The sequence below is a fragment of the Pleurodeles waltl genome, chromosome 7 (genome assembly GCF_031143425.1).
Source record: "Pleurodeles waltl isolate 20211129_DDA chromosome 7, aPleWal1.hap1.20221129, whole genome shotgun sequence".
Lineage (NCBI taxonomy): Eukaryota > Metazoa > Chordata > Amphibia > Caudata > Salamandridae > Pleurodeles > Pleurodeles waltl.
The window spans coordinates 139,634,592-139,922,949 of NC_090446.1; positions in this window are offsets into that span (position 1 = coordinate 139,634,592).

The following is a 288,358-nucleotide window of genomic DNA, read 5'->3' on the forward strand; positions in this document are numbered from 1 at the left end:
GTACCTAGAGGCATGATCCACTACCACTAGGATATACTGGTTCCCTGAGGCTGTGGGAGGTTCAAGTGGACCCACTATGTCCACACCCATTCTTTCAAAGGGGACCCCCACCACTGGAAGTGGAATGAGGGGGGCCTTTGGGTGTCCACCTGTCTTACCACTGGCTTGACAGGTGGCACAGGAGACACAAAACTCCTTTACTTTGTGGGACATGTTGGACCAATAGAAATGGTCAACTAACCTTTCCCAAGTCTTGGTTTGTCCCAAATGCCCAGCAAGTGGAATATCATGAGCTAAGGTCAGAATGAACTTCCTAAACCCCTGAGGCACTACCACTCTCCTAGTGGCACCAGGTTTGGGATCTCTTCCCTCAGTGTAGAGGAGTCCATCTTCCCAATAGACTCTATGTGTTCCAGTGATTTTTCCTTTGGTTTCCTCAGCAGCTTGCTTCCTGAGGCCTTCAAGAGAGGGACAGGTTTCTTGCCCCTTACACAACTGTTCCCTTGTGGGTCCCCCTGGGCCTAGGAGCTCAACCTGATAAGGTTCTAACTCCATGGGCTCAGTTCCCTCAGAGGACAGAACTTCTTCCTGGGAAGAGAGGTTCCCTTTCTTTTGTTGTGTTGAAGATGGTTCCCCATTCTTCTTTCCTTTCCTCTTGGAGGGTGGGGCCATTATTCCAGAATCCATCACCACTTTTTCTCCCTGAGCTTTGCACTGTGCCCTTGTCTTGACACACACCAGTTCAGGGATACCCAGCATGGCTGCATGGGTTTCGAGTTCGACCTCAGCCCATGCCGAGGACTCCAGGTCATTTCCAAGCAAACAGTCTACAGGGATATTTGAGGAGACTACTACCTGTTTCAGGCCATTTACCCCTCCCCATTCTAAAGTTACCATAGCCATGGGATGTACTTTAGTCTGATTGTCAGCGTTGGTGACTGGATAAGTTTGTCCAGCCAGGTATTGTCCTGGGGAAACCAGTTTCTCTGTCACCATGGTGACACTGGCACCTGTATCCCTCAGGCCTTCTACACTAATCCCATTAATTAAGAGTTGCTTCCTGTATTTTTGCATATTAGGGGGCCAGGCAGCCAGTGTGGCTAAGTCCATCCCACCCTCAGAAACTAATGTAGCTACAGTGTGAACCCTGATTTGCTCTGGGCACACTGTTGATCCCACCTGGAGACTGGCTATTCCAGTGCTAACTGGAGTAGAGTTTGAAGTGGAACCTTTCTTGGGACAGGCCTTGTCTCCAGTTTGGTGTCCCTGCTGATTAAAGCTACGACACCAGGCCTTTTTGGGATCAAAGTTTGTACCCAAAATTGGATTGTGAAGAGGCTTTAGATCCTCCCTCCTGAGCAGGTTTTTGGGGCCCTGTAGAAGACTCTTTACTTTTTCCCTTGGATGTCTCAACACTCTTCCCCTGGGGAGTCTTTGTGGCCCCTGTCTTTTGGTCACCCCCTGTGGAAGTCTTGGTCACCCTAGTCTTGACCCAATGGTCCGCCTTCTTTCCCAATTCTTGGGGAGAAATTGGTCCTAGGTCTTCCAGATGCTGATGCAGTTTATCACTGAATCAATTACTTAAAAGGTGTTCTTTCATAAACAGATTGTACAGCCCATCATAATCATTTACACCACTGCCATTAATCCAACCATCCAGTATTTTGACTGAGAAGTCAACATAATCAACCCAGGTCTGGCTCGAGGATTTTTGAGCCCCTGACCCTGAACCTAATCCTGTACTCCTCAGTTGAGAATCCAAAGCCCTCAATGAGGGTAGCCTTCATGAGGTCATAGGATTCTGCATCTTTTCCAGAGAGTGTGAGGAGTCTATCCCTACACTTTCCAGTGAACATTTCCCAAAGGAGAGCACCCCAGTGGGATTTGTTTACTTTTCTGGTTGCACAAGCCCTCTCAAAAGCTGTGAACCATTTTGAACCATTTATTTATTTGTTGTCAGCCTATCCGGCCTTAACAATTACACACAATAAATACCAGTCCATCATACGCTGTAAAAATCACATTAGATAAAACATCTCAATAAAAAACTACACTTGAAATCTTTGGTTTGACGTGTGCCAAAGTGCACCCAATTTACCCTGCATTGTCATAAAACGTGATCTATAACCATTATTTACATAGCACTCTTAACTTATTCTAAAAAGACATTATAAATCTAAAATTTAGATAACTTATTCTGGCACTAATCATTAGGGGCCTTACGGTGCCAACCACCAGTTTAATAGCAACCCAGGACCTAGCCCCATTTTACAGCAACCTGCACCAGCTTCCCAAGCTAGTAACAGCTATGGGACAACGCGAGCAGTTATACTTGTGCCAGCTGCAGGTGCATTGATAGACGTAACTTCCAAGCCTCCAGTATGTAAGTTGAGACCTTCGTCACTATATGTTTTTCATCTGATCGCATACATAACACTTCCGCTTCTTTGCACTTCCTGACTCCATATGATCTGAAGAGTGGACGTAAGTACAATATGCGGAGTTTGAGCGTAAAGTGACATAATAAAAGGAAGTGGGGTAATGTTTCTTGGCCACCATGAAGACATGGACAGCATTCTAGTCTACCCGGAGGGCCGGGTTGCCATCTATTGGTCACCGCTATCACTGGTAGTGTGCCCATACGAAATTTAAAATAGAGAGCCCTTTTTTCTTCTGGATAAATGCTATCTATAAAAAAAGCTGGTTTGAGCTCTTGATTAAACAAAATGTAACTCTTAAATAAAGGACTAAGGGGGTCATTCCGACCCTGGCGGTCATGGACCGCCAGGGCCGGGGACGGAGGAAGCACCGCCAACGGGCTGGCGGTGCTTCATGGGTAATTCTGACCGCGGCGGTAAAGCCGCGGTCAGAAAAGGGCAACCGGCGGTTTCCCGCCGGTTTACCCCTGCCCCAAAGAATCCTCCATGGCGGCGCTGCTCGCAGCACCGCCATGGGGATTCCGACCCCCTTCCCGCCATCCTGGTCCTGGCGGTAAAAACCGCCAGGAACAGGATGGCAGGAACGGGTGTCGTGGGGCCCCTGGGGGCCCCTGCACTGCCCATGCCTGGGGGCCCCTGCACTGCCCATGCCACAGGCATGGGCAGTGCAGGGGCCCCCTAACAGGGCCCCATAATGATTTTCAGTGTCTGCCTAGCAGACACTGAAAATCGCGACGGGTGCCACTGCACCCGTCGCACCCCTTCAACTCCGCCGGCTCCATTCGGAGACGGCTTCATTGTTGAAGGGGCTTTCCCGCTGGGCCGGCGGGCGGCCTTCCGGCAGTCGCCCGCCGGCCCAGCAGGAAAGTCAGAATGACCGCCGCGGTCATTTGACCGCAGTACGGTCTTCTGGCGGTTCCCGCCAGGCGGGCGGCTTCTGCCGCCCGCCGGGGTCGGAATGACCCCCTAAGTGTCTCTGTGTCTTTTGGTCCCAGTATGCCTTTTTTTATAACAGATAGACGAGGCCTTCTGATTTTTTTCTGGATGGAGCCAGAGATCTTCCTGGCCTATAGCAGCCAGGATGGTTGAGATGTGTTTGAACCAGGGCAATTTTCGATGACTTTGTAGCTTCATGATGTCCATCAATACATCTCTGTATGATTTGAGTTCCTCTTTTGCCCAAATACGGATCCAGTATCTTATTGGAGCCAATGCAATGTAGTCCTCAATCTTCCTCATTTGTAGATCTATTCTTATTGCGTTCATTGGTGTAGCACTGCCTAAGCAAAGTAATTGGCGTAAAAATTTATTCTCGGTTACTTGTATTGATGGAGTCTTTCTAAATCCCCAGATCTCTGCGCCATATAGTGCTGCAGCCCTTGCTTTTGTTTTATATACAAGCAGTGCAGAACTCACAGAGTGATTGCCTGTAGCTTTGGCGAATCTGAGTACATCTCCAGCTTGTTGGGCCAAGGAGATGTTGCTTTTATAAATTTGCGGTTTCCATGTCAGTTTTTCATCCAGCCTACAGCCCAGGTAGTCATAAGTAGCCACTTGGGCCAAAGGCTTATTATTTACCCTAAAAGTCGATTGCATCTTCTGTTTTTGGTTAAGAATCATAAACTTGGTTTTCCCCTCATTAATTACCATACTCCTCGAGGTACAAAATGATTCAAAACCCCCAAGTAGTCGATGCATTGCTATCTCCGTTCTTGCCAGTAATACAGCGTCATCTGCAAAAAGCAGGATAGGTATACTTTCATTGGCTAGTTTTGGCACATCCAGATTTAGGGGGTCATTCTGACCTTGGCGGTCCATGACCGCCATGGTGAAGTGCGGCGGAAGCACCGCCAACAGGCTGGCGGTGCTTCCTGGGCGATTCCGACCGCAGCGGCAAAGCCGCGGTCGGAAAAGGGGAGCCGGCGGTTTCCCGCTGGCCCAGGGAACCCGCCATGGTAGCGCTGCTTGCAGCACCGCCATGGGGATTCCGACCACCTTCCCGCCAGCCTGTTTCTGGCGGTGTCCACCGCCAGAACCAGGATCGCTGGAACGCGTGCCGTGGGGCCCATGGTGGCCCCTGCACTGCCCATGCCACTGGCATGGGCAGTGCAGGGCCCCCCTAACAGGGCCCCACAAAGATTTTCACTGTCTGCTGTGCAGACAGTGAAAACCGCGACGGGTGCCACTGCACCCGTCGCACCCCTTCAACTCCGCCGGCTCCATTCCGAGCCGGCTTCGTTGTTGAAGGGGCTGTCCCGCTGGGCCGGCCGGCGGTCTTCTGGCGGTCGCCCGCCGGCCCAGCGGGAAAGCCGGAATGGCCGCCGCGGTCTTTCGGCGGGAACTGCTTGGCGGGCGGCGACCGCCGACCGCCGCGGTCAGAATGACCGCCTTAATTTCCTCAGGTCTTGACTTACTTCGTTTATGTAGCAATTAAATAAGGTTGGAACCAAAAAGCAGCCTTGTTTTACGCCTCGCTGGATTGGGATCTCTGCCGTGTAATCATTTCTCGTACTATATCTGACCCTGGCGGTGTTTCCTGTGTGCAGTAGAATTAACAGCCTTAGGATTTTTCCCTGTATTCCTATTTCCGACAATAACTGCCATAATTTTTGGCGATTCATGCTGTCAAAAGCTGTTTGAAAATCCACAAAGACAAGATATAATGGACAATCTTTTAGGGCGACGTATTTAGCGCAGATCATGTTCAACTTAAAAAGTTGATCTGTTGTACTTTGGCCTCTCCTAAAACCAGCTTGATGTGTCAATAATAAATCTCCATCCTCTAGCCATTGATCTAAGCGCGACTGAATCAATTTGGCAAAAACATTTCCAACACTATCAAGCAATGAGATTGGCCTGTAATTACACACCATATCCCGAGGCCCTTTTTTGAGTATTGGAACAATTATTGATTTCTTCCAAGAAGTGGGGATTACCTCGTGGTGCCAAACACTATTGAATAGACGAGCTAAAGCAGGTAGCCATAACGTTAGTTGGTTACGATAAACGTCTGAAGGAATGCCATCTGGGCCTGCTGCCTTGTGCGGCTTTTGGAGGAGAATAGCATGTTTAATCTCTTTCTCACTAAATTCCAGTGTTAACTCCGTTGCACATGGAATGGCATGGATTGCTTGCATAGAATTTGTGCTACGGAATTTGTTAGGGACTAATTCGTCCTGTGTTTCATATTTCAACATAATGGGCCATTTTAATGATGCCACATAAGTCTCTTGAAATGGAAATGCCTTACTTGATCTTTGATTACTGCCTTCCAACCTTTGACTGAGACTATTTGAGTTATTAGTGCTCCCCAATACCATCTTGACCTCTTCCTGATACAGGGCGGTGAAGTGCTTTACCCAGAGTTGCGGGTTAATATTCAGCTCTAGGTTTTTTGGAGGGCCTTCGCCTATTGGTCTCATAGTTATTGTTAAGCTATTTCCGTTATATGGAGACGCAGTTTTTTCCTGAACTCATGTCCGGTTGGGCCATCTCCATTAGCAATGGGTCATGGTCACTCTCGATCCTGTCCCTTATTTCCATGTCGATGACATAATGCCAGGCTTCGATGTTTATTGCCGTGTAATCGATTATGCTTTGCCTTTTTCCAGTTCGAAAGGTGGGTTTGAAGGTTCTATCTGAATTTGTTCTTCCATTTAATGTATGGATTCCTCCTTCTATTAGAGCTTCAAAGATTAATTCTCCTTTCTTGGAGTCTTGACAACGTTGGATGAGGGGTCTCGGAATGTTCCAAACGTGATCTTCCTCTACTACTTGTTCATCCCCGAGAATAGAATGGGGTTTAATGTTGAAATCACTGCATATCAGTAAAAAGGTTTTACAAAGCTGAGGGGGGCGGTCGTTCGTGTGACCAAATGCTGGGTTCCTCCAACCTTTGGTTCTTTTGTTTAAGATATGTTCCTTGAGGAGCCGCACACCTGGCTTGACTTGGACCCAGCTAATAGGAGGGAAATACACATTTACTATTTCGAGTGACCACTCCTCGTATTTTAATACAAGCGAATGGATTTCATTGCTTAATACAATATGAGTTACTGCAGAGTTTCCCAGCAGTGAAGTTCTGATCCAAATGATCAAGCCTCCTGATGGTCTTCCTTTTTTTTGTTTGGTGGCAGGTAAATGGAAAGTAGAAAACCCATCTAGATCGATGGCATTAGTAGACCAAGTTTCCTGGAAGCAGCTGATATCTTGTTGTTTAATGAATTCTACCCAATCATTATCCTCCATTTTGCTTTTTAAGCCTGCAATGTTCCTGCTTAAGATTTTTAATGTTGGACTGGTTCTGTCTTTTGTATTCAAGCAGTCCATTTTTTGCTACTGGCTTCTGGATGGCTGATCCTCATATATCTGCGACTGTGGGGGATTACCCATGCTGTTTCTTGGGGAATTAACCAACAGGCAGAACCTCATGTTGCTCAGATTTGTTCGTTCAGATAGTTGTTGTTTGGAGCTAATTGCTCCCTGCAGTATCAAGCCAGAATTGCCTTTTACCTCATGCCTACCTGACACATTTTGCTTTGGAGCTTTTTCAAGAAATATTGTTGGATACGGTTCCTTTTGCGGAATAGCGGTAGATATTCCCCAGATCTTCAATGAATTAGAACATTTTAGGATCTGTTTTACTATCCAAGGTGAAGCCCAGACTGTTTCTGTTGATTCCCCGGTCTCTAATCCTTTTCTTTGTATGAATCTTACTGAGAGCAGGTCTTTGGTTGTTACGTTCTGTAGGGCTGGCAGAGAGTTGACCAGATGTATGATATTGGACCTATTTAGGATGTCTTGGCTTCCTCTTGAGGAGTACTCGGGGATAAACATTATCGTGTCTTCAAGCTCTTTGCTTATTTCAGTGCGGATCTCGGTATGCCCGCCACCTCCCTGCGACCATCTTCCTTGAAGTTGATTATCTTCCTTTTCTTTATTATAAGTGGTAACTGCCCATCTGGTCAATGCTAGTTCTTCCTGGCCTTTTTTCCTTCCAGATTGCAACTCTTTGTTCCTATATCCTTCACATGGTTGCCTTTTTGGAGGCCAATTTTCAGTTTTTTCTTTAGTTTCCAGGTCAAGCACTGGGCGCGAAAGGGCAGGCGAATCAGTAACCCACCCAGGCTGGCTACTGAAATTGTGATTTCCTGGGCTAGCCTGAGAGCAGTATTTTGCTTTTGTCCGAGGTGCAGGAACCGGAGCTATTAAGTTGTCCACACACATAGTTGTTCTTGTACTTTGTTCACTTCCTACGAGCCCGGGGCTCTCTGCCTTTCTGCTTTCACTTTTACTGTTTTCTTGTGGTGCCCCCTCAGTAATGGAGTTCGGAAGCTGCTGACATTTTCCGGTGTGGTTTCCCACTGTGTTTGAGTAATGTACCTGAGCTAGGTGTTCTTTTCTTATAGCTGGGAGGTACTTGCCCATGCCAGTGCTTAATTTTGATGTCTCTAGTCTCAGTTTGGATATTCGATTGACTAGGGCGTCGCTTGCCTCGCTTGTCCCAAGATTTACACCTGGATCTTTTTCTGACCTCCTTCCTTTATCTGTGTCATGCCCAGTCACAACCGGATGGTGTCTATCCCTCCGGCACCATTAACATCTGCTCCTCTCTTCTCTTCTCTTTATCAATCTCCTGTTTCCTTTCCTCCCCCTCAGCAGCCGCTTCGCTCCCCGTCTCAAATGTCTATAACTGTCTTTAACTAACTTAGCAGGTTAATAGCAAGTTGGTAGAGTCGCTTACTTGCGTTGTTTTGTGCATCCACTCGCGTCCACCGGGGTCTGACGTCACCATCCCTCTCCACTTCTTCACTTCTCCTGTCTCTCGTCGCCTCAGGATGGCCTCACATCGCCTGCTCCTCCCAAAGCTCAAGGACCTCGTGGACTGAGCAACAACCGGACCACCAGCAACGACCAAGACTGAAACTGGAGCTGGGAGCTGAGGGCTAGGGCTAGGGCGAGGCAAGGGCGGCCAAACACCAGCACCAGGACTGCAGCTAGAGTGGAGCAGGGAGCAGGGAGCAGGGGGCAGCCAAGTGCTTCAAAGGAGCACAGCACGGCAGGATCCGGCACGGGGGCCAGGGACTGCCTCAGGGCACAGCAATGGCCGGCAGCAGGAGCAGGCGCGGCTCACTCCGGCCAGCAGGACTCCACAACAGGTCTCCTTAGAGCGCCGCAGCTGCAGGAACCGGCGCGGGAGCCGTGGACTGCCTCAGCCGGGTACAAAAACCGGTGACAAGAGCAGCCCACCCGACCAGCGAACCACCCCAAAATCGCTGCAGCGCCGCAGCGGCACGCCGCATCGGCCGGAACCAGGACGCGAGCCACCCGGCACCGGCGTCAGCGGAGCGTCGGCAAAGCGTCAATCAGCGTTCACCACGAAGCTGTGAACTGTGAACCATTTGGTGATGTCATCACCATCTTCATATTTAGTTACAATCCCTTTAGGGATTTTTAGCATGTCAGGAGAATCTCTGACCGTATTTATATTGCTGCGACCATTGATGGCACCTAAGCCCATCTCTTGTCTTTCCCTTTCCATGGCTAGGATCTGTCTTTCCAAAGCCAATATTATGGCCAACCTGGCTAGCAAGAGGTCATCTTCATTGAGGCTGTCCTCAATGCTTCCAGAGTTGCTGGACTCTCCTGTGAGAGAAGCAGCATCTCTGACTATCACTTGTGGAGTCAGGGTTGGAGGAACCCTGGTCTCCCTATCTAGGACTGGATGTGGGAGTTCCTCCAACTCACTAGTGTCCCCCTCTGTGATGCCACCATCAGAGGGGTTGTTTTTAGCAAACTCTGCCAAGAGCTCCTGGAGCTGTACTTAGGTAGGGTTTGAACCAGTTTTTATCTTTTTGATTTTACAGAGAGACCTTAACTCTGACATCCTAAGATGCAGGTAAGGGGTGAGGTTGAGTTCCATCACTAACTCTTCTGTAGTAGACATTTTGTTTCTAAAAGTTGGAATACTTTTTAAGAATCTAAAACTATCCCTAGAACTTAATTCAAACTTTTAAACTCTAAAAGAAATGCTAACAGCGACTAACACAAGGCCCTAGCAGGACTTTTAAAAATTTAGAAAAATAGCTAAAAGTTCAAAAATCAGTTTCTAATGAAATTTTTTGGAATTTAGTTGTGTGATCAGGTATTGGCTGAGTAGTCCAGCAAATGCAAAATCTTGTACCCCACCGCTGATCCACCAATGTAGGAAGTTGGCTCTGTATGTACTATTTCAAAGTAAGAAATAGCATGCACAGAGTCCAAGGGTTCCCCTTAGAGGTAAGATAGTGGCAAAAAGAGATAATTCTAATGCTCTATTTTGTGGTAGTGTGGTCGAGCAGTAGGCTTATCAGAGGGTAGCGGTAAGCATTTGTTGTACACACACAGGCAATAAATAAGGAACACACACTCAAAGACAATTCCAGGCCAATAGGTTTTTATATAGAAAAATATATTTTCTTAGTTTATTTTAAGAACCACAGGTTCAAGATTTACAAACAATTCTTTAAATAAAAGGTATTTCACTCAGGTATCTTAGGAACTTTGAATCATCACAATAGCATGTACAGTTTTGGCAAAAATGGCAATAAGCTATTTTAAAATTGGACACTGCAAAATTCAACAGTTCCTGGGGGAGGTAAGTATTTGTTAGTTTTTCAGGTAAGTAAAGCACGTACAGGGTTAAATGTTGGGTCCAAGGTAGCCCACTCTTGGGGGTTCAGGGCAACCCCAAAGTTACCACACCAGGAGCTCAGGGCCGGTCAGGTGCAGAGGTCAAAGTGGTGCCCAAAACGCCTAGGCTTCATTGGAGAAGGGGGTGCCCCGGTTCCAATCTGCCAGCAGGTAAGTACCTGCGACTTCGGAGGGCAGACCAGGGGGGTTTTGTAGGGCACCGGGGGGGGACACAAGTCAGCACAAAAAGTACACCCTCAGCGGCACAGGGGCGGCCGGGTGCAGAGTTCAAACAGGCGTCGGGTTTGCAATAGGTTTCAATGGGAGACCCAGGGGTCTCTTCAGCGATGAAGGCAGGCAAGGGGGGGGGGCTCCTCTGGGTAGCCACCACCTGGGCAAGGGAGAGGGCCACCTGGGGGTCGCGCCTGCACTGGAGGTCGGATCCTTCAGGTCCTGGGGGCTGCAGGTGCAGTGTGTTTCCCAGGCGTCTGGTTCTTGGCAGCAGGCAGTCGCGGTCAGGGGGAGCCTCGGGATTCGCTCTGCAGGCGTCGCTGGGGGGGCTAAGGGGGGTCAACTCTGGCTACTCACAGGGTCGCAGTCGCCGGAGAGTCCTCCCTGTAGTGCTGTTTCTCCACAGGTCGAGCCGGGGGCATCGGGTGCAGAGTGGAAAGTCTCACGCTTCCGGTTGGAAACGTGAAGTCCTTTAAAAGTTGTTTCTTTGTTGCAAGTTTCAGTCTTTGTGGAACAGGGCCGCTGTCCTCGGGAGTTCTTGGTCCTTTTAGATGCAGGGTAGTCCTCTGAAGCTTCAGAGGTCGCTGGACCCTGGGGAACGCGTCGCTGTTGCAGTTTTTCTTGAAGTGTGGAGACAGGCCGGTAGGGCTGGGGCCAAAGCAGTTGGTGTCTCCGTCTTCTCTGCAGGGCTTCAGGTCAGCAGTCCTTCTTCGTCTTAGGTTGCAGGAATCTATCTTCCTAGGTTCTAGGGGCCCCTAAATACTCAATTTAGGGGTGTGTTTAGGTCTGGGAGGTTAGTAGCCAATGGCTACTATCCCTGAGGGTATCTACACCCTCTTTGTGCCTCCTCCCTGGGGGAATCCTCCAAACTCAAGATGGAGGATTTCTCAAGGCAGGGGTCACCTCAGCTCAGGACACTTTAGGGGTTGTCCTGACTGGCCAGTGACTCCTCCTTGTTTTTCTCATTATCTCATTATCTCTTCCGGCCTTGCCGCCAATAGTGGGGCCGTGGCCGGAGGGGGTGGGCATCTCCACTAGCTGGGATGCCCTGTGGCGCTGTAACAAAGGGGGTGAGCCTTTGAGGCTCACTGCCAGGTGTTACATTTCCTGCAGGGGGAGGTGAGAAGCACCTCCACCCAGTACAGGCTTTGTTCCTAGCCATAGAGTGACAAAGGCACTCTCCCCATGTGGCCAGCAACATGTCTGGTGTGTGGCAGGCTGGTAAAAGTAGTCAGCCCACACTGGAAGTCGGTTATGTTTTTCAGGGGGTATCTCTAAGATACCCTCTGGGTGTATTTTACAATAAAATGTACACTGGCATCATTGTGCATTTATTGTGCTGAGAAGTTTGATACCAAACTTCCCAGTTTTCAGTGCAGCCATTATGGTGCTGTGGAGTTCGTGTATGACAGACTCCCAGACCGTATACTCTTATGGCTACCCTGCACTTACAATGTCTAAGGTTTTGCTTAGACACTGTAGGGGCATAGTGCTCATGCACCTATGCCCTCACCTATGGTATAGTTCACCCTGCCTTAGAGCTGTAAGGCCGTCTAGAGGGGTGACTTATCTATGCCATAGGCAGTGTGAGGTTGGCATGGCACCCTGAGGGGAGTGCCATGCCGACTTAGTCATTTTCTCCCCACCAGCACACACAAGCTGGCAAGCAGTGTGTCTGCGCTGAGTGAGGGGTCCGTAGGGTGGCATAAGACATGCTGCAGCCCTTAGAGACCTTCCCTGGCATCAGGGCCCTTGGTACCAGGGGTACCAGTTACAAGGGACTTACCTGAATGCCAGGGTGTGCCAATTGTGGAGACAAAGGTACAGGTTAGGGAAATAACACTGGTGCTGGGGCCTGGTTTCAAATCATAACTTGGCATCAGGAAAGGCAAAAAGTCAGAGGGTAACCATGCCAAGGAGGCATTTCCTTACACTCTATTATGGGTAAAGTCCCAGCCAAACGAGAAGAGACTCCGTTTTGGCTGGCACAAAAAATTAATACGCTGGAGGCAGTATTTCCCCATACGGGACCTCAGGATAAACATAGAATAATAACTATGTGCTTGCCCTTTGGGATGGTTCCTACAGTTGAAAACTGTAATACCTGGGGCACGGTATGTGCTGCGTTCTATACAATGGCACACGGTACACCGACAATAGCCAACCTACCGGAAGTGCTTAAACAAATTCTGGATGCATATGGGGCTGCCCCGGCCCTAGATTTGGGGATGCAACTGATGGGCGATTTTGCCACAGTTTCCTCAATTATTCTGAGTAACCTTAAAGGGGAAGCAGTTGCACTTGCAGTGCTCATGCGGCTCCGTGATGTTCCGCAACAAGGTCAGGAGCGAGAGCTGCCTAAAATAATAGCGGAAACATATTTCAGTATCGGTCGAGATAGCCTAGGGGCTAGACCACAAAAGCCTCAATTTCAGGGTAAAATTAATAAAGACAATGCTAAACAACAACCTGAGGGTAATAAGAAATGCTGGGAGAAAAAACAACAAACGCCTAAAAATGAAAGGGGAAAATCTCCATGCACGGAGACCCCACAGAATAGGTATAATCTCAGAAATAGAGATAGATCAAACGGCTGATAGATTCAATGTACTGATACACGCCAATCTCGTTCCTTTCAGGACTCATCGAAAAAGAGAAATGAGAGAGGTGGGCAATCAGAGTGGAGAACAGAGTATGTGAAACCGAGACAGGAATCACAACACTCTTAGGAGGTTTCTGTTAAGAAGGAAGAGAAACCAGTACAACAAAAACAACAATTTAAAAAGAAAAAAGTGCCAGCTGTCTCAGTCAGACATGCCACTCAGGAAGAGGGTTCTCTTGAAGAACAAGAACTGGGCTCTAGCACTGCTAGACAGCGTGGCAGAGGTCACAATAGTTCGCCGGAATCTTCTAGAGCATCTGGAGGTGAAAGCAACTGATGACTTTATACAAGTTGAAACAGCGGACATGCGTGTCTCCGAACCCGATAGGGTGTATAGAGTAACTCTACAATTGGAAAGAGACATTGAACGCAACATACACGCAATCTTTTGGGACCGTGTAGTAAAAATATATGATATCTTGTTGGCCGAACAAGATTGGCCGCCTGATTTTGTCCGCACCTGCCCATATGGAGAGGAGGTTATTAAACCCTCGTTCCAGAAGAACTCGCTGAGTCCTATTCGATAAAATGGGCTCTAGCACAAGCACCTGCGTTATATAGAAATCACGTAGGTTGGGATAGGGATTCTCCATACCATGTCATTCCCATTAAAAGTGAACCTCAGCCACAACAGCAGTATCCAATAAAACATGAAGCAAGGGCACCGGTGAGAGAGATACTTAAACAATTGGAATACCAGGGTGTGATTGAACCCTGTGTCTCACCGATGAATAACCCCTTATTCCCTGTAGCTAAGCCGGACCATTCATATAGAATAGTCTTAGACTACAGACATATAAACGGACATACACGTACATATGCCATACAAAACTCACATAGTACTGCACTAATGAACAACATTGTGTGTAAAAATATAAAACGACTTTGGATATCTCAAATCGGTTCTTCTGCCAGAATATAGCGCCTGAAAGTAGGGACTTAACAAGCTTTAGCGCATTAGGCTCTCAGAAACAAATTCTGTTGTTTGCCTCAGGGGTATAAGAACAGCCCAAGACTGTTTGCAGCCTGTGTGACTGCTATTTTACACCAAATAGACCCTGAAGCTTTGTCAAATGTGGACGATATATATCTCACGGATGACGAGTTACTACAGCATTTAAGACGGGTAGCCTGCATTGTTGTAGGGTTTGCCGATCTCGGCTACAAATTTAACTTCAAAAAGTCCAAGATTGCCTTCCTCAGCATCCTGTTCCTGGGATATGAGCCGTTGAATGAAGGAAAGAGCCTAGCGCCACAATTTTTAGAAAAATGTGCACAATTGCAACCACCAAATACGATTAAAAAACTACAATCATTGTTTGGCTTTCTAAATTTTGGCAGAACAACATTCCTGATTATGCTACACGCATAAAACCTTTAAATGAGTTAATACGTCCTGATTTTTCAAGCAAATTTTGGACAATTGAACATACACATACTCTTCATGAGTTACAGGCAGATATGCTAGCAGCAAAGCATTTACACACACAGGACAATAAGACACATTTGGTCATCAGGGTTATAGCTGGAGCCATCGGTCTTAATTATGTCACATTTAATGAAGGTGAGACAGTCCCGATAGCATACAAATCACATTTGTATTCCGCTGCTGAACAACGCTTTGCACCCACAGAGAAAACTCTCACTGCTGTGCAGGTGGCTGTTATTAAAGAAAGACCTCTTGCCTAAGGAAAACGCATTATTGTCGTTTCCCCTATTCGGCCCTAGAGGCTGTTACAAAAGCTAGCATCCCGAACGCAAAAGCACTTCATCCATGATGAATACAATGGGCTACGTCTTTAACAGCCACTGATGTAGACTAAATTTTGTACCCAAAATTACAAACTCAAGAATTTCTACAATATGAAGTAGAATATCCAGTTCCCGCTGATACTTTGCCTATTGATCAATATCATGTAGTCATGTACACCGATGGCTCTGCGCAACCAGCGATTGGAACTAAACACCAATATTCTGCTGCATGTGCGGTCGTGAGCTGCTATATGGAGGGGGAGAAATTCTGTCCCCAACATACCTATACACAGACCTTAGGGGATTGTACAGCACAGTTGGCTGAGCTCAAAGCTCTACTGATGGCACTAGAACATACGGATCCAACACTGTTTACACTGATTGTTTGTGATTCATATTATTGCGTCCAGTCTTTTAATGAATACCTGCATTACTGGCGCTTGAATGGGTTCAGAGATTCAAAAGGCAACACCATGAAACACAGACTTCTGTGGGGGAAGGTAGCAGACCTGAAAGAGACGCTACCCAAAGTCCATGTCGTACATACACTTGGACACCAGTATGTTGGAATACACGTTGCTGGAAATACTTTGGCTGATGAAGCCGCAAAGTCGGCAGTCGCGGTTGCCACTGTAGCTGCAGTGACTCGTTAGAGTTCTAAACCAGAAACAAACATCATGGCTGCCATAAAAGCTACGGTTGATGGTACGCCTTATCCTAAAGGATTTCCTAATAAATATCAATAGTTGATGGGAAGTATGCTGAACGCTGAAGTTAAGATTCCAGGCGTAGGCGTACGCGACAACCCTTAATAAAGATGGAGGACCTCAATTGATTAAAGCAGCGCATGAAGGGGTGGCATCTGCACATGCTGGTGTGGTGGCTACAATTTCACTCTTGCAAGCCCGTTATTGGTGGCCCGGTCTCTATGAAGAGACTAAGCAGTATGTCCTTTGTTGTGATATCTGTCAACAAATTAAAGTTTCCACGGCAAAGCGCCCGCCGCAGACACCCCTCTCAATTTTAAATAGACCAATACAGTGTGTGTACTTGGATCATTGCGGTCCATTAACACCTGATAGTGCATACAAATATATATTTGTCGCTGTTGATTCTTTCTCCAGATTTGTGTGGGTATGGCCACAACGCTCAGCTGACGCTCGGACTGTTATTAAAGATTTGCGAGTCATTGTCGGTACATATGCAGTTGCGGCATTCCATTCGGACCAGGGCACTGCTTTTGCCTCAGGGGCATTCAGGGACACCATGGCTTCGTTGGGGGTCGAGCTCCAGTACTCGTCTCCATTTCATCCCAAGGGAAATTCTGTCGTGGAGCGATTAAACTGCAATCTAAAGCAATCCTTAACGGCCAGAGTCTGAGGTACGGGTCGTAGTTGGCTAACCCACCTGTATGGAGTTCAGAGAGCACTAAATAACCGCCTAGAAGGTCCCTGGGGGGGTCGTACTTCATATGAGTGCCTGTTCGGAGCACAAATGTTTGTTCCAGATCTTAATGGTCGTGGTGTGGAGGCAGCGGAAACACCTTTTGACATAAATGATCGTGTCACTGTTTTACAGGAATTACAGCAGTTCCGTGAAGATAACTCTTCTAAAAGTGCTGCCTCCACAGGAATTAAGGATGTGCCAGTAACACCTACCGGCTGGATTCCCAGGGTTGGGGATCTTGTGCGTGAATAGGTCGCAGTGAAAAAAGAATTTGGCCCTTCTTATCGAGCACCAGTCCCTGTGTTGGAGATACACTGTACCAGAACTGTTATTCTACCACCGTTGCCAGGTGCCAAAGAACAACGCTTTGTTTTCATTGACAATGTAAACTACAACATGTGGCCGATTCTACACAGCCGACCAAGAGGAACGTCCAGTAGTTCCCGAATCCCTCTCACTACTAGAGAAGAAGTTCCGCTTCAAGTTGTTTATACCAACACAGATGCCTCACCAAGCTTGGGGAGGGTGGATGATGATGATCTTGCCTTAGTTCCACTAACAACAAGCAACTTAGAAACATTTGATCAAGTCACTATGACCGCAAGCGAGACGGATGGTCCTCTTTATAGCGTACCACCCCAGAAAACACCAACTCCACCGTTGGAAACGGCTACACCATTTGCACGAACAGCCTCTGCTTATTTTGCTGATTACAATGACGGTCTAACAGACTTGTTTGCCTCTTCGACAGCTGACCTGTCAGGTGCACGTAAGCTAATACATTGGCTTAGAGATACGTATTTCATTTTTCCATGGAACTATGTGTGGCTTTCCTTGACTGTCCTAGCCTTTTTGCTTTGGATTGGGTTTGTCATTACTTTTTTCCTGTTAATACATGGTAATTTTCTTCCCGAGAGATCAGCGGTTAAACAGGTGGAGGAGGTTTTGAAACCACATTTTTCATCACATAAGGTTCGAAGAGACTTGTCCATTGTGAACATTTCTGTGGTGCCAATTCCGGATAAGATGGTGTGGGACAAAGTAATGTTTGATATATATGGTCCCACTGAAATTATTCAAATACCGTATGTGTTAAAGTTATCTATGAACGATATAGTTATACCAGGCATTGTATCTTATGATTGGGATGTGAAAACAATTGATTCAATGATGACAGAATTACAATATTATACTGTCTATGAAAATGAAGATGTTTACCAGTTTAAAGTCAATTATGGTGACATGTTTTGCTATAATTATTATGGGCACCACTTCATACATAAAGCGAGCAGTCCAAAAACGATATTTGAATATACACAATGGGAACATTGCCCTACTCCCCCGCAGGGGAGTTCAAAAACTTATTTTGAAAAGTTTGCGTATTTTTCTGGGCATCATCAAAAAAATGCTGAGTCATATTATTTTAAGGTAACTCCGACTAAGGATAAACAAAGATCATTGACCAACACGAAATTCATATATTCAGACTCCTTTGTTTCCTGGTTATCAATTGAAGGTTATGAATATTGGTCAAAAAATGTTGATCCGAAAAGTGTTTGGGAACAAAAAATTTGCAGACTAAGGGTAGAAAAACATTGTTTAGAGCATGTCTCATCCCCGCTCAAATGATCTTTTTAAATGAAACAGTACAACAGACAAGTTGTTTAGGCTTAGCAACAATTAGAGAATTAAACATGCCCAGTATACCTGCCCCTGCAAAATTTAATAACTGGCAAATATATACGAATGCAACGTTTAGTGAGCTTAATGATTGGGTCCAGAATGGTACATTTAATGCTTCACTGGCACGTCCAGGTGGGTGGGTATTGTGGCCAATAGACACCAATGGGTGTCATCGACGTTTTGTCACCTCCTCTGGGAGTTTTCGAACCAGTAGGTCCGACCCTCGCTATATACCACCAGAACATGCTGACATAATTACAACATATAGTGTAGGACAATTGTGCCAACAGTGGCTAAAAAAATCCCCACTAGATGCAGTTAAGACACATCTCAGTCTCCTGTCTAACAACACTGACATACAAGTTTTTTTTCTCAGGCCCAAAGATACCACGTAGGAAGCGTTTCTTGTATGAGGTATACAATGAAATATGGAAACTTTCCCAGCAAGAGGCTGCAGCCCGGTTAAGGCAAATAGGTCAAGAAAATCTGAAAAAGGCATTAGCTGTTGTGGATAATGGGATTCACACCTTGTCTGACCGGATATATACAATTAACAACATTGTTTTTTCTGCTGTAGACATTATACGATCTGATATGTCTTCTTTATATCATGGACAAAGTCAGACCAGGTCCATTATGCAGTTGGCTTGGACACTTCAGACATTGAAGGCGGGCCACGTTCCATGGCAGCACATCAGTGCCAGGGAAATTTTTTTTTCCTTTAATTTGACGCGACAACAACAACTAATGGCTAAAAAGGAGGCGACTTATGTCATGCTTAACATTGAAAAGATAGAAAGATTGCCTTTTACCGTGGCTGAGATTACTTCAGCAGAGTGGTTGATACACAGGGTTATTAATCTGCCTGTTTCAACATTACAATTCACTTCTTGTTTGAAACATGTTCCAGTAGGCAGATATGAAAAGTTGGGAGATAGTTACATCCATGAAGTGTGGGAGCTTCCCTTCTCGTACAAATGCCTCAATGGCATGAAAGAGATCTTTCTTAGCGGTAGTGAATGCGAGACTTTAGTCAGCCATTCGATGATTTGTAAGCAGCTGTCCTTGCATGGGGCGTGTAATGCCTCTATTGCAAACTTGGCTTGCTACCTGAAGGGAGTTCCAGTCCCATTGATTAAACGCACGTTCCAGGTGCTTTCAAACAGCAGCTACGTCCTCCTCAATAGTGAAGACTGTTGTGGCATGCAGACCAGAATAGTTTACGTTGTTTTGGTCTCTAAGGTCGTTACATGCTGCGGGAACATGTTGTTTACCCCCACTAAATTTAGGGAGGTAGCAGATATCTGGCCTCACAGTGCTACTTCCAAGGTGAATTTTGACAAGTTAAGTAGACTGAAGGCTTTATTGTTTCAGAAGCATGTGGCCCTTACATCTTCACGCGAGACCTACGCACTTAAGGTGGCAAGGTCATCGCCAGAAATACAGTCCCTGTTAAATACGAACTTTCCGAGATACTTTGGTGAACTCATGGGACGTATATTTAATGCGTCCAGCACGGCTGGATTAGCACATTTTTTCAAAGCTGTTGGTATTGGTTTTGTTCACACCTTTTCCTCTATATTCGGTTTAATACCTTCGGCTATTCATTCAATTTTCAGAAGCATTTTTGGGGGATTTCCAATAACTTTGGCTTTATTAGCCGGCATTTTGCTGTTGCTGTTGTTTTTCCGCAATGGCTGTCCCGCCGCAACAAGGACAAATGCAGGCGCTCCCATCAGCGCAGCTGTGTCGTGAACACATGATGCAGCACTTTGGAGCAACACTCCTGAAACATTTGGGGTGTGACTGGTCTCTGTCATTCAGTCCGGTTTTGGATTGTGTGCAGCCCGTGTTTCGGTGTCGTTGGTGCTCTTTTGAACATGCACTAGAAGTCTGTCTCTCACAGCAATGCCTCTCAGTGATTGATGCTGATCTGTTGATGTTCTCTATAAGGGGTCATTACCAGACATGCGCCCTGCGGTTGCGTTTGCTCAGAGAAGTTGATTACGAGCTACCCTTCCTTGAGGAAGTTACCATTAACTTGTTCACAGGCACTGCGCGGGATGCCGCCTTGGTTGAGACTGGGGCTATGGAACACACCTTCTCCTTAGTAGTTTTTGGCGTGGATCTACCGGTTTTGTCATCTGCCAAGGTGGAGAATCTCCTGCTTTCCATGACTGATGCTTGATTTGGAACTGTTCTAAATTTTCCTTTGAATATGAACTTTGGCCGCATGCTCATGTTTAAAATTGCCAAATAGTATACTTGTGTGTCCTCTTGACTTGTTAAAATTAAGTAGGGTTTAAAATATATTTTAGTTTCGGGCATTTTGGCTTAGGCTTAAACCACTTCCTACCGACAAGGGGAGGGTGTAGTGTAGCCATTTTTAATATATCTTCATGCACGTTAGTTTAACATACTAGGCCGCTGTGCACTTTGCCCTAGATGTATTTTATTCAGCTTCGCACTTTTATTTTACAATAACCAGTTTTACAGTCTTGTTTTATTTTCTTCTATCACACTGTTTAGCTTAGTTCAGCACTGTGTTCTCAAATAATGCATTTTTGATCGCCCTGTGCTTTTGTCAAGGCTACAGTCTGGTACATTGCCGGTAAACGTGGTAGAAGTTTAGTCTCCAGTATTCGTACAAAATACACATCCTTACGTAGGGACATTTTCATAGAACATCTGCATGTTAGTTATATAAACACTTCCTAGTCCTAGTATACGTCAAGAGGGAGATTCCAGCCAGGGACCCACAAATAGATGCTGAATGCCCCATTGCCAATGCTGATGCAGATTACAAGCCTTTGCTCAGGTATGAGGGTTGATGTCCTCCTGTGGGAACCTGAAAGGCAGGCTTAGAGCTTGATATGCTGTGCTCGAAATATAACTGAGAGAGAAAATAATCTAGCTGCACTATGATAGCCTTATTCTTGTGCTTCACTCTCATCGTTACTATTTCAATCTTACAGTGTTGTATACTTCTGGTTATTGCAGCTCACGCTTTGCTATCTAAAATGCAGTCGTTTTATTAAACCAACCTTTAAAACTCAAACTGCCTTTGTCATTTATATACGAGACCGTACTGTGTATAAGAGAACCGGTTGTGACCTGAGTGACCACGACTTCCCTGAGAAGTACTAAGATGTCATGCGCTCGGCTTCCCAATTGTCTCTACCATTCGGGAGAGATGAGGCACTGCTAGTTAACCGGAGCAAAACCCGGATTGCGAGTGACAAGTGTCATTCACCGTGGGTTAGACTCAGTCACCCACACCGTGACCGATCTTGTTGCTCAAAATCCAGTATTCTCATTAGGATAATGAGAGCCTACATGACAACTCTTCACTCTCACCAGCTCACCAAGGATGCCATCAAATTTCAAACTCGAACTAGTGCTGGTAATTTCCCTGTGTATGACTCAAATACCAGAGAAATCAGTAACCATCCTCCCATCAGGGACTTCTATTCACCTTCGGCCCAGAGGTCTTTTTTTCAGAGAATCATTATTCCTCTGTCTTTCAGCAAGATCCATGTAAGGCAACTACAGTTCTCCATCACTAGATATTTCATAGATTCTTATTTTTGAATTATTCCCAATGTCAGTCTAGGAAATCCTGGTAATAAGTATTAACAAAGCAGCGTATAAATACGCTCAACCAACTTTGACACATAGGGGGTCATTCCGACCCTGGCGGTCATGGACCGCCAGGGCCGGGGACGGAGGAAGCACCGCCAATAGGCTGGTGGTGCTTCAGGGGCAATTCTGACTGCGGCGGTAAAGCCGCGGTCAGAAAAGGGGAACAGGCGGTTTCCCGCCGGTTTTCCCCTGCCCCAGAGAATCCTCCAAGGCGGCGCTCCAAGCAGCGCTGCCATTGGGATTCCGACCCCCTTCCCGCCATCCTGGTCCTGGCGGTAAAAACCGCCAGGAACAGGATGGCGGGAATGGGTGTCGTGGGACCCCCTAACAGGGTCCCATAATGATTTTCAGTGTCTGCCTAGCAGACATTGAAAATCGCGACAGGTGCCACTGCACCCTTCGCGCCCGTTCAACTCCGCCGGCTCCATTCGGAGCCGGCTTCATTGTTGAAGGGGCTTTCCCGCTGGGCCGGCGGGCGGCCTTCTGGCGGTCGCCCGCCGGCCCAGCGGGAAAGTCAGAATGACCGCCACGGTCATTTGACCGCGGTACGGTCTTCTGGCGGCTTCCGCCGCCCGCCGGGGTCGGAATGACCCCCATGGTCTATAGACTATAGCAGCATGTCTACCTCAATTTATCACCTGACGTCTAGCCATTGAGGCGCGGAGGCAGAGAGCCTCTTCACAGATCTCCAGTGTATGCCAGAGGCTCAAATTGATCTACCTCACGTGTGGTGAATGGGTGGGAACCCTCTCAGCCCTGTTTCCAGAGGTGTACATATTAAACGTTTTTTTCCGATACCTCCTATGGTATCACAGATTCTTACTCCTTCTGTGGAGTGTAAGTTATTTTTTTCTCTTTAGGTTGGGTGTTTAAGCATGGGTAAATCTTATTTTTTAGATGGCAGACACACCTTCAAAGACATGCAGGTCTTTCAAACCCTGTGAGGCCTCTGGGGCAGAAAGATTTAAGTTGATGGTCTACGCACTACATTCTTGAGATGGACACAGTGCAAGAAAATGCAGTATATGCAGAACATTTAGCACCAGGAGCTGTCCAGGCTGAAGGCCAGTGGTGAGTATTTTAGGTGTCCTGGCTATTTTCTGCTGCAAGAGCTGAAAAACACAACATAGGTATTTCCGCATCTAAGCAGCATGAGTGTTTATGCAAACCTTAAGGTATGCCATGGTATCCTGCCCGGGTCAAAGAATGCAGAAAAATTGATATGTGGTGCTAAGCATTCTCTGTTAAGGTAAACCCCTTCTTGCTACCCTTGGTGCCAACTGCTTTGGGATTTGTAATTCAAGCATGTGAATCTGAAAGTCATGTGCTGAAGAAGGAGAACATGATACTTACCTGTAATTACAGTTCCCCAGCATTGGTATCTTTCATAGAGTAACTTGCGACTTCTTAGGACCTTCATATTATTTTATGTGCTTTGAAAATCTTGGTAGTTTAAATGATACTACCTGCACCATCAGAAATGCTGTACCCTGTAAGTGACATATCTCCAAATTTGAGGGAGTTGGTTGATGGCACACCAAATTACACCAGAGTCATTGTATCCAGATCAAATGGCTATGTCAGGTTTTTTTGTTCTGTAAACTTAACAACTTGTCAGTGAGAACATTGGTTCTCATGGATACATTTTCCAGCATATTCTTCACCTTATGAATAGTCCTTTCAGGCTTCAGGTTGTTCTGGAATACTTATTCCTCTGCACTAACACTCCAGCACCTCCAGATGGGACCCTGCGGCTCCAGCCACACCTCCAGATTTGATTCCACCTAGGGTGTGGAAGTGTCTTCTCACTATCAAACTGGGGTGAGCCTACTGGCACACCAGAGTCAGCGCCTGTTTTCCAGTCTCATGAACACAATCCAACTCTGACCATGTTTCACCAACAGATTACTTAGCCTTTTAACAGCATCTTGCTCATATGTCTTCTCAAAAGACCTCAAGCTTAAGTTGTGCAGATGGTGCCGCAGGAAGATGTCCCTCTTGAACAACCATGTTGTCTGTTTGTGTTGTCTGTTTTCAGGACATTAAGGAGCAGGAGGCAAACTTATTTTTGAGTAAGACCCGCACGGTGGCTCCCACTGAGACTCTTTCTCCCAAAGGTCAGTCATCTTCAAGTGAATGTTCTCTGGGGAAATCTTCTCACAATATGAGATTGGAGACACACAGGTCCTTCAGATGACCCTGTGAAGCTTGAGCCCTTTCTGCTAGTGATATTTGATCTTTTCAGGATAGCTTTGCAACTATTTGGGGTACACTCCAAGGTGGGGTCTGTTATTGTGAACTTGGCAACTCTGGCGGCTCATACTCAGATGGTAGCTGAGACCACGCCTCCATGGACTCTGGTCCCGACACCCTGTGTTGAGCCAAAAACAGCCAGTGTGAATTACCTTGTTTGTTTGGGCCCTTCTTCAGAGCTACTTTCAAAGTTGATAATGGCTCTGTGCTGATCAAGGAGTCACTAGAGGAGAGTGTCAACCATGTGTTGAAAGAGAAGGTGAAGACACATTTTAGCAATGAACCATTTTGGGAGCACCTCCCCAAGGTTTGCCCACTTGGAGGTGTTTGTTCAAACTCAAATGGCTTGGTTATGGATGATAAGGACTTTGACCACATAGAGGTTGATTAATGAGAAGTTAATCATCTTCTACCACCTTTAAATACTGATACCAGAATGTACTCGTAGTTATGAAATGCCAGTGCCTTGATGTAGGAGGCTGGCCTGGCTTGTAGTAGGTACCAAGGGATACTTACACTCTGTACCAGGTCCAGTTATCCCTTATTAGTGTAGAAGAGGTGTTTCTAGCAGCTTAGGCTGATAGAAGGTAGCTATAGCAGAGCAGCTTAGGCTGAACTAGGAGACATGCAAAGCTCCTACTATACCACTGGTGTCATATGCACAATATCATAAGAAAACACATTACATAGATATACTAAAAATAAAGGTACTTTATTTTTATGGCAATATGCCAAAAGTATCTCAGTGAGTACCCTCAGTATGAGGATGCCAAATATACACAAGATATATGTACACAATACAAAAAAGTATGCAGTAATAGCAAAAGGAAGTAATGCAAGCAGTGTAAAGTTACAATAGATTACAATAAGAGCACTTAGGTATAGGGGCAACACAAACCATATACTCCAAAAGTGGAATGTGAACCACGAATGGACCCCAAACCTATGTGAGCTTGTAGAGGGTCGCTGGGGCTGTAAGAAAGCAGTGAGGGTTAGAAAAATAGCCCACCCCAAGACCCTGTAAGGTAGGTGTAAAGTGCACCTACAACCCCCAGAGAGCACAGAAGTCGTGATAGGGGGATTCTGCAAGGAAAACCAACACCAGCAAAGCAACAACAGTGGATTTCCGGACCTGAGTACCTGTGAAACAAGGGGACCAAGTCCAAGAGTCGCGACAATGTCGAGAGTGGGCAGATGCCCAGGAAATGCCAGCTGAGGGTGCAAAGGAGCTGCCACCGGATGGAAGAAGCTTGGTGTTTTGCAAGAACGAAGAGGACTAGGAACTTCCCCTTTGGAGGATGGATGTCCCATGTCGTGAAGAAGCTTGCAGAGTGTTCCCACCCAGAAAGACCGCAAACAAGCCTTGCTAGCTGCAAGGATCGCAGTTAGTGTTTTTGGATGCTGCTGTGGCCCATGAGGGACCAGGATGTCGCCACTTGGATGAGGAGACAGAGGGGGCGCCCAGCAAGTCAGGGAGCCCTCACAGAAGCAGGCAGCACCCGCAGAAGTACCGGAACAGGTACTTAGAAGAGGAGTGAACCGGAGTCCACCCGAAGTCAGGAAAGGGAGTCCCACGACGCCGGAGGACAACTCAGAAGGTTGTGCACTGCAGGCTAGAATGTCGGGGACCCAGGCTTGGTTGTGCACAATGGAAATCCTGGAAGAGTGCACAGGAGCCGGAACAGCTGCAAATCACGCAGTACCCAGCAATGCAGTCTAGCGTGGGGAGGCAAGGACTTACCTCCACCAAACTTGGACTGAAGAGTCACTGGACTGTGGGAGTCACGTGGACAGAGTTGCTGAGTTCCAGGGACCACGCTCGTCGTGCTGAGAGGGGACCCAGAGGACCGGTGATGCAGTCTTTTGTTGCCTGCGGTTGCAGGGGGAAGATTCCGTCGACCCACAGGAGATTTCTTCAGAGCTCCTGGTGCAAGAAGGAGGCAGGCTACCCCCAGAGCATGCACCACCAGGAAACAGGGGGGAAAGCCGGCAGGATGAAGCGATACAAGGTTGCAGTAGTCGTCTTTGCTACTTTGTTGCGGTTTTGCAGGCGTCCTGAGCAGTCAGCGGTCGATCCTTTGGCAGAAGGTGAAGAGGGAGATGCAGAGGAACTCTGGTGAGCTCTTGCATTTGGTATCTGAAGAATTCCCCAAAGCAGAGACCCTAAATAGCCAGAAAATGAGGTTTGGCTACCTAGGAAGGAGGATAGGATAGTAAGAAAGGTAAGAGCCTATCAGAAGGAGTCTCTGACATCACCTGCTGGCCCTGGCCACTCAGAGCAGTCCAGTGTGCCAGCACACCTCTGAATCCAAGATGGCAGAGGTCTGGGGCACGCTGGAGGAGCTCTGGGCACCTCCCCTGGGAGGTGCAGGTCAGGGGAGTGGTCACTCCCCTTTCCTTTGTCCAGTTTCGCGCCAGAGCAGGGCTGGGGGATCCCTGAACCGGTGTAGACTGGCTTATGCAGAGATGGGCACCATCTGTGCCCATCAAAGCATTTCCAGAGGCTGGGGGAGGCTACTCCTCCCCAGTCCTGACACCTATTTCCAAAGGGAGAGGGTGTAACACCCTCTCTCTGAGGAAGTCCTTTGTTCTGCCTTCCTGGGCCAGGCCTGGCTGGACCCCAGGAGGGCAGAAACCTGTCTGAGGGCTTGGCAGCAGCTGCAGTGAAACCCCGGGAAAGGCAGTTTGGCAGTACCCGGGTTCTGTGCTAGAGACCTGGGGGATCATGGAATTGTCTCCCAAATGAAAATTCCATGATCTTAGACATGTTACATGCCATGTTTGGAGTTACCATTGTGACGCTATACATAGGTAGTGACCTATGTATAGTGCACACATGAAATGGAGTCCCCGCACTCACAAAGTCTGGGGAATTTGCCCTGAACGATATGGGGGCACCTTGGCTAGTGCCAGGGTGCCCACACACTAAGTAACTTTGCACCCAACCTTCACCAGGTGAAGGTTAGACATATAGGTGACTTATAAGTTACTTAAGTGCAGTGGTAAATGGCTGTGAAATAATGTGGACGTTATTTCACTCAGGCTGCAGTGGCAGGCCTGTGTAAGAATTGTCAGAGCTCCCTATGGGTGGCAAAAGAAATGCTGCAGCCCATAGGGATCTCTTGGAACCCCAATACCCTGGGTACCTCAGTACCAAATACTAGGGAATTATAAGGGTGTTCCAGTATGCCAATGTGAATAGGTGAAATTGGTCACTACCCTATTAGTGACAATTTAGAAAGCAGAGAGAGCATAACCACTGAGGTTCTGGTTAGCAGAGCCTCAGTGAGACAGTTAGTCATCACCCAGGGAACACATACAGGGCAGACTTATGAGCACTGGGGCCCTGGCTGGCAGGGTCCCAGTGACACATACACTAAAACAACATATATACAGTGAAGTATGGGGGTAACATGCCAGGCAAGATGGTACTTTCCTACACTTGATACTTCAGCAGAAGGAGGCATTTGGTACCCCTGTTTTGCAGGAGGTTGCATCTTTTACAACTGTCGGTCTGAAGACATTATTGGCAGTGGAACTGACTTTGCCTTCTGCTGAAAGGAAGTCCAATATTCTGATGTAATTACATTGCAGTCCTCCAAATGTTATGCAAAGTCCTTACTTTCACTTCATGAGGCTCTCAGACACCCTATAATAGCTGCGTAGGAGAAACCCTTTACACGCCAGGCAGCCCAGGGGCCGCTTGCCAGACCCCATAGGCCTGTCCCATGTGACCAGCACTTTTTGTCCTCTCACCTGTCAGTCATTGGAGAATCTATTGTTCCAGACGTCTTCAACAAATTCTTTATGGCTCCCCTGGACAGGTGATCCAAAAATGTTCAACTCCTTGGGTTGCAAAGTTTTTTCCAGCAGCTTCACTCTTGCATGGAAAATACCACTTGTCTTTTATGCCATTATGTCCATGCCTGATGTGAAGTGGTAAACCTTGGGATTATCGTTGTGACAGAACATATGAAGCACACACAAATGTATGGGCACAACCTTGGTCACTTAAGGCTTTACATCAAACACACATAAGATGACGGGAGGAATAAGGCTAACCACTGGCAATTGCTCAAGGTAGTATTCCAAATGTCATTCTTTTACCTACCATGCCACTTCAGTTTGGACACTGCCATATGCAAATCATTTTTGACCATGCTCGAATAGGAACAGTTGAGCTTGAACTGCTTGGATAGCTCCCCCCGAACCAGAACACATGCAACCCAAATCAGTTTTGCCCTGATTGAGGCTCGTCAGTCAGCTATAGCTTGATTCCAGTGGCACAGTGAGCACGGGACCCATGACTGGGCATACATTGGCCGCTTAGGGTGTTACATTAGACACACAAAGGTGATAAGAAGAAAGCTTGAAATAGGCCTAACCACTGGCAATTGCTTGGGGTAGCATTCCATAAGTATCATGTTTTGGCAGACATGTTTGTTGGTATCCCTGTGGGACCAATTCCAGAGGGCCTGATATTGTACTGCCGTATTGTAGGGAAATCTGCAAAAGCAAACCCTTTGTTGAGGTATGCTTGAACATGGCCTGCTAGACCAGTTTACGTCTGTTACCTTGATGTATGATTTTCAGAATCAGTTCTTTAAGCGTTGTGAAGAACCTTGTGCACAATAATGGGGAGTCTTGGAAACGTTAGAGGCTTTTATGTCGTACATTCATTTTAATGGTATTTATTCTACCTATTCTTGAGAGGAAGAGAGGTGACTATCTCTGGAAGTCTTCATAGAGAGATGCTGTCACGTAAGCTCTCATTATCCTAATGAGACTACTGGATTTTGAGCGGCAAGATCGTTCGCGGTGTGGGGGACTAAGTCTGACCCACGGTGAAGGACCCTTGTCACTCTAAATCCGGGTTTTGCTCCGGCTAACTAGCAGTGCCTCATCTCTCCCAAAGGGAAGAGACAATTGGGCAGCCGAGCGCATGACATCTTAGTACTTCACAGGGAAGTCGTGGTCACTCAGGTCACAACCGGTTCTCTTATACACAGTACGGTCTTACATAGAAATGACAAAGGCATTTTAAGTTTTAAAGAGTGGTTTAATAAAACGACTGCATTTTAGATAGCAAAGCGTGAGCTGCAATAACCAGAACTACACAACACAGTAGGATTAAAATAGTAACGATGAGAGTGAAGCACAAGAATAAGGCTATCATAGTGCAACTAGATTATGTTCTCTCTAAGTTATATTCTGAGCACAGCATGTGAAGCTCTATGCCTGCCTTTCAGGTTCGCCCGGGAGGACATCAACCCTCATACCTAAGCAAAGGCCTGTAATCTGCATCAGCATCTGCAACGGGGCAGTCAGCATCTAGTTGTAGGTTCCTGGTCGGAATCTCCCTCTGATGTGTACTAGGACTAGAAAGTGTTTTTATAACTAACACGCCGATGTTCTAAGAAAATGTCCCTACGTAAGGATGTGTATTTTCTACGAATAGAACTAGAACTTCTACCACGTTGTGAGAAAGTAGCCTCTTTCTAGCCTTGTTACCCCCACTTTTGGCTTGTTTGTGAGTGTATGTCAGGGTGTTTTCACTGTCTCACTGGGATCCTGCCAGCCAGGGCCCAGTGCTCATAGTGAAAACCCTATGTTTTCAGTATGCTTGTTATGTGTCACTGGGACCCTGCTAGCCAGGACCCCAGTGCTCATAAGTTTGTGGCCTATATGTATGTGTTCTCTGTGTGGTGCCTAACTGTCTCACTGAGGCTCTGCTAACCAGAACCTCAGTGGTTATGCTCTCTCATTTCTTTCAAAATTGTCACTAACAGGCTAGTGACAAATTTTACCAATTTACATTGGCTTACTGGAACACCCTTATAATTCCCTAGTATATGGTACTGAGGTACCCAGGGTATTGGGGTTCCAGGAGATCCCTATGGGCTGCAGAATTTCTTTTGCCACCCATAGGGAGCTCTGACAATTCTTACACAGGCCTGCCACTGCAGCCTGAGTGAAATAACGTCCACGTTATTTCACAGCCATTTTACACTGCACTTAAGTAACTTATAAGTCACCTATATGTCTATCCTTTACCTGGTAAAGGTTAGGTGCAAAGTTACTTAGTGTGAGGGCACCCTGGCACTAGCCAAGGTGCCCCCATATTGTTCAGGGCCAATTCCCCGGACTTTGTGAGTGCGGGGACACCATTACACGCGTGCACTACATATAGGTCACTACCTATATGTAGCTTCACAATGGTAACTCCGAATATAGCCATGTAACATGTCTATGATCATGGAATTGCCCCCTCTATACCATCCTGGCATAGTTGGCACAATCCCATGATCCCAATGGTCTGTAGCACAGACCCTGGTACTGCCAAACTGCCCTTCCTGGGGTTTCACTGCAGCTGCTGCTGCTGCCAACCCCTCAGACAGGCAGCTGCCCTCCTGGGGTCCAGCCAGGCCTGGTCCAGGATGGCAGAACAAAGGACTTCCTCTGAGAGAGGGTGTTACACCCTCTCCCTTTGGAAAATGGTGTGAAGGCAGGGGAGGAGTAGCCTCCCCCAGCCTCTGGAAATGCTTTGTTGGGCACAGATGTGCCCAATTCTGCATAAGCCAGTCTACACCGGTTCAGGGGCAGGGGTGTGGAATTTTTTAAAATATCTACTTGTCCAGGGGACAGGTTGCTTCTTAAATCTACTTGTCCTGTAAAAAGATCTACTTGTCCCTTCGGTGCCATGTAGTGTGGCGGCAAATTATGGCAGCAATCTCATTATTTAAGAGCTCTGATAATAGCCTCTCTGATTATGCCAGGGCTACTACCATAGTAGGGCTTGAATACTTGCAGTTTCAATCCCTACTGTAGCAATTTCCTTATTTTGCCACCTTTCTGCAGATCTGCATACTGGGGCTGGAGGAAGCAGTAAGCAATAGTTCCAGGGCTGGAATGCCTTTGAGTCTGCAAACCTACTAACCTGCATGTTTTAAAGATTTTCACCAGCTTCTCTCTAATATTTTCCCATAATAAGAAAGGTTGGACATTTACTCCTGACAATGGCAGAATTAGAACTTCTTCCAGGGTTGGGAAGAAAGTGGCTGGAGGGAACATGAACTTGCAAATGCTCAATAGATTTTCACATGAGCAAATCTACACATGCGTATTTACCCATGCTAAAATACAGTTCACAAATATTTTATAGAGGTACGACATATACCATGGGTGCACTTTTGTGACTTTCTTTAGGAATTTGGGGCCACATGTATGTAGGTTCAGATTTGCGACCCGCAAATTGCGAGTCGCAAATCTGAATGTAGGATGGTGTCCCTGACACCATCTGTGATTCGCAAGAGCTTCGCAAATGCCCACCTCATGAATAATCATGAGGTGGGTCACAATTTGCGACCCCCTTGCGAATGGCGGCCCTCACAGGGATGGTGGCCTGCTGGAGACAGCAGACCACCATGTTTGTGACTGCTTTTCAATAAAGCAGTTTTTTTTTTTTTTGTATTGCAGCCCGTTTTCCTTAAAGGAAAACGAGATGCATTACAAAAACGAAAAATGAACCGTTTTCGTTTAATTTTTTCAGAGCAGGCAGTGGTCCACAGGAACACTGCCTGCTCTGAAAAAATGTTTACAGTGACATTCACAATGGGGAAGGGGTCCCATAGGGACCCCTTCCCTTTTGTGAAAGTGTTAGCACCCATTTGAAATGGGTGCAAACTGCGATTGGTTTGCGCCCGCGTTCGCAAAACAATCCTACATTGCACTGCGAGTCGCAATTAGGAAAGGAACACCCCTTCCTAATTGCGAGTCGCAAACCCGTTTTGCGATTCTGTAACCAGGTTACCGAGTTGCAAAACTGGGTTTGTGCATCGCAATGTGCTTTTTGCACGTCGCAAACAGCGAAAGTCGCTGTTTGCGACATGCAAAAAGCTACCTACATGTGGGTGTTGGTCCCTAATTAGGTCTGGTGTTAACAAAGACATTTTGTTTTTATTAAACTTCTATTTCTCTCTCTTTCGGCTGGCTTTACTGTGAGTGATCGCATTCTGCTCTTCCACAAGGAGCATATTGGCACACAAAAGTAGTCTTGTTCAGTGTCAGGAACTACAGTGGCAACAGTGACGTAACGAAACTGGAGGGTGCCCCTTTGCAAAGAACATGGAGGAGCCCCCTCTCCAGACTCACTCAGGGCAGGTGCTGTGCTGAAGGGGCCCTCTGGAGGGCGGCTGCGGGGCCTGTGTTATACCACTGGTGGCAACGTGTGCTTTTAGAGTTCAAAAATGTTTTTTTTTTTTTTTTTTTGCCAGTGTTTGTTACAATGTTGAGGGCCTGGTAGCTCCCACAACAATAAAGTGTTACAAAAGCCATGTCAAAACAAGACAGGCATTGATGAAACTAAAAGACTTATAAAAATATGTCAGATCAGTTGGCTTTGTCAGGGTTTGTTTATTTTCATGCTTCCCATAATCGTGTTGAAAATGGTTACACTCATTTTCCATTAGAAATATTTTTGGGAAATACTAGCATGTATCAAAACATTTTACTAAATGACACTTAATTTGCATCTAATCAGAGAGCATTCTGGGAGCATTATACTTAGCCTCATAGCCTAAACTTTTCAAACCTGTGTATACAGGTTTTTCTTTTTTTTTTTTTGTACTGGAACCAACGTCAGTAGTGAAGTGTGACCTTAAAACATTTATTTACAGCACTCACCCTAATAATGAAGGCTTTCAAATAATGAACCATAAATACAAGTTCGAACAGCATTATCTTTTGGAAACACATTACCTCAACTGCAGAGAGTTCCACTCTCTGTAAACAAGCAGCCAAAGGGGTTTGTGCTGCAGAGGATTGGGCCTACTTGTCCCAAGGACAAAGTAAACATAAAAACTTGTTGCCCTTGACCCCAAACAAGATGTCCCGGGCGTCGGGCGATAGGAATTCCACATCCCTGAGGGGACCCCTTAGCCCTGCTCTGGTGCAAAACTGGACAAAGGAAAGGGGAGTGACCACTCCCCTGACCTGTACCTCCCATGGGAGGTGTCCAGAGCTCCTCCAGTGTGCTCCAGACCTCTGCCATCTTGGAAACAGAGGTGCTGCTGGCACACTGGACTGCTCTGAGTGGCCAGTGCCACCAGGTGACGTCAGAGACTCCTTCTGATAGGCTCCTTCAGGTGTTAGTAGCCTATCCTCTCTCCTAGGTAGCCAGACCCTCTTTTCTGGCTATTTAGGGTCTCTGTCTCTGGGGAAACTTTAGATAACGAATGCAAGAGCTCATCCGAGTTCCTCTGCATCTCTCTCTTCACCTTCTGCCAAGGAATCGACTGCTGACCGCTCTGGAAGCCTGCAAACCTGCAACATAGTAGCAAAGACGACTACTGCAACTCTGTAACGCTGATCCTGCCGCCTTCTCGACTGTTTTCCTGGTGGTGCATGCTGTGGGGGTAGTCTGCCTCCCCTCTGCACTAGAAGCTCCGAAGAAATCTCCCGTGGGTCGACGGAATCTTCCCCCTGCAACCGCAGGCACCAAAAAGCTGCATTACCGGTCCCTTGGGTCTCCTCTCAGCACGACGAGCGAGGTCCCTCGAATCCAGCAACTCTGTCCAAGTGACTCCCACAGTCCAGTGACTCTTCAGTCCAAGTTTGGTGGAGGTAAGTCCTTGCCTCACCTCGCTAGACTACATTGGTGGGAACCGCGACTTTTGCAGCTACTCCGGCCCCTGTGCACTTCCGGCGGAAATCCTTTGTGCACAGCCAAGCCTGGGTCCACGGCACTCTAACCTGCATTGCACGACTTTCTAAGTCAGTCTCCGGCGACGTGGGACTCCTTTGTGCGACTTCGGGTGAGCACTGTTTCACGCATCCTCGTAATGCCTGTTTCTGGCACTTCTCCGGGTGCTACCTGCTGCTAAGAGGGCTCTTTGTCTTGCTCGACGTCCCCTCTACCTCCTGGTCCAATTTACGACCTCCTGGTCCCTCCTGGGCCACAGCAGCATCCAAAAACGCTAACCGCACGATTTGCAGCTAGCAAGGCTTGTTGGCAATCTTTCGGCGGGAAAACACTTCTGCACGACTCTACAAGGCGAGAGGGATCCGTCCTCCAAAGGGGAAGTCTCTAGCCCTTTGCGTTCCTGCAGAAACCGCAGCTTCTTCTGTCCAGTAGAAGCTTCTTTGCACCCGCAGCTGGCATTTCCTGGGCATCTGCCCATCTCCGACTTGCTTGTGACTTTTGGACTTGGTCCCCTTGTTCCACAGGTACCCCAGATTGGAAATCCAGCGTTGTTGCATTGTTGGTTTGTGTCTTTCCTGCCTTATTCCCCTATCACGACTTCTTTGTCCTTTGGGGAACTTTAGTGCACTTTGCACTCACTTTTCAGGGTCTTGGGGTGGGCTATTTTTCTAACCCTCACTATTTTCTAATAGTCCCAGCGACCCTCTACAAGGTCACATAGGTTTGGGGTCCATTCGTGGTTCGCATTCCACTTTTGGAGTATATGGTTTGTGTTGCCCCTATCCCTATGTGTCCCCATTGCATCCTATTGTAACTATACATTGTTTGCACTGTTTTCTAAGACTATACTGCATATTTCTGGTATTGTGTATATATATCTTGTGTATATTTCCTATCCTCTCACTGAGGGTACACTCTGAGATACTTTGGCATATTGTCATAAAAATAAAGTACCTTTATTTTTAGTATAACTGTGTATTGTGTTTTCTTATGATATTGTGCATATGACACTAAGTGGTACTGTAGTAGCTTCACACGTCTCCTAGTTCAGCCTAAGCTGCTCTGCTAAGCTACCATTATCTATCAGCCTAAGCTGCTAGACACCCTATACACTAATAAGGGATAACTGGGCCTGGTGCAAGGTGCAAGTACCCCTAGGTACTCACTACAAGCCAGTCCAGCCTCCTACACACGTTTACCGGCAATGTACCAGAGTGTAGCCTTGACTGAAGCACAGGGCGATCAAGAATGCATTGTTTGAGAACACAGTGCTGAACTAAGCTAAACAATGTGATAGAAGGAAATTAAAACAAGTCCGTAAAACTGGTTATTGTAAAATAACAGTGCGAGGCTGAATAAAATGTATCCAGGGCAAAGTGCACAGTGGCCTAGTACGTTAAACTAATGTGCATGAAGCTATACTAAAAATGGCTAGACTACACCCTCCCCTTGTCGGTAGAAAGTGGTTTAAGCCGCAGCTAAAATGCCCTAAGCTAAAATATAAGTAAAACCCTATTCAATTTCAACAAGTTAAGAGGACACACAAGCATAGTAATTTTCAATTTAAAAATGAGCATGCGGCCAAATGCCAAATTCAAATAATAATGTCAATTTAGAATAAGTCCAAATCAAGCATCGGTCATGGAAAGCAGGAGATTCTCCACCTCGGCAGATGACAAAACCGAAAAATCCACGCCAAAGACTATCAAGGAGCAGGTGTGTTCCAGAGCCCCAGTGTCAACCAAGGCGACATCCTGTGCAGTGCCTACGAACGAGTTAATATCAACTTCCTCCAGGAAGGGTATCTCGTAATCAGCTTCTCTAAGCAAACGCAGCCATAGCGCGCATGTCTGGTAATGGACCCTCATCGAGAACATCAACAGATCAGCATCAACCACTGGGGGGCGTTGCTGTGAGAGACAAACATCAAGTGCATGTTCAAAAAAGCACCAACGGCACCGAAACACGGGCTGCACACAATCCAAAATGGTCTGAATGACAGAGACCAGTTCCAGGAGTGTTGCTCCAAACTGCTGCATCATGCGTTCACGAAACAGCTGCGCTGATGGGAGCGCCCACATACTTCCTTGTTGCAGCAGGGCAGCCATTGTGGAAAAACAACAGCAACAGCAAAATGCCGGCTAATAAAGCCAAAGTTATCTGAAATCCCCCAAAAATGCTTCTGAAAATTGAATGAATAGCCGAAGGTATTAAACCGAATATGGAAGAGAAGGTGTGAATGAAACCAATACCTACAGCTTTGAAAAAATGTGCTAATCCAGCCGAGCTGGGTGCATTAAATATACGTCCCACAAGTTCACCAAAGTGTCTCGGAAAGTTTGTATTTAACAGGGACTGTATTTCCGCCGATGACCTTGCCACCTGAAGTGCGTAGGGCTCACGTGCAGATGTAAGGGCCACATGCTTCTGAAACAATAAAGCCTTCAGTCTGCTTAACTTGTCAAAATTCACCTTGGAAGTAGCAATGTGAGGCCAAATATCTGCTACCTCCCTAATTTTAGTGGGGGGAAAGAACACGTTCCCGCAGCAAGTAACGACCTTAGTGACCGAAACAACGTAAACTATTCCGGCCCGCATGCCACAACAGTCTTCACTATTGAGGAGGATGTAGCTGCTGTTTGAAAGCACCTGGAACGTGCATTTAATCAAGGGGATAGGAACTCCCTTCAGATAGCAAGCCAAGTTCGCAACCGAGGCATTACACGCCCCATGCAAGGACAGCTGCTTACAAATCATCGAATGGCTGACTGAAGTCTCACATTCACTACCGCTAAGAAAGACCTCTTTCATGCCATTGAGGCATTTGTACGAGAAGGGAAGCTTCCACAGCTCATGGATGTAACTATCTCCCAACTTTTCATATCTGCCTACCGGAACATGTTTCAAACAAGAAGTGAATTGTAATGTAGAAATAGGCAGATTAACAACCCCGTGTATCAACCACTCTGTTGAGGGAATCTCGGCCACGGTAAAAGGCAATCTTTCTAACTTTTCAATGTTGAACATAACATAAGTCGCCTCCTTCTTAGCCATTAGTTGTTGTCGCGTCAAATTAAAGGAAAAAAATATTTCCCTGGCACTGATGTGCTGCCACGGAACGCGACCCGCCTTCAATGTCTGAAGCGTCCAACCCAACTGCATAATGGACCTGGTCTGACTCTGTCCATGATATAAAGAAGACATATCAGATCGTATAATGTCTATAGCAGAAGAAGCAATGTTGTTAATTGTATGTATTGGGTCGGACAAGGTGTGAATTCCATTATCCACAACAGCTAATGCTTTTTTCAGATTTTCCTGATCTATCTGCTGTAACCGGGCTGCAGCCTCTTGTTGGGAAAGTTTCCATATTTCATTGTATACTTCATGCAAGAAACGCTTCCTACATGGTATCTTCGGGCCTGACAAAAAATCTTGTAAGTCATTGTTGTTAGACAGGAGAGTGAGATGTGTCTTAACTGCATCTAGCGAAGATGACTTTAGCCATTGCTGGCACAATTTTCCTACACTATATGTTGTAATTATTTCAGCATGTTCTGGTGATATATAGCTAGGGTCTGACCTACTCGTTCGGAAACCCACCGAGGAGGTGACAAAACGCTGATGACACCCATTGGTATCTATTGGCCACAATAACCACCCGCCTGGACGTGTCAGTGAAGTGTTAAATGTGCCATTCTGGACCCATTGATTAAGCTCACTAAAAGTTGCATTCGTGTACTTTTGCCAGTTATAAAATTTTGCAGGGGCAGGTATGCTGGGTATGTTTAATTCTCTGATTGTAGCTAAGCCTAAACAACTGGTCTGTTGTACTGTTTCATTAAAAAATCATTTGAACGGGAATGAGACATGCTCTAAACAATGTTTCTCTACCCTTGGTTTGCCAATTTTTTGTTCCCCAAACACTTTTCAAATCATAATTTTTTGACCAATATTCATAACCTTCAATTGATAACCGGGAAACAAAGGAGTCCGAATATATAAATTTAGTGTTGGTCAACAACATTTGTTTATCCCTAGTCAGAGTTATCTTAAAATAATATGACTCTGCATTTTTTTGATGATGCCCAGAAAAATACGCAAACTTTTCCAAATAAGTTTTTGAACTCCCCTGCAGGAGAGTTGGGCAATGTTCCCATTGCGTATAGTCAAATATCGTTTTTGGACTGCTCGCTTTAATATGAAGTGGTGCCCATAATAATTATAGCAACACATGTCACCATAATTGTCTTTAAACTGGTAAACATCCTCATTTTCATAGACAGTATAATATTGCAATTCTGTCATCATTAAGTCAACTGTTTTCACAACCGAATCATTCAGATACAATGCCCGGTATGACTATATCATTCATTGATAACTTTAGCACATACGGTATTTGAATTATTTCAGTGGGACCGTATATATCAAACATTACTTTATGCCACACAATCCCATCTGGAATTGGCACTGCAGAAATGTTCACAAAGGACAAGTCTCTTCGAACCTTATGTTATGAAAAATGTGGTTTCAATACCTCCTCCACCTGTTCAACCGCTGATCTCTCGGGAAGAAAATGACCATGTATCAACAGAAAAAAGGTAATGACAAACCCAATCCAAAGAAAAAATGCTAGGACAGTCAATAAAAGCCACAGATAGTTCCAAGGAAAAATAAATATGTATCTTTAAGCCAATTTATCAGTTTACGTGGACCTGACAGGTCAGCAGTCGAAGAGGCAAACGAGTCCGATAGACCATCTTTGTTGTCGGCAAAGTAACCAGAGGCAGTTTGTGCAAAAGGCTTTGCCGTAGTCAATGGAGGAGTTGGTGTTTACCACAGTGGTACACTGTAGACAGCACCATCCGTCACATTTGTAGTCATAGTTTCTTGATCAAATATTTCTAAGTTGGTCGTTGTTAGTGGAAATAATGCAAGATCATCATCCACCCTCCCCACGCTCGGAGAGTCAACAGTGTTGGTATAAACAACTTGAAGCAGAACTTCTTCTCCAGTAGTGAGAGGGATTCGGGAACTACAGGAGGTTCCTCTTGGTCGGCTGTTTAGAATCGGCCACATGTTGTAACTTGGCATTGTCAATAGAAACAAAGCGATTTTCTTTGGCACCTGGCAACGGGGGTAGAATAACAGTTCTGGTTCCGTGTATCCATAACACAGGGACCAGTGCACGATAAGAAGGCCAAATTCTTTTTTCACTGTGACCTTTTCCCGCACAAGATCCCCAACCCTGGGAATCCAACCGGTAGGCGTTACTGGCACATCCTTAATTCCTGTGGAGGCAGCACTTTTAGAAGAGTTATCTTCACGGAACTGCTGTAATTCCTGTAAAACAGTGACACGATCATTTATGTCAAAAGGTGTTTCTGTCGCCTCCACACCAGGACCATCAAGATCCGGAACAAACATTTGTGTTCTGATCAGGCATTCATATGAAGTACGACCCCCCAGGGACCTTCTAGGCAGGTTATTTATTGCTCTTTGAACTCCATACAGGTGGGTTAGCCAACTACGACCCGTACCTAAGACTGTGGCTGTTAAGGATTGCTTTAAATCGCGGTTTAATTGCTCCACAACAGAATTTCCCTCTGGATGAAATGGAGACGAGTACTGGAGTTGGACCCCCAATGAAGCCATGGTGTCCCTGAATGCCCTTGAGGCAAAAACAGGGCCCTGGTCTCAATGGAATGCCGCAACTGCATATGTACCGACAAAGACTCGCAAATCTTTAATAACAGTCCGAGCGTCAGCCGAGCGTTGTGGCCACACCCACACAAATCTGGAGCAAGAATCAACAGCGACTAGTATATATTTGTATGCACTATCCGATGTTAGTGGACCGCAATGATCCAGGTACACACATTGTAATGGTCTGTTTGATATTAAGAGGGGTGTCTGCGGCGGGTGCTTAGCTGTTGAAACTTTAATTTGTTGACAGATGTCACAACAAAGGACATACTGCTTAGTCTCTTTATAGAGACCAGGCCACCAATAACAGGCCTGCAATAGCGAAATTGTAGCTGCCACGCCAGCATGTGCAGATGCCACTCCCTCATGCGCTGCTTTAATCAATTGTGGTCTTACATCTTTATTGGGGATGTCGCATACGCCTACGGTTGGAATTTTAACTTCAGCGTTCAGCATACTTCCCATCAAGTATTGGTATTTATTAGGAAATTCTTTAGGATAAGGCGGGCTATCAACCGTAGCTTTTTTGGCAGCCATAATGTCTGTGTCTGGTTTGGAACTCGACCGAGTCACTGCAGCTACAGTGGCAACCGCCATTGCCGACTTTGCGGCTTCAGCAGCCAAAGTATTTCCAGCAACGTGTATTCCAACGCGCTGGTGTCCAAGTGTGTGTACAACGTGGACTTTGGGTAGCGTCTCTTTCAGGTCTTCTACCTTCCCCCACAGTATTCTGTGTTTGATGGTGTTGCCTTTCGAATCTCTGAACCCATTCTAGTGCCAGTAATGCAGATATTCATTAAAAGACTGGACGCAATAATAAGAATCACAAACAATCAGTGTGAACTGTGTCGGATCTGTATGTTCTAATGCAATTAGTAGAGCTTTTAGCTCAGCCAATTGTGCTGTACAATCCCCTAAGGTCTTTGTATAGGTATGTTGGGGACACAATTTCTCCCCCTCCATATAGCCACTCACAACCGCACATGCAGCAGAATATTGATGTTTCGTTCCAATCGCTGGCTGTGCAGAGCCATCGGTGTACATGACTGCCTGATATTGATCAATAGGCAATGTGTCAGCAGGAACTGGATATTCAACTTCATATTGTAGAAATTCCTGAGTTTGTAACTTTGGGTCAAAAATGTAGTCTACATCAGTGGCTGTTAAAGACGTGGCCCTTTGTATCCATCTTGGGTGGAGTGCTTTTGCGTGCGGGACGCAAGCTTTTGTAACAGCCTCAAGGGCCAGAATAGGAGAAATTACAATAATGCGTTTTCCCTGGGCCAGAGGTCTCTCTTTAATAACAGCCATCTGTACAGCAGTGAGAATTTTCTCTGTGGGTGCAAATCGTTGTTCAGCAGCGGAATACAAATGTGATTTGTATGCTATTGGGACTGTCTCACCTTCATTAAATGTGACATAAGTAAACCCAATGGCCCCAGCTATCACCCTCATTACCAAATTTGTCTTATTGTCCCGTGTGTGTAGATGTTTCGCTGCTAGCATATCTGCTTGTAACTCTCGAAGAGTATGTGTATGTTCAGTTGTCCAGAATTTGCTTGAAAAATCAGGACGTATTAATTCATATAAAGGTTTTATGCGTGTAGCATAATCCGGAATTTATGTTCTGCCAAAATTCAGAAAGCCCAACAATGATTGGAGTTTCTTAATAGTATTGGGTAGTTGCAATTGTGAACACTTTTCTAAGAATTGTGGCGCTAGGCTCTTCCCTTCATTTGACAGCTCATATCCCAGGAACAGGACGCTGAGGAAGGCAATTTTTTATTTTTTTAAATTAAATTTGTAGCCGAGTTCGGCAAACCCTACAACAATGCGGGCTACCCGTCTTAAATGCTGTAGTAGCTCGTCATCTGTAAGACATATATCATCCACATATGATAACGCTTCAGGGTCCAAGTCGTGTAAAATAGCAGTCACACGAGCTGCAAACAGTCCTGGGCTGTTCTTATACCCCTGAGGCAAACAACAGATTTTTTCTGGGAGCCTAGCGCGCTAAAGCTTGTTAAATCTCTGCTTTCAGGTGCTATATTCTGGCAGAAGAATCCATTCGAGATATCCAAAGTCATTTTTTTTTTTTCGCACAATGTTACTCATTAATGCAGTGCTATGCGAGTTTTGTATAGCATATGTACGTGTATGTCCGTTCAAATGTCTGTAGTCTAAGACTATTCTGTATGAATGGTCCGGTTTAGCTACAGGAAATAAGGGATTATTCATCGGTGAGACCCAGGGTTCAATCACCCCCTGGTATTCTAATAGTGTGAGTATTTCTCTCGCCGGTGCCCTGGCTTCATGTTTAATGGGATATTGCGGTTGTGGCTGAGGTTCACCTTTAATGGGAATTACATGGTATGGAGAATCCCTGTCCCACTGTACGTGATTTCTATATAACGCAGGTGCCTGTGCGAGAGCCCATTCTATAGAATAGGACTCAGCGAGTTCCTCTGGATCAAGGGGCGAGAAGGAAGGTTTAAAACCTCCTCCCCAGCTAGGCAGGTGCGGACAAAATCAGGCGGCCAATTTTGTTCGGCCAACAAAATGTCATATATTTTAACTACACGGTCCCAAAAGATTGCGTGTATGGTGCGTTCAATGTCTCCTTCCAATTGTAGAGTTACTCTATACACCCTATCGGGTTCGGAGACACGCATATCTGCTGTTTCTACCTGCATGAAGTCATCAGTTGCTTTCACCTCCAGATGCTCTAGAAGATTCCGGCGAACTATTGTGACCTCTGCCGCGCTGTCTAGCAGTGCTAAAGCTCAATTCTTGTTCTTCAAGAGAACCCTCTTCCTGAGTGGCATGTCTAACTGAGACCTCTGCCACTTTTTTCTTTTTAAACTGTTGTTTTTGTTGTACCGGTTTCTCTTCCTTCTTGACAGAAACCTCCGAAGAGCGTTGTGGTTCCTGTCTCGGTTTCACATACTCTGTTCTCCGCTCTGATCGCCCACCTCTCTCATTTCTCTTTTCCGATGAGTCCTGAAAGGAACGAGATTGGCGTGTATCAGTATATTGATATCTATCAGGCGTTTTTACATTCTCTCTATTTCTGAAATTATACCTATTCTGTGGGGTCTCCGTACGTCGAGATTCCCCCCTTTCTTTTTTAGGTGTTTGTTGTTTTTTCTCCCAGCGCTTCTTATTACCCTCAGGTTCTTGTTTTGTATCGTCTTTATTAATTTTTCCCTGAAATTGAGGTTTTTGTGGTCTAGCCCCAGGCTATCTCGACCGATACTGGAATATGTTTCCGCTATTATTTTAGGCAGTTCCCGCTCCTGATCTTGTTGCGGAACGTCGCGAAGACGCATGCGCACTGCAAGTGCAACTGCTTCCCCTTTAAGATTGCTTAGGATTATTGAAGAAACCGTGGCAAAATTGCCCATCAGTTGCATTCCTAAATCTAAGGCCGGGGCAGCCCCGTATTTGTCTTGTATTTGTTTCAGCACTTCCGGTAGGTTTGCTAGTGTCGGTGTACAGTGTGCCGTTGTATAGAGCGCGGCAAATACCGTGGCCCATGTATTACAATGTTCCATTGTGTGAACCATCCCAAAGGGTAAACACATAGTTAATATTCTATGTTTGTCCTGAGGTCCCGTATGGGGAAATACCGCCTCCAGCGTATTAATTTTTTGTGCCAGCCAAAACGGAGTCTCCTCTCGTTTCGCTGGGACTTTACATATAATAGAGTGTAGAGTCAACGGATTTATACCTGGTGTTACTGCATGTGGTTGTGCTGGAGCAGCACGCGCTGGGTTTGTATTTAGTGTCTGCATCACAAAGTGTACTAATCGTCTATATATTGCTGTTAATTTAGTATATAAGCGTCGAACCTCACCTACCGCCATGTTCACAACCGCAGGATGAGGTGTATATGTGGCCAATAAAGGCCAGGTAGGACCTTCATTACTTAGTGGGCCTAACCTTACTGGTAATATGGTATGGGGTAGGGCGCCATCAAGCCAATTATTATGTTCTTGATAAGATAGAGGTATCTCTAAGTATGCGTACGCCCTGTACTGCCCAGGCGCGTTCGCAACTGTATATGTATGGAATGTATTTTTGTTCCCATCAACTGCTGGAAATGTGACCCAAGAATAGAACAGCTCTGTTCTGTAAGCTGCGTGAGCGTCCACCACAAATGTGACTGGACTGCCCTGTGCTGTAAGTCCATGTGCTAATAAATGTGTCGTAAGTGGTTGTCTCATATTAAGAGCTATTTGTACAGCCTGGGGTTTTGCCATTATAACAGCTCTACAGGTTCAGAGAAGGCACACCAAGACAGGGTCTATTTTCCTTTTAAGGTTCAAGCTTGAACAACCACCCGCTGTAAATAGTGTTACCTGTGGTGGTGGTGGAAATCCTCAGTACCACGGACGTCTCCGTATACGGAACTGAGTGGTCATTATATTATATGAGACCGAGATATACCGGTGGACCCGAAAATTAGAGCCTGACCAAACGTTGGCGGCACCATTGCGCATAGGCTCTCATTATCCTAATGAGACTACTGGATTTTGAGCGGCAAGATCGTTCGCGGTGTGGGTGACTAAGTCTGACCCACGGTGAAGGACCCTTGTCAATCTAAATCTAGATTTTGCTCCGGCTAACTAGCAGTGCCCCATCTCTCCCAAAGGGAAGAGACAATTGGGCAGCCTAGCGCATGACATCTTAGTACTTCCCAGTTATATTCTGAGCACAGCATGTGAAGCTCTAAGCCTGCCTTTCAGGTTCCCCCGGGAGGACATCAACCCTCATACCTGAGCAAAAACCTGAAATCTGCATCAGCATCTGCAACGGGGCAGTCAGCATCTAGTTGTGGGTTCCTGTTCGGAATCTCCCTCTGACGTGTACTAGGACTAGAAAGTGTTTTTATAACTAACACGCAGATGTTCTAAGAAAATGTCCCTACGTAAGGATGTGTATTTTCCACGAATACTAGAGACTAAACTTCTACCACGTTTACCGGCAATGTACCAGAGTGTAGCCTTGACTGAAGCACAGTGCGATCAAGAATGCATTGTTTGAGAACACAGTGCTGAACTAAGCTAAACAGTGTGATAGAAGGAAATTAAAATAAGACCGTAAAACTGGTTATTGTAAAATAACAGTGCGAGGCAGAATAAAATGTATCTAGGTCAAAGTGCACTGTGGCCTAGTATGTTAAACTAACGTGCATGAAGCTATATTAAAAATGGCTACACTACAATGCAAGGGAGTTTGGATAGTTGGCTCTGTACAGGTCTGCCGCTTTCATGGTGATATGCTGTCCCAGATATTTGTCCAGGAAAAAGGGAGCTAGGAGTTCAGGAAGACTGCCTTCTCAAATGATAGCCTTGGGTGTTCCGGTTTCTCCAACAATAGCATTGTTGTCTGCACTTGTGATTTGGTCAGATTAGTGTTGAAAGCAGCGACCCATTACAAGCACAATAGTTGAGTATGGAATAATGAAATTAATGTGTATGATGTGTCTGCAAAGTTGGAAAAATCTACCAAACTGAATGCACTTTATTTAGTCATCTATCCTGATATATACCAAAGAGAGTTCAATACTGAGGGGACAAAGTAACAGGGGAAAAGGATGAGGTAGTCTGCAGCTCAAGCGGACCCTCAAAATGGGGTAGTGATATCTTGCTAGTGCCATGGATATATATGTGGTTAGAACTCCTAGTTAAGTCTGCCATTAGTGTAGGAAAGTGCCCTCTTTCTTGCGATGGTTACCCCTTTTTCTGCCTGATGTCAGTGTGTTTGACTGTGTTCACTGGGATCCTGCTAATCAAGGCCCCAGTGATTATGCTGTCTCTCCCAAAACTCTGTATTTCATCCCACAATTGGCACACTGGTGCCCCATTAGAAGTCCCTAACATATGGTACCTAGGTACCCAGGGCATTTGGGTTCCAGGGGATCCCTATGGGCTGCAGCATATATTTTGCTACCCATAGAGAGCCCAAGCAAGGGGTTCTGCAGGACTGTCATTGCAGCGTGCGTGAAAAGGTGCAAGCACCCTTTCACTGCCACTTTTCACTGGACCAGGTCACCTATAAGTCACCCCTGTGGCAGGCCTTCTAGCCCAGAGGGCAGGGTGCAGAGTAGCTGTGTGTGAGGGCACCCCTGCACTAGCAGAGGTACCTCCATGAACTCCAGGCCCATTTTCCCAGACTTCGTGAGTGCGGGTATGCCATTTTACACATATACTGGACAAAGGTCAATACCTATGTCCAGCTATACAATGGTAACTCCGAACATAGGCATGTTTGGTATCAAACATGTTGGAATCATACCCCAGGGCTTTTGCAAGCATTGGTTATATGATTCCATGTACTCTGGGGCCTCCTTAAAGGACCCCCAGTATTGCCATTACAGCCTTCTGAGGGTTTCCAGGCAGCCCAAGCTGCTGCCACATCCCAGACAGGTTTCTGCCCTCCTGCTGCTTGAGAAGCTCAAGCCCAGGAAGCCAGAACAAAGGATTTCCTTTGGGAGAGGTGTATTACACCCTCTCCCTTCGGAAATAGGAGATACATCTTGTGCCCTCCTTGCTTAAACCAGTCTACACCAGTTCAGGGACCCCCAGAGGTGGTGCTCAGAGCTCCTCCAGAGGGTCTCTGGGTTTTGCCATCTTGGATTCAAGGTTGGCAGGGAACTCTGGGAGCATCTGAGTGGCCAGTGCCAGCAGGTGATGTCAGAGTCCCCTCCTCATAGGTGTCACCCAGCTAGTTGACCAGTTCGCCTTTCAGGGCAATTTAGGGTCTCTCTCTTGGGTGGTTTCTCAGATTCGGATTCAAGACTCCAGTAGGATTCCTCTGCAACCTCCAGTTCGACTTCTGACTGAAGAAACTGCACCTGGGCGCTCTAGGACCCGACAAGCTGCAACAAAGAAGCAAGACGCCTCCTGCAACATTGTATGCACGGCTCCTTCCAGCAACTGCAACATTTCCCCTGTTGTGTATCCTCTGAGGACAGCCCGTCTTCAGCCTGCATCAAAAGAAAGAAGGAATCTCCCTTGGAGTGAAGGAGTCACTCCCATGCTTCTGCAGGCACCAACTGCAACGATGACCAGCTGCATGGATCCCCTCTCCTGCTGAGCTGCGTGGATCCTGCATCATGGGTGGTGTTCTGAAGTCGTCCCGACGGTCCTCTCTTCTAGCTTCCAACTTGGGTGGAGGTAGCCTTTGCCTGACCACCTAGGACAGTACCCACGTGCACGGTGTCCTTTGCAACTGCCAAGGCTTGTTGGCATCTTTTCCACAAGATCTTCAGGCATCTTGAAGCTCCAGCCCTCAGCACTCCATCCTGCGACGCATAGCTCCCTGAGTGGTTCTCGGGCGGCATGGGAGTCTTTTTCGTAGTGCTGCATGGGCTTCTTCCTCGACTTTCGTGTCCCCGTCCTGTGGGACTCCTCTGGGGGCTGCCTGGGCTTCTGTGGGCTCTCTGTGTTGCTGAGGGCCCCTCTGATGCCCCTGCTCCTGCTTAGAGTCCACTGGGTCCTTCCTGGTCCCCGGCAGCTCCACCTTCAGCTAACCGCAAGTTTTGCAGGTGCCAAGGCTTGTTGATAGAATCCGAAGATGCAGACCCGACTGAAATCCTCCCACCGGCGTGGGGCATCACCTGCATCCTCCAGGAACTCAACTTTGTCTTCTGGCTCTCCTTCTTCACAGTTGACTTACCTCTTGCACCTTCAGTCTGGTGGGTAGGGGCTCTTGTCCCTCCTGGACTCTGCTGTGCTTCTTGGACTTGGTTCCCTTCTTCCACAGGTCCTCTTGTCCAGGAATCCACGGTCAGTGTCTTGCAGTCTCTTCTAGGTTTTGCATTATTGTTTGTTTCTTCTAAGTGGGTGTTCTGGGAAATTTACAGTGATTTACTCCAGCTTTCTTGGTTGCTGGAGTGGGTTGTGGTGCTTACCTTTTGGCTTTCCTAGTACTCTCAGCTCCCCTCTATACACTCCACTTACCTAGGTGGGGGACCTTCTTTCGCGTTCCACTTTTTTTAGTGTATGGTTTGTCTCCCCCAGGGCTATTTCTCTCTATTGTGATTTTCAGTAATTGCACTGTTTTCTAACTTTTTTTTTACGCCTGTTTCTGTGTACTAGTGTATATAAATTGTGTATTATTTACTTCCTAAGGGAGTATAGCGTCTATGGTATTTTTGGTATTTGTGTCAACAAAATAAAGTACCTTTATTTTTGTAACACTGAGTGTTTTCTTTCATGTGTGTAAGTACAAAGTGTGACTACAGTGGTACTGCATGAGTTTCATGTCTCCTAGATAAGGCTTGCCTGCTCATACATAGCAGCCTGGCTTCTAGACACTGACTACACTACACTAATAAGGGATAACTGAACCTGGTATAAGGTGTAAGTACTATAGGTACCCACCACACACCAGGCTAGCCTCCCACACTTAGTCAAGCCCTTTTGATTTTATTCAATTATACATAAAATAAACTTTATTGAAGGAGCGTTCAGCCAGCGTTCTTAATCCTCTGATTGTAGGAATGTTCCATCTTTCTTGGCATGTTAGCCCCATTTTTACCTGTATGTCAGTATGTTTTTGTCTGTCTCACTGGGATCCTGCTGGTCAGGACCCAAGTGCTCATAGTTTGTGGCCTAATGTGTGTGTTGTCAGTAGAGCTTAACTGTGTCACTGAGGCTCTGCTAACCAGAACCTCAGTGCTTATGCTCTCTCTACTTTTAAATTGCTCACTATAGGCTAGTGACTTAATTTACCAATTTCAATTAGCACACTGGACCCCCCTTATAAGTCCCTAGTATATGGTACCTAGGTACCCAGGGCATTGGGGTTCCAGGAGACCCTTATGGGCTGCAGCATTTCCTTTGCTACCAATTAGGAGCTCAGACAAAACCGTTCACTGGACTGCCACTGCAGCCTCTGTGAAACAGTGCACACACTATTTCACAGCCATTTTCACTGCAGTTAAGTAACTTATAAGTCACCTATATGTCTATCCTTCACTTGCTGAAGGTTAGGTGCAAAGTTACTAAGTGTGAGGGTACCCTTGCACTAGCAAAGTAGCCCCCGCATAGTTCAGGGCCATTTCCCTGGACTTTGTGAGTGCATGGACGCCATTACACACGTGCACTACATATAGGTCAATACCTCTATGTAGCTTCACAATGGTAACTCCGAATGTGGCCATGTAAGGTGTCTAAGATCATGGAATTGTCCCCCAATTCCAAATCTGGTATTGGGGATCCAATTCCATGCATCCTGGGGGCTCCACCATGGACCCCCAGTACTGCCAAACCAGCTCTCTGAGGCTTGCATTGCAGATACAGCTGCTGCCACCTCACAGACAGGGTTCTGCCCTCCTGGGGTCTGGGCAGCCCAGTCCCAGGAAAGCAGAACAAAGCTTTTCCTCTGAGAGAAGCGTGTTACACCCTCTCCCTTTGGAAATAGGTGTTACAGGCTGGGGAGGGGTAGCCTCCCCCAGCCTCTGAAATGCTTTGAAGGGCACAGATGGTACCCTCCTTGCATAAACCAGTCTACACTGGTTCAGGGACCCTTTCTCCCCTGCTCAGGTGCGAAACTGGACAAAGGAATGGGGAGTGATCACTCCCATGTCCATCACCATCCTAGGGGTGGTGCCCAGAGCTCCTCCAGTGTGTCCCAGACTTCAGCCATCTTGCTTTGCAAGGTGTGGGGGCTCTCTGGAGGCCTCTGAGTGGCCAGTGCCAGCAGGTGACGTCAGAGACCCCTCCTGCTATGTCCTTAGCTGATAAGGTAGCCAGTCACTCTCTCAGGGCTATTTAGGGTCCCTACTGTGGGTTCTCCTCAGATTCTGCTTGCAAGTTTCCTTCAGGACTGCTCTGTAACAACTTCAGACCTCGGATCAACCACAGCTTGCTCCAAGAAATGCTGTAACTGCAGCAATGTGTCTACAAGAGACACTTTCTTCAGCAAACCTCAGCTCCAAGTCAGCAACTGCAACAGTTTCCATGGTGTTCACGCTCTGGGGACTCCCTGTCTTCATCCTACACCAGAAGAACAGATGAAATCTCATGTGGAGTGACAGAGTTACTCCTCTGCTCCAAGCAGGCACCTTCCAAGACGACCGGTACCCTGAGACTCCTCTCACAACGACGAGCATGCACCTAAGGACACAGAGGGTGGACGTCATCGACATAGACTGTCCTGAGGTCCTGCTGACGCAATTTGGAGGAGGTAAGACCTTGCCTTCCCCGAGAACGATGGTACCCCTGTGTACTGTTTCTTCGCCTCCTGAGGCCTCTGTGCACTCTTTGCAAAATTCCTTTGTGCACAGCCTGGCCCAGGTCCTCAGCACTCCACCCTGCGTCGCTCAACTCGCTGAGTTGTTCTCCGACGGCGTGGGACCTGCTTATGTAGTGCTGCATCAACTGCGTTTTGCACCTCCTTTGAACTCGGATCCTGCAGCTTGTGGGGGTGCTGGCTAGCATCCTGAGGACTCTCTAAAGTGCTGGGAGCCCCTCTTCCTCCTCACACAGAGTTGAGGCCCCAAGGTCCCTCCTGGGTCCACCCAGAGCCATTTTGATGAAAAACACACTTTTGCCGTAGCCATGGCTTGTTGGTACCTTCCACCATGAAATCTGGTCTGCATTGATCTTCACGCCGTGGGACATCTTTTGCATCACGCAGGAACCCGCTGGCATCTTCCTAGGGTTCATTTCTGCAGTCTTCTACTAACCAGGGACTCTTCTTTTGCACCTTCTCTTGGGTTGGCAGGGGCTCCTGTCCTTCCTGGAACTTCTTTCGACTTCTGGACTTTGTCCCCTTCCTTTGCAGGTCTTCAGGTCCAATAATCCAGCAGTTGTTCTTTGCAGACTTGGTTGGCTGCTGCAAAATCTCAAAAACGAGGTGTAGTGTGTCCTAAGGAAACTTGCAGTACTTTACTCCTTCTTTTCTGGGCTCTGGGTGGGATACTTTACTTATCTTTACTGTATTCTTACTCTCCCAGCGATTCTGCACACACTACACTTGTCTAGGGGGGAATTCTCGACTCACATTCCACTTTCTTAGAATATGGTTTGTGTTGGTTCTACACCTATTTTCTCCCATTGCATTCTATAGGATTTCCTACTGTTTGCATTGTTCTATGACTAGTTACTTGTCTAATTTTGGTGTCTAGTGTATATATTGTGTATAATACTTACCTCTAGAAGGAGTATTGTCTCTAAGAGATTTTTGGTACTGTGTCACCCAAATAAATACCTTTATTTTTGGTAACACTGAGTATTGTCTTTACTTGTGTATAAGTACTGTGTAACTATAAGTGGTATTGCATGAGCTTTGCATGTCTCCTAGTTCAGCCTAAGCTGCTCTGCTATAGCTACCTTAATCAGCCTAAGCTGCTAGAACACTACTACATTCACTAACAAGTGTTAACTGGACCTGATGTAAGGTGTAAGTATCCAAGATACCCACTACAAACCAGGCCAGCCTCCCACATTGGTGGTGCAGCGGTGGGATAAGTACTTGCAATTGCTTTACCACTTTTTTGCCTGTGCTTTCCACAAGAAAAGCTTGCTCCAATACTTAGAGCATATATAATATATACCTAGAAACAATTTTCTAACTTTCTTAAAAGTTCTGTTTAACTTTGCAAAAGTTTTTCAAAGTTCTGAAAAGTGTTATTCTTTTCACTAAAAAGTTAGATCTGTTATTCTACTACCTTTTTACTCACTTTCCCAAAACGTTTTTCTTTCAATATGTCTTCTGTAGATGCTACCCCTAGAGTTGTGAAAACAACATATGAGAATATAAACTTTAAAAGTTTGAGGGGGTCTCTGTATTGAAAGAAGTTTAGGGATTTGGAAGAACCCCCATAAGGAGTTCCTCTTAAATCTTCTCCTCCAAGATGACCAGGGACTCAGCACTGGTCCAGATCAGACAGGGGAAGAGGTAGAGGATAACTCCAACCAGAAAGGCTCAGAGGAGCATGATGACAATCCTGGGGAGGGTCCTTCTACAGACCTATCTGTCAACAAGCCCCCTAGTATAACTGGTAGTGGGAAGGGTTTACACCCAAGTAGGGCTCCCTTTACCCCTAGAGGCCAGGTCACAAGAGTGGCCCCTGTTAGAGATAGATTTGCCTCTGCACACTCTCATCTTACCTCTGTTTCAGAGGCTTCATATAATTCTAACCGTGAGAACCAGACCCTAGATAGGGAACTCAGAAAGCTGAGGTTAGAGGAGGCCAGGCTCAAGCTAATGCAGTAGGGGTTGGCCTTAGACAGGGAATCCCTGGCTGTGGAGAAAGAGAGGCAGGGTTTGGGGTTCGTTCCCCATGGTGGCAGCAGCAGTTTTAGGAATACAAATGTTAGGGAATCTTTATTTGATTCTAGGAATCTGCACAAAGTTGTCCCTCCTTACAAGGATGGTGGTAACGTCAACAAGTGGTTTGCTGCACTTGAGAGGGCCTGTAAAGTTCAGTGGGTTCCTCAAGTTCAGTTGGCTGCTATCATGTGGCTACCTTTCACTGGCAAGGGGAGATACAGACTCCTTATTGTCAGGGAGGATGCTGCAGATAACTACATCTACTCAAAAGTGAACTCTTAGATGGTTTGGGCTTAACCACTGAACAATACAAGATAAAGTTCAGATAGACCAGAAAGGAGTCATCACAGGATTTTACAGATGTTATAGATTGTTCAGTGAAGGCCCTAGAAGGTTGGTTAAATGGCAGTAAGGTGACTGACTATGAAAGCCTATACAACTTGATTCTGAGTGAGGATATATTGAATAATTGTGTGTCTGACTTTTTGCATTAGTATCTGGTGGACTCAGATCTGACCTCTCCCCAAGAATTGGGAAAGAAGGCAGACCAATGGGTCAGAACAAGGGTGAGCAGAAACGTTTATACAAGGGGTGTAGGAAAGTACCATCTTGCCTGGCATGTTACCCCCATTTTTCACTGTATATATGTTGTTTTAGTTGTATGTGTCACTGGGACCCTGGTAACCCAGGGCCCCAGTGCTCATAAGTGTGCCTGAATGTGTTACCTGTGTAGTGACTAACTGTCTCACTGAGGCTCTGCTAATCAGAACCTCAGTGGTTATGCTCTCTCATTTCTTTCTAAATTGTCACTAACAGGCTAGTGACCACTTTTACCAATTTACATTGGCTTACTGGAACACCCTTATAATTCCCTAGTATATGGTACTGAGGTACCCAGGGTATTGGGGTTCCAGGAGATCCCCATGGGCTGCAGCATTTCTTTTGCCACCCATAGGGAGCTCTGACAATTCTTACACAGGCCTGCCACTGCAGCCTGAGTGAAATAACGTCCACGTTATTTCACAGCCATTTTACACTGCACTTAAGTAACTTATAAGTCACCTATATGTCTAACCTTTACCTGGTAAAGGTTAGGTGCAAAGTTACTTAGTGTGAGGGCACCCTGGCACTAGCCAAGGTGCCCCCACATTGTTCAGAGCCAATTCACTGAACTTTGTGAGTGCGGGGACACCATTACACGCGTGCACTACATATAGGTCACTACCTATATGTAGCTTCACCATGGTAACTCCGAATATGGCCATGTAACATGTCTATGATCATGGAATTGCCCCCTCTATGCCATCCTGGCATTATTGGTACAATTCCATGATCCCAGTGGTCTGTAGCACAGACCCTGGTACTGCCAGACTGCCCTTCCTGGGGTTTCTCTGCAGCTGCTGCTGCTGCCAACCCCTCAGACAGGCAGCTGCCCCCCTGGGGTCCAGCCAGGCCTGGCCCAGGATGACAGAACAAAGAACTTCCTCTGAGAGAGGGTGTGACACCCTCTCCCTTTGGAAAATGGTGTGAAGGCAGGGGAGGAGTAGCCTCCCCCAGCCTCTGGAAATGCTTTGTTGGGCACAGATGTGCCCAATTCTGCATAAGCCAGTCTACACCGGTTCAGGGACCCCTTAGCCCCTGCTCTGGCGCGAAACTGGACAAAGGAAAGGGGAGTGACCACTCCCCTGACCTGCACCTCCCCTGGGAGGTGTCCAGAGCTCCTCCAGTGTGCTCCAGACCTCTGCCATCTTGGAAACAGAGGTGCTGCTGGCACACTGGACTGCTCTGAGTGGCCAGTGCCACCAGGTGACGTCAGAGACTCCTTGTGATAGGCTCCTTCAGGTGTTAGTAGCCTTTCCTCTCTCCTGGGTAGCCAAACCCTCTTTTCTGGCTATTTAGGGTCTCTGTCTCTGGGGAAACTTTAGATAACGAATGCATGAGCTCAGCCGAGTTCCTCTGCATCTCCCTCTTCACCTTCTGATAAGGAATCGACCGCTGGCCGCGCTGGAAGCCTGCAAACCTGCAACATAGTAGCAAAGACGACTACTGCAACTCTGTAACGCTGATCCTGCCGCCTTCTCGACTGTTTTCCTGCTTGTGCATGCTGTGGGGGTAGTCTGCCTCCTCTCTGCACCAGAAGCTCCGAAGAAATCTCCCGTGGGTCGACGGAATCTTCCCCCTGCAACCGCAGGCACCAAAAAGCTGCATTACCGGTCCCTTGGGTCTCCTCTCAGCACGACGAGCGAGGTCCCTCGAATCCAGCGACACCGTCCAAGTGACCCCCACAGTCCAGTGACTCTTCAGCCCAAGTTTGGTGGAGGTAAGTCCTTGCCTCACCTCGCTGGGCTGCATTGCTGGGAACCACGACTTTGCAAGCTACTCCGGCCCCTGTGCACTTCCGGCGGAAATCCTTCGTGCACAGCCAAGCCTGGGTCCACGGCACTCTAACCTGCATTGCACGACTTTCTAAGTTGGTCTCCGGCGACGTGGGACTCCTTTGTGCAACTTCGGCGAGCACCGTTTCACGCATCCTCGTAGTGCCTGTTTCTGGCACTTCTCCGGGTGCTACCTGCTTCAGTGAGGGCTCTTTGTCTTGCTCGACGTCCCCTCTCTCTGCAGGTCCAATTTGCGACCTCCTGGTCCCTCCTGGGCCCCAGCAGCGTCCAAAAACGCCAAACGCACGATTTGCGTGTAGCAAGGCTTGTTGGCGTCCATCCGGCGGGAAAACACTTCTGCACGACTCTCCAAGGCGTGGGGGATCCATCCTCCAAAGGGGAAGTCTCTAGCCCTTGTCGTTCTGGCAGTATTCACAGTTCTTCAGCCTAGTAAGAGCTTCTTTGCACCAACCGCTGGCATTTCTTGGGCATCTGCCCATCTCCGAGTTGCTTGTGACTTTTGGACTTGGTCCCCTTGTTCCACAGGTACCCTCAGTCAGGAATCCATCGTTGTTGCATTGCTGATTTGTGTTTTCCTTGCATTTTCCCTCTAACACGACTATTTTGTCCTTAGGGGAACTTTGGTGCACTTTGCACTCACTTTTCAGGGTCTTGGGGAGGGTTATTTTGCTAACTCTCACTATTTTCTAATAGTCCCAGCGACCCTCTACAAGGTCACATAGGTTTGGGGTCCATTCGTGGTTCGCATTCCACTTCTGGAGTATATGGTTTGTGTTGCCCCTATCCCTATGTTTCCCCATTGCATCCTATTGTAACTATACATTGTTTGCACTGTTTTCTAAGACTATACTGCATATATTTGCTATTGTGTATATATATCTTGTGTATATTTCCTATCCTCTCACTGGGGGTACACTCTAAGATACTTTGGCATATTGTCATAAAAATAAAGTACCTTTATTTTTAGTATAACTGTGTATTGTGTTTTCTTATGATATTGTGCATATGACACTAAGTGGTACTGTAGTAGCTTCACACGTCTCCTAGTTCAGCCTAAGCTGCTCTGCTAAGCTACCATTATCTATCAGCCTAAGCTGCTAGACACCCTATACACTAATAAGGGATAACTGGGCCTGGTGCAAGGTGCAAGTACCCCTTGGTACTCACTACAAGCCAGTCCAGCCTCCTACATTGGTTGTGCAGTGGTGGGATAAGTGCTTGAGACTACTTACCACTCTTGTCATTGTACTTTTCATAAGAGAAAAATATACAAAACAAGGTCAGTGTATATACACATAGCCAAAAAGTTTTGCATTTCCTCTTTTCACTCTTTTCTAAGTGCTGAAAAGTACTTCTAAACTTTCAAAAAGTTCTTAAAAGTTTAAAAAGTTTTTTCTGTCTTTCCAAAAAGTTCTGAAAACTTTTTTCTCTTTTTCTATCACTTTAACTCTCTCAAAAAAATGTCTGGCACAGGAAAAAATGTTGAACTGTCCAAACTTGCATATGATCACCTTAGCTGGAAAGGAGCAAGGAGTCTCTGCATAGAGAGAGGTTTGAGTGTAGGGAAGAATCCTTCCTTAGAACTGTTAATTAATATGCTTAGAGTACAGGATAAGGCCATAAGTGCCCAATCTGTAGAAAAAGTAGCTAATGGTTCTCAATCTGATCCAGGGACTCCCCCAGGAAAAGGTTCAGGAAAGAAACTTCTCAGCCTGCCCATTACTAGACAGTCTAGCATAGTTGGTACAGAGGTTGAATCACATCATACTGATGATGTGCTCTCACATTATGCTGGTAGCCAAGCTGTTAGGGTGCCCTCTGTAAGGGACAGGTCTCCTTCTGTTCATTCCCATCATACCTCTGTATCTAGAAATGTCCCTCCCACCCACCCTGATGACAGATTGTTAGAAAGGGAGCTCAATAGATTGAGAGTGGAACAAACCAGACTGAAGCTCAAGAAGCAACAGCTGGATTTGGATAGACAGTCTTTAGAAATAGAGAGGGAAAGACAGAAGTTGGGTTTAGAAACCCATGGTGGCAGCAGCAGTATTCCCCATAGTCATCCTGCAAAAGAGCATGATTCTAGGAATCTGCACAAGATAGTTCCCCCTTATAAGGAGGGGGATGACATTAACAAGTGGTTTGCTGCACTTGAGAGGGCCTGTGCTGTACAGGATGTCCCTCAAAAGCAGTGGGCTGCTATCCTATGGCTATCATTTAGTGGAAAAGGTAGGGATAGGCTCCTTACAGTGAAAGAAAATGATGCCAATAATTTCCAAGTTCTTAAGAATGCACTCCTGGATGGTTATGGCTTAACCACTGAACAATACAGGATAAAGTTCAGAGAGACCAAAAAGGAGTCTTCACAAGACTGGATTGATTTCATTGACCAGGCAGTGAAGGCCTTGGAGGGGTGGTTACATGGCAGTAAAGTTACTGATTATGACAGCCTGTATAACTTGATCCTGAGAGAGCATATTCTTAATAATTGTGTGTCTGATTTGTTGCACCAGTACTTGGTGGACTCTGATCTGACCTCTCCCCAAGAATTGGGAAAGAAGGCAGACAAATGGGTCAGAACAAGAGTGAACAGAAAAGTTCATACAGGGGGTGACAAAGATGGCAACAAAAAGAAGGATGGTAAGTCTTCTGACAAGGGTGGGGACAAATCTAAAAATGAGTCTTCATCAGGCCCACAAAAACACTCTGGTGGGGGTGGTGGGTCCAAATCCTCCTTTAATCAGAACAAGGAAAAGAAACCATGGTGCTATTTATGTAAAATAAAAGGCCATTGGACAACAGATCCCAGTTGTCCAAAGAAAGGCACCACAGCTCCTACCACTACAACCCCTACTGCTACACCTAGTGTCCCTACTAATAGCAGTGGTGGTGGGAGCAAACCTACTAATAGCCAATCCAAGGGAGTAGCTGGGCTCACTTTTGGTAATTTAGTTGGGGTTGGTCTGATTAGGGAGACCACAGAGGCTACTTTAGTCTCTGAAGGGGCTATTGATTTAGCCACTTTGGTTGCTTGCCCCCATAACTTGGAGAAGTACAAGCAACTAACCCTAATAAATGGTGTTGAGGTCCAGGCCTACAGGGACACAGGTGCCAGTGTCACAATGGTGATTGAGAAACTGGTGCACCCTGAACAACACATACTTGGACACCAGTACCAAGTAACCGATGCTCACAACATAACACAAAGCCACCCCATGGCTGTTGTAAATCTCAACTGGGGGGGGGTAACTGGTCCAAAGAAAGTTGTGGTAGCTTCAGATTTACCTGTAGACTGTCTATTAGGGAATGATTTGGAGACATCAGCTTGGTCAGATGTGGAGTTGGAGGCCCATGCAGCAATGCTGGGCATCCCAGGGCATATTTTTGCTTTGACAAGGGCTCAGGCCAAAAAGCAAAAAGGACAGGGAAGCTTGGATCCTGGAACAATGGACCAAGTGCTCCCTAAAGCTAGGGCTAGTAGAAGCAAACCACTTCCTACTATCCCTCCCTCTACAGTGGATTCTACTTCTGAGGAAGAAGAATTCCCTCCCTGTGCAGAACCTACACCAGAGGAGCTGGAAGCAGACACTGCTGAGCTTTTGGGTGAAGGGGGGCCTGCCAGAGAGGAGCTGAGTGTGGCACAGCAAACCTGTCCCACATTAGAGGGTCTCAGACAGCAAGCTGTCAAACAGGCTAATGGGGATGTCAGTGACTCTCACAGAGTTTACTGGGAGGACAACCTCTTGTACACTGAGCATAGGGATCCTAAACCTGGAGCTGCCAGGAGATTAGTGATTCCTCAGGAGTACAGAAAGTTCCTCCTAACACTGGCACATGACATTCCCTTAGCTGGGCACCTGGGTCAAATGAAAACTTGGGACAGATTGGTACCATTGTTTCATTGGCCTAGGATGTCTGAGGACACAAAGGAATTTTGTAAGTCCTGTGAAACCTGTCAAGCCAGTGGCAAGACAGGTGGCACTCCAAAGGCACCCCTTATCCCACTGCCTGTGGTTGGGGTTCCCTTTGAAAGGGTAGGGGTTGACATAGTTGGCCCCCTTGACCCTCCTACTGCTTCAGGCAATAGGTTTATCTTGGTGGTAGTGGACCATGCCACAAGATATCCTGAAGCTATTCCTTTAAGGACCACTACAGCTCCTGCAGTGGCAAAGGCCCTCCTGGGTATATTTTCCAGGGTGGGCTTCCCAAAGGAAGTAGTATCAGACAGAGGAAGCAATTTCATGTCTGCATACTTAAAGGCCATGTGGAAGGAGTGTGGTGTAACTTACAAGTTCACAACACCCTATCATCCACAAACAAATGGACTGGTGGAGAGATTTAATAAAACTCTCAAAGGCATGATTATGGGACTCCCTGAAAAACTCCGCAGGAGATGGGATATCCTTCTACCATGCCTCCTTTTTGCCTACAGGGAGGTACCCCAGAAAGGAGTGGGCTTCAGCCCCTTTGAACTTCTTTTTGGACACCCTGTTAGGGGTCCACTCACACTTGTAAAGGAGGGTTGGGAACAACCTTTAAAAGCTCCTAAGCAGGATATTGTGGATTATGTACTTGGCCTCAGATCAAGGATGGCTGAGTACATGAAAAAGGCCAGTAAAAACCTTCAGGCCAGCCAAGAGCTCCAGAAGCAATGGCATGAGCAGAAGGCTGTTTTGGTTCAGTACCAACCAGGGCAGAAAGTGTGGGTCTTGGAGCCTGTGGCCCCAAGAGCACTCCAAGATAAATGGAGTGGACCCCACACAATTGTTGAAAAGAAGGGTGAAGTCACCTACTTGGTTGACTTAGGCACTGCCAGGAGTCCCCTTAGGGTGCTCCATGTCAACCGCCTGAAACCCTACTATGACAGGGCTGATCTCACCCTGCTCATGGCAACAGATGAGGGACAGGAAGAAGACAGTGATCCTCTACCTGATCTCTTCTCTTCCACAGAACAAGATGCTCTTGTGGAAGGTGTAGTTTTGGCTGATTGTCTTACTGCTGAGCAGAAAGATAATTGCATAAATCTCCTAGGACAATTTTCAGAACTCTTCTCCATTGTGCCAGGCACCACTTCTTGGTGTGAGCACACTATAGATACTGGAGACAGTTTACCTGTCAAAAGTAAGATCTATAGGCAGCCTGACCATGTCAGGGACTGCATAAAGCAAGAAGTTCAGAAAATGTTGGAACTAGGAGTGGTTGAGCACTCTGACAGTCCATGGGCTTCTCCTGTGGTACTGGTACCAAAACCCAATTCTAAAGATGGAAAGAAGGAAATGAGGTTTTGTGTAGACTATAGAGGTCTCAACTTGGTAACCAAAACTGATGCTCACCCTATACCCAGGGCAGATGAGCTCATAGATACACTGGCATCTGCCAAGTATCTAAGCACTTTTGATTTGACTGCAGGGTATTGGCAGATCAAATTGTCAGAAGATGCTAAACCTAAGACTGCATTTTCTACCATTGGAGGACATTACCAGTTTACTGTAATGCCTTTTGGTTTGAAAAATGCACCTGCCACTTTTCAGAGGTTGGTGAACACAGTCCTGCAAGGGCTGGAAGCTTTCAGTGCAGCATATTTGGATGATATAGCTGTCTTTAGCTCCAGCTGGGATGATCACCTGGTCCACCTTTGGAAAGTTTTGGAGGCCCTGCAAAAGGCAGGCCTCACTATCAAGGCTTCAAAGTGCCAGATAGGGCAGGGTAAGGTGGTTTATCTGGGACACCTTGTTGGTGGGGAACAGATTGCACCACTTCAGGGGAAAATCCAAACTATTATTGATTGGGTTCCCCCTACCACTCAGACTCAGGTGAGAGCCTTCCTAGGCCTCACTGGGTATTACAGGAGGTTCATTAAGAACTATGGCTCCATTGCAGCCCCTCTTAATGACCTCACATCCAAGAAAATGCCTAAAAAGGTATTATGGACAGCAAGCTGTCAGAAAGCTTTTGAGGAGCTGAAGCAGGCCATGTGCTCTGCACCTGTCCTGAAAAGCCCTTGTTACTCTAAAAAATTCTATGTCCAAACTGATGCATCTGAATTAGGAGTAGGGGCAGTCCTATCACAACTTAATTCTGAGGGCCAGGATCAACCTGTTGCTTTTATTAGTAGGAGGTTGACCCCTAGAGAAAAGCGTTGGTCTGCCATTGAGAGGGAGGCCTTTGCTGTGGTCTGGGCTCTGAAGAAGTTGAGGCCATACCTGTTTGGCACTCACTTCATTGTTCAGACAGACCACAAACCTCTACTTTGGCTAAAACAAATGAAAGGTGAAAATCCTAAATTGTTGAGGTGGTCCATATCCCTACAGGGAATGGACTATACAGTGGAACATAGACCTGGGAGTAGCCACTCCAATGCAGATGGACTCTCCAGATATTTCCACTTAGACAATGAAGACTCATCAGGTAATGGCTAGTCTTATTGTCCTTCGTTTGGGGGGGGGTTGTGTAGGAAAGTACCATCTTGCCTGGCATGTTACCCCCATTTTTCACTGTATATATGTTGTTTTAGTTGTATGTGTCACTGGGACCCTGGTAACCCAGGGCCCCAGTGCTCATAAGTGTGCCTGAATGTGTTACCTGTGTAGTGACTAACTGTCTCACTGAGGCTCTGCTAATCAGAACCTCAGTGGTTATGCTCTCTCATTTCTTTCTAAATTGTCACTAACAGGCTAGTGACCACTTTTACCAATTTACATTGGCTTACTGGAACACCCTTATAATTCCCTAGTATATGGTACTGAGGTACCCAGGGTATTGGGGTTCCAGGAGATCCCCATGGGCTGCAGCATTTCTTTTGCCACCCATAGGGAGCTCTGACAATTCTTACACAGGCCTGCCACTGCAGCCTGAGTGAAATAACGTCCACGTTATTTCACAGCCATTTTACACTGCACTTAAGTAACTTATAAGTCACCTATATGTCTAACCTTTACCTGGTAAAGGTTAGGTGCAAAGTTACTTAGTGTGAGGGCACCCTGGCACTAGCCAAGGTGCCCCCACATTGTTCAGAGCCAATTCACTGAACTTTGTGAGTGCGGGGACACCATTACACGCGTGCACTACATATAGGTCACTACCTATATGTAGCTTCACCATGGTAACTCCGAATATGGCCATGTAACATGTCTATGATCATGGAATTGCCCCCTCTATGCCATCCTGGCATTATTGGTACAATTCCATGATCCCAGTGGTCTGTAGCACAGACCCTGGTACTGCCAGACTGCCCTTCCTGGGGTTTCTCTGCAGCTGCTGCTGCTGCCAACCCCTCAGACAGGCAGCTGCCCTCCTGGGGTCCAGCCAGGCCTGGCCCAGGATGACAGAACAAAGAACTTCCTCTGAGAGAGGGTGTGACACCCTCTCCCTTTGGAAAATGGTGTGAAGGCAGGGGAGGAGTAGCCTCCCCCAGCCTCTGGAAATGCTTTGTTGGGCACAGATGTGCCCAATTCTGCATAAGCCAGTCTACACCGGTTCAGGGACCCCTTAGCCCCTGCTCTGGCGCGAAACTGGACAAAGGAAAGGGGAGTGACCACTCCCCTGACCTGCACCTCCCCTGGGAGGTGTCCAGAGCTCCTCCAGTGTGCTCCAGACCTCTGCCATCTTGGAAACAGAGGTGCTGCTGGCACACTGGACTGCTCTGAGTGGCCAGTGCCACCAGGTGACGTCAGAGACTCCTTGTGATAGGCTCCTTCAGGTGTTAGTAGCCTTTCCTCTCTCCTGGGTAGCCAAACCCTCTTTTCTGGCTATTTAGGGTCTCTGTCTCTGGGGAAACTTTAGATAACGAATGCATGAGCTCAGCCGAGTTCCTCTGCATCTCCCTCTTCACCTTCTGATAAGGAATCGACCGCTGACCGCGCTGGAAGCCTGCAAACCTGCAACATAGTAGCAAAGACGACTACTGCAACTCTGTAATGCTGATCCTGCCGCCTTCTCGACTGTTTTCCTGCTTGTGCATGCTGTGGGGGTAGTCTGCCTCCTCTCTGCACCAGAAGCTCCGAAGAAATCTCCCGTGGGTCGACGGAATCTTCCCCCTGCAACCGCAGGCACCAAAAAGCTGCATTACCGGTCCCTTGGGTCTCCTCTCAGCACGACGAGCGAGGTCCCTCGAATCCAGCGACACCGTCCAAGTGACCCCCACAGTCCAGTGACTCTTCAGCCCAAGTTTGGTGGAGGTAAGTCCTTGCCTCACCTCGCTGGGCTGCATTGCTGGGAACCGCGACTTTGCAAGCTACTCCGGCCCCTGTGCACTTCCGGCGGAAATCCTTCGTGCACAGCCAAGCCTGGGTCCACGGCACTCTAACCTGCATTGCACGACTTTCTAAGTTGGTCTCCGGCGACGTGGGACTCCTTTGTGCAACTTCGGCGAGCACCGTTTCACGCATCCTCGTAGTGCCTGTTTCTGGCACTTCTCCGGGTGCTACCTGCTTCAGTGAGGGCTCTTTGTCTTGCTCGACGTCCCCTCTCTCTGCAGGTCCAATTTGCGACCTCCTGGTCCCTCCTGGGCCCCAGCAGCGTCCAAAAACGCCAAACGCACGATTTGCATGTAGCAAGGCTTGTTGGCGTCCATCCGGCGGGAAAACACTTCTGCACGACTCTCCAAGGCGTGGGGGATCCATCCTCCAAAGGGGAAGTCTCTAGCCCTTGTCATTCTGGCAGTATTCACAGTTCTTCAGCCTAGTAAGAGCTTCTTTGCACCAACCGCTGGCATTTCTTGGGCATCTGCCCATCTCCGAGTTGCTTGTGACTTTTGGACTTGGTCCCCTTGTTCCACAGGTACCCTCAGTCAGGAATCCATCGTTGTTGCATTGCTGATTTGTGTTTTCCTTGCATTTTCCCTCTAACACGACTATTTTGTCCTTAGGGGAACTTTGGTGCACTTTGCACTCACTTTTCAGGGTCTTGGGGAGGGTTATTTTGCTAACTCTCACTATTTTCTAATAGTCCCAGCGACCCTCTACAAGGTCACATAGGTTTGGGGTCCATTCGTGGTTCGCATTCCACTTCTGGAGTATATGGTTTGTGTTGCCCCTATCCCTATGTTTCCCCATTGCATCCTATTGTAACTATACATTGTTTGCACTGTTTTCTAAGACTATACTGCATATGTTTGCTATTGTGTATATATATCTTGTGTATATTTCCTATCCTCTCACTGGGGGTACACTCTAAGATACTTTGGCATATTGTCATAAAAATAAAGTACCTTTATTTTTAGTATAACTGTGTATTGTGTTTTCTTATGATATTGTGCATATGACACTAAGTGGTACTGTAGTAGCTTCACACGTCTCCTAGTTCAGCCTAAGCTGCTCTGCTAAGCTACCATTATCTATCAGCCTAAGCTGCTAGACACCCTATACACTAATAAGGGATAACTGGGCCTGGTGCAAGGTGCAAGTACCCCTTGGTACTCACTACAAGCCAGTCCAGCCTCCTACAAGGGGTGACACAGATAGCAAGAAGACAGATGGTAAGCCTCATGACAAGGGTGGGGACAAAAATAAAAAATCATCAGAGTCTTCATCAGGCCCACAAAAATCCTCTGGGGATGGTGGGTCCAAATCCTCTTCACACAATCAGAAAAAGCCAGGGTGTTATCTCTGTAAAGCCAAAGGTCATTGGGCAAGTGACCCCCCTTTTTCAAAAAGAAACACTAAACCTCCCACCACCACAACCCCCACTACTCCCACTAGTGCCCCTAGTAATAGCAGTGGTGGTGGGAAAAACATTACAAATAGCCAGTCAAAGGGTGTAGCTGGGCTCACTTTTGGTAATGTAGGGGGGGTTGGTCTAGTTAGGGAGACTACTGAGGCTGTTTTAGTCTCTGGTGGTGGCATTGACCATGCCACCTTAGTTGCTTGTCGCCTTAACATGGATAAGTATAAGCTACTACCACTAATAAATGGTGTTCAGGTTGAGGCCTACAGGGACACAGGTGCCAGTGTCACTATGGTGATAGAAAAACTGGTAGCCCTCGCAACACCACTTGGTCATCTGTACCAACTGACAGACGCCCAGAACAACACTGTCATCCACCCCATGGCTGTTATGAATCTCAACTGGGGGGTGGGGGTGGGGGGGGGGTTAGTTTACTGGTCCAAAGAAAGTTGTGGTGTCCACTGACTTACCTGTAGAGTGTCTCTTAGGAAATGATTTGGAGACTTCAGCTTCGGCTGAAGTGGAGTTGGAGGCCCATGCAGCAATGCTGGGCATTCCTGGGCATATATTTGCTCTTACTAGGGCTCAGGCCAAGAAGCAAAGAGGACAGGGAAACTTGGATCCTGGATCAATGGACCAAGTGCTCCCAAAAACTTGGGGTAGAAAGGGCAAAACCTTGTCCACTATTCCTCCCTCTCCAGATGATTCCCCTTTTGATGAGGAGGAGTCTTTTCACTGTGAAGAACCTACACAAGAGGAGCTTGAAGCTGACACAGCTGAGCTTTTGGGTGTAAGGGGGCCTGTCAGGGAGACACTGAGTGTGGCACAGAAAACCTGTCCTACACTAGAGGGTCTCAGACAGCAAGCTGTCAAACAGCAGAATGGGGATGTCAATGACAGCCACAGAGTTTACTGGGAGAATAATCTCCTCTATACTGAAGCAAGGGACCCTAAACCTGGTGCCACCAGGAGACTGGTCATCCCCCTCCAGTATAGGGAATTCCTCCTAACTCCAGCTCATGACATTCTATTGGCTGGACATTTGGGGCAAAGTAAAACATGGGACAGACTTGTTCCCCATTTTCACTGGCCTCATATGTCAGAGGACATAAAGGAGTTTTGTCGCTCCTGTGTCACCTGCCAAGCCAGTGGCAAGACTGGTGGCACTCCAAAGACCCCCATAATCCCACTGCCAGTGGTTAGAGAGGGCAGGGGTTGACATAGTTGGTCCCCTTGACCCTCCAACAGCTTCTGGCAATAGATTCATTCTTGTGGTAGTGGACCATGCCAACAAGGTATCTAGAAGCTATCCTCTTAAAGATCACTACAGCACCTGCAGTGGCAAAAGCCCTCCTGGGAATCTTTTCCAGGGTGGGTTTCCCTAAGGAAGTTGTATCAGACAGAGGTAGTAACTTCATGTCTGCATACCTCAAAGCAATGTGGAAGGAGTGTAGTGTTACCTACAAGTTCATCACCCCTTATCATCCACAAACAAATGGATTGGTTGAGAGGTTTAATAAAACTCTCAAAGGCATGATCATGGGACTCTCTGAGAAACTGAGAAGGAGATGAGATGTCCTCTTGTCATGCCTTCCTTTCGCCTACAGGGAAGTACCCCAAAAAGGAGTGGGCTACAGCCCCTTTGAGCTCCTCTTTGGTCACTCCTTGAAGGAGGGTTGGGAACAACCTTTAAAGCCCCCTAAACAAGACACTGTGGACTATGTACTTGGCCTAATATCTAGAATGGCTGAGTACATGATTAAGGCCACTAAAAATCTTCAGGCCAGCCAAGAGCTCCAAAAGCAATGGCATGACCAGAATGCTGTCCTGACAGAATACCAACCAGGACAGAAGGTGTGGGTATTGGAGCCTGTGGCCCCAAGAGCACTCCAGGACAAATCTGGTGGACCCCATCTCATTGTGGAGAAGAAAGGTGAGGTTGCCTATCTGGTGGACCTGGGCACTACCAGAAGCCCCCTTAGGGTGCTTCATGTCAATTGGCTTAAACCTTATTATGACAGGGCTTACTTAACCCTGCTCATACCCACAGGTGAGGGACAGGAAGAAGAGAGTGACCCTCTCCCTGACCTCTTTTCCAGCACTGAAGCTGATGGCTTAGTGGAATGACTGGTGCTTGCAGACTGCCTCACTGCTGAGCAGAGGGAGGACTGCAAAAATCTCCTTGGACAGTTTTCTGACCTCCTTTCCCTCTTACCTGGTACAACTACCTGGTGTGAACATTCAGTTGATACTGGGGACAGTTTACCTATCAAAAGTAAAATTTACAGGCAACCTGACCATGTCAGAGATTGCATAAAATCAGAAGTTCAGAAGATGTTAGACCTTGGAGTTATTAAGCCCTCTGATAGCCCCTGCGCCAGCCCAGTGGTGCTTGACCCTAAAGCGTGTAGTAAAGAAGGAAAGAGAGAAATTCAGTTCTGTATGGACTATAGGGGTCTTAATACTGTAACCAAAACTGATGCTCACCCTCAACCTAGGGCATATGAGCTAATAGATACACTGGCTTCTGCCAAGTATCTAAGCACCTTTGATTTGACTGCAGGGTATTGGCAGATCAAGTTATCAGAGGATACTAAAGCAAAAACCGCATTTCCTACCATAGGAGGGCATTATTAATTCACTGTTATGCCCTTTGGTTTAAAAAATGCACCTGACACTTTCCAGAGGCTGGTGAATACAGTGCTCCAAGACAGGGAAGCTTTTAGTGCAGCACACTTAGTTGACATTGCTGTATTTAGCTCCACCTGGGATGACCACCTATGGAAAGTTTAAGAGACCCTGCAAAAGGCAGGCCTAACTATCAAGGCTTCAAGGTACCAGATAGGGCAGGGGAAGGTTGTTTATCTGGGCCTCCTGGTAGGTGGGGAACATATTGAACCACTATTGGGGAAGATTCAGACAGTTATGGACTGGACTCCCCCTACTACTCAGACCCAGGTTATGACCTTCTTAGGTCTCACTGGGTATTACAGGACGTTCATTAGGAACTATGGCTCCATTGTTGCCCCTCTTAATGACCTCACCTCAAAGCTCAAAGAAAATGCCTAAAAAGGTATTATTGACAGCCAGCTGTCAGAAAGCGTTTGAGGGGCTTAAGCAGGCTATGTGCACTGCATCTGTCTTAGAAAACCCACAATACTCCAAAAATTTATTGTCCAGACAGATGCTTCTGAAATGGGGGTTGGGGCAGTGTTATCACAACTTAACTCAGAGGGTCAGGATCAACATGTTGCTTTTATCAGCAGGAGGTTGACCCCTAGAGAAAAGTGTTGCTCTGCCATAGAGAAGGATGCCTTTGCTGTGGTCTGGGCCTTGAAGAAGCTGAGACCCTACTTGTTTGGAACTCACTTCATTGTTCAAACAGACCACAAGCCTCTATTATGGCTTAAACAAATGAAAGGTGAAAACCCTAAATTGTTGGGGTGGTCCATTTCCCTACAGGGGATGGACTTTACAGTGGAACATAGAGCTGAGAGTACCCACTCCATTGCAGATGGACTCTCTAGATATTTCCACTTAGACAATGAAGACTCATCTGGGCAAGTGTAGGAGGCTGGCTTGGTTTGTAGTGGGTACCTTGGGTACTTACGCTTTATACCAGATCCAGTTATCCCTTATTAGTAAAATGTAGTCAGTGTCTAGAAGCCAGGCTCTCTAGAGGTAGTGTGAATGAGCAGCGAAGGCTTAACTAGGAGACATGCAAAGCTCATGCAATACCACTGCAGTCACACAGTACTCACAGACATGAAAGAAAATACTCAGTGTTACAAAAATAAAGGTACTTTATTTTGGTGACACAAATGCCAAAGATACCTTAGAGACTATACTCCCTTAGGAGGTAAGTAATATACACAGCATATACACTAGAATGCATAAATAGCTGTAAAAACACTTAGAAAACAGTGTAAATAGTGAAAATCACAATAGTTAGAAATGGGCCTGGGGGAACACAAACCATATACTAAAATAGTGGAATGCGAACGTCGGTTTCCCACCTAGGCAAGTGTAGTGTGTAGAGAGGCGCTGGGAGTGTAAGAAAACACTAAAGGTAAGTAATAGATCCCACCCCAGAGTCCAGGAAAGCAGAAGTAAATCACAGTACGTTTCCTAGATCACACAAGACCACATGATAGAAGATTTTTCAAGAACCAGAAGAGACTGCAAGATACCAACGATGGATTCCTGGACCTGAAGACCTGTGGAAGAAGGGGCCAAGTCCAAGAAGCACTGAAGAGTCCAAGAAGAATAAGAGACCCTGCTAACCCGGATAAAGGTGCAAAAGAAGACCCACCGGTGAAGAAGAACAGTCAGTACTGCACCGAAGAAGATGAATGCAGGTTCCTGGTTGGTGCAGATGATGTCCCACGCCGGATGGATGATTGCAGTCTGGTTTGCGTCGCTGGATTCCGCCAACAAGCCTTGGCACACGCAAAGCTTGCGGTTAGTGGAAAATGGCGCTGCCCAGGACCAAGAGGGACCTGGTGGCCTCTACCCAGAAGGGGGAGGCAGAGGGGGACCTTCGCAACTCAGAGAGCCCTCAGAAGACCAGGCAGCGTGCACAGGAGTCCCACAGCACGGGGACAAAAAGGTGCAAAAGTAGGCCAACGCAGCACTACACAAAGGGATCCCACGCAGGAGACTGTGTGTTGCAGCAAAGAGTGCTGGGGGCTGGAGCAGCATGGTGCACGAAGGACGTCATGGAAGGATGCCAACAAGCCTTGGCAACTGCAAAACACATGGTGCACAGGGGTATTATCTTGTGTGGGGATACAAGCTCTTACGTCCACCAAAGTTGGACAACTGGACTGAACACCTTCAGTCCACCACCTGTGTTGCTGGATCCACGCACGTCTTCAGGAGAGGGGACCCAAGCCACCAGTCGTCGCTGCAAAGGGGTGCCTGCTGAAGCAGGGAAGTGACTCCTTCACGTTAAGTGAGATTCCTTTGATTTTCTGGTGCAGGCTAAAGACTAGCTATCCTCTGAGGATGCATGACCTGGAAACAGTTGCAGTTGCTGGCAGGAGCTGAAGATACAATGTTGTAGAAGTCGTCTTTGCTTCTTTGTTGCAGTTGTAGAGTTCCTGGAGGGTCCAGATGCAGTTTCATCGGTAGAAGGTGAAGTAAAGGATGCAGAGGATTCCTGCTGGAGTCTTGCAACGTGAATCTGAGGAAACACCCGGAGAGAGACCCTAAATAGCCCTGAAAGGGGGATTGGTCAGCTATACAGGTAAGCACCTAAAAGGGGAGGGCTCTGAGGTCACCTGCTGGCACTGGCCACTCAGATGTTCCCAGAGTGCCCTGCCAACTTGAAATCCAAGATGGCAAAACCCAGGGACACTCTGGAGGAGCTCTGGGCACCACCCCTGGGGTGGTGATGGACAGGGGAGTGGTCACTCCCCTTTCCTTTGTCCAGTTCTGCGCCAGAGCAGGGACTGGGTGTCCCTGAATCGGTGTAGACTGGATTATGCAAGGAGGGCACCATCAAAGCATTTGATGGTGTCCTTCAAAGCATTTCCAGAGGCTCTGGGAGGCTACCCCTCCCATGCCTGTAACACTTATTTCCAAAAGGAGAGGGTGTAACACCCCTCTCCCAAAGGAAATTCTTTGTTCTGCTTTCATGGGCTCCAGCTGCTTGAGCAACAGGAGGGCAGAAACCTGTCTGTGAGGTGTCAGCAGCTAGGGCTGCCTGGAAAATCTCAGAAAGATGGCATTGCAGTACTGGGGGTCCACTGTGGAGCCCCCAGAGTGCATGGAATTATACAATCAATGCTAGAATCAACATCGAGGCATCATTCCGAGATCTTAGACACCTTACATGACCCTATTCGGAGTTATCATTGTGAAGCTGGACATAGGTATTGACCTATGTCCAGTGCAGGTGTAAAATGGCATCCCGCACTTATGAAGTCCGGGAAAAGGGTCCTGGACAACGTGGGGGCACCTCTGCTAGTGAAGGGGTGCCCTCACACACAGGTACTTTGCACCCAGCCTTCAGGGTTGGAAGGCCTGGTATATGGGTGACTTATAAGTGACCTGGGGCCAGATGTAGCAACCAGTTTGCGACTCGCAAACGGCAAAAATCGCCGTTTGCAAGTCGCAAACCGGAGTTTGCTATGCAGAAATGCCTTTAAGGAAAACGGGCTACAGTTGAAAAAAAAAAAACTGCTTTATTTCAAAGCAGTCACGGACATGGAGGTCTGCTGGTCCCAGCAGGCCTCCATACCCGTGAGTGCCCATGGTCGCTATGGGGCCGCAATTTGCGACCCACCTCATTAATATTAATGAGGTGGGTCTTTGCGACCCCATAGCGACTCGCAGACGGTGTCTGAGACACCGTTCTGCATTGCAAATTGCGAGTTGCAATTTGCGAGTCGCTCGGACTCGCAAATTGCAACTCGCAATTTGCAAAGTTGCTACATCTGGCCCCTGGTGCAGTGTAAATGGCTGTGAAATGGTGCATGCACCATTTCACACAGGCTGTAGTGGCAGTCCTGTAGAAGCCTTTGCATGGGCTCCCTATGGGTGGCAAAAGTAATGCTGCAGCCAATAGGTATCCCCTGGAATGCCCTGGGTACCTAAGTACCATATACTAGGGGCTTATAGATGGTTACCAGTATGCCAATTTGGGATGAAATACATGGTTACCAGTATGCAGTGACAAAATTTCGAGGAGAGAGAGCATAAGCACTGGGGTCCTGGTTAGCAGGATCACAGTGACACAGTCAAACACACTGACAAAGGGGCCAAAAATGGGGGTAACCATGCTAGAAAGAGGCTACTTTCTCACACCAAGCAGCTTAGGTCTGGCCACAGAAACCCATATCTGATCCATGGCAGGATCGACATTTCCTCTCTGGAAGGAAATCAGTCACATCTCACCATTGGGTTTGCAAATTTTTTTAAGGGACCTCTGTGGTGGCAGACAGACATCAACCTGACCTGCGACAGTGCACTCTTTCTTCCTCATCCAGACTTCATAGTTGTGACAGATGCATCATTGCTGTGGTGGGTGGTCATCTGGGAGAGGTGGAGATCAGAGACCTCTTGTTGCCAGCAGAGCTCCTGCTCCATATCAGTGTTTTGGAGCTTTATGAAGCCCAGTTGGCCCTCAAAGCCTTACTGTCGACCATGAAAGGGATGCTGGTGCAGATCTGCCTGGGCAACATGACCACAGTGTGGTACTGCTTCAAGTGGGTTTGGGGTCCTGGATTCTGTGCCTTGCATCTTTGGAGATGGCTGGATCAGCGGCCGATGTTTCTGGTGGCCAGCCATCAGACAATGTACCTAAACATGAAAGCGGCTGATATAAGCAGGCCTTGAGTGGTGTACCTTTGAATGGCATCTACATTTGGAGGTTGCACCAGGCAGCTTTTACCAGTGGGGCCTTTAGTGGTTAGCTCTGCCTACTACTGCTGAGAACCTATAGTTCTTAAGACTTCTGCATGCTAAGGTTGCCTCAGGAGGTACATTCTCTGCAATGGGACACTAATCTCCTGTTTGCATTTTCACCACTATGGCCCTCATTCCAACCCTAGCGGTCATAGACCGCCAGGGTGGATGTCCACGGAAGCACCGCCAACAGGCTGGCGGTGCTTCATTTGGCATTCCGACTGCGGCGGTACAGCTGGGGTCGCCCAGCCGGGTCCGGCGGTTTCCCACCGGATTTCTCACCGGATTTCCCCCGGCTGGGAGAATCCTCCATGGCAGGATGGCGGGAACGGGTGTCGTGGGGCCCCTGGGGGCCCCTGCACTGCCCATGCCACTGGCATGGGCAGTGCAGGGGCCCCCTAACAGGGCCCCAGCATGATTTTCACTCTCTGCATAGCAGAGAGTGAAAATCGTGACGGGTGCAACTGCACCCGTCGCACCCCTTCAAACCGGCTTCTGTGTTGCAGGACCTTTCCCGCTGGGCCGGCGGGCGCCCCCTTGGTCTGAATGGCCCCCACGGTCTTTTGACCGCGGAGCGGCCAAGTGGTGGCGTAAGTTTGGCGGGCGGCAACCGCCGCCCGCCAAACTTGGAATGACCACCTATATCTTCTGCCTTGAGTTCTGACGGAAATGTGGACAGACACGGCCCAAGTCATTTTGATAGCCTTGGGTTGGGCCATGAGCATGTGTGACCCAGATTTCCTGAGCTTGACTCTTTGCCTACATTGGGAGGACTTTTTGTGTCAGCAATGTAATAGGATCTCTTGAATCTCCACAACATATGCCCCCATGCATGAAGATAGAGCTGTGACAGCTGAGTTCCTTTGATTTTCTGCCTTAGGTAGAGGATATTATCCTCACAGCCAGACTCCCATCTCTGAAGTCCATTTACATTAGACATTGTTAGAAATTTATGGTCTTGAGTGGCACTGGTCATCTTGATTCTCAGCAAGGCAGACTTTCTGAATTTTTGGTTTCGTCGTTGGTCCCCAAGGTCTTGCCGTGGGCACTGTTAGCGGTTACATGTTAGCAATTTTAGCTTTTTGTGTTTGATAGATTAGACTTCTGTATTTAAGTCATCTGTTGTGATGTGCTTTGTAAATTGTTTTTCTCCATGTAAGCCAGTGCATAGTTGTGCGTACTTTCATATTCCAGTCCAAAGTCTCTCATTCCACGGTGAGAGCAATGTCATCTCTCCTATGCTCGATGGCTTCGTGTATTTTTCGGACTCTGAATGCCTGTCTTCAAATGAGGCCGCTTCAAGAGTGTCTGGAGGATCAGGGGGATCAACATTCAGGCATTGGGGGGACAAGATCACACTATCTCCCAATGCAAAACAGTCCCTGAAATGGTTGTGTATTCTAACAAGCCTACACCAAGGAATGTTGTTTCATCAGGATGTTCCACCTCAGACAGTAGTCACAGATGCCTCACCGTCAGGTTGCGGCGCTCATATAGATCACCTACAAATCCAGGGAACATGGTCTCCAACGGAGATGGCTTATCACATCAATGTCCTTGAGCTATGAGCGAGCAGTTCACTTAGCGTTGAAGGCTTTTTTCCCATCCTTCAAGACGCAATCTCTACTTGTACAGACTGACAACATAACAACCATGTACTACCTCAACAAGAAAGGAGGGACAAGGTCCAGGCCATTGTCTTACAAAGCCCAGACAGTTTGCAATTGGCTGATAGCTAGAGACCTGCGGATCACTGCAACCCATCTCCCAGGTGTTCAAATTGTTCAGGCAGACTCTTTTCGCAGAGGAAAAAGACAAATGGGTCCTTCACGATGACGTTGTGCAAAACATTTCCAGCATGTGGGGCATTCCCCACATAGACTTATTTGCCACCGCAGAAAACAAAAAATGCCCAGGCTTTGCCTCAAGGTACTTTTAACCAGGAATACTGGGTAATGCCATATGGATCGACTGGTTCGGCTAATTTGTCCATGCCTTTCCTCTGATCCCCCTGATTCTAATAATTCTCATTAAACCATTGAGGGCCAGAATGCTCTTGATAGCTCCAGAGTGTCCCTGACAATGGTGGTTCACAGACCTTCTCCACATGTCAGAGCATTTACACATGAGACTGCCGCTCAGACCCGACCTTCTCACAAAGTTCGGAGGCCAGATGGATCACCCCAATCTCTCCTCTTTGAGTTTGGCAGCATGGCTCCTGAGCTAGTACACTATGGCTCTATGAAAATATTTAAGGAGACAAAACAGCCATGAAAACAATCTGCTTATTCTGCCTCGACAGAGACCACGACTTAAAGTCGTGTTCAGACTCCCGGACTATGGCCCAAAGGCTTTGAGAGGGCGGTCTCTGATGCTCATGGCGGCCCAGCAGTCTACGTCGGTCGGCACCACTCCATGGAGGTCACGGTGCAGCTCAAGGAGGAGTTTGAGGGACTGCTCCAGGAGCCCCAAGTCCTCTTCTTCCCACTCGAGGTCCTCCGGGCATTTGTGAAGTGGTACAAGAAGAAGAAGAAGTCCAAGTGAACTTTGACTCCTCCACACCTGTCGGCTGACGAGGCATCTCAGGAATGGCGACGTTCCTAGCATGGTTCTGTGGAGCCTTTGCCTGGGCCGACTTCACGTCTCCCCCCATATCCGGGAGCCAGAGTGACCCCGCCCAAATAAAGGACTTTTATGAAGCAATGCACCTCGTTTTTGAGCAGGCTTGTCAGGAATAAGGCCAGGCGCGGTCCAGGTCTTGCCCGAAACTCCGCTGCGTGACTCTGCGGCGCTTTATGCGCACCACTTGTCATCCCCTCTTGTCCAAAGGTGACCATTAGCGTCGTCTGCAAGCAAAGAAAAAATATAAAATGCACTATGACAAAAAACACCAGCCTGGATCCTCAGTATACAATCAAAGATAGAGTTTGGTTTTCCACAAAAAACTTTGTATTCAAAAATAAAAATATGTTTCATCCAAAATTCATAAGGCCCTATGAAGTAATACGACAATTAAACCCAGTAACATATAAGCTAAAATTACCATTGTCCATGAAAATTAATCCGGTGTTTCACACTTCGCTTCTTAAACCTGCTTCGCCCTCAAGCGTCACACAACCTGCTCCTTTATTAGTCCAAGGTCATTGGTAGTATGAGGTGCGATCTATTCTAGACTATAAATATAGAGGATCTTCCCTTTGGTACTTGGTATCCCGGAAAGGATACGGACCGGAAAATGACTCTTGGGAACCTACAAGACATGTCCATGCACCACGTTTGGTGCGATGATTTCACCTCCTCCATCCTGATAAACCAGGCCCTGGACCGCGCTTGGGAGAGGGGTGTAATGTCAGGAATAAGGCCAGGCGCGGTCCATGTGGCAAAGCTCATAGAGCTGCAGTTTCAGGAAATTGGTGGACAAGATGCACTTATCAGTGCTATTCTATGAAGGGACTACAATTCCCATGTTTTTAGAGGCAGAAGCCATCTTGGGGTGTGGCAGGCCTATAAAGCCCAGCCACACCCAAGCACGTTGCTCACTATTTTGAAGACTTCGATGCAGCCAGACCTTGTGGGGGTTTCTCTGGAAAAGAGCAGAGTTCCTGAATGGCAGAGGGTCGTCCAACCAAAGTATCCTTGTTTCCATGGTGCATTAAAAAATGAGTAGGTCGTACTCGTAGCGGTAAGGCCTTGTTGAATCCAAGTTTGGAGGAAGTCATTACTTCCAAAAGGAAAAGCGCCCCTTAGCATAACTAGCAAAGCGTTTCCAGTTTCTACAGTACAGCGGCCTTGGTGCAACGATCAAAGGCATTTCAGATGTAAAGTGCCATTTTGCACAGCAATTCAAAGCATTTCAGTTCACAGATGTAAAGCGCTTTTGTGCATAGCAATTCAAAGCGTTTCCGGTCACAGATGTAAAGCGCTCTTTTGCACAACAATTCAAAGCGTTTCGTTCACAGATGTAAAGCGCTCTTGGCACGACAATTCAGGCGCTTCAGTTCATAGATGTAAAGTGCTCTTAGCACGACAATTCAAGCACTTCAGTTCACAGATGTAAAGCACTCTTGGCACGACAATTCAGGCGCTTCAGTTCACAGATGTAAAGCGCTCTTGGCACAACAATTCAATCGCTTCAGTTCACAGATGTAAAGCGCTCTTGGCATAGCAATTCAAGCGCTTCAGTCCTCAGGTTTAAAGCGCTCTTGGCACGACAATCAAAGCGCTCCAATTCACAGGAGTAAAAGGTTCTTGGCACAACAATCTAAGTGATTCAGGCTACTTGAGTAAAAGTGCTTCCTGGTATTATTAAGTAAAGCGCTTCAAGTTGAATGAGTAAAACTTTTTGGCATTTATTGTGAATATGAAATTATTTCTGGAGATAAGAAAATCATAGTTTTCATTGTTCTTTGAAAAGATTAAGATGTGGATTGATATTCTGAGTATAATCGTAGTCCAAAGTTCTTGCCATCTCTTGATTCTGAGGTCGTAGTTTACTCTTGTTCCATGTTTCAAAGACAGGGCTTTGCCCTCATTTCAAAAGGGGTCTCCATCTAATATCTCGGAGACGCATTTAGTCAAGAGTCTATTGATGAGTTACATTTCTATGAATGAGTAAATGCATATTTGTTCTAACCTTTACTTTTTAGATCTCTCTCCCTGCTGTTCCCTAGCCTAATTCCCTTCCTCCCGACTGGCTTCATCATAACTCTGTGCTATAATAGCTTTCTGAGTTGGTGACGCCGGAAGGTGGGCCTTTTGTTCAGTGACGTGCAGATCACGAGGAAAGGACACTGTGACAGAATAGTGAGCCCACGAGTTTTATACTTTCCTCTTGGTCTGTACGGGAGCTGCGCAAAATGGCCACCCTAGATACCCTTATGCAAGTAGTTACTCGGATGCAAAGGGATTTGACAGACTCAAAAAATGTTACAGCTGATTTAGTGAATAAAGTAACTCAGTTACAGAGTAAGGTGGATGGTTCTGAACCTGAGTCTCGTCCTACACCTCCCGCACCTACTAACATAGCTGTGAATGTGCCGACACAGATTCCTCTAGCTGCACCAGAGAGGTTTTCTGGGGACCCCAATAAGGTGAAAAAATTTCTGACACAGGTGGAACTACATTTTACGTGTCGGCCTAGTGCCTTTCCGGTCGCACAATCTAGAATTGCATTCCTTATTTCCTATCTGAATGCTGATGCAGCTACTTGGGCAGTGCCATTAGTCCAATTAGACAGTCCTCTCTTATATAATTGGCGTAGTTTTGGAGAAGAATTCGTAAAGGTTCTTGACAGACGCGCAAACACTATGGCGGTCATTCTGACCCTGGCGGTCAAAGACCGCCAGGGCGGAGGACCGCGGGAGCACCGCCGACAGGCCGGCGGTGCTCCAATGGGGATTCCGACCGCGGCGGTAAAGCCGCGGTCGGACCGGCACCACTGGCGGGCTCCCGCCAGTGTACCGCCGCCCCATTGAATCCTCCACGGCGGCGCAGCTTGCTGCGCCGCCGAGGGGATTCCGACCCCCCCTACCGCCATCCAGATCCCAGCGGTCCGACCGCCGGGATCCGGATGGCGGTAGGGGGGATCGCGGGGCCCCTGGGGGCCCCTGCAGTGCCCATGCCACTGGCATGGGCATTGCAGGGGCCCCCGTAAGAGGGCCCCTAAATGTATTTCACTGTCTGCTGCGCAGACAGTGAAATACGCGACGGGTGCAACTGCACCCGTCGCACAGCTTCCACTCCGCCGGCTCGATTCCGAGCCGGCTTCATCGTGGAAGCCTCTTTCCCGCTGGGCTGGCGGGCGGCCTGAAGGCCCAGCGGGAAAGTCAGAATTACCGCCGCGGTCTTTCGACCGCGGAACGGTAAGCTGACGGCGGGACTTTGGCGGGCGGCCTCCGCCGCCCGCCAAGGTCAGAATGAGGGCCTATGTCTGCAGACAAAGAGCTACTAGAATTATGTCAAGGAAGTAAATACCTGATAACGTATTTGTCACACTTCAACCGGTTAGTGGTGGAAACCGCTTGGCCTGAGGAAAAAAGGTCAGCAGTATTTTATCAGGAGCTAAAAGACGAACTAAAAGATGTATTGGCCCAAGCTGAACCACAACCAGAAGCTTGTACTGATTTAATTAATGTAACTCTACGGATAGATCACAGACTTTCTGAAAGAAAAAGAGTAAGGAAAAAATGGGAAAAAACAAACTGGTGAATATAAAGATCCAGACACTTTCAGTTGTCTTCAGATTCTATGATTGAACCGATGGATATCGGAACTGTTCGCCCACCACTGACCAAAGAGGAGAAAGACATGCAACGAAAAAATGGTCAGTGTCTGTATTGTGGGAAAAAGTGTCATTTTGTAAAAAAAAGAATGCCAAAAGAAACCCAAAGGTAAAATTTTTCCAACAGTTGTGAGAAAGAAAAAGATAGCGGTTGCTTTGGAAAATTCACAGGAAAACTAAAGTGCCCAAGAAAAAACGAAGGGGACCTCTTGGGCAAATTGACAATCCCTTCAGTGTGCTCCTCTTGCACAAATCATTATGTCAAACATTTCTGAATCTTAGTACAAGTGACTTGCGGGGAAAAAGACATAGGGCCTCATTACAATGGCCCCATTTTGACATCCCCACTGGGCCGGCGGGTGGAAACAGAGTTTCTGCCCACCGGCCCAGCGGGGATGTCGGCCGCAACATGGAAACCGGCTCCTAATGGAGCCGGCGGTGTTGCGGCTGTGCATCGGGTGCAGCTGCACCCGTCGTGCTTTTCACTGTCTGCTATGCAGACAGTGAAAAGCAGTGTGGGGCTGTGCCTGGGGGCCCCTGCACTGCCCATGCCAAGTGCATGTGCAGAGCAACTCCCCTTCCCACCAGCCTTTCCATGTCAGTCTCTACCGCCATGGACAGGCTGGCGGGAAGGGGACTCGTAAGCCCTAGGAGGATTAAAACTGCTGGGACAACCATAGTGGTAAACCGCCGGGACAACCATGGCGGTAAACCGCTGGGACAACCATGGCGCTAAACCGCCAGTCCCGGCGGTGCGACCGCAGCTCTTCCACTGCGGTCGTAATAGGCACGATTGCACAGCCAGCCTGTTGGCGGTGCAATCGCCAAAACAGCCCTGCCGGTCTTTGACCGTCAGGGTTGTAATGAGGCCCATAATGTTCAAGTTCTAATTGATTCAGGGGCAACTGGAAATTTTGTGGACCAACAAACTGCACTAGACCTGCATATTCCCAGTGTCAAGAATAAACTTCCAGAAGTTGTGTATGCAGTTGATGGAAGTGAGTTGGCAGGAGGTCCCGTTACTAAACAAACCTCACGAATACAAATGATTTGCAAAGATGATGAGAATCAGAACCACTGTGAGATAATTCGCTTTGATATAATCCAAGCACCTCAATATGGTTTTATTTTAGGAATGCCGTGGTTAATGTTACATAATCCATCCATAGACTGGCGCAACTAGGTTTTGCGTTTTTCTTCTTCTTCTTGTGCAAAGAAATGTTTTCAATCAAGACGAAACATAGAAGGAAATCTTCAACACTCCATAGCTACTGCAGTTGAGAAGGAAATTGATTTACCATCACAGTATTCAGAATATACCGATGTTTTCAGTGGAAAGAAAGCGAGCGCTTTACCACCTCACAGGCCGTACGATTGTCAGATCGACCTTCTACCTGGAGCCAATATACCAAATTGTAGAATCTATGCACTATCAGAGAAAGAAAATCAAGTCCTAAGAGAATACCTTGATCAATGTTTAGCCAACAAGCTAATTCGGCCATCACGATCTCCAGCGGCTTCTCCACTGTTTTTCGTACCTAAAGCAATTGGTGATTTGAGGCCTTGTATTGACTTTAGAGCAATAAATAAGATCACAGTTAAAAATAAATATCCACTACCTCTCATACCAGTCTTGTTAGACCAGGTAGAATCCACCATCATTTATACTAAACTTGACTTATGAGGTGCGTATCACCTAGTTCGAATTCAAGAGGGCGATGAGTGGAAAACGGCTTTTAAGACTCGTTATGGCCTCTTTGAGTATTTAGTGATGCCGTTTGGTCTGTGTAATGCCCCAGCAGCCTTTCAATATTTCCTAAACGATGTTCTGAGAGAATATCTAGACATCTTTGTCATCGTTTATATTGATGATATTTTGATTTATTCAAACTCTGAAGATATACATGAAGAACATGAAAAAAAAGTATTAAAAACTCTACAAAAACATAATTTGTTTTGTAAGCTAAGGAAATGCGAATTCCATACCAAAGAAGTTGAATTTCTAGGAGTCATTCTAACACCTGACGGCATGCAAATGACTGAAAGAAAAATTCAAGCTGTATCCGAATGGCCCACACCAAAATCAGTACGTGACATTCAACGCTTTTTGGGTTTTGCTAATTTTTATCAACGCTTCATCCATCACTTCTCTCAAAAGGTGGCACCAGTCACCAAATTGCTAAGAAAAAAGGCTGTCTTCAATTGGTCCCAAGAGACAGAGAAGGCATTTCAAGATTTAAAAAAGGCTTTTACTACCGCTCCCATTCTAGCTCACCCTAATGTGAAAGAACCACTCATCGTGGAAGCTGATGCATCTGATGTTTCTGTTGGGGCCATCCTGTCTCAACATCATCGAGAAACTGGTCAATTGCACCCCATAGCATATGCATCAAGAACATTGAATGAAGCAGAACAGAATTACACCATAGCAGAAAAGGAATTACTAGCAATTCGCAATGCTTTTAAAGAATGGAGACGACATCTGTTGGGAGCCAAACACACCATAACTGTATATTCTGATCATAGAAATTTAAAATTTTTGAGTTCTGCCAGACTACTAACTCCTAGACAACTAAGATGGATGCTATTCTTTGCAGAATTTGATTTCTTAGTGACTTTTAGACCAGGAATAGATAATCGTAAGGCTGATGCATTATCTAGACAAGATTCTTCAATCACACCTACTGAACAAAAACCCATGCCTATTATAACGCCTTCAAAAGTGTTGTGTTTAGTAGCTGCCGAGAAATTTTTCGATCTCATTCATAATCATTTTCACATCACAAAGGGGGTCATTACAACATTGGCAGTAAAAGCCGCTTACCGCTGCGCAGAATACCGCCAATACACCGCCGCGGCCACGGAATTCCGCCACAACTATTATGACACACATCTCGGAATCCGCCGAAATTCAGACACCCACACAAGTCCGCCACACCAAAGGTCAGTGTTAAACTGGCGAAAACAATTCCTCCACCGTCACGCCAACAGAAACACACCCATGCTATTACGACCCACGAATCCACGTGGCGGTCTTTCAACCGCAGTAGTCCATTGGCGGTACACACCGCCACCCTCAAAATACACACACATCTCCAAAACACCGCCACATTGGACAATTCAAAATACACACACCTGATACACATACAAACAACACTCCCACACACCCAACACAATATAAAACACACACCCACATCACCCACAAACACCTATGACCAAAAATTAGTCACGAAGGCCAGAGAGACAGCACAGAATAGACAATCCCACCACACAGAGGCACACAACACCATCACCCACACAACATCCACGCACAAAACACCACACATCACTACACACATCAACACTGACACCGCCCCACACATCACACACACCACCCCATGTCACGCCAAAGACACCCCCGCTTTTCCGAGGAGGAGCTCCGGGTCATGGTGGAGGAAATCCTACGGGTAGAGCCACAGCTATTTGGCTCACAGGTGCAGCACACATCCATAGCCAGGAAGATGGAGCTATGGCGCAGAATAGTCAACAGGGTCAACGCTGTGGGACAGCATCCAAGAAATCGGGAGGACATCAGGAAGAGGTGGAACGACCTACGGGGGAAGGTGCGTTCAGCGGTCTCCAGGCACAGCATCGCGGTTCAGCGGACTGGCGGCGGACCCCCACCTCCTCACCCACAACTAACAACATGGGAGGAGCAAGTCTTGACCATCATGCATTCAGAGGGCCTCGGAGGAGTCGGTGGAGGAATGGGCACTGGTAAGTCAAATCTTAACTATCATATCCCCCACCCTACCTGCATGCTATCACACACCCTCACCCTCACACCCTCCCCTATCACTCCAACTCCTCACTAATGTACTAATAACACAAACCACCCATCCCAACACCAAGCCCTGCATGACACAACTAAGCATGGACACCCATCACTAAAGCATGCTCACTGCACATACCCATAACAACTCCTAACTATCATCACACAAGCCCCCACACAGGAATGCTTGCACTTGGGTACACAAACACCCACCCATTGCACACCATGACACACACACAAACAATAATCATGCTCTTATGCCCCTGCAGGATCACGAAGGACCGTCACCACACCGGAGGGTCCAGACAACTCCACTCCACCCACAGAAGAGGCCCACAGTGAAAATAGCAGCTCTGCCCTACTGGATCCTGATGACCAGCCCGGACCATCGTGGGCCTCGGGACAGTCGGTTCCCCTTGCACAGGCACAGCCCAACACTGACCTTCCACCCTCTGGTAACACCAGCACAGTACCCACCCAGCGGGCCCAAACCTCCGTACCCAGGACAGGTCAATCAGCTGTGTGTCCACCACTACAGGGAACCCAGGATAACCCACCACCCCAACAACAACAGGGCCCTGGGGGCAGTGGTAGTGGGCACACGGTCCAGGGGGCAGAGGCACAGGAACACAGGGGAACTGGGAGGGCTGCTGTGCGACAGGGGGCGGACAGGCCAAGGGAACCCACTCTCCACGAGGCCCTCTCCTCCATCATGGGAGCATACCACCACTCCCAGGAGACGATGGCCACGGTCCTGGTCAAGTTTCAGGAGACCCAGCGCCTGCAGGAGGACCAGTATTTGTGGTTCAGGGAGGAGCTCAGGACCATCAGCTCCGTCTTGGGCACCATCGTAGGGGTGCTGAAGGGCATACAAAAGACCTTGAGGGACAACGTGGCACTCCAAGGGGCCCCTAACAGTAGCATGGACGATGAACTGCCCACCACCTCCACCGGCGCTAGTGGACAGGACGCCCTGCCACAGGACCACCACACCAGCACCCCACCCCCTGCAGACGGACAACCACCACGCAAGCGGTCCCTGAGATCCAGGAGCAGGACAGAGAAAGATGGCAAGACCCCCGCCAGGAAATGAGACCACCCGGATTGTCCTCCCACTGTCCCACTTTGTTACCCTGTCCATACTAAAACTGCCCCAACTCCACTTCCTATCCCCATATGGGCAGTGTACTTGTGAGACTAATAGACTGGACTCTGCCATGGACATTCCTCCACCATCACCTATCACCATTTTACAACCCCCCTCCATTTTTCAGCACTTAAATAAACACCCTTGAACCACAAAACAATGTTGAGTCAGTCTATGATTTGGTAAAATGTATTATCAATGACAGTGTCAAAATGCGTTTCTAGTTGTAAAGGCAACATACCTATGTCACACATCACAAGTCCTTGAAGGATGCATGCAGATGACACACGTTGGTAAGCACACCTGTGAAACCGTAATGGAAAGGAACAACTCAGTTACCAAATAATCCTATGAAATTACACACAGGATAGAGGAAGACGTGTGAGAGTGAATGTAATGGTAAAAATGAAAATGTCCTCACCTGTGTCTCACTGGAAATATTGCTGTATGACTGACTCCCTGTTGTCATTGTCTTCTTTCTCAGCTACCTCCTCATCACTGTCCACAGGCTCCACAGCTGCCACATCTGGACCATCCTCCTGCAGAAAAGGCACCTGGCGTCGCAATGCAAGATTGTGAAGCATACAGCAGGCGATGATGATCTGGCACACCTTCTTCGGTGAGTAGAATAGGGAACCACCTGTCATATGGAGGCACCTGAACCTGGCCTTCAGGAGGCCGAAGGTGCGTTCAATCACCCTCCTAGTCCGCCCCTGGGCCTCATTGTAGCATTCCTCTGCCCTGGTCCTGGGATTCCTCACTGGGGTCAATAGCCAGGACAGGTTGGGGTAACCAGAGTCTCCTAATAGCCACACATGGTGCCTCTGGAGTTGACCCATCATATCAGGGATGCTGCTATTCCACAGGATGTAGGCGTCATGCACTGAGCCAGGAAACATAGCATTTACCTGAGAGATGTACTGGTCTGCCAAACATACCATCTGTACATTCATGGAATGATAACTCTTCCGGTTCCTGTACACCTGTTCACTCCTGTGGGGGGGGACCAGAGCTACATGGGTCCCATCAATAGCACCTATGATGTTGGGGATATGTCCAAGGGCATAGAAGTCACCTTTCACTGTAGCCAGATCTTCCACCTCAGGGAAAATGATGTATCTCCTTACGTGTTTCAGCAGGGCAGACAACACTCTGGACAGCACGTTGGAAAACATAGGCTGGGACATCCCTGATGCCATTGCCACTGTTGTCTGAAAAGACCCACTTGCAAGGAAATGGAGCACTGACAGCACCTGCACGTCAGGGGGGATTCCAGTGGGATGGCGGATTGGTGACATCAGGTCTGGCTCCAACTGGGTACATAGTTCATGGATAGTGGCACGGTCAAACCTGTAGGTGACGATTAAATGTCGCTCCTCCATTGTCAACAGGTCCACCAGCGGTCGGTACACCGGAGGATTCCGCCATCTTCTCAATTGTCCCAAATGACGGTGCCTAGGAAGGACAACAGAGACCACAGAGTCAACTTTTTTCCAGGTATGTACCCACAGTTACACAGAACAGGACACCAAACACAAAACCCTTCCTGTATGTGTGTTAAGTGTAGGCCTAGCTATGTGTGACGCAGAAGTGAATGAAGCCATGTGGGCCCCTGAAATGGCGGCTGCCTGACCTCTAAACTGGGACAATGGGATTGTGGGGTAACTGCGTTGCCGTTGCACACCGTCGCGGTAGGCGGTCGTAGACCGTGGCGCAATGCTGCATTGGTTAACATTGGACCCTATGGGTCCCAGGAGCCAATGAACAATTGCGCTGCCGGTGATAATATGCACCGCCGCGGACGTCACCACCATTTTCTATCTGTTCAATCACTAGATACCTGATCTTCGACAGGAGAGGACCTACACTGCAAGTGCTGCTGTGACCTCGGTCTGGAAGCGACGATGGCTGCTGCGTCTGGGGAAAGGGCCCCTGCCTTCACTGCTCAGGAGTTGGAGAAACTAGTAGACGGGGTCCTCCCCCAGTACACGCTACTCTACGGTCCTCAGGACCAACAGGTTAGTACACAGGTAGCACGTTGTATGGGCTAGGCCTGGGTGGAGAGGGCTGGTTGTAAGAGGGAAGGGGGAAGAGTTCAGGGAACATTAATGCATGTGAATGAATGTGCTACATGGGTAGGGTAGGGAGGGGGGACACTCACATCTACAGTGCAGTTGGTAATAACTTCTCTTCTTCCCTTGTGCATGTCATGTAGGTCAGCGCCCACCAGAAGAAGGACATTTGGCGTGCCATCGCCAAGGACGTCCGGACCCTGGGGGTCCACCAGAGACGGGGCACCCACTGCCGGAAAAGATGGGAGGACATTCGCCGCTGGAGCAAGAAGATGGCGGAGGCTCAGCTGGGGATGGCCTCCCAACGTGGGAGGGGTGCCCGTTGCACCATGACCCCCCTGATGTTCCGGATCCTGCCGGTGGCCTACCCGGAGTTGGATGGGCGCTTGAGGGCATCACAGCAGACACAAGGGGGTGAGTAAAACCTCATTCTGGGTACTTGGCGTGCAGTGGAGGGGCTGGCTGAGGGAGGAGGGCTGTGGGTGTACCTAGGCCAGGCAGAAATACGTAGGCTAGGCCCCTCCGTAATGCAGGTCATGTGGCACTCTACCCCACCGCAGTAGAGTGCCAAGTACAGGTATACATGCCCCTGTGGCATCCATGTGTGCAGATGTCCACCATCGCCATGTAGGCCAGATCCCAGAAATTGCATCTGTAGAGGCCAGGAGCACGGCGTAGTGCAGGGGGCTGCTGTGTCTGTATTGTCCGCCAACTGTAGCGGTATGCCATGCACTCAACCTGTCTTTCTTCTGTCTACCCCCCCCCCTTTTTGTGCTCTCCCTGTTCTTTTGTGCATCAGCATCATCAGGCGGAGGTACAGTGGCACCGGAGCACGAGGGAGCTGCATCCCACATGGCCATGGAGGGCCACACCACGGACTCAGAATGCACCAGTGGGACGGAGGGCGAGGGGAGCTTCACGTCGGCCACCGGATCACCAACCAGCGACACGGACTAGTCCGCCGATGGGAGCTCCCTTGTGGTGGCGGCACCATCTGTGCGCCTCACTTCTACAGGTACAGCCGCCACCTCCCCTACCAGCACCGCCCTCCCAGCAGTCCCTCAGCGCTCGCCCCGTGCCCGCTCACCCAGGAGGGTGGGCATCACCTTCGCCCCAGGCACCTCAGGCCCTGCCCCTGTCACCCCTGCTGCCCTCAGTGAGGAGGCCATTGACCTCCTCAGGTCACTCACTGTTGGGCAGTCTACCATTGTGAATGCCATCCAGGGTGTAGAAAGGGAGTTGCAACACGGTAATGCATTCCTGGAGGGCATTCATTCTGGTCAGGCTGTCCTTCAGCGAACCCTGCAATCTCTGGCCTCAGCACTGATGGCAGCCATTGTCCCTGTGTCTAGCCTCCCCCCTCCAACCTCCTCCACCCAGACCCAATCCACTGTACCCCAGCCCATCCCAAGCACACCATCAGACCAGCATGCACACACCTCAACACACAAAAGTAGCTCAGGTAAACATAGACACTACACATCCCACAGGCACTCACACAAGCATCACACACATACGGACACAGCAACATCCACTGCCTCCACTGTGTTCCCCTCCTCATCGTCTCCCTCCTCCCTCCCAGTGTCGTCTACACTCTCACCTGCATGCACTACATCTACAGGCACCAGGACTCGCACCAGAACACCCAGCACCACACCCCGCTCACCTGCAACCACCACCTCCACTCCCATTTACACGTCGCCTGTGTCCTCTTCCAGTGTGTCTGTGACGCCCCCTCCCAAAGTACACAAACGCGGGCACCCACACACCCAACATCCATCTACCTCAAGACAGCCTCCAGTATCTGCACCTGCACCCAAAACACCTAAAGTGACACCTCCTACAACCACCTCCTCTTCCTCCACTCCCAGACCCCCTCCAGCTACCCATCCCAGTGTTCGTCAGAAACTGTCCCTCTGCAAAGTTGACCTTTTTGCCCCCCCCTCCAATTCATCAGTCCCGTCGTAGCGCCTCAGCCAAAAAGCCTCCAGTACCAGTGGTGCGTGTTCAAGGTGTGTGGAGTGCACTGGCCACCAGGGCAGGCAGTGTGACACGGAGCCAAGGCACTGCCAGTCCACCCCCTCTAAAGGCTCTGAAGTTGGAAAGTGGCTGACGGGACCGTGTGAAGACTCCTGGAGGCAAAACAACTCAAAGGGGTCCCATGGGGATTGCAGAGTCAGCTGTGACTCCTCCAAAGGTGGGGAAGGGCCAGAAGAAGTCTGCACAGCCTGGTGTGAGCATCACAGTGGAGAAGGGCGGCATCCTTCCCGGCGGCCAGGACGCCACCGCCAGCACCGTCGTCACTGGTCAGGAGACCACCGCCACCGCCGGAGTCAGTGCCCAGGAGGGCCCAAGTATCGTCACTGGTCAGGAGACCACCGCCACCGCCGGAGTCAGTGCCCAGGAGGGCCCAAGTATCGTCACTAGTCAGGAGACCACCGCCACCGCCGGAGTCATTGCCCAGGAGGGCCCAAGTATCGTCACTGGTCAGGAGACCACCGCCAGAGTCATTGCCCAGGAGGGCACGAGTATCGTCACTGGTCAGGAGACCACTGCCAGAGTCGTTGCCCAGGAGGGCACGAGTATCGTCACTGGTCAGGAGACCACCGCCAGAGTCAGTGCCCAGGAGGGCCCGAGTATCGTCACTGGTCAGGAGACCACCGCTACCGCCGGAGTCAGTGCCCAGGAGGGCCCAAGTATCGTCACTGGTCAGGGGACCACCACCAGAGTCATTGCCCAGGAGGGCACGAGTATCGTCACTGGTCAGGAGACCACCGCCAGAGTCAATGCCCAGGAGGGCCCGAGTATCGTCACTGGTCGGGAGACCACCGCCACCGCCGAAGTCAGTGCCCAGGAGGGCCCAAGTATCGTCACTGGTCAGGAGACCACCGCCAGAGTCATTGCTCAGGAGGGCACAAGTATCGTCACTGGTCAGGAGACCCCCGCCAGAGTCAGTGCCCAGGAGGGCCCCGTCAGCCACAGCCCCGCTGGGCAATGAGGGACCGTCATGCCACACACCAATGCCCAGTCCGGAAAACGTCATGCCACACACCAATGCCCAGTCCAGAGAACGTCATGCCACACACCAATGCCCAGTCCAGAGACCGCCATGGCAAAGCACCGCTGAACAGTCCAGAACCGCCATGGCAAAGCACCGCTGAACAGTCCAGAACCGCCATGGCAAAGCACCGCTGAACAGTCCAGAACCCCCATGGCAAAGCACCGCTGAACAGTCCAGAGACTGCCATGGCAAAGCACCGCTGAACAGTCCAGAACCCCCATGGCAAAGCACAGCTGAACAGTCCAGAGACTGCCATGGCAAAGCACCGCTGAACAGTCCAGAACCACCATGGCAAAGCACCGCTGAACAGTCCAGAGACCGCCATGGCAAAGCACCGCTGAACAGTCCAGAGACCACCATGGCAAAGCACCGCTGAACAGGGCATGCACCGCTGAAGAAGGAAAAGACCGCCACATCAAGCATCGTTATCCCATGTGCAGCTGGGATAGTGACTGGACAGGAACTGTCACGGGGAGACTAATCCAGTCTGGGCACCATTCCCCCTCCAGAACCAGTGGAGAATGTTATCCACTTGAGAGACTGTGGCTTTGCACTCCCTAGGATATGGCAGTGGGCAACCCACCCACTGTAGAGACTTGAGAGACTGTGGCTTTGCACTCCCCAGGATGGTACAGTGGGCAACCCACCCACTGTAGAGACTTGAGAGACTGTGGCTTTGCACTCCCCAGGATGGTCCAGTGGGCAACCCACCCACTGTAGAGACTTGCGAGACTGTGGCTTTGCACTCCCCAGGATGGTCCAGTGGGCAACCCACCCACTGTAGAGACTTGAGAGACTGTGGCTTTGCACTCCCCAGGATGGTCCAGTGGGCAACTCACCCACTGTAGAGACTTGAGAGACTGTGGCTTTGCACTCCCCAGGATACATCAATGGGCATGGAGCCCCGTCGTGGATCTGGCTTTGCACTCATCCGGCTGAGGTGCCCCCCCTTCCCTTCCCCCTGAGGTGCCTGTTGTATTTCTATCTGATGCCCCGGCAGTGTTCTTTCCGTTTGTGGACAGGTATCTTGTGTGGGCCTCGCCCATGCATTTCTGGACTAGTGGTGCACGGACATTGATATGTGCATATCTGCACTACTTCTCGTAATGTATATACTTTTGAATGATTTTATAATATATCTGTATATATTTGAGACATGTATATTGATACATTACAATGTTTGAACTGATTTTGTTTTGTCTTTGCATTCTTCCGGGGGGGTTGTGGGTTGTTACTGTGATGTTTCTACATGCATTGGTGTGTGTGTTGCAATATGCGAGGGTGGGTGTGGGGGTGTTGCGTGTGTGTCCCCTTGACTTTTGCCTTCCCCCTCCCCTATGTCGTAGGTGCAGTACTCACCGCTGTCTTCGCCGGCGCCGGCGTTGGTCTTCGTAGATGAGTAGGAATACAAGGGCAGGTAGGATTTGTAATTCTGGCTCCATGGTGTCCTCCTTCCTCGTGGGATGTGTTCAGGTGAGCGTTTTCCCATTGCAGAAACTGTTTCCGCCGTGTTTTTATCCACGGTGAATCCGACCCGGAAAAGATGGCGGATTGGCGGGTTGTGATACTATGGGCGGTACATTGTCTTCCGCCTGCGCTGCTTGTCTGTACCGCCGTGGCGGGCGGTGTGTTAAAGTGGCTGTCTTTGTTGGCGGTTTCCACCAGGGTCATGATTCCCTTTTCTTTTCCGACGGCCTGTTTGCGGTATTACCGCCGCTTTAACACCGACCGCCAGGGTTGTAATGACCCCCTAAGTGTCAAGAGTGGTTACAACAAGACACCAAGAGGTCGATTCGACAAGGCTTACCTCTACATGAATCTCGAGAATTCCTGCCTACTGAGGAATTAAGAGAGACAGCTTTTCATTGGTTACACAAGCATCCTCTGGCAGGTCACCCAGGTCCTCAAAAAACAGAAGAACTCATGAAAAGGTATTTTTGGCGGCCTTCATTCGTTCATGACCTTAAGCAAATGCTACAATCATGTCAAGTATGTGCAAGATGTAAAAGCGAACATAGCAAGCCCAAAGGTCTACTGATACCTTTACCCGTTCCCAGTCATCCACAGGAACATATCTCTATGGATTTTATTACTGGTCTTCCTCAAATAAAACAATTTACAACCATTCTAGTGGTAGTAGACAGACTTACCAAGTATGCTCATTTCATTGCCTGTAAAGGTCTCCCAACTTCTGACACCTTAGCGACTATCATCTTAAAAACTATAGTTCATCTTCACGGACTTCAAAGACTTATCCTTTTTGATAGAGGGACACAAGTTTCTGCACGTTTTTTGGCAACAGTGGTGCAAGGCTCTACAAATTGATTCGACTTTATCTACTAGTTATCATCCACAAACGGATGGTCAAACAGAGAGACTAAACCAAACTCTGAAACAATATTTACGATGTTATGCAACAAAGTCTCCTACAACCTGGCTGGATCTTTTGTGGCTTGCAGGGACTGGCTTATAATAACTCTCACCACTCTTCAATAAACTCAACTCCTTTCTATGGTTTATATGGGTGTCATCCTTACATTTTGCCAGTTACGTTACCTGCATCTACTCAAACCACTACAGCAGTCATGGACGTGCTAACACACATGAAAAAGATACATGCACAATTACAAACAAATCTTCAACAAGCAAAGAAAAAATATAAAATGCAATATGACAAAAAACACCAGCCTGGTCCTCAGTATACAATCAAAGATAGAGGTTGGTTATCCACAAAAAACTTTGTATTCAAAAATAAAAATATGTTTCATCCAAAATTCATAAGGCCCTATGAAGTAATACGACAAGTAAACCCAGTAACATATAAGCTAAAATTACCATTGTCCATGAAAATTCATCCGGTGTTTCACACTTCGCTTCCTAAAACTGCTTCGGCTTCAAGCGTCACACAACCTGCTCCTTTATTAGTCCAAGGTCATTGGTAGTATGAGGTGCGATCTATTCTAGACTCTAAATATAGAGGATCTTCCCTTTGGTACTTGGTGTCCCGGAAAGGATACGGACCGGAAAATGACTCTTGGGAACCTGCAAGACATGTCCATGCACCACGTTTGGTGCGACGATTTCACCTCCTCCATCCTGATAAACCATGCCCTGGACCGCGCTTGGGAGAGGTGTGTAATGTCAGGAATAAGGCCAGGCGCGGTCCAGGTATTGCCCGAAACTCCGCTGCGCGACTCTGCGGTGCTTTATGCGCACCACTTGTCATCCCCTCTTGTTCCAAAGGTGGCCATCAGCGTCGTCTGCCATGTGGCAAAGCTCATAGAGCTGCAGGTTCAGGACATTGGTGAACAAGATGCACTTATCAGTGCTATTCTATGAAGGGACTACAATTCCCATGTTTTTAGAGGCAGTAGCCATCTTGGGGTGTGGCATACCTATCTAGCCCAGCCACACCCAAGCATGTTGCTCACTATTTTGAAGACTTCGATGCAGCCAGACCTCGTGGGGGTTTCTCTGGAGAAGAGCAGAGTTCCTGAATGGCAGAGGGTCGTCCAACCAAAATATCCTTGTTTCCATGGTGCATTAAAAAACGAGTAGGTTGTACTCGTAGCAGTAAGGCCTTGCTGAATCCAAATTTGGAGGAAGTCATTACTTCCAAAAGGTAAAGCGCCCCTTAGCATAACGAGCAAAGCGTTTCTAGAGTACAGCGGCCTTGGTGCAACGATCAAAGGCATTTCAGAGCACAGATGTAAAGCGCCCTTTTGCACAGCAATTCAAAGCATTTCAGTTCACAGATGTAAAGCGCTTTTGTGCACAGCAATTCAAAGCGTTTCCATTCACAGATGTAAAGCGCTCTTTTGCACAACAATTCAAAGCGTTTCGTTCACAGATGTAAAGAGCTCTTGGCATGACAATTCAGGCGCTTCAGTTCATAGATGTAAAGCGCTCTTAGGACGGCAATTCAAGCACTTCAGTTCACAGATGCAAAGTGCTCTTGGCACAGCAATTAAAGTGCTTCAGTTCACAGAGGTAAAGCGCTCTTGGCACGACAATTCAGGCACTTCAGTTCATAGATGTAAAGAACACTTGGCACGACAATTCAGGCGCTTCAGTTCACAGATGTAAAGCGCTCTTGGCACGACAATTCAGGCGCTTCAGTTCACAGATGTAAAGCGCTCTTGGCATAGCAATTCAAGCGCTACAGTCCTCAGGTTTAAAGCGCTCTTGGCACGACAATCAAAGTGCTTCAATTCACAGGAGATTAGAAAGTAATGGCACACATGTAATATTTGATTCTCAACGCACTAGTGATATATTTTTAACCATAAAGTGGAACATTATTTATAGTAGCATCACAATATGATAAGCATTCCTTAGGTAACACAAAACAGTTGTATTTATTCGAAATTCATTTCACCATTTCATAATTGAATGTTCCTCTGAGATTCCACAAAGATATTACACACTCTTCATAATCCTACGTCTAATTCAATTCACAATCCTATGATATTATCCAACTATCACAATTATATATCTATACTCTCCAACTTTCTTGTCCGTTTCACAATCCTATGGCTAATCCAGTTATCGCATTTATATATCCATAATTTCCAACTTGCTTGTCCGTCAACACGTGTTTCATCCGGGGGAGTGCCCCTGGGATTTCTTCAGGACTTTCTTGTTACTAGGGTTTCATCAAGACTTCCTAAAATAATATTTCCATATACTGTATAATAAATCAATTTCAGCTTTTCATTTTCATCCCTGACCTAATTGTTTAGTCGTGTGCCAAACGTGTCACTTAGTGAGAACCATCAGGTTACCTTTCTCCCCTCATTAGTGATTTCTTTTATTGTGAGCCTCAGTGAAAAGATTATTTTACCCCATTATAGTGTAAACCACGTAAAAGTGGATATAGATAGATTGAGTACAAGCACCCATAGATTAGATTTATGTAGATTAGATTGAAACTGAATAATATTATTTATAGTATGTGCCTTATGTAGACCGTGCTCTATATTATTTAAAAAGGACCCCCCCCCAAACTTAATACTATATATCCACCAATTGCTTAATGTATATCCCTCTAATCCACTTATTTTACCTTGATAACTCCATTGTTGCTCACTTCTTTAGCATCTCATAGCATTCATTCATTTTCGAGGAATACACTCTGTTTATATGTGCGGCAAGAGATGAAAGATTTATAATTGTTTCTTACATTTTACTCATTTTTATAGCAGATTATAGTGTTAGTTTAGATTTTTAAGACGCTCACCTATTCTTGTTCACTTGTCTCACTGTATTATAAAATCTGTATCCACGCCTTTCTTTTCCGTAATATCTGTTGTACCTCTATTGAGGGCGATATATTGATGACTGTCTTATGCTATGGACAGGGGATGTGGCAGCATTGGAGAGTTTCTGTAACTATCTTAATGAAAATGATGTGAATATTAAATTTACATATAAATATAGTGAGTTTAAAATCGAATTCTTAGATGTGGAGTTATTTGTAGAGAACAATAGAATAGAGACCAGACTATATTGGAAGCTGACCGCCTGTAATACTATATTGCATGCGACAAGCGCGCACCCTAAGCATCAGATAAAGGCTATACCGCTAGGAGAAATGATCAGGGTGAGATGAAATTGCAGTAGAGACTGTGATTTTTATGATGCCATTGAGGATATGGGACATAGATTTAGAGTTAGAGGCTATTCGGAGATGAATATACATAAGTCTCATAATAAGGCTCTTAAGATCTCCCGTTCACAGACATTATTACCAGTGACTCGGAAAAATAATGAAGCTAAGAGAAATAGTGCTCAGAGAATGAGGATTGTTTTAGACTATACAGAGACTTCTCAGAGATTGCTGAGAATAATGAAAAAACACTGGTCAATACTTACTCAAGATGAGACGCTCAAGAAATATATAGGTATTAAACCGGAGGTTTCGTTTAGAAGAGGGAATACCCTCAGTAATATTCTGAGTCCTAGCTATCCACCAGAGGAGACCAAGTCAGATTGGCTCAGTATACGAAATCGAGGTTTTTATAAGTGTGGCTCATGCGCAATGTGTAAATGGGCGTGGCAAGCTAAAAAATAATTTTATGATAGAAGTGGCTGTAAAATAGATATAAAATCACACATAGATTGTAACACCAAATTTGTAGTCTACATGCTTATATGTAAATGTGAAAAAATATATGTGGGCAGTACGATACGCCCGCTCAAGACAAGAATTTCGGAACACTGGAGAGCAATCAGGCAACTGGACGAACGATATCCGATAGCCTCTCATATGAGGATATGCGAAGCACAAGGGATGTACAAAGACTTTAAATTTTATGGCTTTGAACACTGTGAAAAAAAAACACGGGGTGGTAACAGAGAATTGGCCCTAAGAAGAAGGGAATCATTATGGATTATGAGATTAGGTGCTGTGGAACAAGGATTAAATACGGATCATGAGATTGAATATTTTCTTGGTGATAAGTAAATACTAACGCTAAAGGAGTTGAATAATTAAATTAAATAAGTCATAATGAGATTAATAGAATTAAGGAGATAGAAAACACTTATTATTATCGGAGAATATTTAGTCTACAATCTATTTATATTTTGGTTTTGATTATCGGTTTGAGTCAGGTTATTTGATTCGTGATTTATTTCAATGCTATCTTTATTATATTTTTTCAGAGTATAACTAGACAATTATATTGGAAAGAGTGATAATAATTTACATTTTTTGGAGATACGGCGCGCTGTACATGAGTTGGGCTTTAATAAGAATAAAATAACTGCTCTTCTTTTCGGTTGTTTACTCATACGGACGTACATGAAGGAAATGTAGTCCGACTTCTGTTTTTAGCACCCTTAAAGGAATCAGGAAGAGGAATTATTGCAATGAAGTGATTTATTATATATGGACATATTATTTTAGGAAGTCTTGATGAAACCCTAGTAACAAGAAAGTCCTGAAGAAATCCCAGGGGCACTCCCCCGGATGAAACACATGTTGACGGACAAGCAAGTTGGAAATTATGGAAATATAAATGCGATAACTGGATTAGCCATAGGATTGTGAAACGGACAAGAAAGTTGGAGAGTATAGATATATAATTGTGATAGTTGGATAATATCATAGGATTGTGAATTGAATTAGACGTAGGATTATGAAGAGTGTGTAATATCTTTGTGGAATTTCAGAGGAACATTCAATTATGAAATGGTAAAATGAATTTCGAATAAATACAACTGTTTTGTGTTACCTAAGGAATGCTTATCATATTGTGATGCTACTATAAATAATGTTCCACTTTATAGTTAAAAATATATCACTAGTGTGTTGAGAATCAAATACTACATGTGTGCCATTACTTTCTAATCTATTGTTAGATAACCCTTGGGTATATCGTGGAGGTAATTCTGGAGGGTGGATACCTCATTTTTGTGCTCCGTGTCTATATACGTGTATGTAGTTAGAATTTTTGGAATAGGAGCGCCAATCACTCACTACCTCGCCCTCTTCTATATTTATAAGTTCTTCAATTCACAGGAGTAAAAGGTTCTTGGCACAACAATCTAAGTGATTCAGGCTACTTGAGTTAAAGCGCTTCCTGGTATTATTAAGTAAAGCGCTTCAAGTTCAATGAGTAAACCTTTTTGGCATTTATTGTTGTGAATGTGAAAGTATTTCTGGAGATAAGCAAATCATAGTTTTCATTGTTCTTTGAAAAGCTTAAGATGCGAAAAGCATATTTAATTCTTTGAGATTTTCTAAGTCATGATCAAAGGTTTATGTTGTGAAGGCATAGATGTTACAGGATTGATATTCTGAGTATAATCGTAGTCCAAAGTTCTTGCCATCTCTTGATTCTGAGGTCGTAGTTTATTCTTGTTCCATGTTTCAAAGACGGGGCTTTGCCCTAATTTCAGAAGGGGTCTCCATCTGATATCTCGGAGACGCATTTAGTCAAGAGTCTATTGATGAGTTACATTTCTATGAATGAGTAAATGCATATTTGTTCTAACCTTTACTTTTCAGATCTCTCTCCCTGCTGTTCCCTGCCCTAATTCCCTTCCCCCTGACTGGCTTCATCATAACTCTGTGGTATAATAGCTTTCTCTAGTTCTTTTGTTCAGTGACGTGCAGATTCTGAGGAAAGGACACTGTGACAAGGCTGCCCCTGCAGGTGGGTCTTCGGACCCCAAGGGGTCAGCAGGGACGCCATCGGGTTCCACGCTGCCAGCACCGTTGGGGACCCCAGGATCTAATATCGGATCTGGAACGGTACCGATCCCTCACAGTCGGCCTCCTCCAGTGTCAGGCCCGATATGGACGCTCCCCCCACCACTGGCGCCCACCAGGGGTGGTAGCCCCAACCTCATTCCTGATGATCCGGAGCCAGAATGACGTTGTACAACACCGATTCCGACTTCGGCGGCGCCGACTAGGCCCAGATCAGTGCCTGAGGCTTAATTTGAACAGCCAGGCACGGGTGAGGAGTGGTAAGGGTCTGAGGAACCTTTGGAATATGGATTGGAGGAGCAGAAGTGGAATGAGGATCTAGGGGAAGCCAGTGGACTGGATACTTCTCCAGGTGCTGGTATTCCCTCACCTCCTTCTGTGGCTTCAGAGGAGGGAGTGTCGTATGCCATGGTGGTGCGTAGAGCAGCCAAGGTCTTGGACCTAGACTTGCCTACGGTGCCCGTCAGGACTAACCTCCTGACAGAGGTGCTTCAGCTGGGGGTTGCTACATTGGAGCCAATACTACCCTTCAATGAGGCCCTTACTGATATCCTGCTGGGGACGCGGTCCAAACCCAGCACCAGGACTGCTGTGAATAGGGCAATTGGCCGCCGCCATCAACCAGCTTCTACAGACCCTAGTTTTCTCACCCAACACCCCACCCCAGAGAGCTTGGCGGTCCAAGCCTCCTCTTCCCATGGTGTCTTCCCTTCCGATCCCTCGGATAGGGAATCCAAGAGGCTGGACCAACTTGGAAAGAAGATGTTTTCTTCCTCCAGCCTAGCATTGAGGTCTGTAAACACCTCATGCCTTTTGGGATGTTTTCCCCATACTTTATGGGATACAGTGATGCAGGTGCTGCCCCAGGTCCAGGAGGGCGTAAGGGGCACTCTCATTCAAGCTGTCAAGGATGGGAAAGATGCAGCCAAGTTACGATGTGGTGTGGCATGGATACGACCGACTCGCTGGGCAGGACGATTTGTTCGACAGTGGCCCTTCGTAGCCATGGCTAGCTGCGTACCACTGGCTTTTCGGGGGATGTCCTGACAAACCTGATGGACAGTCCCTTCGATGGCTCACGTCTTTTTGGTGAGAAGGCAGACTCTGCGCTTGGACTCTCGAACCACGGTTAGATCCTTGGGCCTCTCGGCGCCCGCTCGCCAGCAGTGTATTTATCACCCCTTTCAAGGCTTCGGGAGGGGCAGGGTACCATGCCATGCATAGGTCAGCCATCGTCCTTCCGCTTCACAGCATGCAGTGCGAGGATGAGGTTGTGGTACCTTCAGACCCAGAGGGTCTAGCCATAGGTCGGCCACCACCCAGCCTCCCTCTTCCGCAACACCCAAGCCCTCCTAGTATGGTTCTTCAATACCATGTTCATCCAGTTGAAAGGAGGATTTGATTTCATCTCCCTCACTGGCGGTCCATAACTTTGGACAAATGGATCTTGCAGATCATGCAGAAGAGCTATTTTGTCTCCTTCTAGTCTTTCCCTCCCTTTATCCCTCCATTTAAAGAACGGCTGATGGAGGATCATTTGATCTTGTTCAGCAAGTAAGTTACAGCTCTGTTGTCCAAGGGGGCCATAGAAGTAGGCAGTGTTTTTTATTCCCGCTACTTTCTGATTCCAAAAAAGAACAAGGGTCTTCGCTCTATTCTGGATTTGGGGGACGTCAAGCTCTTCCTCAAAAAGGAGAAATTCAAGATGCTCACTCTAGCTCAGGTCCTGTCTGCCCTTAACCACGGAGACTGGATGGTAGCATTGGACTTGCAGGATGCGTATTTTCACATCCCCATCCTGCCCGCCTACAGGCATTACTTGCAGTTCAAGGTGAGCCACAAGCACTTTCAGTTTTCTGTGCTCCCTTTTGGGCTCACCAATGCCCCTCAGGTGTTCAACAAGGTGATGGCGGTGGTAGCAGCTCATCTGCGCAGGTTAGGGGTTTCAGTCTTCTCCTACCATGACGACTGGCTGTTGAAGGCTCCTATGCCCCAAGCTGTCATCACCCACCTTCAGACTACGGCGGACCTCCTACATTCGCTGGGGTTCACCAGAAACATGCCAAAGTCAAACTTGACTCCCTCTCAGAAGCTCCACTTCATCGGAGCTGTTCTGGATACAGTGCAGTTTTGGGTTTATCCTCCCGAGCTGCGAGTCCAGGATATTCAGGTTACGATTCCGATGTTTCAGCGTCTATCCTGAATTTCGGTGACACAGACTCTGAGGCTGTTGGGACTCATGGCTTCCTGCATCCTGTTAGTCAGGCATGCCAGATGGCATATGAGGGCTCTGCAGTGGGGCCTGATGTTCCAGTGAGTACAACATCAGGGAAATCTCACCGACAGGCTTCAGATCTCGGAGGGAACTGCAAAAGACCTGCAGTGGACTCCTCTCCCTTCCGCAGCCAGATCTTACAGTAGTGACAGATGCATCACTTATGGGATGGGGCAACCATCTTGGAGAGGCGGAGATCAGAGGCCTCTGGGTATCCAGTGGAATCCGGACTCCATATCAACTTGCTGGAGCTCCAGGCAATCCGAATGGCATTGAAAGCATTTCTTCTTGTTATGAAATGGAAGATAGTGCAGGTGTTCACGGACAACACCACCGCAATGTGGTACTGCAACAAGCACAGCGGTGTGGGACTGTGGACCCTTTGTCAAGAGGCTCTGCATCTCTGGACATGGCTGGAACATAACCCTGGTGGTTCAACACCTGGCAGGTTCTCTGAATGCCAGGGCGGATGAACTCAGCCGTCAGTGCCTAGCGGATGACGAATGGTATCTCCATCCGGATGTGGCACAAGGACTCTTTCAGCAGTGGGGAGAGCCTTGGTTAGATCTGTTTGCCTCCACATAGATCACTCAATGTCAATAGTATTGGACGTTGAAGTTTCCAAGGCAGCAATCGCTCGGCAACACTTTTTGTCACGAGTGGAGTTCAGGCTTCCTGTACGCTTTTCCGCCCATACCACTTCTGCCCAGAGTTGTCAAGAAGATTAAGAATGACCGGGCCCAAGTCATCCTAGGGGCTCCGGATTGGGCAAGGAGATTCTGGTATCCTGAGCTTCTCGAAATGAGCATCAATCCTCCGATCAGGCTGCCCCTTCTGGAGGGTCTTCTGTCACGGCAACAGGGGAGGGTTCTCCACCCGAACCTGTCAACTCTGCGCCTTCAGGCGTGGAGATTGAGCAGGCGGCATTTGATGGCTTTTGACCTTCCTCCCGAAGTCTGTGAATTTATTTTGGCAGCCAGGCATCCCTCCACTAAAATGGGCATATGCCTGCCATTGGAAGCTGTAATAATATGTGAGTTTTGACCACTGACTCCACGTTGCACTTAGCCTAGCACTACACTGTCACATTAGTGACCACCAGCTTAATTTTGCCTATTGACTTTATCTTAGCATTAGACCCTGCTATGTTAAAAGCTGCAAGTAGTTTTCCACTTTGTACAATGTGCAATTTTTTTTATTCTTCGTGTTTTTTTTTCCCACCAAGGGCGTAGGCTGATAAGAATGTACTCAGTCGGCAGGGAATGGACTTGTTTTGGATTGGCACCTTGGGATTGTAGCCACATCCCGACGTGTTATTTTCAAAGCAGGCCTAAAGCAATCAGCATTTTTTGAATGAATAAACTTCTGCGGGGAAAGGGAAGTTCTAGACTTTTCCTTTCTTGTTTGTTCAAAGTATAAGAGGCCGAGACCAGATGGACCGGGGACAGAGAGTGTTTGCAGATCTCAGGCATATCCAGGACGCTGGAGTGTACCATCCTTCCCGCGAGGATAGTTGATCTCTCATTCTCCTCGATCTATTCTGGGATCTGGCGATCTAATGCTGAATAGGAGGGAGATGAAGTAGTCATGCCCTTTTCTCATGGTGATGCATATTTTTTAATTCATTATTTGCTTTGCATTATAATATAGATACATATATTTGCTGTGTATATAGCAGTGGAGAATCATTTGTACATTATTTCACTTCATTGCTGTGACCATTTTTAAACGTGTGCTTTCAGCATGCAAATCTCCATTTAGGAACCTTGCATAGTGAAATAATAAATGTCTTCTTTGGACTAAGAACCGCATTCCAGAGATTTTTGTCAGTGCATGAGTGTTTCAGCTTGGTCATTAGTGAAGCAAAACAAAAGCACTTTGTATATTATTATCCAGAAAGGTCTATTGACCCTCTTTCTGCTTCTCTTTTTGATATTCTTCTCTTGATTCTTTCCCTACCCCAGCAGGGTTTTGCCTTAGGGACTCTCAAGGGCTATCTTTCTGCCTTATCGGCTTTTCTTCAACTGCTTGGTCAGCCTTCTCTGTTTAAATCCCCATTGTACATTGATTCCTCAAAGGGCTTGTACATATGTTTTTCCCCTACGCCCTTTGTTATGCCCCAATGGGACTTAAATCTGGTCCTCAATTTCTGATGTGTGCTCCCTTCGAGCCTTTGCATAACGGTCCCCTCCTGCTGCTCACCATCAAGACAGCCTTCTTAGTGGCAATAACATCTGCCAAGAGGGGGAGTGAGATGCAAGCCCTGTCATCAAAGCCGTATCTCACTATCTATCCAGACAAGGTGGTTCTCAGAACTTGTACCTCTTTCCTCCCCAAGGTGGTGACCCATTTTCATGTGGGTCAGTCCATCACCCTACCTACCTTGTTTGCTCCACCACATCCCTCTAAAGAAGAGAAGCAACTCCACTAACTGGACCCAAAAAAGAGCGTTCTACCTTGACCGCACAAAAGAGTTCCACGTAGATAACCGACTCTTTGTGGGGTATGTTGAAGCAAAGAAGGGTCTGGTAGTGTAGAAGCGAACCATTTCACGCTGGGTCGTTCTCTTCATCAAGATATGCTACGCATTGGCCAAGAAGCAGCCTCCTGAGGGCTTGCAAGCTCATTCTGCCAGGGGGAAAGCTGCTACCACTGTGCTAGCTCGAGGTGTCCCAGTCCTGGAGATCTGTCGGGCGGCAACCTGGGCATCTTTGCACACGTTTGCAAAACATTACTGCCTGGACAGTGAAGTACGAAGAGACAGGGACTTTGCCCGTTCAGTCCTACAGGACATCCTGGTGTAAGGAGTAGTATCCCCAGCCCACCGCCAGGAGGTTATGGCTTGGGTATCTATTCAAAGGTACGGAATCTGCAGCTAGAAGTCTCTATCAGATGAAAAAGTTACTTACCTTCGCTCTGCATATATGTCTCATAGGGTTAGTGTAGGAAAGTACCATCTTGCCTGGCATGTTACCCCCATATTTCACTGTATATATGTTGTTTTAGTGTATGTGTCACTGGGACCCTGCCAGCCAAGGCCCCAGTGCTCATAAGTGTGCCCTGTATGTGTTCCCTGTGTGATGACTAACTGTCTCACTGAGGCTCTGCTAACCAGAACCTCAGTGGTTATGCTCTCTCTGCTTTCCAAATTGTCACTAACAGTCTAGTGACCAATTTCACCAATTCACATTGGCATACTGGAACACCCTTATAATTCCCTAGTATATGGTACTGAGGTACCCAGGGTATTGGGGTTCCAGGAGATCCCTATGGGCTGCAGCATTTCTTTTGCCACCCATAGGGAGCTCTGACAATTCTTACACAGGCCTGCCACTGCAGCCTGAGTGAAATAACGTCCATGTTATTTCACAGCCATTTACCACTGCACTTAAGTAACTTATAAGTCACCTATATGTCTAACCTTCACCTGGTGAAGGTTGAGTGCTAAGTTACTCAGTGTGTGGGCACCCTGGCACTAGCCAAGGTGCCCCCACATCGTTCAGGGCAAATTCACTGGACTTTGTGAGTGCGGGGACACCATTTCATGCGTGCACTATACATAGGTCACTACCTATGTATAGCGTCACAATGGTAACTCCGAACATGGCAATGTAACATGTCTAAGATCATGGAATTGTCATCCCAATGCCATTCTGGCATTGGGGAGACAATTCCATGATCCCCCGAGTCTCTAGCACAGACCCGGGTACTGCCAAACTGCCTTTCACTGGGTTTCACTGCAGCTGCTGCTGCTGCCAACCCCTCAGACAGGTTTCTGCCCTCCTGGGGTTCAGCCAGGCCTGACCCAGGAATGCAGAACAAAGGACTTCCTCGGAGAGAGGGTGTTACACCCTCTCCCTTTGGAAAAAGGTGTCAGGGCTGGGTAGGAGTAGCCTCTCTGCATAAGCCAGTCTACACCAGTTCAGGGATCCCCCAGCCCTGCTCTGGCGCGAAACTGGACAAAGGAAAGGGGAGTGACTACTCCCCTGACCTGCACCTCCCAAGGGAGGTGCCCAGAGCTCCTCCAGTGTGCTCTAGACCTCTGCCATCTTGGAAACAGAGGTGTTGCTGGCACACTGGACTTCTCTGAGCGGCCAGTGCCATCAGGTGACGTCAGAGACTCCTTCTGATAGGCTCTTACCTGTGTTACTAGCCTATCCTCCTTCCTAGGTAGCCAAACCTCCTTTTCTGGCTATTTAGGGTCTCTGCTTTGGGGAATTCTACAGATACCTAATGCAAAAGCTCATCAGAGTTCCTCTGCACTTCTCTCTTCACCTTCTGCCAAAGGATCGACCGCTGACTGCTCAGGACGCCTGCAAAACCGCAACAAAGTAGCAAAGACAACTACTGCAACCTTGTATCGCTGATCCTGCCGCTTTCTCGCCTGTTTCCTGGTGGTGCATGCTCTGGGGGTAGCCTGCCTCCTTTCTGCACCAGGAGCTCTGAAGAAATCTCCCGTGGGACGACGGAATCCTCCCCCTGCAACCGCAGGCAACAAAAAGACTGCATCACTGGTCCTCTGGGTCCCCTCTCAGCACGATGAGCGTGGTCCCTGGAACTCAGCAACTCTGTCCAAGTGACTCCCACAGTCCAGTGACTCTTCAGTCCAAGTTTGGTGGAGGTAAGTCCTTGCCTCCCCATGCTAGACTGCATTGCTGGGTACCGCGTGATTTGCAGCTGCTCCGGCTCCTGCGCACTCTTCCAGGATTTCCTTCGTGCACAGCCAAGCCTGGGTCCCCGACACTCCAACCTGCAGTGCACAACCTTCTGAGTTGTCCTCCGGCATCGTGGGACTCCCTTTTGTGTCTTCGGGTGGACTCCGGTTCACTCCTCTTCCAAGTGCCTGTTCTGGTACTTCTGCGGGTGCTGCCTGCTTCTGTGAGGGCTCCCTGACTTGCTGGGCGCCCCCTCTGTCTCCTCATCCAAGTGACGACATCCTGGTCTCTCCTGGGCCACAGAAGCATCCAAAAACCCTAACCGCGACCCTTGCAGCTAGCAAGGCTTGTTTGCGGTCTTTCTGTGTGGGAACACCTCTGCAAGCTTCTTCATGACGTGGGACATCCATCCTCCAAAGGGGAAGTTTCTAGCCCTCTTTGTTCTTGCAGAATCGACAGCTACTACCATCCGGTGGCAGCTTCTTTGCACCCTCAGCTGGCATTTTTTTGGCATCTGCCCACTCTCTACATTGTCGCGACTCTTGGACTTGGTCCCCTTGTTCCATAGGTACTCAGGTCCAGAAATCCACTTTGGTTGCTTTGCTGGTGTTGGTCTTCCTTGCAGAAACCCCTATCACGACTTCTGTGCTCTCTGGGGGTTATAGGTGCACTTTACACCTACTTTTCAGGGTCTTGGGGTGGGCTATTTTTCTAACCCTCACGGTTTTCTTACAGTCCCAGCGACCCTCTACAAGCTCACATAGGTTTGGGGTCCATTCGTGGTTCGCATTCCACTTTTGGAGTATATGGTTTGTGTTGCCCCTATACCTATGTGCTCCTATTGCAATCTACTGTAACTTTACATTGCTTGCATTATTTCCTTTTGCTATTACTGCATATTTTTGGTATTGTGTACATACATCTTGTGTATATTTGGCATCCTCATACTGAGGGTACTCACTGAGATACTTTTGGCATACTGTCATAAAAATAAAGTACCTTTATTTTTAGTATATCTGTGTATTGTGTCTTCTTATGATATTGTGCATATGACACCAGTGGTATAGTAGGAGATTTGCATGTCTCCTAGTTCAGCCTAAGCTGCTCTGCTATAGCTACCTTCTATCAGCCTAAGCTGCTAGAAACACCTCTTCTACACTAATAAGGGATAACTGGACCTGGTACAGAGTGTAAGTACCCCTTGGTACCCACTACAAGCCAGGCCAGCCTCCTACAGTTGGGGTTTATCCCTTCTCAAGGCCCTTGTTTGCAGAGACAAATATTGGTTCTATCCATGACTCTGTGCTCCTGGCGTGGAAGTTTTGTGAATAAAAGAACTGACGTACGCGCGCCAGGGTGGTACCTTTATAGGCGACCGTGATGTCACAGGCAGCTCCAACGACGCTGAAGAAACCATGTCGATCCAGACGACGCACGCGGATCCGAACGACGCCGCCCGACAGCACGCGCAGGGTACTGCTCAGCAAAAAGATTCCGGATTCAAAGCTGACGCCAGGGAATTCAAAGGTAAGTAATCTGCAGCTAGATAGAGTCTCTACCTGATAATGCATTACTGAAGATAATTAACTTGTTCTTGACAAACATGCAGGCTTCCTTTGAGCCTATTCATATATCCTCTTTGCAGCATATCCTCTTTGCAGCATCAGCCTTGGAAAGCTGCTTTCCCTGTAGCAATCATATCAGCATGTAGGGGCAGCAAACGTCAGGTGTTACTGAAGAAAGGCGAACATCTACAGTTAAGACACATATTTTAAAGAAGTGCTCCGGGATCCCTGTAATTGGGCGGTACAATTAAAAGCTTATGACTTCAATGGGGATTCCCCTAGGAGAGACCTGGGATTACAGGTAAGAAACTATTCCTTCTTTGTTATCTCTCTTACTGGTAGATAGTTTGTCTATCCACAGATACCTTGCTTCCCTCCCTCCTCCCCATTCTGTGGAGTGAACATCTGCAGTGAGTAATAAGGTCCCAAGCTAGATTTCCACACACTTTCAACTAGAGTTCATTTACAGTGATCTGGTCTGAGGACAAATGAGAAGGATAAAGAAACTAAAGGAGCACAGAGGTGTCGCTTCTACACCAGCCTTATCTGTCACTTCCTGGCCAGTACGATAAATCATTGGAGCCATTCTGCACAACCTGCAAACAGAACTTGCTGCAAGAACTCTTCAGCTCCAGTCTGGCACCTGACATCAGGGGCGTCGTCAGCCCCCCACTTTACCAGCCGCAGTGGAGTACTTGATGGGCCTCTTCTGTCTACAACTTGGCAAAGACTCATATATAATGTGAAAGGGTGGATGAGTGAGTGAAAGGACGGATGGATGAGTGTGAGTAAAAGGGTGGATAGGTGAGTGAAAGGGTGGCAGGGTAGATGGATAGATGGGTGAATGAGTGAAAGGATGGATGGAAGGAGGGATGAGTGAAAGAATGGATGAATAAGTTAAAGGGAGGGTATAGGGATAAAAGGGTAGATGGATAGATAAGTGAAAAAATGGATGAATGAATGAAAGGGAGGGTGAATTGATGGACGAGTGAAAGGGTGGATTGATGATGAGAAGGGTTGGATGGGTGAGTGAAAGGATGGATAGATGAATGAAAGGGTGGATGGAAGTATGGGTGGGTGGAGAGAAAGGGTGGATGGATGGAAAGAGTGGAAAGGTTAGTAGATGGTTGAGTGAAAGAGAGGGTGGTTGGATGGATGGATGAGTGAAAGGGTGGATGGATTATGACAGAAATGGTGGATGGATGAGTTAGTGAAATGACCTGCGAACAGAACTTGTTGCTGCAAGAACTCTTCATCTCCAGTCTGGCACCTGACATCAGGGGCGTCGTAAACCCCCCACTTTACCAACCGCAGTGGAGTACTTGATGGGCCTCTTTTGTCTGCAACTTGGCAAAGACTCATATATAATGTGAAAGGGTGGATGAGTGACTGAAAGGACGGATGGATGAGTGTGAGTAAAAGGGTGGATAGGTGAGTGAAAGGGTGGCAGGGTAGATGGATAGATGGGTGAATGAGTGAAATGATGGATGGAAGGAGGGTTGAGTGAAAGAATGGATGAATAGGTTAAAGGGAGGGTACAGGGATAAAAGGATAGATGGATAGATAAGTGAAAAAATGGATGACTGAATGAAAGGGAGGGTGAATTGATGGACGAGTGAAAGGGTGGATGGATGATGAGAAGGTTTGGATGGGTGAGTGAAAGGATGGATAGATGAATGAAAGGGTGGATGGAAGTATGGGTGGGTGGAGAGAAAGGGTGGATGAATAGAAAGAGTGGACAGGTTAGTAGATGGTTGAGTGAAAGAGAGGGTGGTTGGATGGAGGGATGAGTGAAAGGGTGGATGGATTATGAGAGAAATGGTGGATGAATGAGTTAATGAAATGATGGATGGCTGAGTGAAAGGGACGGTGGATGGATTGGATGGTAAGAGGGTGGACAGATGATTGGCTGAGTGGAAGGGACGGTTGACGGATGGGATGAGTTAAAGGGAGGAAGAGCGGATGGAAGCAGTGAAAGGGTAGATGAATGGATCAGCGAAAAGATGAATGGATAGATGCTTGGATGGACGAGATAAGAGAGATCTTCTGTGAAGGGTTGTGGTGACTTGCTTTGTTTTCTTGGCACCATAAGAGCTTTTCTTCGAAGTGGGGGTTATTTTAATTTTCTGCTTACTCGCTTGCCTGAGATATTCTGAAGATGAGCAGTCTGCGGTTTTGTAGAGTAGAGACCAGTAAGATTGTTCATTATGTTTAGTAAAAATATGTACTTGAATAAAATGTGTCTAATGTATTATATGTATATGTTTATTTTACATATACCTTTTTGTAGGAAGCTGGCTCTCCATACACTATACCAAAGTAAAGTATAGTGTTCTCAGAGTCTGGTGGATCCCCAGTGGCTTTACAGAGGCTAAAGTAGATAATCCTAATGCTCTCTTTTGTAGTATTGTGGTCGAGCAGTTAGTCTTATTGGAGAGTAGTGCAAAGCATTTGTTGTACACACACAGTCAAGAAATGAGGCACACACTCAATGACTAACTCCAGGCCAATGTTTTTATATAGCAAAAATATACTTTGTTACTTTATTTCCAGAACCAAAAGGATATTCGTTGGAGGTAATCACAGTTGTAAGTTTGTATCAATCTTATATATCAAATGTACTTTGTTTAGGTTTTGCAGATAAAACAGTTTATACGTAAGCAACACTTTTCAATTTCAGAAGTATATAGTACAATTTCTGATGGGAAGCATCGAAGTCGTGGGGAGGATAAGTGTTAATACAGTTGTAGGAAGTTGGCTCTGTGTGTACTATTTCAAAGTAAGAAATAGCATGCACAGAGTCCAAGGGTTCCCCTTAGAGGTAAGATAGTGGCAAAAAGAGATAATTCTAATGCTCTATTTTGTGGTAGTGTGGTCGAGCAGTAGGCTTATCAGAGGGTAGTGTTAAGCATTTGTTGTACACACATAGGCAATAAATGAGGAACACACACTCAAAGACAATTCCATGCCAATAGGTTTTTGTATAGAAACATATCTTTTCTTAGTTTATTTTAAGAACCACAGGTTCAAGATTTACACACAATACTTTAAATGAAAGGTATTTCACTTAGGTAACTTAGGAACTTTGAATCAGCAAAATAGCATGTACAGTTTTCACAAAAATGGCAATAAGCTATTTTAAAACTAGACACTGTGCAAATTTTAACAGTTCCTGGGGGAGGTAAGTGTTTGTTAGTTTTGCAGGTAAGTAAACCACCTACAGGGTTAAAAGTTGGGTCCAAGGTAGCCCACCGTTGAGGGTTCAGGTCAACCCCAAAGTTACCACACCAGCAGCTCAGGACCGGTCAGGTGCAGATGTCAAAGTGGTGCCCAAAATGCATAGGCTTCAATGGAGAAGGGAGTGCCCCGGTTCCAGTCTGCCAGCAGGTAGGTACCCGCGTCTTCGGACAGCAGACCAGGGGAGTTTTGTAGGGCACTGGGAGGGACACAAATCAGCACAAAAAGTACACCCTCAGCGGCACGGGGGCGGCCGGGTGCAGTGTGCAAACAGGCGTCGGGTTCGCAATAGGTTTCAATGGGAGACCCAGGGGTCTCTTCAGCGAAGCAGGCAGACAAGGGGGGGAGCTCCTCGGGGTAGCCACCACCTGGGCAAGGGAGAGGGCCACCTGGGGGTCGCTTCTGCACTGGAGGTCGGATCCTTCAGGTCCTGGGGGCTGTGGGTGCAGTGTCTTTACCAGGTGTCGGGTTCTTAGAGCAGGCAGTCGCGGTCAGGGGGAGCCTCGGGATTGCTCTGCAGGCGTCGTTGGAGGGGCTCAGGGGGGTCACCTCGGGCTACTCACAGGATCGCAGTGGCCGGGGAGTCCTCCCTGTAGTGTTGTTTCTCCGCAGGTCGAGCCGGGGGCGTCGGGTGCAGAGTGCAAAGTCTCACGCTTCGGCGGGAAACGTGGAGTCCTTTTAAAGTTGTTTCTTTGTTGCAAAGTTGTTTCTTCTTTGGAGCAGAGCCGCTGTCCTCGGGAGTTCTTGGTCCTTTAAGATGCAGGGTAGTCCTCTGAGGCTTCAGAGGTCGCTGGACCCTGTGGAAAGTGTCGCTGTTGCAGTTTTTCTTGAAGTGGGGAGACAGGCCGGTAGGGCTGGGGCCAAAGCAGTTGGTGTCTCCGTCTTCTCTACAGGGCTTTCAGGTCAGCAGTCCTTCTTCGTCTTCAGGTTGCAGGAATATAGATTCCTAGGTTCTGGGGTGCCCGTAAATACTTAATTTAGGGGTGTGTTTAGGTCTGGGAGGGCAGTAGCCAATGGCTACTGTCCTTGAGGGTGGCTACACCCTCTTTGTGCCTCCTCCCTGAGGGGAGGGGGGCACATCCCTATTCCTATTGGGGGAATCCTCCAAAATCAAGATGGAGGATTCCTAAAGGCAGGGGTCACCTCAGCTCAGGACACCTTAGGGGCTGTCCTGACTGGTGGGTGACTCCTTGTTGTTCTCATTATCTCCCCTGGACTTGCCGCCAAAAGTGGGGGCTGTGTCCACGGGGTGGGCATCTTCACTAGCTGGAGTGCCCTTGGGCATTGTAACACGAAGCCTGAGCCTTTGAGGCTCACTGAAAGGTGTTACAGTTCCTGCAGGGGGGAGGTGTGAAGCACCTCCACCCAGAGCAGGCTTTTGTTTCCGTCCTCAGAGAGCACAAAGGCCCTCACCACATGGGGTCAGAAACTCGTCTCTCAGCAGCAGGCTGGCACATACCAGTCAGTCCTGCACTGAACAATTGGGTAAAATACAGAGGGCATCTCTAAGATCTAGAGCTTCAGAGGTCGCTGGACCATGTGGAACGGTTCGCTGTTGCAGTTTTTCTTGAAGTGGGGAGACATGCCGGTAGGGCTGGGGCCAAAGCAGTTGGTGTCTCCGTCTTCTCTGCAGGGCTTTCAGGTCAGCATTCCTTCTTCGTCTTCAGGTTGCAGGAATCTAGTTTACTAGGTTCTGGGGTGTCCCTAAATACTGAATTTAGGGGTGTGTTTAGGTCTGGGAGGGAAGTAGCCAATGGCTACTGTCCTTGAGGGTGGCTACACCCTCTTTGTGCCTCCTCCCTGAGGGGAGGGGGGCACATCCCTATTCCCATTGGGAGAATCCTCCAAAATCAAGATGGAGGATTTCTAAAGGCAGGGGTCACCTCAGCTCAGGACACCTTAGGGGCTGTCCTGACTGGTGGGTGACTCCTCCTTGTTTTTCTCATTATCTCCCCTGGACTTGCCGGCAAAAGTGGGGGCTGTGTCCAGGGGGCGGGCATCTTCACTAGCGCCCTGGGGCATTGTAACACGGAGCCTGAGCCTTTGAGGCTCACTGAAAGGTGTTACAGTTCCTGCAGGGCGGAGGTGTGAAGCACCTCCACCGAGAGCAGGCTTTTGTTTCCGTCCTCAGAGCGTACAAAGGCCCTCACCACATGGGGTCAGAAACTCGTCTCTCAGCAGGCTGGCACAGACCAGTCAGTCCTGCACTGAACAATTGGGTAAAATACAGAGGGCATCTCTAAGATGCCCTCTGTGTGCATTTTTTAATAAATCCAACACCGGCATCAGTGTGGGTTTATTATTCTGAGAAGTTTGATACCAAACTTCCCAGTATTTAGTGTAGCCATTATGAGCTGTGGAGTTCGTTTTTGACAGACTCCCAGACCATATACTCTTATGTCTACCCTGCACTTACAATGTCTAAGGTTTTGCTTAGACACTGTAGGGGCATAGTGCTCATGCACCTATGCCCTCACCTGTGGTATAGTTGTAGGAAAGTACCATCTTGCCTGGCATGCTACCCCCATATTTCACTGTATATATGTTGTTTTAGTTGTATGTGTCACTGGGACCCTGCCAGCCACGGCCCCAGTGCTCATAAGTGTGCCCTGTATGTGTTCCCTGTGTGATGACTAACTGTCTCACTGAGGCTCTGCTAACCAGAACCTCAGTGGTTATGCTCTCTCTGCTTTCCAAATTGTCACTAACAGGCTAGTGACCAATTTCACCAATTCACATTGGCATACTGGAACACCCTTATAATTCCCTAGTATATGGTACTGAGGTACCCAGGGTATTGGGGTTCCAGGAGATCCCTATGGGCTGCAGCATTTCTTTTGCCACCCATAGGGAGCTCTGACAATTCTTACACAGGCCTGCCACTGCAGCCTGAGTGAAATAACGTCCACGTTATTTCACAGCCATTTACCACTGCACTTAAGTAACTTATAAGTCACCTATATGTCTAACCTTCACCTGGTGAAGGTTGGGTGCTAAGTTACTCAGTGTGTGGGCACCCTGGCACAAGCCAAGGTGCACCCACATCGTTCAGGGCAAATTCCCCGGACTTTGTGAGTGCGGGGACACCATTACACGCGTGCACTATACATATGTCACGACATATGTATAGCGTCCCAATGGTAACTCCGAACATGGCCATGTAACATGTCTAAGATCATGGAATTGTCACCCCCAAGCCTGGCTGGACCCCAGGAGGGCAGAAACCTGTCTGAGGGGTTGGCAGCAGCAGCAGCTACAGTGAAACTCCGGGAAAGGTTGTTTGGCAGTACCCGGGTCTGTGCTAGAGACTCGGGGGATCATGGAATTGTCTCCCCAATGCCGGTACCCTCAGTATGAGGATAGCAAATATACACAAGATAAATGTACACAATACCAAAATATGCAGTAATAGCAATAGAAAACAGTGCAAGCAATGTATAGTCACAATAGAATGCAATGGGGGCACATAGGGATAGGGGTAACACAAACCATATACTCTAGAAGTGGAATGCGAACCACGAATGGACCCCAAACCTATGTGACCTTGTAGGGGGTCGCTGGGACTGTAAGAAAACAGTGAGGGTTAGAAAAATAGCCCACCCCAAGACCCTGAAAAGTGGGTGCAAAGTGCACCTAAGTTCCCCAAAGAGCACAGAAGTTGTGATAGGGGAATTCTGCAAGGGAGACCAACACCAGCAATGCAACAATGATGGATTTCCTGACGAGAGTACCTGTGGAACAAGGGGACCAAGTCCAAGAGTCACGATCAAGTCGGGAGTGGGCAGATGCCCAGGAAATGCCAGCTGTGGGTGCAAAGAAGCTGGCACCGGATTGTAGAAGCTGTGGATTCTGCAAGAACGACAAGGGCTAGAAACTTCCCCTTTGGAGGATGGATGTCCCACGTTGTGAAGAGTCGTGCAGAGGTGTTTCCGTGCAGAACGACCGCAAACAAGCCTTGCTAGCTGCAAGGGTCGCGGTTAGGGTTTTTGGATGCTGCTGTGGCCCAGGAGGGACCAGGATGTTGCCAATTGCGTGAGGAGACAGAGGGGGCGTCCAGCAAGACAAAGAGCCCACTCAGAAACAAGCAGCACCCGCAGAAGTGCCAGAACAGGCATTACGAAGTGGAGTGAACCGGAGCCCACCCGAAGTCACGAAAGAGGGTCCCACTACGCCGGAGGACAACTCAGGAGGTCGTGCACTGCAGGTTAGAGTGCCGGGGACCCAGGCTTGGCTGTGCACAAAGGAAATCCTGGAAGACTGCACAGGAGCCGGAGTAGCTGCAAAACATGCGGTTCCCAGCAATGCAGTCTAGCGTGGGGAGGCAAGGACTTACCTCCACCCAACTTGGACTGAAGAGTCACTGGACTGTGGGAGTCACTTGGACAGAGTTGCTGAGTTCATGGGACCTCGCTCGTCATGCTGAGAGGAGACCCAGAGGACCGGTGATGCAGTTCTTTGGTGCCTGCGGTTGCAGAGGGAAGATTCCGTCGACCCACAGGAGATTTCTTCGGAGCTTCTAGTGCAGAGAGGAGGCAGACTACCCCCACAGCATGCACCACCAGGAAAACAGTCGAGAAGGCGGCAGGATCAGCGTTACAAGGTCGCAGTAGTTGTCTTTGCTACTTTGTTGCAGTTTTGCAGGCTTCCAGCGCGGTCAGCAGTCGGTTCCTTGGCAGAAGGTGAAGAGAGAGATGCAGAGGAACTCTGTTGAGCTCTTGCATTCGTTATCTAAAGAATTCCCCAAAGCAGAGACCCTATATAGCCAGAAAAGGAGGTTTGGCTACCTAGGAGAGAGGATAGGCTAGCAACACCTGAAGGAGCCTATCAGAAGGAGTCTCTGACTTCACCTGCTGGCACTGGCCACTCAGAGCAGTCCAGTGTGCCAGCAGCACCTCTGTTTCCAAGATGGCAGAGGTCTGGAGCACACTGGAGGAGCTCTGGGCACCTCCCAGGGGAGGTGCAGGTCAGGGGAGTGGTCACTCCCCTTTCCTTTGTCCAGTTTCGCGCCAGAGCAGGGCTGGGGGATCCCTGAACCGGTGTAGACTGGCTTATGCAGAGATGGGCACCATCTGTGCCCATCAAAGCATTTCCAGAGGCAGGGGGAGGCTACTCCTCCCAAGCTCTAACACCTTTTTCCAAAGGGAGAGGGTGTAACACCCTCTCTCTGAGGAAGTCCTTTGTTCTGCCTTCCTGGGCCAAGCCGGGCTGGACCCCAGGGGGGCAGAAACCTGTCTGAGGGGTTGGCAGCAGCAGCAGCTGCAGTGAAACCCCGGGAAAGGCTGTTTGGCAGTACCCGGGTCTGAGCTAGAGACTCGGGGGATCATGGAATTGTCTCCCCAATGCCAGAATGGCATTGGGGTGACAATTCCATGATCTTAGACATGTTACATGGCCATGTTCGGAGTTACCATTGTGACGCTATACATATGTCGTGACATATGTATAGTGCACGCGTGTAATGGTGTCCCCGCACTCACAAAGTCCGGGGAATTTGCCCTGAACAATGTGGGAGCACCTTGGCTAGTGCCAGGGTGCCCACACACTAAGTAACTTAGCACCCAACCTTTACCAGGCAAAGGTTAGACATATAGGTGACTTATAAGTTACTTAAGTGCAGTGGTAAATGGCTGTGAAATAACGTGGATGTTATTTCACTCAGGCTGCAAGGGCAGGCTTGTGTAAGAATTGTCAGAGCTCCCTATGGGTGGCACAAGAAATGCTGCAGCCCATAGGGATCTCCTGGAACCCCAATACCCTGGGTACCTCAGTACCATATACTAGGGAATTATAAGGGTTTTCCAGTTTGCCAATCTGAATTGGTGAAAGTGGTCACTAGCCTGTTAGTGACAATTTGTAAAGAGAGAGCATAACCACTGAGGTTCTGGTTAGCAGAGCCTCAGTGAGACAGTTAGGCATCACACAGGGAACACATACATATAGGTCACAAACTTATGACCCCTGGGGTCCTGACTAGCAGGGTCCTAGTGACACATAACAAACATACTGAAAACATAGGGTTTTCACTATGAGCACTGGGCCCTGGCTGGCAGGATCCCAGTGAGACAGTGAAAACACCCTGACATACACTCACAAACAGGCCAAAAGTGGGGGTAAAAAGGCTAGAAAGAGGCTACTTTCTCACACAACCCCCACCCCCCCAAACGAAGGACAATAAGGCTAACCTTGGACAGTTGAGACTTTATTGTCTAAGTGGTGATAAGTAGAGAGTAGCTCTGCAATAGACTGGTTACTCCCTTTATCATCCACTATATGGTTACTTCCCTGTGGGGATGTAAACCACCCTGTTTGAAGTTTTTTAGCTAAGCAACAATGTGAAGATATATTTTCAGAGTTTCTATCAGTAAGTTTTAGTTTAGAGCAGTGGAAATTGTCCACTGAACCTATTTCTAGTGATGAGAATGCCAGACAGGGATGCTGTCTCAGTAAAGCCATAGCGGGGCAACAACTTTGTCCATATGGCTGGAAGAGAGAACAGGGATGCTGTTTCTCTTGAGTTGGAGCAGGGCAGGGATGCTGTCCTTTGAGCTCCACACTAGGGCAGGGATGCTGTCCTAAGTGTTGTGAGGCAGTGCAGGGTTTCTGCACTAAAGTTTCTCTGGGAGGGTTGGAGGGATGCTCCATGTTAACTAAAATGGTGCTCTTTTTCTCACCAATGTTAGTTATCCCACAGAGAGGTACTTCTACCTCAGGGAGTACAGCTTTGCCAGCTGATGATTCCCTTGGAACAGGTGCCACCCCAGGAGAGGTTTCTCTCACCACAGGAATGATATCCTGATTGGCAGGGTGGTTAGGGGATGCTGTGATACCCTTTTTTCCTGTTGTTGGAGAGGGATCCTGAGTTTTCAGGCCTTCTCTCCTTTGCTTTTTCATTTCAGTAGAAATGAGAGGGAACAATTCCTCAGGGATACCCAGCATGGCTGCATGGGTATAAAACTCTACATCAGCCCAACCTGAGGCCTCTAGGTCATTACCTAAGAGACAATCTACAGGTAAGCTAGGTGATACTACCACTTGCTTAGGGCCAGTAACTCCACCCCAACTAAGCTGAACTATAGCTAAGGGAGGAAACTTAGTGGAGTTATGGACATCAATAATTTTATACTGTTGTCCAATGATGTGTTGTTCAGGAGCCACAAGGTTTTCAGTCACCAAAGTGATACTGGTACCTGTGTCCCTGTAGGCCTGGGCCTCAACACCATTTATTGAAACTGTCTGCCTGTACTTATCCATTGTAAGGGGACAAGCAGCCAGTGTGGCAAGGCCAAATCCACTAGGTGTGACAGAAACTGTCTTGGGACTGACTACCCCAGTTTCTATGATGGACCCATAAGTGAACCCAACTACACCCTTAACTTGACAGTTGCCAGCAGTCCCACCACTAGTACCACTACTGCATAACGGTCCCCTCCTGCTGCTCACCATCAAGACAGCCTTCTTAGTGGCAATAACATCTGCCAAGAGGGTGAGTGAGATGCAAGCTCTGTCATCAAAGCCGTATCTCACTATCTATCCAGACAAGGTGGTTCTCTGAACTTGTACCTCTTTCCTCCCCAAGGTGGTGACCCATTTTCATGTGGGTCAGTCCATCACCCTACCTACCTTGTTTGCTCCACCACATCCCTCTAAAGAAGAGAAGCAACTCCACCAACTGGACCCAAAAAAGAGCGTTCTGCCTTGACCGCACAAAAGAGTTCCACGTAGATAACCGACTCTTTGTGGGGTATGTTGAAGCAAAGAAGGGTCTGGTAGTGCAGAAGCGAACCATTTCACGCTGGGTCGTTCTCTTCATCAAGATATGCTACGCATTGGCCAAGAAGCAGCCTCCTGAGGGCTTGCAAGCTCATTCTGCCAGGGGGAAAGCTGCTACCACTGTGCTAGCTCGAGGTGTCCCAGTCCTGGAGATCTGTCAGGCGGCAACCTGGGCATCTTTGCACACGTTTGCAAAACATTACTGCCTGGACAGTGAAGTACGAAGAGACAGGGACTTTGCCCGTTCCGTCCTACAGGACATCCTGGTGTAAGGAGTAGTATCCCCAGTTTGGATGGGTGAGTGAAAGGATGGATAGATGAATGAAAGGGTGGGTGGAAGTATGGGTGGGTGGAGAGAAAGGGTGGATGGATGGAAAGAGTGGACAGGTTAGTAGATGGTTGAGTGAAAGAGAGGGTGGTTGGATGGAGGGATGAGTGAAAGGGTGGATGGATTATGAGAGAAATGGTGGATGAATGAGTTAGTGAAATGATGGATGGCTGAGTGAAAGGGACGGTGGATGGATTGGATGGTAAGAGGATGGACAGATGATTGGCTGAGTGGAAGGGACGGTTGATGGATGGGATGAGTTAAAGGGAGGAAGAGCGGATGGAAGCAGTGAAAAGGTAGATGAATGGATCAGCGAAAAGATGAATGGATAGATGCTTGCATGGACGAGATAAGAGAGATCTTCTGTGAAGGGTTGTGGTGACTTGCTTTGTTTTCTTGGCACCATAAGAGCTTTTCTTCGAAGTGGGGGTTATTTTAATTTTCTGCTTACTCGCTTGCCTGAGATATTCTGAAGATGAGCAGTCTGCGGTTTTGTAGAGTAGAGACCAGTAAGATTGTTCATTATGTTTAGTAAAAATATGTACTTGAATAAAATGTGTCTAATGTATTATATGTATATGTTTATTTTACATATACCTTTTTGTAGGAAGCTGGCTCTCTATACACTATACCAAAGTAAGGTATAGTGTTCTCAGAGTCTGGTGGATCCCCAGTGGCTTTACAGAGGCTAAAGTAGATAATCCTAATGCTCTCTTTTGTAGTATTGTGGTCGAGCAGTTAGTCTTATTGGAGAGTAGTGCAAAGCATTTGTTGTACACACACAGTCAAGAAATGAGGCACACACTCAATGACTAACTCCAGGCCAATGTTTTTATATGGCAAAAATATACTTTGTTACTTTATTTCCAGAACCAAAAGGATATTCGTTGGAGGTAATCACAGTTGTAAGTTTGTATCAATCTTATATATCAAATGTACTTTGTTTAGGTTTTGCAGATAAAACAGTTTATACGTAAGCAACACTTTTCAATTTCAGAAGTATATAGTACAATTTCTGAAGGGAAGCATCGAAGTCGTGGGGAGGATAAGTGTTAATACAGTTGTAGGAAGTTGGCTCTGTATGTACTATTTCAAAGTAAGAAATAGCATGCACAGAGTCCAAGGGTTCCCCTTAGAGGTAAGATAGTGGCAAAAAGAGATAATTCTAATGCTCTATTTTGTGGTAGTGTGGTCGAGCAGTAGGCTTATCAGAGGGTAGTGTTAAGCATTTGTTGTACACACATAGGCAATAAATGAGGAACACACACTCAAAGACAATTCCAGGCCAATAGGTTTTTGTATAGAAACATATATTTTCTTAGTTTATTTTAAGAACCACAGGTTCAAGATTTACACACAATACTTTAAATGAAAGGTATTTCACTTAGGTAACTTAGGAACTTTGAATCAGCAAAATAGCATGTACAGTTTTCACAAAAATGGCAATAAGCTATTTTAAAACTAGACACTGTGCAAATTTTAACAGTTCCTGGGGGAGGTAAGTGTTTGTTAGTTTTTCAGGTAAGTAAACCACCTACAGGGTTAAAAGTTGGGTCCAAGGTAGCCCACCATTGGGGGTTCAGGGCAACCCCAAAGTTACCACACCAGCAGCTCAGGACCGGTCAGGTGCAGATGTCAAAGTGGTGCCCAAAACGCATAGGCTTCAATGGAGAAGGGAGTGCCCCGGTTCCAGTCTGCCAGCAGGTAGGTACCCGCGTCTTCGGAAAGCAGACCAGGGGGGTTTTGTAGGGCACCGGGAGGGACACAAGTCAGCACAAAAAGTACACCCTCAGCGGCACGGGCGGCCGGGTGCAGTGTGCAAACAGGTGTCGGGTTCGCAATAGGTTTCAATGGGAGACCCAGGGGTCTCTTCAGCGAAGCAGGCAGACAAGGGGGGGAGCTCCTCGGGGTAGCCACCACCTGGGCAAGGGAGAGGGCCACCTGGGGGTCGCTTCTGCACTGGAGGTCGGATCCTTCAGGTCCTGGGGGCTGTGGGTGCAGTGTCTTTACCAGGTGTCGGGTTCTTAGAACAGGCAGTCGCGGTCAGGGGGAGCCTCGGGATTCCCTCTGCAGGCGTCGTTGGGGGGACTCAGGGGGGTCACCTCGGGCTACTCACAGGATCGCAGTCGCCGGGGAGTCCTCCCTGTAGTGTTGTTTCTCCGCAGGTCGAGCCGGGGGCGTTGGGTGCAGAGTGCAAAGTCTCACGCTTCGGCGGGAAACGTGGAGTCCTTTTAAAGTTGTTTCTTTGTTGCAAAGTTGTTTCTTCTTTGGAGCAGAGCCGCTGTCCTCTGGAGTTCTTGGTCCTTTTAGATGCAGGGCAGTCCTCTGAGGCTTCAGAGGTCGCTGGACCCTGTGGAAAGTGTCGCTGTTGCAGTTTTTCTTGAAGTGGGGAGACAGGCCGGTAGGGCTGGGGCCAAAGCAGTTGGTGTCTCCGTCTTCTCTACAGGGCTTTCAGGTCAGCAGTCCTTCTTCGTCTTCAGGTTGCAGGAATCTAGATTCCTAGGTTCTGGGGTGCCCGTAAATACTGAATTTAGGGGGGTGTTTAGGTCTGGGAGGGCAGTAGCCAATGGCTACTGTCCTTGAGGGTGGCTACACCCTCTTTGAGCCTCCTCCCTGAGGGGAGGGGGGCACATCCCTATTCCTATTGGGGGAATCCTCCAAAATCAAGATGGAGGATTCCTAAAGGCAGGGGTCACCTCAGCTCAGGACACCTTAGGGGCTGTCCTGACTGGTGGGTGACTCCTCCTTGTTTTTCTCATTATCTCCCCTGGACTTGCCGCCAAAAGTGGGGGCTGTGTCCACGGGGTGGGCATCTTCACTAGCTGGAGTGCCCTGGGGCATTGTAACACGAAGCCTGAGCCTTTGAGGCTCACTGAAAGGTGTTACAATTCCTGCAGGGGGGAGGTGTGAAGCACCTCCACCCAGAGCAGGCTTTTGTTTCCGTCCTCAGAGAGCACAAAGGCCCTCACCACATGGGGTCAGAAACTCGTCTCTCAGCAGCAGGCTGGCACATACCAGTCAGTCCTGCACTGAACAATTGGGTAAAATACAGAGGGCATCTCTAAGATCTAGAGCTTCAGAGGTCGCTGGACCCTGTGGAACGGGTCGCTGTTGCAGTTTTTCTTGAAGTGGGGAGACAGGCCGGTGGGGCTGGGGCCAAAGCAGTTGGTGTCTCCGTCTTCTCTGCAGGGCTTTCAGGTCAGCATTCCTTCTTTGTCTTCAGGTTGCAGGAATCTAGTTTCCTAGGTTCTGGGGTGCCCCTAAATACTGAATTTAGGGGTGTGTTTAGGTCTGGGAGGGAAGTAGCCAATGGCTACTGTCCTTGAGGGTGGCTACACCCTCTTTGTGCCTCCTCCCTGAGGGGAGGGGGGCACATCCCTATTCCCATTGGGAGAATCCTCCAAAATCAAGATGGAGGATTTCTAAAGGCAGGGGTCACCTCAGCTCAGGACACCTTAGGGGCTGTCCTGACTGGTGGGTGACTCCTCCTTGTTTTTCTCATTATCTCCCCTGGACTTGCCGGCAAAAGTGGGGGCTGTGTCCAGGGGGCGGGCATCTTCACTAGCGCCCTGGGGCATTGTAACACGAAGCCTGAGCTTTGAGGCTCACTGAAAGGTGTCACAGTTCCTGCAGGGGGGAGGTGTGAAGCACCTCCACCGAGAGCAGGCTTTTGTTTCCGTCCTCAGAGCGTACAAAGGCCCTCACCACATGGGGTCAGAAACTCGTCTCTCAGCAGGCTGGCACAGACCAGTCAGTCCTGCACTGAACAATTGGGTAAAATACAGAGGGCATCTCTAAGATGCCCTCTGTGTGCATTTTTTAATAAATCCAACACCGGCATCAGTGTGGGTTTATTATTCTGAGAAGTTTGATACCAAACTTCCCAGTATTTAGTGTAGCCATTATGAGCTGTGGAGTTCGTTTTTGACAGACTCCCAGACCATATACTCTTATGTCTACCCTGCACTTACAATGTCTAAGGTTTTGCTTAGACACTGTAGGGGCATAGTGCTCATGCACCTATGCCCTCACCTGTGGTATAGTTGTAGGAAAGTACCATCTTGCCTGGCATGCTACCCCCATATTTCACTGTATATATGTTGTTTTAGTTGTATGTGTCACTGGGACCCTGCCAGCCAGGGCCCCAGTGTTCATAAGTGTGCCCTGTATGTGTTACCTGTGTTATGACTAACTGTCTCACTGAGGCTCTGCTATCCTGAACCTCAGTGGTTATGCTCTCTCATTTCTTTCCAAATTGTCACTAACAGGCTAGTGACCAATTTCACCAATTTACATTGGCATACTGGAACACCCTTATAATTCCCTAGTATATGGTACTGAGGTACCCAGGGTATTGGGGTTCCAGGAGATCCCTATTGGCTGCAGCATTTCTTTTGCCACCCATAGGGAGCTCTGACAATTCTTACACAGGCCTGCCATTGCAGCCTGAGTGAAATAACGTCCACGTTATTTCACAGCCATTTACCACTGCATTTAAGTAACTTATAAGTCACCTATATGTCTAACCTTTACCTGGTAAAGGTTGGGTGCTAAGTTGCTTAGTGTGTGGGCACCCTGGCACTAGAAAACCTGAAAGACCCTGAAAAGTGGGTGCAAAGTGCACCTAAGTTCCCCAAAGAGCACAGAAGTTGTGATAGGGGAATTCTGCAAGGGAGACCAACACCAGCAATGCAACAATGATGGATTTCCTGACGAGAGTACCTGTGGAACAAGGGGACCAAGTCCAAGAGTCACGATCAAGTCGGGAGTGGGCAGATGCCCAGGAAATGCCAGCTGTGGGTGCAAAGAAGCTGCCACCGGATGGTAGAAGCTGTGGATTCTGCAAGAACGACAAGGGCTAGAAACTTCCCCTTTAGAGGATGGATGTCCCACGTTGTGAAGAGTCGTGCAGAGGTGTTTCCGTGCAGAACGACTGCAAACAAGCCTTGCTAGCTGCAAGGGTCGCGGTTAGGGTTTTTGGATGCTGCTGTGGCCCAGGAGGGACCAGGATGTTGCCAATTGCGTGAGGAGACAGAGGGGGCGTCCAGCAAGACAAAGAGCCCACTCAGAAACAAGCAGCACCCGCAGAAGTGCCGGAAGAGGCACTCCAAAGTGGAGTGAACCGGAGCTCACCCGAAGTCACGAAAGAGGGTCCCACGACGCCAGAGGACAACTCAGGAGGTCCTGCACTGCAGGTTAGAGTGCCAGGGACCCAGGCTTGGCTGTGCACAAAGGAAATCCTGGAAGACTGCACAGGAGCCGGAGTAGCTGCAAAACATGCGGTTCCCAGCAATGCAGTCTAGCGTGGGGAGGCAAGGACTTACCTCCACCAAACTTGGACTGAAGAGTCACTGGACTGTGGGAGTCACTTGGACAGAGTTGCTGAGTTCAAGGGACCTCGCTCGTCCTGCTGAGAGGAGACCCAGAGGACCGGTGATGCAGTTCTTTGGTGCCTGCGGTTGCAGGGGAAAGATTCCGTCGACCCACGGGAGATTTCTTCGGAGCTTCTAGTGCAGAGAGGAGGCAGACTACCCCCACAGCATGCACCACCAGGAAAACAGTCGAGAAGGCGGCAGGATCAGCGTTACAAGGTCGCAGTAGTCGTCTTTGCTACTTTGTTGCAGTTTTGCAGGCTTCCAGCGCGGTCAGCAGTCGGTTCCTTGGCAGAAGGTGAAGAGAGAGATGCAGAGGAACTCTGTTGAGCTCTTGCATTCGTTATTTAAAGAATTCCCCAAAGCAGAGACCCTAAATAGCCAGAAAAGGAGGTTTGGCTACCTGGGAGAGAGGATAGGCTAGCAACACCTGAAGGAGCCTATCAGAAGGAGTCTCTGACGTCACCTGCTGGCACTGGCCACTCAGAGCAGTCCAGTGGGCCAGCAGCACCTCTGTTTCCAAAATGGCAGAGGTCTGGAGCACACTGGAGGAGCTCTGGGCAGCTCCCAGAGGAGGTGCAGGTCAGGGGAGTGGTCACTCCCCTTTCCTTTGTCCAGTTTCGCACCAGTGCAGGGCTGGGGGATCCCTGAACCGGTGTAGACTGGCTTATGCAGAGATGGGCACCATCTGTGCCCATCAAAGCATTTCCAGAGGCTGGGGGAGGCTACTCCTCCCAAGCCCTAACACCTTTTTCCAAAGGGAGAGGGTGTAACACCCTCTCTCTGAGGAAGTCCTTTGTTCTGCCTTCCTGGGCCAAGCCTGGCTGGACCCCAGGAGGGCAGAAACCTGTCTGAGGGGTTGGCAGCAGCAGCAGCTGCAGTGAAACCCCGGGAAAGGCTGTTTGGCAGTACCCGGGTCTGAGCTAGAGACTCGGGGGATCATGGAATTGTCTCCCCAATGCCAGAATGGCATTGGGGTGACAATTCCATGATCTTAGACATGTTACATGGCCATGTTCGGAGTTACCATTGTGACGCTATACATATGTCGTGACATATGTATAGTGCACGCGTGTAATGGTGTCCCCGCACTCACAAAGTCCGGGGAATTTGCCCTGAACAATGTGGGAGCACCTTGGCTAGTGCCAGGGTGCCCACACACTAAGTAACTTAGCACCCAACCTTTACCAGGCAAAGGTTAGACATATAGGTGACTTATAAGTTACTTAAGTGCAGTGGTAAATGGCTGTGAAATAACGTGGACGTTATTTCACTCAGGCTGCAAGGGCAGGCCTGTGTAAGAATTGTCAGAGCTCCCTATGGGTGGCACAAGAAATTCTGCAGCCCATAGGGATCTCCTGGAACCCCAATACCCTGGGTACCGCAGTACCATATACTAGGGAATTATAAGGGTGTTCTAGTATGCCAATCTGAATTGGTGAAATTGGTCACTAGCCTGTTAGTGACAATGTGTAAAGAAAGAGCATAACCACTGATGTTCTGGTTAGCAGAGCCTCAGTGAGACAGTTAGGCATCACACAGGGAACACATACATATAGGTCACAAACTTATGAGCACTGGGGTCCTGACTAGCAGGGTCCCAGTGACACATAACAAACATACTGAAAACATAGGGTTTTCACTATGAGCACTGGGCCCTGGCTGGCAGGATCCCAGTGAGACTGTGAAAACACCCTGACATACACTCACAAACAGGCCAAAAGTGGGGGTAACAGGGCTAGAAAGAGGCTACTTTCTCACAGTCATTAAAATAAAGTACCTTTATTTTTAGTATATCTGTGTATTGTGTTTTCTTATGATATTGTGCATATGACACCAGTGGTATAGTAGGAGCTTTACATGTCTCCTAGTTCAGCCTAAGCTGCTTTGCCATAGCTACCTTCTATCAGTCTAAGCTGCTAGACACCCCTCTACACTAATAAGGGATACCTGGACCTGGTGCAAGGTGTAAGTACAGCTTGGTACTCACTACAAACCAGGCCAGCCTCCTACAATAGTGCACCCTGCCTTAGGGCTGTAAGGCCTGCTAGAGGGGTGACTTACCTATGCCATAGGCAGTGTGAGGTTGGCATGGCACCCTGAGGGGAGTTCCATGTCGACTTAGTCATTTTCTCCCCACCAGCACACACAAGCTGGCAAGCAGTGTGTCTGTGCTGAGTGAGGGGTCCCTAGGGTGGCATAAGACATGCTGCAGCCCTTAGAGACCTTCCGTGGCATCAGGGCCCTTGGTACCAGGGGTACCAGTTACAAGGGACTTACCTGAGTGCCAGGGTTGTGCCAGTTGTGGAGACAATGGTACATTTTAGGTGAAAGAACACTGGTGCTGGGGCCTGGTTAGCAGGGTCCCAGCACACTTCTCAGTCAAGTCAGCATCAGTATCAGGCAAAAAGTGGGGGGTAATTGCAAAAGGGAGCCATTTCCTTACAACAGTTTTCAGGTAAGTACTCGACTTACGATCCCAGTCTTCAGGGGTTAGGATGACCACAGGTCAAGGTCAAGTTGACCCCAAAAGCGCACCACCAGCAACACAGGTCTGGCCGGGTGCAGAGGTCAAAGTTTTGTGTCAGGTTTTTAAAGGAATCCTATGGATACTGGGGGCACTCTGAAAGGAACAGGTTGCAGGTAAGTACCTGTGACTTCAGGTTACAGACCTGGGGGGATTAGATGAGCAGCAGGACACTCACCGTCCACGGCACAGGGGTGGCCGGGTATAGGGTGCAAACACAGCGTTGAGCACCCAATGCTCTTCAGTAGGGGAACCCCGGCGGTCACAAAGATGCTGCAGGCGGGGTCCAGGGTATCAGTTGTGGAAAACCAAAGGCCGGACAGTTAGGAGAGGAGCCCGCAGGACCATTTGTCCCCAAGGCCAGCAGGTTGTGGATGCAGGTGTACCTTTCTGCATTGGGAATCTTCGTTGGATCCGGTCACAGTCAGGGGGGTCCTCTGGATTTAGGCTGCAGACGTTGTCGTGTTGGTCAGGTGAGGCCAACCAAGGATGGGCTCGAGGTTGGAATCATCTGGGGACCCCTTCTGGTTGGTGTAGGAAAGTACCCTCTTTTTGACATGATACACACAATTTCTGCTTGATGTCAGTTTGTTTGACTGTGTCACTGGGATCCTGCTAGCCAGGACCCCAGTGCTTATGTTTTTTAGCCTGCTTGTCAGTATGTTTCACTGTTTTTGTCAGTATGCTTGACTGTGTCACTGGAGTCCTGCTAACCAGGACCCCAGTGCTTATGTTCTCTCTCCTCTCAAATTTCTCAGTACATTCTAGTAACTCAGTATTTTAGCCCAAATTGGCATACTGGTGCCCCCTTATAAGACCCTAGTATATGGTGCTTAGGTACCCAGGGCATTGGGGTCTCAGGGATCTCTATGGGTTGCAGCATTATGTTTGCCACCCATAGGGAGCCCATGCAAAGGCTTCTACAGGACTGCCATTGCAGCCTGTGGGACATTTACACTGCAACAGGTCGCTGATTAGTCATCTATATGTCATGCCTTCCAACCCTGAAGGTTGGGTGCAAAGTACCTGTGTGTGAGGGCACCCCTGCACTAGCAAAGGTGCCCCCATGCCGTCCGGGACCATTTTCCTGGACTTCGTGAATGCAGGGACGCCATTTTTCACGTGCACTGGACATAGTTCAGTACCTATGTCCATCTTCACAATGGTAACCCCGAATATGGCCATGTAAGGTGTCTAACAACCGGGAATTGTACCCCAATACTGATTCTAGTATTGGTTGTACAATCCCATGCACTCTGGAGGCTCCACAGTGGACCTCCAGTACTGCCAAACCAGCCTTCTGAGGTTTTCCAAGCGGCCCCAACTGCTGCCACCTCACAGAAACGTGTCTGCCCTCCTGTTGCTTGAGCAGTTCAAGCCCAAGAAGACAGAACAAAGCATTTCCTTTGGGAGAGGGGTGTTACACCCTCTCCCTTTGGAAATAGGTGTTACAGGTTTGGGAGGGGTAGCCTCCAAGAGCCTCTGGAAATGCTTTAAAGAGCACAGATGGTGCCATCCTTGTATAATCCAGTCTACACTGGTTCAGGGAACCCCAGTCCCTGCTCTGGCACGAAAATGGACAAAGGAAAGGGGAGTGACCACTCCCCTGTCCATCACCACCCCAGGGGTGGTGCCCAGAACTCCTCCATTGTGTCCCTGGGTTTTGCCATCTTGGATTCCAAGGTTGTGGGGCACTCTGGGAGCATCTGAGTTGCCAGTGCCAGCAAGTGATGTCAGAGACCACTCCTGATAGGTGCTTACCTGGTTAAGTGACTAACCCCCCTTTCAGGGCTATTTAGGGTCTCTCTCTTTGGTGTTTCTTCAGATTCGGATTGCAAGACTCCAGCAGGAATCCTCTGCATCCTTTACTTCATCTTCTACTGACGGAACCACAGCTGAACCCTCCAGGAACTCTACAAACTGCAACAAAGAAGCAAAGACGACTTCTGCAACATTGTATCTTCAGCTCCTGCCAGCTACTGCAACTGTTTCCAGGTCATGCATCCTCCGAGCAATGTCTGCCTTCAGCCTGCATCAGAAGAACTGAAGGAATGTCCCGTGGAGTGACAGAGTCACTTCCCTGCTTCAGCAGACACCTCTCTGCAGTGGCGATCGGTGGCATGGATTCCCTCTCCAGCCGACAAGCGTGGATCCAGCAACACGAGTGGTGGACTTAAGTGACTCCGACAGTCCCAAGGTCCAGCTGTCCAACTTTGGTGGAGGTAAGACAGTACCCCCATGCACTGCGTGACTTGCAGTTGTCAAGTCTTGTGTGCGACCTTCCAAGAAGTTCTTTATGCACAGTACAGCTTAGGTCCCCTACACTCCATCCTGCGACTCACAGCTTCCTGAGTTGCTCTCTGGCGGCGTGTGATCCCTTTGTGTCATGCTGCATGGGCCTCCATTTGCACCTTCTTTGTCCCCATGTTGTGGGACTCCTGTGCGTGCAGCCTGGTCTTCTGAGGGCTCTTTGAGTTGCTGAGAGCCCCCTCTATCTCCCCCTCCTTAGTAGAGGCCACCAGGTCCCTCCTGGTCCCGGGCAGCTAAATTTTCCATTAACCGCAAGCTTTGCGTGTGCTAAGGCTTGTTGGCGGAATCCAGCAACACAAACCAGACTGCAATCATCCATCTGGTGTGGGACATCTTCTACACCAACCAGGAACCCGCATCTATCTTCTTGGGTGCATAACTGACTTTGGTGGTCATTGCAAACCTGGCAGTCGGTGTTAAAGCGGCTATAAGACCGCCAACAGGCCGGCGGTAAAAAAAATTGAATTACGACCGTGGCGGAAACCGCCAACATAGACAGCCACTTTAACACTCTGACCGCCACAGCGGTACAAACAAACACAGCGGCGGTCACTGCCAACAGACATGCGGGAGACAATGTACTGCCCACACCTTTTCCGGGGCGGATTCACTGCGAACAAAAACACGGCGGAAACAGGACTTCGAAGGGAAAACGCTCACCTCTACACACCCCACGAGGAACCAGGACGCCATGGAACCAGAACTCCAGATTTAACAGCCCTTATCTTCCTGCCCCTCTACCAGGAGCACGAACGCCGGTGGCGAAGACAACAGTGAGTACTGCACCTACGATACAGGGGAGGGGGGAGGGATAAAACAGTGACACACACACGCAACACCCCCACCCCCACCCTCACCCACTACAACACACATGCTAATACATATTGGTACATCACAGTTACACCCTCCAACCCCCTCTGGAAGAATGCAAGGACAAAAGGAAATGAGTCGAATAATTGTGATATATTCAATTACATACATCAAACATATTTACAAATATATACATTTATACCATATACAATTAAATACACCAAGAACACAAGTCCAAGGGAGTCCTCCATCATAGTCCGTGGATCACTGGGCCCAAAAGGCATGGGTGAGGCCCACACAAGATACCCGAACAAGACGGAGAGAACACTGCAGGGGCATCAGATAGAAATAAAACAGGCACCTCAGGGAGGAGAGGGGGGCACCTCAGCTGGTTGAGGCACAACGTCAAATCCACGAGTGGGCCCCATGCCCACTGTGCAATCCTGGGGAGTGCAAAGCCACAGTCTCTCAAGTCTCTACAGTGGGTGGATTGCCCACTGTTCAATCCTGGGGAGTGCAAAGCCACAGTCTCTCAAGTCTCTACAGTGGGTGGTTTGCCTACTCTTCAATCCTGGGGAGTGCAAAGCCACAGTCTCTCAAGTCTCTACAGTAGGTGGTTTGCCCACTGTTCAATCCTGGGGAGTGCAAAGCCACAGTCTCTCAAGTCTCTACAATGTATGGTTTGCCCACTGTTCAATCCTGGGGAGTGCAAAGCCACAGTCTCCCAAGTCTCTATAGTGGGTGGTTTGCCCACTGTTAAATCCTGGGAAGTGCAAAGCCACAGTCTCTCAAGTGGATGTCAAACTCCACTGGTTCTGGAGGGGGCCTTGTGCCCAGAGTGCTTCATCCTGCCTAGGACTTAGGTAGTGGATGTCAATCTCCACTGGTTCTGGAGGGTGCCTTGTGCCCAGAGTGCTTCATCCTGCCAAGGACTGAGGTAGTGGATGTGATACTCCACTGGTTCTGGAGGGGGCCTTGTGCCCAGAGTGCTTCATCCTGCCAAGGACTGAGGTAGTGTATATCAATCTCCATTGGTTCTGGAGGGGGCCTTGTGCCCAGAGTGCTTCATCCTGCTTGTGGTGGCCTCAGTAGCGTCAGAGCTTATGGCGCTCATGGGCCTGCGGTGCTTGTGGCGACGGTGTCCTTGGCAGCGGTGCTTGTGGCGGCTGTGTCTTTGGCAGCGGTGCTTGTGGCGGCAGTGTCCTTGGCAGCGGTGCTTGTGGCGGTGGTGTCCTTGGCAGCGGTGCTTGGGGCGGTGGTGTCCTTGGCAGCGATTCAGCTGCTGGCGGTCTTGTCCTGTTCAGCGGTGCTTGTGGCGGCGGTGTCCTTGGCAGCGGTGCTTGTGGCGCCGGTGTCCTTGGCAGCGGTCCAGCTGCTGGCGGTCTTGTCCTGTTCAGCGGTGCTTGTGGCGGCGGTGTCCTTGGCAGCGGTTCAGCTGCTGGCGGTCCTGTCTGTGGCAGTGGGGCTGCTGGGGGTCACCTCCTGGGCAACGGGGCTGCTGTTGCGGTCCTGTCTGGGGCAGTGTGGCTGCTGACGGTCGCCTCCTGGGCAGCGGGGCTGCTGCTGGCGGTCCTGTCTCGGGCAGTGGGGCTGCTGGCGGTCGCCTCCTGGGCAGCGGGGCTGCTGCTGGCGGTCCTGTCTGAGGCAGTGGGGCTGCTGGCGGTCGCCTCCGGGGCAGCGGGGCTGTTGGCAGTCTTGTCCGCCGTGCTGATCTTCCCAGACTTGCCAGTTTTCTTGTGCCCCTTCCCCTCCTTGGATGGTGTCGCAGCTGTCTCCACAATCCCAACTGTACCCCTGGGAGCGGCTTTGGTGGCTGGTGTCTTTCCCCTCTCCCGCCGGGCACTGGCCAACTTTTGATGCTTGACAGGTGGGGGACTGTCCGTGCTGTGGCTCCTTGCCACACTGCCTGCCCGGCTGCCTGGTGCACTCCATAATCCCGTGACTACTGGCACCACTGGTCCCGCCTATGTTGTGGCTGAGGTGCCAGGTTGGGACCTGGAGAGTCGGGCCCTAGGAGACTGACGGGGTAGGGGAGGTGAGGGAAAGAGGTCAAGGTTGGACAGGAAAAGTTTCTTAGGAACACTGGGATGGGTAGCTGGAGGGGGTTTGGGAGTGGAGGAAGAGGTTGTGGTCGTAGGAGGTGTACGTTTGCTGACTTTGGGTGAAGGTGCATGGGCTGGAGGCTGTCATGAGGTGGATGGCTGTTGGGTGGGTGTGTGGCTGCGTTTGTGTACCTTGGGAGGTGGCTTCACAGACACACTAGGAGAGGACACAGGATGTGTGAATGGTAGTGGGGGTGGTGACTGCACGTGAGCAGGGTGTGGTAGTGAGTGTGCTGGTGATGGCAGTAGTGGCTGAAGATGTAGTACATGCAGGTGTGAGTGGAGACGAGACAGGGAGGAAGGAGGGAGATGAGGAGGAGGGGGACACAGTGGAGGCAGTGGATGTTGGTGTGTCTGCATGTGTCTGATGCTTGCGTGAGTGCCTGTGGGATGTGTGGTGCTTATGTTTGCCTGAGCCTCCTTTGTGTGTTGAGGTGTGTGCATGCTGGTCTGATGGTGTGCTTGGGATAGGCTGAGGTACAGGGGTGTAGGTCTGGGTGGAGGAAGTTGGTGGGGGAGGCTAGAGACAGGGACAATGGCTGCCATAAGTTCTGAGGCCAGAGTCTGAAAAGCTCACTGAAGGGCTGCCTGACCAGAATGAATGCCCTCCAGGAATGCATTGGTTTGTTGCAACTGCCTCTCTACACCCTGGATGGCATTCAAAATGGTAGACTGCCCAACAGTGAGGGACCTGAAGAGGTCAATGGCCTCCTCACTGAGGGCAGCAGGGGTGACAGGGGCAGGGGCTGAGGTGCCTGGAGCGAAGGTGATGCCCACCCTCCTGGGTGAGCGGGCACGGGGCAAAGGCTGAAGGGCTGCTGGGAGGGCGGTGCTGGTAGGGGCGGTGGCGGCTGTACCTGTAGATGCGGGGGGCACAGATGGGGCCGCCACCGGAAGGGAGCTCCCATCAGAGGAGGAGTCCGTATCGCTGGTGTCAGCTCATGTCCCCGCCGTGGAGCTCCCCTCGCCCTCCGTCCCACTGGTGAATTCGGAGTCCGTAGTCTCACCCTCCAGGGCCATGTGGGATGCAGCTCCCTCCTGCTCCGGTGCCACTGCTCCTCCGTCTGATGATGCTAATGCACACAAGTACAGGGGGACCACAAAAAGGGGGGGGAGACAGAAGAAAGACATGTTGAGTGCATGCAATACCGCTACCGTTGGCGGACACGACAGACACAGAAGCCCCCTGCACTACGCCGTGCACTTGGGGTCCACTATTCAATCCCTGGGACATGGCTTACAAGGGTATGGCCGATTTCTGCACACATGGATGTCACAGAAGCCTGAGTAGGTGTAGTTGGCACTGTACCCAAGTGGGGTGGGGGCCCACAGGGACTGCCTGAAAAAGGGGACTTAACTAGCAAACTCGCCCTGGCCTAGGGGAACCCACTGCCCACCTCCCCCACCCAGACACCTACAATGTGCGCTGAATCAGCAGAATGAGAGTGTTGTTGTTGCTGCTGTGATGCCCTCAAGCGCCCATCCAACTCTGGGTACGCCACCGCCAGGATCCTGAACATCAGGTGAGTCATGCTGCGATGGGCACCCCTCCCACGTTGGGAGGCCATCCCCAGCTGGGCCTCCGCCGTCTTCTAGCTCCAGCGGCGAATGTCCTCCCATCTTTTCCGGCAGTGGGTGCTCCGTCTGTGGTAGACCCCCAGAGTCCGGACTTCCTTGGTGATGGCACGCCAAATATCCTTCTTCTGGTGGGCGCTGACCTACAGGAATTGTACAGGGGAAGAAGAGAAGTAATTACCAACTGCACCGTCACAGTCATTGGCCCGCATCCCTACCCTTGCCATGTGGCACATGCACTCACCGTTGTTTCATGCACGCCTCATTCTCCCCCCCCCATCTTTCATCCAACCACTGCACACAGGCAGCATCCCTTATGTGATAGGGCAACTCAAGAGGCACTTTGTGTGGCTATTAGGTGAGCACCTGGAAACAAATCAGTGGGAATAGTTGTCTGGTTCTGGGGATGTCCCTAAGAGTTAGTGTGTGTCTAACAGTTGTCCCTCGCCATTTGCAGGTGACTCTGGTTACCCCAACCTGTCATGGCTACTGACCCTAGTGAGGAATCCCAGGACAAGGGCAGAGGAACACTACAATGACGCCCATGGGCAAACTAGGAGGATTATAGAGCGGACCTTTGGCCTCCTGAAGGCCAGGTTCCGGTGCCTCCATATGACAGGTAGTTCCCTATTCTACTCACCAAAGAAGGTGTGCCAGATCATCGTGGCCTGCTGTATGCTTCACAACTTGGCTTTGCGAGGGGCCTTTTCTGCAGGAGGATGGTCCAGATGGAGGTGCTGTGGCAGCTGTGGAGCCTGTGGACAGTGAAGACGAGGAAGCAGAAGAAGAGGACATCGACAACAGGAACTCGGTGATCCTGCAATACTTCCAGTGAGACACAGGTAAGAAGACAAACCTGCCTGCTACATGTACTTTAAAACTAATACCTCTCTACTGTCTGTCCTTTTCACCCAGTGTATAGTCACTGAGTTGTCACTTTCCCTTACGATTTTACAGATGTGGGTCCCACTGTGTGACATCTGCTTTGTTTCCTCATGGACTAGAGCTGTGTGACATAGGTATGTTGACATTACATTTGAAAGAGCATTTTGTCCCTGTAATTGCTAATACACTAATTCGAAATCACAGACAGACTCCAGATTGTTTTGTGCTTTAAGGGTGTTTATTTAAGTGCTCAATATTGGAAGGGGCTGTAAAATGCTGAGGGGTGATGGTGGAGGAATGTCCATGGCAGAGTCCAAGCTATTAGTCTCACAGGTGCATTGTCCAAAGGGGCATAGGAACTGGAGCTGGGGCAGTTTGAGGATGGACAGGGTGACAAGGTGGGACAAAAGGATGACAATCAGGGTAGTCTTATTTCTTGGCGGGGGTCTTCACATCGTTCTATGTCTTTGTCCTGGATCTCAAGGACCGTTTGCGGGGTGGTCCTCCCTCTGCAGTGGGTGGGGTGCTGGCGTGGTGGTCCTGTGGCAGTGCCTCCTGTCCACTAGTGCCGGCGGAGGTGGTGGGCAGTTCATCGTCCAGGCTAGTGTCAGGGGCCCCTTGTTTTTGCCACAGTGTCCCTCCTGGTATTGAGGACTTCCTTCAGCACCCCTATGATGGTGCCCAGGGTGGAATTGATGGATTTGAGTTCCTCCCTAAAGCTCAAATACTGTTCCTCCTGCATCCGCTGGGTCTCCTGAAACTTGGCCAGTACCATTGCCATCGTCTCCTGGGAATGATGGTAGTCTCCCATGATGTTGGAGAGGGCCTCATGGAGAGTGGGTTCCCTGGGCCTGTCCTCCCCCTGTCGCATAGCAGCCTTCCCAGTTCCCCTGTTTCCCTGGGCCTCTGTCCCCTGAACCGTGTGCCCACTGCCACTGCCCCAGGTCCCTGTTGTTGTTGGGGTGGTGGGTTAGCCTGGGTTCCCTGTAGTGGTGGACACACTGCTGATTGACGTGTCCTGGGGACAGAGGTATGGGCCCGCTGGGTGGGTGCTGTGCTGGTGTTTCCAGAGGAGGGAAGCTCTGTGGTGGCCTGTGACTGTGTCAGGGGAACCAACTGTCCTGAGGTCCCAGATGGGCCGGGCTGGTCGTCTAGATCCAGTTGAACAGAGCTGCTGTCTTCAATGTGAGCCTCTTCTGTGGGTGGTGGGGACATGTCTGAACCCTCCTGTCCGGTCACGTTGGGTAGGGGTCCTGCAGGGTTGTAAAAGCATGATTATTGCATCTGTGTGCGCTATGGTGTGCAATGGGTGGGTGACTGTGTACCCCAGTGCTTGCATTCCTGTGTGGGACCTTGTGTGATGATGGTTTAGGGGGGTGTATGGTTATGTGCAGTGGCCATGCTTTGGTGATGGGTGTCCATGCATTGTTGTTGCATGCAGGGCTTGGTGTTGGGATGGGTGGTTTGTGATATTGGGACATTTGTGAGGAGTAGGAGTGATGGGGGTGAGGGCGAGGGTGGGGGTATGTGATGGCATACAGGTAGGGTGGGGGATATAGTAGTAAAAGATTTGACTTACCAGAGTCCATTCCTCCAGCTACTCCTGCAAGGCCCTCAGGATGCAGAATAGCCAAGACTTACTCCTCCCATGTTGTTAGTTGTGGGGGAGGAGGTGGGGGTCCGCCGCCAGTCCTCTGTACCGCGATGTGGTGTCTTGAGACCATGGAACGCACCTTCCCCCGTAGGTCGTTCCACCTCTTCCTGATGTCATCCCTATTTCTTGGGTGCTGTCCCACTGCGTTGACCCTGTCCACCATTCTTCGCCATAGCTCCATCTTCCTAGCTATGGAGGTGTGCTGCACCTGTGACCCTGAGCTCCTCCTCACAAAACCTGGGGTGTCTTTGCCGTGCCATGGGGTGGTGTGGGTGATGTGTGGGGTGGTGTGTGTTGTGATGTGTAGGGTGACATTTAGATGGTGGTGTCTCTCTGTGGCCTTCAGTCGCAGTTGTTGTCGTAGGGGTTTGTGGGTGATGTGGGTGTGTGTTTTATATTGTATTGGGTGTGTGGGAGTGGTGTGTGTATGTGTATCAGGTGTGTGTATTTCGAATTGTCCAATGTGGATGTGTTTTGTAAGTGTGTGTGTATTTTGAGCGCAGCGGTGTGTACTGCCAATGGAATACCGCGGTTGAAAGACCGCCGCGCGGATTCGTGGGTTGTGATAGTGTGGGCGTATTCCTGTTGGTGTGACGGTGGAGGTTTTGTTTTTGCCACTTTATCACTGACCTTTGGTGTGGCGGACTTGTGTGGGTGTCTAAATTTTGGCGGATTCCGACCTGTGGGTCATAATGACCGTGGCAGAATTCTGCTGCCGCGGTGGTGTGTTGGCGGTCTTCTGCACGGCCGTAAGCGGCTTTTACCGCCAATGTTGTAATAACCCCCTTTGTCTTCTCACAGGTGGTTCTTCTTTTGCACCTTCATCCGAGTTAGCAGGGGCTCCTGATCTCCCTGGACTCTTCAGTGCTTCTTGGACTTGGTCCCCCTCTTCCACAGGTCTTCAGAGCCAGGAATCCATTGTTGGTGTCTTGCAGTCTCTTCTGGTTCTTGCATTATCTTCTATCACGACTTCTTGTGTGTTCTAGGAAACTTGCTGTGTTTTACTACTGCTTTCCTGGGTTCTGGGGTGGGGTCTATTACTTATCTTTTGTGTTTTCTTACACTCACAGCGCCCCTCTACACACTACACTAGCCTAGGTGGGAAACAGACTTTCGCATTCCACTATATTAGTAAATGGTTTGTGTTCCCCCAGGCCCATAGCAACCTGTTGTGATTTTCACTATTTGCACTGTTTTCTTACTATTTACTTACCTATTTTTGGTTACTAGTGTATATATTGTGCAATGTACTTACCTCCTACGGGAGTATAGTCTCCAAAGTATTTATGGCATTGTGTCACTAAATAAAGTACCTTTATTTTTCTAACACTGAGTATTGTGTTTCATGGGTGTGAGTATTGTGTGACTACAGTGGTATAGCAAGAGCTCTGCATGTCTCCTAGATCATCCTTGGCTGCTCTACCACACCTACCCCTAGACAGCCTGGCTGCTAGACACTGACTACATTTCACTAATAAGGGATAACTGGGCCTGGTATAAGTACCTTTGGTACTCACTACAAGCCAGGCCAGCCTCCTACAGTTGGCCACCTGGATACGGGCTGTGGACATCAGGTGCAGAGTGGGCAGGACTCACAGATCCGGAGAGGCTCTGGAGTCCTTTTCGAAGGTTTCTTATGGACAGAGCTGCTGTCTTCGGGATTTCCTGGTACTCTGCTGGGCAGGCAGACCTCTGGGGGTTTGTAGAGGTCCTGGTCCTGCAGGATTTATTGCCTTTTTTATAACAGGAGTCTTGAAGCTGCAGACAGGCCTGAAGGGCTGGGGCCAAGTCAGTTGTCATTTGGAGTCTTTACTGCTGAAGTCGCCTCTTCAGTCCTTCTTCTTAAGGTCCCCGGGAATCTGATGAGCAAGGTTCAGGTGTGCCCCTAAATAAATTCTAGATTTAAAGATGTTACAGGATTCAGAGGGCAGTAGCTACTGTCCCTGAGGGTGGCTACACCTTTCCTGTGCCCACTCCCTTTGGGGAAAGGGGTACATTCCTATCCTTATTGGCTACTCTCCTCCAAAGCAAGATGGAGGACTCTGCAAGGAGGGAATCACTTCAGCTCTGGAAATCCTAGGGGTGGTCCCAGCTGAAGCGGTCACTCCTCCTTGTTTTTCCTAATTTTCTAGCCGGACCTGTTTCCAAAAGTGGGGCTTGGTCCGGGGGGCGGGCATCTCCACTAGTTGGAGTGCCCTGGGGCAGTGCAACAGGGGGCCTGAGACTTTGACACTCACCGTGAAGTGTTGCAGTTCCTGCAGGGGGAGGTGTGAAGCACCTCCACCCAGAGCAGGCTTTGTTCCTGACCCCAGAGAGCACAAAGGCTCTCCCCCTATGGGGTCACAAACATGTGGCAGACTGGCACAGACTGGTCAGTCTTGCACTAAGGGATTGGGTCAAATACAGGGGGCATCTCTAAGATGCCCTCTGTGTGCATTTTTCACTGGCATCAGTGTGGGTTTATTGAGCTGAGAAGTTTGATACTAAACCTCCCAGTTTTCAGTGAAGCCATCATGGAGCTGTGGAGTTCGTAATGACAAACTCCCAGCCCGTGTACTCAATAAATATGGCCACACTGCACTTACAATGTCAAAGAATGGACTTAGACACTGTAGGGGCATATCGCTCATGCAGCTATGCCCTCATCTGTGGGATAGTGCACCCTGCCTTAGGGTTGTAAGGCCTGCTAGAGGGGTGACTTAACTATGCCACAGGCAGTGGTTTGTGAGCATGGCACCCAGAGAGGGAAGCCATGTCGACTTTACCCTTTTCTTCCCACCAGCACACGCAAGCTGCAGTGGCAGTGTGCATGTGTTTGGTGAGGGCTCTCTTAGTGTGGCACAATACATGCTGCAGCCCTTAGGGACCCTCCGCGGCTACAGGGCCCTTGGTACCACTGGTACCTTTTACAAGCGACTTAGCTGTGTGTCAGGGGTGTGCCGATTGTGGAAGCAATGGAACAGTTTAGGGAAAGAACACTGATGCTCAGCCTGGTTAGCAGGATCCTAGCACACACTCAGTCAAATTAGCATCAGATAGCAGGCAAAAAGTGTGTGTGGTGGGGGGGGAACCATGCCAAAAGGGGCACTTTCCTACACCTTTATTATTATATTTTTAATACTTTAAATGTTATTAATTTTCAAAACTGCACATGGTGAATTACATTAGATTGAAATATTTTTATCACTACAAATTATTTACACACTTAAAAAATAATTAACTAAAGTCCTACTTACTTTTTTTACCATAAAGAAATAATAAAATTAATGTAATTACTTTAGCTCCATTACTAAAGTAATTATAGCATATAAGCAAACCCAAAACAATTGCAGAAAGCGCTTAAAGTGTTTATCATTGAGAAGCACAGATTTCCTTTTTGAAAACGAAGCCTCCACACCCATTGAGGAAAGTGAGCATTATTAGGGAGCACAGATTTGCTGTTTTAACTCCAAAATGATTGATTTGGGGGATCAGAGATTTGCTTTTTAACACCAAACTGCCACACCCGTTGGGGAAAGTTTTCAGTATTAGGGATCACAATGTTTATACCCTTGATGTTACGTTCCATGATATTTTCCACACCATGATATTTTGGGCACATTATTGTTGCACACTTAGGGGGTCATTACGACCTTGGCGGGCGGCATTAGCCGCCCGCCAAGATCTGACCGCCATGCGGCCGCCAATGCGGCCGCACCCCCGCCGCGGCCATTTCGAGATTTCCGCTGGGCTGGCGGGCGGAAACCTGGTTTCCGCCCGCCAGCCCAGCGGGGATCACGGCTGCTACATAGGAGCCAGCTCCAAATGGAGCCGACGGTGTTGCGGCCGTGCGAAGGGTGCAGTTGCATCCGTTGCGCTTTTCACTGTCTGCATAGGAGACAGTGAAAAGCTGCATGGGGCCCTGTCAGGGGGCCCCTGCACTGCCCATGCCAGTGGCATGGGCAGTAGGGGCCCCACGACTCCCCGTTCCGCCAGCCTTTTCCTGGTGGTGCAAACCGCCAGAAAAAGGCTGGCAGTCGGGGACTCGTAATCCCCTGGGCAGCGCTGCAAGCAGCGCTGACCAGGCGGATTATCACCGCCGGGGCAAAAGTGGCGGAATACCACCGGCCCCGGCGGTGCGACCGCGGCGCTTCCGCCACGGTCGTAATACGCCTGGAAGCACCGCCAGCCTATTGGCGGTGCTTCCGTTGTTTTAGCCCTGGAGGTCCCGTACTGCCAGGGTCAAAAGGACCCCCTTAGTGACATTCTTGAGGCCATATTAGGCTGGAACACCGATTGCAATATTTCTACATATTTGCAGAGCAGGTATAACGTAGGCAAAAGAAGTGAAATGTTTACTAACAGGATACAGTCTTTGGCTCAGACATAATAAGTATATGTTTGTTGATTAGAAAAATCACAACATGGGCAGAAGCCATGTATACTTCTCTCACACACAGTAATTCCCAATCTGTCATCATCAGTCCCTCAAGGCCCAAGCCACAGATGTATTTTGTTGTAGAAAACAGTAACTGGTGTGTTTTTGTCATGAAGCTCTCGGTGTGACCACTGTGTGTGCACCCATGAACATCCATCTTGGAATGGTTTAAAAACCATTTAAAAATGGCAGATTTCCAAAACAGGGGCCGGTGGAGAATGGAGAATGAAGGGAAATACCGGGGCTTTGGGAGGAACAACTTTTCAATATAGAGAAAGTGATAGGAAGGAGTACAGGGGGAGCTAGAAGAGCAAAGAGCGAGAGGGAGAGAAAATAGTACTTGTGTATTGCAATTCAAAGTCCATCCGCAGTGGAAGGATATAACTAATCCAGTCAAGAAAATAATGAAACCAAAATGCTCTTAGGTGAGACATACATAAGTATACAAAAGAGAGCCACCTATTCAGAAACCAGGCAACTGAAATAGTCAAGAACATAATTGAAACGTGCATGGGGGGGGCGTAAAGTGCGGGGAAGCTTCGACAAACCAGTTACTGTTTTGGGAGTGCGGGAGCAATGATGGAGCTCTGCCTGGGTACTACATGCAAAGGTAACACCTCTTTCGTTTATCTTGGAAAATGTGCTACACTATTTCATCATGAAAATAATACATAACTTCATCACTGTCCTCTGTTTTAGCTTATAAACACATCGACGTGCACGAAAGGCAAGGCAACGGCGGCATTATTTTGTAACAGGTAGTGTAAGGAAATGCCTCCTTGGCATGGTTACCCCCTGGCTTTTTGCCTTTGCTGATGCCAAGTTATGATTTGAAAGTGTGCTGAGGCCTGCTAATCAGGCCCCAGCACCAGTGTTCTTTCCCTAACCTGTACTTTTGTTTCCACAATTGGCACACCCTGGCATCCAGGTAAGTCCCTTATAACTGGTACCCCTGGTACCAAGGGCCCTGATGCCAGGGAAGGTCTCTAAGGGCTGCAGCATGTCTTATGCCACCCTGGGGACCCCTCACTCAGCACAGACACACTGCTTGCCAGCTTGTGTGTGCTGGAGGGGACAAAACAACTAAGTCGACATGGCACTCCCCTCAGGGTGCCATGCCAACCTCACACTGCCTACAGGTATAGATAAGTCACCCCTCTAGCAGGCCTTACAGCCGTAAGGCAGGGTGCACTATACTATAGGTGAGGGCATAAGTGCATGAGCACTATGCCCATACAGTGTCTAAGCAAAACCTTAGACATTGTAAGTGCAGGGTAGCCATAAGAGTATATGGTCTGGGAGTCTGTCATGCACGAACTCCACAGCACCATAATGGCTACACTGAAAACTGTGAAGTTTGGTATCAAACTTCTCAGCACAATAAATGCACACTGATGCCAGTGTACATTGTATTGTAACATACACCCCAGAGGGCACGTTAGAGGTGCCCCCTGAAACCTTAACCGACTACCCGTGTAGGCTGACTGGTTTTAGCAGCCTGCCACACACCAGACATGTTGCTGGCCACATGGGGAGAGTGCCTTTGTCACTCTGTGGCTAGTAACAAAGCCTGTACTGGGTGCGGATGCTTATCACCTCCCCCTGCAGGAACTGTAACACCTGGCGGTGAGCCTCAAAGACTCACCCCCTTTGTTACAGCACCCCAGGGCACTCCAGCTAGTGGAGTTGCCTGTCCCCTCCGGCCACGGCCCCACTTTTGGCAGCAAGGCCGGAGGAGATAATGAGAAAAACAAGGAGGAGTCACTGGCCAGTCAGGACAGCCCCTAAGGTGCCCTGAGCTGAAGTGACTCTGACTTTTAGAAATCCTCCATCTTGCAGATGGAGGATTCCCCCAATAGGGATAGGAATGTGCCACCCTCCCCTCAGGGAGGAGGCACAAAGAGGGTGTAGCCACCCTCAAGGACAGTAGCCATTGGCTACTGCCCTCCCAGACCTAAACACACCCTTAAATTTAGTATTTAAGGGCTCCCCAGAACCTAGGAAACTAGATTCCTGCAACCTAAGATGAAGAAGGACTGCTGAGCTGAAAAACAGAGACACCAAGTGCTTTGGCCCCAGCCCTACCGGCCTGTCTCCCCACTTCTAAAGACACTGCTCCAGCGACGCGTTCCACAGGGACCAGCAACCTCTGAAGCCTCAGAGGACTGCCCTGCATCTAGAAGGACCAAGAACTCCCGAGGACAGTGGCTCTGTTCCACAAAGACTGCAACTTTTGCAACAAAGAAGCAACTTTGAACCAACACACGTTTCCCGCCGGAAGCGTGAGACTTTGCACTCTGCACCCGATGCCCCCGGCTCGACTTGTGGAGAACAAACACCACAGGGAGGACTCCCCGGCAACTACCAGACCGTGAGTAGCCAGAGGTGACCCCCCTGAGCCCCCACAGCGACGCCTGCAGATGGAATTCTGAGGCTCCCCCTGACCGCGACTGCCTGCTTCAAAGACCCGACACCTGGTAAAGACTCTGCATCCGCAGCCCCCAGGACCTGAAGGATCCGACCTCCAGTGCAGGAGCGACCCCCAGGTGGCCCTCTCCCTTGCCCAGGTGGTGGCTACCCCGAGAAGCCCCCCATCTTGCCTGCCTGCATCGCTGAAGAGACCCCTTGGTCTCCTATTGAAACCTATTGCGAACCCGACGCCTGTTTGCACACTGCACCCGGCCGCCCCGTGCCGCTGAGGGTGTACTTTTTGTGTGGACGTGTGTCCTCCCCGGTGCCCTACAAAACCCCCCTGGTCTGCCCTCCGAAGACACGGGTACTTACCTGCTGGCAGACTGGAACCGGGCCACCCCCTTCTCCATTGAAGCCTTTGCGTTTTGGGCACCACTTTGACCTCTGCACCTGACCGGCCCTGAGCTGCTGGTGTGGTAACTTTGGGGTTACCCTGAACCCCCAACGGTGGGCTACCTTGGACCCAACTTTGAACCCCATAGGTGCTTTACTTACCTGCAAAAACTAACAAACACTTACCTCCCCCAGGAACTGTTGAAAATTGCACTGTCTAGTTTTAAAATAGCTATATGTCATATATGTGAAAACTGTATATGCTATTTTGCTAATTCAAAGTTCCTAAAGTTCCTAAGTGAAGTACCTTTCATTTAAAGCATTACTTGTAAATCTTGAACCCGTGGTTCTTAAAATAAACTAAGAAAATATATTTTTCTATACAAAAACCTATTGGCCTGGAATTGTCTCTGAGTGTGTGTTCCTCATTTATTGCCTGTGTGTGTACAACAAATGCTTAACACTACCCTCTGATAAGCCTGCTGCTCGACCACACTACCACAAAATAGAGCATTAGAATTATCTCTTTTTGCCACTATCTTACCTCTAAGAGAAACCCTTGGACTCTGTGCATACTATTCCTTACTTTGAAATAGTGCATACAGAGCCAACTTCCTACATTGGTGGATCAGCGGTGGGGTACAAGACTTTGCATTTGCTGGACTACTCAGCCAATACCTGATCACACAACTTAATTCCAAAAATTGTCATTAGAAACTGATTTTTCAAATTTGAGCTATTTTTCTAAATTTTTTAAAGTCCTGCTAGGGCCTTGTGTTAGTCCCTGTTAGCATTTCTTTTAGAGTTTAAAAGGTTTGTAAAAGTTTGAATTAAGTTCTAGAGATAGTTTTAGATTCTTAAAAAGTATTCCAACTTTTAGAAACATAATGTCTAATGCAGAAGAGAATGTGATGGAACTCGACATCACCCCTTACCTGAATCTTAGGATGAAAGAGTTAAGGTCTCTCAGCAAAACAAAAAAGATTAGAACTGGTTCAAACCCTACCAAAATACAGCTCCAGGAGCTTTTGGCAGAGTTTGCCAAGAACAACCCCTCTGAGGATGACCTCACAGAGAAGGAAGCTAGTGATGTGGAGGAAGTCCCACTTCCAGTCCTAGTTAGGGAGACCAGGGCTCCTCAAGCCCTGACTCCAAATGTGATAGTCAGAGATACTGGTTCTCTCACAGGAGAGTCCAGGAACTCTGGAAACATTGAGGACAGCCTCAATGAAGAGGACCTCCTGCTAGCCAGGATGGCCAAAAGATTGTCTTTAGAGAGACAGCTCCTAGCCATAGAAATGGAAAGACAAGAGATGGGTTTTGGTCCCATCAATTGTGGCAGCAACATAAATAGGGTCAGAGATTCTCCTGACATGTTGAAAATCCCTAAAGGGATTGTAACTAAATATGAAGATGGTGATGACATCACCAAATGGTTCACAGCTTTTGAGAGGGCTTGTGCAACCAGAAAAGTAAACAGATCTCACTGGGGTGCTCTCCTTTGGGAAATGTTCACTGGAAAGTATAGGGATAGACTCCTCACACTCTCTGGAAAAGATGCATAATCCTATGACCTCATGAAGGCTAACCTGATTGAGGGCTTTGGATTCTCCACTGAGGAGTATAGAATTAGGTTCAGGGGGGCTCAAAAATCCTTGAGACAGACCTGGGTTGATTTTGTTGACTACTCAGTGAAAACACTGGATGGTTGGATTCAAGGCAGTGGTGTAAATGATTATGATGGGCTGTACAATTTATTTGTGAAAGAACACCTATTAGGTAATTGTTTCAATGATAAACTGCATCAGCATCTGGTAGACCTAGGACCAATTTCTCCCCAAGAATTGGGAAAGAAGGCGGACCATTGGGTCAAGACTAGGGTGACCAAGACTTCCACAGGGGGTGACCAAAAGAAAGGGGTCACAAAGACTCCCCAGGGGAAGAGTGTTGAGACATCCAAAGGGAAAAATAGTAAAGAGTCTTCTACAGGGCCCCAAAAACCTGCTCAGGAGGGAGGGCCCAGAGCCTCTTCACAACCCAATTTTGGGTACAAGGGTAAAAACTTTGATCCCAAAAAGGCCTGGTGTCGTAGCTGTAATCAGCCAGGACACCAAACTGGAGACAAGGCCTGTCCCAAGAAAGTTTCCACTTCTAACTCTACTCCAGCTAACACTGGAATGGCCAGTCTCCAAGTGGGATCAACAGTGTGCCCAGAGCAAATCAGGGTTCACACTGAAGCTACATTAGTCTCTGACGGTGGGGTGGATTTAGCCACACTGGCTGCCTGGCCCCCTAACATGCAAAAATACAGGCAGCAGCTCTTAATTAATGGGAAAAGTGTAGAAGGCCTGAGGGATACAGGTGCCAGTGTCACCATGGTGACAGAGAAACTGGTTTCCCCTGGTCAATATCTGGCTGGACAAACTTATCCAGTCACCAACGTTGACAATCAGACTAAAGTACATCCCATGGCTATGGTAACTTTAGAGTGGGGAGGGGTCAATGGCCTGAAACAGGTGGTGGTCTCCTCAAATATCCCTGTAGACTGTTTGCTTGGAAATGACCTGGAGTCCTCAGCATGGGCTGAGGTAGAACTCAAAACCAATGCAGCCATGCTGGGTATCCCTGAACTGGTGTGTGTCAAGACAAGGGCACAGTGCAAGGCTCAGGGTGAAAAAGTGGTGTTGGAGCCTGGGAAAAGGGCCCAACCCTCCAAGAGAAAAGGAAAGACAACTGGGGAACCAGTTGCAACACAACAAGAAAAAGAGAACCTCTCTTCTCAGGAAGAAGCTCTGCCCCCTGAGGGAACTGAGCCCATGGAGTTAGAACCTTATCAGGTTGAGCTCCTAGGCCCAGGGGGACCCTCAAGGGAACAGTTGTGTAAGGGGCAAGAAACCTGTCCCTCTCTTGAAGGCCTTAGGCAGCACGCTGCTGAAGAGTCCAATGGAAAAGTAACAGGAACACATAGGGGGTCATTCCGACCCCGGCGGGCGGCGGAAGCCGCCCGCCTGGCGGGAACCCCCAGAAGCCCGTACCGCGGTCAAATGACCGCGGCGGTCATTCTAACTTTCCCGCTGGGCCGGCGGGCGACCGCCAGAAGGCCGCCCGCCGGCCCAGCGGGAAAGCCCCTTCAACAATGAAGCCGGCTCCGAATGGAGCCGGCGGAGTTGAAGGGGTGCGACGGGTGCAGTGGCACCCGTCGCGCTTTTCAGTGTCTGCTAGGCAGACACTGAAAATCATTATGGGGCCCTGTTAGGGGGCCCCTGCACTGCCCATGCCTGTGGCATGGGCAGTGCAGGGGCCCCCAGGGGCCCCACGACACCCGTTCCCGCCATCCTGTTCCTGGCGGTTTTTACCGCCAGGACCAGGATGGCGGGAAGGGGGTCGGAATCCCCATGGCGGCGCTGCTTGGCGGCCGCCGTGGAGGATTCTCTGGGGCAGGGGAAAACCGGCGGGAAACCGCCGGTTCCCCTTTTCTGACCGCGGCTTTACCGCCGCGGTCAGAATTGCCCCTGAAGCACCGCCAGCCTGTTGGCAGTGCTTCCTCCGTCCCCGGCCCTGGCGGTCCATGACCGCCAGGGTCGGAATGACCCCCATAGAGTCTATTGGGAAGATGGACTCCTTTACACTGAGGCAAGAGATCCCAAACCTGGTGCCACTAGGAGAGTGGTAGTGCCTCAGGAGTTTAGGGAGTTCATTCTGACCTTAGCTCATGATATTCCTCTTGCTGGGCATTTGGGACAGACCAAGACGTGGGAGAGACTAGTCAACCACTTCTATTGGCCCAACATGCCCCAGAAGGTCAAGGGGTTTTGTGTCTCCTGTGCCACCTGTCAAGCCAGTGGTAAGACAGGTGGACACCCAAAGGCAACCCCTCATTCCACTTCCAGTGGTGGGGGTCCCCTTTGAAAGAGTGGGTGTGGACATAGTGGGTCCACTTGAACCTCCCACAGCCTCAGGGAACCAATACATACTAGTAGTAGTGGATCATGCTACTAGATACCCTGAAGCAATTCCCCTTAGGTCGACTACTGCCCCTGCAGTAGCCAAAGCACTCACTGGTATTTTTACCAGAGTGGGATTTCCTAAGGAGGTGGTGTCTGACAGAGGTACCAACTTTATGTCAGCATACCTGAAACACATGTGGAATGAGTGTGGGGTGACTTACAAATTCACCACACCATACCATCCACAGACCAATGGTCTTGTTGAAAGGTTTAACAAGACATTGAAGGGCATGATCATGGGGCTCCCTGAAAAACTCAAAAGGAGATGGGACGTCCTCTTGCCATGTCTGCTTTTTGCCTACAGAGAGGAGCCTCAGAAGGGAGTAGGGTTTTCCCCCTATGAACTTCTGTTTGGCCATCCTGTAAGGGGACCACTAGCTCTTGTGAAAGAAGGCTGGGAGAGACCTCTTCGTGAGCCTAAGCAAGATATAGTGGACTATGTACTAGGCCTACATTCAAGGATGGCAGAGTATATGGAAAAGGCAAGTAAAAACCTTGAGGCCAGCCAACAGCTCCAGATGTTTTGGTATGACCAAAAGGCTTCTATGGTTGAATTTCAGCCAGGGCAGAAAGTCTGGGTTTTGGAGCCTGTGGCTCCCAGGGCACGTCAGGACAGATGGAGTGGCCCTTACCCAGTGTTAGAAAAGAAGAGTCAGGTCACCTACTTGGTGGACCTAGGCACTAGCAGGGCCCCCAAAAGGGTGATCCATGTGAACCGCATCAAGCTCTTCCATGACAGGGCAGATGTGAATCTGTTGATGGTAACAGATGAGGACCAGGAAGCTGAAAGTGAACCTCTCCCTGATCTCCTCTCTACCGACCCTAAAGATGGCTCATTTGATGGAGTGATCTATTCTGACACCCTCTCTAGCCAACAGCAATCTGACTGTAGGAAGGTCCTGCAACAGTTTGCTGAGCTCTTTTCCCTAACCCCTGGTCAGACACACCTGTGTACCCATGATGTGGTCACAGGAGTCAGCATGCCTGTAAAAAACAAAATATTCAGACAGTCTGACCAAGTTAAGGAAAGCATCAAGGTGGAAGTCCACAAGATGCTGGAATTGGGAGTCATTGAGCACTCTGACAGCCCCTGGGCTAGCCCAGTGGTCTTACTCCCCAAACCTCACACCAAAGATGGAAAGAGAGAGATGAGGTTTTGTGTGGACTACAGAGGACTTAATTCTGTCACCAAGACAGATGCCCATCCCATTCTAAGGGCAGATGAACTGATTGACAAACTAGTTGCTGCCAAATTCTTAAGTACCTTTGACTTAACAGCAGGGTACTGGCAAATCAAAATGGCACCAGGAGCAAAAGAAAAGACAGCATTCTCCACACCTGATGGGCATTATCAGTTTACTGTTATGCCCTTTGGTTTAAAGAATGCCCCTGCCACCTTCCAAAGGTTGGTGAATCAAGTCCTTGCTGGCTTGGAGTCCTTTAGTGCAGCTTATCTTGACGATATTGCTGTCTTTAGCTCCAGCTGGCAGGATCACCTGGTCCACCTGAAGAAGCTTTTGAAGGCTCTGGAAGCAGCAGGCCTCTCTATCAAGGCATCCAAATGCCAGATAGGGCAGGGAACTGTGGTTTACTTGGGACACCTTGTAGGTGGAGGCCAAGTTCAGCCACTCCAGCCTAAGATCCAGACTATTGTGGACTGGGCAGCTCCAAAAACCCAGACTCAAGTCAGGGCATTTCTTGGCTTGACTGGGTACTACAGGAGGTTTGTGAAGGGATATGGATCCATAGTGACACCCCTCACAGAACTTACCTCCAAGAAAATGCCCAAGAAGGTAAACTGGACTGTAGAATGCCAACAGGCCTTTGACACCCTGAAACAAGCAATGTGCACAGCACCAGTTCTCAAAACTCCAGATTACTCCAAGCAGTTCATTGTGCAGACTGATGCCTCTGAACATGGGATAGGGGCGGTTTTGTCCCAAACAAATGATGATGGCCTTGACCAGCCTGTTGCTTTCATTAGCAGGAGGTTACTCCCCAGGGAACAGTGTTGGAGTGCCATTGAGAGGGAGGCCTTTGCTGTGGTTTGGTCCCTGAAGAAGCTGAGACCATACCTCTTTGGTACTCACTTTGTAGTTCAAACTGACCACAGACCTCTCAGATGGCTAATGCAAATGAAAGGTGAAAATCCAAAACTGTTGAGGTGGTCCATCTCCCTAAAGGGAAAGGACTTTATAGTGTAACACAGACCTGGGACTGCCCATGCCAATGCAGATGGCCTTTCCAGGTTCTTCCACTTAGAAAATGAAGACTCTCTTGGGAAAGGTTAGTCTCATCCTCTTTCGTTAGGGGTGGGGGGATTCTGTAAGGAAATGCCTCTTTGGCATGGTTACCCCCTGACTTTTTGCCTTTGCTGATGCCAAGTTATGATTTGAAAGTGTGCTGAGGCCTGCTAATCAGGCCCCAGCACCAGTGTTCTTTCCCTAACCTGTACTTTTGTTTCCACAATTGGCACACCCTGGCATCCAGGTAAGTCCCTTGTAACTGGTACCCCTGGTACCAAGGGCCCTGATGCCAGGGAAGGTCTCTAAGGGCTGCAGCATGTCTTATGCCACCCTGGGGACCCCTCACTCAGCACAGACACACTGCTTGCCACCTTGTGTGTGCTGGTGGGGACAAAACGACTAAGTCAACATGGCACTCCCCTCAGGGTGCCATGCCAACCTCACACTGCCTACAGGTATAGATAAGTCACCCCTCTAGCAGGCCTTACAGCCCTATGGCAGGGTGCACTATACCATAGGTGAGGACATAAGTGCATGAGCACTATGCCCCTACAGTGTCTAAGCAAAACCTTAGACATTGTAAGTGCAGGGTAGCCATAAGAGTATATGGTCTGGGAGTCTGTCATGCACGAACTCCACAGCACCATAATGGCTACACTGAAAACTGTGAAGTTTGGTATCAAACTTCTCAGCACAATAAGTGCACACTGATGCCAGTGTACATTGTATTGTAACATACACCCCAGAGGGCACGTTGCAGGTGCCCCCTGAAACCTTAACCGACTACCCGTGTAGGCTGACTGGTTTTAGCAGCCTGCCACACACCAGACATGTTGCTGGCCACATGGGGAGAGTGCCTTTGTCACTCTGTGGCTAGTAACAAAGCCTGTACTGGGTGGAGATGCTTATCACCTCCCCCTGCAGGAACTGTAACACCTGGCGGTGAGCCTCAAAGGCTCACCCCCTTTGTTACAGCACCCCAGGGCACTCCAGCTAGTGGAGTTGCCTGCCCCCTACGGCCACGGCCCCACTTTTGGCGGCAAGACCGGATGAGATAATGAGAAAAACAGGGAGGAGTCACTGGCCAGTCAGGACAGCCCCTAAGGTGCCCTGAGCTGAAGTGACTCTGACTTTTAGAAATCCTCCATCTTGCAGATGGAGGATTCCCCCAATAGTGATAGGAATGTGCCCCCCTCCCCTCAGGGAGGAGGCACAAAGAGGGTGTAGCCACCCACAAGGACAGTAGCCATTGGCTACTGCCCTCCCAGACCTAAACACACCCTTAAATTTAGTATTTAAGGGCTCCCCAGAACCTAGGAAACTAGATTCCTGCAACCTAAGACGAAGAAGGACTGCTGAGCTGAAAAACCCTGCAGAGAAGACAGAGACACCAAGTGCTTTGGCCCCAGCCCTACCGGCCTGTCTCCCCACTTCTAAAGACACTGCTCCAGCGACGCGTTCCACAGGGACCAGCGACCTCTGAAGCCTCAGAGGACTGCCCTGCATCTAGAAGGACCAAGAACTCCCGAGGACAGCGGCTCTGTTCCACAAATACTGCAACTTTTGCAACAAAGAAGCAACTTTGAACCAACACACATTTCCCGCCGGAAGCGTGAGACTTTGCACTCTGCACCCGACGCCCCCGGCTCCACTTGTGGAGAACAAACACCACAGGGAGGACTCCCCGGCGACTACGAGACGTGAGTAGCCAGAGTTGACCCCCCTGTGCCCCCACAGCGTCGCCTGCAGAGGGAACCCCGAGGCTCCCCCTGACCGCGACTGCCTGCTTCAAAGACCCGAAACCTGGTAAAGACTCTGCATCCGCAGCCCCCAGGACCTGAAGGATCCGACCTCCAGTGCAGGAGCGACCCCCAGGTGGCCCTCTCCCTTGCCCAGGTGGTGGCTACCCCGAGGAGACCCCCCCTTGCCTGCCTGCATCGCTGAAGAGACCCCTTGGTCTCCCATTGAAACCTATTGCGAACCCGACGCCTGTTTGCACACTGCACCCGGCTGCCCCCGTGCCGCTGAGGGTGTACTTTTTGTGTGGACTTGTGTCCCCCCCGGTGCCCTACAAAACCCCCCTGGTCTGTCCTCCGAAGACCCTGGTACTTACCTGCTGGCATACCGGAACCGGGGCACCCCCTTCTCCATTGAAGCCTATGCGTTTTGGGCACCACTTTGACCTCTGCACCTGACCGGCCCTGAGCTGCTGGTGTGGTAACTTTGGGGTTGCCCTGAACCCCCAACGGTGGGCTACCTTGGACCCAACTTTGAACCCCGTAGGTGGTTTACTTACCTGCAAAAACTAACAAACACTTACCTCCCCCAGGAACTGTTGAAAATTGCATTGTCTAGTTTTAAAATAGCTATATGTCACATATGTGAAAACTGTATATGCTATTTTGCTAATTCAAAGTTCCTAAAGTTCCTGAGTGAAGTACCTTTCATTTAAAGCATTACTTGTAAATCTTGAACCTGTGGTTCTTAAAATAAACTAAGAAAAGGTATTTTTCTATACAAAAACCTATTGGCCTGGAATTGTCTCTGAGTGTGTGTTTCTCATTTATTGCCTTTGTGTGTACAACAAATGCTTAACACTACCCTCTGATAAGCCTACTGCTCGACCACACTACCACAAAATAGAGCATTAGAATTATCTCTTTTACCACTATCTTACCTCTAAGGGGAACCCTTGGACTCTGTGCATACTATTCCTTACTTTGAAATAGTGCATACAGAGCCAACTTCCTACAGGTAGCAAGTGATAAAGGAAAGCTATTGTTGTTAGGCCTGTTACTGCTTTACGGAGGGCTCATGACTTGAAACACCATTGCATTATTTTGCCTCATGGCTCTAGTTTTCCATGTTGCTAAATTGGAACCAGAACGAGTTACATAAACTAACAACCATATATAAGTTGATAGTATTCTGTATTGGTGTCAGGACATTTTATAGTGGTGGCTGTATTAGTGTTACCTTATGTGCATGGGTTTTGATAATTCACTTGATTAATCGAACGATATTACAATTAAAAAAACTTAAAGAGCACGGCACTGTAAATGAAATCACCTCAGTGTGTGTTGCCTAGAATGTTTACTGCAATTAGAAGGAAAAAAACAGAGTCGGACTCAAAACGGCGTGCTGTTGAACCCTGATGACAAGATAACTATGTGTGGATGGCATTTCACAATCAGAATCAGTCAGACTGAAGATACTGACTTCTAGTAACTTGTTTAGTTTTATTAGACAAATATTGGGGATCAAGGTAGCGGAAAGCCCTGTGCTAAATCCAGGTGGTTAATATTTTAAATGCTTGCTTTATTTTTCCGTTCTGCAGATTGGAGTTCTGCATGCTTCTTCAGAGGCAATGGAGTTTAGTGGCAAGATTCTGACATCTCACAATGAACCTCTCTGTGCTGCACTTTTCAATAGCAACTTCAACCAGGTGAGGAACAACTGGCAAATTATGACATGTTATGGATTATTGACTTCAATGCAAGCAGGTGCACATGATCCCCCTTACAGATGACCCTCAACATCATTAAATGTACTGTTACTGTACACTGTATCAGACCCCCAGCTTCTGTATTACTGTTTTTCTGAGTTTCTAATAATTCTAATAAGTGCTGTGCTTGCTACTGTTTTCTCATCCTGTGCTTTTTCAACCCTATTGGTCCTCACTTAACTTCTATAGACGTTATACACAATGAATACCTACTACCTGTCTAGAAGGGATTAGGACAGAGTCTGAGTACCACACTCTCATTTTTTTCTTCCACCAGGCATTAATATTGTAGTCTTCCTTTTTATCACCTATGGAGCACGTGTTTCTACCTTTTAGCAAGCATTAGCAAAGCCATTAGTTTTAGCCTGCATTTTTGACTCCTGTCTAAAACATTTACAAACCCTGCCATTGTGAAAAAGCAGAAGAAAAGATTTATGCTCTCGTATACGAAAAGATAAAGCGTAAGAAAAGGCATTCCAGAATGACCAATGTGTGTGCACTCAGGTGAACCCATGAACATCCATCTTGGAATGGTTTAACAACCATTTAAAGATGTCAGATTTCCAATTCAGGGGCCAGTGGAGGCTGGAGGTTGAGTGGAAACCCCGGAGCTTTGGGAGGAACACATTTTCAATATAGAGAAATTGGTAGGAAAGAGTAGGGGGAGCTGGAAGAGCAAAGAGAGAGGGAGAGAAATTGTACACAATCATTACAGGTCAAAGTCCATCCGCCGTGGAAGGATATATGGAAGGATGTACCTCATCCAGTCAAAAAATAATGAGACCAAAATGCTCTTAGGTGGGACATACATAAGTATAGGAAAGAGAGACACCTATTCAGGAACCAGGCAACTGAAATATGCAAGAATGTAATTGAAACATGAGCAAGGGGTGGATCTAAACACGCTTTTTTTCCCTTCTGCTCTGTCAGACACACGGGGGAGACTTGATTGAACATAGACTTTGCGGGACCTGGTTCTGCTTGACTATCTACCTATCGACTGGCTTCACTGTAACTGATAGTGTTCTGCTCTTTACAAGGAGTCAGACGAAGAGCCATTCAGAGGAGCAGGTACGCATGTATGCAGTACGCAGACCTCGTACCGTGGACTGAAGCAGCTGTAGAAAGGTTTTGCGGAGGCTGCAGGATGCTGAGTCGAGTCGAAGGAGCTGGCAGCGGTCGTGGGAGTGCGGGGGCAATGAGGAAACTCTGACGGGGTGTGGAGGGCTCCTACTGATCTGCCGACCTCACGCTGATCATAAGCAGCTACGGCAGTTTCAGTGGCACACACAAGGTGGGTGCGTGAGTTCGCTGTGCCCTCAGTTTCTGCCCGCTGCTTGCCCTTCACTTTGCTTTCCCCCTTACACACCCTTCCCCGAACAGTGGCTGGTGAAGGGGGATCGTGCTGGTGCCAGCGCACACCTATTTTCATCTGCTCATGTTTCCGCCACAGCAGTCTCTGCAGCCTCAACAAATAGAAACAGTCCTGGCCTGCCAGCAGCCCTAGTCAGTCACACTTAAAACACCGCTAATACCAGTCAACATCGCCTAACAGCTTGGCAAGACTCTAGAGCCATACCCTTCAGTCGGCAGGCGCAGAGGCGGCAGGGGTTAGGCTTGTGAGGCTTATGCCTTACCAATGACAGGTCGCTACCGCCCCGCCAGGTGCGACCCCACACATAAGTGGAACTAACAGTGCCCCTCTACTGTGCAATCTTAGGAGACATGGCCCTCCACTACAGGACAATAACGGAAGGAGAGGTAGGTCAAACAAGTAGACAAGCACTTGAATTAAACTCTCCAACAGTAGATCAAGGTCCCAAATGCATGCTTGTGCCCCCCTACCCCCCACTCCGCCACCCCCACAGTACAGTAAAAATAATTAGGAGGTGTGGCGGCACAGACAGGTAACTGGGCCAACCATACAGAATCATACAGAACCATAAAGAAGGACAACCAAGCAGAACAATGTCAGAACGGAAATATCTCACTCGCAGAAATGGGCTGTTGGATAGTTCGGCATTGCAACCCACTTATAGGGGCCACACGCTCCTCACTCCCTGGACTCTTTTGAGGCCATCGGCCAGAAGGAGGCAAGCTGTAGACGCTGTCCCTCTCTGCCTCAGGAGTCTCCCCCGGCAAAAACTCAACAAGGCGGTTCCTTCGATAAGCCACGGAATCGGTCACAGAGTCTGCAAGAAGGACCACATGAAGTGGCGGGCTCAGAAAGACAACCCAGGTATCTGGTCCGTAGCTCTCTCAAAGGTACACAGCTCTATGCACCTGATGTTAAAATTACAAGGGAATTTAGAGCACAAAGATCTTTCTCCTGTCCTAGCTTAACAGAAAACGATCATTTAAATGAGTTAGCCAGAGAGTCATTAACACTAACGTTCATCCCAACATCAGTTTCTACTAGTGTCGCAACAGCATAACTACAGATAAAACTACCATTCACCCCATACCATCCTCCACTAGCATGCCCACTTTGGAGCCCGAACCAAGCACAAATCTGATGACGGTCGTCGACCAAGTTATCTGTGAACTGGAGTTGTCCCCAGAGTGGGTGTGTTTGCTGCCTGAAACACAGCAAACCAACGGCTGTCCACCAGATTAAAACACCCTTTTCCCCAATCCAAGAAGGCCAACCTCCAGGGACCAGGAACTGGGGTATCTGTTGGAACGTTTCTTTAACAATATAGAAGCAGAGATTGACAAAACACAGAGCCAAACCTCAACATTTGGGAGAGAAACTGGAGGAAAAGGAGCTGGTCCAGCACCCAGGAGATGTCCTACATCTGTCTCACAAGAGCTGGCGGCAATCAGAGGCTCGCAGGACACCATTGCAGGGGCTCTCCTCTGGCAGTCAAACAAAATGGAGCTACAACTGGACCTGCTACAGTCACTGGCCATCCACTGAGTTGAACCTGGGTCTAAGCTAAACCTTTTGGAGGGCCAATTAAAAGCAACTGAGAAGGCCAAACTATGCCCATACTCCCCAATCATTGAAAAGATAAGCTTGTTGGGAGCTCTAGTTGTAGCACTCAAGGTATCTACAAAGAGATCAGAGCCTCAGGCAGTGGTGGCTATCTCACCTTCCCCCGAGGCCCATAGCCCAATCATCACAGGTTCAAATTATTTAGCAAAAAGCCTGCTCTATAGCACCCTAGTGGCCCACAGCCCAATCATACCAGGTACAGATTATTCAGCAGACGCCCTGCCCCAAGCAACCTGTGCCAGGCAACAACACCACCACACTATACAGACTGATTGCAGTCAGCCAATCATAACACTGCGAGAAAGTAAGGGTGTCCCCACGGGGAGAAGGCCTCAGTCACACTCTAAAGAACCATCAGAAATAGATTGAGCAAATGTGGACCCTGGCAACATTCCAACTAGGCTTCCCAAGTATCAACAACTAGTCTGTCAAGAAGGGCAAAAAAGAGCCTAAAAAAGCAATCCAAGAAGCAGTGACTTTTAAGAAGAGCTGCAATAAAGCATAAAGCTACTAAACCTTCAAAAGAGCAGGAGTGCACCAACCGAGTCAAGCTATTTTCGATTTTCCTGCCTCCACTCATGCTAAATACCCAGTCCCAAGGCCTGAACACTGTATCATCTCCAGCCTTCCTTGATGGGGGACAGCAATTGGTCAAGCTGCTGGTCAAGTACCCTTACCCGTTATATAGTCACCAGGGAAGTAACAAAACCTTGGACCTCAGAGGGTACTTCTGGACCCAGGAACACAATCTGACTGGAACCCACCAAAGTGAAGCTAGTTGACTGCCAGTCCAAACTGACAACAGCCCCTCCAGATGGCTGGAGCACATCAGAGCAGTCCATGTAGCGAGAGAGCAGCACATCCTACAGAGATTCCAGGGCTGCAATCTGCCACTAGCAGCAGGGAGGTGCTTAACTGCCCTTCAAAGTGGCTAGAGCGTAATGGCTTCATTTGGTCTTATGACACAGCACACTTCGGGCCGCTAAGCAGAGGTCTCCTTGCCGCTCAGCTGGTGGCCCAGCAGCCTCTGAGGCAGTCAACAAGCGAGGAGGTCAGGCAGGCCCGCCCAAACTATTCTTCATCCCCGATACACACCAAAAAGGTCCAATGGACACCATAAATAGATGGAATTTACTGTGGCTTTTCCGTTATGTCCCAGCATTAAGGCATATAACTTCTGAAGAGATGGACTAGGTAAGGTTTGATCTGCCTCTCATAAACTCAGCTGGACAGGTTACTCAATCAGTTTGCAAAGGGAAAAACGCAGTATGGGCAGAAATAGTGGCCTTTGCGGAGTGGGGCATCCCGCCGACAGTAAAATACTCATATGTCCTTTTAACCTCAATCCCCCAGGGAAACCCCCATAAGTGTGTTAAAGGGAACAAGTGTGGGCAATCGAGGCTGGGCTTCGAACCCAGAAGGGTTCATGCATGTTAACTATTGTTTGCATGCACAACCAGAGAGAGGTGCGTTCGGACATGCAAAAAGTTATATACAGCAGCCGGGGGAAGCTGGTGCCCGATGCATCAGATGAACAGAGATATAGGTCCTAGCCTCACAGGAGTCCTTGCTCACCAGTCCTTGAGACCAATTAAATCACTTGCAATACTCTCAGGAGTATTAGAACGTGGGGAAGTCCTGGCCTACTTAGACACAAACTACATTCTCTGCTTCCAGGAAACCTGGGAACTTGCTCCCTCACTGTTGTCAGGTTTCTACGAGATTTTCACACCAGAAACAAGTTCAAGCATTTACGGCCATCCATCCAGGGGCCTATCTACTTTTATCAAGCACTCAGCGGACTTAGAGCCCTCCAAACTTCCTATTGACAGCAGTGTGGCCCAAGCGGTTTCTATTAGAAGCCTGAAACTTAATTGTAAAAACATGGATCTAATACTGGTTAACTGCTACATAAATGCTGTAAAAAAAATCACATTTGAACTTGCCTGACAGGCTAGACTCGTTCATTCTCGATCACACCGGCTATGAAATAATGTTGGGTGATTTTAACATTAGCGGCCTAGCTGGATTTTGTCTCCCAGGAAGAAGGTGGCAAATCATTCAGGACTTCTTGGCATCTTACAAATTGGTATTGGCACAACGGGAGACACTGGTTAAAGAGAAGGATTGTTTATTTTACCCCACCTTTGAAGGTGGCTCAACCATTGACTATGTGTTTCTTTCTAAGCGCCTGGCCAGGCAGCTGGTGCACTTCAAAATCACAGAGAGGCCGTAAAGCGATCACAACCCCTTAAAATGCTTAGTGGAGCTTCATGTACAACCCCTTGTAAAGAGCAGACCAGTGGGTACTTCAGCATACATAGAGAAAGTATACTTAGCCACAAGAATAAAATGGAGGCCAGAGTTCTCAGCACATGTAGCAACTTGGTTAAATAATCAGGCCCTCGTAATAAACTCGAGGCTGAAGAACCTGATCCTCAAGCTATGGGAAAATATCGTCGAAAGCCTCATATCCCTCATAAAAGGGATACCCTACAGTACCTGGGATGGTCAGAAGACCAATACCACATTATGACAAAACCATCGTCAGAGCAAGAAGAGCCCTTTGCAGAACTCAGTGAGCGCATAAACAAAAACCTACAATTATCACTGTGGCAGAGATCAAAGATAAAAGATGTATTCTCAAGAAAATAACTTGGGAACACAAGGTGGCAAGGGACCAAAAGGAATGGGAAATCTTATATCTATTGTTGAAAGTTCCTAACCATGCTTCTCGGAGCACATGAACAAACAAAAGTGCCTCAATGAATCAAGGGAGACCGGCATATTAGAGGCTGCTTGGGTCAGCCATGTTACAAATCCGACACTCTGGCATCCCCGGCGACAACCGGTCAGTGAAGTGAGATGACAGCCAACCATACTCCACCCGTTGAAGTGCCTATTGGGGAATTAGAAGGACAGACAAAGAACAGAGCGGTCTCTGGGTTTGATCTGCCTGTTGTATCTGACTAACGGGTACACGTAGATCCTGAACATATGTAGGAGGATGGCGTGGTTTATAGTGGGCACCAAAGGTACTTACACCTTACACCATTATGCCAATTATGAGTGGAATACTGTGTTAACATATCCAACAACCAAATTTAAAGGGGAGAGAGCATAAGCACTGAGGTCCTGGTTAGTAGGATCCCAGTGACACAGTCAAGCACGCTGACTAACAGGCCAAAGATGGGGGTAACCATGCTAGAATGGTGCTACTTTCTCACATAACCCCCTCAAACGAAGGACAATAAGACTAACCTTGGCCAGTTGAGACTTTATTGTCTAAGTGGTGATAAGAGGAGAGTAGATCTGCAATAGAGTGGTTACTCCCTTTATCATCCACTATATAGTCCCTTCCCTGTGGGGAGGTGAACCACCCTGTTCGAAGACCTTTAGCTAGAGAACAGTGCAAGTGTGAACTCTAAGATTCCCTATTTGTAAGGTTCTTAAAAAGTTTTAAAGTGGGGCAGGATGACTGTCCCTGGGATCCTATGCCAAGACAGGGCTGCTGTCCTAAGGATTGCAGTGCTAGACAGGGATGGCGTCTTAGCAAGGCCAGAGCTATGGCCATGGCTCTAAGAGAGGACAGGGGTGCTGTCCCTCTTGGGTTGGAGCAGGACAGAGTTGCTCTCCTAAAGGGTCCACATTAAGACAGGGCTGCTGTCCTGTGTTTTAGAGGTAGTGCAGGGGTCCTGCACTAAAGTTTCTCTGGGAGGGCAAGAGGGTTGCTCCAAATTTACTAAGACAGGGCAGGTAGGCTTGTCTGTTTTAGTATTTCCACAGAGAGGGACTTTTACCTCTGGGAGTTCAGCTGTGGTAGCTGTTGACTCCTTTGGTACAGGTTCCACCCTAAGAGAGGTATCTCCCACCACAGGAATGGTATCCTTAGTGGTAGGGTGGGTAAGGGATACTTTGATACCATTTTTACCAGTGGGGCAAAGAGGATCCTGAGGCTTCAGGGCTCCTTCTCTTCTTTGCTTTTTCATCTCCTGAGATTAAAGGAAGACATTCCTTGGGGATACTCAGCATGGATGCATGGGTCCTAAACTCTACTTCAGGCCAACCTGAGGTCACTAGGTCATTTCCTAGGAGACACTCTACAGGTAGGCTAGGTGACACAGCCACCTGCTTAGGGCCAGTAGTTCCACCCCAACTAAGTTGCACTACAGCTAAGGGGCGAGACTGATTGGAGTTGTTGACATCAGTAACCTGGTACTTCTGTCCAAGGAGGTGTTGTGCACGTGACACCAGGTTTTCAGTCACCAAAGTGATACTGGCACCAGTGTCCCTGCAGGCCTGGGCATCAACATAATTTATTTAAATTGTCTGTTTGTACTTATCCATGTTAAGGGGACAAGCAGCCAAGGTGGTCAAGGCCAATGCCACCAGGTGAGACAGAAACTGTCTTGGGGGTTTCTACACCTACCCAGTTTCTATGATGGACCCAAAAGTGAACCCGACCACACCTTTACTTTGACTATTGCCAGTAGTCCACCACCACTACTACTACTACTACTACTACTACTACTAGGGGCACTAGAAGTTGAAGTGGGTGTAGTAGTGGTGGTAGGCGCTGGGACTTTACCTGGACAGGACTTGTCACCTGGCCTATTGTCTTTAGGTCTGCACACATAGCACCAAGGCTTTTTATTGTGTGTAGAAGAGGAGGAAGAAGAAGTTTTATCCTCAGCCCCAGGGGAGTGTTGTGGACCTGAAGAGGAATCTTTATGTTTATGTTTGTCCCCAAGCTTGTCCTGAGACTTTCCACCATCTTTCTTCTTTTCTTTGTCACCCCCTGTGTGAGCTTTCCTGCTCATCCTTGCTCTGACCCATTTGTCTGCCTTCTTTCCCAATTCTTGGGGAGAGGTCAGATCTGAGTCTACCAAGTACTGGTGCAACAAGTCAGACACACAATTGTTAAGAATATGCTCTCTCAGAATCAGATTATAAAGACCCTCATAGTCAGACACTTTGCTGCTATGTAACCAACCTTCCAAAACCTTCACAGAACAGTCCACAAAGTCTATCCAATCTCGCAAATACTTTTTTCTGATCTGTTTGAACTTAATTCTATATTGTTCAGTGGATAAGCCAAATCCATCCGAGTGCTGTCTTCAAAACATTGTAATTATCTGAATCTTCCTCCCTGACAGTGAGAAGTCTATCCCTCCCCTTGCCAGAAAAGGACAACCACAGAGTAGCAGCCCACTGCATCTGAGGGACCCTCTGTACTTTACATGCCCTCTCAAGTGCAGCAAACCACTTGTAGATATCATCCCCCTCCTTGTAAGGGGGAACAATTTTGTGCAAGTTCTTGGAATCAAAAGTATTCTCCCTAACACCATAATTCCTGAAACTGCTGCTGCTGCCACCATGGGGAACTAACCAAAGCCCCTGTCTTTCTCTCTCCACAGCTAAGGCCTCCATAGGGAGGGCTAGCTACTGCTACTGCAGCCTCAGCTTGGCCTCCTCCAACCTCAGCTTTCTGAGCTCCCTACCTATGGAGTCATCACCTGGAGTGGAAGTGCGGTACCCCTCAGAAACTGAGGTGACATGAGAATTGGCAGAGGTAGATCTTTCCCTAGCTTTGCTGACTTTAGTGACCTGACCTCTAGGTGTGAAGGAAGCCCTACTTGTGTGTGAACCCCTCCCACTGCCAGTAAATCACAGAAAGTTTCCTAGAACACACAAGAACACGTGATAGAAGATAGTACAAGAAACAGAAGAGACTGCAAGACACCAACAATGGATTCCTGGACCTGAAGATCTGTGGAAGAAGGGGACCAAGGCCAAGAAGCACTGAAGAGTCCAGGGAGAACAGGAGCCCCTGCTAACCCGGATGAAGGTGCAAAAGAAGAACCACCGGTGAATAAGAACAGTCAGTACTGCACCCAAGAAGATGGATGCAGGTTCCTGGTTGGTGCAGATGATGTCCCACACTGGATGGATGATTGCAGTCTGGTTTACGTCGCTGGGTTCCACCAACAAGCCTTGGCACCCGCAAAGCTCGCGGTTAACGGAAAATGGCGCTGCCCAGGACCAGGAGGGACCTGGTGGCCTCTACCTAGGAGGGGGAGACAGAGGGGGTTCTCGGCAACTCAGAGAGCCCTCAGAAGACCAGGCAATGCGCATAGGACTCCCACAGCATGGGGACAAAGAAAGTGCAAATGGAGGCCTTTGCAGCACAACACAAAGGGATCCCATGCTGCCGGAGAACCTCTCAGGAAGCTGTGTGTCACAGGAAGGAGTGCTGGGGGCCGGAGCTGTGCTGTGCACAAAGAACTTAGTGAAAAGTCACACACAAGCCTTGGAAACTGCAAATCACACTGTGCATGGGGGGGGTACCGTCTTGCTTGAGGAGGCAAGCTCTTACCTCCACCAAAGTTGGACGGCTGGACCTTAGGACCACTGGGACAACTTCAGTCCACCACCCGTGTTGCTGGATCCATGCACTTCGTCAGGAGAGGGGACCCACACCCCCAGTCGTCACTGCAGATGGGTGCCTGCTGAAGCAGGGATGTGACTCCTTCACTTCAAGGGAGATTCCTTCATTCTTCTTGTGCAGGCTGGAGACTGGCTGCCCTCTGAGGATGCAATATCTGGAAACAGTTGCAGTTGCCGGCAGGAGCTGAAGATACAATGTTGCAGAAGTCGTCTTTACTTCTTTGTTGCAGTTTGTAAAGTTCCTGGAGGGTCCAGTTGCAGTTTTGTCGATAGAGGATGAAGTAAAGGATGCAGAGGATTTCTGCTGGAGTCTTGCAATCCGAAAGTGAGGAAACACCAAGAGGAGAGACCCTAAATAGCCCTGAAAAGGGGATTGGTCAGCTACACAGGTAAGCACCTATCAAGGAAGGGCTCTGACATCACCTACTGGCCCCTCAGATGCTCCTAGAGTGCCCCACCACCTTGGAATCCAAGATGGCAAAACCCAGGGACACTCTGGAGGAGCTCTGGGCACCACCCTTAGGATGGTGATGGACAGGGGAGTGGTCCCGTTCTTTTCTACTTCATATAGAATAGGATACTCGGTATTATAGGTTGTTCAACTACCTGCTATTTCTCTCTATCACAGATACCACAAGTTTCAGATCCCTGGGATTGCTCAGGAGTACAATATTGATAGATGTCTTGACTGTAGCTCAGCCCTGATGAAGTCTTTGAGATTTATCTCTCATAAGACGAAACACGTGTTGGCGTTTGTTGCTACATGACTACTTATCGGCTGTTATGGTCACAGATGTGCTGACCTTAAGGAGTGTTTCCTATAACTGTGATGTAACTTATCTTTCAAGAATAAATTGAAGGTTTCTGTTTTCATGATTCCCGGTCTTACAACGAAATTCTTTACTAATACAATATGGACTCTAAACACCTCTAACGTATTTTATTTTGACTCATGAATGCCCTGGCTTTCGACTTAGGTATTGACCTATGTCCAGTGAATGCGTAAAATGGCATCCCCGCACTTACGGAGTCTGGGAAAAGGGTCCTGGACAACGTGGGGGCACCTCTGCTAGTGCAGGGGTGTCCTCACACACAGGTACTTTGCACCCAGCCTTCCGGGGGTGGAAGGCCTGATATATGGGTGACTTATAAGTGATCTGGTGCAGTGTAAATGGCTGTGAAATGGTCCATGCACCATTTCACACAGGCTGCAAGGGCAGTGCTGTAGAAGCCTTTGCATGGGCTCCTGATGGGTGGCAGAAGTAATGCTGCAGCCCATATGAATCCCCTGGAACCCAATGCCCTGGGTACCTAGGTACCATATATGAGGGACTCATAAGGGGACAGCAGTACGCCAGTTATGAGTGAAATACTGTGTTAACAGTATCCAACACCCAAATTTAAAGGGGAGAGAACAAAAGCACTGGGGAGGCTACTTTCTTAAAACATATAAGCTCTAGTAAGGTAAAACAAATGATCAAGCACATAAGGAAGGATGGGGCCCCAGGCCCTAATGGACTGCCAGTGTCCCTGTATAAATGCGCCCCTGTAGATTGGACAAGGATGCTGACCACGCTTTATAATAGCACGTTTCAAATGGCAATAGTGCTGGGCCTGTGGAGAGCTCATTCCTCTGCCTCATATACAAAAAGTGGGATTGATCAGTCCCTTCAAACTATCGTTTAATAGCACTTTTAGATGTTGAGGCCAAAATATATACTCGCATCCTGCTGGAGCAATTGGAGGCATGGGTTCAGAAACAATGGCTCCTACCATTCTTCAATCCTGCTTTAGAGTGGGGCATTCACAGTAGACAACATCTTAGCACTATCGTTCTTGAGGCACCAAGCCGGCAAATACAGTAGTCTTCCGCTATTCTGCTGCTTCGTTGACTACAGTGCGGCATTCAACAGTTTAGGCAGGGCAGTCTTATTGAGGAAGCTGGATGCATGGGGCATACCCGCAAAGCTCCTAAGTGCCATGATCTCACTACATTCAGAAACCTGAGTATGTGTGCCAACAGACCCTTGCTTGATTACCCGGAGAACTAAAACTAATATGGGCTTAAAGCAGGGGTGTGTCCTGGCCCCCTTACTGTTCAACCTTTATAGAGCCGACTTAGGGAAAAGCCTGGAGTCCAGCAGTCTGGCCCTGTTGAAGATAGGTTTTATCAAGCTTCAAATAATTCAATACGCCAACAATATAGTGATCATGGTCCGAACAAGAGCCGGTTTACATTGGGCACTCAACACACTAAGGGCCTGATTATGACCCTGGCGGACGGCGGAGGCCGTCCGCCAAGGTACCGCCGCTGAATGACCGCACCGCGGTCAAAAGACCGCGGCGGCCATTTAGACATTTCCTCTGGGCCGGCGGGCGCTCTCCAAAAGAGCGCCAGCCGGCCCAGAGGAAATGCCCCTGCAACGAGGACGCCGGCGGAGTTGCAGGGGTGCGACGGGTGCAGTTGCACCCGTCGCGTATTTCAGTGTCTGCTTAGCAGACACTGAAATACTTTGCGGGGCCCTCTTACGGGGGCCCCTGCCGTGCCCATGCCATTGGCATGGGCACGGCAGGGGCCCCCAGGTGCCCGCGGCACCCCCTACCGCCATCCTGTTCCTGGCGGGCGAACCGCCAGGAACAGGATGGCGGTAGGGGGTGTCAGAATCCCCCATGGCGGCGCAGCAAGCTGCGCCGCCATGGGGGATTCTAAGGGCAGCGGTAAACCGGCGGGAGACCGCCGGTTTGCCTCTTCTGACCGCGGCCGAACCGCCGCGGTCAGAATGCCCTGCGGGGCACCGCCGGCCTGTCGGCGGTGCTCCCGCGGACCCTGGCCCCGGCGGTCTTGTACCGCCGGGGTCAGAATCACCCCCTAAATGCATTTAATACTGCCAACCAACTCCAAGTGAATCAGGATAAAACAAAGGTTCTTATATTCGGAAGGTGTAAAAACAAAGAGATCATCTCCTGGCATCTTGGCAGCTAGTCAACAGCACAGCTGACTATCTTGGCGTGTGGTTCAGCGAAAAGTGCACCGCAGGTGCACAGATAAGTGCAATCAGAAAAAAGGGCACTGCACTTACCTGTGGGATTGGCCAACTGAATCGACAACTAAGGAGTTCATCAGCAGCTGCAATACTAAGGGTAATGAAGGCAACTTTCCTACCAGCCTTGCAGTATGGCCACTGTAGGAAGCTGGCCTGGTGTGTTGTGGAAACTTATGGTGTTGAAACCTTATTCCAAATCCAGGCAACCCCTATTAGTGAAGTGTAGGCAGTCTCTAGGAAGCCAGAACTCTCTAGAGGTAGCTGTGGATGAGCAGTACAGACTTATCTAGGAGACATGCAAAGTGTATGCAATACCACTATAGTCACACAGTAACTTCTCACACAGTGTAACAAAAATAAAGGTACTTTATTATAGTAACACAACACTAGATTACTTATAGGCAGTCCCCCCCCAACTGAAAGTAAGTACACACTAGTTATGTACACAATAGCAATCAGAAATTAGCATAGAAACAACAAGCATTGGCAATACTTAGTGAAAATAGTAAGGGCCCTAGGGGACGGCAAAACCATATACTAAGAATGTGGAATTGTAGGAGGCTGGCCTGGCTTGTAGTGGGTACCAGAGGTACTTACACCTTGTGCCAGGTCAAGTTATCCCTTATTAGTGTAGAAGAGGTGTTTCTAGCAGCTTAGGTTGATAGAAGGTAGCTATGGCAAAGCAGCTTAGGCTGAACTAGGAGACATGCAAAGCTCCTACTATACCACTGGTGTCATATGCACAATATCATAAGAAAACACAATACACAGATATACTAAAAATAAAGGTACTTTATTTTTATGACAATATGCCAAAAGTATCTCAGTGAGTACCCTCAGTATGAGGATACGTTATATATGTACACAAACCAAAATTAGGTAAGTAATAGCAAGAAAAGTAATGCAAACAGTGTAGAATTACAATAGATTGCAATAGGAGCACATGGGTATAGGGGCAAAACACACCATATACTCCAAAAGTGGAATGCGAACCACGAATGGACCCTAAACCTATGTGAGCTTGTAGAGGGTCGCTGGGACTGTAAGAAAACAGTGAGGGTTAGAAAAATAGCCCACCCTAAGACCCTGAAAGGTAGGTGTAAAGTGCACCTACTACCCCCAGAGAGCACAGAAGTCGTGATAGGGGGATTCTGCAGGAAGAACAAACACCAGCAATGCAACAACAGTGGATTTCCGGGCCTGAGTACCTTTAAGACAAGGGGACCAAGTCCAATAGTCGAGACAGTGTCGACAGTGGGCAGGAGCCCAGGAAATGCCAGCTGAGGGTGCAAGGAAGCTGCCACCTGTTGGAAGAAGCTTGGAGTTCTGCAAGAAAGAACAGGACTAGGAACTTCTCCTTTGGAAGACAGATGTTCCACGTCGCGATGAAGCTTGCAGAGGTGTTCCCACGCAGAAAGACCGCAAACAAGCCTTGCTAGCTACAAGGGTCGCTGTAAAGGTTTTTGGGTGCTGCTGTGGCCCAGGAGGGACCAGGATGTCGCCACTTGGAGGAGGAGACAGAGGGGGCACCCAGCAACTCATGGAGCCCTCACAGAAGCAGGCAGCACCCACAGAAGTACCTGAACAGGCACTTGGAAGAAGAGTGAACCGGAGTCCACGCGAAGTCACAAAAGGGAGTCCCACGACGCCGGAGGACAACTCAGAAGGTTGTGCACTGCAGGAAGGAGTGTCGGGGACCCAGGCTTGGCTGTGCATGAAGGAAATCCTGGAAGAGTGCACAGGAGCCGGAGCAGCGGCAAATCACATGGTACCCAGCAATGCAGTCTAGCATGGGGAGGCAAGGACTTACCTTCAACAAACTTGGACTGAAGAGTCACTGGATTGTGGGAGTCACTTGGACAGAGTTGCTGAGTTCCAGGGACCACGCTCGTCGTGCTGAGAGGGGACCCAGAGGGCCGGTGATGCAGTCTTTTGGTGCCTGCGGTTGCAGGGGAAGATTCCGTCGACCCACAGGAGATTTCTTCAGAGCTCCTGGTGCAGAGAGGAGGCAGGCTACCCCAGAGCATGCACCACCTAGAAACAGTTGAGAAAGCTGGCAGGATGACGCGATACAAGGTTGCTAGTAGTCGTCTTGCTACTTTGTTGCGGTTTTGCAGGCGTCCTGAGCAGTCAGTGGTCGATCCTTTGGCAGAAGGTGAAGAGGGAGATGCAGAGGATCTCTGATGAGCACTTGCATTCGTTATCTGGTGAGATCCCCAAAGCAGAGACCCTAAATAGCAAGAAAAGGAGGTTTGGCTACCTAGGAAGGAGGATTGGCTACCAAGAGAGGTAAGAGCCTATCAGAAGGAGCCTCTGATGTCACCGGCTGGCACTGGCCACTCAGAGCAGTCTAGTGTGCCACAGACACCTCTGTTTCCAAGATGGCAGAGGTCTGGGACACACTGGAGGAGCTCTGGGCACCTCCCCTGGGAGGTGCAGGTCAGGGAAGTTGTCACTCCCCTTTCATTTGTCCAGTTTCGCGCCAGAGCAGGGCTGGGGGATCCCTGAACCGGTGTAGACTGGCTTATGCAGAGATGGGCTCCATCTGTGCCCATCAAAGCATTTCCAAAGGCTGGGGGAGACTACTCCTCCCCAGCCCTCACACCTATTTCCAAAGGGAGAGGGTGTTACACCCTCTCTCAGAGGAAGTCCATTGTTCTGCCTTCCTGGGCCAGGGCTGCCTGGACCCCAGGAGGGCAGAAACCTGTCTGAGGGGTTGGCAGCAGCAGCAGCTGCAGTGGAGACCCTGGAAAGGCAGTTTGGCAGTACCTGGGTTCTGTGCTAGAGACCCGGGGGATCATGGAATTGTCCCCCCAATGCCATTCTTAGACATGTTACATGGCCATGTTCGGAATTACCATTGTGACGCTGTACATAGGTAGTGACCTATGTACAGTGCACGCGTGTAATGGTGTCCCCGCACTCACAAAGTCCGGGGAATTTGCCCTGAACAATGTGGGGGCACCTTGGCTAGTGCCAGGGTGCCCACACACTAAGTAACTTTGCACCCAATCTTCACCAGGTGAAGGTTAGACATATAGGTGACTTATAAGTTACTTAAGTGCAGTGGTAAATGGCTGTGAAATAACGTGGACGTTATTTCACTCAGGCTGCACTGGCAGGCCTGTGTAAGAATTGTCAGAGCTCCCTATAGGTGGCAAAAGAAATGCTGCAGCCCATAGGGATCTCCTGGAACCCCAATACCCTGGGTACCTCAGTACCATATACTAGGGAATTATATGGGTGTCGTGGGACTCCCTATTGTGACTTCGGGTGGACTTCGGTTCACTCCTCTTCCAAGTGCCTGTTCCGGTACTTCTGCGGGTGCTGCCTGCTTCTGTGAGGGTTCCCTGACTTGCTGGGCGCCCCCTCTGTCTCCTCATCCAAGTGGCGACATCCTGGTCCCGCCTGGGCCACAGCAGCATCCAAAAACCCTAACCGCGACCCTTGCAGCTAGCAAGGCTTGTTTGCAGTCTTTCTGCTTGGGAACACCTCTGCAAGCTTCTCCACGACGTGGGACATCCATCCTCCAAAGGGGAAGTTACTAGTCCTCTTCGTTCTTGCAGAAACCAAAGCTTCTTCCATCCAGTGGCAGCTTCTTTACACCCTCAGCTGGCATTTCCTGGGCATCTGCCCACTCTCAACATTGTCGCGACTCTTGAACTTGGTCCCCTTGTTTCACAGGTACTCAGGTCTGGAAATCCACTGTTGTTGCTTTGCTGGTGTTGGTCTTCCTTGCAGAAACCCCTTATCACGACTTCTGTGCTCTTTGGGGGTTATAGGTGCACTTTACACCTACTTTTCAGGATCTTGGGGTGGGCTATTTTTCTAACCCTCACTGTTTTCTTACAGTCCCAGCGACCCTCTACAAGCTCACATAGGTTTGGGGTCCATTCGTGGTTCGCATTCCACTTTTGGGGTATATGGTTTGTGTTGCCCCTATACCTATGTGCTCCTATGGCAATCTACTGTAACTTTACACTGCTTGCATTACTTCCTTTTGCTATTACTGCATATTTTTGGTATTGTGTACATATATCTTGTGTATATTTGGCATCCTCATACTGAGGGTACTCACTGAGATACTTTTGGCATATTGTAATAAAAATAAAGTACCTTTATTTTTAGTATATCTGGGTATTGTGTTTTCTTATGATATTGTGCATATGACACCAGTGGTATAGTAGGAGCTTTGCATGTCTCCTAGTTCAGCCTAAGCTGCTCTGCTATAGCTACCTTCTATCAGCCTAAGCTGCTAGAAACACCTCTTCTACATTAATAAGGGATAAGTGGACCTGGTACAGAGTGTAAGTACCCTTTGGTACCCACTACAAGCCAGGCCAGCCTCCTACATTGGTTGTGCAGCGGTGGGATAAGTACTTGCAACTACTTACCACTTTGTCATTGTATACTTTTCATAAGAGAATAATATACAAAACAAGTTCAGTGTATGTACACCTAACCAAACGGTTTTGCTTTTCTTCTCTTACACTATCTGCTATGTGCTGAAAAGTACTTCTAAACTTTCAAAAAGTTTCAAAAAGTTTTTTTCTTGTTCCTTAAAAAGTCCTGAAACTTTTTCTATCTTTTATCTGTCTCTAAACCTTTTCTATCATGTCTGGTGTAGGAACTCCTCTTAATTTGGTCAGTACAATTTATGACAATCTTAACTTTAAGAGCCTAAGGAGTCTCTGCATTGATAGAGGTTTAGTGGTAGGAAAGATCCCTTCTAGAGAGTTACTGTCTAACATGCTCATTGAAAATGATAAGGCCTTAGCTGGCAGTTCAATTTAGAAGTTAGGAGATAGTTCACACTCTGACTCAGGGGAGCCCCTTGAAGGTGTGATACAGGGTTCCCTTCCTAATCTGCCTCTTAGAAGAACACCTAGCATAACTGTTAGTAATAGAAGCTCCCATCATAGTAGGGATGGTTTTATTCCTGTAGGCCAGGTTGTTAGGGTGCCAACTGTTAGGGACAGGTCTCCCTCTGCTCATTCCAATCTTTCTTCTGTGTCAAAACATTCCCAACCCACCCACCCTGATGACAAAATGTTAGAAAGGGAACTCAATAAGTTGAGAGTGGAGGAGACCAGTCTGAAGCTTAAACAGCAAAAGCTGGCTCTAGACAGGGAATCCCTAGACTTAGAAAAAGAGAGACAGAGGTTGGGGTTTGGACCCCATGGTGGCAGCAGCAGTATTCCTGATAGCAATCCTGTTAAAAAGCATGATTCTAGGAATCTGCACAAGATAGTTCCCCCTTACAAGGAGAGGGATGACATTAACAAGTGGTTTGCTGCACTTGAGAGGGCCTGTATGGTACAGGGGGTCCCTCAAAGGCAGTGGGTTGCTATCCTATGGCTATTTTTCAGTGGAAAGGGTAGGGATAGGCTCCTTACTGTTAGAGAAAGTGATGCCAATAATTTTACAGTTTTGAAGAATGCACTCTTGGATGGATTTGGCTTAACCACTGAACAATACCGGATTAAGTTCAGAGAAACCAGAAAAGAGTCCTCACAAGACTGGGTAGACTTTGTTGACTATTCAGTGAAGGCCTTGGAGGGGTGGTTACATGGCAGTAAAGTTTCTGACTATGAAAGCCTGTACAATCTTAACCTGAGAGAGCATATTCTGAATAACTGTATGTCTGATTTGTTACACCAATATCTAGTGGACTTAGATCTGACCTCTCCCCAAGAATTGGGAAAGAAGGCAGACAAATGTGTCAGAACAAGAGTGAACCGAAAAGTTCATACAAGGGGTGACAAGGATGGCAAGAAGAAGGATGGTAAGTCTTCAGACAAGGGTGGGGACAAATCTACAAATGAGTCTTCATCAGGCCCACAAAAACACTCTGGTGGGGGTGGTGGGTCCAAATCCTCTTCTAATCAAGTAAAAAAAACATGGTGCTATGTATGTAAAGTAAATGGCCATTGGACAACTGATGCCAGTTGTCCAAAGAAAAGCACCAAGCCTCCCACTACCACAACCCCTACTGCAACCTCTAGTGCCCCTAGTAATAGCAGTGGTGGTGGGAGCAAACCTACTAATAGCCAATCCAAGGGAGTAGCTGGGCTCACTTTTGGTAATTTAGTTGGGGTTGGTCTTGTTAGGGAGACCACAGAGGCTGTGCTAGTCTTTGAAGGTGCCATTGATTTGGCCACCTTGGTTGCTTGTCCCCTTAATATGGATAAATGTACAAGCAACTTCCCCTAATCAATGGTGTTGAGGCTCAGGCCTACAGGGACACAGGCGCCAGTGTTACCATGGTAATAGAGAAACTGGTACACCCTGAACAACACCTACTTGGTCACCAGTACCAAGTGACAGACGCTCATAACAACACTCTTAGCCACCCCATGGCTGTTGTGAATCTCAACTGGGGGGGTTACTGGCCCAAAGAAAGTTGTGGTTGCTTCAGATTTACCTGTAGACTGTCTACTAGGAAATGATTTAGAGACATCAGCTTGGGCAGAAGTGGAGTTGGAGGCTCATGCAGCAATGCTGGGCATTGCTGGGCATATTGTTGCTTTGACAAGGGCTCAGGCCAAAAAGCAAAAAGGACAGGGTGACTTGGATCCTGGAACAATGGACTAAGTGCTCCCTAAAGCTAGGGTTAGTAAGGGTAAATCCCTACCCACTATCCCTCCCTCTACAGATGATTCAACTTCTGAGGAAGAAGAATTTCCCCCCTGTGCAGAACCTTCACCAGAGGAGCTGGCAGCAGACACTGCTGAGCTTTTGGGTGAAGGGGGGCCTGCCAGAGAGGAGCTGAGTGTGTCACAGCAAACCTGTCCCAGATTAGAGGGTCTCAGACAGCAAGCTGTCAAACAGCAAAATGGGGATGTCAGTGACTCACATAGAGTTTACTGGGAGGACAACCTCTTGTACACAGAGGCAAGGGACCCAAAACCTGGAGCAGCCAGGAGATTGGTCATTCCTCTGCAGTACAGAGAGTTCCTCCTAACTCTGGCACACAACATTCCCTTGGCTGGACATTTGGGTCAGATTAAAACATGGGAAATGCTTGTCCCCCTGTTTCACTGGCCTAGGATGTCAGAGCACACAAAAGACTTTTGTAAGTCCTGTGTGACCTGCCAAGCCAGTGGCAAGACTGGTGGCACTCCAAGGGCTCCCCTTATTCCAATGCCTGTGGTTGGGGTTCCCTTTGAAAGGGTAGGGGTTGACATAGTTGGCCCCCTTGACCCTCCTACTGCTTCAGGCAATAGGTTTATCTTGGTGGTAGTGGACCATGCCACAAGATATCCTGAAGCTATTCCTCTAAGGACCACTACAGCTCATGCAGTGGCAAAAGCCCTCCTGGGAATCTTTTCCAGGGTGGGTTTCCCAAAAGAGTTTGTATCAGACAGGGGTAGCAACTTTATGTCTGCATACTTGAAGGCCATGTGGAAGGAATGTGGTGTAACATACAAATTCACCACACCTTATCATCCACAAACAAATGGACTGGTAGAGAGGTTTAATAAAACTCTCAAAGGAATGATAATGGGATTCCCTGAAAAACTCAGGAGGAGATGGGATGTCCTGTTACCTTGCCTCCTTTTTGCTTACAGGGAGGTACCCCAGAAAGGAGTGGGCTTCAGCCCCTTTGAACTCCTATTTGGACACCCTGTAAGAGGTCCCCTAACACTTGTGAAGGAGGGTTGGGAACAACCTTTAAAAGCTCCCAAGCAAGACATAGTGGACTATGTACTTGGCCTAAGATCCAGAATGGCTGAGTACATGAAAAAGGCCAGTAAAAACCTTCAGGCCAGCCAAGAGCTCCAAAAGCAATGGCATGACCAGAAGGTTGTTCTGATTCAGTACCAACCAGGACAGAAGGTGTGGGTATTGGAGCCTGTGGCCCCAAGAGCACTCTAAGACAAATGGAGTGGACCCCATCTCATTGTTGAAAATAAGAACGAGGTCACCTACTTGGTTGACCTGGGCACTGCCAGGAGTCCCCTTAGGGTGCTCCATGTCAATCCCCTTAAACTCTACTATGACAGGGCTTAGCTCACCCTGCTCATGGCAACAGATGAAGGACAGGAAGAAGAGAGTGACCCTCTCCCTGATCTCTTCTCTTCCACAGAACAGGATGCTCTAGTGGAAGGTGTAGTTTTGGCAGACTGTCTTACTGCTGAGCAGAAAGACAACTGCATAAATCTCCTAGGTCAGATTTCTGAACTCTTTTCTACTGTGCCAGGCACCACTTCTTGGTGTGAGCACACTATAGATACTGGAGACAGCATGCCTGTCAAAAGTAAGATCTATAGGCAGCCTGACAATGTCAGGGACTGCATAAAACAAGAAGTTCAGAAAATGCTTGAACTAGGAGTGGTTGAACATTCTGAAAGCCCATGGGCCTCTCCTGTGGTGCTTGTACCAAAGCCTCACTCAAAAGATGGGAAAAGAGAGATGAGGTTTTGTGTAGATTACAGAGGTCTCAACCAGTTAACAAAAACTGATGCTCACCCTATACCCAGGGTAGATGAGCTCATAGATACACTGGCATCTGCCAAGTGTCTAAGCACCTTTGATTTGACTGCAGGGTATTGGCAGATCAAGTTATCAGAGGATGCTAAAGCAAAAACTGCATTTTCAACTGTTGGAGGGCACTATCAATTCACAGTAATGCCCTTTGGTTTGACAAATGCACCTGCCACTTTTCAGAGGTTGGTGAATACAGTCCTGCAAGGGTTGGAGGCTTTTAGTGCAGCATATCTGGACGATATAGCTGTCTTTAGTTCCACCTGGGATGATCACCTGGTCCACCTGTAGAAAGTTCTGGAGGCCCTGCAAAAGGCAGGCCTCACTATCAAGGCTTCAAAGTGCCAGATAGGGCAGGGGAAAGTGGTTTATCTGGGACACCTAGTAGGTGGAGAACAGATGGCACCACTTCAGGGGAAAATCCAGACAATCATGGATTGGGTTCCACCTACAACTCATACCCAGGTGAGAGCCTTCTTAGGCCTCACTGGGTATTACAGGAGGTTCATTAAGAACTATGGCTCCATTGCAGCCCCACTTAATGATCTCACTTCTAAGAAAATGCCTAAAAAGGTATTGTGGACAGCTAGCTGTCAGAAAGCTTTTGAGGAGCTGAAATAGGCCATGTGCACTGCACCTGTCCTAAAAAGCCCATGTTACTCCAAGAAATTCATTGTTCAAGCTGATGCATCTGAATTAGGGGTAGGGGCAGTCTTATCACAACCAAATTCTGAGGGCCAGGATCAACCTGTTGCTTTTATCAGCAGGAGGTTGACCACTAGAGAAAAGCGTTGGTCTGCCATAGAGAGGGAGGCCTTTGCTGTGGTCTGGGCACTGAAGAAGTTGAGGCCATACCTGTTTGGCACTCACTTCATTGTTCAGACAGACCACAAACCTCTACTTTGGCTAAAACAAATGAAAGGTGAAAACCCTAAATTGTTGAGGTGGTCCATATCTCTACAGGGAATGGACTATACAGTGGAACATAGACCTGGGAGTACCCACTCCAATGCAGATGGACTCTCCAGATATTTCCACTTAGACAATGAAGACTCATCAGGTCATGGCTAGTCTTATTGTCCTTCGTTTGGGGGGGGGGGGGGTTGTGTAGGAAATTACCATCTTGCCTGGCATGTTACCCCATATTTCACTGTATATATGTTGTTTTAGTGTATGTGTCACTGGGACCCTACCAGCCAGGGCCCCAGTGCTCATAAGTGTGCCCTGTATGTGTTCCCTGTGTGATGACTAACTGTCTCACTGAGGCTCTGCTAACCAGAACCTCAGTGGTTATACTCTCTCTGCTTTCCAAATTGTCACTAACAGGCTAGTGACCAATTTCACCAATTCACATTAGCATACTGGAACACCCTTATAATTCCCTAGTATATGGTACTGAGGTACCCAGGGTATTGGGGTTCCAGGAGATCCCTATTGGCTGCAGCATTTCTTTTGCCACCCATAGGGAGCTCTGACAATTCTTACACAGGCCTGCCACTGCAGCCTGAGTGAAATAACGTCCACGTTATTTCACAGCCATTTACCACTGCACTTAAGTAACTTAAAAGTCACCTATATGTCTAACCTCCACCTGGTGAAGGTTGGATGCTAAGTTACTTAGGGCCTCATTACAACATTGGCGGGCGGCTGTAACCGCTGTGCGTCCGCCAATGCGCCCGCACTCCTGTGGTGCCCATTTGGACATCCCCGCTGGGCCGGCGGGGATGTGGACCGCAACATGGGAGCCGGCTCCAAATGGAGCCGGCGGTGTTGCGGCCGTGCGACGGGTGCAATTGCACCCGTCACGCTTTTCACTGTCTGCACAGCAGACAGTGAAAAGCCGCATGGGGCCCTGTCAGGGGGCCCCTGCACTGCCCATGCCAGTGCATCCCAGGGGCCCCACGACTCCCCGTACCGCCACCCTTTTCCTGGCGGTTCAGACCGCGAGAAAAAGGCTGGCGGTCGGGGACTCGTAATCCCCTGGGCAGCGCTGCCCTGGCGGATTATATCCGCCGGGGCCATTGTGGCGGTAAAGCGCCGGCCCCAGTGGTGCGACTGCGGCACTACCGCTGCGGTCAAAATACGCCGGGAGGCACCGCCAGCCTGTTGGCGGTGCTCCTGTCGTTTTGGCCCTGCGGTTGTAATACCGCCAGGGTCATAATGACCACCTTAGTGTGTGGGCACCCTGGCACTAGCCAAGGTGCCCCCACATCGTTCAGGGCAAATTCCCCGGACTTTGTGAGTGCGGGGACACCATTTCACGTGTGCACTAGACATAGGTCACTACCTATGTATAGCGTCACAATGGTAACTCCGAACATGGCCATGTAACATGTCTAAGATCGTGGAATTGTCACCCCAATGCCATTCTGGCATTGGGGAGACAATTCCATGATCCCCCGAGTCTCTAGCACAGACCTGGGTACTGCCAAACTGCCTTTCCTGGGGTTTCACTGCAGCTGCTGCTGCTGCCAACCCCTCAGACAGATTTCTGCCCTCCTGAGGTCCAGCCAGGCCTGGCCCAGGAAGGCAGAACAAAGGACTTCCTCAGAGAGAGGGTGTTACACCTCTCCCTTTGGAAAAAAGTGTCAGGGCTGGGGAGGAGTAGCCTCCCCCAGCCTCTGGAAATGCTTTGATGGGCACAGATGGTGCCCATCTCTGCATAAGCCAGTCTACACTGGTTCAGGGATCCCCCAGCCCTGCTCTGGCGCGAAACTGGACAAAGGAAAGGGGAGTGACCACTCCCCTGACCTGCACCTCCTAGGGGAGGTGCCCAGAGCTCCTCCAGCGTGCCCCAAACCTCTGCCATCTTGGATTCAGAGGTGTGCTGGCACACTGGACTGCTCTGAGTGGCCAGGGCCAGCAGGTGACATCAGAGACTCCTTCTGATAGGCTCTTACCTGTGTTACTAGCCTATCCTCTTTCCTAGGTAGCCAAACCTCCTTTTCAGGCTATTTAGGGTCTCTGCTTTGGGGAATTCTTCAGATACCGAATGCAAGAGCTCACCAGAGTTCCTCTGCATCTCTCTCTTCACCTTCTGCCAAAGGATCGACCGCTGACTGCTCAGGACGTCTGCAAAACTAGCGTCCCCTGCTGTTAAAAATAGCACCGAGCGAAACTTTATTAAATAGACAAGCCCGCAGAGAACAGACGGAAATAATTAGCCAACCTTTACGGTTACAAGAAAGTATTGCGTTGTAGATTACATGTAAATAATAGCCATCTGTACCGTACCTCTTGTCTATTTAATAAAGTTTTGCTCGGTGCTATTTTTAACAGCAGGGGACGCTAGTCTGTTTTTTGTTTTTATGATAGTAGCCTCGAGTTGACCTCGGAAGCATATTTAACTTCCGTGTTGAGCGACGCATTGTGCGTACTCGCAACATGGCGTATCTCACTACTAAACGCCGTTTCGGAAACCGCTCGTTAAAACCAGGTGAGCAATCAATAAAGGGTAGCCCTACTAATATGATATATTTGTTTTGAGAGGCAATTAATGGTATAATATTTTGTATATAGATCCGCATCGGGTTTTTGTGCCACAACACACGGATGAATTTCATGGGAGTCTCAAATCTTCATTACTATTACTGGACCATACATTCGAGGTATTTCATGTGAGACTATTTGCATTTGATAGGGGCATGATTTCTCTCGCCATACGAGGTTATTTCATATAGATTTGATTTTTGTCTTTGATACTAGAGATGGATAATTGGATTGAAGTGGTGAGTATTCAAGGAACCTTGGTAGGCTTGGTTAATCATTACTGTATTTTTAGATTCTAACCATGAGACACTAGCATGAATTATGGGATTAAATTGGACACTGGTTGGTATTTTATTTTATGATAATCCACTTCAATGCAGTAAATTTGTAGTGTATATGCAACACGTTGGTGTTTAGTGTGATGACACGGAAGGGGTGTTGTTTATTAATTTGAGGTGTGTATTTTTGGTGTTCATCACTTTGATATATTAACATGTGATGGTAGTTGGGCATGACACAAGTCCCTTTTGGTGTATTGTAGACATATGGGGTTGATGCCCCAATGGAGTTTGATTCCATCCTTTTTCACCTTTGTAATATGATTTAGATATCCATTTATCTATTTGTGCTTTCCTCTTGGGTACTCACTGCCTTTATAATCTTAAAGTCTTTTCTGGGATCTTTTATAAACTTTTCAATTTTCAAGTTGGAGCATTTTGTTTTTTTCAATCACATTTAATTTGTTTACAATTTTTAGCCCTGAAGAAGTCGTTTGGGATGTGAGAAAACAATTTCCCTTGACGAAACACGTGTTGGCTTGAATTGTAATATCATGGACGGGCTACAGGCTTGAATTATAATATCATGGACGGGCTACAATAAATGCTTGAATTGGATTTAACAAATTGAAATTATACCAAAATTGGTTTGAACTATATTACCATTGATGGACTACAATAAATGTTTGAACTGGATTGGACAAATTGAAAATATACCAACATTGATTGTCCTGTATATTTGTATGTGCTAATATTGAACACTAATATTATTTGAGGGGTACCGCACATTGCTGTGACTCTTTCAGCAATGGGAAGACCCTTGGTTAAATGTGTTCTCCTCTGCAGAGAATGCACAATATCAGCAGTATTGTCTGCAGAGAATGCACAATATCAGCAGTATTGCGCATTGGAGTTTCTAATGTTGCAATCGCTCGGCAGCGCTTTTCGTCGCAAGTGAAATTCAGGCCTCCTGTATGCTTTTCCCCCCATACCACTTCTGCCCAGAGTTCTGAAGAGGATCAAGAACAACCAGGCCCAAGACATCCTAGTGGCTCCGGATTGGGCACGGAGAGTGTGGTATCCCGAGTTTCTCAAAATAAGCATCACTCCTCCGATCAGGCTGCCCCTTGGGGAGGATCTTCTGTCACAACAGCAGGGGAGGGTTCTCCACCTGAACCTGTCAACTCTACACCTTCATGCATGGAGATTGAGCGGCAGCAGTTGATGGCTTTTGACCTTCCTCCCGAAGTTTGTAAAGTTATTTAGGCTGACAGGCGTGCCTCCACTAAAACGGTATACGCCTGCCATTGAAAACGATTTGTATATTATTGTATAGAAAGGTCTATTGATCCTATTTCTTCTTCTCTTTCTGATATCCTTCTCTTTATACTTCCCCTTTCCCAGCAGGATTCTGTCTTAGGTACTCTCAAAGGCTATCTTTCTGCCTTATCAACATTCATTCGACTACCTGATCAGCCTTCACTTTTCATATCCCCCATTGTACATAGATTTCTCAAAGGGCTTGTACATATGTTTCCCCCTATGCCCTTTGGTATGCCCCAATAAAACTTAAATCTGGTGCTCACCTTTCTTATGTGTGCTTTCTTTGAGCAACTGTCCCCTCCGGCTGCTCACCATCAAGTGGCAATAACATCTGCCAGGAAGGTGAGTGAGATGCAAGCCCTGTCATCAAAGCCACTGTATCTCACTATCCAGACAAGGTAGTACTCAGAACTCGTGCCTCTTTCCTCCCGAAGGTGGTGACCCCATTTTATCTGGGTCAGAACATCACCCTGCCCACCTTCCTTGCTCCACTGCATCCCACTAAGGAAGAGGAGCGACTCCACCATCTGGACCCAAAAAGAGCATTGTCGTTCTACCTTGACCGCACAAAAGAGTTCTGGATGGATGAGCAACTCTTTGTGGGGTAAGTGGGAGCAAAGAAGGGTCGGGCAGTGCAGAAGCAAACCATTTTGACCTGGGTTGTTCTCTGCACCAAGATCTGCTACACTTTGACCAGGAAGCAGCCTCCTGAGGCCTCATTCTACCAGGAGCAAAGCTGCTACCACTGCACTATCTCACGGCAGTCCAGTCCTGGATATTAGTCAAGCTGCAACGTGGGCATCTTTGCACACGTTTGCAAAACATTACTGCCTGGACAGTCAGGAACGGAAAGACGAACATTTTGCCCGTTCAGTCCTACAGGACTTTTTAGTGTCGTAGAGTTATCCGCAGCCCACCGCCAGGAGGGTATGGCTTGGGAATCTATTCAAAGGTAAGGAATCTGCAGCTAGAAGTCTCTATCAGATGAACAACTTACTTACCTTCAGTAATGCATTATCTGGTAGATACTCTATCTAGCTGCAGATTCCTTACACCCACCCATGCCTCCCTGCTCTGTGGATATGTCTAGTAGGGTTAGGGTTTATCCCTTTCAGGGCTGTAGTTTTTCACATACAAACTGTTGTTTCTATCTATGACTCTGAGCTTCTGGTGTGGATGTTTGTGGGTAAAAGAACTGACACGCACGCCAGGGCGGTGCCTTTATAGGAGACTGTGACGTTACAGACAGCTCCAACGATGCTGACGATGCCACGCAGAGTTGAACGCATGCGGATCTGAACAACGCCACCCGACAGCGCAGGGTATTGCTCAGCAAAACATTGTGGATTTCGAAGCTGATGCCAGGGAATTCAAAGGTAAGAAATCTGCAGCTAGATAGAGTCTCTACAAGATAATGCATTACAGAATGTAAGTAACTTGTTCACCAAGTTAGAAGGGAGAGAGCATAATCACTGGTGTCCTAGTTAGCAGAATCCCAGTGAACACAGTCAAACACACTGACAACATGCAGAAAATGGGGGTAACCATGCCAAGAAAGAGGGTACTTTCTTACACGAACCACATGTGTAAAATAACAAGAGAAACTCATAACGCAGAAAACAGTGCCTTGATGAGGTGATTTCAACTATCAAAAGTATAGAAAGATCCTTAAAAGGGGTTAGGTTGGTATGCAAGCTTTACAACTATCACTTTGGTGTCAACCTCATTTTCAATGAAAAAGACGTACAGAAGAACATGTCCAATAAAATAAACAATATCAATGAATCCATGCCTCTCAATGAAAAACGGGCATGTTTTCATTGTGGATCAACTTTTGATTTTGAATCTAGCAAAAACTGCCCAGCACTGAGTAAGTTGTGCAAACATTGTGGAAACAAAGGGCCATGTTTTTTAAAGTATGTAGAGCATCAAATGAAAAAGAGCTTACACTGTGAAGGAACATGACTCAGATAAAGACTACAATGTAAATGAATTGATGGAAAGTATGGGGTTACTAGTAGCCATCATCAACAAGGAAGAAAACTAGAATCAACCAAAATGTTATGTACAAGTACAATGCAAGTTATGTTGAAGTTTTAATTGAAACAGGTTCAGTAATCACCATCTCCCCAAAAGATACATACAATATTCTAGATGACAGAGTACCACTGGAGAACAGCAGAATCATTCCAGGAGCCTAAGGTGGTCTCAGGATCAAGCTAGAGGGAGTGTTTGTAGCAGATTTGTCTTTCAAGATCCAGAATATTGTTAAAAAGGTGTTTGTGGTGGATTCCAATGTGAACATCTTAGGATGGCTAGAGCAGCAAAAGCATAAAATGCTTATAAACCATTGTCAACTACCTTATGTGTTCAGCATCAATGAATACAGTGTGGACACCCGCATTGAACATTTGATAGACTTCAAACATGAATTAAAATTACAAAAAAAATTGTTTCCAGTGAAGCAATGTTTTAGGAACATAACATTGTCAATCTGCACTGATGTGATCCAATACTAAAAGAATGTTGTGACAGTGGAGTGATAGTCTGTTAATGCTCCAGAGTGATTGTCTGCAGTTGTGATAACGAGAAAGAAAAATGGTTTGATTGATTTATGCATAGAGCTTTGCCAATTTAAGCACAGTGCAGTGGCAGATTATCAACCACTAGCATTTAATAAAGGAAATATGATGACATCAAATCAAGCTAAATTATTCAGAACACTGGATTTATCTGTGTGGCCTATCACCAGATACAACATGGTGAAAAATCCAAAGAATGCACTACATTTATCGCTCCTGAAGAAACATTACAATTTCGTAGGTTACCTTTTCGATTGTTTTCAGCTTCTGCTGTCTCTCAAGATCTTACAAATCTGCTGCTTGCAGCCATGCATGTTGTAAGAGTCTTCTAGGAATACAATTTGCTTTATAGTAAAATAGTAGATGACCACTTGTCAGTCCTAAAGTAAGTATTACAAAGAGTCCAAAATAGCAAATTGACTTTACAACAGAGCAAATGCAAATTTTTTAAAGATACTGTAGCGTACCTTGATCATTTGATTGATGAAAATGGCGTTCACCCAAAACCTTTGTTAATTTTAGTATTTTAAATTCACCCACTCCATGCAACAAAGAAAGAATATTGTAATTTTTGGGCATGCGTGGCTTTCACTCAAAGTTCGTACAAAACTATGCAGTCAAAGTGGAACCATTGGGGTAGTTGACTCAAAGGTTGTGAAGTTTGTGTGGCATGATGAATGTAATGTCAGTGGGAAGGAGGTAAAAAAATAATTGGAGAAAGCTCTTTCACTTCAATTATTGGATGAGAAATTACAATGCATTGTGAGCACCGATGGAAGTCAGATAGGACTGGGTGCAGTACTAAGTCAAACATCTGTCAAGTGTGAAAATACTATTGCTTTTGCTTCATGTAAATTAAGAGGGGCAAATAGCAAGTACTCGGTGATTGGATGGGAATTACTGACCTGTGTATTGGCGATAAATAAATTCAAACCTTTCCTTTGAGGAAGAGAATTTGTAACCAGAACTGACCATAAGCCTTTTGTTAGCATATTAGGGTGTGGTTGATGAGGTAAAATTTCACCCAGAGACACAAAGGGCTTGACTTATTTATTGACGGATGAGTTAATCCATCACAACAATGACGGATATCCTGTCCACCGCAATATAAATCCCATTATGTCCTATGGGATTTAGATTTTGGCAGACAGGATATCCATCACTGTTGTGACAGAGTAACTCGTCCACCAGTATCTAAATCCGGTTCAAACTTGCCATGTATATGGGAAGAATATCAAGTCAGAATACAAGACATTTCAGGGAGAATAACTGTCTCATCAGATTACCTATCATGAGTTCCTGGTGAAGATGAACATGATGTGATTAACACTGGTGATGATGATGATGATGATGATGATGTGATAGTGGCATCTCTGACTGATTGCGGTGATTCAAATAGTGCTATCACAAAAAGAGAATGGTTGACTGTGGTTGGCAATGACAACACATTAATGATGGTGAAAGAGAACTTTTTTAAAGGATGGCTACGTCAAAAGGTCTTGGATGAGGTCATTAGGCCATCTTGGAAAATAAAGGAAGATCCCACTGTGGTAGATGAATTTATCTTACTTGGTGGTATTCTGGTTTCTCTATCATCTTTGAATGGAAAGGTAATAAGTTTGCCTCATTCTTGCCATTTGTGAATGATTGGAACACAATAGAAATTTAGAGCATTGTACTGGTGGAGTTGGATGGATCATGATGTTGATATCTTTATTAGTCAATTGTCCATTTGTAACAGGGCTGATAAAACCATGTCAGTAGACAAAGGTCTCATGACTTCTGTAATGTTACCAGAAAGTCCTTGGGAAAAAGCTAGTATTTACTTCATAGGACCCATAATTACCTTGTCCCTTGGTATGCACTATGCCCTTGTTATAATTGTTTATTTCAGTAAATGGATCAAAGTACAATTGGTGTCCCAACCTACTACCTCTGAGGAATTAAGTTGAAGAAATGATTTTGTTGTAAAGGATTTCTGCCACAGTTCATCAGTGATAACGGGGTGCAGTTTCTGTCTCAAGAGATGGTGACTTTCTTGAGGGTGAACTGGGTAGAACATATAAAGTCTTTATATCACCCACAGAGAAACAGTCAGGACGAACAAAATTACTGATTGATTAAAGAAACCATTCAAATGGCTTTCAAATCTCCTATTCTAGTTCAGGCTGTCTTTAGAGCAAGACTATGGTCATACTGCTCCACTCCCAAAAACATCATAGGCAGAACTTCATTTGAATTGCATAGGGGTAGGCTGGCCATTACCCAATTGCAACCTTACTGGTCTGTGGCATGGCAAAAATGGGAAGGTATGAATCAAGCTGAGAAGGATCTCCAAATGTGGAGTAAGGTGTCTGAAGGTCAGTGCAAACTGCGAAATAACTATGATACCAGGAATGCTGTAAAGAAAGTGTTGGTGTGAAGTGGTGATCAAGGAAGAGTGAAATACGGTAGGAAAAGAGTTAATATGAGTAAATACAGTGAACCCAGGTGAGTGGTCAAAACTAAAGGCTCAACATTCTTGCTAGACAGTGGTGGAATAGGTGATTATTGTGGGTGTGAAACACAGAACCATCGGGTGGATCTGGGTTCAGGCAAGATGGAATGCCTGAGGGTGTTAATAGGAATGAGTGTAGTGTGCGTAAAAAATTGAAAAGTGAGAGAGCTAATGAGAAGTGTTTAAACGACATTTCCTTGGCCAGTGAAAAAGACCAACTATGCTGACTAAGCGAAAGTGAACAGAAATGCCGTCCCTCCTCTTCAGTTCATTGTCTCTGTACTAGGATAAAGCTTTCCTGAGAGGAAGACGATGTAATATCCTTAGTAACCAATATCATTGTGTGTGTTTATTCACCTATGTTCTCCACCCTCAGTAACCCAGCCCTTCTTCCCTTTTGTGGGTGTGTGTATATGTGGCCCCACATGATGATAAATTTATAATGTTGGAAATGGTTTAACGGGTGCCGTGGAATTCTGTGAGGAATCATCTAAGAATAAACATTGTAATCTGTTCCGCGTTGCCTCTTCACTATAATCACCACAACAGCAAAGTCTGCTGTTACAGATCAGCCGTTACCCTGCAATACCTTTACCATGCACACATTACAATGCATATGCCTCTACCATACATGCCTTTACAACAAAAATGTAAGTATTTTTCAGCCGAATGTATGAATATATGTACCTACTGGTGATAGGCAGCAGGAAGTTATAGTTAGGGCCAGCTTTTCCCATAAATGAAGCATTTTTTGTTTTGCTAGTAACTTTGGTGTTGTTTGACAAATCTTTACGAAATACTCAAAACTAGTACGCCAGATTATCTGCTGTCTGGAAAATTTTGGGTGGATTCATCAAAGGGGGGGGGCAAGAAAAAGGGAGTGGTTCCCAAAATGCTTTTTCCCATGCACTGTCTGTGGGGATTTTGGGCTGGTTTGTCAAGCAGGCAGAGAAAAGGGGGAAGGGTGCAAGATGCTTTTCCCCCATGCAATGTCTGTGGGGATTTTGCAGTTTTTAGACACCACTAAATCCCAAACCGCTGTATGGATTTACACCAAATGTGGCAAAAAGATAGGTCTTGGTCTCGAAAGAGCCCTTTTTGTAATTTGGTGTAAATCTGTTCAGTAGTTTTGGGGTTGTTAAAGGGGAAAAAAATAGATATCTTGAGATGCAGATCCTTTGTGGATCTACCTGCAGGGGATTTACAGGTACTTGCAGGGGATCCACGGATCTGGGTGAAAAGCAAGGTCCTGATTGGCCGGCTGCAACCTTGATGTAGAGTTGGGGCCCCCGTTTTGTTTCTCGGCTGGGCCCCCGGGGAGAAAATTTAAATAAAAACACACACAGGGGTAGTACACATTGTGGGGTGTCTGAGGGACCCCTTATGGACAGAAATTGTGTCCCTTTTATTTTGTGGCCCATCTGCATATCCACCATGGTTCACAGCAGAACCTTCATTGTAAATCCACAATGGATCTGCAGATGTGAAGCCCAATGGGAAAAAAAAATCGCACACCACAAGCCCACCGTGCGGTTGGGTGCATGCAGGGTTTTTTTTGGCCGCAGAGCCCCCGCTGCCAACGGCCAAAAGCCATATGCAGCAGTGGTTGTATTAATGTATAGTAATTATATATCATTTTACGCTTTTAAAAAACATAGGGGGTCATTCTGACCCTGGCGGTCGACCGCGGAAGCACCGCCAACAGGCTGGCGGTGCTTCCTGGCCAATTCTGACCGCGGCGGTAAAGCCGCAGTCAGAAAAGGGAAACCGGCGGTTTCCCGCCGGTTTTCCCCTGGCCATAGGAATCCTTCATGGCGGCGCTGCAAGCAGCGCCGCCATGGGGATTGCGACCCCCTTCCCGCCATCCTGTTCATGGCGGTTCTTACCGCCAGGAACAGGATGGCGGGAACGGGTGTCGTGGGGCCCCTGCACTGCCCATGCCACTGGCATGGGCAGTGCAGGGGCCCCCTAACAGGGCCCCATAAACATTTTTAGTGTCTGCTTTGCAGACACTGAAAATCGCGACGGGTGCCACTGCACCCGTCGCACCCCTTCAACTCCGTCGGCTCCATTCGGAGCCGGCTTCATTGTTGAAGGGGCTTTCCCGCTGGGCCGGCAGGCGGCCTGCTGGCGGTCGCCCGCCGGCCCAGCGGGAAAGTCAGAATGACCGCCGAGGTCATTTGACCGCTGTACGGTCTTCTGGCGGTTCCCGCCAGGCGGGCGGCGGGGTCGGAATGACCCCCATAATAATTCACAGATAAAGCCAAAGGTTATAGGGATGTTAGGTTCAAGTTTTACCCACACAAAACCATCGACATTCAGCAATTATAGTTATACACATTTAAGAAACAATAGCTTTTGCTGTTAAGTAACTTTAGGCCACGACTTATAGTTTCTTAGCATAAGTAGAAATATAACTATATATTCACCTACAAAACAAAAGTTACAGGGTTGTTATAGTTAGGCTCACATTTTAAATATGCAAAACTATTGAAATTGACCTGTTAGGGTTATCTCAAGTAACTATAATTCGTGCCCTAAATTAACTATAACTCGCGCCCCCACCATGCACAGTTTTTTCATCAAAAATGTTACTATAAATATTACATTGATATTATCAATGATGTTATCAAAGGTGTCACGAATGCCTAAATTTGTGGGGTAATTAGCAGTGCATGGTGAGGGCGCAAGTTATAGTTACCTTAGGGCACGAGTTATAGTTAATTGAGATAACTAACAGTTGAATTTCTGTCGTTTTGTACATTTAAAATATGAGCCTAACTATAATACATATATTTGGTTTTAAGTGAATCTCTATGTTATTTCCTAACTATAACATTGCTGTAAAAAAAAAAAATTCAGTTAATTTCTATGTTTTTTTAACATAAACTAATTTTCATTACTACGCGTTATTCCAACCACCACTGAAGGCTGTGCGCGGATGGAGTTGGCCGCAGGACCTGGCCTGCAGCCAGTCCCTGCAGCCAACCCCTATATCAACCCAACCCTGCATGTCCCCCTCGCCCCAGGCCGATTTCTGCCCCGGTGACCCCATTCCCGGGGCCCAGCATAAATATTTTGGGTTTTTTGGAGGGAAGTGGGGCTGTGTGCCCCTTACCCCCGTCCCCGGCCGGTCTCAACCCAGGGGCCTGGCCTAAACATTTAATTTTTGGGGGGGGAGGAAAGCTGCACGGCCCCTCATTCCAGGGCTGGTCTTGGCCCTGGGGACCCCATTCCCTGGCTATTTAACCAGGATGGCACCCAGTGACAATGTTGGGGGCCACGGGGGGATCCTCAAGGCCCACGGTCCCAGCCACCTCCTCACCTCCTGTGGGAGCCAGCATTGCTGTCACAGAGAGGGAGCTGCTAAAGGGAGACAGAAGAAACCTCTGCTCGCTGTTTGACAGCTCTCTCTCGCTCCAAACAAAGTGTTTGCTGTGATGTCCCTGGGTTGGGCATCCCAGGACATAGCAGGAGTTGACTAGAGAGGGGCCGTTTTCTAGCGCCATCATTGGCTCCTTGAGGGGGACCAGGTGGCCCCCCTCCAAAAATCAATAGCCCTGGAGAGGTGGTGGTCCCTGTGGCTGCAGGGGCAGCACGGCCCTCCAGCATTGTTTGAGACTATTTAGCTTTGGGGAGGTGGTGGTCCCCAGGGCTGCGGGGTGGCAGCGCGCCCGCCGCATTATATTTTAAAAATGCCCTGGAGAAGTGGTGGCCCTTGGGGCTGCGGTTGGGCTGGGCTGGGCTGCGCGGCCCCCCACACTGTTTTAGACATTAGCCCAGGGGAGGTAGTGGTATCTGGGGCTGCGGAGGGGCCGCACGGCGACCGCCCCATTATATTTAAAAAGTGACCCAGGAGGTTGCAGTCCCCTGGGCTGCGGGGTGCCAGGCGGCCTCCCCTGCCTAGAAATTGTGAATGACCCTGGAACCTGGCTTTTTAAAGTTTATATTTTTTTTTCAGTGAATTTGTGACATTTTCGCGACATTGCTGCAATTGTTTTTAAAAGAAGTGATTTTTTTAGCTGGGGAGGCGGCGGGAGTCCCTGTGGGACCTCAACACCAGAGCTAAGGGGTCAGTGTGACTCTACCCAGGCCCCTTTTATCATATTTAAGCTGAAGCCGAGTCCCAAGATGCCTACCAACACTTCCTGGTTTGAAGTGTTAGCAGCCAATCAGAGCTCTGCATTTCTCTGCACGAGCTTGTTACTTTTGTCAAAAGCATTGCAAAGGATCCGCCACCCTAGATATACAAATTTGTCTTCCCTTTAATTTTTCCAAAACTACTGAACTCATTTACACCAAATAAGCAAAAGTACAATCTGCGTACCGAAAGCTAACTTTTTGCCAAATTTGATGCATTTCCGTTCTGTCACGACTTACGCGCTGCTTTAACCTGGAGTCCGCTGAACAGGTGGCGAGGTTCTTGTTCCTGAATGTTCGGCCTTGGCCCAGGTAGGGGCGACTCCTTCTGGTAGCCACAGTGCTGCAGGCGATAGGAACGCCAAGAGCAGGCCGTGTCCTACAGAATTAGTGCCAGAGGGAAAAAAAAACGAAATAAGGGGAAACATTTCCTGGAACAGGAGCAAAGTCAAAAGTAAATACAAGATCAAAAAAGAACAGGAATAAACACAGGAACTGACGTGAATCAGTATCAGACACAAGGAAGAAGGAGCGAAGACACCATCCAAACAGAAAGTGTTGCAGCGCAAGGAGGGAAAGAATCACAGCCCTTAGATACCCAAACACAGGAAGCGACCAACAGGAAGTGCAAGGACACCATATTAGATAGGGAAAACCACATAGAAAGTAATGGACAAGGAGCCATAGAAAGTAGGGAAGCAAAGCATGCTGGGAAGAGAGGGGAATAATGGGAAAGAAGGCAAAACATAAAGGGAGGCACAAATGAGGGTGACAGAAAGAAAAAGGACATAATAGCAGGTGAGTGGGGAAGGGTTAAACATGCCCGAATGTGTGCCACGCGATAAAGAAACGAGGCCCCAAGCCCAATGTGGGGCCTCGTATGCTGCACGAGAGGCTGGGGGCGCGGCATGTCTCTGTGCCATGCGCCATGCGCCACGGCCCGAGCCGAATGTTCGGCTCGCGCCGCCTGCCGTGGTGCAACACGTTCAGTGGTTCGGGGCTGTAGTTGTGTTTAAAGGGCCTATGAAAATTAACATGGGAAACACAACTTTTTTGACACCGCACCCCCCAACCCCCTTTTTTCTCACCTCCCCAGTTGACGGATCATCCATATGCAACAAGAATCGCCGGCACACTTAAAAAAAAAAAAATAATTGTGAATGTTCGTCACATGGTACCATAGATATAGGCAAGTCAAAAAACTTTTTCTAGGGAAACATGGTCCTAACTATAACTACCTAGTGGGACCGCCACTAGGTAATATATATAGTAGGTAGTTATAGTTAAGACCTAGTTAGAGCGTTTTTTGTTTTGTCAATAACTTTGCCGCTGCTTCACAAATTCTCACAAAATTTTTAAAACTTATAATTCAGTCAGTTCAGGTGCTGCCTTGAAAGGTTCTGGGTGATCCGTCAAGTGGGGGCCGATAAAAATGGGGACCCAAAACGCATTTTCCCATAGAGATTATTAACATGGCTACATCCCTAGCCGCTGGACGGAATTATATCAGATTTGGCAGAAAGCTAGCTCTTGGTCCAGAAAGCATGCTTTCTGTGATTTGGTGTAAATCTGTTCAGTGGTTTTCGAGATATTAAAGGGCAAAAAATATAGATATCTAGGGATTCATATCCTCCGTGGATCCAACTGTCCCAGTGCTGATATCTGATTGGCAGCCAACACTTCAACAAGGAAGTTTTGGCAGCCATTTTGGGACTCCGCTTCAGCCGAGTCCCACATAAGAAGGCTTTTTTTAAAGGGCCAGGATAGGAACACCCTGAGCCTCCAGCCTTGGTCTAGGGATCCCTCAAGGACCCCGCCAGTGCTAAAAAGCATTTGAAAAGAAACAAAAACTCAGAAAAATCTGCAGATGGATCCGCAGATTTTTCCGACATTTTTTTTTTAAAAAGCTGTCTTCTGCCCTTTTACTTTATTTTGCCCCTGGGTAGGCGAGGTGCAGGGGGCATAGGGGGCTTAAAAAATTAGGGGGGTGCACGGCCCCCCCTCCTAACACTTGTGTTAGCCCCGTAGACTACCACTTCCCTAGGACAAAATGGTCATTTGTAATGGGGGAGGCCTGTACGGCCTCCCTCACAGCTCAGGGACCGCCACTTCCCTGGGGTTGAAATAACATGAGGAAGGATGTCTGTCATGTCCCCGGGGACCACCACCTCTCTGGGGCTAAGTTAAACATTGGAGGGGGGCCGCACGGCCCCTACTGTGGAGCTAATAATAGACCTGGGGACTGCAACCCCCCCCTCTCGGCCACCTCCTGCTACCCTTGGGACATAGCTGTTTGTCTGACTTGGCAGGAGCTTTGACTGCTCCCACCAAGTCAGAGCATACACTCCGCTTCCAGCGGGCAAGAGCTGTCAAAGTGCTGTCACACGCTGGAAGCAATTGTTTCATCTCTTTAACTTGCCCACAGTGATGCGGGCAGGGAAAGAGATGAAACAATTGCTCTTACACAAAGGGAGCTGCATGTTTAGAAGCTCCCTATATGCAAGAGCAATGCCGGCTCCTGCAAGGCCCCCACAGTCCCAGTGCACACTGGGTGCTTTGGATCCCCCAGGAGAAATAGTTGAGCCCCAGGGGATGGGGTCCCGAGTGCCAAAATCGGCCCAGAGAGGGGACCATGCCCCCTCCCCCATTTGTTTATGGACGGGCCCTGGGGGATAGGGTCTCTGGTGCTGCTTAGAGTCCACGGTTCTCTCTTTAAATTGTTACCAGTTTGCAAATGTGCAGGGCCCCCCACTGTCCACCTTAGTAGCATGCAAAGGTCTTTCAGCATTTTACTAAGATGATGGACAGCTTACCAAAGGGCCCCCAGTGAGTTTCCTGATGATTTTGGTGGCACATTCTTGATGCCGAGGAATATGAGGACATCTCCCCAAAACAAAGAAGCACTTGCATCATAAAGATAAGAAGAACCCTGGTTTGGTGGAGATTTACGTCTTTGTGGCCTTGTTGGCTTCTCTATAGGATGAGTCTTGTTATCACAGGATCCTAGAGAAAGAAGCAACAGGAGCAATCATGTTGCCAAAACGCACACAAGGTCACAGGTGACATTTCCTTGTGCTCCGTTACCCATCTGTAATGTAGAATACATACTGCTAATTATCCCACATATAACAGCACTCTTGACAACTTTTATTACGTCAATAAAAATATCAATGAAACATTAGCAGTCAAATTATTGAAGAAAAAAACTGTGTGTGTGTGTGTGTATATATATATATATATATATATATATATACACACACACACACATACATATATATATATCTATATATAGGCTTTTTACTTCAAAATACTTACATTTTCGTTGTATAGGCATGAATGGTAAAATTTTGCGTGGTGAAGGCATGCATGGTAAAGGCACATGCGTTGTAATGGACGCGTTATAAAGGCATGCGTGCTAATGGCATGCATGGTTCCGTCATACAACCAAGCTGAGTACTAGGCAGATATTAATTGCACTTGTATAAGTATGTTTTCCGTTTTTTTATTGATCAAAGATCTGCTTGCTACCTGATATCTTTTGGCTGAGTATTTCATAGGGATGATACAGTCCTTTATAAAATCTGACTCAGATTCGTGAGAGCTAGATTTTTTTTTTGTGAAGACTCAAGAGTTTGGCGGATGGGCTCTAAATCAGCTACTAAATCTGTTCTTGCTCCGGAGATTATCTTTTCTTCCTGATATTTTTGAAGATAAGTTGTAATAGGATGTAGGTTTGTGGCGGTGCGCCTTTAAACTAACGCAGTCATGTTTGTATTTAAACCTGAATGTCAGCGGAAGCCTGTGACACTCTTTCAGAACAGAGATGATGTGATCAAACCTCTTCCTCCCTGGAGCTGAATGCATCACACCTCTGAGAAGCAGCAGTTTTTTTGGGAGACTGATTATGGTGTTGTTACTATAATCTGTCTGTGTGAAATTTCTTGTGCTTCTACAATCAAGTTAAAGTTGTTTGAATTGTGAAAACGTAGTTTTTTTTTTACTGAATGTGGTGAAATTCTTGCAGTGCTTAATAAGTATACAGTAGGAGAGTGAAAAATAAGTGAGGGTCAGTTCAAAAGTGAATTTACCCATGAGGCAATATTAACCACGAAACGGTTGATGCAGGGCTATGAGAACTGTGTTTTGTTGAACTTGGATTGTTTAAGCTTTTATTTTTTTAAAGCAAGGTTTGAGTTTTTGAAAGTTTGCAAACATTCAGCTATGAAGATTAGCGAGACTTATTTTTGGTTTGCATATATCTTCAGAAGATGACATTTTAAGGTAAATTTGTGTCATCTTCATTATCATTTGTATCCTCAATCAGGGTTCTGAGGACTAGTTCGACAATATCAATGCAAGAACCGATCCTTCGGGAACGCCGCAAATTTAGGCAGGGTCACTGGAGGGATTCCCTTCCCAAATGAGGTTATACTTGCCGTTCATTAGGAATGAGGTTATCAAACTGGGATCATTACGCTTAAAGCAACAAAGCAAATAGCAAATGCTTCCTTTGAGGAAGTGGGTATGTCTTTGATGGTCAGTTGTATCAAAGGCGGCTGAGAGGTCGAGAAGGATGCCGAAACATGAATCACCTTTGTCCATTATGCTGTGAAAGTTGTTGAATATTATAGTAGAGGCTTCAGCTTGAGCACTTTGTGAAATGCAGCATAGTAAGTCGTTTGTAATCAAACTTCTTGATATGTTTACCAAGTTTGGGGAGCTTTGCGATAGTACTGTAATTGTTGAATTTATATGGATCTGCTTAGATAGGGTTGCCTTATAGTCAAGGAAATAACCTAGCCTATTTGTAGAGTATTGGAAGATTTGACTAAATATACAGAAAATACAAAAGTGTATATTATTGTGGCATAAATGTTGTTGGAGAAAATTAGCTTCACTTCTTTGACCCAGCTGTCTTAGATGTCAAGCTCGACCAAGGTGGTGGAGAAAGTGGGGCTAAGAAGATTCAAGCCATTACAGTGGTTGGAAAATGTTTTTGAAATGATCGATTCTTTGCGGTATGAAATTTTGATGATGAAAAACTGTTGTGACAGTCTTGACCTTTGGGCAGTTCATTACAAGGACTGAAGTTTGTTATTGAGTTTTACAATTTAGAAACGTTTTTTGGCCTTTGCAAACCTAATGTTAATATTGTATATTTTTTTTGCAGTTTGTATGTAAGGCTGATAGCAGTCTCAAAGCTGTATTTGCTCTCATCTTAGAAGTTTCTAAAATGTATTTACTATCAACAGTCTTAAGATTTTACAAAGTTCTTTTAAATAATAGTTTGTTTGAAAAAAAATTGTGTAAAACAGTGAAGAGCCTTTTCTTTTACAAGGGGCGGAATTAACAGTCGATCATAGGACTGCATCACTGTATTTGTTGAATGTACGTTATCAACATTCACATGCCCTTGAAAGTCAGATGATGCAAAGTTAAGTGCCTGAGCTGGTGTGGGATCTATCTAGAACGTGATTAAATATTTTTTAATGTTGTTTTGATGTTGGGTAAATTTGTTTTTCGACTAGGTAAAAGATGTCCACACGTGTGAAAACAGGCAGTACATCTTTCTAAATGCACTCCCACCCAGGGCAAACTTTTTATCTGTCTGTAAAAATACATGAGCGTCGGTGGGTGGATGGAGGGGTGGCAGCGGAGGGAACTGGCCTCCCTTGGGTAGAACCCAAGGTAATTTTTTAAGGAGGAATAATTTGGGGAAGTAACATTGTAGGTGTACTTAACATTTCTTTTCGGTCAGTGCAAACTCCAGCTGAGGATTTTCATTATCTCTCATCACACAGCCATGGCAGACACTCGTATTGCCAAGGTCACTTTGTTCCACAGTCTTCTTCATGTTTGTGCTCAAGTAGTAGAGAGTATGGTGCTGAATCAGCATTCATTAAAAGTGCACTATATTGTACCAATCTGATAGGAACAAAATGTCACACATTATTTGATGGACAGTGCCTCCCACTGAAGCTGGGTGTGAATGTTAGTCCTGCTCCTTTACTGATTGGTTGTTCGTAGATACATGAATACTACAATCCACCCTGCTAATCTTTGACCAGCAAAAACGTACCTGTGCAACTCAAAACATCTCCCACTTTGTTCCAGCCACCACCAAAAGTGGGCTGTGTTTTGATTTTGAAGTACACATTGGGATATATATATGCGCAGTAAGAGCTTTTACTCATACACTCTGAACATACCTCTCTCAGTTATTGTTTCTAATACAAGCATAGACCTGCCTCTCATAAAATTAGGTATGGGACTAGCTGTCCTGCCTCAAACAATCAATATTATTTTTACTACACAATGTTTCTCCAAAGGATCTTTCTGTAACACCTAAATGTATTGCTACAATCTAAATTGCTGGCCACGACTTAGGTCTTCCCCATATTTTTGCTCCATTCCAGAAGATCAGATTGAGCACTCCTTCAGCAGCCAGTGGTGCATCCTATCAGCTGCTTTGTACCAGTGTTTAACGTCTTCAATAACTATCTCGCCCCTACCAAAAATCTGCTTCGTGAATGATCTCATGATCAATGGTGTCATTATTGACTCCCTATAATGAGGCAGGTGTAAATGGTGACAGTTCTACTTCCAATTCATCAGCCAGTTTTCGAAATCCCTTTGTTCTCAAATAAAAAAGTAAGTCAGCTCCCTCAATTTTAACACTTTGCACAAACTTTGTAGCAGAAATTTTTAATCTCAGGTATTTTAGTACCATTACCCTTAAGGGATTTGAATTGTGAGGGCATTTGGTATTTTCAGCATCTGCACAACTGACTAGCTGTCTGATTAAATTGTTGTGGGTTCATTTACACTCTGCTTGGACACACATAATATTTCAGCTTAGATTAGACCTGCAGCCTGTGGCCCTTAACCTACTTAGGTGCTCTGATTTCACTTATTCAGTTTCATTCATTTTTTAGTTAGCCTGCTTTCAGCTGGGATGTTTTTATTTTCCAGTCAGTGTCTAAACAGTCGGCCACTTAGGCACATGCCCACGTCAGGAATTTTCACAGAACAGAAATATGTTTTCTTATAAAAACACTGTACAGGCCAAGAAACAACAGGGACATCATTCTGTCCTGGATTTAATCCACTCTGCGTGCCATTTCATTTCTGACCTCAGCTGACCTTGTCTGTACAACCAACCCAGAAGACGGGGGGGTAGACCCCTATCTTCCAGGTATTGGGGGCTGGTGTGCCTCACATGGACTACGTACGGACTGATTGGGCTATCACAGTTTTCTGCTTTGCTTCAGAACGAGAGGGAAGGAAGTGAAAGGAAATGCAAAGAATGCAGCACTCTTAGTCTGAGTTATGAATTTATTAAGGCACTTCCCAGGTTACATGAAGATAATAACATGAGCACTTAATGTGAATACAGCAACAGACGTGCAACTCCTAAAATAATCATAGCAGTAGATTAATGATAATCAAAGAAAATGCAATACATCAACAAACAATGAATATATATATATATATATAAATATATATATATATATATATATATATATATATATATATATATATATATATATATATATATTGACTACGTATATATGCATGCACACATCAAAGTGAAATGATAAGAATTAAAAGTGCATCACCATGGGGCTTGAATCCAACCTCATCCATTGTCTGCCAATGTCAAGGTGTGGAACCCTTAACAAACGAGACAAAAGAGAACTACCCCAAAAGGGAGTTACTCTGAGCAATGCATCCGCTCTCAGATATGAGTTCCTTCTCTCACTGTTGTCAAGCTTCCCCACCATGTATACTTAAGAGGAAGGTTCTAGAAACACCCCTCCCTTAAAGTAGGTTGTGAAATTCAAGCGGAAAAATAACTGTGGCACCAATGTGGCCGTGTTTGAAGCTAAGCACAAAATGGAGTCAGTAGTCAGGGTGGAGCCAGTGGTTAAATACAGATAGCATTACACTCTTTGACCAGTGACTCTCATAACATACTGGTCTAAAATTAGCCCTTTTTGGTTTAAACATTGTACGCAGGTTAGGTATGCATTGTACACAGCAACATAGCATTATTATAATACAAATCACTACAAGTATCCCACCTAAAATATTGTGTAATTGCCCAAAATCGAGCAACCAACTAAATAACCAGTCCCACTACCCTTTGTCCACATCTTGTTTTACTCCTTTCCTCAATTCATGTGAAGTGTCAATATGGGATTGAATGGATTTAGAGTGGTCTGATAGATTAGAACAGCAGAGGCCTTCAAATTCTGAGCAACCATGATCGTGCTTTAACAGTAAAAAATCAATACCGGCCCTGTTCTGCAATGCAGCTTGTATATCTAGCAATAATTCAGCTACAGCGATGGAAGCATGATTGATATTCTTAACCATTAAACATGCTAACTTGTTAATAACTTGAGTATTATAACAGCTACATTTGGAACTCCTACTTTAGAAATGCTTAAAATCACATATTCTGATTTGGATAATAATTGAATTTCAGAATCACAGTCTTCTCTTAATTAAACTGTTTCCCCTGAATAGCGAGTATGTACAGAATGAAATGGAAATATCATGAGTCCTAATCGTGTAAAGGTACACAGTCCACCAGTTATATTAGCAGGAATGTATGTAAAAGTGGTATTTCCACAAGAGAATAACCATCCCACAGGTAGTTTTGGTTGCTTGATGTGACTAGCAGCAGTCACGATTTGAAAACCAGACATGTCATTGTTCATACATTTGCAATGTTTATTGGTTCAGTAGTGACACAGAGTTTGTTGTTCCCCCAGAACTCTTGAGGAAACCCCATTGTTGCCTCTAGGTTCAGTTTAGCACATTTTCCGATTTTGTGAGAATCACAGATCATTTCATAACATACATCGCCAGTAGTAATATTGTAAGTACTCACTTGGGTCAAGTTGTCCCACTCTTCATACCTTACTTCTTGGCAAACTCTACAGTACTCGTAGGGACTAAAATTGGATAACACATCGCTTTCTTGAAAGTCTCCATCTTTGTTAGTGACATTAAAAATTTGAAGTAAACTTTTTGCAGGAGTAGGAATGGCCACTTTGACAGACTTTGCATGAGGGCCATGTAGAAATCCGACCTGTTGAGTTCGACTCGTGCCAGATGAGTCCAAACATTTTTGGTTAAGTGCAGTAAAGGTGTCTATTGACTTGGCCGATCAGTCATTTCGGAGCTGGGTGCTTTCGGTCCCTCGTGACCCCACACGCACACGCCCAAAGGGAGACCACGTAGCCCAGATAGCACACAGACATTTCGCAGTATGATCTGTAAAAGAGACAAGTATGATAATTCTTGCAAATAACATTTATCAGCTGGTATGTGCTCACACCTCTCATTTCCGGGTTTCATGATCAATAGAATGTTGTCTTTGCCCTTGGCTATGATTTTTGGTGGTACTGGAGGATGATTTGGGTATTCTACCCACATCTTAGGACCAGGGTTTTGTGTCAGTTGAGCCAAAAAATCCCTCCCACGCACTGTATAAAGGGCTGTGGCAGTCCCCTTTTTTCACTATTCCTCCATATACTGGGATAATCACAATCTGGGCAAATCTGTTTCCAGATTGTAGTAGAAAGTCAGTGTCTCCACTATTCAGGAGAATGGTTTAGATTTCTCCTTGGTAGTCTGTATCGATCCCCCCCCCCCCCCCCCCCCCAAGACCTGAATGCCTTTGAGTGTCAACCCAGATCTGGGAGCAGTCAATCTGAAATGATCCGAGGGAATCTGTATTGCAACACCTGTTTCACAGAGTGCCATGTCTCCTGGTTTCAATGTGTAAGTTTTTAAGACATGTAGATCAAGACTTGCAGATTCTGGTGTGGCTCAGTAAGGAGCTAAGGCTCCTGGTTTTATTCCCCAATACATGATGGTCTTGGTCGCTACATGGGGTTGTATCTGTAATGCTGGGGTTAACATCCACATTAGTAGAGATTCGCCATTTGTTAGTGGTCTGTTATTCAAAATTTGGAGGGCTTAATTTAAATGCTCTCTCCAGTTTTTCAAAGTTCCATCTGATTTTTTGTATTTGGGCTTTCAGCAAACCGTTCATTCTCTCAATCAGTCTTGCAGCTTGTGAATAATAAGAAATGTGATAAATCCACTCAATATTGTGTTGTAAACAATAGTCTTGTACCAATTTTCCTTTGAAATGTGATCTGTTGTCACTCTAGACTTGGAGTGGGACTCCATAATATAACATTAACAAGTCCAGAGTCTTTCTGGTGTTGTATTGGGCGGTAGGTTTGCAAGGGACGGCAATCAGGTAACCAGAATAAATGTCTACTACTGTACAAGTGTACTGACACCCTGAATAGTCGGTAGTGGCCCAATGTAATCAATTTACGATATCTGCCCCAGCAATTTCTCTCCCCCCAATAGATCTTTGACTGTTTTCTGTTTGACTGTTTTCGGGACAGATCTCTGTTGTGTATGTTGATAAATAGGACACTGTATGATCACAGTTTTTATCAAGTCTAGGGGAATGTGCATCCCTCTAATCTCTGCCCATCTGTAAGTGGCTTTCTCTCTCAGTTGTCCACATTTTTGGTGTGCCCACTTAGCCATCCCCACCAAGTCAGAATCCTGTGTCTCTGTATGAAAGTACCCGCTTTTTGGCATGGTTACCCCTACTTTTTGCATGGTGTCATTGTGTTTTTGACTGCTAACCAGGACCCCTGTGACTATGCTCTTTTTCCCTAGATTTAGTTGTTCATGACTTTTACACCACACACTTAGCATACTGGTGTCCCCATGTAAGTCCCTAGTATATGGTACCCAGGGCATTGGGGTACCAGGGGGTCCCCGTGGGCTGCAGCACGTATTATGCTACCCATGGGATCCCATGCAAAACCTCTCTGCAGGCCTGCCACTGCAGCCTGCGTAAAAGGATGCATGCACCCTTTTCACTACAGGTCACGGCACCAGGTCACTGTAAGTCACCCCTGTGGCAGGCCCGCCTAGCCCAGAGGGCAGGGTGCATGTACTTGTGTGCGAGGGCACCACTGCATGGGCAAAGGTGCTCCCATGAACTCCAGCTCCATTTTCCTGCACTTCTTGAGTGAGGGAAGCCATCTCACCCGTGTACTGGACATAGGTCACTACCTTTGTCCAGCTACATAATGGTAACTCCCAACTTAGGCATGTTTGGTATCAAGCATGTCAGAATTATACCCGAATACTGTTCCCAGGATTGGTTCTATGATTCCATACATTCTGGGGGCTCTTTAAAGGACCCTCAGCCTTGATCCTACCAATTTGCAAGGTGTTCCTGGGCAGCCCGCCCTGCTGTCACCCTCCAGACAGGTGTCTGCCCTCCTACTGCTTGGGCAGCTCAAGCCCAGGAAGGCAGAACAAAGGATTTCCTTTGGTAGAGGGAAGAAACCCCCTATCCCTTGGGAAATAGGTGTTATATGGCTTATGAGGGGTAGCCTTCCCAAGCCACTGGTATGCTTTGAAGGGCACATTTTGTCCTCTCCTTGTATAAACCAGTCTGCAGCGGTTCAGGGACCTCCAGTCCCTGCTCTGGTACGAAACTGGACAATGGAAAGGGGATTGACCACTCCCCTATCCATCACCACCAATGGGGTGGTGCCCAGAGCTCCTCCAGATGGTCCCTTAATTCTGCTATCTTGAATCCACGGTGGGCGGGGGCCTCTGGGAGCATCTGAGTGGCCAGTAAAGGCAGCTGACATCACAGCCCCTCCTGATAGTTGGTCACCTTACTAGGTAACCAATCCCCCTTCCAGGGCTATTTAGGGTCTCCCTTTTGGGTGGGTCCTCAGATTCAATGTGCAAGATTCCATCAGGACTCCTCTGCAATGTTTACTTTGATGTCTGGCAAATGGAACCACAACTGGACTCCAAAATAACCTAGAATCTGCACCTCCAGTGACAATTTCGCCTCTGCAACTTTGTTTCTCCGGCTCCTTCCAGCAACTGCAACATTTTCCTAGCTGTGCATCCTCTGAGGACGGCAAATCTTCAGTCTGCACCAAAGAAGCAAGAAGGAATCTCCCTTGGAGTGAAGAAGTAATTCCCCTGCAGGCACCAAATACTCGACAACTGGCCGTGCGGATCATCTCTCCTGCAACTCTGCATGGATCCTGCAACACAGGTGGTGGTCTGGTGTGGTCCCCTCGGTCCTCTCTACCAGCTGTCCACTTTGGAGTGGGTGAGTCTTTACCATTCCTTCTAGGACAGTACCCCTGTGCACTGCGACTCTTGCAGCTCCCAAGTCTTGATGCTCTTCATCCAAGGGATCTTCAGGCTCTGTGAAGCCCCGGCCTCCAGCACTCTTGCTTGCCATGGACAGTCTCCTGCCTGCTGCTCCAGCGACGTGAGACTCACTGCCAGGTGTGCTGAGTGGGCCTCACCGCGACTCCTGTGTGTGCTGCCCTTGGGTCGCCTGTTGGGGCTGCATCTTCATCTCCGGACTTCTCTAGATGCTGGGGTCGCCTAGGACTCCCTTCCATGGGTTGAGTCCCCTCTGACTCTCCTGGTCCCCAGCAGTTCTGCAAACTCCTCTTCAGGAACTCTTACCTTTGCCAAGGCTTGTTGGTGGTTTTTCCTCACTACTGATGGGCTGCATCGCTCCTCGTAAGGTGGGACATCAACTGCATCACCGCTGGAACTCCTCCTTTGCTCCTGTGCTGCACAGCTGACTCTTGTCCATCCTCGTCGATCTGGTCCTGCAACTCCAGAAGGTGGGTAGTGGCTCCTACCTCAACCAGAAACTCCAACTGGAATTGGACCTGGTTAGCTTCTTTTGCAGGTTCTCTTCTGGCAGAATCCATCTTAATTTTTTTCCAGTCTTGCTTTGGTCTTGCCTTGTCCTTCTGCAAAGTTTCTCTGTGGGTTTGCGATAAGCCAGGTACTTACCTTTCTTCTCCTGGGGCCAGATGTATCAAGGTTTTTTGCATTCGTAAACGGTGCGAATGCCCGTTTGCGAATGCAAAAAGCCACTTCAGAATGTATGAAAGACATTCTGAACACAATGTAAAGGAATCGCAAAAATAGCGATTCCTTAAAATTGCGACCCTGTCTAAATAAGAAATTGCAAATAAGGATTCCTTATTTGCGATTTCTTAGCACATGTATGAAGCCATTCCTAAATGCGATTTGGGCATTTAGGAATCGCTATTTACCACCAGGTTGAACCTGGTGGTAACCATGTGCAAAATAAAAACATGCATTTAAAATGCATTTTTAAAATGTACATGTAAAGCACACATGCCCTTTTGGCATGTGTGCACCTTACATGTCCCCCAAATGTTTTTGGGGTGCAGCAGAGGAGGCCTTAGGCCCCCAGCACCCTAGGGTTTTGCATCTCCAAAATTGTGATTTCTGGTTAAGAAATCGCAATTTTGGAAATGCAAAAAATTCCCAGATATGGGCCAACAGGCCCATAGGTGCGAATGGGGCCGGTATCGCAATTTGCGATTCGGTAATAGCATATGCGATTTTTAAGAAATTGCTATTACCGATTTGCAAATGTGATACATGGCATTTTGCGAGTCGGAAATATCGATTTCTTAAAAATCGCTATTTCCGAATCGCAAAAGGCCTTCATGATACATCTGGCCCCTGGTCACTGGGGGGCACTCTGGTACTTATCTTTTGGGGTTCCTAGTTCCACCAGCTCCCCTCTACAGACCTTACTTAACTGGGTGGGGGTCCAACCTTCACATTCCATTTTTTTTGTATATGGTTTGGTCTCCCCCTAGGGTTCCTATTGCATATTGTTCTTTCACTGTTTTCTATTGCATTTCTATGCCATTTTCTAAGTACTAGTGTGTGTGTATATATATATATAGTTGTGTTTATTCACCTGCTAACGGAGTATTGCCTATATACTAAATTAGTAATTGAGTTAGCAAATAAAGTACCTTTATTTTTGTAACACTGTGTGATTCTGCATGTGACTACAGTGGTATTGCACAAGCTTTGCATGTCTCCTATATAAGCCTTGGCTGCTCATCCACAACTACCTCTAGAGACCCTGGCTTCCTAGACACTGCCTACACTTCATTGATGTGGGATACCTGGACCTTGTGTACGGTGGTAACACCTTAGGTGTACACCACACCAGGCCAGTTTCCTACAGTCGCCATTTCTGCCTCTGAGATTTTGGCTTTGTCGTGTGCAAGGGAATTGAACCATCGTTCTAGTGAATTGGTGGGACAGTGGGCACCTACATGACAAAATCACATATTCTGATTTGGATAATAATTGAATTTCAGAATCACAGTACTTTGCTCAAGCATTTCCCAAATTTCTTGCTCTTGCTCTTGCCACAACTCTTTGCCCCACACCTCCTTCGAATGTATTTGCCAGTTATAGGCATTCCATGTGGGAAGCCAGGTGGCTAACCCATTGGCGGTAGACCAAGAATCAGTATAAGTGTGACAAGTCCCAAGTAATTCTTATTTCAGTGCCTGATAGACAGCATACAATTCGGCATATTAACTAATCTTCCCTTCTCCTGTACTGGATAATAATTTATTGGTGACTGGGTTATATGACACTGCCTTCCAATGTCTTTTGGCCCTCACATAATTGGCTGAACCATTGGTAAACTATACATGCTTCCTATCCTCAGGGGTGCAAGGATTCAAATGGCTCACTCCATCTCAGTATCCACTAGAACCCAGTAACAAACAAGTAACTGTTGCTCAAATGGAGTATATCACTCTTCAGCATCAGGTAGCTTTTAAGTTCAGAAACCCAGGGGCACACTCATTCTTCCCTATTTTTGCCACATGCTCCAATTTTCATATTGCCCCTGAATGGTTAGATGCAACTGAATGTCTCCTTCCTGTACTGGCCATAAATCTAAAGCCTGCTGAATCTCCTCCTTTGCCAAGTCAAACACACACTGCTGCTGTTCTCCCCATTCAAACTCATGTTTCTTTCTTGTAACTTAAGGGGCCAAAATCTGACTCAAGTGAGGGATATGCTGTCTCCAAAAAACAAACAATCCAATGAATCGCTGCGTCTCGTGCTTGGTGCCGGGAGGGGCAAATTCTAAGATCTTTTGTTTTGGCTGCGGCAGCACCTCTCTATGTCCCTGATTCCACTGAATTCCTAGAAACTTCACATTTTGATTTGATCCCTGTGTCTTATGTGGAATAATCTTCCACCCTTTGCTCTGCAAGAGTTCACCAACTCAGTACAACTGAGTCTGCACCTGTTCTTCTGTCTCTCCCTGAATCATTACATCATCAATGTAATGGGTCAATTGCAACCCTGGAATGACAGATACTTTATCCAGGTATTCTGCGACTATCCGGTGACAGATGGTGGGGCTGTGAACATAGCCTTGGGGCATTCGTAGCATCCGGAATTGTCTGCCACCATGTGAAAAACTGAAATGTTCTTGTCACTCAGGGGCCACTGGTATAGAAAAGAAAGCATTAGCTATATCAATGGTTGCATACCAGGTCCCTTTATGTTTTTGTATTTTTTCGATCACAGTGATGGTGTCAGGGACCACGGCAGTCAAAGGGGGTGTATATTTATTCAGCTTGCGGTAAGCAACTGTCATTCTATAGCGCCCATCAGGACGCGTACAGGCCACAGAGGATTATTCCATTCAGTGGTGACTGGAGCTATCACACAAGCCTCAATCAACTCATGTATAGTCTTACCTATTTCATCATGCCTTCCCAGGATTCAGTATTGCTTCGAACAAACCACCTTGGTTGCTGGGGGCACCTTCACTGGGGGTATCTTCAGATCACCCACCCTTGTTGCTCCTACTGAAATGTATCACTTCGATCCAAATTGATAACAGCCATCATCCACGTACAAAGTCATCCCCTTTAGAATGTCAATTCTCAGTATACATTCTAGGAGGGGCACAATCAGAACAGTATATTCTCTTTTTGGTGTTCTTCCTATTTTCATTTGAACATTAGTTTGTACAGCAGGGGTTTGTTTTCCACCCAGCCCCACGATGGGGTAGTGCTGACCGGTAAACTTTTTTGGATTTCCCTAAATTAAAGAGGCCTCTGCTTCGGTGTCGACTAATGCCCGGACACTTTGAACATTTTTGTGTTTTCATTGTATTTCTAAATCAACATGGGGTCTTTTAACTTTGCGAGCCCATCCTTGTACCAGAGCTTGGCCTATTTCCTAATTTAATTGAACCTGTCACCTTTTGCCCATGTCAGGTCTGGATATATGTTTTCATATGTGCGAGTAAATACCTCTCTTTCCCTTTTCTCAGCAGTTAACCATCCGCTGTCCAAATCTTCATCCTCTTTCCCTTGTGAAGAAACATTTTTCTCACTTTCTTTTCCCTCCTGCTGCATCTGTGTCTGGCCCTGATTCACTCGTTTATTATCTTGCTTATTAACTTTCCTGCTGCCTTCCTTTCTGTCCAGCCCCCTATTGCGGTACATCTTCCACAAGATTTAAGTATCTATCCCATCATTCTGCTCCTTGTTGACACCATCCTTCAGTAATGCCATAAACATGTCTCTCCTAGATGCTCTCTATTATCTGTGCGACCCTCAGACCTCGAGGCTTGCTCAGGTTTATTCCAGTCTCCAAGCTCTCCAAACTTGTGGACTGCCTCCAGCACGCTTTTCAATACCTGCCCTGTCTGATTAATTAGAAGAGTCATTATTACCTGATTATAAGCCGAGGGAGCAAGGCAAATCATTTTATTTCGTACTGGAATTGTCAATGGAGCATCTAACAAATTGTGAGCTTCATCAAAGAGAATAGCAGTTGTTATACTTTTTTCTTTAAATCTGTGCATAGCATCTCTCAACATGTACCAAGGCTCATCATTTGGCGACCAATCTGATTCAGTACGATATTTCTGACTACATCCCATAACTGCCAATTGCAACAAATTAGTCACTCCTTGGTTCCTATACCTTCTAAATTGTTCTTGAATTATGGGGTCAGTACTAAGAGTACAAAACTTCCTTGAATCTCCCTCATCTAGTGCCACTCCAGAGGCACCTGTGTCAAAAAACCTCACCATCCAAGTAAGCAGTGCTTCTCCAGATTTCTGTTTGAATCTGACTATAATATCACTGACTTCTTGCTGAGTGTAATCTTCTAGGGAGTGCATTTTAATTCCTCCCGGGTTCTCTGGAGTGCCCTGTATTTTTTATTTAATATTGGCTGTGCGCGAACCACTTTCGGCTCGTCTGGCTCAAACTGGCTCCCACCTTTTTTAAATTCTTCATCACTGGAATTTGAAAAATATATAAATTCCCAAATATTCAAATCCCATTCTTCGGGGTCCCAGTCTCACCCTGCTTTACCAATAGCTAAAAGAACTTTCTTTTGATTAATTTTATCCCTTCGTTCCGATACCTATGTTGAGTGACCTTGACGGCTGCTTTCTAGGCGACAGACTGATAAGTATCGGACTTATCTTATAATAACTTATTCTGACAAGACTGCATGGTTACATTATTTTTAGATTCAAATAGCTGCCTCTCTAATTGCTGGTTTTCTTGTTCCAGCTGCCTACATTTTTCATGCATTTTTATATAAGCAGATAACAGGATCCAGCCTCTGATGCCTAAAATAGATCACATCCCCGTTCCGAATGTACTTTTTGTAAACACAGTAAAACATTTTTTGTGGCTCAGAATCGCTAAGCCATCTGTCTCAGCTCTCGCATAAACCAGCACCAGAAGACCATTCGTTCTCAAGAACATTATAAGGTTATTTTTCCCACCTGGGAATCTCATGTGAAACCTGGGAAGCTGCCTTTGACTTTTTGACAAACATTTTTCACTTTTAAAATGTACACTTTTCAACCTTCCACCCTTGTGCTGCCCGCTACGCCAATTTGTTCTGCTTTGCTTCCGTCTGAGAGGGAACGAAGTGAAAGGAAATGCAAGAAATGCAGCACTCTTAGTCTGAGTAATGAATTTATTAGGCCCTTCCCAGGTTACACAAAGATAATAACATGTGCACTTAATGTGAATGCAGAAACACAAACACACGTGGAACTCCTAAAATAATCACAGCAATAGAATAATAATAGTCAAAGAAAATGCAATACATCAACAAACAATGAATATATATATATATATATAGTCAGTGACTACATATTCATGTATGCACACAGCAAAGCGAAATAAGAATTAAAAATGCATCACCATGGGGCTTAAATCCAACATCATCCTTTGTCTGCCAATGTCAAGTTGTGGAACCCTTCACAACCGAGACAAAAGAGAACTACCCCAAAAGGGGTTACTCTGAACAATGTGTCCACTCTCAGAGATGAGTTCCTTCCCTCACTTTTGTCAAGCTTCCCTACCTTATATACTTTAAACAAACTTGAGAGGAAGGTGCTAGAAACCCCTCCCCTTTGAGTAAGTTGTGAAATTCAAGCGCTGGCCATACTAGGTCAGTGTTGAAAAAACACAATAGAGATTGGGCAGATCACACTGTGTATTTCCAAGACCAAGCTATACCCTGCTCTACCATAAACATTCTCAGCCTGGTACATCCTTATCTGTATTACCTCCCCCATGATATGTTCCCTTCCCTGGTGAGAAAAGCGAAAACAGGGTAACAGGCTGTGCGTGGAAAAATACCTGCACCACCAACGTGACGTCGTTTGAAGCTAAGCTAAGCACAAAATGGAGTCAGTGGTCAAGATAGAGCCAGTAGGTAAGTAAAGATTGCATTACACACTGCTTTGCTCTTGTTTAGGAGTTAGGGGTGAACTAGAATTCATCCATGTATGTTATTTCAATATGTTGGGACTGTTTTCTTTTCTCTTGCTGGTCACCACCATTCTAATCCTGTTATGTCTCATTGCCTGAATAATTGCAGCTCATATATTTTATTGTAGATCGCAGTCTTTTGAATAAATGTATTGAAACCCATCCTGCCTCTTTTTCTTTGGCCTATGTGTGTGTGTGTAATACCTTCTGTTAACTAGAGAAAGAGGTGCATCTTGTTGATCACAACTTCCCTTAAGAAGCCACAGAGTGTCATGTTTCAGGCTATCACAAATCACCTTTTCTTTCATGTTTGCGTGAGGTGCTGCTAGGTAGCTGAAAGAGTTGGGCCGACAGCTGCCAAGACGGTGTAGGATTGACTCAGTAACCCACAAATGGTGGTGCTTCTGCCCGAATTCAGCAGTCTTGTTCCAATAACAGGAGTCTACGACATGGCCCCACCAACAGTGGTACGGCACTAATTATACAGGTCCCCTGAGTATCTTTGTGTCAGACACACTAAAGGTACCCTAAGTACCATTATACAGAGACATCCGTGGTCTTAGGGAAAAGCTAAATAGGGAGTACCTACCTAGGTTGTAGGTTGTTCATGCGTAAACCTTAAAAGGATTCCCCCTTTGGTTTTCCCGACTCTGATACCTATTCCTTAATATGGCACGACCAGTAAATATTCAAGAGAACTGTAGACAACCAATTACACAGTTCCTTTTAGTTACCATAGTAACAAATGAGGGTGGGGATGTCACATTCGCTGTTGAAGCTCAAGACACTTTCAGAACAAAAATATTTTACTCATGGGTTTGGGTCACCTTCCCAGAAATAAATGCTGATTTCAACACATTTCATACATACAGAATAGCAAATGTACCACTACAGTACAGAGCATACCAATATTTAGAAATATCTCTAAATTAGCAAGATGACCTAGATTGGTTATTGACGCCCTTCTACATGTAATTCAACCTGTTGGGTTACGTCATTTAAGCAATAACGGTCCAACATGGCCAACATTGTCCACCTATACACCACATCCCAGTGTACAAGCTCTACTAGTGGCTGAAGTACGCACATTATACAATGAACTAGTAGCAATATATAGAAAATTAATACAATTTGTAATGGAGACTTTAAACACTGCTCCAATAAGGGCTGCTCCAGCTATAAATCATTTGGCCGTTACAGGGATAAGTCCACAAATCTTCCATTCAGTAATTGAAAAAGGGCCCACTGAGCGGGAGAAGATTCCGTGCTGGGTAGCACAAAAAACAAACCAGCTGGAAGCATGTTTCCCCATACGTGCCCCCAAGACAAACATAGAATTCTCACAATGTGCCTGCCATTCAGAATGCTTCCCTCAACTAAGGATTGTGCCACTTGGGGCACAGTCTTTGCCGCAATATATACCACTATGCATGGTACACTGACACTTGCAAATTTACCAGACATTTTTAAACAAATTCAAAATGAACACAGGGCAGCCCCAGCCGTGGACTTGAGGATGAAACTGATGCACAATTTTGACACCATGTCCTCAATGATTTGAAGCAATATTAAAGGGGAAGCAGCAGCACTGGCAATTTGCCAGCGGCTCTGGGAGGTACCTCCGTTGGACAAGGACCGCCAGCTGCCCAAGATTATTTCCGAGACTGTGAGAAAGTAGCCTCTTTCTAGCCTTGTTACCCCCACTTTTGGCCTGTTTGTGAGTGTATGTCAGGGTGTTTTCACTGTCTCACTGGGATCCTGCCAGCCAGGGCCCAGTGCTCATAGTGAAAACCCTATGTTTTCAGTATGTTTGTTATGTGTCACTGGGACCCTGCTAGCCAGGACCCCAGTGCTCATAAGTTTGTGACCTATATGTATGTGTTCCCTGTGTGATACCTAACTGTCTCACTGAGGCTCTGCTAACCAGAACCTCAGTGGTTATGCTCTCTCTTTACAAATTGTCACTAACAGGCTAGTGACCAATTTCACCAATTTACATTGGCATACTGGAACACCCTTATAATTCCCTAGTATATGGTACTGAGGTACCCAGGGTATTGGGGTTCCAGGAGATCCCTATGGGCTGCAGCATTTCTTGTGCCACCCATAGGGAGATCTGACAATTCTTACACAGGCCTGCCAGTGCAGCCTGAGTGAAATAACGTCCACGTTATTTTACAGCCATTTACCACTGCACTTAAGTAACTTATAAGTCACCTATATGTCTAACCTTTACCTGGTAAAGGTTGGGTGCTAAGTTACTTAGTGTGTGGGCACCCTGGCACTAGCCAAGGTGCTCCCACATTATTCAGGGCAAATTCCCCGGACTTTGTGAGTGCGGGGACACCATTACACGCGTGCACTATACATATGTCACGAGATATGTATAGCGTCCCAATGGTAACTCCGAACATGGCCATGTAACATGTCTAAGATCATGGAATTGTCACCCCAATGCCATTCTGGCATTGGGGAGACAATTCCATGATCCCCCGAGTCTCTAGCTCAGACCCGGGTACTGCCAAACTACCTTTCCCGGGGTTTCACTGCAGCTGCTGCTGCTGCCAACCCCTCTAACAGGTTTCTGCCCTCCTGGGGTCCAGCCAGGCTTGGGCCAGGAGGGCAGAACAATGGACTTCCTCAGAGAGAGGGTGTTACACCCTCTCCCTTTGGAAAAAGGTGTCAGGGCTGGGGAGGAGTAGCCTCCCCCAGCCTCTGAAAATGCTTTGATGGGCACAGATGGTGCCCATCTCTGCATAAGCCAGTCTGCAGCAGTTCAGGGATCCCTCAGCCCTGCTCTGGCGCGAAACTGGACAAAGGAAAGGGGAGTGACCACTCCCCTGACCTGCACCTCCCCTGGGAAGTGCCCAGAGCTCCTCCAGTGTGCTCCAGACCTCTGCCATCTTGGAAACAGAGGTGCTGCTGGCACACTGGACTGCTCTGAGTGGCCAGTGCCAGCAGGTGACATCAGAGACTCCTTCTGATAGGCTCCTTCAGGTGTTGCTAGCCTATCCTCTCTCCTAAGTAGCCAAACCTCCTTTTCTGGCTATTTAGGGTCTCTGCTTTGGGGAATTCCTTAGATAACGAATGCAAGAGCTCATCAGAGTTCCTCTGCATCTCTCTCTTCACCTTCTGCCAAGGAATCGACTGCTGACCGCGCTGGAAGCCTGCAAAACTGCAACAAAGTAGCAAAGACGACTACTGCGACATTGTAACGCTGATCCTGCCGCCTTCTCAACTGTTTTCCTGGTGGTGCATGCTGTGGGGGTAATCTGCCTCCTCTCTGCACTAGAAGCTCCGAAGAAATCTCCCGTGGGTCGACGGAATCTTCCCCCTGCAACCGCAGGCACCAAAGAACTGCATCACCGGTCCTCTGGGTCTCCTCTCAGCACGACGAGCGAGGTCCCTTGAACTCAGCAACTCTGTCCAAGTGACTCCCACAGTCCAGTGACTCTTCAGTCCAAGTTTGGTGGAGGTAAGTCCTTGCCTCCCCACGCTAGACTGCATTGCTGGGAACTGCGTGTTTTGCAGCTACTCCGGCTCCTGTGCACTCACCGAGGATTTTCTTCATGCACAGCCAAGCCTGGGTCCCCGGCACTCTAACCTGCATTGCACGACCTCCTGAGTTGTCCTCCGGCAGCGTGGGACTCTCTTGTGCAACTTTGGGTGAGCACCGATTCACTCCACTTCGTAGTGCCTGTTCTGGCACTTCTGCGGGTGCTGCTTGCTTCTGAGTGGGCTCTTTGTCTTGCTGGACGCCCCCTCTGTCCCCTCACGCAATTGGTGATGTCCTGGTCCCTCCTGGGCCACAGCAGCATCCAAAAACCCTTACCGCAACCCTTGCAGCTAGCAAGGCTTGTTTGCGGTCTTTCTGCGGGAAAACACTTCTGCACAACTCTTCACGACGTGGGACATCCATCCTCCAAAGGGGAAGTTTCTAGCCCTTGTCGTTCTTGCAGAATCCTCAGCTTCTACCATCCGGTGGCAGCTTCTTTGCACCCACAGCTGGCATTTCCTGGGCATCTGCCCACTCCTGACTTGATCATGACTTTTGGACTTGGTCCCCTTGTTCCACAAGTACTCTCGTCTGGAAATCCATCGTTGTTGCATTGCTGGTGTTGGTCTTTCCTACAGAATTCCCCTATCACGACTTCTGTGCTCTTTGGGGAACTTAGGTGCACTTTGCACCCACTTTTCAGGGTCTTGGGGTGGGCTATTTTTCTAAACCTCACTGTTTTCTTACAGTCCCAGCGACCCTCTACAAGGTCACATAGGTTTGGGGTCCATTCGTGGTTCGCATTCCACTTCTAGAGTATATGGTTTGTGTTGCCCCTATCCCTATGTGCCCCCATTGCATTCTATTGTGACTATACATTGTTTGCACTGTTTTCTATTGCTATTACTGCATATTTTGGTGTTGTGTACATATATCTTGTGTATATTTACTATCCTCATACTGAGGGTACTCACTGAGATACTTTTGGCATATTGTCATAAAAATAAAGTACCTTTATTTTTAGTATATCTGTGTATTGTGTTTTCTTATGATATTGTGCATATGACACTAGTGGTACTGTAGCCTAAGCTGCTCTGCTAAGCTACCTTTTCTATCAGCCTAAGCTGCTAGACACCCCTCTACACTAATAAGGGATACCTGGGCCTGGTGCAAGGTGTAAGTACCCCTTGGTACTCACTACAAGCCAGTCCAGCCTCCTACAGAGACTAATACTGGTATAGGTCAGGATAGTCTGGGGCTATAGCAACTAAACCTCAACTACAGAGTACTTCCACTAGGAGGGTACTAAGCAAGCCCAAGAGAGCTCTAAAAATGCTGGGATAAACAAAATAAAGGTAGAAGAACCTAAAGAGGAGAAGCTCCACCACTGAAGACCTCAGAAAAAATATACAACCTTGCAATAGGGAAACTTTAAAAACACCAGGTAGACATCAATATACTGTCAGTCGCCAATCTCGTTCCTTCCAGGGCACACTGAATAAACGGAATGACAGAGGAGGACAGTTAGAACACCAAAGTGACTACGTGAAGCCCAAAAAGAACTCACAACGCTCCTCAGAGATTTTTTTCTTAAAATAAAAACTTCCACAGCAAAAGCCCTAATAAAAAAAATAAGGTGGCAGTGTAGGAAAGTACCATCTTTCTTGGCATGTTACCCCCATTTTTACCCGTATGTCAGTATGTTTTTGCCTGTCTCACTGGGATCCTGCCGGTCAGGACCCCACTGCTCATAGTTTATGGCCTAGTATGTGTGTCTGGATAGCGCTTGACTGTGTCACTGAGGCTCTGCTAATCAGAACCTCAATGCTTATACTCTCTCTGCTTTTAACTTTGTCACTATAGGCTAGTGACTTCATTTACCAATTTCAATTGGCACACTGGACCCCCCTTATAAGTCCCTAGTTTATGGTACCTACATACCCAGGGCATTGGGGTTCCAGGAGATCGTTATGGGCTGCAGCATTTCTTTTGCCTCCAATAAAGAGCTCAAACAAACGCTTTCACAGGACTGCCACTGCAGCCTGCATGAAATATTGCACACACTTTTTCACAGCCATTTTCACTGCACTTAAGTAACCTATAAGTCACCTAAATGTCTAACCTTCACTTGCTGAAGGTTAGGTGCAAAGTTACTAAGCATGAAAGCACCCTTGCACTAGCAAAGGTGCCCCCACATAGTTCAGGGCCATTTCCCGGGACTTTGTGAGTGCGGGGACACCATTGCACGTGTGCACTACTTATAGGTCAATACCTATATGTAGCTTCACAATGGTAACTCCAAATATGGCCATGTAAGGTGTCTAAGATCATGGAATTGTCCCCCTATTCCAGATCTGGTATTGGGGAGCCACTTCCATGCATCCTGGGGGCTCCACTATGGACCCCCAGTACCGCCAAACTCAGCTCTCTGAGGCTTGAACTGCAGCTACAGATGCTGCCACCTCACAGACAGTGTTCTGCCCTCCTGGGATCTGAGCAGCTTAGTCCCAGGAAGGCAGAACAAAGCATTTCTTCTGAGAGCAGGGTGTTACACCCTCTACCTTTGGAAATAGGTGTTACAGGCTGGGGAGGGGTAGCCTCCCCCAGTCTCTGGAAATGCTCTGAAGGGCACAGATGGTGCCATCCTTGCATAAGCAAGTCTACACAACGTTTCAAGGACCCCTTGTCACCTGCTCTGGCGCGAAACTGGACAAAGGAAAGGGGAGTGACCTCTCCCCTGTCCATCACCACCCTAGGGGTGGTGCCCAGAGCTCCTCCAGTGTGTCCCAGACTTCAGCCATCTTGCTTTGCAAGATGTGGGGGTACTCTGGGGGGCTCTGAGTGGCCAGTGCCAGTAGGTGACGTCAGAGGCCCCTCCTGATAGGTCCTTAGCTGATAAGGTAGCCAATCCCCCTCTCAGGGCTATTTAGGTTCTCTCTTGTGGGTTCTCTTCAGATTCTACTTGCAAGTTTCCTTCAAGAATCCTCTGCAACTACTGCTTCATCGTCTGACCTTGGATCAACCACAGCCTGCTCAAGGAACCGCTATAACAGCAACATAGTATCCTCAAGTAATACTTTTCTTCTTCAACTTCAGCTCCAGCCAGCAACTGCAACAGTTGCCACAGTGTGCATGCTCTGAGGACTCCCTGTGTTCATCTTGCACCCGAAGGACCGAAGAAATCTCCTGTGGGGTGACGGAATCACTCCCCTGCTCACGCAGGCACCTTCTAAGTCGACGACCGGTACTCTTGGACTCCTCTCACAGTGACGAGCGTGCTCCTTGGAACACAGAGGGTAGACCCCATTGACACAGACTGTCCTTAGGCCCTGCTGACGCAATTTGGAGGATGTAAGACCTTGCCTTCCCTGAGAGCGACAGTACCTCTGCACCGCGTCTTCTTCACCTCCTGAGTCCTCTGTGCACTATTTGCAAAATTCCTTCGTGCACAGCCTGGCCCAGGTCCCCAGTACTCTATCCTGCGACGCTCAACTTGCTGAGTTGACCTCCAGCAGTGTGGGACCCTTTTTTGCAGTGCTGCACAAACCGCGTGTTGCACCTCCTTTGTTCCCGTGTCCTGGGACTCCCGTGGGTGCTGTCTGGTGTCCTGAGGGCTCTCTAAAGTGCTGAGAGCCCCCCTCTTCCACCTCACACAGAGTAGAGGCCCCCAGGTCACTCCTGGGTCCAGCCAGCCCCATTTTGACGCAAAACGCAACTTTGTCATAACCAAGGCTTGTTGGAGACTTCCAACACGAAATCACGTCTGCATCCACCTACACGTCGTGGGACATCCATTGCATCACGCAGGAACCAGCTGGCATCTTCCAAGGGTGCATTTCTGCAGTCTTAGACCAACTGGGGACTCTTCTTTTGCACCCTCTTCTGGGTTGACAGGGGCTCCTGTCCTTCCTGGAACTTCTTTCTACTTCTGGACTTGGTCCCCTTCTTTTGCAAGTCTTCAGGTCCAGGAATCCAGCAATTGTTGTTTACAGACTTGGTTGGTTATTGCAATAATCCCAATCGCAAGGTGTAGTGTGTCCTAAGGAAACTTGCAGTACTTTATTCCTGCTTTTCTGGCCTCTGGGGTAGGGTAATTTACTTACCTTTACTGTATTCTTACTGTCCCAGCGATTCTGCACACACTACACTTGCCTAGGGTGGAATTCGTGATTTGCATTCCACTTTCTTAGTATGTGGTTTGTGTTGCCCCGGACCTATTTCCTCCCATTACATTCTATAGCATTTCCTATTGTTTTCACTATCCTATGTCTAATTACTTACTTTATTTTGGTGTCTAGTGTATATATTGTGTATAATAGTTACCTCCTGAAGGAGTATTGTCTCTAAGATATTTTTGGTACTGTGTCACCCAAATAAACTACCTTTTTTTTTGTAACACTGAGTATTGTCTTTACTTGTGTATTAGTACTGTGTAACTATAAGTGGTATTGCATGAGCTTTGCATGTCTCCTAGTTCAGCATAAGCTGCTCTGCTATAGCAACCTCTATCAGCCTAAGCTGCTAGAACACTACTACTTCACTAATAAGGGTTACCTGGACCTGGTATAAGGTGTAAGTACCCAAGGTACCCACTACAAACCAGGCCAGCCTCCTACAGGCAGCAATTTCAATTAAGAATGCCACTAGTACTGAGAACTTTGTTGAAGATCAGGACGTGGGCATTGGCTCTGCTAGACAGCATGGCAGAGGATATGAAATGTCACCAAAGTCTCATAGATCTTTGGATGTGACACCAACTAATGACTTCCTTGAAGTCAAAATAGCGGAGAGGCATGTCTCCCTACCCCATATGGTGTATAGATTAAACATTCAGATTGAGGGAGACATTGTGCGTACTATTAAAGTAATCTTCTGGAGAAGATTAACACTAAATTAAGATATTTTATTGGCAGAAAAAGATTGGCCACCTGAATTTGTTGGCATGCTCCCACAAGGGGAAGATGTCATTGTGCCTTATTTCTCAGTCTTAGTTCCAGACTTAGTAAAGGAATTCTGCGCTGCCGACTGGGCTTTGGCACAGGCTCCTGCGCTGCATTGCAAACACATAGGGTGGGATAGAGATTCTCCCTACCATGTAATACCATCTACTTCACAGATCTAGCCTCAGTATCCAATTAAACATGAAGCTAAAGCACTCGTGAGAGAGATTCTCAATCAGCTTGAGTAGCAGGGAGTAATAAAACCCTGCATCTCTGCAATGAATTACCCATTATTCCTGGTAGGAAAACCTGACCATTCATATAGAATAGTCTTAGATTACAGACATTTAAACAGTCATGCACACACATGTGCAATACAAAACGCACACAGCACTTACCAACAATATAGTGCAAAAAAATATAACGCAGCTTTGGACATTTCCAGTGTTTTTTTCCTGTCAAAATCTAATCTGACACCTGAAAGCTGGGATCTAAGCACCTTCAATGCGCTAGGCTCGCAGAGGCATTTTTGTTGTTTGCCCCAAAGTTATAAGAGCAGTCTTGGGGTGTTTTCTGCCCTTATAACATCAATATTACATTATATTGATCCAAGGGGTTTTCTTATGTCGACGACATCTACCTTACAGATGATGACCTCAGTGCACATTTGGCCCAGGTGGATCACATAGTTTTAGGATTCTCTGCCAAAGGCTATACATTTACCTTCAAGGACACCAAAATTGTTTTTCTTAGTGTCCTATTTTTAGGATACAAATTATTTGATGAAGACAAAAACCTAGCCCCATACTTTCTAGAAAAGTGCGCTCAACTTTATCATTACTAGGTTTCTTTAATGTTGACAGAACATACATCCTTGACTATGCACAAGGCATAAAACCACTTTATGATTTAATTTGTCCAGATTTTTCAAGCAAACTAGAACATACACACATACTCAGAGATTTACAACAAGACATGCTAGAAGCACAACACTTACACACATGACAACAAAATGAATTTCGTCATTGGAATAATTCCTGGTGCCATCAGGTACAGTTATGGCATATTTAATCAGGGTGACACAGTACCCATAGCATACTAATCACACATGTACTCTAGTGCAGAACAAATATTTGCACCAACAAAGAAAACACTGACTGTATAAATGACTGTCATTAAGGAGAGGCCACTTGTCCAAGAAAAACACATTATTGTTCTTACCCTGGTGCCAGCCCTTGAGGCGGTTACTAAAGCCAGCGTTCCAAACGTGAAAGTATTACATCCAAATTGGATTTAAAGGGCAACCTCTCTGACTGCCACTGATGTTGATTGTTTTTGACCTCAAACTACAGACCCCAAAATTTCTACCAATTGAACATATCTTGATGGCCCCTGACGCAGTGGCGGCAGAAACACCCTTTGACATAAATAAATGTGTCACTGTTTTATAAGAAACACAACAATTCCATGATGAAAATTAATCTGCCTACGCCGCCACCTTGGAAATGTTGGATTTGCTAACAACATCTACAAACTAGATTCCTAAAGTTGGGGATCTAGTACGAGAACAGATTGATGTAAAAAAGGAGTTTGGCCCATCCTATAGAGCACCGGGTCCGGTCCTGTGAATACACGGTACCAGAACTGTCATCATACCACGCTGCCTGGTTCGAAAGAAAACTGTTTTGTTTCAATTGACATCTTCAGATTGCACCATGTAGCCGATCCTGCGCAGTACACTGCAAGGATTCCTGAGTAGTTCCCTAGCCTCCCTCACTACTGAACAGGATATACCTCTTCAAACACTCAATAATGCTTCTGCAAGTACCAGTGCTACAATTGTCTCCTCAAGCTTGAGGAGTGCGGAAAACAAACTTCTGCTACTTCCTGTCACTACCTCATCTACAAGAAACATCCAAATGTATCTCTACTATTCCAATTCAGCACAAAGGGATGACAGTGTTTATTATGAACCACCACCATTGGGTCCATCGACCAGTTCTGCACGGGCTCCTGTCTGCACAAACAAACAACTTTTATTCAGATTCCTATGCACCTGCAACTGCACCTGTTTCAGCAGCACATCAACTATATAACTGGTTTAAAAATAATTATTTGGTTTGGCCATGGTACTATCTATGGATACTACTGACATTGCTTGCCTTACTGCTTTGGATTAGGTTTGTCATTGTTTTCTTTTGATTGATAAATGGTCACTATCTTCCTGAACGCTCTGCTATTAAACAGGTGGATAAGGTTTTGACAACTTGCATTTCTATCTATAAGGTCCAAAGAGACCTGTCCCTTTTGAACATTGTAGTCATTATAATCCCTGATTGAATTGTGTAGGATAAAGTTCCATATGTTTAATCCAATCCTACTTAGGTCATTCAAATTCCTTAGATCTTCAAAGTTTCCATGAATTATATTATTACACATTGGGTTGTTTCTGATGATTCAGATGTTGAACCAGTAGATTCCATGCTTTCTGAGTTTGAATATTGTACTGTATTTAAAACAAAGATGTGTATATGAATACAGCAAATTATGGGGAAATGTTATTTTACCACCATTATGGATATCACTTTCTGCACCAAGCTATTACCCTGATATCAGTTTTTAATTACAAACAATGGCAGCATTATCCTGATGCCTCCGGGGGAGGAGGGTAGTTCCAAAACATACGTAGAAAAGTTTACATATTTTTCCGGGCATGATGCTAAAAATGCTGGCTCATATTATTTTAAATGATCTCCTCCTAAAGTGAGAAAAATATTGTTAACCAACACAATATTAATCTATTCAGATTCCTTTTTTTCTTTGCTGGCTGTTGAAGGCTATGAGTTTCGGAAAAGCTCTGTTGAGTTAAAGAGTGTATGGTGAATACGTGATTGGCAAATACAGGGTAGGGCACGCTTTATTTAGATCAAAGCCTTATTCCTTTACAAATAAAATTAGTGAATTACACAGTTCAGCAAGCAACTTGCTTGAGTTTAGCAAAAATAAAAGATCTGCATGCTTCCAGTATCCCAACACCAGCAAAATTTCACAAGTGGCAGACATTTTTAAATGTCACAGAACAACAACTTACTAGTTGGGTTCAGAATGGTACCTTTAATTTCTCACTTTCACATCCCAGGAGTTGGTAATTGTAGCCCGTAGACACAAATGGTTGTCACGCAGGTGTTGTAAACTCCAGCAAAACAAAAGGATGATGGACGGAGTGCTGAACAATGCAAACACTCACCCCCAGTCACAGATCTGGGTTTAATCCATCGTTCTTTCGCTCACCATGCCACCCCAGTTTGGACCCAGCCAAATGCAAATCAGACTTGACCCTGTTTATCATGGGAACAGTCCAGCCCGAACTGCCAAGCCAGGTCCTCCCTGGACCGGAAACAAGCATCCTGGGACCGGTTTCAGGCTTTCACCCTTCATCAGCCAGGCTAGCTTGAATCCAGTGGCACAGTGAGCAAGGGACCCACGTCTGGGCATACCCTTCCCACTTAGGGTAACTTTAGCAAAACAAAAGGATGATGGACGGAGTGCTGAGCAATGCAAACACTCACCTCCAGTCACAGATCTGGGTTTAATCCATCGTTCTTTTGCTCACCATGCCACCCCAGTTTGGACCCAGCCATATGCAAATCAGTCTTGACCCTGTTCCTCATGGGAACAGTCCAGCCCGAACTGCCAAGCCAGGTCCTCCCTGGACCGGAAACAAGCATCCTGGGACTGGTTTCAGGATTTCACCCTTCATCAGCCAGGCTAGCTTGAATCCAGTGGCTCAGTGAGCAAGGGACCCACGTCTGGGCATACCCTTCCCGTTTAGGGTAACTTTAGCAAAACAAAAGGATGATGGACGGAGTGCTGAACAATGCAAACACTCACCCCCAGTCACAGATCTGGGTTTAATCCATCGTTCTTTTGCTCACCATGCCAGAAGGGTATGCCCAGACGTGGGTCCCGTGCTTTCCATGCCACTGGATTCAAGCTAGCCTGGCTGATGAGGGGTGAAACCCCGAAACCGGTCCCAGGATGCTTGTTTCCAGTCCAGGGAAGACCTGGCCTAGCAGTTCTTGCTTGACTGTTCCCATGGGGAACAGGGTCAAGACTGATTTGCGTATGGCTGGGTCCAAACTGGAATGGCATGGCCAGAAAAAAAACGATGGATTTAGGCCCAGATCACTGTACTGGGGGTGAATGTTTGACAATGTTCAGCATTCCGTCCATCACTTGTTGTTTTTGCGTTGTAAACTCCACACAGGGTTTCAGAGCAAGGCGACCGGACCCTCGCTACGTCACAGTTCAAACCTCAAGTATCACTACAACATGTCAGGCCAAATGTACAAAAATGTAATTTTTCATTTTTTAAATAGCGACTTCATAGAAATCACTATTTAAGAAATGCAAAATGCTATATACAAAGATACCGATTTCCTAATCACGATTCCTACAAAAGTTAGGAAATCAGTATTAAGAATCCCATTGCATTTAAGACAATAGGCTGGTTTTGCATTTCCTAAATAGCGATTTCCTATTAAGAAATCACTATTTAGGAAATGCAAAACCATGGATAGCAATGGGAAAAATAAGGGTGCACCTCTAGAGCACACATATGCCTAAATGGCATATGTGTGCTCTGTTGCAATTTTTTTAAAAAGCACGTTGGGGTAAAAATTGCACCTGGTTACTGCCGACTTCAAGTCAGGGGTAAGTGCATTTCCAAAATGGCCGAATCGCATTTTGGAAATGCATTGTACATCAGAATAAGCAATGCAAATAGGAAATCCCTGTTGCATCTCCTATTCTGGGAATCGCAAATTGAAATTTCTACAGGTAGAAATCGCAATTTGCGATTCCTTAAATGGCTTTGTACATTAGAAAAGCCCAGTTTGCATTTCTTAATATCCCGAAATACTGATTCGGACCGTTAAGAGATGCAAATAGGCTTCGTACATCTGGCCCATAGTGTGGGTAAACTTGCCAACAGTGGGTACGTTCAACAGTGGTTACGTTCTTCCACATTAGCAGCTTTCAAAGAACACCTTCTTTCAAAAGAAGTCAACTTATAAGATTTCTTGTTGGTTCCTAGAACGCCACGCTCAAAATGTTTTTTAAAATGCCATTTACAATGAAATTTGGAAGCTTTTGTAAATGGAAGCTGATGCGTGTTTAAGGCAGATTGATAAAACATTGAAAAGGCTTTAGCTGTTGTCAATAATGGTTGGAACACAGTGTCCAACTGCATTTACACGGTAAATAACATTGTGTCATCTGCGATAGACATCATTCAGAATGATATGTAATTTTTACATCATGGATAGAATCAACTTAGGTCCATTATGCAGCTGGGTTGGACGCTGCAGGTTCTTAAAAATGGCCACGTGCCCAGGCAGCAAGTCAACTCTACCAAGTTATTTGCCGCCTTCAATTTGACCAGACAACAACAGATAATGGCTAAAAGAGAAGTGAGTTACATCATGTTTAACACTGCAAGATTGGAAAAGTTGCCTTTTACTGTAGCGGAAATTCCATCAGCAGTTTGGCTAAAACACACAGTGATTAATATGCCTATTTCCATATTTCAGTTTAGCAAGTATTTGAAACATTTTGCAGCTGGCAGGTTTGAGCAGTTAGGGGACAGTTTCATTCACAAGGTGTGGGATTTGCCTTTTAAGTACAAATGCCTAAATGGCGAAACAGAGGTCTTTCTTAGCAGAAGTGAATGTGAGGCTGCTGTTAATTATTCTATGATTTGCAAGCAGGTGTCCTTGCACGAGCAGAATTTTCGACTCATCCAATCCTTTATGAAGGCTGATGGGTCTGGATTTGTTAGCACCTTCTAGACTGTATTTGAAGTGATACCTTCAGCCATCCATTTACTCTTTTTGAGTGTCTTTGGTGGATTCTCAATAACTGCCATTGATTGGTGGCATTTTGTTGTTGCTATTTTTAATACGCACTGGCTGTCCCATCTCAGCAAAGCAGAGTAATGGAGCACCCACCAGCCTACCTGTGTCGTGAGCACAAGATACAGTTCTTTGGAGTGTCCCTGCTGGAGGAGCTTGAGCTGAATTGGTCATTGACATTCCGACCAATATTGACCTGTGTGCAGCTGATTTTCCACTGCTTGTGGTACTTCTTTGAGTGTGCACCAAAGGTGTGTCTTGCCATGCAGCCTGTGCCTTCTGTGGACACAGATCTGTTAATGTTCTCATTGAGGGCTCATTCACAGACATGACCGTTGAGACTGCAGCTAATACACAAGGCATCCTATGAGCCACCACTTGTGGATTTCCTGGCTTCTTCTACATCTGCAGCTGCGAGGAATGTGTCCCCCTCAGCCGGTCCTATGGTTGAGGCTTCTACACACGTATGTTCTGTCGAGCCTTCATTTAATGCGCTGGTCAGCTTGTCACCTGCCGAGATGGAATCATTCTTGGCTCCCATCACCAATGAAGACAGCGGAGATTTCCTGCAGGACCATTTATTATTGAATTTGTTGATTGGCATTTTTGTTTAAATTACTAAAGTGCCCATTAAATTGGCCTGTCTATTGGCCTGCTTTGCTTGCCATCTTAGACATTTTGGGGGTCATTCTGACCCTGGCGGTAAAATCCGCCAGGGCCAACGACCGCGGGAGCACCGCCAACAGGCTGGCGGTGCTCCCATGGGCATTCTGACCGCGGCGGTACAGCCGCGGTCAGAAACGGAAAACCGGCGGTGTACCGCCGGTTTCCTGCTGCCCTTGGGAATCCTCCATGGCGGCGCAGCTTGCTGCGCTGCCCTGGGGAATCCATGGGGATTCCGACCCCCATACCGCCATCCTGTTCCTGGTGGTTTTGGCCGCCAGGAACAGGATGGCGGTAAGGGGTGTCGTGGGGCCCCTGGGGGCCCCTGCAGTGCCCATGCCAATGGCATGGGCACTGCAGGGGCCCCCGTAACAGGGCCCCACAAAGATTTTCAGTGTCTGCCATGCAGACACTGAAAATCGCGACGGGTGCAACTGCACCCGTCGCACCCCTTCCACTCCGCCGGCTCCATTCGGAGCCGGCATCCTCATGGAAGGGTGTTTCCCGCTGGGCTGGCGGGCGGCCTTCTGGCGGTCGCCCGCCAGCCCAGCGGGAAACCCAGAATACCCGCGGCGGTCTTTTGACCGCGCAGCGGTATTCTGGCGGTTCCAGCCAGGCCGGCGGCTTCCGCCGCCGGCCGGGGTCAGAATGACCCCCTTTATCTCTTTTATGTATATTTTAACATGCTTTTAGAGTTTTAAGTTTTAAGAGTATTTTAATTTTAGAATTACTCTCTTGTCCCAACAGTGGGGAGGGTGTAGTGGGTTCATTTACACTCTGCTTGGGCACACATATTTTAGCTTAGTTTAGGCCTGTGCCCATTCACTTACATATGTGCTCTGATTTAATTTATTCAGTTTTATTTATTTTTTAGTTAGCCTGATTTCAGATGGATGTTTTTATTTTCTAATCAGCTGTAATGCTGTGATTCTGCAAATGCATTGTTATTATTATTCTGTGCACGGCATTTCACAATGCACCTCTATCCAAGGCTGGCAAGAACAGTACATGATAATCCAGCTGGTAATTGTCGACACAAAAGTGTGTAAACAGTCCCCCACTTAGGCACATGCCCACGTCAGGCCTTTTCACTGAACAGAAATATGTTTTCTTAAAAAAACACTGTACAGTCCAGGGGACAATAGGGAGAGTATTCCGGCCAGGGTCTGTCCACGCTGCATGCCATTTCATTGCTGACCTCAGCCCTGTCTCTACAACCAACCCAGGAGATGGCGGGCAGACCTCTATCTTCCAGGTAATAAGGGTGGGTGCTCCTCTCATGAACTAAGTATGGACAGAGTGGATTACCGCCACTATGCTCTTGTTTAGGAGTTAGGGGTTAGGTAGAATTAATTTATGTATGGTATTCCAATATGTTGGGACTGCCTATTTTCTTCTTGTTGGTCTCCACCATTCAAATCATGTTTTGCCTCCTTGCCATAATAATTGCAGCTCATATAATTTATCACATATTGCAGTTTTTTCAATAAATGTATTGAAAACCATCATGCATCATTTTCTTTGGCCTATGTGTGTGTATAAGACCTTTTGCTAAGCAGAGAAAGGGGTGAGATTTGTCAACCACAGCTTCCCCTGAGAAGCCACAGGGTGTCATGTTTCGGCTGCCACAAATTACCATTTCTTTCAGCTTTAGGTGAGGTGCTTAATGCTAGCTGGAAGGGTTGGCCTGACAGCAGCCAAGACGGTATGGGATTGACTCAGTCACCCAGAAATGGTGGTGCTGCCGTCCTGAATCCAACAGTCTTCTTCCAATAACAGGAGTCCTGTGACAAAATATGATGTGTGTATTAGCCAGCTAACTGTAACATTTTGTCCCTAACAATGTTAGGGAGATACATTCTAGAAAATTAGTTTTAGCAGACAGGAAGACAACTACTACTGCAGCCTCTTCATGTGACAAAATACCAACACTGCCCGTTAATATGGTAACAGAATATAGTGACCAATATATGGTTAGAAAGAAATATTAGCCCTCATTACGACCCTGGCGGTCGATGATAAAGTGACAGTAATATCGCCAACAGGCTGGCGGTAACTACTGCCAAATTATTACCATGGCGGAAAGATCTCTGAAAGACAGCCAATGTACCACACCGACCACCAGGGTGGAAACAACAGCTACCACAGCGGTAGCCACCTACAGCCAGGCGGAAGTCAATGTTCCACCCACCATATTAGGAACCTGCAAACTGCCACCTTTTCCGGGGTGGTACCAACGACATCAAAAGCCTTGTGGAAACAGAGCACAGAAGTGAAAGGACTCACCTTTGGAGACACGGGGAAGGTGTCACGCCGCCATGGAGCCTGAACTGCATGTTTTTCCGATGATATTCAACAGTTTGCTCCACCACAAACACCAACGCAGGCAAAGACAACGACAGTGAGTACAGCTGCCTAACACACAAGGGAGGGGGGAGGAAAACGACAGTGACACACACACGGACCATACACACCCCATACACACACCATACACACAACCAGCTGCACAAGAAAAACAATTTATCCATTTAAATCGGCTAAATAATGCAAGGGCAAAATGATTTTGTCAAAGTGTTTGTAATAGGATCAACATAGTAGAAATAATAAGTTAGGCAATATAACAGATAAATACAAATTTACAGAAAAAGGGACACAGCCCAGTCCTCAATTTGCGTGGGCCACATGGCCACAGGCCAAAGTCCAAGGCCCCACTTGTCACCTGCTTCAATACAGAGAGAGCACTGCAGGGGCATCAGTTGGTAAACAGGCAGGCACCTCAGGGGGATGGGGGGAACAAGACCACAGGTTCTGGAGGGGGCAGATTGCCCTGTGCTTGGTCCTGGGGAGTGCAAGGCCACAGTCTGTTGAGTGGGTGTCTTGCCCACTGGTTCTGGAAGGGGCAACATGCCCTGTGCTTGATCCTGGGGAGTGATGAGCCACAGTCTGTCGAGTGAGTGCTTTGCTCCCTGGTTCTGGATGGGGCAACATTCCCTGTGGTTGATCATGGGGAGTGATGGGCCACAGTCTGTCGATTGGGTGTCTTACCCACTGGTTCTAGAGGGGGCAACATGCCCTGTGCTTGATCCTAGGGAGTGATGGACAACAGTCTGTTGAGTGGGTGTTTTGCCCACTGGTTCTGGAGGGTGCAACATTCCCTGTGCTTGATCCTTGGGAGTGATGGGCACAGCAGTCCATGGAGGCAGGATTACTTAGCGTCCACCGGTTGTGACGGCTGCATAGTAGTGGTTCTGCTGGTGCGGGGAGGCTCCTGCACATCCCCTGCAACCCTGGATGGCTGCACAGTGGTGGTGCTGCTGGTGGGGGGAGGCTCCTGCACATCCCCTGCACCCTCGGACGGATGCACAGTGGTGGTGGTGCTGCTGTAGGGGGGAGGCTCCTGCACATCCCCTGCACCCTCGGACTGCTGCACAGTGGTGGTACAGCTGGTGGGAGGGAGGCTCCTGCAATCCCCTGCCCCCTCGGACAGATGCACAGTGGTGGTGCTGCTGGTGGGGGAGGCTCCTGCACATCCCCTGCACCCTCGGACGGATGCACACCCATGGTTGGTGGTGGGGGCTCCGTTACAGCTGCTGGTGCAAGCTCCTTGCCCTTCCTGCCTGCTAGTCCAGGCTACTTGGCCTTTCGGGTGGCAGGTGCAGGCTCCTTGGCCTTTCGGGTGTCAGGTACAGGCTCTCTGTCCTTTCGGGTAGCAGGTGCAGGCTCCTTGCCCTTCTTGCCTGCTAGGGCATGCTCCTTCCCTTGAGGCTGGCTGGTGCAGACTCCCTCCCCTTCAGTACATGTGGCCTGGATCCCTTTCCACCATGAGTGGGTGCGGTTAGGACTGGGCCCGTGGACTGTGTGGCTGAGGTGCATGGCTGGGTTCATGATACCCTGGCCATATGTGCAGGATGGGGGAGGGGTAGGGAAGAGGTCAATGGTGGATAGGAACAGTTCTTTTGGGACATTGGGAAGAGGGAGAAGGAATGGGAGTGAAGGATGAGGGAGTGGTTGTTGGAGGTGTCTGCTGGATTTGGGTGCAGGTGCATGGTCTGTATGCTGTTGTGAGGTGGATGGCTGTTGGGTGTCTGAGTGCTTGCGTTTGTGTACTTTAGGAGGGGGACAGACACAGTGGGAGAGGACACAAGGGACATGTGCATGGGTGTTGTGGAGGTGTCTGCCAGTGAGGTGTGTGTTCTGCTTGGTGTGGTGATGATGCTGGTAGTGGATGCTGATGTTGTACATGCAGGTGTGAGTGTGGACGGAATATGACACTAAACCACTACTACCTAAACAACTACTACTTAAACAATGACTTCCCAATACCGAAAAAACCTATAAAACGAATTATTTTACAACGAAGTCTAAACAACGAAAAAAAACATTAACTAAATTATTCCTTAACAAAGAACACCTATTTAACGACTACGAAAACCACTAAATCACGAACATTCCACTAAACGACTACTATGTAAACCACGACTACCTAAACAACGACTCCCCAAATAACTATTACCTAAACAACGACTACCCCAAAAAATAATTACCTAAATAACGACTCCCCAAATAACTAATACCCAAACAAACTACTACCCAAACAAGGAATACTTAAACAACGAATCCTAAAATAACTACTACCCAAACAAACGACTAGCCAATCAACGAATACCCAAACAAACACTACCCAACACCGAAAACGCCTAAACACCTAATATATTGAAAACGAACTCCAAACAACGAAAAATATTAATAATTTATATCTCAACTAAACAGTAACGATTAATAAATAAAATATTAAATGCACTACAATACTACGTAAAAAAAAACGAAATCGAAAATAACAATATATTTCCTACATACAAAAAACAAAACATCACAAAAATCCAAAACATATAAACACCGTTTTAAATCAAAATAAATAATACTTAAATAATTATAAAACAAACACAACACTAAAAAAAAAAAACTATATAAAACGATAGTCCTACAGCACTTTCTACATGACCCAGGAAGTACTTCCTCTACTGAACAAACGAGAACAAACATAAAAATAAATACAAACTACAAAACAAATACACTCCACAATTATATATCTAACATCACAAACGAATTCACAATAAAAAAACACATCCAAAACACATTCAATTTACAAATAAAACAATACTTACAAAAACACATATAAATACCAACGACCTCCATTTTCTACTCATTACTACACCGAACAACTTACAGAGAAGACGAGCATATCACTACGGAAAAGAATTAAAATATAATTTATCCAACACCGCAATCTACTGAGATAACAAGGTCAAATATCGATAAATAAATATAAAGAAATTTACTAAACTATACCACAGCTAAAATAATATATAATTAATGCACCTTTCGTACTATTTTGTTACAGGCATAAATATCAAGAATCTGACCAAAAAGATAAACACCACACCTTCACCATCAAAGGTAAACCATTACCATTATACAAAAACAATTTCACTAAACCATAAACAATTGCACTAAAACATTTGTTAAATAACGTATACCATAATATAATTTAAAAAAATATATTAAATATTAAAACTACAAATTAGTTTAAAAAAAGGAATTAATTCACCTAATAAATTTAACCAAAAACCAAATATTATTCACCAAATTTCAAACCTACTAAAAAAATTACTTCTAAATCAAAAAAACTAAATAATTAATAAAACACAAGAATAAACTAAATAATACACTCTTGCTTATTTCTTACAGACTCCAAGAACCCAAAAAAACACCAGAAGACATAAAAAAGTGAAATAAATCAATAAAAAAAAAAAACCATCTAAAATAAGAAAAAAAACTCAAAGTAAGAATAATATTTTCATTATAACATACAACCAGATTTTCTAGTTAAATAAAACTAAACAAACATTCTTATTCAAATACCCCTTAACTTAACACCAAACACACATAAATTCAATAAAATTAAAAACACTTCGCAAACACATTACATATATTACATCAAAAAAATAACTATTACAACTCCACCAAACACTTACCTCTAAACAGCTGCTGAACAATAAACATAAATAAATTTTACAACAAAACACCAACTTCCAAAACAACTAGTGCCTTAACAACAAGGACAGAACACCAACCTTGTTCTTACTACTAATAATTTTACCACAAATGCCTTAACAACAATATTTCATTCTAAAAGCATTCTTGATAAAAGCATTACTAATAGGCACCATTCACCCTACATCCCTCACCCCAACCACACCCCAAAACCTAAAACCCCCTGAACCCCCACCCCAAAACCTAATACCCCCTAACCCCCCACCTCCTCCCCAAAACCAAAAACGCCCCACCCCCCCAAACCCGCCCAAAAACCTAAAACACCCTGACGCCCACCCCCTCCCCAAAACCAAAAACACCCCACCCCCCCAACCCCACCCCAAAACCAAAAAACCCCACACCCCAACCCCCTCACCAAAACCAAAAATACCCCACCCCCCAACCCCACCCCAAAACCGAAAACACGCTCCCCCTCTACCACCTCCCCAAAACCAAAAACGCCCCACCCCCAACCCCACCCCAAAACCTAAAACCCCCTCACGCTCCACCACTTCCCCAAAAACACCCCACCCCCCCAACCCCACCCTAAAACCTAAAACCTAAAACCTAAAACCCCCTCACCCTCCACCACTTCCCCAAAACCAAAAACGCCCCACCCCCCCCAAACCCACCCCAAAACCTAAAACCCCCTGACCCTCCACCCCTCCCCAAAACCAAAAACACACCACCCCCCCAAACCCACCCCAAAACCTAAAACCCCCTCACCCCAACCCCCTCCCCAAAACCAAAAACGACCCAGCTCCCCCATCCCAAAACCTAAAACCCCCCACTAACCCAATTAAACCCCTTGCCAGCTGCATAATCCTCCTTCACCAACTCCCTTCTTCGTACCTTAACCACACATGTTCATTATTCAAAACATACATAGTTAACTCACAAAATAACGTACTCATTGTTAAGAAAATCATTGTTACACTTTAATTAACCACGACTTTGTAAATAAAACATCGTAATAAAGGATGTTTCCCAAAATTTACTATAACAACTCCACCACATACTTACATCACAGCACCTGCTACACAATAAATAGCACGAAAATTACTATTCCTACTCCACCAACTACTTACCTCATATCACATTAAAATACTCAAAACATTTAAAAATAATCAAAGCAACTTCACTAGATACTTACATTAACATAGGTGCTGCAGAATAATTATCAAATAATATACTATTACAACTCCACTAACTACTTACCTCATAACAAAAACTAGGAACACAATAGACCCACAAATACAAATCTAAAAGCAAAAATTACTTACCTCAATAAATAACACACATCACCAAATATAAAACATAACAAACCACCTACACCAAACACTTACAAATAGGACACATTATATATTAATTAACTTACTAAGTGGTAAACTAAATCCACCACAAATTTAATAATAAAAACTGCAAACTTATTTTAACCTATTTCTTTTATATTATTTACAGATATTTCACAAATGGCATCGCAAGGAGAAGCAAGTTACATAACCTCAAGAACCAGAAACCAGCTACTAAAGTATGAAGGTTATCTTTAGTGCAGAGACAAGGTTGTCAACCTCAGGAGCCATTGGAGGTGTGTACAATTCTACTCTTCACATTGTAGAGGCAGAGCTGTAACTCTAGAAAACACCGTTGTTAAAACAACAGATCACAACCACTCTGCCTTTGCAATAGAAATTGAGATAGGAGAAAACATACAAAAAATAAAAAACATTGCACACACCTCCAATGACTCCTGCGGACAGGTTATAAGGGAGGTAGTACAAAATATTCCAATACAGATTTCCGGTAGCATGCCTTCTGTACCAAACCTTAGGAGAATATTTCAACGACAAAGACTGGCAAGTAATCCCCAACATATAACACCACAAACCTATGAAGACATTAACATTCCCCCAGAACTAACAATTACCTTCTCCAAAGAAACTTTCCTCATTCACGACAATGAAAACCCTAAAAAAAGAATTTTAATATTCATCACAATAAGCAACTTACTAATCCTACAAAATAGTGACATTTGGATGATGGATGGAACCTTTAAATCTACACCCCATCCATTCACTCAAATTTTCACCATACATGCCACAAAACATAACACTACAATCCCCCTAGTGTATGCATTACTGCCTGATAAACATTCCTCTACTTACAGTGAATTTTTATCAACAATCAAAAACAAAACATCAAATAAAACACCTAGAAAAGTAATACTAGATTTCGAATTATCAATGATAAATACAATACTAAAAATATATCCACAAACCCAAATTCAAGGATGCTTTTACCACTTTTCACAAGCATATTGGCATAGAATACAAAAATCATCCCTAAGTAGAGAATATTTCTCAGATTGCATACTACAATTTGAATTAAAAAAACTCACAGCATTATGCTTTGTACCACCTACAAAAGTAGATGAGTATTACACCGCAAATACAGAGTCTAACTATTATACACAAAATGAAGACAAATTAGAACCCTTACTAAATTACTTAGAACAAACCAGGATTGGACACCTAAACAGATCTGGTCGCAGACGAAAGCCAAGATTTCCAATAGAATGGTGGAACTGCTACCAAACCTGTTTAGAAGGTGGTGCAAAGACTAATAATGCCATAGAAGGATGGCACAACACCTTCAATAAAGTAATAGGTAAACCCCACCCAAAGCTGTATCATTTCATGGAAATTTTGAAAAAGGAACAAAGTTTCCAAGAAATGAGACTTGCTCAATCACTGTCAGGTAGCCTGAACCCACGCACAAGTAAAAAAAGCAAAGAATTGACTGAAAGAATTTTGGCAAAAATACAACAATTTGAAACAATAACACCATCAGACTACCTCAACAGTCTAGCATATATTCTACATTACTAACAACCACTAACATACTAAAAAAATACTTGCCAGTTCTAAAAAAAAAAAACACCATCAATTCAATTGGCATTTTACAATTTTTTTTTACACTAAATGTACACAACAAAAATTGTTCCTACCTTTGACGTTTTCATGTCTTTATCCAAACACGTGATGCTGAATAAATCGTCTTCATTAATATAGAAAACAGCATCTCATAATTAGAAAAGAAAAAAAAAAACATTAATCATCCAAAAACAATTACAAAATATTCATATTAAATGAATGATAAAAAAAACAACTCTATATACTATACAAACAATCAAAGAAATAAAATATAATACTTTACCCAACCAGAAATTCGAAAAATATCTAAAAAACGTAAAATACCAAATATACTTTTTTTTACCAAAAAAAGTAAAAAAATTAATCACATACTAACCAAAGCCACATCATTAATTAAAACATTAACTATCAAGAAAATGACATGAAAACGATATAAAGGATACTACTAACACAAAAGAAAAAATTAATCACAAAACCTATTACAATAAACTAATTTTTTTTTTCATAAACCGAACAACTGACTCGCTCAAAAATCCCAAAACTAAATTTATCAAAAAAATATACAATTCTTTTCAACTACTACAAAAGCAGTATAATCATTTGTAAGATATATCATTGCTAAACAAATTTGTTTACTTTTACGAAACCACTATCGTATACAAAAATATACGAAAACAAATAATTAAACATAAGAAACATAACAAACACCGAAAATCTACTACCTACCTTATAACTACCTCCGACAACTATTTCCGTAATAGAAATACCCTACTACATACTGTAAAAAAAAATTATAATCCCACTTACCTGAACGAGGTCTCCGCTTCCATCCTATCTTGACTGCGACGCTCCTCCGACTGAATACAGAAGACGTCAAACAACGTAAACATGGAAGAGCACTAAAAATAGAAAACGGACTATTTCACTCATAGACTATAATAAGGAAAATAAGAAAATACCACAGAAAATAGATAAAGAAATATAAATAAATAAGTAAAAAATGTCTATAAATCTGTAAATATCAAATTATAATTAAAAAAAGTTTTTTGCATTTTTTAAACTTGATTATGTTCAAAATAAAAAATATTTTTAAAAAATGAATGGTATTTTTATTTAAAAAAATTAAATTTGCATGAAAAAAACATTATTGCACTTGCAAAAATTTCTAACACCTAAAAAAAAAAAAAATCTATATATAATCTACAAATAATTATTTAATTAATTAATTTTTAGAAATAATATTAAAACAAATTAATGTACATATAAAATTATACATAATTAATAACATCACATCAAAAATAAAATAAAAAAATATATACAAAATTTTAACAAATTTTTAAAATCACAAAAAAATAAAAATCTCATAAATATTTAAAATAAAAAAATATAACATTATTATATTCCAAAATCTACTATACCAACTACTATACTATTAAAAAATCTAATATAAATTCTTAAACATAACTATTTTTAAACAAAATAATTTTTACACCTTCAATAACAATAAAAAAAAACACAAAACCTAAAAATATAACACAACAAAATAATTCACCCATAATAACAAAATTATAAACTATCAATACATTTCAAAATCATAATCCACCAATAAACCAAATTGCATCCCAAAAAAAAAAAAACGCAAACATAGAAAAAAAACCTAATCATAAAAACAAAACCCAACCATAAACCCTACATCCCCTATATCCCACCCCTAATTGTAAATATACTTTCAATAAAAAAAATAAACAATTAGCCAAATACAATAAATAATACCAGACTACTAATATATTTCCCACCCATAACTCCTAGATCCCATATATCCCGCCCCTAAACCCACAACATAAATTACAAGATATAAAAAACACAAGTACTTAAATTAATACCTGAGTATTAATACACTTCCCCCCCCATAACCCCTACATCCCATATATCCCGCCCCTAAACCTACAACATAAATTACAACATATAAAAAAATACAATTACTTAAAAAAATACCTAAGTATTAATACACTTCCCCACCCATAACCCCTACATCCCATACATCCGGCCCCTAAACCCACGACATAAATTACAACATATAAAAAAACACAAGTACTTAAAATAATACCTAAGTATTAATACACGTCCCCAGCCATAACCCCAACATCCTATATATCCCGCACCTAAACCCACGACATAAATTACAACATATAAAAAAACACAAGTACTTAAATTAATACCCGAGTATTAATACACTTCCCCACCCATAACCCCTACATCCCACATATCCCGCCCCTAAACCCACAACATAAATTACAACATATAAAAAAACACAAGTACTTAAAATAATACCTGAGTATTAATACACTTCCCCACCCATAACCCCTACAACCCATATATCCCGCCCCTAAATCCACAACATAAATTACAAGATATAAAAGAAACAAATACTTAAATTAATACCTGAGTATTAATACACTTCCCCACCCATAACCCCTACATCCAATATATCCCGCCCCTAAACCCACAACATAAATTACAACATATAAAAAAACAAAAGTACTTAAAATAATACCTGAGTATTAATACAATACCCCACCCATAACACCCACAACCCATAGAATCCGTTACTTAATCCACACAATATACTTAAAAAAATTAAACATATAATAATTAAACCCTAAACAAATAAAAAACAAAAGACAAAACTCACCTTAAAATTAATAAAAAAATAATTCACTTATCTTAAAATTCGTTGTTCTGGCATTAGTTGTTAAGGTAAAATCGTTGTTAAACCAGTAGTTGTTCAAAACTTCATTGTTAATACTCAGTAGTTCTTCAAGAGTCGTTGTTAAAGCAAGTAGCAATTCAAACGTAGTTGTTCAGGTTGTTTCCCCTGTGGACGTGGCTGGGAGGGAGGTGGTGGGGGTAGACAGTGGAAATAGTGGATGTTGTGTCTGCAACTGGATGGTGTTTGTGTGAGTGCCTTTGGGATGACGTGTGGTGCTTGTGTTTGCCTGTGACACTCTTGGGTATTGTCTTGTGTGCATGCTCGTCTGTATGTGCGTGCCTGGGATAGGTTGGGGTTGAGGGGAATGGTACTAGGTAGTGGAAGTTGGAGGGGGGACGGCAGAAACAGGGACAATGGCTGCCATCAGAGAGGAGGCCAGAGTCTGAATCGATCTGTGTTGGGCCGCCAATCCAGTGTGAATGCCCTCCAGAAATGCATTAGATTATTGCATCTGGGCTGCCAGCACCTGGATGGCATTCACAATGGTTGACTGCTCTACAGAGATGGATCTCAGGAGGTCAATAGCCTCCTCACTCAGGACAGCAGGGCTCACTGGGCCAGGGCCTGAGGTGCCTGGGGCGAAGGAGATGCCCACCCTCCTGGGTGAGCAGGCATGGGCAACTCGATGAGGGGCTACTGGGAGGGCGGTGCTGGTACTGGGGTGGCGGCTGTACCTGCAGCTGGGGTGGTCACAGAAATGTCCGCCACCATCAGGGAGCTTCCATTGAAGGAGGTAGCTGTGTCTGAAGTGTCCCCTCCAGTCTCCGCCGTGGTGCTCCCCTTGCCTTCCGTCCCACTGGTGCCCTCACCGTCGGTGGACTCTGCCTCCTGGGTCCTGTGGGATGCAGCTCCCTCCATCACCAGTGCCTCTGCTCCTCTGCCAGATGGTGCTAGTGCACATAAGGACAGGATGACAAAAGAAAGGGGGGAAGAGACAAAGGATACACTTGGTCAATGGCTGCACCAACACCACCGTTGGCGTACACAGCACACTCGCACACAGGGAACAGGCCTACGCACTATGCATTGCACTACCAGTGATATTGCTAGCCACCAAGGCATGGGGAGGGAGATACACCGCCAAATGCAGCACACCTGGGACCCACGCAGCCCTGACCAGTAGTGGATGCCTACGAGCTAGGTAGCAGGATTATCCCTTCAGAACCCTAGCCACCACGGGACGTACGCTGCAATGTCAGGCCTGGCCTAGGGGCACCCACTGACACACATCCACCACCCGGATGCCACCCTGCCTTGCGCAAGTTGTAATGATGTGCACTGTCCTCACCCCCTTGTGGCTGCTGTGATGCCCTCAAGCACCCATCCAGCCCTGGATAGGCCACCGCCAGTATACGGGCCATCAGGGGAGTCAGGGTTCGACGGGCACCCCTTCCTCATTGGGAGGCCATCCCCAGGTGGGCCTCCACTGTCTTCCGTGCCCAGCGTCTCAGGTCCTCCCACCGTTTGCGACAGTGGGTGCTCTGCCTTCCATAGACCCCCAGGGTCCGCACCACCTTGGCGATGGCACGCCATATACCCTTCTCTTGATGGGCGCTGACCTGCAAAGGCAATACACATAGGAAAATACCATTAGACAAACAGTCCTGCCTGTTACACATATGGCCCACCATACCCGTTCCTGTCATCATTTCCACACACATAGCCCAGCACACAACCTGTACGCCGCCAAGAGGACATATACCCACCCCCTTACACAAGGCCTTCACACACACAACTCAGTGCATTCATGCCACATGCATCGTGCTCACAGCGTACTCACCTGTTGGTCTGGAGACCCATACAGCAGTCCGTACTGGGGTAGGACCCCATCCACCGGTCTCTCCAACTCCTCCGAAGTGAAGGCTGGGGCCCTTTCCCCAGTCACATGGGCCATGGTAGGTTCCAGACACAGGTCACAGCAGCACACGCTGTGTAGGACCTCTCCTATGGAAGGTCAGGTAGCAAGTGAGGAATATGATAGAAAATGGCGGTCATGTCCGTGGCGGTGCATACCACCACTGCCGGCGTAGATCACCATTGGCCACTGTACCCCATAGGGCCCAATGTTAACCAATGAGGAGTTGCACAGCGGTTCCCAACCGCCTCCCGCAACGGTGCACAGCGTCAGCGGAATTACCTCACTTCCACATGTCCCTCCACACAGGGCAGGCAGATGCCATTGAAGGGGGAGGGGAGGCCCTGGAATAATGCTGCATCAAAAGAGAAATGAGCAGATACTGGACAAATCACACTGACCCATTACATGGTTACAGGATGCAAATTACTGTTGTAGCTCCATTGTTCAGTTTGTGACCGGCTCCTCACTTTTTTGTCCCTTAGATGGCTATCACTGCAGACAAATAGGAGATGGAGACATACCCCTGTGTACAGACCCCTGGTGGACTTGGCAACACTGGAGGACAAAGCAACATCACAAAACAAAATAAAATGATGGACGGAGTGTTGAAACTTTTCAAACACTCACCCCCAGTCACAGATCTGGGTTTAATCCATCGTTATTTTGCTCGCCACGTCACCCCAGTTGAGACCCAGCCATATGCAAATCAGTCTTGACCCTGTTCCCCATGGGAACAGTCCAGCCCGAACTGATGGGCCAGGTCCTCCCTGGACAGGAAACAAGCATCCTGGGACCAGTTTCAGGGTATCACTCTTCATCAGCCTGGCTAGCTTGAATCCAGTGCCCCCCCCCCCCCGGCAGAATGAACAGGTGTTCAGGAATTGTAAGAGTTTCCACGTCAGTGCTAAGTATCCTGGGTCGGTGCATGATGCCTTTGTCCTGAAGAATAGCTGCATCCCAAATGTGATGGCCCATCTACAGAGGCACAGGGTGTGGCTACTAGGTGAGCCTTGGTTCCCACCCAGTAGATGTTGGTGTTTGGGTATGGTGTGGGCCATATAGGATAGTGTGTTGCTATATGTTGTCCCTCAATATTTGCAGGTTACTCTGGTTACCCAAACCTATCATGGCTGCTGACCCCTCTGATGAATGCCAGGACAAGGGCAGAAGAACGTTATAATGAGGCACATGGGCCAACCAGGATTATTGAGAGATCCTTTGGCCTCCTGAAGGCCAGGTTCTGGCGTCTCCATCTAACAGGTGGTTCCCTGTGCTACTCTAATGAAGGTTTGCCAGATAGTGGTGACATGCTGCATGTTGCATAACCTGGCCCTCAGGCACCATGTCCCATTCCTGCAAGAGAAGGGAGGCTGGAGATGCCTGTGTGGCGGCAGTAGACCCTGTGGACAGTGAGGATGAGGAGGCAGAGGATGAGGATGAGGACAACAGAACATATGTGATCTGAGAATACTTCCAATGAAACACAGGTAGGACAGTGTTACTTCACATTTCAATGACTTTGGTTGTAATTTGTGCTGCAATGGCATGCTGATATTTTCCACTTCAATACCCACTTACTATTCCCTCTGGCAATTCATTTTGCAGATGTTGGTGATTTGACAAATACTCCTGGTGTGATCACTCAGGCAACTACAGGTCATTAGTCAATGCTCATTCTCTGTACAGTTGATTTGCAATGTTTGTACCTGTATCAATGAATACATATTTGATATATATGACATACTCCAAATGGAATTTTTTCAAAGTGTGTTTATTCAAGTGCTAATATATAGAGGGGCAAGTGCAATGGTATGGGGTGATGATGGAGGAAAGTCCGGGTATTGTTCCAGCCTGTTTGTAGCACAGGTGCATTGTCCATGGGTACATGGGAAGGGGAGCAATGGCAGTTCAAGGTGGACAGGGTGACTGAGTGGGACACAAGGGGGACAATTAGGAGAGTCTCATTTTCTGGCAGGGGTCTTGGCAAGTGTCTCTGGCTTCTGTCTGGATCGCAGGGAACATTTGCGGGGTGGTTCACCTTCTGCAGGGGGAGGGGTGCTGGTAGCCTGTGAGTCCTGTGGTGGGGTCTCCGGGCCACTAGCGGCAGAAGGCTGTTCAGATGTCTGGCTAGTGGCAGGGGCCCGAAGGAGTGAGACTGACTCCCTCATAATGTTGGTCATGTCTGCCAGCACCCCTGCTATGGAGATCAGGGTGTTGTTAATGGCCTGCAAGTCCTCCCTGTTGCCCTGGTACTGTCCCTCCTGCAGCCTCCTGTTCTCCTACACATTGTCCAGGATCTGGCTCATTGAGTCCTGGGAATGTTGATAGGCTCCGAAGATCTCAGCTAGTGCCTCCTGGAGAGTCGGTTCCCTGGGCCTGTCCTCCCCTGGCGCACAGCAGTCTTCCCATTGTCCTTGGTGGCATGTGCCTCTGTCCCCTGAACCGTGTGCCCACTCCCGCTGACCCCAAGTCCCTGATTGTCTTGGGGGCGAGGTGTGCCCTGGGGTCCCTGTAGTGGTGGACACACTGCTAATTGACGTGTCCTGGGGACAGAGGTGTGGGTACGCTGGGTGGGTGCTGTGGAGGTGTTTCCTGATGGGGGAGGCTCTGTGGTGGTGTGTGACTGGGCCTGGGTAACTGGCTGTCCAGTGGTCCCTGATGGGCCAGGTAGGTCAGCCAGATCCTGAAGACCAGAGCTGCTGTCATCACTGTGGGCCTCTTCAGTTGGGGGACTGGATAGTGGTGGCACCTCCTCTCCGCTGACATTGGCTGGGGCACCTGTGGGGATGTAAATGATGTGCTATGGATTCTGTGTATGACATATTGTACATCCGTGGCTTCCCCTCTATGGTTGAATTTGCCCTGCCAGCTTTCACTTGTGTCAGTTAGTGTATGGTGGGACAGTTAATTCTCTATGGTGTGCATGCGTTAGTGATGAGTGTCCATGCAGGGCTGTGAGGGGTGTCCATGCATTGGTACAGCATGGAGGGCTTTGCATTGGGATGAGTGGGTTGTGATGGTGGGGTGTGTGGGATGTAGTGGAGTGATGGGGGTGAGGGTGAGGGTGAGGGTATGTGATGGCATGAAGGTAGGGGGGTGATAGTGGTTGAGAGTTGACCTACCGGAGATCAGTCCTCCTCCGACCCCAGCCAGGCCCTCAGGATGCTGTATTGCCAAGACTTGCTCCTTCCATGCTGTCAGCTGTGAGGGAGGAGGTAGTGGTCCAACACCAGTCCTCGGTATGGCGAGCTGGTGTCTTGCTGCTATGGAATGTACCTTCCCCCCGTAGGTCGTTCCATCTCTTCCTGATGTCATCCCTAGTTCTTGGGTGCTGTCCCACCGCGTTGACCCTGTCCACGATTTTCCGCCATAACTCCATCTTCCTGGCTATTGATATCTGCTGCACCTGTGCTCCAAATAGCTGTGGCTCTACCCTGACAATTTCCTCCACCATGACCTATAGCTCCTCCTCTGTGAAAGGGGGGTGTCTTTGTGGTGCCATGGGTGTTGTGTGAGGTGTGTTGGTGAAGGTGTGTTGAGTAATGTGTTGGGGTGTGTGATGTGGAGTGCGTGAGTGGTGTGTAGGTGTGAATAGTGTGTGGCTCTAGTTGTGTCAGTAGTCTTGGTGTCTCTCTGCTGGCAATGGTTTGTAATCGTAGAGGGTTGTGGGTAATGTAGGTGTGTGTTTTATAGTGGTGTGGTGTGTGTGTGGGTGTTAGGTGTGTGTTGTTTGAATTGTCCAATATGGTGTTATTTTGTTTGTGTGTGTCTATTTTGAGCACGGCGGTATGTACCGCCAATGGTTTACCACTGTTGAATGTCCGCTGTGATGATTCATGGGTCCTATTATAGTGGGCGTTGTTCTGTTGGCGCAACGGTGTGGGTTTTGATACCGCCAGTTTATCACTGACCTTTGGGTTGGTGGATTTGTGTATGTGGCTGAATACTGACGGATTGGTGTGTGTGTGTCATAATATGGTGAACGGATATCTGCCACCACGGCGGTTAGTTGGCGGCCTTCAGCGTGGCGGTAAGTAGGATTCACCGCCAATGTCATCATGAGGGCCATTGTGTCCTAAAGATACTTTACAAAAATATTGCCTCATTAGAATTAATGATGTAGCAAAGAATGGTAAACCCAACAGGTCGGGCCTTTTTTATTTACTCATATCAAGCATATAGAAGCGCATGCACGACCACACCACCATTCCTCGTATAAACAATACAGTGTCAAATGCACAATGTTCTATGAATGCAAGCATATTAGAACATTGCGGTGGTGGAAGTGTTGGTACTACAGCTGATGATGGAAGTAGTTGAATTGTTTGTACTAGTATTAGTGATGGAAGTAGTGGCAGTGTTGGTAATAATGAATATAGTGGTGGGGTAGCAGTGATGTTTGGTGATGTCATTGGTGATTTTGATTATGAGGGTTGATGGTGATTTTAAGAGTAGTTATGATGGCGGTGATGGTAGTAGTGGTAGTTGTGACAGTGGTAGTAATGACTGGTGGTGATAGTATTGATGAAGTCTGTGATGGTGGTAATAATGATGATGTATATGACGGGAGGAAATGGTAGAGAAAAAGAATGCTTTAGTGATGCCCAGAATTTCAGGAATTTCATGCTAAAGCAGCAGCTTTGTAGTGCCACCCAGTTCTCCAAAATGAATTTTATTCAGTGGGACGGGAGTGCTTCAGCTTACCTGGTGCACGTCAGATTTTTACACCATTCTGGTTACAAGGAATAGTAATGCAAATGTATTGTGAATACCATCAAAGTCAGAACTTTGTGGCTAGTGACGGAACAGTTACGTGCCGTTTTCCAGCCTGTACACATGCAGGCAAAAATAGTGAGGAAGAAAGAATGCTTACAAGAGTGAGAAAGGGAAGGGTTGAAAAAACATGCATGAATTGACTCTTCTCTTTATAACTGCGCCCTCCTGTCTGCTCCACCCCTTCACTGCCGAATTGTAGGATCCCAGTATATTTTTTTCCCATTTCTCCATTTCGAGCTCGGCTGCTAAGCTAAGCATTTTGTGGACAGGACTGTTAAGACAAACACTTTGTTTGTTGATCACCATTTATTGATAGCATGGTTTGAATGTTATCGTTTTAAGCACTCCTTACCAAAGCTCACAAATTAACTCCTGCTTTACAAAAGCATAACTTTTGAGGGGGAAGGGGAGGGGGGGTGCGTGACTTTGGGACTCAGCTCCCAAGAGACCTTGCAGGACAGTGAGGAGGGGCCAAGGAGGAGGAAGGCCCACGACGCATAGTGCTGTAAAGCGGTGTCAAACCCGCTGTGCGGCACACCCAACTTAGGACTCAGTGTCCCAGGAGACATTGTCTGACAGTGGGGGGACGGGGTGCATGGAGGAGGAGGAGGAAGAGGAGGACAGACGCTGCATTGGGCTACAAAACGCCGTCATCATACTCTCTGCGCTGGATGTCTGACTTTGGGACTCAGTGTCCCAGCAGACATTGGTTAACAGTGAGGTGGGGCCAAGGAGAAGGATGGCCCATGCTCCACAGTGCTATAAAGCACTATAAACATAGATGCTATATGATATGGGACTAGTGTTGCCAGATCCGGCAATTTCCTGCACAAATGGGCGATATTTTTCCCATTTGTGCAGGGGGAAAAAACAGTTGCGGCAGCCTAATTGTTGGGCAATTATTAGCCGTTTTTGCGTAAAATTCTTTGCGGGGCGTGGCCACCGCCACAGCAGAATATAAAATGGGCTCTTCCTCAGTGATAGTGTGTGTCACCTGAATCATGAGTACGCGAAAGCGTTACCAATTGATGGCCTGGCCCCTGCTAAAAATTATTTGCCTGCCCCTGCTGCGCAGTCCGCAGACCGGTGCACCCTTTACGACCAGAGGCTGCAGGAGTGTTCAAGGACACTGCATGACACGGTGCACAATATTATGATTAGCTAACCGGCTTCCTTTAGTCGTCGTCCCATCCTAGGTCCGAGTGTTTCTGCGTATGTGCCACTTCTTTTCGTGCTTAGCTTGGTTATGTTATGAAGCCTTTGCAATTTATGTTAGTGGTACTCGCCTGAAGCTGTTTTCGTCACTTGTTGATCAGAACCTTCGTTGTGTTGTCTAGAACGTCGAATGGGAAGGTTATGCTCGGCTTTGTAGGGACCAATATAATCTCGATTAAACATCAAACTAGTTATCCATGTACCCACCAGCTACTGTTAGCTTACAGGAATTGCTGTAGATGTTGATTAAACCATAACTATTATGATTAACCTGTAATTTTACGATGCTGCAATAATCAACTCCTGCTCTTAGAAACTCTTGATCCTGTACAGGGCTCTGCCATGTGCTTACTTTGTTTTTGTAAATTATTATGGTGGTGTTATTCAGTGAAGTTAAAAATGCATGCAAAGGTTAAATACATCCCTAGTTAAAAAGTAAGACTTCCGGCTCACTCATGAGCAGTGCCAGCTTGTAAACTTTAGCGATACTCGTATCAGTTTAGGGGTTTAGAGCACTTTACATCACACACAAATTATACAGAGCCAATTAACCCTAAATGTGTAAATCAGTCCATAGGAAATTATTCACAAGAAAATAAGGATTACAAGGTGTAAGTGTCACATGTGTCACATGTTGCAGATAGTAGTAGGCAGTGTATTTTAGGAGTATTTGGTCTGGAGAAGCACACACTTGGAAAGTACCACAGTGGTTGGATTTACTAATAAGAATGTAGTTCTAGCCAAATAAACCCTTTTAGCAACATTAGGATAATGGAAGAATGGGGAAAAACGTAAGTATTTGGTAGGATGATAACCTATACCATGCATTTTGCTTGCATCTTTTTCATGACATTTCATAGCTCACTGTGCTATATAACGGTTGTAATTTGTGAACTGCGAGTAACAAAAGGATCTGTGGGAAAAATGCAGTAACCTTCTGAGTGATTCACATGAATTACAGTTTTGTGATTTTTGTGGTACGCTTTCTTTGCAGCAGACATATTAACCCTCTGCCCTACTTTAACATGAGCAGATACTGCCATTAGACAAAATTCCCATCTCTCTCTAGCAGGAACTTTAATCACCAACATTGTCATGACATTTTATTGTTGCTTGAAAATTGCAGGAAGTACAAGTAACTCTGCAGCAGGTGCTATTAAACCTGTATTATTACTAAACACTCCCGCCATCTGCCAGGTCAGTACCAGATACGGCTGCACCGGTCGAACCACCCTATAGCCTACTCATGACAATATGAGAGCGCGGCATCATCCTAATTTAGGACTTGTGCTAACTAAAATCTGTTTCACACTCTAAGGAAATCTGTTAATACGCACACACTCACACAATACAGAATCAGAAACCTGCATGCTGCCAGACACCAGTACTGACTACCACAGTTATGCATTACGAATGTAGAGATGGTCACTTTGTCTCTTGCAGTTTCAGGTAGTCCCCTGTCGTCTCAACAAGACATTTATTGAGCAGTCTATACCAGCTGCTAAGCAGTTGCAGTTTAATTATTGCAACGCGGGCAAGTGGCTCAATATGACAATATAATAAAAAGAGTAGTGGTTTCTGAATTAAAATGACTGATTTCCCTGTAAAATAGGATAATACCAAGGCTGCATTCAAGTACTGCCATAAAAAATTGCGTGCCCATTCCAATGATTTGAAGCAACCTGCAGCAAACAGCGCGTAAGTGATTTAATGAACCATTCGCAGTTTCACTTTACCAGCCATGTTTGCTTAGCAGTCCATGCCTCACACACTGAAAAAAGCATATTGCGGCCTAGGAAGTGGCTACTGCCCGTGCTTTCTGTCTATAAACAAAGGAAAATAATCTGCCTGCTACAAAGGACTCCAGTGCCAAAACTGGTATCAAAAGGACTGCTGTTAACTTTATCAAAGCGACGTTCATCTTTCTGTCTCTAAACAAAAGAAAATAAAGTAGCTGCTACAGGCTTCAATGTGAAAAGGTGTGTCAAAGAAGGACTGCTGTGCACATAATCATGATTTATGTGTCTCACCAAGTCCAGTTTTACTATTTGTTCCAATTTGCTGCTCATCATAAGAAGTGAATGACCATTTTTCCATGTTTATTTCCATTTTTAGTGTGTAATGCAATGAATAATCTAGGCACTGTGAGTTCCACTTATTTGCTTACAATAGTAATTTGATTTATGCTTTAAAATGTATGCTTCAGCCTACAATTGCATTACTTCATTGTTAAAAGTTTGGCAGCACTGTCTGGGACACCTGACTTCGGGAGTCAGTGTTCCAAGAGACCTTGCCTGACAGTGAGGAGGACGCTGACCCTGCAGTAGCACCATCATTATACCCGCTGTGCGAGTCATGCCCACGCAAAGCCTAGGCTAGTCCCGGCATGTAAAAGCCAGGAAAAGGCCGGGTAGTGTCACCCCCACTTGACCCTGGTTTTAAAGACCAAAGGCATCTGCTGGATCTTCCTTAACCCGTTCCCTGCCAAGGACCTAGTGGTTACGTCCGGTGGCGCGGTGCTGACTGCCACAGACGTAACCACTACGTCCTGGTATAGGCCATCGGGGGAAGCGGTGGCGCTTCCCTGAGGGCCTCTACCCACCCCATCAGGGCAGGGCTGGAAGGGGAATCTCTTCCCCTTCCACCCCGATCCCCCCAGTGACTTCCAGCGCAATGCAGAAGTGAAATGCTCAGCATTTCTCTTCCGCTAGGGAGGAGGGGGCAGGCAGACGTATGAAAGGAAAGGCCTTTCCTTTCCTTTCATGTCTCTGCAAGCATTTCTGCTGCCCATTAGACACCAGGGAATTTTTTGTTTTGATACTTACTCATAAATGGAGCAGCCCCTTGGGTAAGGGCCACTCCCCAGGGGGCCAAATTATTTTTAGGTCATTTCTGCCCCCGGGCGGGCAGAAACCCCCTAGACACTAGGCCTATTTTTGTTAGGCCAATCTGCCCCTAATGGGGGCAGAAACCACTAGACTCCAGAGATTTTTATTTGTTTGCGTCAGTTTCACTCAAGGGGAGTGACCCCTTAGGCAAGGGTCGTTTCCCTGGGGGGCAAATTTATTTTAGGCCATTTCTGCCCCCCTTGGGGGCCGATTGACCTATTTTTATTAGGCCTTTCTGCCCCTAAGGGAAGCAGAAACCACTAGGTTCTGGAGATTTTTTTTGTGTGCCAATTTCACGCAAGCGGAGCGATCCAGTTAGTCAAGGGTCACTCCCTTGGAGGGCGGGGGCGAATTTATTTTAGGCCATTTCTGTCTATGGAGCGACCTCTTAGGCAAGGGTCGCTCCCCTGGGAGGCAAATTCTATTATGCCATTTCTGCCCCTCTTGGGGGCAGATCGGCCTATTTTTTATTGGGCCAATCTGCCCCAGTAGACACCAGGGATTTTTTTATAATACTTGCACATAAGGGTAGCGGCCCCTTGGGCAAGGGGCGCTCCCTAGGTGGCAAAATATTTTTAGGCCTTATCTGCCCCCCTGGGGGCAGATTGGCCTTTTATAATTTGGCCGATCTGCCCCGGGGGGGGGGGCAGAAACCCCTAGACACCAGGGATATATTTTTGTTTATGTTTACTTTTGTTTTTAATATATGGGGAGCGACCCCTTAGGCAAAGGCCGCTCACCTGAGGGGCAAATTGTATTTAGGCCATTTCTGCGCCCCTTGGAGGCAGATAAGCCTATTTTTTATTAGGCCAATCTGCCCCCAAGGGCGGCAGAAACCAGTAGACACCAGGATTTTTTTTTTATACTTGCACATAAGGGGAGCGGCCCCTGGGCAAGGGCCGCTCCCTAGGAGCCAAAATATTTTTAGGCCTTTTCTGCCCCCCCTGGGGGCAGATCAGCCTTTTATAATTAGGCCGATCTGCCCCTGGGTGGGGGGGCAGAAGCCCCTAGACACCAGGGAGATATTTTTATTTATGTTTACTTTTGTTTTTTATATATGGAGAGTGACCCCTTAGGCAAGGGCCGCTCCCCTGGAGGGCAAATTGTATTTAGTCCATTTCTGCCCCCCTTTGGGGCAGATCAACCTATTTTTGTTTGGCCGATCTGCCCCTTAGGGGGGCAGAAACCACTAGATTCTGGGGATTTTTTGTGCCAATTTCATGCAAGGGGAGCGACCTCTTAGGCAAGGGTCGTTCTTCTGGGGGGCAAATTTATTTTAGGCCATTTCTGCCCCCCTTGGGGGCAGATCGACCTATTTGTATTAGGCCACTCTGCCCCTAAGGGGGACAGGAACCACTCGGTTCCAGGGTTTTTATTTTGTGCCAATTTCACGCAAGGGGAGCTATCCCTTAGGCAAAGGTCACTCCCATGGGGGGGGGTGTATATTTTAGGCCATTTCTGCTCCCCTTGGGGACAGATTGGCCTATTTCTGTCAGGCCGATCTGCCCCTGCGGGGGCAGAGACCACTTCGGCACCAGGGATTGGTGTGTTTGTATGTGTGTGTTTTGTTTGGGCAAGGGTCGCTCCCCATGGGGGCACATTACTGTTGGCCAGGCCCATCTGCCCCGATGGGGGGCAGAAAGCCCACCAGAGACCAGGGAAGATTTAAAAAAAACAAAAAAAAAACTAAATAAATGGCGCCAAAGTTGTTATGCCCACCAGTGGGCAGATGGGGCAATTACCCACGATCCACACCCCGGGAGGGGGAGGGGGAAGAAAGTCTACTAGATGCCAGGGAATTAAAAAAAGACAAAAAATTGTGTGGTGGTGGCTACCAACCAGTATGGGCCTGGTTGTGCCCCCACTCCAACTGAAGGGGGTAACAGTCTTTCAGCTCTCTCCCTGCACACTAAAACATCTTATCCCATGGCAAGCAAGAGGACATTTGATTATTTTGGGTTCTTGTTTTACATTTGGGTCATGAGAGCTTGGCTAACTCTCAGAATCGTCCCACTTGGAATGGTGAGGCCTGCACTTTTTGGGCTTTGGGACTCTGCCATGTAGAAAAATCCACAAGACCTAGAAACATCTGAAAACTAAACATCTGGGTGATTCCAGGGTGGTGTGCTTCTCATGCACCCGCACCATTTTCTTACCCACAATGCCCTGCAAACCTCCAACTTTGCTGGAAATCACACATTTTCCCCACATTTTTGTTCTGGAACCTTCCGGAATCTGCAGGAATCCACAAACTTCCTACCACCCAGCATCTATACGATAAAAATTCTGCTGCACTTGTCAGCCTAAAAAAATGTTTTTTCCCTCTAACTGCCCTTTTGGACCTACTTTGGTTCCCCCTCAATTTTGACATGTTTTTGGCTCTTCCCTGTCACAAGCTCTTGGCCCACCTACACAAGTGAGGTATCATTTTAACCGGGAGACTGAGGGGAACGTTGGGTGGTAGGAAATTCGTCCCAGTGCGGAGACCCCACACAGAAATGTGGGAAAAATTAGATTTTTTTAAAGCTAAATTTGAGGTTAGCTGAGGATTCTGTGTAAGAAAACATTGGGGGATCCACGCAAGTCACACCTCACTGGACTGCCTTGGGTGTCTAGTTTTCAGAAATGTCTGGGTTTGGTAGGTTTCCCTAGATGGCTGCTGAGCCCAGGACCAAAAACGCAGGTCCCCCCCCTTTTCGAAAACAGGTAGTTTTGTATTTGATAATTTTGATGTGTCTAGATAGTGTTTTGGGGCATTTCCTTTCACGGGCACTAGGCCTACCCACACAAGTGAGGTACCATTTTTATTGGGAGACTTGGGGGAGCGCTGAGTGGAAGGAAATTTGTGGCTCCTTTCAGATTCCAGAACTTTCTGTCACCGAAATGTGAGGAAAAAGTGATTTTTTGGCCACATTTTGAGGTTTGCAAAGGATTCTGGGTAAAAGAACCTGGTGAGAACCCCACAAGTCACCCTATCTTTGGATTCCCCTAGGTGTCTAGTTTTAAAAAATGCGCAGGTTTGGTAGGTTTCCCTAAGTGCCGGCTGAGCTGGAGGCCAAAATCCACAGCTAAGCACTTAGCAAAAAACAGCTGTTTTCTTTGGGAAAATGTGATGTGTCCATGTTGTGTTTTGGGGCATTTCCTGTCGCGGGCGCTAGGCCTACCCACACAAGTGAGGTACTATTTTTATCAGGAAACTTGGGGAACACTTGGTGGAAGGAAATTTGTAGCTCCTCTCAGATTCCAGAAGTTTCTGTCACCGAAATGAGAGGAAAAGGTGTTTTTTTTGGCCACATTTTGAGGTCTGGAAAGGATTCTGGGTAACAGAACCTGGTGAGAGCCCCACAAGTCACCCCATCTTGGATTTCTCTAGGTGTCTAGTTTTAAAAAATGCACAGGTTTGGTAGGTTTCCCTAGGTGCTGGCTGAGCTAGAGGCAAAAATCCACAGCTAGGCACTTTGCAAAAAACAGCTCTGTTTTCTTTGGGAAAATGTGATGTATCCACGTTGTGTTTTGGGCCATTTCCTGACGCAGGCGCTAGGCCTACTCACACAAGTGAGGTACCATTTTTATCGGGAGATTTGGGGGAACGCTGGGTGGAAGGACATTTGTGGCTCCTTTCAGATTCCAGAACTTTCTGCCACCGAAATGAGAGGAAAAAGTGATTTTGTGGCCACATTTTGAGGTTTGCAAAGGATTCTGGGTAAAAGAACCTGGTGAGAGCCCCATAAGTCACCCTATCTTTGGTTTCCCCTAGGTGTCTAGTTTGAAAAAATGTGCTGATTTGGTAGGTTTCCCTAGGTGCCGGCTGAGCTGGAGGCCAAAATCCACAGCTAGGCACTTTGCAAAAAACAGCTCTGTTTTCTTCGGGAAAATGTGATGTGTCCATGTTATGTTTTGGGGCATTTTTTGTCGCTGGCGCTAGGCCTACCCACACAAGTGTGGTACCATTTTTATCGGGAGACTTGGGGAACGCTGGGTGGAAGTAAATGTGTGGCTCCTCTCAGATTCCAGAACTTTCTGTCACAGAAATGTAAGGAAAAAGTGTTTTTGGCCAAATTTTGAGGTTTGCAAATAATTCTGGGTAAGAGAACCTGGTGAGAGCCCCACAAGTCACCCCATCTTTGATTCCCTTAGGTGTTTAGTTTTAAAAAATGCGCAGGTTTGGTAGGTTCCTTTGGTGCCGGCTGAGCTAAAGGCCAGAATCCACAGCTAGGCACTTGGCAAAAAACAGTTCTGTTTTCTTTGGGAAAATGTGATGTGTTCATGTTGTGTTTTGGGGCATTTACTGTCGTGTGCGCTAGGCCTACCCACACAAGTGAGGTACCATTTTTATCGGGAGACTTTGGGAACACTTGGTGGAAGGAAATTTGTGGCTTCTCTCAGATTCCAGAACTTTCTGTCACTGAAATTTGAGGAAAAGGTGTTTTTATGCCCCAAATGTTGAGGTTTGCAAGGGATTCTGGTTAACAGAACCTGGTGAGAGCCCCACAAGTCACCCCATCTTGGATTCCCCTAGGTGTCTAGTTTTCAAAATGTGCAGGTTTGGCAAGTTTCCCTAGGTGCCGGCTGAGCTAGATGCCAAAATATACAGCTAGACACTTTGCAAAAAAGACGTCAGATTTCAATGTAAAAATGTGATGTGTTCATGTTCCGTTTCCTGTCGCGAGCATTAGGCCTACCGATGCAAATTATGTACCCTTTTTATCGGGAGACATGAGGGAACACAGAATAGCAAAACAAGTGTTATTGCCCCTTGTCTTTCTCTACATTTTTTACTTCCAAATGTAAGACAGTATGTAAAAAGGACGTCTATTTGAGAAATGCCCTGTAATTCGCATGCTAGTATGGGCACCCCAGAATTCAGAGATGAGCAAATAACCACTGCTTCTAAACACCTTATCTTATGCCCACTTTGGAAATACAAAGGTTTTCTTGATGCCTATTTTTCACTCTTTATATTTCAGCAAATGAATTGCTGTATATCTGGTATAAAATAAAAACCCATTGCACGGAGCCGCACATTTATTGGCTCCGGGTACCTAGGGTTCTTGATGAACCTACAAGCCCTATATATCCTCGCAACCATAAGAGTCCAGCAGATGTAACGGTATATTGCTTTAAAAAATCTGACATCGCAGAAAAAAGTTACAGAGTAAAAAGTGGCGAAAAATTGCAGTTTTTTTCACCTCAGTTTCAATATTTGTTTTATTTCAGCTGTTATTTTCTGTAGGAAACCCTTGTAGAATCTACACAAATGACCCCTTGCTGAATTCAGAATGTTGTCTACCTTTCAGAAATGTTTAAGTTTCTGAGATACAGCATTGGTTTCTCACCCATTTCTGTCACTAACTGGAAGGAGGCTGAAAGCACAAAAAATAGTAAAAATGTGGTGTGTCCCAGTAAAATGCCAAAACTGTGTTAAAAAATGGGGATTTCTGATTCAAGTCTGCCTGTTCCTGTAAGCTAGGGAGATGGTGATTTTAGCACCGCAAACCCTTTGTTGATGCCATTTTCAGGGAATAAAACACAAGCCTTCTTCTGCAGCCCTTTTTTCCCATTTCTTTTTAAAAACCAAAATGTTCGCTGTCTTTTGGATAATTTCTTGGCCTCCTTCAGGGGGACCCACAAAGTCTGGGTACCTCTAGAATCCCTAGGATGTTGCAAAAAAAGGACACAAATTTGGCATGGGTAACTTATGTGGACAAAAGGTTGTCAGGGCCTAAGTGCGAACTGCCCCAAACAGGCAAAAAAGGCTTGGCACCTCAGGGGGAAAAGGCCTGTCAGCGAAGGGGTTAAGGTACTGTGACTTTCTACCTTTTTACTCATTTGCTCATGCTAAAATCTTGGTTCTCTAAATTGGGGAAAAGAAAAACAGTACCTAGCCCGACGGGTGTAACCCTCCAAAAGCACATCACAAGCATCCAGCAGAGAGTTGTACGTTTACGTACATAAGTGATTTATTAGAGGAAGTGGAATGTATATTAAAAACAAAGAGGTTACAAACAAAGGGAAAAAGATGACTGCAATTTTCACTAAAAAAGCTAAGAAATCTAGCCAAGTAGACTTGGGGCCTGGTTTAGAGTGTGGGGGATGGGTTTTTCTGTCACAGATGTGACGGATATCCCGTCCAATGTATTATGATCTCGTAATACGGCAGATGGGATATCTGTCACGTTTGTGACGGAGTAACCCGCTCCCCCAAACTCTAACTCAGGCCCTTAGCTGTTAATCGCCATCCTAGAGAGAAAACTACTTTTCCAGCTAAGCCAGACTGTCTCCTCCCAAATGACAGTGGGAACTTTAGCTAAGGTAGAGGGTTCAAATCTATTTTATGTTTTGCAGTGTCACACCTTGCCCCCCCAACTAACCTTTAAGTGTTTGTGTAGAAACCAACCTCAAAGTGGATACTATATTAATAGCAACAGGTAGTACTGGCAATAGTACTGCACCTCCTAGTATATTCCCATAAGTGTGGTGTTGTGAATAGTTTGCCTCACATGTGGTGCAAAAGTGGTCAATTCGCCCTACTACCTAAGAGCAAAAAAGTATTGAGTATAAAGAAACTAAATACAGAATATGCATAAGTACAGATGAGACCACAGCACCCATAAAGGTCAATAACATATAGTGCGACAGTAAGAGCCGGCATAGAAGGTCCAAAGTGTATATTACAGGAGTCTTCTTCTAAAGGATGGTTTATTTAGTTTGGTAAGACAGAGCCAACACGTGTTTCATCACACAGTGACTTTTTCAAGACTGTAGAAAGATATATTGTACATAAACAAAATGTAGGTCGCAAAGCTTATTTATACAGAATCGTAGATAACAAAAAAATTGCCATACTAAAAATAATGAAATGGATAGATTATAAGTGAGGAGAGATAGAGATAACCTCAGTGGTTCGGGCATGAAGAAACAAAAAGCGCCCGTAGTTACAGAATATTGTGCAAATTTCAGGTTAACTGTTCCAAACCTTATCCCGATATAGGGTATAAGTCACCCAACCGTTTGGGAAAGGCATAGTGCCTGTAAAGTAAGAAATATAGAGATGCAAGAACCGTGAAGAGTCAAAGAAGATAAACAGTGAGTAAGGTAATCACCCCACATTCGCAAGACCTACCTAGATAATGCATGAACATTTCCCATGTCCATCTAAATAATGGTGTAATATACTGAAAAAGAGTAAACAAGGGGCAAAAAGAGAAAAGAAAAGAAAAAAAGGGGAAGACAAAATGTAGTGAGTAATGGTGGGAAATATTGGATACATCTGAGTATTGATAATATTAATAGAACATGAATATACAAATATATATTTATATCCTAATGAGTACCTGTTATCTAGTCACATAGGACTAGGAGACCAATTTGTGGGTAGAACACTAAAGGTAATGAGAGTTGTAATGAGTGTATCCTCCGTGAGTTGTCAAACGATAGTTCAGTAAATTGCAGGTCAGCAGGCCATGATAAGTCCTATTTTTAGAGCAGATAATATAGGCGGTCATTACAACATTGGCGGTAAAAGCCGCTTACCGCCGTGCAGAAGACCGCCAACACACCGTCGCGGCCGCGGAATTCCGCCACAGCTATTATCACCCACAGCTCTGAATCCGGCAATATTCAGACACCCACACAAGTCCGGAACACGAAAAGTCAGTGATAAACTGGCTAAAACAAAACCTCCACCGTCACACCAACAGAAATACGCCCACACTATCACGACACACGAATCCACGCGGCGGTCTTTCAGCCGCGGTATTCCATTGGCGGTACACACCGCCGCACTCAAAATACACACACACTTACAAAACACAGCCACATTGGACAATTCGAAATACACACACCTGATACACATACACACGCCACTCCCACACACCCAATACAATATAAAACACACACCCACATCACCCACAAACCCCTACGACCACAATTGAGAAAGAAGCACACAGAGAGACACCACCATCAACAATACTAGCATCCACAGGCACACAACACCATCACCCACATAACTTCCACGCACCTCACACAACACCCCACTACATATCAGCACACTTATCAGTACACACACCACCCCACACATCACCCACACCACCCCATGGCACGTCAAAGACACCCCAGGTTCTCGGAGGAGGAGCTCAGGGTCATGGTGGAGGAAATCGTCTGGGTAGAGCCACAGCTATTCGGATCACAGGTGCAGCACACCTCCATAGCTGGAAGATGGAGCTATGGCGCAGAATAGTGGACAGGGTCAACGCAGTGGGACAGCACCCAAGAAATCGGGATGACATCAGGAAGAGGTGGAACGACCTACGGGGGAAGGTGCGTTCCGTGGTCTCAAGACACCACCTTGCGGTTCAGCGGACTGTCGGCGGCCCCCCACCTCCTTCCCCACAACTAACAACATGGGAGGAGCAGGTCTTGGCGATTCTGCATCCTGAGGGCCTCGCAGGAGTAGCTGGAGGAATGGACTCTGGTAAGTCAAATCTTAACTATTACATCCCCCACCCTACCTGCATGCCATCACATATCCCCACCCTCACCCTAACCCACATCACTCTAACTCCTCACAAATGTCCCAACATCACAAACCACACATCCTAACATCAAGCCCTGCATGCAACAACAAAGCATGGACACCCATCACTAAAGCATGTCCACTGCACATACCCATACACCCCCCTAAACCATCATCACACAAGGTCCCACACAGGAATGCAAGCACTGGGGTACACGGTCACCCATCCATTGCACACCATGGCACACACAGATGTAATAAATATCCTTTTATACTCCTGCATGACCCCTACCCAACGTCACCGGACAGGAGGGTCCACACATGTCCACACCACCAACAGAAAAGGCCCACAGTGATGACAGCACCTCTGTCCAACTGGATCTAGATGATCAGCCCGGCCCATCGGGGACCTCGGGACAGTCGGTTCCCATCACACAGTCACAGGCCACTACAGAGCTTCCCCCCTCTGGAAACACCAGCACAGCACCCATCCAGCAGGCCCATACCTCTGTCCCCAGGACACGTCAATCAGCAGTGTGTCCACCATTACAGGGAACCCAGGATAACCCACCACCCCAACAACAACAGGGACCTGGGGGCAGTGGCAGTGGGCACACGGTCCAGGGAACGGAGGCCCAGGAACACAAGGGAACTGGAAGGCTGCTGTGCGACGGGGGAGGACAGGCCAAGGGAACCCACTCTCCATGCAGCCCTCTCCAACATCATGGTAGCCTACCACCTCTCCCAGGAGACGATGGCAATGGTACAGGCCAAGTTTCAGGAGACCCAGCGCCTGCAGGAGGAACAGTATTTGGGCTTTAGGGAGGAACTCAGAGCCATCAATTCCACCTTGGGCACCATCGTAGGGGTGCTGAAGGAAGTACTCAACACCAGGAGGGACACTGTGGCACTACAAGGGGCCCCTGACACTAGCCTGGACGATGAACTGCCCACCACCTCCGCCGGCGCTAGTGGACAGGAGGCACCGCCACAGGACCACCACACCAGCACCCCACCCCCTGCAGAGGGAGAACCACCTTGCAAACGGTCCCTGAGATCCAGGACAAAGATAGAGAACGATGCCAAGACCCCCGCCAAGAAATTATACCACCCTGAATGTCATCCTTCTGTCCCACTTTGTCACCCTGTCCATCCTTAAACTGCCCCAGCTCCACTTCCTATGCCCATTTGGGCAATGCACCTGTGAGACTAATAGACTGGACTCTGCCATGGACATTCCTCCACCATCACCCCTCACCATTTTGCTACCTCCTCCAATATTGAGCAATAAAATAAACTCTTAAAGCACAAAACAATCTGGAGTCAGTCTGTGATTTCGGAATAGTGTATTAGCAATTACAGTGTCAAAAAGCTCTTTCATTTGTAATGTCAACATACCTATGTCAAACAGTTGTAGTCGATGAGGAAACAAAGCAGATGTCACACTGTGGGACCCACATCTGTGAAATCATAAGGGAAAGTGACAACTCAGTGACCATACACTGGGTGAAAACGACAGACAGTAGAGAGGTAGTAGTGTTTAAGTACATGTAGTAGGCAGGTTTGTATTCTTACCTGTGTTTCACTGGAAATATTGCTGGATCACTGAGTCCCTGTTGTTCATGTCTTCTTCTTCTGCTTCCTCGTCTTCACTGTCCACAGGCTCCACAGCTGCAACAACACCGCCATCTGGACCATCCTCCTGCAGAAAAGGCACCTGTTGTCGCAAAGCTAAGTTGTGAAGCATACAGCAGGCCACGATGATCTGGCACACCTTCTTTGGTGAGTAGAATAGGGATCCACCTGTCATATGGAGGCACCGGAACCTGGCCTTCAGGAGGCCGAAGGTCCGCTCGATTATCCGCCGTGTTCGCCCATGGGCCTCATTGTAGCGTTCCTCTGCCCTTGTCCTGGGATTCCTCACTGGGGTCAGTAGCCATGACAGGTTGAGGTAACCAGAGTCACCTGCAAATGGCGAGGGACAACTGTTAGACACACATTAACCTGTAGGGATATCCCCAGACCCAGACAACCATTCCCACTGTCTTGCTTCCATGTGCTCACCTAATAGCCACACACGGGGCCTCTGGAGTTGACCCATCACATCAGGGATGCTGCTATTCCGCAGGATGTAGGCATCATGCACTGAGCCAGGGAACTTGGCATTAACATGGGAGATGTACTGGTCTGCCAAACATACCATCTGTACATTCATGGAATGGTAACTCTTCCGGTTTCTGTACACCTGTTCACTCCTGCGGGGGGAACCAAAGCCACATGGGTCCCATCAATGGCACCTATGATGTTGGGGATATGTCCCAGGGCATATAAATCACATTTCACTGTAGGCAAATCCTCCACCTGAGGGAAAACGATGCAGCTCCGCATGTGTTTCAGCAGGGCAGAAAACACTCTGGACAACACGTTGGAAAACATAGGCTGGGACATCCCTGATGCTATGGCCACTGTTGTTTGAAATGACACACTTGCAAGGAAATGGAGCACTGACAGCACCTGCACTTGAGGGGGGATTCCTGTGGGATGGCGGATAGCTGACATCAGGTCTGGCTCCAGCTGGGTACACAGTTCCTGGATTGTGGCACGGTCAAGCCTGTAGGTGATGATCACATGTCTTTCCTCCATTGTCGACAGGTCCACCAACGGTCGGTACACCGGAGGATGCCGCCATCTCCTCACATGTCCCAGCGGACGGTGCCTATGAAGGACAACAGCGAGCACAGAGTCAACTAACTCAGAGGTATGTACCCACAGCTTACACAGAACACGAATATCATAATCCAAAAAGTGGCCTCTATGTGTGTTGAGTCTAGCCCTAGGTATGTGTGACGCAGTTAAAAATGAAGCCATGTGGGCCCCTGGCATGGCGGCTGCCTGACCTCTAAAGTGGGACAATGGGATGTGAGGTAACTGCGCTGGCGTTGTACACCGTTGCGGTAGGTGGTCAAAGACCTCGGCGCAATGCTGCATTGGTTAACATTGGACCGTATGGCTCCAAGGAGCCAATGACGATGTACACTGGCGCTGACGGTACACACCGCTGTGGATGTGACTGCCATTTTCTATCTGTTCAATCGCTCGATACCTGATCTTCAACAGGAGATGACCTACACTGCAAGTGCTGCTGTGACCTCGGTCTGGAAGAGACAATGGCTCGAGTGTCTGGGGAAAGGGCCCCTGCCTTCACATCGGAGGAGTTGGAGAAACTCGTGGACGGGGTCCTCCCCCAGTACACGCTACTCTACGGTCCTCCAGACAAACAGGTAAGTACACTGGGAGCATGCTGTATGGGCTATGCCTGTGTGGAGTGGGGTGGATGTAAGAAGGGGGGGAGATGGCGGCATGCATGAAACGACGGTGAGTGCATGTGCCACATGGCAAGGGTAGGGATGGGGGCCAACGACTGACGGTGCAGTTGGTAATAAGTTTCTCTTCCCCCTGTACAATTCATGTAGATCAGCGCCCACCAGAAAAAAGATATTTGGCGTGCCATCACCAAGGACGTCCGGACCCTGGGGGTCTACCACAGACGGAGCACCCACTGCCAGAAAAGATGGGAGGACATTCGCCGCTGGAGCAAGAAGACGGCGGAGGCTCAGCTGGGGATGGCCTCCCAATGTGGGAGGGGTGCCTGTCGCACCATGACCCCCCTGATGTTCCGGATCCTGGCGGTGGCGTACCCGGAGTTGGATGGGTGCTTGAGGGCATCACATCAGCCACAAGGGGGTGAGTACACCCTCATCCTGCTGATTTTGCGCACAGTGGAGGTGTCTGGGTGGGGGAGGTGGGCTGTGGGTTTCCCTAGGCCAGGGTGAGTTTCGTAGGCATGGTCCCTCCATAAGGCAGGCCGTGTGGCACCCCACCCCACCTCTGTAGAGTGCCAAGTACACCTAGTCATGCCCCTGTGTCATCCATGTGTGCAGATGTCGTCCATAGCCTAGTAGGCCATTTCCAAGTGATTGAACAGTGGAGCCCAAGAGCGTGGCGTAATGCAGGGGGTTTCTGTGTCTGTCGTGTCCGCCAACGCTAGCGGTAATGTATGCACTCAACATGTCTTTCTTCTGTCGTCCACCCCCTTTTTGTGGTCTCCCTGTTCTTGTGTGCATTAGCATCATCAGGCGGAGGAGCAGTGGCACCGGAGCACGAGGGGGCTGCATCCCACATGGCCATGGTTGGCCACACTACGGACTCGGACTTCACCAGTGGGACGGAGGGCGAGGGGAACTCCACGGCGGGGACAGGAGCTGACACCAGCGACACGGACTCGTCCTCTGATGGGAGCTCCCTTGTGGTGGCGGCAACATCTGTGCCCCCCCATCTACAGGTACAGCCGTCAACCCCCTACCAGCACCGCCCTCCCAGCAGCCCCTCAGCCTTTTCCTCGTGCCCGCTCACCGGGGAGGGTGGGCATCACCTTCGGCCCAGGCACCTCATCCCCTGCCCCAGTCACCCCTGCTGCCCTCAGTGAGGAGGCCATTGACCTCCTCAGGTCCCTCACTGTTGGGCAGTCTACCATTTTGAATGCCATCCAGGATGTAGAAAGGCAGTTGCAACAAACCAATGCATTCCTGAAGGGCATTCATTCTGGTCAGGCGGCCCTTCAGCAAGCTTTTCAGACTCTGGCCTCAGCACTGATGGCAGCCATCGTCCCTGTCTCTAGCCTCCCCCCTCCAACTTCATCCACCCAGCCCCACTCCCCTGTACCCCAGCCTATCACAAGCACACCTACAGACCAGCATGCACACACCTCAACACACAAGGGAAGCTCTGGCAAACATAAGGACCACACATCCCACAGGCACTCACGCAAGCATCACACACATGCAGACACACCAATATCCACTGCCTCCACTGTGTCCCCCTCGTCTCCCTCCTCCCTCCCAGTCTTGTCTACACTCACACCTGCATGCACTACATCTACAGCCACTACTGCCATCACCAGCACACCCACCACCACACCCCGCTCACGCGCAGTCACCATCCCCACTACCATTCACACGTCCCCTGTGTCCTCTCCCAGTGTGTCTGTGACGCCACCTCCCAAGATACACAAACGCAGGAACACACCCACCCAACAGCCATCCACCTCACGACAGCCTCCAGACCATGCACCTTCACCCAAAGTCAGCAAACGAACACCTCCTACAACCACAACCTCTTCCTCCACTCCCAAACCCCCTCCAGCTACCCGTCCCAGTGTCTCCCAAAAACTTTTCCTGTCCAACCTTGACCTCTTTCCCACACCTCCCCCACCCCGTCCGTCTCCTAGGTCCCGAACTAGCACCTCAGCCACAACATCTCCGGGACCAGTGGTGCCTGTAGTCACAGGAATCTGGAGTGCACCGGCCACCAGGGCAGCCAGTGTGGCATGGAGCCACAGCACGGACAGTCCCCCACCTGTCAAGCATAAAAAGTTAGCCAGTGCCCAGCGGGAGAGGGGGAAGACTCCAGCCACCAAAGCCGCTCCCAGGGGTCCCGGTGGGAGTGTGGAGTCAACTGCGACACCTTCCAAGGTGGGAAGGGCCACAAGAAACCAAGAAAGTCTGGGAAGAGCAGCATCAACCCCGCTGCCCAGGAGGACACAGCCATCATCCCCGCTGGCCAGGATGCCACCGCCATCATCCCCGCTGCCCAGGAGGCCACCGCTATCATCCTGCTGGCCAGGAGGCCACAGCCATCATCCCCGCTGGCCAGGAGGCCAACGCCATCATCCCTGCTGGGACAGAGAGGACCGCCAGCACAAGCCCCGCTGGGACAGAGAGGACCGCCAGCACAAACCCCGCTGGGACAGAGAGGATCGCCAGCACAAGCCCCGCTGGGACAGAGAGGACAGCCAGTACAAGCCCCGCTGGGACAGAGAGGACTGCCAGCACGAGCCCCGCTGGGACAGAGAGGACTGCCAGCACAAGCCCCGCTGTGACAGAGAGGACCGCCAGCAGCTGAGTCACTGCAAAGGAGCCCGCCGCCTCAAGCACCACTGAACAGGGCACCGCTGCCTCAAGCACCGCTGAACAGGGCACGACCACTCCAAGTACCGCTGAACAGGCCACCGCCGCCTCAAGCACCGCTGAACAGGCCACCGCCGCCTCAAGCACCGCTTAACAGGCCACCGCCGCCTCAAGCACCGCTGAACAGGGCACCGCCGCCTCAAGCACCGCTGAACAGGGCACCGCCACTCCAAGCACCGCTGAACAGGGCACCGCCACTCCAAGCACCGCTGAACAGGGCACCTCCACTCCAAGCACCGCTGAACAGAGCACCACCGCCTCAAGCACCGCTGAACAGGGCACCGCCGCCTCAAGCACCGCTGAACAGGGCACTGCTGCTCCAAGCACCGCTGAACAGGGCACTGCCATCTCAAGCACCGCTGGCCCATGAGCGCCAAGGTCACTGACGCTACTGAGTCCGTCACAAGCAGGATGAAGCACTCTGGGCACCATGCCCCCTCCAGAACCAGTGGAGACTGTCATCCACTACCTCTGTCCTTAGCAGGGTGAAGCACTCTGGGCACCATGCCCCCTCCAGAACCAGTGGAGACTGTCATCCACTACCTCTGTCCTTAGCAGTATGAAGCACTCTGGGCACCATGTCCCCTCCAGAACCAGTGGAGAGATACATCCACTACCTCTGTCCTTAGCAGGATGAAGCACTCTGGGTACCATGCCCCCTCCAGAACCAGTGGACACTGTCATCCGCTAGAGAGACTGTGGCTTTGCACTCCCCAGGATGGAACAGTGGGCAATCCACCCACTGTAGAGACTTGAGAGACTGTGGCTTTGCACTCCCCAGGATGGAACAGTGGGCAACCCACCCACTGTAGAGACTTGAGAGACTGTGGCTTTGCACTCCCCAGGATGTAACAGTGGGCATGTGGCCCTCTCGTGGATTTCACGTAGTGCACTCAACCGGCTGAGGTGCCCCCCCTTTCCCTCCCCCTGAGGTGCCTGTTTTCTTGCTTTCTGATGCCCCTGCAGTGTTCTCTCTGTCATGGTCGGGGATCTTGTGTAGGCCTCACCCATACCGTGTGGGCCCAGTGTTCCACAGACTTCATTGGAGCACTACCTGGACTACTAAGCTTGGTGTATATTTTGTTTATGCTGTATATATATATATTTTTGCGTACTTGGTTTTAATATATTACAATGGTTACACTCATTTTCTTTTGTCTTTGCATTCTTCCGGGGGGTTGGGGGGTGTAACTATCATGTATAATTATGTATTAGTGTGTGTGTTGTAGTGGGTGAGGGTGGGGGTGGGGGGGTTGCGTGTATGTGTCCCTGTTTTTTCCCTCCCCCTCCCCTGTGTCGTAGGTGCAGTACTCACCATGGTCGCCGCCGCCGGCGTTCGTGCTCCTGGTAGAGGAGCAGGAAGACTATCGCAGGTAGAATTTGGAGTTCCGGCTTCATGGTGTCCTGGTTCCTCGTGGGGTGTGTAGAGGTGAGCGTTTTCCCTTCAAAATCCTGTTTCCGCCGTGTTTTTATCCGCGGTGAATCCGCCCCGGAAAAGGTGGTGGATTGGTAGGTTGTGATACTGTGGGCGTTACTTTGTCTTCCGACTGTCTGTTGGCGGTGACCGCAAAGCTGTTTGTCTGTACCGCCGTGGGGGTCGGAGTGTTAAAGTGGCTGTCTTTGTTGGCGGTTTCCGCCACTGTCGCAATTGCAAGTTTTTTTACCGCCGGCCTGTTCGCGGTCTTACCGCCGCTTTAACACCGACCGCCAGGGTTGTAATGACCACCATAATATATTTTAACTGGAATTTTGCAAAAATGAATGTAAAGCTAATTCAATAAACTAGTGACAGAAGAGAAGAGGCGATCCATTCCATATTGTGTTACTACTGGGATAAGGGTTTACAATTGTTTGTAATCAATAGGGTCATTCTGGAACAGGAGTCTGTATTTGGGGTATTGTGGACTCCGGTAACACATACATATCAACATAAAATAAAATCCAAAAAGTATCTTCACTGTGTGACGAAACACGTGTTGGCTGTGTCTTACTGAACTAAATAAACCATCCTTTGGAACATCAAGAAGACTCCTGTTATGTACAATTTGGACCTTCTATACCGGCTCTTACTGTCGCACTATATGTTATTGAACTTTATGGGTGCTGTGGTCTCATCTGTACTCAAAGTGGATACTGTTAACCCTGATACTGGGATTGCAATATCCTTATCATGTAGGAGAGATTAATTACAACTTTAATGCAAGGAAGCCATCTCATGTATTCAGTAATCCTGGGGGCCTCGGTCTGTGTCCTAAAACTCCTCCTTAACAGTGGTCTGCCTTTGATGGTATTTCCAGCCACTAGTTACGTTATTCATGTGCCCCATTTGCCCAATAAAGGAAGTCATTGTACATGGCTAAGGTCCCCAAGCTATCCAGGGCCACTACTGAAAGTAGAATGTATTTAAAAAACAAAGTAGCTCAATGGATATGTAATGTTAGACATTTCAATTCAATAGTCATCTCAGACTTTGGGCCTCATTACAAACCTGGTGGTCAAAGACCGCGAGGGCTGTTTTGGCAATTGTACCGCCAACAGGCTGGCGGTACAATCTGCCGTATTATAACCGCAGCGGTAGTGCCGCGGTCGCACCGGCGGGACCGGCGGTTTCCCACCATGGTTGTCCTGGCAGTTTTAATTCGCCAGGGCAGCGCTGCTTGCAGCTCTGCCCAGGGGATTACAACTCTCCTTCCTGCCAGCCTGTCCATGGCGGTAGAGACTGCCATGGAAAGGCTGGCGGGAAGGGGAGTTGCGGGGCCCCTGCACTGCCCATGCACTTTGCATGGGCAGTGCAGAGGCCCCCAGGCACAGCCCCACCCCGCGACGGGTGCAGCTGCACACGTCGCACGGCCGCAACACCGCCGTAACACCGCCGTCTCTATTAGGAGCCGGCTCCAGTGTTACGGCCGACATCCCCGCTGGGCCGGCGGGTGGAAACTCTGTTTTTGCCCGCCTGCCCAGCGGGGATATCATAATGCGGCCGGCGGGATTGTGGCCACATAGGCCACCATAATATATTTTAACTGGAATTTTGCAAAAATGAATGTAAAGCTAATTCAATAAACTAGTGACAGAAGAGAAGAGGCGATCCGTTCCATATTGTGTTACTACTGGGATAAGGGTTTACAATTGTTTGTAATCAATAGGGTCATTCTGGAACAGGACTCTGTATTTGGGGTATTGTGGACTCCGGTAACACATACATATCAACATAAAATAAAATCCAAAAAGTATTCTTCACTGTGTGACGAAACACGTGTTGGCTGTGTCTTACTGAACTAAATAAACCATCCTTTGGAACATCAAGAAGACTCCTGTTATGTACAATTTGGACCTTCTATATCGGCTCTTACTGTCGCACTATATGTTATTGAACTTTATGGGTGCTGTGGTCTCATCTGTACTCAAAGTGGATACTGTTAACCCTGATACTGGGATTGCAATATCCTTATCATGTAGGAGAGATTAATTACAACTTTAATGCAAGGAAGCCATCTCATGTATTCAGTAATCCTGGGGGCCTCGGTCTGTGTCCTAAAACTCCTCCTTAACAGTGGTCTGCCTTTGATGGTATTTCCAGCCACTAGTTACGATATTCATGTGCACCATTTGCCCAATAAAGGAAGTCATTGTACATGGCTAAGGTCCCCAAGCTATCCAGGGCCACTACTGAAAGTAGAATGTATTTAAAAAACAAAGTAGCTCAATGGATATGTAATGTTAGACATTTCAATTCAATAGTCATCTCAGACTTTGGGCCTCATTACAACCCTGGTGGTCAAAGACCACCAGGGCTGTTTTGGCAATTGTACCGCCAACAGGCTGGCGGTACAATCTGCCGTATTACGACCGCAGCGGTAGCGCTGCGGTCGCACCGCGGTCGCACCGGCGGGACCGGCGGTTTCCCGCCATGGTTGTCCTGGCGGTTTTAATCCGCCAGGGCAGCGCGCAGGGAATTACGACTCTCCTTCCCGCCAGCCTGTCCATGGCGGTAGAGACTGCCATGGAAAGGCTGGCGGGAAGGGGAGTTGCGGGGCCCCTGGGCAGTGCAGAGGCCCCCAGGCACAGCCCCACCCCGCGACGGGTGCAGCTGCACACATCGCACGGCTGCAACACCGCCGTCTCTATTAGGAGCCGGCTCCAGTGTTACCGCCGACATCCCCGCTGGGCCGGCGGGTGGAAACTCTGTTTTTGCCCGCCTGCCCAGCGGGGATATCATAATGCGGCCAGCGGGATTGCGGCCACATAGGTGGCCGCCCAGTGGTCAAACCTTGGCCGGTGGCCTCCTCCGCCCACCAAGGTTGTAATGAGGGCCTTTGTCTTCATAAAATGTCATAAGGCCGATGAAGAAAAATGAGATTGCATAGAAATTACATTAATCAATAATAGTTTTGCAGAGAGCTTAATCATGTTAGACCTGCATGCTTCCCCCCCCCACCAGGGTTCTGAGAATCAATTCAAGCGTGCACTACCTAGTGCTTTTCAAAAGACAATAATGCAGAAAGGTTGTCCTACTAAGGTACACCAAGGCCCTTTATAAAATGCATGCAGGCAGAGATACTGTTATGTAGATTCACTTTCTTCTACTCTTCATATAAGCAGGGAGGATAGAGATTCTTCAAGTACTGGCCAAGTCGGCTCTCATGTCGACCAAGTAGATGCTATATCTATCACTCAATTTTCAGAAAAATAGCTTGCCTTACCTAATTCAATCACTGAGAATATAAAGTCTTACGTGATTGAGATTGGCAGTAATCAGAAAAGTAGGGAATACATCAGATTACTGAATTGGAACATATGGGTTTTAAATCAAAGCTAGCTGATAATGATTGGGGGCAATTTACAGATGATTTTTACCTGTGCATTTTCCAAGAGAGTTGAGCAACCAGCTGAATACATAAGTTAGGCTTTATCACATGTAGTATAGAGACTAAAATATATTGGGTGGGTAGGCCATCAGGGAGCTAATTATCTGGGTAAATATATCCTCATATTGTCCTGTCAAGTTAAATGATATAACATCCCAAGGCTTACTTGTTTAAGGTTGTCACCAAAAGAGGGGGAGCCTTATCTCCTAGTGTGTATATATATATAATAGAGGTAGCATCCTTGACGTTAACATCTTTGGACAGTATTCTTAAAGTTTACTGTGAAGCCATCATGTGAATCTGATTGGGGATTTTAACACTTGCTTCAAGCCTTATGACCTCTTGACAGACTTAACAAAAAAAGATGATGAGCCTTGGAGAATACCTTCCCTGCTTAACCCTGCGAGAAAGAGGAGTGCAGCAGCCCTTCAAATGGTAGAGCTGACAGTCACCTATGGTGTAAGAGCCTGTAATTGGCGCTCTCACTCTGATCAGTGTCAAGCCAGCCTTTAGAAGATGCAACTATACAAACAATATTGATTACATTGTAATTGACCTTTGAATTTGGTATCACATGGCGGATATGAAGGTCATTGAAAGGATAGAGAGCGATCATGATCCCTTTTTATTAGAACTCAAGGGGTCTCAGACTAGAGACCTGACAAATCTTGATGTCCTTTCCATGGAAACCCCTGTCCTGTCTAACAACAGAAGACATGTAAAATGGGCAGATATTGCTAATTCCGTGAATTATATATAAGCCATTTAGAACACACTGGTTACAACCTTTTCCCTGTGAAGGGACCACACTTTCACAATCTTCCAATTTGTGAATGCACACAAGGAATATTTCTCCAAGTTAAGACAACTTTTCAAAAGAGAAGGGATTAAAAAAAAAAACTATTACCAAGACTCAAGAATGGTTTCATCAAGATTTCAAGGAGGCACAATCTGTATTAATCCTAGCCCTAAAAGAGGAGTAAGGAGTGGCATAATTGAGTGTAGGCACACACATAAACAAACGATCAAAAATGCTTAGCACAAATATGGGAAGAGCTATTAGAAATGATTAGAAAGAAAGACCGCAGGAACTTTTGGCACCTAGTTACCCATGGAAGGTGTATGGATCCTACTAGACCAGAAATTCATATTCAGCCCGGAGAATGAGTAAAATATTTTTCATTTCTTTACTCTGAACCTAGAAGCAAAGAGGAGTTTGATGAAATATTGCCAAAAATCTTTAACGCAAGTGTGGCATTCGACACAGAGAAGATTGAATTTACAATGGAAGAGACTTTAAATGCTACAACTGTTCAGAAACCCAGAAACGCCCTGGTCTTAGATAGTTCCCATAGATTTGTTCTGTTCTGAGCTGACAGTATAGGGACCTTACATAAACAAGCTGTCAAATGCTATAGCTGCAGAATCCCCAATTATCACTTCTAGGAAGGGAGCGGAAATCATAATGATATTTAAGAAGGGGTCTAGAAGTATAACATCTAATTATTGTCCCACAAGCCTTATTGACAACATTCAAAAGGTATACTGTACATAAACTTTAGCTAAGCTTAGCGAGTGGATTACTGAAAACAAAGGTGCTTACCCATATCTGAGCAGGGTTTAAAGCCAACATTAGTGCATTAGACCAGGTGCTCTGTTTCTTTACTTTCAAATGGAAAACAGTTGATATAGAGTGAGACACCTGTTTCTGTAGTTGACCTATGAGCAGCATTTGATTTAATCCCGAGGACGAGACTGTGGGAGGTCCTGTCTAAAGAGGGGGTTCCACCTGGCTTTCTTTACTTGATCGAACAGCTTTATACAGTTAATTTTGATGAAGTAAGATGGGTGCCAATGTGGAGACTACATAGGATATCTTAATAAGAAGTGGAGTCCGCCAAGGCTGTGTCGTGGCTCCAACCCTTTTCTTGCTGTTTATTACTGGTTGTAAAATTTACGTGAGAGACTGAAAATGACTCACCCAGAACTGTTCCTTAGACGTCCCAGGTCTCTTATTTGCTGAGGACATTCTCCTTCTTCATTAAATACCTCAGGGGACAAGTTCCCTCATAGAGAAGTGCGACAGATTCTGCAAGAACCATGGGTTGGAAATAAATGGAGCTAAAACCAGATATATGGTGTTTAACTCTGGGGAAACAAATAAAGGGAAGTGAATCCCTAGATGGGAAGGTCTTAGAGAGGGTGTTGAATTTATTTACCTAGGGGTTAGACTTACAGACTCCGAGACCTGGAAATCCCAGATCACGAAAAACTGTAAAACATAGAACCGCAGCGGATATGATATTTCCCAGTCCGGCTTCAAGCTATCCCATATCACCAGTTTAAAGTGCCCTAAGGTGACCATAACTCACGCCCCTGCCATGCAAAGTTTTTCCCTAAAAAATGTGACTACAAATATTACATTGCTATTATTTATGAGGTCAAAGATGTTATGAGTGCTGTAATATGTGGGGTAATTAGCAGTGGATAGTGAGGGCGTGAGTTATAGTTAATTGAAATAACTATAACAGCTGAATTTCAGTGGTTTTGTGTGTTTAAAACGTGAGCCAAACTATTACGTCCCTTGTATTTTAAACTGAATTTCTGTGTTTTTTGTAATTCTATTTCCTAACTAAAACTTCCATGTAACCTTTGTTTTTTTTCAGTGAATTTCTATGTTTTTTTTTTTTAACATAAAGTAATTTTCATTACTATACGTTAATCCAACCACCGCTGCATGTGGTCTTTGGCCATGCACAGCGGAGGATGGCTGCCAGGCCCTGCTGCCAACCCCCTATAACCACTCAACCCCATGCCCCACACCACCTCCCTGGGGCTGCCGAATAAAATTTTTAGAAAGGGCACACGCACCCCCAGGGCCCACAGTTTCTCGGGGGTGGGGGGTCCCTAATAAAAAAGTTGGGGTGGGGCACACTGAACCCGAGGGACCATCACCTCCCCGGGGCTAAAATGTTGGGGGGTCATGTGGCCCCCAACCAGGCCACAGGGACCACCACGTCCCCAGGGGCAACAAATAAAAAATAGTGGTGCAGTGCAGACCCCCAGGGCCGGTCCCGGGGACCACCACCTCCACATGGCTACATTTAATTAATATTTGGGGGAGACACGTGGACATCCCCTGGGACCTTCCTGGGGTTATCGACTAAATATTTTTGGGGCCACACAGACCCAGTCCCCATGGACCACCACCTCCCCAGGGCAATACATTTACAATATTTAGGGGGGGGGGCATGCGGCCAAACCTCAGGCCCCAGAGACCACCACCTCCTCAGGGCCATATTTTCTATTTTTTTTTTAAAAAGGGGGCCTGCAGCCCCCTCCCTAGGCCAATTTTGGAGACGGCACCCCATCCTGTGGGGCCCGGCCGTGTCGTCCTGGTTACCCTGGCCCCACGCAGGGCATATAGTAGTGATTGATGGGTTCTGTGAATGAGCCTCAAGGCCACTGCAGTCTCAGCCGCCTGACATGACAGCGGGAAGGGAAACAGATTAAATCTCTGCTCCCAACAAGCAGGACCATTTTCAGCTCCTGCCAAGGAAAAGCAAACAGCTGGGGGGCACCTCAGGAGGTAGCAGGAGCCGGCCTTGGGGAGTAGCAGCCCAAGGGCCATATATGGCTCCAGGAGAGGTCGGATCCCCTTCTTTTTTATTTCTATTTGGCACTGGGGATGTGGTGGTCTCCAGGGCTGGAGTTCCGTGTGGACCTCCTTGTTATTTGATATTGTATCTCTAGGAGGTGGTGGTCTCGGGGGCTTCTGGCGTCCGTGCCTCCCCCCCATATTACAGTATTGTAGCCCCGGGAGGTGGTGATCCCATGGGGTGGGGGGTCCTCTGGCCTCCCTTATTTTTTTCTTTCTTGCCCCGGGGAGGTGGTGGTTCCAGGGACACAGGGGGGTCTGCACAGCCCCATGCATACTTCACCAATGTTGCCCCTGGGACCCCCCACCCGTTAGTATAATATGCAGCCCCTGGGCTTTAATAAGCCTTAGGAGGGGGACACCATGGGTTCCCTCCTTTAATTTTGAAACCAGCAATGACCCTGGGGCCTGGCCTCCCCGGGGGCAAAGTCAGAGACGCTGGAGACCACTCATTCATTTATTTATTTTTTATCTCAGAGAAATCTGCAGATCCAGCCATGGTTTTCTCAGTGAATTAAAAAAAATACTTTTTAGCTCTTGCAGGGTCCCAAGGGGACCCCTGGACCCAGGCTCGTGTGATAGGATATACATACCCTGCTCCCTTTTTTTATTTTTGACACTTTTTTTGGGGGCTTGACTGAACCCGATTCTCAAAAGGGCTGCCAACGCTTCTTGTTTGAAGTGTTGGCAGCCAATCAGATCTCAGCAGGTAATTAGCAGTGTATGGCAAGGGTGTGAGTTATAGTTACCTTAGGGAATGAGTTATAAATACTTGAGATAACTCTATAACAGGTGAATTTCTTTGGTTTTGTACTTTTAAAATGTGAGTCTAACTATAATGTCCCTGTAACCTTTGTTTTTTCAGTGATTTTATATGTTTTTTTTTACGTAAAGTAATTTTCATTACTATACGTTAATCCAACCACCGCTGCATATGGTCTTTGGCCATGCACAGCAGAGGATGGCTGCCAAGCCCTGCGGCCAACCCCCTATAACCACTCAACCCCATGCCCCACACCACCTCCCTGGGGCTACCGAATAAAAAATGTAGAAAGGGCACACGCACCCCCAGGGACCACAACTTCTAGGGTGGGGGGACCCTAATAAAAAAGTTGGGGTGGGGCACACTGAACCCAGGGACCATCACCTCCCCGGGGCTAAAATTATGGGGGGGGTCATGTGGCCCCCAACCAGGCCACAGGGACCACCACCTCCCCAGGGGCAACAAATTAAAAATAGTGGTGCCGTGCAGACCCCCTGGGCCAGCCCCAGGGACCTCCACCTCCACGTGGTTACATTTAATTAATATTTGGGGGAGCCACGTGGAAATCCCCTGGGACCTCCCTGGGGTTATCGACTAAATATTTTTGGGGCCACACAGACCCAGTCCCCATGGACCACTACCTCCCCGGGGCAATACATTTACAATATTTAGGGGGGGGGGTCATGCGGCCAAACCTCAGGCTCCAGATACCACCACCACCTCCTCAGGGCCATATTTTCTATTTTAAAAAAAGGGGGGCCTGGAGCCCCCTCCCTAGGCCAATTTTGGAGACGGCACCCCATCCTGTGGGGCCTGCCCATGTCGTCCTGGTTACCCTGGCCCCACGCAGGGCATATAGTAGTGATTGATGGGTTCTGTGAAGGAGCCTCAAGGCCACTGCAGTCTCAGCTGCCTGACATGACAGCGGGTAGGGAAACAGATCAAATCTCTGCTCCCAACAAGCAGGACCATTTTCAGCTCCTGCCAAGCAAAAGCAAACAGCTGCCTTCTGAGGGGGGGGCACCTCAGGAGGTAGCAGGAGCCGGCCCTCGGGAGTAGCAGTCCCCAGGGCCATATATGGCTCCAGGACAGATCGGATCCCCTTCTTTTTTATTTCTATTTGGCACTGGGGATGTGGTGGTCTCCGGCGCTGGAGTTCTGTGCGTACCCCTTCGTTATTTGATATTGTAGCTCTGGGAGGTGGTGGTCTCGGGGGCTTGTGGTGTCCGCGCCTCCCCCCCATATTACAGTTTTATAGCCCCGGGGAGGTGGTGATCCCAGGGGCCGGGGGGGTGGGCCTCTGGCCCCCCCTTATGTTTTTCTTTCTTGCCCCAGGGAGGTGGTGGTTCCAGGGACACAGGGGGGTCTGCACAGCCCCACGCATTCTTCACCAATGTTGCCTTGGGGACCCCCCACCCGATACTATAATATTCAGCCCCTGGGCTTTAATAAACCTTAGTAGGGGGACACCATGGGTCCCCTCCTTTAATTTTTAAACCAGCAATGACCCTGGGACCTGGCCTCCCCGGGGGGCAAAGTCAGAGATGCGGGAGACCACTCATTCATTTATTTATTTTTTATCTCAGAGAAATCTGCGGATCCAGCCATGGTTTTCTCAGTGAATAAAAAATTTGTTTTTTTTAGCTCTTGCAGGGTCCCAAGGGGACCCCTGGACCCAGGCTCGTGTGATAGGATATACATACCCTGCTCCCTTTTTTTATTTTTGACACTTTTTTTGGGGGCTTGACTGAACCCGATTCTCAAAAGGGCTGCCAACGCTTCTTGTTTGAAGTGTTGGCAGCCAATCAGATCTCAGCAGGTAATTAGCAGTGTATGGCAAGGGTGTGAGTTATAGTTACCTTAGGGAATGAGTTATAAATACTTGAGATAACTCTATAACAGGTGAATTTCTTTGGTTTTGTACTTTTAAAATGTGAGTCTAACTATAATGTCCCTGTAACCTTTGTTTTTTCAGTGATTTTATATGTTTTTTTTTACGTAAAGTAATTTTCATTACTATACGTTAATCCAACCACCGCTGCATATGGTCTTTGGCCATGCACAGCAGAGGATGGCTGCCAAGCCCTGCGGCCAACCCCCTATAACCACTCAACCCCATGCCCCACACCACCTCCCTGGGGCTACCGAATAAAAAATGTAGAAAGGGCACACGCACCCCCAGGGACCACAACTTCTAGGGTGGGGGGACCCTAATAAAAAAGTTGGGGTGGGGCACACTGAACCCAGGGACCATCACCTCCCCGGGGCTAAAATTATGGGGGGGGTCATGTGGCCCCCAACCAGGCCACAGGGACCACCACCTCCCCAGGGGCAACAAATTAAAAATAGTGGTGCCGTGCAGACCCCCTGGGCCAGCCCCAGGGACCTCCACCTCCACGTGGTTACATTTAATTAATATTTGGGGGAGCCACGTGGAAATCCCCTGGGACCTCCCTGGGGTTATCGACTAAATATTTTTGGGGCCACACAGACCCAGTCCCCATGGACCACTACCTCCCCGGGGCAATACATTTACAATATTTAGGGGGGGGGGTCATGCGGCCAAACCTCAGGCTCCAGATACCACCACCACCTCCTCAGGGCCATATTTTCTATTTTAAAAAAAGGGGGGCCTGGAGCCCCCTCCCTAGGCCAATTTTGGAGACGGCACCCCATCCTGTGGGGCCTGCCCATGTCGTCCTGGTTACCCTGGCCCCACGCAGGGCATATAGTAGTGATTGATGGGTTCTGTGAAGGAGCCTCAAGGCCACTGCAGTCTCAGCTGCCTGACATGACAGCGGGTAGGGAAACAGATCAAATCTCTGCTCCCAACAAGCAGGACCATTTTCAGCTCCTGCCAAGCAAAAGCAAACAGCTGCCTTCTGAGGGGGGGGCACCTCAGGAGGTAGCAGGAGCCGGCCCTCGGGAGTAGCAGTCCCCAGGGCCATATATGGCTCCAGGACAGATCGGATCCCCTTCTTTTTTATTTCTATTTGGCACTGGGGATGTGGTGGTCTCCGGCGCTGGAGTTCTGTGCGTACCCCTTCGTTATTTGATATTGTAGCTCTGGGAGGTGGTGGTCTCGGGGGCTTGTGGTGTCCGCGCCTCCCCCCCATATTACAGTTTTATAGCCCCGGGGAGGTGGTGATCCCAGGGGCCGGGGGGGTGGGCCTCTGGCCCCCCCTTATGTTTTTCTTTCTTGCCCCAGGGAGGTGGTGGTTCCAGGGACACAGGGGGGTCTGCACAGCCCCACGCATTCTTCACCAATGTTGCCTTGGGGACCCCCCACCCGATACTATAATATTCAGCCCCTGGGCTTTAATAAACCTTAGTAGGGGGACACCATGGGTCCCCTCCTTTAATTTTTAAACCAGCAATGACCCTGGGACCTGGCCTCCCCGGGGGGCAAAGTCAGAGATGCGGGAGACCACTCATTCATTTATTTATTTTTTATCTCAGAGAAATCTGCGGATCCAGCCATGGTTTTCTCAGTGAATTAAAAATTTGTTTTTTTTAGCTCTTGCAGGGTCCCAAGGGGACCCCTGGACCCAGGCTCGTGTGATAGGATATACATACCCTGCTCCCTTTTTTTATTTTTGACACTTTTTTTGGGGGCTTGACTGAACCCGATTCTCAAAAGGGCTGCCAACGCTTCTTGTTTGAAGTGTTGGCAGCCAATCAGATCTCAGCAGGTAATTAGCAGTGTATGGCAAGGGTGTGAGTTATAGTTACCTTAGGGAATGAGTTATAAATACTTGAGATAACTCTATAACAGGTGAATTTCTTTGGTTTTGTACTTTTAAAATGTGAGTCTAACTATAATGTCCCTGTAACCTTTGTTTTTTCAGTGATTTTATATGGTTTTTTTAACGTAAAGTAATTTTCATTACTATACGTTAATCCAACCACCGCTGCATATGGTCTTTGGCCATGCACAGCAGAGGATGGCTGCCAAGCCCTGCGGCCAACCCCCTATAACCACTCAACCCCATGCCCCACACCACCTCCCTGGGGCTACCGAATAAAAAATGTAGAAAGGGCACACGCACCCCCAGGGACCACAACTTCTAGGGTGGGGGGACCCTAACAAAAAAGTTGGGGTGGGGCACACTGAACCCAGGGACCATCACCTCCCCGGGGCTAAAATGATGGGGGGGTTCATGTGGCCCCCAACCAGGCCACAGGGACCACCACCTCCCCAGGGGCAACAAATTAAAAATAGTGGTGCCGTGCAGACCCCCTGGGCCAGCCCCAGGGACCTACACCTCCACGTGGTTACATTTAATTAATATTTGGGGGAGCCACGTGGAAATCCCCTGGGACCTCCCTGGGGTTATCGACTAAATATTTTTGGGGCCACACAGACCCAGTCCCCATGGACCACTACCTCCCCGGGGCAATACATTTACAATATTTAGGGGGGGGGGTCATGCGGCCAAACCTCAGGCTCCAGATACCACCACCACCTCCTCAGGGCCATATTTTCTATTTTAAAAAAAGGGGGGCCTGGAGCCCCCTCCCTAGGCCAATTTTGGAGACGGCACCCCATCCTGTGGGGCCTGGCCATGTCGTCCTGGTTACCCTGGCCCCACGCAGGGCATATAGTAGTGATTGATGGGTTCTGTGAAGGAGCCTCAAGGCCACTGCAGTCTCAGCTGCCTGACATGACAGCGGGTAGGGAAACAGATCAAATCTCTGCTCCCAACAAGCAGGACCATTTTCAGCTCCTGCCAAGCAAAAGCAAACAGCTGCCTTCTGAGGGGGGGCACCTCAGGAGGTAGCAGGAGCCGGCCCTCGGGAGTAGCAGTCCCCAGGGCCATATATGGCTCCAGGACAGATCGGATCCCCTTCTTTTTTATTTCTATTTGGCACTGGGGATGTGGTGGTCTCCGGCGCTGGAGTTCTGTGCGTACCCCTTCGTTATTTGATATTGTAGCTCTGGGAGGTGGTTGTCTCGGGGGCTTGTGGTGTCCGCGCCTCCCCCCCATATTACAGTTTTATAGCCCCGGGGAGGTGGTGATCCCAGGGGCCGGGGGGGTGGGCCTCTGGCCCCCCCTTATGTTTTTCTTTCTTGCCCCAGGGAGGTGGTGGTTCCAGGGACACAGGGGGGTCTGCACAGCCCCACGCATACTTCACCAATGTTGCCTTGGGGACCCCCCACCCGATACTATAATATTCAGCCCCTGGGCTTTAATAAACCTTAGTAGGGGGACACCATGGGTCCCCTCCTTTAATTTTTAAACCAGCAATGACCCTGGGACCTGGCCTCCCCGGGGGGCAAAGTCAGAGATGCGGGAGACCACTCATTCATTTATTTATTTTTTATCTCAGAGAAATCTGCGGATCCAGCCATGGTTTTCTCAGTGAATTAAAAATTTGTTTTTTTTAGCTCTTGCAGGGTCCCAAGGGGACCCCTGGACCAAGGATCGTGTGATAGGATATACATACCCTGCTCCCTTTTTTTATTTTGTGCACTTTTTTGGGGGGCTTGACTGAACCCGAGTCTCAAAAGGGCTGCTAACGCTTCTTGTTTGAAGTGTTGGCAGCCAATCAGATCTCAGCAGGTAATTAGCAGTGTATGACAAGGGTGTGAGTTATAGTTACCTTAGGGAGTGAGTTATAAATACTTGAGATAACTCTATAACAGGTGAATTTCTTTGGTTTTGTACTTTTAAAATGTGAGTCTAACTATAATGTCCCTGTAACCTTTGTTTTATCAGTGATTTTATATGGTTTTTTTAACGTAAAGTAATTGCAGGGCCTGGACTGTGGCCAGCCTCCCGTCACCACCCCCCCCCACACCCCAACCACCCAGCCCCACGCTGCGCGCAGGCTTTGGTCATGCGTAGCCAGAACTGGCTGCAGGTCTGCATGGCCCTCCCCCCCCAGCCTATTTCAGCCTGGGGACCCCATCCCCTGGGGCCTAGCATTAATATATTTATTTATTTGGGTGAGGGGGGCTCTGTGCCCCCTTGGCCTGGGCTGATCTCGGCCCCGGGGCCCCAAATCCCAGGGTGTGCCTGTCTGCATTCTTTTTTTTGGGAGAGGCACGCGGCCCCCCTCCCCCAGCTGATTTCAGTCCCAGGGACTCCATCCCAAGGGGGGCCCAGCCTTCACCTATTTTTATTTTTGGAGAGGAGGGGCTGTGTGACTCCCTCTCAAGGCTGATCTCGGCCTCGGGACCCCATCCCTGGGGCCGACATAAACATTTTGTTTCAGGCCATCAGACAACTCTCTGCTCTCCTGGGGAGCAGTATGAACAACTCCCAGGCTTAGGAACAATAGCAGCCTGCTACATGTAGAAGTATTACCTCCCCTTCACAGGAAGTCATTTCATGTTACCTCAAAAGGCGTTCTTCAAAGGTGAGGCCGCCTTTGGTGGGCAAATGGCGATCACACTCTTGAGACGTTGCCCTTTGTTCGGAAATACAGGCTGGTGGCTGGAACAGACAAGGGAGACCAGTGCCCAAACCGGTTTTCCCATGGGTGTTTAGCCCAGAGATAGCAACACCACTAGGGTGTGGGACCTAGCTCCTAACATCCGAGTCCCTAAAGGTCACTTACAGTTCAAAGTGATGCCCTTTGGGTTGAAAAATGCACCGTCTATCGTCCAGAGGTTGGTGACGAGTGCCCCCTCAGGTTTGGAAGATTTTAATGCTGTATATAAGGATGATGTTCCTGTATTTAGATCTACCTGGGAGGATCACCTGTCCACCTCAAGGAAGTGCTTCAAGCCCTTCAACAAGCAAGGCTGACTATCAAGGCACGTAAGTGCCAGATAGGGCAAGGGTCTGTAGTGTACGTGGCCCACCAAGTGGGTGGAGGCCATGTACAATCTCTCTGTTAGGAATGGGGTCTCTAGTTGGCAGAGGTAAACACCCTTATCCAGGTAGGGACCACAATCCTAGTCAGGGCAGGTCACAACACAACCTAAATTATCCTGTGCCCACCCTCTGGTAGTTTGGCACAGAGCAGGTAGGCTTAACTTAGAAAGCAATGTGTAAAGTATTTGTGCAATAACACCTACAGTAACAGTGAAAAAACCACATAAATACACCACACAGGTGTTTAAAACATAGATATTTATCTGAATAATATAAGGTCAAAATGATGAAATTCCAACGTACACCACCAAAGTAATGAATTTTTAAAGATTAAATCCCACTAATGCGCTTAGAAACTCAATAGCTCTAAATGGGGCCATCACAGCATCGTTGATGGAGTTCCCAATAATCCAACACCACAATCGCCGGTCACGAAGTCACACAGAGCCCCAGGCACTGTAACTTTGGCATCAAATGTTGCACTGAGTTGTAGAGATGAGGCGTTCGGAGAGGTGAGGCGTCGGTATCGTACTGCGAGGCTGGGGAGGCAAGACATTAGTTTGGTCTGGTTGCAGCAGGAGTTGGTGCGGCGTTGGAGGTGAGGCGTCAGTTCCATATGACCCGGTGGGGTCGATGGAACCAGTCGATCAAGACGTGATGAGTCGACTTTGCAGTGTCACGATCACACTGCGTGACGTCAGAGGCGTTGCGGCATTGTCAGACTTGTGTTGCAGGCCGTGGTCGTTGTGTGCAGCAATGTCCACGGAGCAGCTGCGGGGTTGGTGCTGATGTTGCTGAAGTCGTTCTTGGCATTGGCAGAGTCCTTCTAGCAAAGTCAGAGGCCAGCTGGGTGGCAAGGCAACAAGCAGTGCAGCAATCCTTATCAGCAAGGCAGTGCAGATGAGTCCTTTGGGCAGCCGGGCAGTTCCTCTGAGTGCAGGTGTAGATCCAGAAGCGTCTGATTTGGTGGGGTCAGAGTCTATATACCCAAAAAAGCCTTTGAAGTGAGGGAACCTTCAAATAATGTTTTTGAAGAGCACAAGTTCCCCTTTCAGCCTAATCATGTCTTCCAGGATCCCTGTGTGTGTGGGGGTGGGGTGCAATCCTTTGTGTGAGGGCAGGCGACTGGCCTTTGAAATGTAAGAGAGAGCTCATTCACCCTTCCTGCACAGGGAGACCCATTCAGTATGTATGTGAATGCAGATGTGACTGAGTGTCCTGTGTTTATAGCTGTCTGGGTGGAATGCACAAGGGGAGCTGACAACCAGCACAGTCCAGACGGTCGATTGGAGTCAGGGCTGTAAGGCACAGATGGCAGTAAGTGCAGAGAAATGCCCACTTTCTAAAAGTGGCCTTTCTAAAATAGTAATATTACATCCAACTTCATCAGTAAACAGGTTTTTCTGTTACCATTCTGGCAATACTAAATATGACTGGGTTGCTCCTTCACATCTGAATTTACCACTGAAACGTATATAAGGGAAGTTTTAATGCTAGACTATGAGGGGGGCAGGGCATGTAAAACACATAAGTACATGTCCTGCCTTTTACCTACATAGCACCCTGCCCTATGGTCTACCTAGCGCCTACCTTAGGGTGACTTATATGTAGAGAAAGGGGAGCTTAAGGCTTGGCAAGTAGGTTTAAATGCCAAGTCAAAGTGGCAGTGAAACTGCACACACTGACCTTGCAATGGCAGGCCTGAGACATGGTTAAGGGGCTACTTATGTGTGTGGCACTATCAGTGCTGCAGGCCCACTAGTAGCATTTAATTTACAGACTCTAGGCACATGTAATGCATTTTAGTACGGGCTTACAAGTAAACTGAAAATGCCAATTGGGTAGGAACCAATGTTACGGGAGAGAGCATATGCACTTTAGCACTGGACAGCAGTGGCAACGTGAGCAGAGTCCTAAAACCATCAAAAACAGGGCCAGAAAAATGGAGGGAGGGAGGCAAAAAGTTGGGGGATGCCCACCCTAAGGCTGTCAGGTCTAACATGTGTTCCCTACCAGCTGAAAGTGGGGAGAGCTACCCAGCCCCTTAGGAGCTCACTTCACTAAGGTGGGAGAATCTAGAGAGACCATCAGCATGAACGTGGCCAGTCCCCGGGCGATGCTCCACCGTAAAGTCTATTCACTGTCAGGAGATGGACCACCTCAAGAGTTTAGGATTTTCACCCCTCATCTGCATGAACCATCTGAGGGGTCTGTGGTCTGTCTGAACCTGGAAGGTAGTCCCGAACAGGTATAGTCCCAGCTTCTTCAGTGCTCAGAACACAGCAAATTCTTCTCTTTCAGTGGCACTCCACTTCTGTTCCCGTGGAAGTAACCTGCTAATGAAGGCTACTGGTTGGTCTAGGCCCTCCTCATTCAGCTGTGCTAAGGCTGTCCCTATGCCATGCTCTGAAGTGTCCATCTGCACTATGAACTCCTTGGAGTAATCAGGGGCCGTGAGCACAGGTGCTGTGCACATGGCTTCCTTGAGAGAATCAAAGTCTTTCTGACAAGCCTCTGTCCAGATCACCAACCTAGGCTGCATTTTGGAAGTCAGCTCAGTTAAGAGGGCCACCATGGTGCCATATCCCTTAACAAATTTGCGGTAAGGCATAGGAAGGCCCTCACTTCAGTTTGAGTTTTAGATGGTTGCCAGGCCATGATTGTTTCAATCTTGGCCTGGAGGGGCTGCACCTTGCCACACCACCTTCTAGGTGTCCCAAGTGCTCCTCAGAACCCTGCCCAATCTGGTACTTACTGTCCTTGATTGTCAGTCCTGCCTGATGCAGCACCTGGAACACCTCTTGAAAGTGAAGCAGGTGTTCCTCCCAGCTGGCACGGTAGATGGCAATATCGTCTAGGTAAGTGGCACAGAATGCCTCCTTACCAGCCAGGACCCTGTTGACCATCTGTCAGAGGGTATTGGGGGCGTACTTCAAGCCAAAGGGCATCACCTGGAATTGGTAATGTCCCTCAGGTGTTGAGAATGCTGACCTCTCTTTGTTCCCCCTCAATCAAGGCAATATGCCAGTACACTGTTTGTTAAATGAAAGGTACTGAGGAATTTGGCAGCACCTAGCCTGTCAATGAGCTCCTCAGCTCTGGGGATGGGTGTGTGTCAGTCTTAGGTACCGAGTTGAGACCTCTGTAGTCCACACAGATCAGAAGTGCTGGTTTGGTGCCGGATTGGGCAGCCTTAGGTACCAGCACATCTGGACCAAGGACTGTTAGAGATTTCAGTCACCCCTAAAGCAAGCATCTTGGCAACTTCATCCTTGATGCTGGCCTTCACCCTGTCTGACAACCTGTAAATGTTGTTCTTTACAGGAGTACTGTCTCCCATGTCAACATCATGGACACATAGATGTGTGAGTCCAGGGTGAGATAAAACGGAAAGGAGAACTATTCCAGTAACTGGTAACCGTCACCTCGCTGGTCTAGGGTCAGGGAGTCGGAGAGGTTGACACCCTCCACTGACCCATCACTTTCTTGCACAGAGAGGAGGTCAGGGAAAGGCTCACTCTCCTCCTTCACACTGTCATCTGTCACAAGGAGCATGCTGACTTCAGACCTCTCAAAGTGAGGCTTCAGTCTGTTTACATGGAACACCCTTAGGGGCTTCTTAGGGGTATGGAGGTCCACTAAGTAAGGGGCCTCCCCATTATGCTCCTTTACTTCATATGAGCCAGTCCAGCTGTCCTAGATAGCTCTGGGCTCTACTGGTTCCATGACCCATACTTTGTCGCAAGGCTGAAATTCCACCAGTGTGGCTATCTGGTCATACCAGCGTTTCCTTACATCCTGACTGGCCTCAAGATTGTTTTTGGCCTTGTTCCAGAGGCGGTGCTTCTGGCTGCAGAGGGCCAATATGCAGCTGACAGAATCCTGGGGGATTTCCTGGGAGTGTTCTCCCACCCTCCTTGAGAATGCTTAGCGGCCCCCTCACAGGGTAGCCATAGAGAAACTCAAAAGGACTAAACACTACCTCCTTCTGGGGCACCTCTCTGTAAGCAAAGAGAAGGCATGGTGAGAGGACGTCCTGCCTACACCACAAGGCCCCAAGTAGGCCTGCAATCATGCCCTTCAAGGTCTTGTTGAATCTCTCAACTATACCGTTGGATTGAGGGTGATGGGGTGTGGTGAACCTTGTAGGCTACACCACACGCACCCCACATGGACTTCACGTTTGTGGACATGATGTTAGTGCCTCTGTCAGACACTATCTTTTTGGGGAATTCCTAATGGGTAAAGATCCACATCAAGTTACTGGTCACCACAGGTGCAGTCACCATCATCCGAGGGATTGCCTCTGGGTAGCGGGTGGCGTGGTCTACCAAGACCAGGATGAATCTGTTGGCTAGGGTTGTCTTGGGTTCCAATGAACCAATGATGTCGATGCCCACCCTTTCAAAGGGGGTGCCAATGACTGGGAGGTTGATCAGGGGAGCCTTTAGCTTCTTTTTTTTCCCCCCTGTCTTACCACTGGCCTGGTAGGTGGGAAAGGACCCACAGAATGTTTCTGTGGCTGTCTTCATTCAGGCCAATAGAAGTGGGTGACAAGCCTGGCAAAGGTCTTGTCTTGCCCTAGATGTCCTGTCAAGGGTATGTCATGAGCCAAAACCAGTAGGAAGTCCCGGTACCACTGGGGGACCACCAGCACACGTGCTGCTCCAGTACCCAGAGCCTTAGGCTCACTATATAGGAGATCATTCTCCCAGTAAATTAATTGTTCCCCAGAGGCTGCACCTGTTGCATTAGCTGAGGCCTGCTGCCTCAAGCCCTCAAGAGTGGGACACTCTTTCTGTGCTTTGCAGAATTCCTTCCTGGTGGGCCCACCCTCATCTTGTCAGCCAGCAAGCTAAGGTAGGTCACCTAGGGTGGCAATGTCCTTCCCGATTGTTTCAGGGGCCTCCTCCTTAGGGACCCCATCAACCTCCAATTTAGGAATTTCTGGGACTGGTTTTCCATGCCCCTCTCTTTGGGCCATTATTCCTGGCTCCAGACACCATTGACTTCCTCCCGGGCATCCATGGACCATGTAGTCATACAGACCCACTCAGGCAATTTCATCATCTCCAAGTGAGACCTGAGCTCTACCTCCCTCCAGGTTGTGTGCTCTAGGTCATTGCCTAACAGACAGTCTCCAGGTATCTTAGAGCTCACTGCTACTTCCAGAGTACCAGAGACCGCACCCTCCACCCCACCCCACACGCTCAAACGGAAACAGAGCCACCGTAGGTGTCTCTTGTGATTGTCAGCAACTATGACTTGGTGGAATGTGTTTGGGTAGGACCTGCTCTGCTGACACCAGTTGACAGTAGTCATGCTGGCTCCTGTGTCATTCAGAGCCTCCACCCGTTGCCCATTAATGGTTATCCACTGCCTATACTTAAAAGTATTGGCAGGTATGTGGGCTTTTGGCACCATGCCTCCATCCCCCAGGGAAACTAGGGTTAGCTCTGTCTGTTCCCCAAAACTATCTGGGACTACCTCCTACCTAAGTGCTACACTAGCCAACCCAGGTGTCTGCCCACCAGTGTGTGGCTGGGCCCTCTTTGGACATTTGGAAGTCACCCTTAGAGTGACCATACTTGGAGCAATCTGCACCTTGGGGTACAAACCTCCCTCTCATGATCAAAGAACCCTTTCTTCTTAGGATCAGACTGGGAATGGTTACCACTGTTCCCTTGGAAATTAATTTATGGGCCTATAGAGAACTCCTTATTTTTAAGTTTCTCCTCCTCTTTCTTCTGTTGGGAACCCTGACCACCTTTGTGCGTGTCTGTTGCCCCCTCCCTCCTCTGCCAATACCTTTTTGGACATACTGGTGCTAGCCCAGAGGGCCGCCTCCTAAGGAAGCTTCATGGATCAGTTGGATTATTGTCAACTAGGTGCTGGTGCAACACTACAAAACAATGTCTGAACATATGCTCTCTCAGGATTAAACTGTACAACCCATCATAATCACTGATTTTGCTGCCCCTCAACCAGTTATTCAGTGCCTTACTGGAAAATGCAATGACGTCTACCCAGGACTGGTTGGGGAGCCTGTTACTGTCCCTGAATTATTGGCGATACTTTTCAGTGGTCAGTCCAAATTTGGCAATCAAAATGTTTTCATAAGAGTGTACTTGCTTTGGTCCCCAGCCTCTAATGTCAAACGTGTGTCCCTCCCAAGTGTAGACTTGTGTTTCCAGAGAGCCCCCACCCCGAGGGCCCTTCAGAATCCCATGTGCCTTTAGTGCAACTTCATAACCAGAAAACCATTTGTCAGTGTCATCTCCCACCACATAACTGGACACCAGATCTTTAGGTATACAAACCTTCTTGTCTCCAGCAGGTCCTGCATGTATGCTGCCACCATCACTGCTGGATTCAGACTGCCTAGCCTTAAACTCCAACTCTTTCAGACTCAGTTCATGAACCAAGATACGTTTCTTCACCGCTAAAGCTCTTATAGCCTCAGCCTGCCTTTCAGCTTTTCTTTCAGCTTCCCTTTCCTCTGCTTCCATCTTTAATTTTGCCAACTGCAGCCTGAATTCGCTCTCCTCCCTCCTTTCCTCTGTGGTCAAGCAATGACTGGAGACACTGTTTCCTAGTCCGAGGGGAGGAACAAATCCAGGGGTGTCATCCCCTACTGCTGCTGGCATCTCCTCAGAAGAGCCCTTCTCCGGCTCCCCCAACTCATCATTCCCTTGGATGCGGGACTCTGCCCAGGCCTTCAGCGCCTTTTGAAACTCTCTCTTCTTGGAAGCTCCATGGGCAGGCACCCCCAAATCCTTGCTGAAGCCATTCAGCTGGGGTACTATGTACTCCTCCGACTTAGCCAGGTCAAACTCCCCAGCTCCACTTTTGGACCCAGCCAGAGATGTAATGTATAGGATTGATTAAAAAAAATGTCAATCAGGGAAATTGTAGCAAAAAGAAAATAAATCAAATTGACTTTTAACTGTGGGTAGGTAGTGTACACATAGCTGTTGTATGGCACTGCACAAACCCAAGTCCTATTCTTACCGCTCATCACCAGTGTTAGAAATCGGGTCTCTAGTTGGCAGAGACATACACCCTTGTCCAAGTAGAGACAAGAATCCTAGTCACTGTAAGTCAAAACACAGCCCATATTATCCTTTGCTCACCTTCCGGTAGCTTGGCACAGAGCAGGGAGGCTTAATTTAGAAGGTAATCTGTAAAGTATTTATGAAATAATTCATACAGTGACACAGTGAAACACCACAAAAATACATCACACATGTTTGGAACAATAGATAATATTTATCTGAATAAAATAAGCTCAAAACTATGAAATTCCAATTTACACAAGCAAAGTTATGAATTTTTAAAGATTAAATCCCACTAAAGCGCTTAGAAACTTAATAGCTCCAACTGCGGCTATCACGATGTCGTTGACAAAGTTGTTCTCAATAATCCGACGCCACAGGCGCCGTCATGGAGTCACACGGACCCCAAGGCACAGTACCTTTTGGTAACGGAAAAACAAAGACGTTGCACGGAGTCGTGGAGTTGAGGTGTCGCTGGAGCCGGTACGGCACGGCATCAGTCCCTTATAGCGTCCACGGAGGTGAAGCGTCAGTTCCGTACTACAAGGCAGGGGAGGCGAGACATTGGTCATGTCCGGTTGCAGAGGGAGCTGGTGCGGCATCAGTTTCTTGTGGACCGGCGAGGTCGATGACTCCCGTAGGTCAAGACGTGATGAGTCGACTTTGCGGTGTTGTAACTACACTGCATAACGTCAGAGGCGTTGTAGCAACGCCAGACTTGCGTGGCAAGCCACGCCCGTTGCATGCAGTGACGTCCATGGAGGGGGAGCAGCTTCGGCGTCGGTGATGGCTTTGCTGAAGTTGTTCTTGGATTCTCTGAAGTCGGAAAAACTAGCTTAAAGCTAGCTGATTAAGTCTTTGTTGGCCCTGAAACTTCAGAACAGGAGGCAAGCTCAATCCAAGCCCTTGAAGAGCACTTTTGAGGAAGACAGAGTCCTTCCAGAAAAGTCAGAGGGCAGCAGGGCAACAAGCAGGGCAGTAGTCCTTGTCAGCAAAGCAGTCTAGATGAGTCCTATGGGCAGCCAGGCGGTTCCTCTGACAGAGTGCAGGTGTAGCTCCAGAAGCATCTGATTTGGTCGGGTCAGAGACCCAGTTTATATACCCAAAAGTGCCTTTGAAATGGGGGAACCTTCAAAGAGTGGATTTGAAGTGCACAAGTTCCCCGTTCAGCCTAGTTCTGTCTGCCAGGATCCATGTGGGGGGTTATCAGTCCTTTGTGTGAGGGCAGGCCACTGGCCTTTTAAATGTAAGAGAGAGCTCCTCCACCCTTCCTGCCCAGAGAGACCCATGCAATATGCAGATGTGACTGAGTGTCCTGTGTTTAACACTGTCTGCATGGAATGCACAATGGGAGCTGTTAACCAGCACAGACCAGACGTGGATTGGAGACTGTGCTGTAAGGCACAGATGGCAGTAACTGCAGAGAAATGCCCACTTTCTAAAAGTGGCATTTCTAAAATAGTAATATCCAACTTCACCAGTAAGCAGGTTTTTCTATTACCAGTCTGGCAATACTAAATATGACAGGGCTACTCCTTGCAGATCAGAATTTACCACTCAAAAGTATATGAGGGCAGTTCTAATGCTAGTCTGTGAGGGGAGCAGGCCTCACAGTAGTGGAAAACGCATTTATGAGGTTTTCATTACGAGGACATGTAAAACACATAAGTACATGTCCTGCCTTTTACCTACATAGCGCCCTGCCCTATGAGTTACCTATATGTAGCAAAAGGGGGGTTTAAGGCTTGGCAAGTAGGTTTAAATGCCAAATCGAAGTGGCAGTGAAACTGCACACAGGCCCAGCAATGAAAGTCCTGAGACATGGTTAAGGGGCTATTTATGTGGATGGCACAATCAGTGCTGCAGGCCCACTAGTATCATTTAATTTACCGGCCCTGGGCACATGTAGTGCACTTTAGAAGGGACTTACAGGTAAAAACAATATGCCAGTTGGGTAGGAACCAATGTTAACATGTTTATGGGAGGGAGCATAGGCACTTTAGCACTGGACAGCAGTGGTAAAGTGTGCAGAGTCCTAATACCAGCAAAACAGTGCCAGAAAAATGGAGGGAGGCAGGCAAAAAGTGGGGGGATGACCACCCTAAGGCTGTCAGGTCTAACACTCTCCCGCCCAAAATCCAGACAATTCTGGACTGTGACGCTCCTAAGACACAAACCCAAGTCAGGGCCTTTCTTCTCCCGACTAGGGTACTACACATGTTTTGTCAAAGGATATGGTACCAAAATGGCAACCTTCATAGAGTTAACCTCAAAAAGGCAGCCAAGGAAAGTCATCTGGACTGACCAATATAAAAAAACCTTGGACACCCTTAAGGAAACTTTGCACTCAGCACCTGTCCTAAAGGCACACGACTTTAGCAAGGAGTTTATTGTACAAACTGATACTTTAGAACATAGGTTTGGAGCAGTACTATCACAGCTCAGGATCAACCATTCTGGTATTGGGGGGATAATTCCATGCATCCCAGGGTTCCAGCGTGGACCTCGGGTACTGCCAAACTAGCTCTCTGGGGCTTTCTCTGCAGCTACCGCTGCTGCCAACCCTCAGACAGGTTTCTGCCCCCCTGGGGCCTGGGCAGCCCAGTCCCAGGAAGGCAGAACAAAGGATTTCCTCTGAGAGAGAGTGTTACACCCTCTCCCTTTGGAAATAGGTGTTAAGGGCCTGAAAGTAGTAACCTCTCCTAGCCTCTGGAAATGCTTTCAGGGGCACAGATGGTGCCCTCCTTGCATAAGCCAGTCTACACCGGTTCAGGGATCCCCCCAGCCCTGCTCTGGCGTGAAACTGGACAAAGGAAAGGGGAGTGACCACTCCCCTGACCACCACCTCCCAAGGGGAGGTGCCCAGAGCTCCTCCAGTGTGTCCCAGACCTCTGCCATCTTGAATGCAGAGGTGTAAGGGCACAATGGAGACCTCTGAGTGGCCAGTGCCAGCAGGTGACATCAGAGACCCCTCCTGATAGGCTCTTACCTGGTTAGGTAGCCAATCCTCCTCTGAGGGCTATTTAGTGTCTCTCCTGTGGGTTCCTCTTCAGATAACGAATGCAAGAGCTCACCAGAGTTCCTCTGCACTTCCCTCTTCGACTTCTGCCAAGGATTGACCGCTGACTGCTCTAGGACACCTGCAAAACTGCAACAAAGTAGCAAGAAGACTACCAGCAACATTGTAGCGCCTCATCCTGCCGGCTTTCTCGACTGTTTCCTGGTGGTGCATGCTCTGAGGGCTGTCTGCCTTCACCCTGCACTGGAAGCCAAGAAGAAATCTCCCGTGGGTCGACGGAATCTTCCCCCTGCCAACGAAGGCACCCAACTTCTGCATCACCGGTCCTCTAGGTCCCCTCTCATCTTGACGAGCGTGGACGCTGGAACACAGGAGATGGATCCAAGTGTCCCCGACAGTCCAGTGGCCCTTCTGTCCAAATTTGGTGGAGGTAAGTCCTTGCCTCCCCACGCCAGACAGTAATCCTGTGTACTGCGTGAACTGCAGCTGCTAGGGCTTCTGTGCACTTTTGCAAGACTTCCTTCGTGCACAGCACAGCCCAGGTCCCCAGCACTCCGTTCTGCATTGCCCAGCTCGCTGAATTGACCTTTCGACTTCGTGGGACTCCCTTTTGTTGTGCTGAGACGACTGCTGTGCTCAGATCTTCTGAACACCTGTTCAGGTGCTTCTGCGGGTGCTGCCTGCTTCTGCGTGGGATCTCTGTGTAGCCGAGCGCCCCCTGTGTCTCCTCCTCCAAGGGGCAACCTCCTGGTCCTTTCTGGGCCCTGGCAGCACCCAAAACCTTCAACCGTGACTCTTGCAGCTAGCAAGGCTTGTTTGCGGTCTTTCTGTGTGGAAACAACTCTGCATCCTCCAGCACGCTGTGGGACATCTTCTGACCAAAGGAGAAGTTCCTGGCACCTTCAGTTGTTGCAGAATCTATGGTTTCTTCCACCCAGAGGCAGCCCTTTTGCACCTTCATCTGGGGTTTAGTGGGCTCCTGCCCCCCCTGGACACTTGCATGACTCTTGGACTTGGTCCCCTTCATTTGCAGGTCCTCAGGTCCAGGAATCCGTCTTCAGTGCTTTGCAGTCAGTTGTTGTCCTTGCAGAATCCCCTATCTCGACTTTACTGTCTTTCTGGGGTAGTAGGGTAACTTTACTCCTACTTTTCAGGGTCTTGGGGTGGGGTATCTTGGACACCCTTAGTGTTTTCTTACACTCCCAGCGACCCTCTACATACTACACTAGGCCAGGGGGTCCATTTGTGGTTTGCATTCCACTTTTGGAGTATATAGTTTGTGTTGCCCCTAGGCTTATTATCTCCTATTGCATTCTATTGTGTTCTACAGTGTTTGCACTACTTTTCTAACTGTTTACTTACCTGGTTTTGGTTTGTGTGTATATTTTGTGTATATTACTTACCTCCTAAGGGAGTATATCCTCTGAGATATTTTTTGCATATTGTCACTAAAATAAAGTACCTTTATTTTTAGTAACTCTGAGGATTGTGTTTACTTGTGATATAGTACCTATATGATATAAGTGGTATAGTAGGAGCTTTGCATGTCTCCTAGTTCAGCCTAAGCTGCTCTGCTATAGCTACCTCTATCAGCCTAAGCTGCTAGAACACTTCTAATCTACTAATAAGGGATAACTGGACCTACCTGGCACAAGGTGTAAGTACCACTAGGTACCCACTATAAGCCAGGCCAGCCTCCTACAGTAGTCAATATGGTTTTCTTAAAACATCGAAATTACCTAGATTTGGCATAGTGTTAATGTTGGCCTTGGATCGATTTAAATGCAGCTTGACACTCATTTGCTAGCTCAAACCTCGCCCCTTTCTTAAGTATTGCTCTTATAGGCTAAGCTACTGCAGAAACTTTGTGAATAAACTTGGAATAGAACTCTGCTAACCTTAGGTAAAACCTGACTTGGGCCCTTATTATGATGACTGCGGGATACCCCACCATCAACCACGCTGACGGTCGACGGCAGACCACCAGTGTCCCCGCCAGCCCTATAATGATGTTCCTGCTGGGCCGGCGGGCAGAAGCAGTGTTTCCGCCCACTGACCCAGCGGGAAACAAGGCCTTTACATTGACTCCGGCTCCAAATGCAGCCAGCGCCAATGTGGCAGTGCGGCGGTTGCAGCAGCACCCGTCACGCATTTCACTGCCCGAATTGGACGGGGCTGTGTATGGGGGCCCCTGCACTGCCCATGCCAAGTGCATGGGCAGTGCAGGGGGGCCCGAGTCACCCATTCTGCCAGCCTTTCCCTGGTGGCCACGAAAAGGATGGCGGAATGGGACTCATAATCCACAGGGGAGCACTGCCCTGTTGGATTTGAAACACCGCCACCACCAGGCTGCCTGGTAGCGGGAGCGCCATTTCCACCGTGATTTGTTCTCCACAGTCATAATAGGAAGGGCGGAACACCACTACCCTGGCGGTCCGCCCACCACTGTGAATCTGGCAGTCCATGGACCGCCAGATTCATAATGAGGGCCTTGGTCTTTGTCCCATGGAGAAGGTGCTTACACAAAAGTAACAACCAACTCCACTTGGGCTTCATGCCTTCTGCAGATATAGTGGGAGCCAAGTAAGAGACAGTGGTAACACAGAACCTGCATGTAACAGGGAGGCAACGGTTAAATATGGAGGCATTGATGTACTAGCCCCCGGGCCGCTCAGTCAGTACCCCAGGGGGACAATAGAAAGGATTACGTTGGTACGCATAGGGAGGTGTACCGACGTCTGGAGGAAGCCGAGTGGTCGGGACCAGAGAAAAGGGAGAGAATAAGATGCGGGAGAGAGAGCACAGATGCCTCTTAGCTGACGAGAACGAACGGAGGAGCAGGACCAAGAGGGACCTCTTATCCAGACACCCGAAGATAGAGATGCCGAGGGAGTGAAGAATCCCAGAGTGGACCACGGTAACTCTCAGGAGGAACACCAGAACAGGCGAAGAGACTTGCCACGTCCCTGGAGGGACTTAGCTTTCACAGCTACACAATTGCTTGCACGGTTGGATTATTGGGATAATGTGAAACCAGGGTAGGGAAGTGGGAAGGTAGAAGAAGACCAGGGGAAATAAAGAACAATAAAGGGCTTATTGCGATTATCTACTCCCAGGAGACCTTACACAAAGCTGACAACTTGGGGAAATCACTAATCGATTCACTGAAGGTAAACAGAGTAAAGGAAAGAACGGAGTGAGAGAGGTGAAACATACCCTCCCAAATAAAGATGGCAGCTAAGAATAGATTTAGTTGGCTCCTCCACGTCCTCAAACAGAAGTGTGGAACAGCAAGGCGCATGGGAGAACAGCAAGAGGTGCATTTGCAGAGTTGTATGTGAACCCCAATACCTCAAAATTTGGACCCTTCAGGATTGGGGGTATAGACACACCAGCAGGCCCCTACCACTAGCCAGTCTATTGACCAGCCTCCACTTCTGCTGCAGCTAGTGGACAGGAGGCCCGCCACAGGACCCACAGGCCACCAGCACCCCTCCCCCTGCAGAAGGTGAACCACGCCGCAAACATTCCCTGCGAACTAAACAGAAGCCAGAGACACTTGCCAAGACCAAGACCACCGGCAGGAAATGAGACTCTCCTGATTGTCCCCCTTGTGTCCCACCCTGTAACCTTGTCCACTTTGAACTAACATTGCTCCCCTTCCAGTGGCCCCTTGGACACTGGACCTGTGCTACAAACGGAACAATACCCTGGACTTTCCTCCACCATCACCCCTTTCCATTGCACTTTACCCTCAATTATATAGCACTACAATAAACACCCTTGAACACAATTTGAGTAACACTGTTTTATGTGTCTTCAATGTGCATTTGTGGGAACAGTCACATCGAGTGCAAATTTTCTGAACTCTGTGGTAGCTAACAGATAATACCTGGAACAGTATGTAGTGATCACATCAGGACAATGTTGTCTTATCACCAACATCTGGAAAATGAGAAGCCATAGGTGACAGTAAGTTGAGATGCAAAGGAAGTGAATGCCATCGTGCCACAGGCACACAGATAAATCAATAGTCAGAGTAATGGTCAGTTCCCCTGTCTCACCTGTTTGTCATTGAAAGTATTGTCGTATAACTGATGTTCTGCTGTCCTCATCCTCTGCCTCCTCATCCTCACTGTCCTCAGGGTCCACTGCTGCCACATGGCCCTTTCCAGTCCCCTCCTCCTGCAGAAAAGGCACATGTCGTCTGAGGGCCAGGTTGTGCAACATGGTGCATGCCACTACTATCTGGCAGACCTTTCTGGGTGAGTAGCACAGGGATCCACCTGTCAGATAGAGGCACCTTAACCTGTCCTTCAGGAGGCCGAAGGTCCTTTCAATAATTCTCCTGGTTCACCCATGTGCCTCCTTATAACGTTCCTCAGCCCCTGTCCTGGCATTCCTCACAGGGGGCAGCAGCCATGATAGGTTTGGGTGGCCAGAGTCACCTGCAAGTATTGAGGACAACATTTAGCCTTACACAATCCTATGGGGAGAACACCTGAAGGCATACACTGACATACAGTGAGTGGGGATCTGGCTCACCTATTAGCCACACCCTGTGCCTCTGTAGTTGGGCCGTCACATTTGGGATGCTGCTATTCCTCAGAACGAAGGCGTCATGCTCCGACCCAGGATACTTGGCAGTGATGTTGGAGATGTACTGGTCCGCCAGGCAAACCATTTGCACATTCAGTGAGTGGAAACTCTTACGATTCCTGAACACCCATTCATTCTGGAGGGGGGGGGACTAACACAATATGTGTACAGTCAATCGCACCAATTATATTGCGGATATGGCCCATTTCATAGAATCCTGCCTTTACAGTGGCCAAATCTTCCACCTGGGGAAAAGCAATGTAGCTGCACATGTGTTTCACCAGGGGAAACAAGACCCTTGTCAACACAATAGAAAACATTGGCTGTGACATTCCAGCTGCCAAGCCCACTGTCACTTGGAATGAATTAGTTGCCAGGAAATGGAGCACTGATAGCACTTGCACAAGAGGGGTGATCCCAGTGGGATGACGGATAGCTGTTATCAGGTCAGGCTCCAATTGGGCACACACAGCTCTGTGATTGTGGCCCTGTCCAGTCTATAGGTGAGTATAATGTGCCTGTTCTCCAGTGTAGCCAAGTCCACCAGGGGTCTGTACACGGGATTAATCTTCTCCTCCCATTCATCCGCAGCAGTAGGTATCTAAGGGTCAGAAGGCTGTCACAATTTGAACAGTGGAACCACAACCTCAGTGTACATGTTGCATTTATGTGATGGGACAGTGGTAATGACAGGTATGTGCAAATCTAGGCAGTGATGCAGTAAAGTTTAATCTGATGGCTGCCCATTTCCATGACATGGCGTCTGCCTGTCCTGCATGTAGGAACAGGTGGAAGTGAGGTAACTCCGCCGATGTTGGGCATCGAGCGGAAGGCGGTCTTGCACCGCTGTGCAATTCCTCATTGGATAATATGAGGCTCTATGGAGTACAGTGGTCAATGGGGATCAGCGCCGGCAGTGACAGTGTACACCGCCGCAGACGTGACAGCCATTTTCTATCCGATTCCTCACTTGTTTCCTGACCTTCAACAGGAGAACACCTACACTGCGTGTGCTGCTGTGACCTGTGTCTGGAACCTACCATGGCACGTGTGACTGGGGCAAGGGCCCCTGCCTTCACTACGGAGGAGTTGGAGCGATTGGTGGATGGGGATGGGGTCCTACCCCAGTACGAACTGCTGTTTGGGGCTCCAGATCAACAGGTGAATACACCTTGGACACGATGTATGTGGGAAGGATGCATTGAGATGTGTGTGCAAGCATTATGTCATGGGGGGGGGTATAATGTGGTGGTGTACATGGTGTGCGCCGGCCGATGTGTGTGGCAATAGTGACAGAAACGGGATTGGTCGTTCATATGTGTGACAGGCTGGATTATATGTGTAATGGTGTCCTCCCATCTGTATCGCCTCTGCAGGTCAGCGCCCATCAAAAAAAGGGATTATGGCGTGCCATCGCCAAGGACGTGCGGACCCTGGGGGTCTATGGCAGGCGGAGCACCCACTGTCGGAAACGGTGGGAGGACCTAAGACACTGGTCACGGAAGACCGTGGGGGCCCAGCTGGGGATGGCCTCGCAACGAGGAAGGGGTGCCCGTCGCAACCTGACCCCCCTGATGGCCCGCATACTGGCGGTGATCAACCCTGAGCTGGTTGGGCACTTGAGGGCATCACAGCAGCCACAAGGGGGTGAGTACAGTGGGTATCATTACAAATTTTGTCAGGTGGGGTGAGATTCGGGTATTGGATGTCAGTTACTGGGTGCCCCTTAATGCCAGGCCAGACATTGCAGAGTGATCCAGCTCAAGGGTAATGGTTGAAAGGGAAAAGAATGTAACCTTGCTAGGTTGCATTCAATGTTAAACAGGGCTTAGTGGGTCCCAGGAGGCGTGCAGTAGTCGGTGTTTGGCCCTCATCTTGTTGTGGTATCTAGCAAAATCAATGGCA